The 288,358-nt window shown below is 38.5% G+C and overlaps 1 protein-coding gene and 2 long non-coding RNA genes across 5 annotated transcripts; 2 read left to right on the forward strand and 1 right to left on the reverse strand.

Moving 5' to 3' along the window:
- The first annotated feature begins 9,732 nt into the window (after positions 1-9,732).
- LOC132132458 (uncharacterized) lies at positions 9,733-214,253 on the forward strand. Its single transcript, XR_009429043.1, has 2 exons — positions 9,733-10,062; positions 213,614-214,253. It is a non-coding gene; the product is annotated as an uncharacterized LOC132132458 (long non-coding RNA).
- Positions 25,733-152,855, reverse strand: LOC132132501 (leucine-rich repeat transmembrane neuronal protein 4-like). Of its 2 annotated transcripts, XM_059544899.1 has the most exons (4): positions 152,538-152,855; positions 152,267-152,454; positions 145,855-147,419; positions 25,733-27,261 (listed from the first exon to the last, which is right to left on the reverse strand). In XM_059544899.1, the coding sequence occupies exons 2-4, from the start codon at positions 152,268-152,270 to the stop codon at positions 26,923-26,925; spliced, it is 1,908 nt and encodes a 635-aa protein (XP_059400882.1). In that variant the 5' UTR covers positions 152,271-152,454; positions 152,538-152,855; the 3' UTR covers positions 25,733-26,922. The 2 variants fall into 2 exon arrangements, with proteins under 2 accessions (XP_059400882.1, XP_059400883.1); XM_059544900.1 differs by lacking the exon at positions 152,267-152,454.
- On the forward strand, positions 63,663-68,364 carry LOC132132502 (uncharacterized). Of its 2 annotated transcripts, none has more exons than XR_009429046.1 (4): positions 63,663-63,862; positions 67,638-67,750; positions 67,924-67,982; positions 68,111-68,364. It is a non-coding gene; the product is annotated as an uncharacterized LOC132132502 (long non-coding RNA). The 2 variants fall into 2 exon arrangements; XR_009429045.1 differs by having other exon boundaries at positions 63,667-63,862; positions 67,653-67,750.
- Positions 214,254-288,358: the final 74,105 nt, after the last annotated feature.

A 288,358-nucleotide genomic window follows, 5' to 3' on the forward strand; every position in this document is an offset into this window, starting at 1 on the left:
TGCAGAAAATTATATTCTCTAGGATTTTTTGGTCTTTTTTATCACCTGCCAAGTGCAAAACCATCAATCTGTTTGCTTAGAAAACAAATAGTAAATCTTTTTTAAAGCAGCCACATAATTTGCGGCATCATTCATGTCTGTACCACTTAAGTTGAATATTTTGAAAAACACCTTACCCATATGAGCAGTAATAGTGTTTGAAATACTAAAACTTGCCTTAGCAAGCACCGCTAATAATTAAAAATAAAATCTCGAGGCGCCTCAGAGTTAAAAGAACATCTGGCATGCTAACTCATCATTATTAAATCAAATGGAATAAAAAAAAAAAAGAAAAAAGAAAAACAGACCTTCCCCTCAACAAATGTTTTAACGCTTTAACAAAATAAACAGCACCAGGTTGTTCCCGTAGTGCAGGTAAATGGCCTATTAAATAATTTTATGCACAAAAGGTTTTTTTTTTAATAATCAATTCAAAGATTCTGTTAAAACCCAACACAAATACACCCAATTTGCCTTTAATAATAAGAGTAAGAGCATATCCACCTGAATCCCGTCATTTCCTAGATAATTGTACATCAACATAATCACATGCTTTGTGCACACAGATCACTCTTATTCTGCATTCACAGCCATCTCTCTTAGGACTCCTTTGCAAAGAACTCTTTTGAGCCACATTACTAGCTCTTGAGTCAATATGGCTGATGGTTTATCTTTAGAAGCATGATTGATGCCAAAACTATACTTGGTCTTGACAGAGATCATCGGTTTGATACATTGACTGATTACCGTGTAAAGAAACAATAGCTGCTCTCAGAAAATCATTTCTTTGGGGCCCAGAAAACAGGTTGATATGTGAGTGTTAAAGCTGCAAATTTCATTACATTAGTGACGCCATGGCAACAAGGAAAGGTGATTAGAGGGTGTCTTTCTTTGATATCCTTTTGTGTGATCCATGGAAACCCATAGTTACGTTCCTGCTTTACATTCTTAGCCATTTGTACTTGTGGCGCCTTATGAAGGGTAACTGAAGTCGTATCTCAAGAATATATCTCAAAGTATTCATATTCTTCATAAAAAATGCTGCTTCAGTCCAATTTTGAGAAATGTAATGGACTTTTACAGTCTTACTAACAGCTTGATGCAGACTAAATTTAGTGAAGAAAATGTATATCTATGGGAGGGGCTGCTTCTCTTTCTGTTGAATGACTGGTGTAATGGCCATTTTACAACAATCCTGGCTTGAGGGACTATCCTGGAAACTTGAAAAAAAAACTCTTATGTAACTCAAGCAAGTGTATGGATTGTGTTCGCACCATGCATCATTTCCACCATGCACCACGCACCATGCATCGCACCATTTCAGGTAATGAGCGCAAAGAACTGTAATTTCATCGGCTGATTAAGGATGGTAATTAAGACACTGATCCTGCAATTATTCTCAGGCAGATATTGCATGCCTGGAATAATGTTGTTTATGAAATATATTTGGCTCTAGAGGCTGATCGGATGAGCTGTGTTATAAAATAGGCCATGAACACACATCTGTGACTGCCACATCACAAATAAGATCACTTCAGGACATCTTGTTTCTCAGATGTTTCTTCTTAAAAATAAATAAATGCATAAATAAATAAATTTTCACAGTACTAATTCACAAAGTAATTAACTAACATTAACTGATGGGACCTTATTCTAAAGTGTTTCCCAACTTTAATATATATATATATATATATATATATATGTGTGTGTGTGTGTGTGTGTAAAACAACTGTAAAACAAATATTTAAATAAATATATAATAAATACATAAAACTTTATGAATAATGATATACTTTATATGATACCCTAGTTAAGGATTTATATTTATAGGTTTGTAACAGAAAATATATAATATGGAAAAAGGTAATATTTCTGAATACATATTTAGAATCTAAATAATAGAATGCTAAATCATTTTTTTTTCTGATTTGCATTATTCTATAGAAAATCAGGCGCTACAACTATGCATGCAGAAAAACACTAACAGGCACAATTTCACAGTTTTTGGGTACTTGGGGTACATTTACCTTTTAATAGTGTAACACAATAAGATTATTTACTTAGTCATGCCTCACCTAGTCAAAGTAATTTACACACAGTCTGTGCAACAAGGCGGCTGCAGAAATCTAGCCACCAGAGTGATGTTTTGGATATTTTTTTGCAGGAAGGGGGGTCATCTTCTCTCTATATTATCAACAGCATGACACAAACACCTGCGTCTTCCCTCTAAATAAATATCTAGAAAGACAGCTGTGTGAGGAGATGAGAGAGACACATTCTCTCTATGAAACACTATCACTCACTGGCACAATTGTGTTTTCCACCCTGCTTCAGCCTTTTCATGCAGTGACCTCTCACGTCTGCAGCAATCTTGGACATGCACCTGCAAATGCAACAGCACATTTGCTATTATGGTCTTTATGAAGTGCTTTGATTACTATGAATGCTCATTGTTTATTGCATACTGCGTTCCTTTCTTTGAACAGACAAGCCTCGCAAAGCATGCCTTGTAATGAATGTATCCATCAGTAATTATTCTTTCAACTCATTTAGAAAACTTCGGTGATTTCAGAGATCAAATATAAGGCTCTAATCATTTAATGCAACTTTTATTTATTTATTTATTATCATCATTATTATTATTATTATTTTTGCGTTAAATGTCTGCACCATCCATGATAAAGTCATTTTATATTGTATAATAAAAGATTAGCGCTTGACCTTCTTTGCTTATTTCAGGGAATTAAGTCTCTTTGATGAAAGTGCTTAAAGATGGAATTTTATTCACAACTTAATAAATTTTGGATCTGCAAATTAAATGTTTCACAACAAACCTTTTGTCTATGGTGGTGAAGAAAAAAAAAAATTGGAACTTATCCCAGATCAAGCAACATTTACAAAAACATTCCAAAACAGCTCTATATTAATTAGAAAGGACATGTGACTTTTCACTGGAGGAAGTGTTATTATGAATTACGCTTCTTCTTTCTTTCTTTCTTTCTTTCTTTCTTTCTTTCTTTCTTTCTTTCTTTCTTTCTTTCTTTCTTTCTTTCTTTCTTTCTTTCTTTTTGTCCAGAAGTTTTAAAGTTAAAACATGGATGCGTTACTTACAAACACAAAGTTGAAAAGGAGCAAACAGTATATTAAAATTTATCTTTTTTGTTTCATGGACTGAAACAAGGTTTCGTTTTCATAACATTAGTCAAGAAGCAAAGAGAATCAAAAGCAAATCTTTTTTTTTTTTGGTTTATATTTTAAACTATTCTCATTCAAATGACAGTGAGTGCTGTGAAAATGATAAGTAAGTGTTATTGATATAGCATGTGATACAAAGTGAAAGATAAATCACGCTGTTTGGCTCAATCGTTTCCTGTGCTATATCTCAGGGAGAAAAAGTTTGGAATCTGGGATTCACACAAAGCTCTCCACTGTCACAGCATCTTCACTTTAAAAAACACTAGCAGCTTTGAAGTTAACTAGTTTACACTGAAAACAGTATGTTGCAATGAAATTTCAGCTATAACAAAAGAAGGATTTTCCCCTCTTTTATCTACTATCGAAGAGAATATCTCTTTAGGTCAGTTTCTTTTCTTTCTGCTTCTTTAAACAACCAGTGTCAAAGTGGACACAAACCTAGCAAATGCAGTTTTCACCAATGTAATATCCTTTGAACCTTGAAAAAACTGAAGCACTATTACACATGCAGTTTTAAAGGTGAGTAATTTAAGTTTGATCACCAGAAATAGCATGTGTCAGCTGGAAAAAAGACTCCAACAATTAGATTTCTGATGTGCAGATTTTCAAAGCCACATAAAATAACCACGTGTCTCAGAGGTTAAATTGACAGTGCAATTGCAGGTCCATTGATCACCAAAACTGGTGTATCAAAGGGAAATGTCTCATACATATTAGTATCTCATGCTTAACATGGACAAACTGTATTGGCAAAGAGTAAAAACAATCTTAAGCAAAGGGCAGATGGCCACATAGATGTGCTAATTGGTTGAAAAAAAAAGAAAGAAAAAAAAGCCATCTGTTCCCCTATTTGCTGTAGGCCAGGGCTCGGAACAAGTAGTTCCACTCACTATTGTAAAAGCACTGAAAGAGATTGAAAAAGAGTGAGATTGGATAACACTGGGAAAACATAACCATTCCACTCGGAATCAAATACACATATAGCATCCGTTTAGGTGTATATGGAGAAATTGGAGGTGATTGTAACCATCATGGAAGGCAGAAGTTCCGTCGCGTCTGATTGCCAAAGGTGATGGAGGATCTCAACAGTGTCTACAGTACGGACACTCTTGAGAAATTTTAGCAAGCCGACACTAACTGGGGCCTCTCGGTGCCACTACCCGTTTGAGGTAAGAACACAGGAGGATACCAGCTCTACACGAAAGCTATAGAATCTAGCGAATGTGTTGGGGGTCGCCCAGACCACAGCTCTACAGATACAGCAAGGCGCCATGAGCCAGCGCCCAGGAGGATTGAACACACCTAGTTGAGTGAGCTCGCAACCTGAATGGGCAGGGCACACCCTTTGTCGGATAAGCCAATGTGATGGCATCCATTTTTATTAAATTATAAACAACAAGACTTCAATTTGTTTGCAAGATTTTAAAGAAACAGTTCACCCAATAAATCAAAATTCTGTCATCATTTACTAACCCTTGTGTCTTTCCAAATGTTTTTATGTGGAAAACAAAAGCTAATAAATTAATGAATATCCAGTTAGGTGAATTCAGTAAAATGGTGACATTCTTATGTAAGGTATATTCAGTATTATTGAGCAGCTTTATTGCTTGCTCAGAAGCAAATTACCCTCCTCCAGCTCCTCCTTTCATCACAGTCATGACTTCAGACTCTTTTTATCTTGATTAATGTTGTTGCATAAAAATTTCATTAAGGACATTAATGATATCTGCTCCATCTGGTTCTACGTGATTCCAATGGCTTTGGTGAAATGTAGAGTTGAGTAAATTATGATATAATCTATTTTTTTGCCATAATTTTCTCACTTGTATGATTTTCTTTCTTCAGGGTAAACACAAAAGAAGATAAGTTCAATACTGTCTATTTTTTAATTGTCCAGTGAAAGTCGACGTTGACTGGACCCCAATATTCTTCAAATATCTTTTATTTTGTGTTCTACATGAGGTCATACAAATTTTGAATGACACAATGCTGAATACATGCTGATAGCATTTTAAGATTTCACCATTTTAATTAAGAAGATAATAATAATAATAATAATAATAATAATAATAGTAATAATAATACATGTGTCTGTATTTTTGTCCAGAAGATGAAACTGAAAACAGTTTGGACTGCAATGTTCTTTAATATATCTTCTTTTGTGTTCTACAGAAGGAGTAAAGACACACAGGTTTGAAACAACTTGAGAGTAAATGATGACAGAAATTCCTTTAAGAATCATCTGAGAATAATGCATTTTTTATATTTTAAGCACTGTTATTATGATGGACACGGTGAAGATGTTGAGAAGTGGTTGCGTATTCTTAAAGGAAATTGCTCTCTCAAACAGTAGCCCCTCAATGTTTTTCCAATAAATCATCTGAAGAAAAGAAATCTCTTCTCTCGGTGCTTGAGACTCCTCTTCAGACAGCCAACAACATCTATGACCAATGGTGCAAGGGACTGTAGCCTCCCTATGGCCATCCGCATGCTGCGTTAGTGATTATTATTTTTTTCCCTGAGTCATTAGACCCCTACCAGTGAAGGCCATGCCCTGCTGGGTCCAATGTGTCTTGATAAATTTGCCCTATTATGCTGATAAATTAGTCCATCTCCAGAGAGTTTGGGGGCTCTCTGCAGCTGTGACTGGGGCAATGCTTCTGTCATTACACGCTTTTAAATGTCATTATATTGTCTTTCCAGAGCACAGCAAAAAGAGGCGAGAGGCAGAACTGGGTTGATAGTATGAAAAAGGACTCACTCTTATTTGCTGTTCACATTAAATCTAAACTGAATTTTGTACACAGCGGTCCCAAAAATCTAATGTGATTACATGCTAATGAATGACGTTGCATTTTATAACAAAATACACTACAAAAAAAAAAAAACCCGATCGCTGTGTCATGTGTCTGGGCTTTCAACACGCTGATACTGCGTTCGTGGATAACTCATGTTCTCATTGCAGGGACATGACCATCTCTCTGTTTAGATCCAGGGGTTTAGCACGAGGCGCGCACTGCTACCAACCTCACTCTTCGGATGATGAAGGTTACTGTGCGCTCCTTGGGTCAGGTGATGTCCACTTTGGTGGTCCAGGAGCGCCACCTATGCCTAAACCTGGCACACATGATGGAGTTGGATCAGACTCAGCTCCTCAACTCCTCCAGTACATGCGCTCCGCATTTACGTAGACAGATCTCAGTGACCTCAGACCAGCTCTTCGTTATGGAGGCCAGTAGAGGGAAAGGCTGTCTCCAAGCAGAGGGTATCACACTGGACAGTGGATGCTATTGTCCTGGTTTATCAGGCTCAAGACCTGCCATGCTCCCTAGGGGTGAGAGCTCATTCAACTAGGAGACCCCATTCATCAGTCTCTTTCTGACGTTACATCTCTGTTCCCTCCTTCAGGGAACGAGGGTTACATACATAACCTAGACGTTCCACGTGAAGCTGGCGGCGTGTAAACGCCCATACCACGGAAAACAAAGCAGCGAGACTGTTCTTCAAGTTTTTTACATTTTATTTTACTGTTCGTTTCGTGGTGAGAGGAATAAGACATAATTCACCCCAAAATGATGCACTGTGAATTACCTCAGGATTTGAGTTTTGGATTTCCTCAGAAAAAAGAATGAAGCGCTTGATCAAGCACTGATCATAAACACTTTCTAAACAAGTCTTTTTTTTTATCAATCTACTTGTATTAGCTTTCACACAACATGTTTACATTTTACTAGTTAGACTGTTTCCAAACTATAATTCCTGACTAAATGTATCATCAAGTGAAACATTATGAAGTTTCATTCACATCATCTAAATGTTTTACTGTACTACAAGTATCAGTGACCATCACAATAATGTTAATAATGTAGTTTATCATTTAGTTTCTTTGAGAGCACATAAACAATATACACTTTGGAAATACTAGTTATGTGATGTAATTTATATATTTCAACATTACAAAAATACCAGTCAATACCAGTTTGCTAAAGCAGTAATATTGTTCAATAATTTTACTATTTAAAATAACTGCTTTCTATTTAAATTTATTTTACATTTGAATTTATTATAACAATATAAATGTTGTTATTTTATTTTATTTTTTGTAAAAAAAAATCTGAATATTAGAAGGATTTCTGAAGGACCATATGATTGGAGTAATGATGCTAAAAATTCAGCTTTGATTGTTCCTAATAAACTGTTTTACTGCTCTCGCAAGTGAATCTCAAGGTATTTTGTGGGATAATTAAATATACTCTAAATAAACTACAAGCATAAAAATATATAAATTTATTTTGTCCTCACATTCTTTCTTGTAACTCTTACCTCTCAGTCACACACCTGACTGAGAGGCTCATTGTGTAGCTCATTATGCGGACATTTGTCATCTCAGTTGTAAATCACACTAATATTCATGGTCAATCACACCTACTCGCATATGCCCTTTAGAAACAAAAGTGTCTTTGAATATTTAAAACAAACTATTGTTTTCTGTGAGTGAGTAAACAAGATGATTTTCACATCATTATGAAGCACAAATTCTAGGCTACAAGCTCCAGGTTTGACAGTCTTGTGAGAAAATGTTCTGTATGTTCTGTATGTTTTATGACCTTATTTCAGTGACTTCAAAATTTTAGTTTTTCTCTAACTATGCATACACGTTGTTTTCTCAAAAACACAATCATGTACATACATGCTATTTACATATTATTGTAGCCCAGTTTGTACCAGATACAGTGTTTTCAGACCTTTAGCCATGTATATGTTTATAAGCAACTGAAAAAAGCACAAACTTCAGGGCATGTAAAAAAAAAAAAAAACTTCTCCAGGCCCCCAAAACCCCCTAGACCTCAGAGGGCTAATGAGTGAATCACTGAATCGTTTATTCAACCGACTGGTTCAAAAAGCTGATTCATTCAATAAGTAAAAACCGTCTATTGCTCAGAGATGCAAAACAGTGCTGTGATCTTTGTTGGGAACTATTTTCGTTAGCACAATTGAGAAAAAACAAGCAATATTACGTCTAAAATGTAAGTCACTTATTGCTTTACTGAACTTGTATAAAATTATTATTCATGCATCTGCAGAAAAACGGTACTCTTTGAGTTAACTATGTCTACATTAAATTATATAAATATAAAAAGCATACAGAAGAATATTTGCCGACAACAATTTAGAATGCCTGGAATAATGAGTTTTAATAGAGTAATAAATCAATGTGCGTGCACTCTGTGTGTGAGTTGGTGATAAAGCCTACTTGATAATGCCAGATTGCACATCATTACAACAAAAATAAACATAATATTGCAGACGATGCTGTATATCGCACACTCCAGCCTCGACTTGAGTGGGAAATGAAATCATCCTCATTGTGTGTGCACTTGTTTGCACATGAGCAATGGTGTTTTTTAGGAGTCTAACTTCCAAAAGCTAGACCACTGATTCATCAACCTACTTTCCTGCAGTCTGTGTTCTTCTGACTATTTTGTAGTAAGTAACGAATATACTTAGGGTAAATGTATCGGAGTAAAAGTATGCATTTTAATTAGGAAATGTAGTGGAGTAAAAGTAAAAGTTGGAGGCAATATTCATTAGGCCCTAAAAGCCCTATTTTAAGTCTTTAGGATATGCTGGAGTCAACTCTGAAGAGTGGTTTTATTCTTCTGTTGTCAAATACAAGATCTTGCCCTAAAATGTATGCAACTCTTGGTGGAAATAAATGTTGTAATGTTGCATGACATTGTTGAAACAATGGCACAACAAAACCACAGTGTTATCAATGCAAAATATGCTCCATATTGTGTGTGTAACAATTTTTGGACAGGCAGTGTAAAGTCGACTCCAGCACATCCCAAAGACTTTCAGTGAAGTTAATCTCAGGACTCTGTGGTAGCGAGTCTTTCACAATTTGAGCCTAATGAATCTCTCTCTCTCTCTCACACACACACACACACACACACATATATATTTTTTTCTGAAATGTTCTGAACGATATTGTCAGCCTTCAGATCAAAAAAAAAAAAAAAAAAAAACATATTTAGTGGGGAAGTTGTGGCCTAATGGTTAGAGAGTTTGACTCCTAACCCTAATGCCTGGTTCACACGGGACGATTTTAAAATTGTCGGCCGATTTTCCAAACCTGAGAGACCCCACACACGGCGATAAAAAATCACGGGTCTAACAGTGTTGGTTATACAGTGTGTGGTGTGGAGCCACACGGCAAAATCAACACATCACACACAAACCGATTTGACTCCCGAGCATTCCCAGGTCAAACGGGAAATCTCGCAAAATCCCTCGAGATCTAAACGTGACTTCAGAGTAAACAATCATGGCGGACGAAGAGGATGCAGTGGCCATAGTTTGTCCTTTGTTTGTAACCGAAAAAAAACATAAGAAAAAAAAGAAAAGGCGATTGTCAAAGAAGCGGAGACAAAGTCCTCCATCTCCGACATCCACCGGACTTTCTGGTGCGCCATGCCGCCGGCTGTTTTGATTTTGTTTCCCGGTACTTCCTCGCCGCCTCGTCACCTCGCTTTCTGATTGGCTACACGCCACAGTCCACAGGCTGCGTGATCGTTTGTCCTCGGGGGACACCACACATGAGAAGAAATCGGGCCAAATAAATCCAACATGTTGGATATCCCCGATTTGAGATCGGAGCGGTCCCAACGTCCTTCCGAGCAGAGGAAAGCAGTCTTAACACACCACACACGGCAGGAATATCTGATCAGATTATTTTACGATAATCGGAGCATCCTTAAGATGTCGGAAGGTGTCAATCGGGGCTAAAATCGGCCTAATTATCCTGCCGTGTGAACCAGCCTTAAGGTTGTGGGTCCGAGTCTTGTGCCGGCAATACCACGACTGAGGTGCCCTTGAGCAAGGCGCTTAACTCCATAAATGGCTGCCCACTGCTCCGGGTGTGTGTTCACTGCTGTGTGTGTGCACTTTGGATGGGTGTTACGACCGGAGACCCAGGGAAACAAAAGAGACAAGAGATCCAATTGCAGTGTGGGTTTTAATGGGTAATCCAAATCAGCATCCAACAAGCAGAGGTCAAAACCATAAATCCATCCAAAAATAAACACACAGGGAAGGAACAGGAAAAGGAACAGGAAACTCGGAAGGCGAGGAAACTGGGTGACGGAATGAAAGGCCTCGATGAAGACAACAGAAAAAGACCGGTTAATATAGGCAGGGTAATGACTATCAAGTGAAGACACCTGAGTGCAATTAACAGGAGTGCAATTACTGTGATGAAGGGACAAGGCTTTGTGGGAATTGTAGTGCCTACGGTGAGGTGCCTATGGGGAAGTGAGACCACTAGTGGAGACTCAGGGAAACAGAGACCAGACAGCGTGACAATGGGTTAAATGCAGAGCAAAAACTCTGAGTATCGGTCACCATACTTGGCTGTATTTTACGTCACTTTCACTTTTTTCACTTTCAAAACAGGTGTGAATACAGCAGAACTGCACAATTTTACACATGATGTATGTGAAATGCAGCATTTTAGCTGTGGCTTAATGGTGATGTCCTATATATATATATATATATATTATTGCATCTGTTCGAAATCGTAATCAGTTATGTAGAATGTTGAGCTCATACTGGTAGGAATAAAGAAATGCTGCATTATTTACAACAAATTCACCAGGGATACTATGAAAAGCCTGTTTAATTTAGTTAAACATTGTTGTGCATCGCAAGGAGAGAGAAAAAAATAATCCCTAACAGCAGAACGCTTTCATGTGTGTGCAATTCCTACTCTCCACTATCAAATTTCACAAAAAGGTAATTTTGACTTTCAAACATGCTCTGTTGCTGATGCTTTGGGATTTTAAATAAAGCTCCTCCATTCTGCTTTGTTTCGCAACTGTTTTTAAGTTTAACAACCATGTATGTTTCTAACAGAAAATCTCTACCAAGGCATCAGAAAATGTTGGCCTGCATGTGGATTCCTTGACACTGTCTGTTTTCTCGGTCATGCGCTATTAGATGGCCTCTATTACACAAAACCTTTAGAACAACCTGGCAACAATGCAGCTTTAAAGGGCATGAGCGAAAACACACGCATAATAATTATGAAGCTGCTGACCTCTTGCTCATGCACCATACGCTATTGGCAAACATCTGTAGAGGAAAAAATGGGTGACTGAGTTTAATATTTCTGCAGTGTTTCAGATATTGGATTCTACAGCTTTACTTAAGAAGAACCTGATTTGAGGCCATATCCATTTATCAATACCTCTTTAAGGATTTAAGTTGTATTAAAATGCAAGATTTTAAAGCATTGGTTCCCTTCTTGGAAATGCAAACAGTAGCTAACAAAAAGTAGCTACGCTATTTATAGGAGCATGGCAGTAGCAAAACAGTGTAGTTTTTCCAGTAATGAGCTATTTTGCCCATCAAGTTGCAATGTGTTTTTTGTCATAGTTTAATGCTTTACCACCATGCAAACTGGGATAATAATGAAATGTGCTCACCTAGATCAGGTCATCTGGATGATGCAGTCACCTGGTCTTCACTCATCCATGGCTCCCGATTTGTTGTTTCATGAATCAGAATAGTGCTCACACATGTACTATACACAACAGTTCATCTGCATGTGCACATTTTAAATTTGAATTCATATAAACCCCTCCATCTTCCTTTTTTGTAGTGATAATGACTGTTATATACATGGTTACACAAATTTGCATGTGTGCTCCTTTCATAGAGTTGGGAAATCTTACTATTTTTAGTGAATCTGTTCATTTATTAGGTTCTTTTAAATTAAATGGTTAAAAAAGATTATAGATTAATTTAAATGGTTCCATAATTGTATAATCATCATCATCATCATCATTATTATTTTAATAGATCATTTCTACTTGGTGACATATTTTCTTGTGTGCCACTAACGTTGGGAAACCTGATTTGTTCAGTTCAATCTGTTCATTCAAATGGTCCATTTACATGAACTGGTTAAAAATCATTTAAACCCCTCCCCCCCTCCTTTTTTATAGTAATCACTATGTTTGCTCCTTGGTGACATATATTTGCTTCATCTATCCATTAAAATTGGGAAATCTGATTGTTTTGATTCAGTCTGTTCATTCAAGTGGTTCATTCATAAACTGGTTCAAATACATAGATTAATCTAAATCAATCCATCTGCTTATTTATTAGTTTATAGTGATCAGTATGTTTCCTACTGGCTTATATCATTTGCTTGTGTGCTCCTATTGATGAGCAGGGAACTCGTATCCAATCTCTCTCTTTTTTTTAAATTGATGTTTCCTTTAAATTAACTCTTAAAAATTAGTCAAATGTTAGTTAATATTACAGTATGTAGTATCGCTAAAAAAAGAAAAAAGAAAAAAAAAGAAAATAAATGTTCAAATGGGTAGCTCTGAAGCAGTTTCAAAGAAGCTTTCCCCACACTGCAGCATAAGTCATTGATCTCATATAGTAACATGAAATGATAACATTTTATTGTAGCACTGATTGAGCTAATTGAGCAAAAAAGAAAAAAAAAGAAGAAGAAAAAAAGAACTGCTACTACATAAGCAGCTTAAAGCTTCTCTCGGGCCCAGTTCATGTTTAAATGCCCCAGCGGGGTGCCTAACATTTCAGCCGAAGAGGTTTTCCACTGGACATTTTTTCTGGCCCCGCAAGCTGGATGTTAAATGTTTCATCCCAGCATTGCAGCACAGGGTAGATGAGAACATCAAGAATGACAGCTTTCTTTTTTGAAGGGGACAGGAAATGGAAGGAACAAGAGACTAGTGTCCTGAACTCTGATACTGTATAACTATTGCATAACTGTATAACTAAAAAAGGATTGAAAAGACTAGGTCCACCAGGTAAAATTAGGGGACATTCTGTGATGATGGAAATTACTGGCACAAAATGTAAGTTTCAAAATCTTCTAGCAATTTTTTTTTTATCACAAGGCTTTCAATTAAACTAAAATTAAAATGTACTATTTAGTATAAATTACAATTATATGGAATATAATTTATATAAAATTCACACAATAATTATAATAATTATACATTTTACATAATATAAAAAAATAAGTAATTACATTTTATGTCATTTTTATTAGAATTTTATAGCATTTTTCATAATTCCTTTTATATTTAATATTATAGTTATTATTTTGTATTTTCAGAGTCAGTTCAGTTCATATAATTTTAATAACCTTTAGAAGTTAATATTAAGTGTAGTAAATGTGTAACAGCTGAAAAAAACATCATTAAATACAGGTTCATCTCAATAAATTAGAATGCTGTGGAAAAGTTTATTTATTTCTGTAATCAACTCAAATTGTGAAACTCGTGTATTTAATAAGTTCAATGCACACAGACTGAAGTAGTTTAAGTCTTTGGTTTTTTTAATTGTGATGATTTTGGCTCACATTTAACAAAACCCCAAACACATCTCAACAAATTAGAATATGGTGACATGCCAATCAGCTAATTAACTCAAAACACCTGCAAAGGTTTCCTGAGCCTTCAAAATGGTCTCTCAGTTTGGTTCACTAGGCTACACAATCATGGGGAAGACTGCTGATCTGATAGTTGTCCAGAAGACAATCATTGACACCCTTCACAAGGAGGGTAAGCCACAAACATTCATTGCCAAAGAAGCTGACTGTTCACAGAGTGCTGTATCCAAACATGTTAACAGAAGGTTGAGTGGAAGGAAAAAGTGTGGAAGACAAAGATGCACAGTCAACTGAGAGAACCGCAGCCTTATGAGGATTGTCAAGCAAACTCGATTCAAGAATTTGAGTGATCTCACACGGAATGGACTGAGGCTGGGGTCAAGGCATCAAGAGTCACCATACACAGACATATCAAGGAATTTGGCTACAGTTGTCGTATTCCTCGTGTGAAGCCAATTCTGAACCACAGACAATTTCAGAGGTGTCTTACCTGGGCTAAGGAGAAGAAGAACTGGACTGTTTCCCAGTGCCCCCAAACTCCTCTTTTCAGATGAGAGCAAGTTTTGTATTTCATTTGGAAACCAAGGTCCTAGAGTCTGAAGGAAGGGTAGAGAGGCTCATAGCCTAAGATGCTTGAAGTCCAGTGTTAAGTTTTCACAGTCTGTGATGATTTGGGGTGCAATGTCATCTGCTGGTGTTGGTCCATTGTGCTTTTTTAAACAAAGTCACTGCACCTGTTTACAAAGAAATGTTGGAGCACTTCATGCTTCCTTCTGCTGACCAGCTTCCTGAAGATGCTGATTTCATTTTCCAGCAGGATTTGGCACCTGCCCACACTGCCAAAAGCACTAAAAGTTGGTTTAATGACCATTGTGTTGGTGTGCTTGACTGTCCAGCAAACTCACCAGACCTAAACCCCATAGGGAATCTCTGGGGTATTGTCAAAAGGAAGATGAGAAACAAGAGACCAAAAAATGCAGATGAGCTAAAGGCCACTGTCAAAAAAACCTGGGCTTCCATACCACCTCAGCAGTGCCACAAACTGATCACCAAGTATTGAGTACATGTACAGTAAATGAACATACTTTCCAGAAGGCCAAAAATGCATTTATTATTCAAAAATTATTTATTATTATTATATTTTTTTAATTGGTCTTATGAAGTATTCTAATTTATTGAGATTGAGAATTGGTGGGGTTTTGTTGAATGTGAGCCGAAATCATCACAATTAAAAGAACCAAAGACTTAAACAACTTTTGTGTGCACTGTATTTATTCAAGTTCAAGTTCACGCTTACAAATAATTAGCTGAGGTATGGTATGCGTATTTGGCGTACTGTCCGGGGAAGGGCTCCGAGCTCGGGAATGGCCCAAACCTAGAGTATCCCCCTTCCCTGTCTATTTTTAAAGTGTACTCGAAGTGAGGAGATGGGGTGGAGGAGGGATGCTGATAAACCATCAATGGATAGAGGTGAGTCAGCAATATTTATACTACGGTATTGTTATGGATCACGCGGGAAGCTGAGGAGTAACAGATAAAGATGTTTATTGGAACAGACACAAGCAGAGGAGCAGGTAGTGAGGGATGAGTGAATGGATGGATCCGTGCAGGCTGGGTGAAGACGTCTTGGAGTGAAGGTGAACCACACACACGCACTTCGCCAGGTTTTTTGGAGGGAGAGACAGAAGGATGGTGAGGTTTAAAAAAGGGAAACATGGAATGTGGGGTGAATCTGGTACTAAGGGGGTAATTGGAGTTTGTATGTGACCGGATTGATCTGCTGGATGATGGTGAATGGGCCAATGAATCTGGGACTGAGCTTGCGGCAGGGTAGGCGCAGGCGGATGTCCCGGGTGGACAGCCAGACCTTCTGACCTGGTTGGTAATTCGGGGCCTCTGATCGGCGAAGGTCGGCTGTCGTTCTCCGTCTGCGCAGTGCCCGTTGGAGTTGGTGATGTGCCGCGTCCCAGACCCTCTCGCTCTCCCGGAACCAGTAGTCGATGGCGGGGACATCCGAGGGTTCAGCTGACCAGGGGAATAGAGGTGGTTGGTAGCCGAGTACGCACTGGAAAGGAGTGAGTCCGGTGGTGGGTTGACGGAGGGAGTTTTGTGCGTACTCGGCCCACCCCAGGAATTGGTTCCAGGAGTTCTGGTGGCCGTGACAGAAGGTACGGAGGAAGCGTCCAATCTCCTGATCCTTCCTTTCCGTCTGCCCGTTTGACTGAGGATGGTACCCGGAAGAGAGGCTGATGGCCACACCTAGGAGGGAGTGGAAGGCCTTCCATACCCGGGAGATGAACTGGGGGCCTCGATCCGATACGATATCTTCTGGGATGCCGAAAATATATCCATTATGACAAGAATACAGGTATTGTTATCTGGAGGCGGGAGATCCGTAATGAAATCCACCCCTAGGTGTGACCACGGGCGATTGGGAATGGGCAGAGGATGGAGCTTGCCTGATGGAAGATGGCGAGGGCTTTTGGATATGGCGCAGCTGGTACATCCATTCACATACCTCCTGACATCCGAGGCCATGTTGGGCCACCAGAAGCGTTCCTTCAGCAACGAGAGGGTTTCATTGACCCCCGGGTGACCAGTGCCAAGTGATGTATGAGTGGAGTGAATGAGTGGAGTGCGCCGTGTCCTGGGGATATATTGGTGTCCCGGTGGGCAACCCGGCGGGGTGTTGGTAGTTGGCTCGGTAGGAGGAAGAGCCTCAGAGGACCAGGTAATAGGAGAGACAATGATACTTTCAGGAAGAATGGTTTCCGGAGTCTCAGGCTTTTCTTTGAAGGCGTAGCATCTGGATAGGGCATCGGCCTTTACGTTTTTTACCCCTGGGCGGTACGAGATGGTGAATTGGAAGTGGGTGAAGAATACGCCCAGCGGGCTTGTCTAGGGTTGAGTCTTTTGGCTACTCGAAGATACTCTAGGTTCTTATGGTCAGTGAGGACCAGAAAGGGGTGTCTGGCTCCCTCTAGCCAGTGCCTCAATTCCTCCAAAGCTAGTTTGATGGCCAAAAGCTCCCGATTGCCTATGTCGTAGTTAACCTCCGCCGGGTTGAGTTTCCGGGAGAAGAAGGCGCATGGATGGAGGTGGCTGGGATTCCCCTGCTGCTGAGACAGGACTGCTCCCACTCCGGTGGTTGAGGCAGGCATCAACTTCCACTACGAAGGGTCAATCGGGATGGACCAGGAGTGGGGAGGTCGTAAAGGCCTTCTTCAGGGTTTGAAAGGCTTCAGTGGCGGCAGGAGTCCAGGAGAGAGACTTAGGTTTATTGCGGAGGAGACTGGTGAGAGGACTGGTGATGGTACTGAAGTTGCGTATAAACCGTTTGTAGAAGTTGGCAAAGCCTAGGAATTGCTGTAACTCCTTGATGGTGGTTGGAGTGGGCCAATCCTTGACCGCGTTAACCTTCCCCTCGTCCATCCGGATGCCACTGCTACTAATGTTATAGCCAAGGAACTCCACTGAGGGCTGATGGAAGGAGCATTTTTCGGCTTTGAGGTAGAGCTGGTAGGCCCTCAGGCGTTGCAGGACCTCCGCAACGTGGCGTTGATGTTCTGCCAGGCCCCGGGAGTAGATGAGGATGTCATCGATATAGACTAAGACAAACTTGTGGAGGAACTCCCGGAGCACCTCGTGGATGAAATCCTGGAATACGGAGGGGGCGTTAACAAGTCCATACGGCATTACACAATATTCGTAGTGGCCAGTAGGGGTGATGAAGGCGGTCTTCCACCGGATCAAGATGAGGTTATAGGCCCTGCGGAGGTCCAACTTGGTGAATACAGTGGCACCACGGAGATGTTCCAAAGCAGCTGGGACGAGGGGAAGTGGATATCTGAACTTCACAGTAATGTTATTGAGAGCCCGGTAATCTATACATGGTCTCAAACCTCTGTCCTTCTTCTCCACGAAGAAGAAGCTCGAAGCAGCAGGGGAGGTCGATGGACGAATATAACCCTGGGCCTGCGCCTCCTTTATGTAATCATCTAGTATGCAGCGAGATGCAACCGCACTCGAGGTTCCAATCCCTGATGGTAGGTAGTCAGCAAAGCCTGTTCGTTCCATCCACTGGAGCTTCTCACCAATGGAAGAGTCCCAAGCTGGTCTGCTGAAAACTTCACGGAAATGGTTGATGAAGCTAGAATAAGACTGGATAACTGGGTTATTTTGAGTCCATATAGAATCTGCCCACAGTAGTGCTTTACCTTGCAGCTGGGAAATAACAAAGGCTACCTTCGATCGCTCAGTGGGGTATAAGTGCGGTTGCATCTCCACGACCAGCGAACATTGTAGGAGGAAACCGCTGTATTCCTCCGCCGAACCAGAGTAGGGCGCCGGCCTGGCCATGGGACTGGCGTGAACGGAAGGAGAGGAAGTGTTGACATGGTCGGCGGAAGTGCTCGCTGGTGTTGAGGATGCAGGTGTAGCCATGAGTGTTCTTCGGAGTGCATCAACCAGATCTTGAAAGGGGTCCGTGAGGCTCATGCTTGTGCCTGGTGGTGCTGGTCGGGTCATCTGTTACGGATCACTCGGGAAGCTGAGGAGTAACAGATAAAGATGTTTATTGGACAGACACAAGCAGAGGAGCAGGTAGTGAGGGATGAGTGAATGGATGGATCTGTGCAGGCTGGGTAAAGACGTCTTGGAGTGAAGGTGAACGACACACACGCACACGGGGGATCTGGGTCTTCGAAGAATCGCTGGAGAGAGGTAAGTAGAAGAGGAGTTAGTCCTTAGAGTAAGCATACAGGAATGACCTTGTCGCGAACGTGACCGGACAATGACTGAGTGCACGTGTGTGGCTTTTATGGTGCTGAGGTGATTGATTGTTGATTAGGCTAAGTATCTGACGCGCTCCTCCTGAATCTTGTTACTAAAAGATCATTTAATACACAAGTTTCACAATTTGAGTTGAAATACTGAAATAAATGAACTTTCCATGACATTTTAATTTATTGAGATGCACCTGTATATTTAATTAATAAGTTAATGTGTTCATTCTGAAAGCCCTAGTTTAATACAAACATGTATTAATACAAATGACATTCAAATAAAAGTAAAATAATAATAATAATAATAATAATAATACTAAAAATAATGGACCTTCCTGTATATTAGATTGTTAAATTACTTTATTTCTGATCATCATCAAAATTTTTACAAAACATTTTTTTTTCTGACAATAATATACTCAAAGAAGAGCCACATTTTTGCATTTGGAGCAGGTCTTCACAAAACTGTTTTCAATCTGTGTAAGATGAAAACAAAATAAAAAACATAAGGGTTATAACAATGCATATTTACATCCCACAGAAAAACAACCCATAGCCTGAGACCAGGCAAAGCCAGAGAAACATGATTTTCATGGAAATTAATGGGCCTACAGAGGATGAAGTGGAAGGTTAAAACACAGGGGGAGAATACAAATGACAGACGGTATTGCTTTTCATTGTGTTTTTGCCCTATGTAGTCCATTATTAGATTGAGAGAGGGGAAATGAATCAGAACCAAAAAGCCAAAATTCGCTTGAATCATTAGTTTGAGTTCTTCATAAATCATCACGACCAGATCATTGATATCTACACAATTGGCAGTGATGTCACAGCTCTTTCTACAGCTCTGGTATAGAACTGTATATCGGTTCAAAGGATGGTGTTTGAGATCTAAGCTGAGCACCGCTTTCTTTCCTTCAAAGCAGCTCTGCTTTAAAAGTGGAACAAAACATACGACTCAAAATGTTATGCTGAGGAACCTTGAACATGCTGGATGGGTTTGCAGACAGTTAACAGACGTCATTTTAACAAAAGCATTTTTTTGCTGTTGATACATCAAGGCTTTAGGTAACAGTGAAAACGGGTACATGGGAGCTGCTGCGACAAGTATGCCTACTGTATACCAGTCAAAATACGAATCAAACGTCAGTATATATCAGATGCTTTTCCTGCAGATGACACTCAAAAACACTAGAGTGATAACTGCAACTCAGAATCAGTGCGAAATACATAAATAAGCTTTAGTCGATGCAATACTGAAATGGTCACAAACAAAAACAAGCCTGTTTGAGATGGATGTACAGTCAGTTCAAGTTCTGTCAGTCATTCAGACAATGAAATATTTATTATTTCCAGAAATGTTCAATGAAAAAAAAAAATAAAGACTACAGAAAACAAGGATTCATGAAAAATAGATGATTTCAGACCTGTAGGACACAATGAACAGAAAGTACTTACATCCCGCCATCCTGTACTCATTTTCTCTGCCTAATTTTTGTAGTTTCCTGTTCATTGATTATAATATATTTAGGTCGGAGTGAGTTTTGTCATACAGAGCTGCATTATGGCCAATTTTATATTAGTAATTAATGCTTTATTTACATAGGCAGCATTTTAAGGCATTTAAAAGTGTTCCAAAAGGTATAGGAAGCATGATTAAGCTGCCTTCTAAATTCCCTACTTTTGACCAGTTAAATAAATAAAAAAATAGCAGATTCACAGGCCTACTTTGCACAGAAGTCAATCCCACCATGCATCGCGATGATACCTGAAAAATGAAAGGTTACTTCAAATGTAAAAAAGAACATGTTGAATACTTGTGTTGATTATGAATACACTATTCTATACATAATATTCTATAATAGTCCACTTGTTCATATAAATTGGCTTGTGCGCCCCAGTTGTGAAATTTTGATTCGAGTAAATCTGTTCATTCATATGGTTCATTTAAATTAAATAGTTCAAAAAAATGTAATAGATTCATTTAAACCCTTCCATCTTCTTTTTATTTAGTGATCACTGTGTTTTTCTACTATATAAATTTGCTTGTGTGCTCCTATCATACAGTCAGGAAATCTAATTAATTTATGCACATCTGTTCATTCAGATAGTTAATTCAAATGAACTTTTTTTTATTTATTTAAAAGAAATCACTATGTGTTCTACTTGGTTATGTGGATTTGTTAGGAAATCTGATTCATTTGGGCAATAGTGTTCATTCAAATGCTCATTTAAAAGAATTGTTTCAAAAAGATTCATCGATTCATTTAAACCCTTCAAAATTTACGTGCTATTAGCTAAGCAACATGCTAACACTCATGTAAAATGTGGATGTTTCGATGTAGAGCATTCCAAATCGGTCACTTATGATGATTCATAATGGTCAGGATGCTGTCTGTGTAGGTGGAAAGGCAGCTCGCTAGATTTTGGAACAGATCATTTGGCTCTTCAGCCCAGTTTTCACCTGGCTCTTCTGTCCAGCATTCACTTGTTAATCTATGACACTTAATGTTGAGATAGTTTGTGGGCTGGAGCTTTGGTTAAATATGGCAGATTTAGTAGACAGAGAAGCATGGTGAGAGAGCCAAGTCCACAATAGCAGCAGATGTTAGCCCCATGGGCCAACCCCCGCGCACTGACAACAGCGCTACCTCTCAGCCATGTGCAAGCCTGGAGATAAGCAAAAGGTTTTTTCACCTCCAATTTCTACACAGATGAGCAGATGCATGTGTTTGCATTTGTGTGTGTGTCGTATATAGCTCCTTTCACCAAGACCTTTGCCCCAACATTTATATGGCTGCACAGCAGAAAAAAAAGAAAGGCAAAAAGCTGAATTTTCTTCCATCTGACGTTCTTTCTCTTAGGCTTCTTCCTGTCCTTTTGGATATTTGCATTAGACACTCATTTGAGAGCCAGCAGAGAAATATAGAAGTCTTCTTTGTTCCTTTAAATCCTACCCTTGAGGAAAACTGTGCTCCCAAAAGACACCCGGGCCCAAATCACAAGGGGAAATAGAACAAACAAAACAAACACTTGGAAGAGAGAAACTCATTGATGTTGTGTTTTTTTCCTTCTCTAATTTAGCTTTTATGTGAATGGACTGTATTGGCCCATTCTTTGTAAAGTGCTCTCTGAATATTAGTGAATTACGCCTACTGATTTTAGAGAACATGTAGACAGATACAAATTAATTGGAAATTTGCATTTAGCTTGCTCGTTCTCTGCAGCTTGACAGCACCTGCATGGATATTTCCAGGAAAATCTCCTGGAAGGGTTTTGCTTTGTGAACATTAACACAGGTTTGATTTAACCCTCCTTTTGTCTCCAGAAACTGTGCCCACCTATGATCCTTGTACAAAACTGAAATTTGATTGCATTGAAATCCATCAATAATTAAATAGAGTTATGGATTAGGGATTGTTCATCAAGTAGATTGTGTCTCTGTGTGTGTGGTTCTAAGTTATTTATGACTGCAGATTTGAAAAAAAAAATTCTGTAAAAAGGTACATTTTATCTTTTATTTTGTGTTTCACAAATAAATCACAATTTTGATAAACATAAAAAAAATCACTGCAACACAGAATGTGCAAGGAACTTATTTATATTGTAATAAATGGCAAAAAGTTATTTACAAACACACACACACACACGCACACACACACACACACACACACACACACACACACACACACACACACACACATATTTAAACAAATAAACAAACATTCATTCATCCATTCAGGAATCTTTGATTAATAGAAAATTTCAAAGAATGGCATTAATTGAAAATAGTAATCTTTTGTAACATTATTATTGTTTTTTTCTGTCACTTTAGATTCATTTAATCAATCCAAAAAATTGAACAAGACAATAGGAGGGTGAAAAAAATGTAAACGGCAAAATGTGAATGACAAGCAAAGAGGAGATGCAGGGGCGTCCTCAGTCTTACGTAAATGACCGTAAAGCAGCAAATTGTCAGAATAATGGGAAGAGACAGTTACATAAGGCGCTATGATTTGGTAACTCTGTGGAGGAGGAGAATCATTGCTTTGAATGACGGTTAAAGAGTTTAGATTATCTAGTCAAGGTAGCTCATCCAAATAGCTGATAGGATCGGATGCTTTCATATGCATTTCTTGTTTAATTTAAAGCATAAAAATGATGAAATTATGCGGTTCTGAATAAATAAGTGCATGCTAAGTATTTAATGCAGACTGACCAAGCAGAGAGTCCAAACAAGAGCTCTATAATGTATGGAGAAAATTATATATATATATATATATATAAAAATCATTTATTTGCTTAAATTATTATATATAAATTAATTAGAATTAAATATTCTAGTTTCCCCTGAACAACAGTCTGACTTTGCCTATTTAGGACACAGAAAGTAATATGGATTTTCTGCAACACTGCCATTGAGCTAATGCCTTGCTTTAAGGAGCATTTATGAGGTTGTAAAGTTCTTGCGACTTACTCAGAATTGAAATGCGGTGGGCAGGTAACCCTATTAGCATTTACTTAACAACATCAAGCTTATACTTGATACATCATGCATGAAGCCTTGGAGCAAAGTACAAGCCACTTTCATTGAACAAGTAGATATTGTTTTGCCTGGGTGTCTCGAAAATACAAACTGAGGAAAAAGAGAGAGAGGATCACAGCGGTTAGGGCTCATAGCAGAATATAAGTATATATGACATTAAATGAGCATTCATATCAGTCCTTCTACTCCCAAACTGATGTCAGCGGTAAAGTGAGACAAGGAAAATGAAAAACTATGAAGCTAATGAGATGAGGTACTGAATGAGATGGCAAGATAGAAAAATATCAATCTTCCAAATGAGGGGTCATATCGGGTCTCTCTAGTAGCATATTCTTTGATCAGGATGCGCATTTAAACAGCTGAGGCTTCTGTCTTTTTCACAAAACTTGTGCCAAAAGAAGCAAAGCAATATGTTTCTTTATACTCTCTATTTACAAGATAAACATACAAAGATAACTGGTGTCGGAAACTGTCAGGATACATTTCAAAATGTCTTTGATCATCTTGACAGCGTCACTTCTCTTGAAGAGATTGAGACATGACAGTGTGGAATCCGTTTCTTACCTCGCCCACTCTCCAGCACATTTCATGTGACGTCATTGTGATTTATTCATCCGTATCCGATCTAAACATGCCAGCTGTTTACTGTGGCTCAAAAGATGGGTGATGATGTCACCACCAGTCATTGATCCAGAGGCCTTGAACTGGTTGAAATGAGCAATATTCACACTGATTGTTGGTGAGGTACCATGTCCACATTCATTGTGTAAAGTCCAAAAGCACAGGCACACAGGGTGAAAAAAAAAAATTATTAAAATCTGTTTACAGGCAATAATTCCATATTCTCATGTTATTCAAAAGTCCTTTGAGGGTTGAAAGAAAGAAAAAATCAAACATAACCATCGGACAGTGGCTTTTAATGCCAGACAGTTTCTTAAAGAAAAATGCTCTGTTGAACTACAGTGAGTGAAACCACAAACTGAGTGATACAGAATCAGTGTAATGTGACTACTGGATGACCACAGAAGTCTATTAGACTACTAACAGTCCAGTGTTCAACGAAAAACCACACAGGAGCATCTGGTCTGCCTTAATCTCAACTAAAAATGAACAGGCCCTCGAATGACAACGGGAGACCGGAGGCTATTGTAACACTTAAGGCCCGTTCACACCAAGCATGATAACTATAAAAATAACGATAAAGATATAGTTCTAAAAATCGTTCTCAATATTAAAGAATAGAGGAGTCCACACCACAACTATAACGATAAAGGCAAAGAGAAACGATATCGTTGGAATCACTTTCAGAACGATTTTTTTTCTGATGAACGATAAAAACATTGCCAACCAATCAGAAACAATCCTGCTGTATTGAGCTCGAGAATTTAAAGCAGCAGACACGCATAGAATACACAGACAATATCGTTCGCTGGTGTGGACGCTAATATCGTTATCTTTATAGTTATCTTTATAGTTATCGTTCTTGGTGTGAACGGGCCTTTATTCAGCATATGCTTAGTAGAGATCACTTTCTGCCTGAGGAAAAGCATGATCATTTCACTTTGTGAGAAATAACATTATTTTCTTTTTTTCTTCTGTTGTCTAAAATTATACCTTTGAATAAAACAAGCAAACAAACAAAAAACAACAAATACATTTTTTCCACTTTAGACTTTTTTTTTATCTGACAAATATAAGATGTATCATCATCTAAAACAAAAAACGATTCAGGAAAAATACAACATATTAAATCGATAATACCATTATTTTGATGTGTGCTGTTGTTGGAAATACGGTAGGTCAATAAACATTTTCTTTTTTTGTGATTATGTTTTCATCCAGACACTGTTACAATCAAATCCCTAACACTCTGACTACTTGTATTAAATTCAGTGTAATGATACTAGTTACTGTAGTCAGATACGTATGTTTCTTATATCAAAACATGGCATGTTAATTTATAGCAGTCTGAGTTATATAGGAAAATTGCAATTACAATCGTCCCTGGTCTCCCACATGTCTTGCTGTTAAAGCCAATTATAGCAATTTCATCTATGTAGCTACTTTGTGGAGTGACATCTGGAGTCAGGAAATCTCTTGGTTAATACTCCATGACCTGAGGTGACTAACCACCCCTTTCTGAACTCGTCTTAAGAAACCTTGGTTTATTCAGCTCTTCGATACAACAAACTCTTATTAGAGCTTGTAGATTTGTAATTTTTAGATTATTCCCTTAGATAATTGAAAAGCCATTTGAAAATGGGTTAAAACGATCATTTTGGTCACAAAATGTTCTACACAAGCTTGTAAACGCGAAGGCTTCTAGCCAAGCTCCATTTCACACATTGTCATCTGCCAAAAATTCAAGTATGAATTGGATTTTCAGCATTCTAAATTTTTTCCATTTAGGTCAGTATTAAGGTCAGTTATTGTGATAGCGTAGCAACAGTTTGAGGAAATATTGCTGAGCATGTTAGCACACACTTCTCAATGACGTATAACTAGTCACCTCAATAATAACACACCCAGCATAATGCTGCCTCCTGGAGGTTTATTATAACAGTGTGTGTGCTTGTAATGCGTCGCATCCTTGTGAAGAATTTGTTTCCGCCAGTGTAACTTCAACATGCTAACCAAGTGAGGGACGTTTACTCCGTCGCCTTCCCACTTGAAGCTGAAGTGTGTAATTTTTCGTTTTTTTAGTGAAACACAGAGACAACCTGTAACATGTAAACACTGTGGCGCTTTCAAAGCATTGTATATTTAATCACTCTGACAAGCCAGCATAGTAACACTGGCACAACCAATGGCGTTAGTTTTGGCTGTGGCCGTGTCTGTTTGCCTGACCAATCGCAGATAAGGGAAACCTTTTTGAAAACAGTCATATTTTTCAGTACTGGTGAACAAATGACACACTTCAGCTTTTAAACTTAAAACACACATACACACTCCCAAGCAAAAACACACACACAGTATCTAGTCGACACATAGCCTTTAAATACAAAGCTTGATGTTTTCACTCTGGATTTCAGTACTGAATTCTGCAGAATTGCAAATCAGTTGTAAACTCCAGTGGCCCGCACATTACAGTATGCATTAGACACATACTGATTAGTTTAATTACATTTTGAAACACAAGCTATTTGTACATCTAAAGAAGCTTGATCTTTGGTACATGTGCACGCTGAAAGACCTTGCCTTGTGAAACTTCATTTGGGTTTAAATGAACGCTTTTTTTAAATACTCAAGAGATTCATCTGACATGCTCATGTCTAGACAGATCTTTCTTTTTAATCAAATAATGGCAGCATTCATGAGCGCTCCATGGCAACTAAATGAAAATAACAGCGAGAGGCCTTTGAGCTCTGGAGAACATTAATTTGTTTCTTTTCATTCTCTCGTTCTCAAACTCTCCCAAGTCCAAAAAAAAAAAAAACATGTTTATTGCACATTCCTTTTCATTCTTCACTCAGCATGGGAGAATCACAATTATCTACTCCTCAGAGAAGGCGTCCTATAGTGTCAGTACAGAGCGAGGACTGAATGAAACCAAAGCCACGTTTAACATCTCATGCATGTTGCATTGGATTTAAATTTGCCATTGAGCAGAACGGGGACAACAAAACGTGTACGGGCCTTGGATTCGGAACAAAGAAAAGATGGAAAAAGACAAATGGGATCCCATTTTCCAGGATACACTGCACTCCACAATGGAAGTGTACTGTATGCCAGATCCTTGTTTCCTCCAGCGACGTCATGGGAATGTTTTTCACTTCTCTATATTCGAGAGAAACAGTTAGCGCACAGCAGTATGCACAGTTTTTGGACGCGCCGCTGCGTTAATGCTGGCAGAATGTGGATCACCACCCAGGCACAGCCTCTTTTGAAATTACCCATCATGCCTTGCTTTGCGAGTGGGACTGTTAGCGTCTAAAAGTGAGGGTGCTGGTGGAACGTTCTGTTGTTGGATAGTTAATGGAGCGTTCTGTAGTGGGGTAGAGGATGCTGGGCCCCTCCACAGGCGATCTCTGGCTGGGTGGGGAGCAGGGTCCTGTGGTGCCCGTGTTGATGGTGGGCACTGCTGGAAGGGCCACAGTCTGGATGGTGCTCCTCTCGCGGTGGGGAAGCTCCTCCAGCCCTTCCAGGCTTTGCGGTGGACCATCATAGCTCATGTTGAGCCGCAGGGGTTGATGGGCCTGGCAGTAGTCCACTATAGGCTGCTCATACCTGTAGAAGGTCAGAGTTCTCATCTGGTGTGGCACCTGTGGGGGGTAAAGTAGAGAGAGAAAGAATGAGCTGAAGATCCCTAATTGGAATAATTAAGTCATTAACAGCCATTAAAACATCATTAAAAGGACAGTTCAGTCAAAAATGAACATTTGCATGAGAGTGAAATGAACATTCACTCAGCCTCATGTCAGTGTATGACTTTCATTCTTCTGTATAGGACACAAAAGGAGAAATTCTGAAGATTGTGCTGGTCGCTCTTTTCCATGCAATTACAATTAATGACGTCTGAATTAATGATTCAATAATTAATGAATTAAAGATTCAAAAGAATGATTTGTTCACGAATTGCGAATAACAGTGAATTTCCAGTGAATAATGACTTACATTTTGGACTGTTTCATCACACAAAGCTATTGTGTCACTCTAAATATTGCACATGAGTCATATGGACAATTTTTTTGATGCTTTTTTTTTGTTTAGCTTGACAGCCCATGTCCTCATTCTTAGAAGTCAGAAAGAGCTTTATTGCCAAGTATGATTATACACATATTTCCTTTATGGAAAAAGCAATCAGGAAATACATCAAGAATTCCCCTAGAGTATTTTGTTTAAAAGGATGAATAAAAACACACAGGTTTGGACCAACATGAAACTGACATTTCTCATTTTTGGGTGAAATATCCAAATATTAGGGTAATTAAACCACCCCCTCACCACAAGAGTCATTAAATAGGCATAAAATATCTCCGATAATGATACTACCACCAAGAGACATGACATCTTTCTCAGCCCATTCGCGACTTCCTCTTTAAGCTCTGCTTCCGTCTGCATTTAGAAGCTGCCTCGTGGCACAATGTTTTAAAAGAGGCACCGCGCTGGTAGGGGTAATAGCTTTTTACACCGAGTGCAAACCCAGCATCTGTCTTGCTTCCCAGTGTGTGTGCCGTGCTCACTGGTGACTCACTCTGTGTATACACAAGAGGCAGAGCACACACACACACACACACACGCATGGAATGCTGCAGCTATTCCTATGATAAGTGACATAAGCAAATATGCCTTTCCTTTTCATGCCGTGACTCCGGGAGAGTCATTGTGTAGAAACAGGCCACATGTGGCTGCCTCATATGTACTGCACAAATATTTATCTTTTTCCATAAAACATGCAGAAATACTGATCATGTAAACATCATTACAACAAGATAAAAGTAGTTTGTTTAAAACATACTTTATAGAAGAAATAAAATATGTTTTCAGACTCTCAGAAAATAATCTATTTAATTCCAGAGAAGGAAGACTAAAGAAGGATGGATTTTTAGTTTATCAATCAATCAATCAATCAATCAATCAATCAATCAATCAATTGTAAAACTTACAAAAACTCTTCTATGAAAACAAGTCTTACTATTCAACCCAATCTTCAAGTAAATTGATCTTATTTAAACACTTTCACTCACACATTATTTCAAGAAAAGAATAAGAAAAAGTTTAAAAAGACATTTTCGTAGTTCTCATCCCTCGTACCATCACACTCACAAAAACAAACAGATAAATCATGCTGAAAGAAGTCTCCATATATTTCCACTGAACAACCAGAGTTCATTGCTTTTAAAGGCGCGAATTAGTAAACGCTTAGAGATAGTGAAGAGCAACACGAGCGCGATTACCGTCAGCGAGGACTAAGTGAACGTTAGTGACAAGAGAGCTCTGCCGGTGTGACAGACGAAGAGGTTTTACAAAGAGACTCCTGACAGGAAGCAAAATAAATAAACAACGTCAAATGCAGGGCCGACTCTCAAGCGATAATGAGATGCGTTGTGTCAGCGGCTCGGGTTTAGAGCTCTTTGTATGCCACAATTAATCCACTTCCCCATATTCCCCTGAGCAGAGCAAAAGGCTTTTTGCATGGGCACCAGCAGAATGCACAGCTACTTAAAAAATTGCTTTACTTAGAGTGTCATGGGATTTGTTAAAAGTAAATGGATAGTCATATACTGCAGGGTCACTACAAGGGATGCCAAAAATACTAAAGCCAATGCTAAAATGTGAAAAGCGATTTTATACATGGACATGCCTGTTTGTGTTGATGTGTATGTGAAAAGCACTTGCTCATCGAGATACGGCAATGCGGCAAGGCATGCAAATAATAAAATCATATATATATATATATATATATATATATATATATATATATGATCTGTGCTTTAGGTCTTAATGCATGCAGTTTAACAGACCTGCTGCTGTTTATGTTATTTTTATATAAATCAAACAACAATATTGACTTGTGCTTACTGATGTTGGCTGGATAACTGTAGTAGCCTAAATAAGTCTCTAAAATCAACCATGAACAAAATCTGGCTTAAAGAAAACTACATAATGAATCTGTACATTTGAATTACAGGCTTGTTTCCCATTTAAACTCCAACAGCATCTGATATTCATGCATTGTATCTAATAATCATGCAGCGAAGACTTTGCCAATAATTTACATTTGATTACTTTGAATCTGCTTTTACATAAAATTAAAGCACTGTTAATTTGTTCTGTTGCTTTTAATTGATTCTGTCGACTGGTTACTAAAATAATTACTCGGATTACGTGATGCAATGTTTATTTCATTGAAAAAATGCTTAAAAGTTGTTAATAAGGGAATGATTTTTGTAATTTGTTATCGGCGGTTGATGTTAATCAAAAAATAGCAAATACACGCTAATTAACTGGTCTGTCTGATACAGTATATCAGTTCGGTTGGCAACATCAATCACAAAGCAGCAGTTGTATAAAAACACAGGAAGAGGAATTGAGCTGAGCTATTAAGTGATGGCAGAAGATCTTGTGTTTAGGACACAGGTGTGTCGAGTCTGTGAGGATCCTCATGAACATCAAAAGGTGCCAGGGTAAAAAGAGAGGTGCGCTTGCCAAAATCAAAACCATAGCCTCAGGTGGCCCCAGGTGGCTTGGTAAAATAGAAAATAAATGAGAAAGTGGGGGAATCATTGTTTTCAAAATGAAAGAACCTTCACAAGGTTTATTTATATTTTGTTTTTCGTGTGTTCAATAGATTGCAACAATGAAGAAGAGTTATATAAAAAAATAAAGAGTAAAAACAATATCAATGTGAAATTTAATAACAAGGTCACATCGTGCTGAGTTATAGTGTGTGTCAGAGGTAAAGTGCGGTCAACTGAGAAGGCAAATGTTTAGTCCAGGATGTTCATGGTTCTGTGAACGCAGTGTACTATGCAAATGGACAGACATATAAATCATAAACAGGGTGAATCCCATATATCGAGGCAAACACAATGTTCAGTGAGAGTCAAACCTTTCTAAAGAGCACTCATTGATACTCCTTCACTCTCTCCTGCAAATGAACTCCATTAAGCTACATTTACTTTTGATACAGTGGATGTGCATTAGGTAAGTCCCCCCCACCCCCCCCGTCATACACACACACTTCTCTTTCACAGCTATTTTTTCCTTTGACCACTCCCAACTGATCTTCAGTGAAGTTGCATTGATTAATTATCATATATTAACTACTAACTGTTTCAGTGAATTCTGAACAGCGTGAGGGCGTAAATTTAACCTTAAAGTGTGTGTGTGTGTGTGCAGGGCCGGCTCTAGGTTATTTGGTGCCCAAGGCGAGAGAGCGCCCTCCCCCCCCCCCCCCCCCCCGGAAAAAATAACTCCACAGTTATTCCATAGTTATTCATTTTTTATTTTAAATGTTCACACAACAACTCTTTAAAAGCAACAACCTGAAGGATACAGGAAAAAAAACAATAGAGAAGCATTAAGATCTCACCTCAAGGACAAGCAGTTACAGTATTTTCATTTTAGGTTTGGCAAAGTTAGAAAAGATTGTGGGCTATTTACACAAAGAGTGGGTATACGGCATATACCTGCGTATCACGTAGACTACTCCACTGCTGTAACACAGCATGTTGTTGCTGTTAGCTCATAGCCTACTGCTAAAAGTTCCTTTGGTAAATTGATATAATAATAATAATAATGCATTTTATTTACTGTTAAGGTGTAAAAAGTGTTTGGTCATCCTCGTCTAGGCTGTGAGCTTGATGATATAGTCTACATAAGTTACCTCTGCTTTGGGCCCGTTTTTCTTCCTCCTCCTTCCTTCGTTTTCGGAAAGCCGATCTTGATGGCTTGGGTGTTCTTTTCATCATAAAAGATTATATATATATATATATGATCATTTATAGCCTACAACCGCCGGGGGGGGGGGGGGGGCTTTTACCCCATCATTTAAAGCGCTAAAACCAGCTGTCAGATGTTTTCGTGCCACTCCCGGTTGCTGAGCAACGCGCCTGAGTTTGACAGCTGCCTGTCAGAGTGACTCAGTCGTTTTTTAGGATTGTAAATCTAGTAAAAGAAATGGACAAATACAAGCAGTGTGTGGACAGTGCACAGTAAAAGTGAACTGCGTGTGCGCAGCTTTCATAATACGATACATAATTAACTTTTTTTTTTATAATTCTGCAATTTTGCGCCCCGTCCAGCAGATGTGTCCCGAAGCTGTGTCGCCTGTCAGCAAAGCCGGCCCTGTGTGTGTGTGTGTGTGAGAGAGAGAGAGAGAGAGAGAGAGAGAGAGAAGGGTGGGGGGAGGTTGGTTGACAATTTATAACTACAATACCTTTCAGCACAGTGACAGACATGGACCTTATATTTATTATTATTATTAGTCAGGGTAGACATTATCTTTAATTTCACACAAATGAAAAATGGCTAAGGGACAGACTTACAGTCCATTCATTGGGCTTTACTGTCTTAAAGGAACAGCTCAAAATGAGTGGGTGCCATGTACAAACTTGTGGGTTAATGACATGATGCTATTTTTTTTAATTAATTTATTCATAAATACAATGAGCTGAATACATCTCTTCTATGATGCACGTTTTAATTACTGCATTTAAATTAATTTGGAAAGTCAAATATGCAGTATTAGGGTGACACAACTGTCCTGACAACATAATGAAGAAAAAAGCCTAGGAAACTCTTTAAAAAAATCACAGTGTCCTGCCCCATTACCCCGATGACAACACCACGGCCAACTACAGTCAAACCCTGGGCTGTTAGTCCTTTATGAGAGACTGTGACAGCAGGGACTCATCAGTATGTGAGGGACATGGTGTCTTTGCCGCTTCTGTTTATTCAGAGCTTAACTGGGAATTCTTGTGCCCTGACTACTAGTTATGCAATAAGTTCACGTAGCATATTAAATCCATACAGTCAAGCTAACACTTTGATTTGCTGCACGCTGGTGGCCCTTAAAGCATGCCAACTACATAGCTCTGTAAGGAATCTATAGGATTCATTTTTCCCAATGTTCAGGCAAAAACCTTTCTATTCCCAGAAAAATTACTGCAGTGCATTTACAGTGCATTCATGCAGGAGGAAAATCAGTGCAACAATGTATTTGCCATGTCTAAGAGGCTAAACAAGGTAAAAGACGTTCACCATCTGTATGCGTGAGCCATCCTGCTATAGCTAAGCGTGCGCAGTATGGAATCTGCTAGATCTTTAGTTAATAAGATGACAAGTACAATAAGCAATATTGTACGTTTCCAAGCACGAGAAAAGTGCACGACTACATGAGAGAGGATGTTCAGACACATTGTGCAGTTGCGATTGTGTTGTCATTGGTACAAATTGTAATTTTCTGATATGATTTATTCTTCTGTATGTTGCACAGAAGAGTAATTGCTTTTTTTTTTTTTTTTTTTTAAAGATTTGACTAAAAGGACTAAATATATAAATAAGGGACTAAATAAAAGGGCTGTATAAGTAAATCAATAAAATAAATAAATACATTAGTGAATAAATAAAACAGAAAACTAAATAAAGGCTAAAGTAAATAAATAAACGACTTCATAACTAACCAAATAAATAAAATATTAAATAAAAGGAATAAATAATTGAATGAATGAATAAAATCATTAAATAATGAATAAATAAAATTACTAACTAAATAAACAAAGGACTACATAAATAGATATGGAATAAATATATAAATAAATAAAATACTAATAAAGGACTATAAAAACATGCATAAACATACATCGCCAATCAACACATTTTAAAGTACTATTAATTGGTATAAAGCCATATAATAGTGAGTATAATACAAGTAATCGTAAGGTAGTTTATAAGAGTTGCGTAATGAGTCTTTAGAAATTTCTACTTTTTTGATCCATGGAAAACACGAGGGAGAGAAAATAACAACATAATCTGTCATTTCTGGATGAACTATCCCTTTTAGTTTGTTTACTAAAGCAGCAAACAGACATGGTGTAGACACAGGGCAGGATGCGTAGTTACAAATTATCTTCACAATGGTTTGGCAGAAGTATTTTCTGTCACTGTCAAGAGAGTTAAAATCGTCCCTGATAGGGCTTCAAAAAGTTTGCATGTATGTGCGTGTGAGTATTGCATCAGGGTGTGTGAAAATGCAATCTGGCCGTGTAGAGGAAGAAGACACAGATATGACACTAAAGACACCAGACGCACTTTCAATGAAGTACACACAGAGTTCGCCTGAGCAGCTTGAAATTAAAACAACACTCTCCTTTAAGAGAGAAAAAGGAATTTGGAGCTGAACTAATTATATGACAATTGTTTGTTTTCCGTTTATATAACAGATGAACTCATACATTATCTGTCAGAAAACTGAAAGGCATATCTGCATTCATCCAATAAAGGTCTGTGCAATGATCTTAGGGAAAAGTTGGTGTTTGGCATTATTAAATAAATAATTCAGCCAAAAATTTAAATTTACTCACCCCAGGCCATCCAAGATACAGATGAGTTTATTTAGTCATTAGAACATTTTGAGAAATGTAGTATTATATCACATGCTCATCAATGGATCCTCTGCAGTGAATGGGTGCCATCAGAATGACAGTTCAAACAGCTGATAAAAACATCACAATAATCCACAAGTAATCCATATGACTCCAGTCCAGATTACTGTGATGTTTTTATCAGTTTGGACTCTAATTCTGACAGCACCCATTCACTGCAGAGAAGCCATTGATGAGCAAGTGATGGAATGCTACATTTCTTCAAACCTGTTCTGATGAAGAAACAAACTCATTCTAAACTTGGGTGGCTTGAGGGTGAGTACATTTTCTCAGGTCATTCATCTATTTCAGCTGACTGGAAAAACATTGCAATCTGTATTTGACTTTATTGTCCTTATTGTTCCAAACCTTTTCTACATAATACAAATTAATATATAAATTTGGTACAGACCAAAAGTTTGGAAACTATTTTTAATGTTTTTGAAAGAAGTTTCTTCTGCTCATCAAGCCTGCATTTATTTGATCAAAAATACAGAAACAACTGTAATATTGTGATATATTATTACAATTTAAAATAATTGTTTTTAAATTTATTATACTTTAAATTATCATTTATTTCTGTGATGCAAAGCTGAAATTTTAGGATCATTATCACAAGATCCTTTAGAAATTATTATAATATGATGATTCATTAACAAAGTTGGAAACAGTTCTGGGGTGCGTTCTCCGATAACGTTGTCTCTTAGCGCGCTACGAATACTCAAAAGGTACACCTTAACTACAGGTATACCTTTGCTACGTGTGTTCTCCGAACTATACCTTAGGATGTAGCTTAAGGTAAACCTTCTTAAGTTTGACCTTAGCAGTTGCTGTCCATGGTGGAGGCGCTGAATAGGTTGATATCGACGCCTCGATGATCGATTGTGCGCTCTTTCCTTCACAGCGGTATAGGTAAAGTATTGAGAAAACAATGTTCTTTATAAAGAAGCGTTTTAGAAATAGTACAAACTGCATTTATCGGGGCTTATTGAAATACGTACATGCAGAAATAAATATGAGTATGTGTTTATAATTTAGCAAGTGTACAATCCCAAACCCTCACGGCCATAAGTGTGTTAATGTTCTCCACAACGTATGCTGATTATCCACCAGCCGTATCACATTATTGGCGTAAATCGCTCATTTGTGTAATTGGATGATTTCCTCAATAAAAGCGCAAACATGAGAGACATACCGACATTCACTATGTCGGGGAAAAAAGTCCGCAAAAAGAGATCGCCCAGCCACACTGAGGTCTTACTCAGCCCATATCCATCCCCAACAACCTCCAGAAAACTCCCCACAGCATAAAAACGAAGAGCCGCCAGCAGCTGAATTTCGGGGCTGAGGGGGTAGCTCCGTCGAGTTTGTCTTGACAAATCTGGGCCAACAAGATGCAAGAGCTGCAGAATTTGCTCCCGTGGCAGGCAAATTTTTTTTACAACGGTCTCTTCTGACATGGTAGTCAGTGGACTAAAATGTTCTCTTATAAAGTAGTTGACATACACTAACTGGCTCCGCGGACGCCGCCGTCTTTGATTTAAAACGTACTCGGTTACTAACGTAACCTCGGTTCCCTGAGATGAGGGAACGAGTACTGCGTAAGCTAGCTTACGCTATGGGAAAAGGTCCCCTTTTCTCGAGAATATGAAGCCAAAAATTATCCTTAATTTTTAAATAATGTAAAATGCAGTGCTGCAGCACAGCAGACCCAAGCGAAGCGGCTCGCGCGCTTATTGGCTGTGCTGCGGCAACTGCAGCAACCTATGGTGAGGCGGCGGAGAGTAACGAACCAATGGGGGCGCTTCGCGCCCATTGGACGTCAGAGCGCGCCAAAATAGGCGTGGCTGGAACTATATAAGCCACCGCTTCACCATAGAGATCAGGTTTTAAATCGACTGAAGCGATCACCCGGTCCGAGCACATAGCACGGCAGGTTACGCAGTACTCGTTCCCTCATCTCAGGGAACCGAGGTTACGTTAGTAACCGAGTACGTTCCCTTTCGAGAGTACTCTCGTACTGCGTAAGCTAGCTTACGCTATGGGAACACAATGCAAAACGCCGTGCGTGCTCGGGAACTTCGACCTGTCACAGCCCGAGGCGAGAGCTCGGGGCTTTATAGCAGGAGAAATCCCAGTCCCAACAGCCAACCTTAGTGAGCTTTATATAGGGAACGAAAAAAGGGGGACGTGATAAGGCTTAGCACGTCTATATAGAAAGTACCCTGGCCTGCAGGGCAGGGACTTGCAGATTATAGAATCTAATAAATGTGGACGGAGAGGCCCAGCCTGCCGCCGCACAGATATCATCCAGTGGTATCCCGCAGGACCACGCCCATGACGAGGCCATACCTCGGGTGGAATGGGCTCTGATGCCGAACGGGCAGTGAAGGCCCTTAGATTTGTAAGCCAGCGAGATAGTGTCTACTATCCATCGCGATAGGCTTTGCTTCGTGGTGGCGAGACCTCGGGTGCGCACACCAAAGCATATGAAGAGCTGGTCCGACCTCCTGAATAAGGCGGAGCGCGCAATATAGGTTTTAAGAGCCCTGACGGGGCAAATGAAGCTCGCGTTGCTTTCGTCGCTTTGCGAGGAAAGGGCTGACAGCGAGATGACCTGCGCTCTGAACGGTGTTGAGAGCACCTTGGGGACATAGCCGTGTCTTGGTCTGAGAATGACTCTGGAGTCATTAGGCCCAAACTCGAGACAGTCAGCGCTTACAGATAGCGCATGTAAATCCCCCACTCGCTTGACTGAGGCCAGAGCCAGTAGAAAAGCGGTTTTGAACGAAAGAAGCTTCCTATCGACAGACTGAAGCAGTTCAAAAGGGGGGCCCTTTAAGGCCTCTAGGACCGTAGACAGGTCCCAGGAAGGGATTGAAGGGGGTCGGGGAGGGTTCATCCGACGAGCTCCCTTAAGGAAACGAATGACCAGTTCGTCTTTTCCCAGTGATAGGCCGGCCACCGGAGCATGAGAAGCTGCAATGGCTGCCACATACACTTTGAGCGTAGACGGGGATCTGCCCGCATCTAAACGCTCCTGTAGGAAGGAGAGTATCTCCGTCACGTCACATAAGTGAGGGTCTAGGTTCCGTGTCCCGCACCAGGTGGAGAACACTGACCATTTCTGCACGTATAGGCGCCTGGTTGAGGGCGCTCTGGCTTCCGTAATGGTCTTTAACACTCCCTCAGGGAGGTTCCCGGGTACCCGTTGAGGGGCCATACATGAAGGGCCCAAAGTTCGGGGTGGGGATGCCAGAGCGCGCCCTTCAGCTGCGTGAGGAGATCTTTCCGCAGCGGTATTGGCCATGGGGCTGTACTGGACAGCTGCATCAGCTCGGAGAACCAAGGTTGGGTCGTCCAGAGTGGGGCTACTAGCAGCATAGCACATCTGCTCTTCCTGACCCGATCGATGACCTGCGGTAGCATCGCGACCGGTGGGAAGGCATAAAGCGGGCGTCTGGGCCAATCGAGAGCCAGCGCGTCCCTGCTCTTTGAAAAATATATTGGGCAATGAGCGTTGTCTTCTGAGGCGAAGAGGTCGATCTCTGCCCTGCCGAAGATGCTCCACATCAACTGAACCGTCTGTGGGTGAAGAGACCACTCCCCAGGGGGAACATTCGCCCTGGAAAGCATGTCCGGGCCCCGGTTCAGGATGCCAGGTACATGCGCTGCCTTTAGCGAGCGCAGATTGTAATGTGCCCATGTCAGAAGACGCTCGGTCAGGGTGTGCAAGGTTTCTGACCTGACACCACCCTGGCGATTTATGTAGGCCACCACTGACATGCTGTCTGATCTGACCAGAACGTTGTGGCCCTTTAAAAATGGGAGGAAAGCTTTCAGGGATAGTTCGACCGCTATCATCTCCAGACAGTTTATGTGTAACAGTCGCTCCGGGCTCGACCAGAGGCCAGAGGCAGACCTGCCCTCGTACAGGGCGCCCCAACCGAGGTTGGATGCATCTGTCGAGACTACTTTCCATTTCGAGACAGCGCCCGTGCTTACGCCTAACTGATACCAGTTGGCTATTTTCCAAGGGGCCAGAGCTGTGATGCAGCCGTGGGTCACCCTGATGCGCGCGCGGCCGGAAATCCAGGCGCGCGCTGGAACACGGTCTCTCAGCCAGCGCTGTAGTGGGCGCATGCGCAGCAGGCCCAGTTTGAGAACCGCAGAGGCTGATGCCATCAGACCTAGCATTTCCTGAAATCGTTTGAGCGGGTAAAGAGACCCGGCTTTGAACGACACGGCTAAATGCTGAATAGTGAGAGCGCGCTGTGACGTCAGACGCGCTGTACATGTCACAGAGTCTATGTCTATCCCCAAAAAGGAAATCCTCTGGCTGGGAGACAGAGCGCTCTTGACAGTGTTGATCGTGAGACCCAGGCATTCTAAATGGCTGAGGATCCAGGATCTGTGTGTCGTCAGTAGTTCCTCGGAATGGGCTAAAACTAGCCAGTCGTCGAGGTAGTTCAATACTCGCACTCCCCGCATTCTCAGGGGTGCGAGAGCGGCATCCATGCACCGTGTAAACGTACGGGGCGCTACGGAGAGGCCGAATGGAAGAACCATGTACTGATAAGTCTGCCCCTCGAAGGCGAATCTCAAGAATGGCCTGTGATGGGGTGCTATTTGAATGTGAAAGTAAGCGTCTTTCAGATCCACTGAGAAAAACCACTGAGTATTTGTTTGGTAGTTAACATTTTGAACGATCCCGTCATAAGCGCTTTGTTCAAACGTCTGAGATCTAGGATGGGTCTGAGACCGCCATCCTTTTTTGGTACGAGGAAGTAGCGGCTGTAAAAGCCTGACTCGCGCTGCGCAGGGGGGACAGTTTCTATCGCCCCTTTTGCAAGAAGGTTTATCAGTTCGGCGCGAAGGACGTGTGTCATTTCGCTTTTTACTTTCGTTTCGACCACGGCGCGAAAGCGCGGCGGTCTGCGAGCGAACTGGAGCGAGTAACCTCGTTTTATTATATTCAAAACCCAATTTGATATGCCGGGGATGGCCTGCCATGCAGCGGCTCGTGCGGCTATGGGTTGAATGTGCTTCGGGCACTGGCCGCCTGTTATGAGGGGACCAGTAGCTCGAGTATGCTGTGCTTGTGACACTGTGGTGACAGCGCTTATCTGTAGGGTTGCGCACTGAGAAGTGGGCACGCGCGCTACATTTAGAGCACCTCCGGCGCGAGCGGGAAGGTGGGCATGAAAGGAGACCCGAGTGAGTCTTTGTGACACTTGGGGGAGTGTGTATACATGTAGGGGTGCGTACTGTGTAGTGGGCACACTGCCTACATAGAAAAAGCTCTTTTTGTGCTTTATTGAGGTCGCCGTGAAAACGGCGTTTGTGTGCAGGCGTGCGTGCATTGTAACAGGCTCGTTTACTGCAGTATAGACATCTCCAACCGCCTTTAGTGAGGGGATTGGAGGAAGCATGTGAGGTTTCTTGTGTGGTGGTCCGGCCGCAGCGGGACTTAACCACGGTCTTTTCAGCCCGAAGGTCAGGAGGGCTTCGGAGGCTCGGGGTTCAGCACAATCCTGGGCCGAGGTCCCCGTCTCTCTGGCGGTTTGCGGCTCGTAGAGCGAGAGCGGTGCTGGGTTTTGGTCGCTGGGCGAGACTGTAAGTCTGGTCTGAGGGGGCGGCGCATTTCTACGGCGTCCCGCAGCAGAGCTAGAGCATTTCGGCAGGAAGTGTCTCATTGCCTGTGACGTTTTCTGAGCCTCAGTGAAGCGTTCAGCGAAACCCTTAACCGACTGGCCAAAGAGGCCGGAAGGCGAGATAGGAGAGTCGAGAAAGGCGGATTTGTCGGCGTCTTTCATCTCCGTGAGCGTGAGCCAGAGGTGTCGCTCTAAAACAGCGAGGCTTGCCATGCTTCGGCCGATCGCTTGTGCTGTGGTCTTTGTCGCACGCAGGGCTAGATCAGTAGCGCTGCGGAGATCTTTAAAGTCATAGGTATCTGGGGCAGACTCGTCCAGGTTACGGAGAAGTCTGGCCTGAAAAACCTGCAGCACAGCCATGGTGTGTAGAGCCGAAGCAGCTTGACCAGCGGAGGTGTAAGCTCGGCCAGCGAGAGCTGAGGTGGTGAGGCACGGCTTGGATGGATGCACAGGCTTCGACCGCCATCCAGCGGCTGAGGGCGGGCAGAGGTGTGCAGCAATAGCCTCCTCGAGAGGGGGGAGGCTCTCGTAACCGTGGTCTCGGGCGCCGTCGACAGAGGAGAGCGCTGACGAGACAGAAGTCTTCAAGCGTGCGGAGAATGGGGCTTTCCACCACTTCGTGAGTTCATTGTGAACTTCCGGGAAGAAGGGGGCGTTTCTTTGCGGAGGGGCCGAAGGGCGCCCCTGCAGGAACCATTCATCCAGCCTGCTTTTAGCGGGCTCGTCTGGAGGAGACCAGTCGATCTGAAGGTCGCTGACAGCCCTTGTAAGCACGCGAGTAAGCTCCGCGTCGATATCGGCGCGTTGTCCGGTGCAGCTGGGTGCTGTAGAGGGGGGGGGGGTCCGCAATGGAGCCCGACCATTCCTCACTACTGGACGCGGCGAGAGAAAGGCTGTCGTGTCTGTCCTCTTCCGCCTCAGGCGCTCCGAAGGAGAAGGGGGCGCTGGTGAGCAGGGACTGGCGCTGCTCGTCCACGAAGAGGACAGGCGAAGGAGAGAGAGCGGGCGAGGCACGCGGGGAGTGTTCCGGCGTGAGCTCGCGTGTAGCAGTATGCTCAGGCATTCTCTGATCGCGGCGTTTCTTACGCGGCACTTGAGAGAGAAGAGGCGGAGCGGGTGGAGCATCGTGGCTGGTTTGAGCTAATCGAGCCCGCAGGGTCGATATAGCCATGTCGTCGCACTCAGGGCAGCCGCCCTTGAAGAGTGCGCTCTCAGCATGCTCGCGGCCCAGGCAGGAGACACAGATGATGTGGCGGTCCTCGCTGGGCAGAGGGCCTCGGCAGGAAGCGCAGGCCCGAGGCATTTGAAACAACGCCTCGAATTCTGGAGGAAAAAAGTGTGATGCAGTGGCAAACACACTAGCTTTGAAAAGGATATAGTCACGCCGGATGGCGCAGCAGGAAGCGAGTGCTGAAGGCGGCGTCGAGATGAAGCACGAGCCGGCGTCCTCAGATCTGCGTTGCAGTGCTATCCCGCTGAGAGGCTTTTCGACGGCGTGTAGAGGCTTCTCCGGAGAAGACAGCGAAGTGCAGGTGAGATCGCTGAAGGAGATGAAATCTGATCCCTATGGTGAAGCGGTGGCTTATATAGTTCCAGCCACGCCTATTTTGGCGCGCTCTGACGTCCAATGGGCGCGAAGCGCCCCCATTGGTTCGTTACTCTCCGCCGCCTCACCATAGGTTGCTGCAGTTGCCGCAGCACAGCCAATAAGCGCGCGAGCCGCTTCGCTTGGGTCTGCTGTGCTGCAGCACTGCGTTTTACATTATTTAAAAATTAAGGATAATTTTTGGCTTCATATTCTCGAGAAAAGGGGACCTTTTCCCATAGCGTAAGCTAGCTTACGCAGTACGAGAGTACTCTCGAAAGGGAACAAGTACTCGCTGTCTCGCTGCCATAGCTATAAAGTTTGTGTAAACTCATCTTTCTTTATATAGACTCCTAAGCCTTTTCTGTCAAATGGTTCGCCAGCTGATGTGCCTTAGGATAGTAATTAAAAAAGCTAACAACCATTAGTGTATGGAAACTTTATTAATGAAAACACTTCCATACACTGGGTGTAGGCTATAACAACTTAAGTATTTTATGTGTATAATTTTAAAGTAAAGTAAAAATGTAATTTTAATTCTAAATCAGATTTTACATTAAAAGTTCATATAAAATTTTCTATGTGTAATTAAACTGCGATGTAAAAAATCTTTTTGCGTAGTGGTGGCCACTAGCGGTATGAACCGTAAGCAGCGATAAGGTATAGCGCTAAGAGCGCTCCAGACCAACCTTACGAACGCATGACTTACAGAAGGTATACTTAACTAAGAAGGTTTCGGAAACCACGTATTAACGATAATGTACTTCTTAAGGTACAACTTAAGAACGACGTAGCGTTAAGGTAGTTTCGGAGAACGCACCCCTGCTACTTAATATTTTTTCATAACATGTGATACTTTTTTAGGATACTTTGATGAATTAAAAAAAAAAAGAAGCTATGTTTTTAAAATATAAATATTTTGTAATAACAATATACACTACTGGTCAGTAATTTGGGGTCAGTATTTTTTTTCTTTCTTTTTTTTTTAAATAAAATCAATAGGCAACTTTTATTCAGCAAGGATGTGTTAAATTGATAAAAAGTGATAGTAAAGAAAATATATATTATTAGAATATATATTATTAGAACTTTTTTTTATTTTGAATAAATGCAGTTCTTTTTAACCTTTTATTCATCAAATATATTAGACAGCAGAACTGTTTCCAACACTCATAATAAATCAGAATATTAGAATGATTTCTAAATGATCATGTGATAGACTGGATGTTACATGTGACACTGAAGGCTGGAGTAATGATGCTGAAAATTCAGCTTTGCATCACAGGAATAAATTATTTTTTAAAGTATATTCAAATAGAAAACTATTATTTTAAGTTGTAATAATATTTCACAATATTACTGTTTTTTTCTGTATTTTTGATCAAATAAATGCAGGCTTGATGAACAGAAGAAACTTCTTTCAAAAACATTAAAAATAGTAATGTTTCCAAACTTTTGGTCTGTACTATATATATATATATATATATATATATATATATATATATATTTGAGGAATGTTTTAGCTGTTTTTGTCTACATTATTGAAGTCAGTATTGAAATAATGACAGAATGCTATTTCTCTGGTGACTTTTTTTTAAGGATGTTTAGGTATGCTTTCCTGAAAAACAATACAAGTGTATTTATTAATAACAAAGCATCTAATAAACAAAAGCATGTAATATTTTAGGTGAACTGTCCCTTTAAAAGCAATTGAATCTGACATATCTAGGGCTGTCTCCATCATCCTTTGAAGAGGTTAGCTTAGTCTGCACACCCAAATCTGCTGTGTCCATCTGTCCGAATCTACTTTTATTTTCACTCTTTCTAGCTGATGAACATTTCCAAAAAGTAAAAAGGCATCCACCCCTGTCAACTTTTAATAAGGGATATTGAAAAGGAGTGTGTGAATGGGCCTCTTTAAGCTGGGGCTAATCAGACATGCCTCCGTGAACTGTACCAAAGCCAGGCCTATGTGAAGACCACGCTCTATCTTTGCCTTTGTTTCTTTCCCTTCTTCTTCCTCTCTACTGTCCGATTTCATTTCAGAGAGGCAGATTATCTGAAATGAGGCATTCTATCTGGAAAAGAGCACTCAGGATAAGCCTTTACTGAAGATGCTTCTGTTTGAAAAGGATCGATGCGGATTGTCTCTCCCTCCTGTGCATCTAAGTCCTGGATTCTGCTTTAAGGTGCTCTTCAGAAAGAAATACAAGGAATTTACTGCTCTTTGGTAAATAGACAAATCCCTAATTCTAATAAATGGAGCTGTAGACAACAGGTCCTGCTCTGCCGCCAAATCTTCTTAAAACACTGCAGTTTTATTTATGTGTCTATTTTACACGTCCATTGACTGTCTGATGCAAATTGCACACAAAAATGGCATGAAACCACTAATTATGATCTGACTGGCTGTTGCTATGCATCTTCATCCTAAAGGTAAAAGCTGTACAGTGATTTTCTTTTCTCCGAAGGGAATCACAAAAATAGTGACTGTTTTCCAATATACAGAAGCTCACAGAGGTCATGCCTATGAATATTTTGTTTTCTCGAGATCACAATTTATTGTATAGCTGTTTGGTGTTACTAGCAGAGCAAGAAATTCACAACTCACCTGTAAAATGCAATAAACATTGTAATAAAAAAATAAAAATTAATTGAAAACTTTACATTTTTTTATTACATTTTACTGGGAAAATGTATGTTTTAGGTGCTCTAACTTAATTTTTTTTTTTTATTACTTTTAAAAACCTTTTCAACTCCCTTAAATGCTATCACACGGTCAAAATAAAGTAATCTACAAGCAATCCACACAACCTTAGTTGAACAATTAATGTCTTGTGAAATAATAATGTTTGTAAGAAATAATTTATTGGATTATGGACACTCATGCTGACGGAACACGTTCACTGCAGAGGATCCATTGGTGAGCTAAGTTATTAAATGCCAAATTCCAAATTGGTTCCGATGAAGAAACAAACTCAGTAAAACATTAATAAAAAAAATTAGTCATAATTAATAAACTGTATTTTTATAACCATAAAAGCTGTGACACCTTGCCCTGAACTGACATATACTGTACAAAAAATAAGAACACAATTCAACCTTTTAGTTCAAACCTTCCTTTATACTATATTTCACTTTTGTTTAAATTAATATCAATCTGTTATTGTGTCTAACCAACACTTAAAGCAAAACGTTTGTCTGGTAAGATATAATTCACAAAAATTATATAACATCTATCCCTGGACTCCTTAAATCTATTTTTAATTTTATAAATGTGACAATACTCTTTTTCTCAGTAATGTAATTTTCCATCAAGTTATAACCCATCCATTAGAAAAACCTCTCTGATACCATATAAGTGATATCATTTGCACCACAGACACACATACGCACCTTCAGTGTTCTAAATCAGCACACTTTCATTTACAGATTACCAAGATTCAAAGGGTTGGGGAGGTTAACAACTGATATGTAATTATATTCTGGTGTAATATCTCTCCCACTCTCCTTGCCTGGTGTGTGATTACATTAGCGGAGAGCTGCAGTGCTCTTCTGTTCTGCTCTGCCTGCTGTGGTGTTGGGTTTGTTACCTTCAACATGTGCGTGTTCCTGTGTGTGTACTCGTTCATGGCACGTCTAGACCACTAATCTAAATTAAAACGATAACAACAACTCATTTAGCAGTAATTAAGATAGATTGTACAGTATAATATTAATGATGGGGCGTATGTTTTCATTTGCAGAAATAATTAAAACAATTTTGGAATGAGGAAAAAAAAAAAAAAAAAAAAAACACCTTAAGACCAGTCTATGGAAGCAGTGAAATGACATCAGGACAGCATATAATTGGGTCATGGGCAATTTCTATATCAAAGTAATGGGAAAACTCACAATACAGTAATGTTCAACAAAATAACAGTTTTTATTTTGAATTACTTAGCAGCAAATGTCTTGTCTGGGCACCAGGCTTATTATGGTTAATAAACTAAAATAAAACCATAAAGAGTTACTTGAAATAAAATAAACATTAAATGAAATAAACTAAAATATATATATTTATTTCAGCTCATTGCCACGGCATCATTTCTCATTTTCTTTTAGCTTAGATTAAAGCACTAAAAAACATTTTATTTTAAATATAATTTTATATATATATATATATGTTAATTCAAAATATTGATAAAATTAGTATATCAATGACAGGTCTAGGAGACAGCCAGTGATTTACACAAATTACTCAAAAACACTAAGATGCGCCAAGTCCTGCAATCGATACATTTTATGTAATATGCCATGATTTGCAAGAAAATATGTAGATGGAAATCTGGCTGACACACTTAGACATTTTCATTAAGGTTTTACAAAGCCCACATTTGAAATTACAGTTAATAGAGCTGCATTGACAGTATTGCATTTTAATTTTGATCCATAACATCAGAATAAATGTATGAAGTCCTATCTTCAAAAACACATACATGGAAGAGTAAACAAGCACTGCCATTTCCATCTTAAATGAGATTATCTCCCCTTTAGATTCTGAACTTTGCCATCTGACATTTGAGGTCATATTTGTGTGGATAAACCTCATCACTATATAAGGATACAGATGTCTGGTGGTACAGTTCATGTAAAATGTTTGGATCAGTACTGCTAATACAGACATAGCAACCCATACTCCCTCTAACACTGAGCTCCTTATCAAAGTGGACAATGCGCTGCTTTGATGTGATGTTCATGTGTGAGTATTAAGTATATAAAAGTGCATTAAGAATGTATTGAGTATGTTTTTGTTTCAAATCAATAATAACATCCAAGTTTCACTTGTGCAACCACGAGAGAATGTGTTAATCTCACTTACACCCTACTTTATTTACCCCAATGACACTCGTCCCTTGGTACTGTTTTTGAAGGTCATGTAACAACTGTAGCGAGATGTTCACAAACACGTTGGCTTAAGGATGTCTATTTTCAGTTCTGCAGATAGTCAACAGATAAAATCTTTGAGTCAGCAAAGTGCTACAAAGTAGAAAATCTTGTCAAATCTAAATGTAAAACTTGCTTCTCACCTTGGGGACCACAGAACATGTTTTTCTGTTGCATGACTGGTGCTTCACATCCCACTAACAATGTCATAGATGAAATTCAACCTCAATGGAAGATTTTGGGATGGAATTAATAAATGTAATTTATGGCAAGAAAAGCAAAATTATATATATATATATATATATATATATATATATATATACACACACACACACCTACATACTACACTCACACGCACACACTCATAAATACACATGATACTTTACAATAAGGTCCCATTGGTTAAAACAATTTTTCACCCAAAAATGCTTCTCAGATTTATTGGAATTAAGTTTTACATTACTCGCTCACAATAATCCAAAAGAAATCCACATGACTTGAAGAAGTGAAAAGCGAATAAAGTGAAAATCTTATTTGTGGATTATTGTGATGTTTTTATCAACTGTTTGGACTCCCATTCTGATGGCACCCATTCACTGCAGAGGATCCATTGGTGAGCAAGTGTTGAAATTCTACATTTCTTTCAGAAATCAGATACTTAGATTACTTAGATTAATTGACATGAGTAAAACATTTGTTCACTTTATTTCACAGCAGATTCCTTTGTAAACAAGACACAGGTCGATGCTGGACTTGCCGAGATACTAAGATTAAAAAGCAATGCTGTGCCATCTATATTGGATCTGACAGGAATGAGTAAAAAATAAAAATATTTGTACTGTGTCACTATTGCTTTGTTAGAAATTGATATGTCCACTTGATATGTCCTGATTATGTGTAAGTGTCTAACCAAAGTCACAGAAGGATCCAACTATGAAGGACATAGATGGTCAAACAGATAAATTGAGATTTATCCATCATCTGAAAGCTGAATAAATAAGCTTTCCATTGATGTATGGTTTGTTAGGAAAGGATATCATATTGTATCCAAGATACAACTATTTGAATACAAGTATTGGAATCGCCTTTAAAGTTGTCCAAATTAAGTTCTTAGCAATGCATATTACCAATCAAAAATTAAGTTTTAATATATTTACAGTAGTAAATTTACAAAACAACTTATTGGAACATGATCTTTACTTAATATCCTAATGATTTTTGGCATAAAAGAAAAATCTATAATTCTGAACCATACAATGTATTTTTGGCTATTGCTACAAATATACCCCAGCGACTCAAGACTGGTTTTGTGGTCCAGGGTCAAACATGCAAGAAAAAATAAAATCGCTAAATAATAATTATTATTATTATACATGGAAAAATGCAAGTAATTTCTTAAAATTAATTAAAAACGCTTTGCGCCCCCCTCCCCCCCAAAGTAATGCCCATAAACTGCCCTCGACTTAGACCGCATCTTGAGAGAAAATGACTCTCTTTCAGCAATTCCCGCTGCTGATCTGTCATTCCTCAGTGGTTTATTTGAAAAGCGATGCTCGAGCACAGCGGTGGTCCAGTGCCATTGAGAGATTAACAGAAGGTTGAGTAACCCCCAAAGCTGCAATTACTCTAAACAGTAACTGGTCTTTTTCGCTTTAACCTCACTGTGGCCCTTTATAAAAAGCGTAAACCATCTTATGTGCACCTGCAACACAACGGACATCAGCAGGCTCTAATAAAACTTTAAAAACCACCGTTGATAACCGGTTGCTTGACTGCTCCAAAGACGTCCAGCTGGGTTGTCCTCTAGTGACTTTCATCTAGCAAACCCCAAAATGAGTCTTTATCCTTGTGTGAGGAAAAAAAAATCTTTAGAATAACACTTTTGTTCCAAGACAGCTCTTCATCTACCTGTGAAAAATATGTCATTGCTTGAAATGGTGACAATATGGTGCTGACTTTGATGGTGTGTTTTACAATTCCATAGCAGAACACTGAATGATACTGCCAATGCTTCTTTCTCAGCCTCCAAGTTGATCTTTGGCCCTGTGTGCCAAAAGTAAACGTCTCTACAGAGATGTTCTGATTTCAGAACAGTGTGCCCTGGCTAGCCCTCCTGTCACATCAAATCTCTTCCTGAGCTTGGTGGATGTGCTTGAAAAGATGGGTAAATATCGGGCCTAGGCTTGGATTAAGCTGGCCAGATAGACCATCACATTACAGATGGTAGGTTTAGGTTGCGAGATTTACCCAAAGCTCACGTCAGAATGTGTTATGGGTAATGGCAGGGCACGATTTGAAAACTTTTTATAGGCGTATAAAACTCGGTAATAGGTGGAGGCTGACCCAACAACCAGTCTTTTTATGCAAGTAGATAAAAGGTGACATGAGTCTCAAAACATCTCAAAAATCCAATGAGGTATGACAAATTCCCTGTTAATTCTATGTTTTTCAGGAGTGTGGCAACCCTATATTTATGTGCTATATCATTATTTTCCCCTTTGTTCTAAATCCATTTCTCATTCTTTCTTACTTTCCCTGTCCATCTCTCTCCCTCCTTCCCCAATTTCTCTCTCCATTACGCCCACAAACAGCAGCTGAACAGGTCTGGCACTTGTTCAGAATCCCAATAATCACCCTTCCCAAAAATGTCACTGGATGGAAATCAGGCAACGTCACCAAACTAAAGATTGAAGCATGGCATTATGGGCGACCGAAAAGCTCTGGCTGTGCGCTGAGAGAGGGGAAGTGGTCCTCTCGCCACTCCTGCCCAGTCAGAGGCCTGGTGAAGGGTACAAATCAGCAGTTAAAAGCAAGGCGCCTCCAGCTGATTGGTGTATAATTGAGTGTCTTTTCCGGACATTTCTCAAGGCTCTGGCTCTGATCATTTTAATTTTGCAGTGTGACTTCAGGGTTCTGGGCTAATCAGAAGAATCATTGCCCTGTGAGATTTGCACACTAGAAGCAGTGTGGTTGAATGGTGTTTAATATAAGAGAGTTGGTTTATAAAGTCAAAAAAGGAAATTAAATTATGCTGCAGAGAATCAAATTCATATCTGGAGTACTAGCCTACTAATATGCACCCACAACTTTGGGTTTTCATGGGCAACTGGAAGAGGTACAGGTAAAAAAAAAAGAGGGTGATACAGTTTGCCAGTAGATATTATGATATTTAGGTCCAGTAGATATTATGATATTTAGTTTTTGATATTATGATGTTTTATCAGACAGCAATATGTGAACAGTGACAGGATTCTATTTTTGGAATACTTTCCATTCCATTTCCATTTCCATTTCCACATTGACACACAGCATTGGCTCAAATCTTGGCTGATATTTATGTGTTTTGTACACATTTTAGTACACAAGTTTGCTTCTTAATGAGAACATATTTGGAGAAATTTAGCATTACATTATCACTTGTTTCCCAATGGATCCTCTAAAGTGAATGGGTGCCGTCAGTCCAAACAGCTAATAGAAACATCACAATAAATCACAAGAAGTCCATATGGTTCCAGTCAAACAATTAAAATCATGTGAAGTGAAAAGATGGGTGTTTGTCATTTTAACTTAAATTGTCACTTCTTGACAAAATACTAGTCCATAATCCATTTGTGACGAGTGGGGCGGGGCCGAGGGACATGGGAGCGAGGCCGGTGGAGTGATTGGAGATGAGCTACACCTGTTCGACCCACCGGTCTCGAGGCCCACGGAGGAGATGGAAGGATATAAAACTGGAGCGACGACAGTGAAGGACGAGAGAGGACCAGGCCTGGGCTTTTAGTTGTGTTTTGGTTTTATTTTGTGCGCACCAGTCGTCCGTGAGGGGCTGGTGCGCTGTTTTGTGTTTATTTTGAATAATTAAATGTTATTTGATTGTCCGCCGGTTCCCGCCTCCTTCTTCCGGATGAATATGAAAGGTTTTATCATTACACCATTATAACTCTTCTTCCAGTGGAAAAGTCAATCCCTTGTTGTCCTTCCACATAAAAATCCACGGACATCCTTGTTTTGGAACATCTTAGAACTGTTTTTGACAGTTTTCGCTTGTAAACAGTTGATCTGTGCATATTTCTCTTCCGATTCAGACAGCTCTTTTTGTTTCGTTACTGGAGAAAGCAATATTACGGGTAAAGGAAGCAATAATTTAAAGTAAAAAAAAAAAAAAAAAACTTATTGCTACATGCAACTTTTTACTTCAAAAGATACTAATTGATGGACTGGAGTGGTGTAGATTACTTGTGGATTATTGTGATGTTTTTATCAGCTGTTTGGGCTCTCATTCTTACGGCACCCATTCACTGCAGAGGATCCACTGGTGATCAAGTGATGTACAAAAATGAAAGTGAAAGTGACGTGACATTCAGCCAAGTATGGTGACCCATACTCAGAATTTGTGCTCTGCATTTAACCTATCCGAAGTGCACACACACAGAGCAGTGAACACACACACACACTGTGAACACACACCCGGAGCAGTGGGCAGCCATTTATGCTGCGGCGCCCGGGGAGCAGTTGGGGGTTCGGTGCCTTGCTCAAGGGCACCTCAGTCGTGGTATTGAGGGTGGAGAGAGCACTGCACATGCACTCCCCCCACCCACAATTCCTGCCGGCCCGAGACTCGAACTCACAACCCTTCAATTGCGAGTCCGACTCTCTAACCATTGGGCCACGACTTCCCCTAACATATTTACATATATATTTATATGTAAATATATATGTATTATACATTACAATAAACCTACCATAAAAATTACATACCCTTATTTTTTTTTTTTTTTTTTGTAAGTGGGCAAACTTTAAAAAAAAATCAGCAGGGGATCAAATAAATATTTCCCCCACTACACACACACACACACACACACACACACACACACACACACACACACACACCAGTTAAATAATTGACTGCTGCACTATGAATCTGTCTGGAATATCAGAACTAGTATCATTTTCTTTATTTGACGTCAAATTTTCGGGTCAGGGTAGATTCCTCTGAAATAACTTTATGCATCTCTTTGTTTCAACATCATACTATCCATCATTCTCAGGTGGCACCTCTCCTGCCCCTTTCGATTACCTTCATCCTTCCCGTTACACTGTTTCCATAGTGATGTTTGCTTTTACTCAAAATGACTAAGTATCTCTCAAAGAGGCTGCGAGGACTGGCAGGAACCCCTCTAATTTCTCACAGCCCTTTTCTTTGTGTCACATTGATGCAAGCTCACCTTTAAAGAATAGTCTGTAGAGAACACCAGAGTGGCGAAAAATGCAAAGCGCAAATGGTGTCTGAAGAAGGGTGTATAATGTCACTGTGTCCCTTGTGTATGTTAGTCACATCAAAACAAAACGGTGAAAAACAAACCTTTTTAAAAGTAATTGAGAGATCTTTAAAAAAAAAATCATTTTTTACATTTTAAAAACCTTGAACCAGGGTTATTATCTTTAACCAAAACTATTAAAAACAAGTTTGTTCATTTAAATGATGCTGAAATAAACTATAAAAATATTACATGTACAACTAAATAAGAATTCGAGACTTTGCCTTGGCAACTAAATTGCATAAGCTTAAGTTAAAGCACTGTTGTCATGATCCGGTCATCATCCACAACAGAGACTCTCACACTACACAGTACACCCTGGACTACATTTCCCATGCTCCATTGCACCAATCACATTCACCTGTTAACTATCACACACAGCTGCCAACAATTACACAGCACAATCATCAGACATGCTTTATAAGCATTGGACTTCCTCTTACACACTCCTGAGTATTGTTTAGCACTTATCACTCTCCAAGAGAGAGCTACTTTATGAAGTCACTTCAAGTGTAGTCTTGGTTTGTTTCCTGACCTTTTGCCTCTGTTTATTGGATTAACCCTTTGTCTTCTGCTTTGGACTGTGTTCGCACCTGTGTACGCACCTCCTAGCCTGGACTATTGCTCGTACCATTGGATTTCCCCTTTTTGTCGCTGCCCTCTGGATTCTGTTTGCCGATCGAAAATCCAAGTTTGTTCTAGGATTGCTCTTTGTTTTACCGGTGTTATACCTGATTGCCATTGTTTGACCCACGCCTAATTATGACCACGTTTCTTAAAGCCTTGCATATGGATCCGCACGTCTTGCGTCTTGTAATGACTACATGTAAATAAGTGAAAATTTTAAAGTAAAAATACGACTTAAATAAAAATAAATTAGACCTAAACAGTAAAAGATATATATATATATTTTATTTATTTTTATTTAATCACATTCCATGTAAAAGAGCAGCGTGAACATGTTTCTAAATTTCACATTTTGTGTTTCACAAAAAACAAACCAAAAAAAAAAAAAACATACAGGTTTGGATCGTCAATGACACAATGTTAAGTTTTGGAAAACTATCCCCTTAAGAAATACAGGGAAACAGCTGTCTTGTAAGAAACTTGATTGAATAAGACCGAAACAGTGAGGGAGCGCACAGGGGAGGGAATACTGGTACAACTCCTAAAGCAGAAGAAAACAGGTTTTTTTTTTTTTGCCCAGGAAAACAGAGGGGGAGGCTAGCAGAGATGGAGAGCTACAATAAGACTGATCCAGAGAAAGAAGGTGGAGGGGGGCATGAATGCAGAAGAGCATTGAGCCGTAGACTGTGTAGCAGCATGTAGGCACTCGTTACTGATGTGGCAGAAAATATGTGCCGACAGGAAACGAGGATGCCAGCTGTCCCTCGATTATGACATTAGTGTGCAAGTATGGGTGACAGCAAAATCATATATGACTCACAGACTATGAATAATAGGCAAGAACCATGACCTTCTGGCCCTGCATTAGGAGCCACATACAGACTCCAAGCCTCCCTATATGCAAAGCCAAAACTGCATATAAACAATGACACTAAACCACCATGAGAGGCTTGGGGGATTGCATTGACACTCAATAATTAATAGCAATTAAAATTTGTGTCTGTGCACGCAAAAATCCCATCTGGAACAGCTGAAAGCAATGCCTCTATCAAAAAAAAAAAAGCATATTTTTCCCTGCCAGTAACCATGCAAACATCCAAACAACAGCATCGATGTGTGGGTAGCAAACATTATTATGCGGACATTCCATTAGTTTTTCAGAATAAGTGACCTTGCCTTTAGAATCTACTGGTGTAGAACTGTAGGGAAGTGAGAGAAATCTAAAACCACTACACAAGTATCATGCAGCCCATATTCACATATGAATACTGCATTGACATAAATGTATACTAGGGCTGTGCATTTTGGTCACTTTGACTCTTTGAGTACTTAACAGCAAAGTCAACTGAGTGCTCCAGAATTCAGATGGACAGCTTTAGCCATTTTATTGCAGTGTGAATGCTGCGGTTTTAAAATGCAATGTTAGGTTAAAAGTAGTTCAGCTTTTGAAAATGAGTTCCAAGACCCCTGCTTTATGTTTCTGAGCTAGACCTTGCTACCTATTTATGTGAATAAATAAACAATGAATAATTAGATCACAAAAAATAAGTAAATTATAAAACAGGATAGAAAAGGACACCCACAGCAATATTAATATATTATTTATTTATTTATTATTATTATTATTATATTTATTATTGATTGTTATTATTATTATTATTATTATTATATAAACCCTTTTACAAGTAAGTTTAAAATATTCTATAGCTGTGCCAAAAACCACTCCCTAAACCCTATATAGTGCACTATATGGCCGGATTCTCAGTGAAAGAGTTAATTCCCTACATTCATTCACTACTTTTAACTTTGTTCAAAATTGTATATTTTACTAATTTACTGAGGTGGCATTGTTGTTAACTTACAAGAGATGATAGAGATGTGATGATAATTTATTGGATGATTTAAAATAATTTTGTAAACTGTGTAAATACAATGACCTGTGGAATCCTTTTTTAAACGCATTGTAATCTGCTTCCTGCAGTGGACGCAGTTGCAGTAAGGAATTACCATTAGACGTGAAAGAATTGGATATGTCCTTGGTACCTGTCATCTTAACAGTCACACTATTTTTGAGTCCAAAACTTGCATCAAAAACACTAGCACTCGGCAAGAACTGTGGCCCAGCAAGAAACCGCTGCGATGCATTCTGCATACCAGAATGTGGATGCTGATAGTTTGGTGCCCTCGGGGACATAATCTCTAGAGAATAATGTTCAGCATATGAGACAGGGGAGAGCTATCAAGACTTAGCCACGTGGCCCATGGCACTGAAGATCATGCATATTTCATGGAAATGGCAAACACAGACAGTGAGGGCCGCTAGGTCTCTCTGTGGTGCTCTTGAATGACAGCGGTGTGCTTTGGGCCGAAAATTGGTGGGTCATGTTTGGTAAGCAATATTTGAAAGTAGCATAATAGACTTCTTAAATGGCTTTCTGAAGGTATTTTGGAAAAATCTATGAATATCTGAACTCTTACATGACAGAATAAAATATAGTAAAAAGAAATGCGTTTCTAGAATGGCAGTTGTCCATAATGCAATTTCAGATAACACACAAAATAAATAGCCTACCAAAACTGCTTCCAATGCAGTGTTAAATAGACTACTGTAATGACCACTTTATATTATGAGTTGGTCTCACTCTTTCTGTCCCATTCTCTCTCTCTCTCACACACACACACACACACACACACACACACACACACACACACTCCCCCCTCTCTACCTCTCTCTATCTCTCTCTATGATATCATTAAATGTAAAAGACTGGAGAGATTCAGAATCCCTCTAAGATCTTCTCTTCTGTTTTATCCATAAAGGGGTAATTGTCACAGCTGGTTTCAACCTCCTCTTCCATCCTTCTGAAGAGGCCTAATGGCTTCCCATCAAATAAATAAAGTAAAACATTGATGGCTCACACATGCACTGACTGCATCCTTCATGTCTAAATAAACTGCATGTGTGAGGACACTCCTACCTCAGAGACATGTCAGTACTTTTCACCTGCTGAGAAACTGCTAATTGGTAGATCACATGTCCCCAGTACATGTCCCAATCGCAAAGCGCCCACTCTCTTGTTTTTTTACGATATTATAGTGAAAAATGAAACAACCCCACTACCATGTCTCTATGATACTCTGGTGCTAAAATATACCCGTATGGCTAAGGCATGTTGCTAAATGGTTGCTAGGGTGTTCTGGTTAGTTGCTAGGTGATTACTAGGGTGTTGAGTCAAAAGAGCCCACCCTGGAGTCTTTACTGCATTCTGTTCCTAACATATAATGTTTCATTTCAGGGTAAGTCTATGATAATTTATTTATTTATTTTTTTGTCAGATTTTTCATCCGCCAGGCAAAAACTGTAGTTTGGACTGCTTAGAAAAAGCACAATAAGCTGCATGATATGAGGTTTCATATGCGGGAAAAGTTATGTGCCAAATGAAAGTTTTCAAAAAGGTTTGCCAAATACTTTTCCAGTGTTCAACCAAACAGGTAGTTGTTTGAGCCAATGTTGTTGAGTCGGGTCGCTCAAACAAGCACAGTTATGCTGAAAGCCCCACAGAGCCACAGTTTCCACCCTTCAGGGAAATCTGCCTATGAATAGCTTAATTATATTTGTCTCTCTCTGCACATTAAGCTTGGATAGGAGAAATTACATCAACATGGGTTTCTCTTATTCCTGATATCGCACTATAGAGCTGGTTGGGGTTATGTGGACTTAGGCAATAATCCACTTTTAAGATTTATGATTACACAAAAATGTGTACCCAAAGCGCACTGCCTTTAAACTGTAAAAAAAGGTCTAAGTTGAGATGGAAATGCTCTGCAGTTTCTTTAAGGCCATCTGCAGAGAGCTTTGCTTTTGCAGTGTGTTGGATTTAAAGCTTTTCAAGTGGGCTCAGAGATGATACTCCTGCCACAGCGGTTTTAATCTTAGTCATGGCATTGTCTCGATGCCCTCTGCCTTGTGCGCTTTGTAAGTGTTGGCCTCTATGATAGTGTCTAGTATAAGAGAAGTGCACTGGCTATTTACTCATCAAGGTAAGAAAATGTGTACTTTTATTCCTGGCATCTTCAAGAGCTTTGACTATAGCTTCAGTAATGGGATCCTTCCGTATGGGTGAGGCAGCAATCAGGAAAATAATGACCAAAGAAGAAGAATAGAAGATGAGGCGGAGGCAGGAAAGAAATACAAGAGATACGGAAATTCTCATTGACATTTGAATAGACTACAGCAGCATTTCAGAGGCTTAGAGCGTGCAAAAGCTGAAGAGCCATTGAATAAAAATATCATGCCAAGAAGCCAGAAAATAGAAGATGCACAGAGACATCGATAGATAGACTGAGAAGGAGGGTAAAATGAAAATCACCACTAGACCCTGTGGTGATTTTCAATTCTCCCTTGTCATCGTGAGTGGGTGTAAAGTTCAGCCTCCTCACAAATTGGATGGGGGAATTTGTTCTCCCTTGACATTCTCTGTGGAGGTGTCACACAGAGGAGCTGGCCGCATGCTCTTTGGAGAGAGATGACAGGGGCATTGTCAGGCCAGGAAACACAGGCCCCACTTCCCCCGTGCTATCTGTTGTACATCACAACACAAGGGCAGCTTTTTGAATACTGTAGCTTGCCTTGAAATAGCAGGGTGGAGAGGGAAGCAGTGTAGGCACTCAAACGGACTCAAGTTAGAGGCTGTTTTGGGATCGGCAGATAAAGAGGTTATGAATCACGGGGTGTTTGGGGGAATAAGGTGAATGTTCATCTTAATTATCTCCCTGACATCTCACAGCTGTCCATGATGTTTGCAAGATACCAGAAAATGTGGAAGATGAATCCCTGCGAGGGTTAGGAATGTCTGAAGACAGAGGGATCCTGTCTCGCTCTATACCAATCTCTTCATCAACCACATCATCATTTTTCACACTCAGCTTGCGATGGTGGCCACATGGGAGATGGTAGGAAACTACCCACCCTGCCCCATCCAACACAATTTTGCATGCTTTGCAAAATATACTCTGCTCTATCTGGGGAAATAGACATAGACACCTTCCAAATTAACTGTGACAAAAAGAGCTAGGCATGATCCCTCGATGTTTCTAGCTTATCACGAAACGTCTGGTCATTAGCAGATTTGCCAGTTAACACAAATGTGCCTGCTTCTCCCAAAGGGACACATCAAGGCCCGATTTTTTGCATACTGCTGCTTTTCAGAAGCAAAACCAACTAAAACTGACTTGATTACTGCATGCTGCTGAAACCAACGAAGTCAATGATAACTGGAAAAAGCTGTTTGTTAAAATACACATTGATCTGAATGGTAGTTGCATCACTGGGACAGAAACCCACAAAAGCACACTATTTGAATCGGCCATCACTCACGGTACCACAGAACTTTTAAACAACTCCTACAGTTCTATGCTGTGATGGTGTACTTACCATTTAGCATTTTCCATTGACCTGGTGTGTCAAATCCTGCTTCTGGGGGCCAAAGTCCTGCAGTGTTTAGCTGCAACCACCTCCAACATACATTAGTTTGTTCATGTGTGCCTAATTAGTTTTAAAGCTAAACTCTGCAGGATAACAGAGCTAGTTCAGATGTGTTAAATTAGAACTAAAGCTAAACTGCAGTGGAAAGTGGCCCTCCCGTAGCAGGACTGGACATTCCTTAGGTATACAGTACATTTTATCAATGAATTCATCCCTGGGGATCAAAAGCAATGATCTTTTGGCATTGCTAGCGGCATGCTTTACTGTTTGAGTTACATGAGGCTACCAACAGGGGCTATATTAATAAGCCAAACATTAACCACTTGCCTGAAACAGATTATGTAGCTGTCCTTGGTCCTTAAACTAATGCAGTTAAACAGTTGAACTGTACTGAATAGAGTGCAGCAGGTAACTGTCCAGGGTCCTGAAAACGGCACTACACATCTCTCTAGAATCTGGGCCAGCTGTCTGAACTCAGCTGACACAATGCAGGGCTTATATGAGAATCAGTGTCAGTAGGTTGGCACAACAAAACAGAGAACAAAGAGAACATGGGCAGCAGGCACACCATGTTGAGACGTCATGTGACCCGTTTTATAGGCAGAGTGACACTGCAGAAGCCCTAATCCTTATCTTGGATATTAGGAAAACATGACACTGTGCTCATCAAATCCTTTTAATCATTCAAATGTTCTGGTCTCCTCAAAATCACAAAAATGTGGCCAAATGGAGGAGAAATGAATCTGTCTGGAAGTTACTGTCTGGCAGCACTGCCCCGAATTGCCTTGATACCCTTATAAAATATGGCTGAAAGTTTGCATAAGGGCATCTAATGCATTTGTCTGCATTTAAGCCTTGTTTATTTTGCCTGCCTGTGAATTGCGAGCCCCACTGACTGCACATGCATCTTCCCCAACTGACGAGGTGTTTATACTTGTGTATGACATTGTACTATTATTTGAAACAACAGGGGGCAATGAAGTGTAATTGTTCTCTAAAACCATCGGGAATCAGTGGTGAGAAGAAGTAATTTGCTGGTACAAGACTTCTCTTGTGATAAATGAGTTGATGAATTAATTAATTTCTTTATGTACAAACTAATAAAAAAATAGTGTTAAACCCCATCTAAATGAATTTGTATTTAATTTTTATACAAAAAAATAAATAAAAGTAATTTACTTAAAAAGCCTTGTACAAACTATACAAAAAAAAAAAAAAAAAAAAATTTTTTTGCACTGTTTCCCCTTAAAGCCTCGAAAAGCACCTGACGGAGTTTAAACTTCACATCAACCTGCTTCCGTTTCATACAAATGCTGGAACAGACATGCTTGTTCAGACAGAGACCCGGAGGAAGCGGAGACAGGTTCAAAGTTACAAAAAACGCTGTGCACACTGCCATTTGAAAAGGAGAATTGTACATGGCCGCCCACTCCACAATGACAGCATTTTGGCCGCATGCACCTTTGCGCTTGTGTGGACATGGCAAGTTTAAACCAGGCTTCAGGCTTCGAAGATTTCTTCTTGTGGTATTATTGATAAGTTTGAGGCAAATTACATGCAACCTGCTATTTTAGACATATCAAACTATATTTGTGTCTTGCTCAGAAATCTGACAGAAGAAGTATGCATCTTCCTAAGGTGCCAAAAGTGGTACAAAAAGAAGAACTGTATGTGCACTGAAAAGTCCTAAGGGGTTTCTAGACAAAGTTCTGGATGAGATTTTAACGGAGCAAAAGAAGAGGAAGTCATGTAAAATTAAGTGCCGGCACAAGACGAACGAGTCATTGTGACCCCTTAACCTACTGTTCTGACTCCGATCTCGGTTTTCACATAAGTTCTGTTTAATTCTGTCTTTGGATGCTTCATATCTTCAGGAACAATGACTATGTTCACAAAGCGGCAGAATACCGTTTTCAGCCACATTTTAAGGTGCTAAATGTGTACATGTTCACACAGTTTGGTTAATTTGATATAATATTTTATAATATTTGCTTTTTAAAAAGCTTATACACATGAAAAAACAACTTTTTAACACATTTTAACAAGTTTAAAGGTTTAAAGCTAAACCAATTCTGATTCCTGGTTCTCACTCCAACAAACATACCAAATGTAAAAACACAACACTGAGCAATAGTGGCTACAAAGCAAAACTCATATATCATACATGTGTTTGTGTGCACAAATTTTTTACATCAATGCCCAAGGCAGAAGACACATGCTGCACCTGTACCGCTGTCATGTGGAATTGTGTGATGGTACTCAAATTAAGTAATTACTACAGGCATACTTCTTTTTCCCTGATGTCACATACATCAACCACAGAGAATTCAGCTCTCAGACAATTCTATGTACATGGGCTCATTCTCATGCAAACACAGACACATGCACACTCAGAGTCCTCATGGGACTTTCCCAGAATTTCATTTATCTGCACTGGGATGTGCAAAACCTGACTAGAAAAGACATTCTGGAATGACTAGTTGACTCAACACCTTGTATAATTAATCTGGTTTCCAACCGAGTTCCTTATGCATCATTTAAATAATATGTGTTGCATTCAAAAACAGCACGAATAAACACAATGGCATGCAAAACAATGCAAAGTGGTCTGTTTGTTTAATACAAATACTTTTTGCTTTGTAAGGTGTTAACTGATGGACTGGAGTGGATTACTTGCGGATTATTGTGATATTTTTATAAGGCTAACTGTTTTAACTCTTATTCTGACAGCACCTATTCACTGCAGAAGACCCATTGTTGAGCGACTGATGTAATGCAATGATGTAATAATGTATTATTTCTCCAAATCTGTTCTGATGAACAAACAAACTTATCTACACCTTGGATGGCCTGAGTGTGAGTACATTAAAATTTCATTTTTCTGTGAACAATTCCTTTAATGCCTACAAATAAATAAACAAATAAATCCCGGTCCCACTTTATATTAAGTGGCCTTAGCTACTAAGTACTTACATCAATATTACATCATATTGTATTACAAAATAATAATAAGTTTAAGGGCAGGTTTGGTGGGATGGCTAGGTTTAAGGGTGGGTTAAGGTGTAAGGGATGGGTCAACGGTGTAATTACAGAAATTAATTACAGATGTAATTACATGCAGGTATTTTTAAGTACAATGTATAAACATGTATGTTCATAATAAGTGCATTGTACTAAATAATTAATTTAAATCTAAGTACATAGTAGTTAAGACAACTTAATATAAAGTGGGAGCTAAATCCCTAATGGCTTTCTGGACATATACTATGGTATCCTTGAAAGTACAATGATATATTTCAAAGTACAATAGTATTGTCATCTGATACCATCAACATACCATAGTACCACCATGGCATAATGTACACACAGTAAAAGGCAAAGCTTTGCCCACTGTTAGTATGCTAATTAAAGCAACATTAGCTAAAATAAAAAGAACTGCTCTGCCTCCCTAATCAACTGCTCTGTTGAACTTTGAAGACTTACCATTGTGACTCATCCCTAGTAGATGAGCTTTTTGGCAAAAATCCACTCTAACCATACCCAGAAGGCAACTAGCCGCCTGAACTCTCTCACACAAGAATCAATCAGTGCTGCTGACTATGTCACCATGAAAACATTCTCAGAAGAAAGCCTTTTCCCCTGAATTTATTCAGAAATCAGGGAACATGTCCATACGTACGTGTACTGTGATAAACTGCCCAATTCCACTATCGCCAAGTCTAGAGCAGAAAGCCATGCCTCCAGTGTGTTGTAATTGTGATTCTTGTTTCAGAGTGTAAGCCTTCAGGCTGCTCTTTTGGTTTATTCATGAGTTGGGTTTAAGGATGTGAGTGGTAGAGAAGAATCTTTAATTTTACCATCAGCCCTGGCCTGGCAGATCTATGTGAAGAACCTTCTAATTAAAGTCAAAAGGAACATTGACCGTTTTTTCTAATGGAATAATTCAGATGAGCCATGTTTGTCCATGCCAGTCTCTCATCTTCCATTCTCATTCATTAGAATGCATTACACTTGTGTGATTTCTGGCATCCTGTATTTGCTTCAAGATCACAAACCAGTGTTGCCGTCAAAGAGAATTGCGCTCGTTCTCTCTCCCTCTCAAGTGTGCTTTCCAGGTGGTGCAAGAAAGGGATCCGATGAGGAAAGCAAGGGATTATGAGCTCTGGTTAACCCTGTAAAGCCTTTCATATGTAATGCTAGTAAAAAAAAGAGAATTATTATTATTATTTTTTTTTTTTTTTTAATGGAACAGATTAATGAAACTTTATACAAAAAATAAAAATAAACATTAATTTGTTTTTGATGATAATAATATTCAAAACATCAGGCAAGTTGCTTCAGTCTAGCAAGTGTTCATCTTGAAATATTACTAACAATATAACAGGTCTTTTTATGTGTACTTTAATAAAAAAGTCTAAACTATCAACAAGACAACAGACAGCATTTAGAAGCTTGTGTACAACATACATTTCTGAACATTTATTATTCAGAGGCCATTTGAAATTTGTCTATCAAATTTGATACAGTAGGCTTTATAGAGTTAAGCAGAGGCTGAAAGTAAGCAGAGTTAGCTTTGCGCAGCGTTGCTGGAGAGGAGCCGAGGAAGTCGCAGGTAACACAGGGATGGAGACCACACCACACACCAGGCATGAAGTCATCAATAGCTTCACAGAATACAGGTGTGAAAGAGGGATATCAGAAGAGGCAATAACACACTGTAAAAATGGCACATTATAAGACTGTTTTGCACAAAAGGGTCTTGTGAATATGGTCATATTTTGTGCAGTTAAAATTGTTTTAAACCAGTTATTTTATCTAATTTGTGTTAAAGTCACTACTAACCATCAACCAAAAACTTCAGATCACATAAGTGAAACACTGTTTGTTTGCATTACTCCGGATTTGTTTAAAAGCAGAGAGACTAAAAGTAAAAGATGATGCGGTGTTGAGTCTGACTGTACTGGATCCAACAGTAATGTCGCAACTGAGATATTAGAAAATATGTTTTTACCACCATTGCATCCAACGATTGTCCGTTCCAGATCGTTTGATATGTACTGAATATTTATACATTTTTAACCCAAACGACCCAAGATCCTGTACATCACATCAGAATTCATCAATCATTTTTATATTTGAAACTGTTAGCCAATCACAGCAGTGTGTGTTTACTTTCGCGTCTTGAATGCGCCCCTGCTTTAAAATCAGAATTCTGCAGAGAAGGTAAAAAACAAGATAATAGCCTTTTACTTCAGAATTATGTTTTTTGATCATGCTAACATTATAGGTTGACCTCAGAGAAAACTATAGCTATAATAAAAAATGCAGTTCATGGCACCTTTAAATATATTGCACAAAAAAAAAAATATCCATGACTGCAGATACATGATGAATGGCTTTAAGTACCAATTAAAAAAAAAAAAAAAAAAAAAAAAAACCCTTGTGGAAAAACCTAAATAGGAACTCAGTCACAGCGAGACCTAAATTCACAGCACTTTTTCATGAGGATGTCATGCCACGTGGTTCCTTTGCGACTTGGAGACAGATGCCTCTCTAGTCTCCACTCACTTCCCTCTTTGCCAAGCCTTAGATGTTCACCCAATGGTTTTTCTGAAGATGCACTGTCAACATAAGGATATGAGAAGGATTCATGAAGCCTAATGGAAATGTTATCAAATATCTCAAAAATCTCATGACTAGCGAAAATATTTGTGGAAGTGAGCCACGTTGAGTGAGTCATGTGTGGTTTGTTGCCGTAACGGGACTTTGGGGAGGTGTTTTATTCCAAAAGAATAGGATAAAAAAAATTTTTTTAGAGTTAATTTACTCTTGGTGTACATGGTGTACGTTTGCTCAAGTGATCAATCAGAAACTCTAGAGACGTTTTCTGAATTTCAGATTTAGCACGGCTACATCCTTATTTCCATTAACACCTAGCTAAACCTGTTAATGAGAACGGTAAGGACAGCAGGAGCCAATGTGGGATTCAATCTCCCAGGATTTAGCTTTGATCATCCCTTAACCCAGAGCATGGCCCTGGGGGTCTGATTTACACCCACTAGTGTGGCCGTTCAGGGGTGAGAATCACAGCGGGAAGGGTCGAAAGTCTAGAGGACTGTGATTGGGGATGAGAGCCAAGATTGGGAATACAAAGAAACTGAGGACTTTGCTATTAGGAAAGGTAAGTCTATTTACAGCAACACTGTCTGGGGAGGAAGAGAGAACAAGGGAGTGAATAAAAAGGCAGCTTCGGGAAACATTTCCCCTGATTGAGAAAGAAACAAGGTGAAACAAACAAACCAAGCACATGAAATGCAGTGAGAAGAGCTTCAAAGCCTGCAGGTTGATTTAGCAATTAACTTCATTACCATACAGTTGACTTAAGTACATGGCTTTAAAACACAAAGGCATCTTGTACAAAAACAATACAGAATTATGCTCAGAAATAAATGATATATGACAGTGAAACTGTTAAGAAACACTAGAGTTACAATGTTCATTATCCTAAATACTCCCACGAATCATATCTCTCCATTTATCCCTTAGAACATAGTGCTTGAGCCAGCGTTTCATTTCAGAGAGGATGAAAACACATAGGCTGTCTCTTTTCGTATTTTTATGTTTCTATGTTATGCTAAAACTGAGGTGCTTAGTCAAATCACTGAGGCTTGAAGTACAGAGAGGGCTAAATTATTTACACTGAAATGAGGGCAACGCTGACGACTTATACATTGTAAACAAAAGAGCCGGGAAACTTACTACAGGTATTTACCCTGGCAAAACTTAAGCCTGTTAATGAAGTCCACTCAAAAAACAACAAGCTAAAGTAGCAGCTAGCATAAACAAGCACTTAATAAGGAACAAAGCCAAAAAAAGTGTTTTGCTTGATAAATTTAAGGTCATGCCTTACACAAAGTACTGTAGTATAAATAACTGTTACTATGTAATCTGGTGTATGGCAGATAGAGCAAAATATTAAATACAAATCATTAAAATGTATCGGCCAACACCAAAAAGTTGTGAAAAAGTTAATGTAATATTAAAAAAAAAAAAAAACTCCTCCTGTTTATTTCTGTCATTTTTTGTGTTTACTATGTGTTTAATGTTTATTATTGTATCATGGTGTTAGCATAGCAACATGCTTATCTTAAACTGAAATCGATAGTCAATTTTGTGTTGGAGACGTGTCGTGTTCTGCTGTTGTTGAAGCTCAGGTCACGCCTTTGAGTCACTTACAAAAAAGTACTAAATTTAAAATAACTGTAACTATGTATATTCTGGTGGAAAAGTAGTGGATTCATGGAAAATAAAAACTGTACAAAATGGGAAATAAAACAAGTGAAACATTTATTACAGGCCATTTACTTCATCAGGCCATTTACTTCATTGAGCCAAAAAGCTCAAATCAAACTAAATATGTCTTATTTTAACATAAAAGTAAAAGGTATGTTTACTATGTTTTAATATTTATTAATGTATCATGGTGCTAGAACATGCTAACATTACTCTATCAAAATCAATTGAGATTCAAATATCCTGTTCATTTTGAGCTGGAGGTGTGCCATGTCAACAGTTGCTGCCTATGTAGGGCACTCCAAATCTGTCACTTTGGTTCCACACATGAGGTTTCTGACAGGAAGGATGCTGCATTAGCAGCAGACAAGGCATCTCACTAGCTTTTGAATCAGAGCCAATGTGTTTTCAAAATTTGTGGGTACATAGTTAGTTTATAGAGGAAAATATCTCCCATTGATTGACATGGCAGTGCTGCATGAACTATGTTAAATTTACAGATATAAACGGGGTTTGCTGTGTCTAATGTTTTGTGTCATAAATCAATGCTAAATGGCTAGCTTCGTTTGATCATTTGAGCTCCTGGTGCACAGTGCAGCAGGCTGTATTTGACTCCAAAGTCCATTTTCCCTGGGTTTCTCGAAAGAGATGTTACTCCCTGCGCTCAGTGGGGGGATGTTTTTATTTAACACCAGACAAAGTATTATCCAAATGTACCCATCTACATCAGATAACCTAGCAGCTTTAGTCTGTCTCAGGATTTTTCCAGTTCAGTTTCCGTGCAGGAAGTCCTCAGAGACGACAAATTATACAGTCCATAGCAACACAGGTGCAAGCTGGCTGATATACTGAACAAAGCAGCAAGGCCACCCAGCATCATCTCCGGGAGGGAGGGAGGAAGCAGATAAAAATGAAAATCCAGACATTTACTTTGTGGATCAAAAGATTAGATGGGCAATGCAACAATGTATATGAGACATATGATGACATATAGTTACATGAAAAAACGGTCTTGTAGTGTTTTTTTTTTTTTTTTTTTCAGGAGATAGTTGCTCGCCCACAAATTCAAGGGCACAAGCATACACACTAGCAAAACTGGCAAACTGATAGACATGGTTTTCTCTCCGACATGTGTCAATTTTCAAAGGTGCGAAGCAACTTGTGACTGAAACGGGATATGGCGAGGATCGCTCCATCAAAACAACATAACCTTGATGTCTGCAGTTCAATAGTTACCATCTGAGCTACACACCATTTATTCCACTATCTCGGGGTTCCTGTGGATAAACAGGTGAACGAGAAGTATGTAGATGAAAAATAATAGCATGGGAGACGTGGGAGGAAACGAGCAAAGAAAATCCAGGAAGAGAAAACTGACAAAACTTGACAAAACTGACAGATATGGGTGGCAGACAGACAGAAGATCAATGGGTTTCTGACAGGGATCTTCTGACATGACAGCTGAGTTAATAAAGCAAATGTGTTAATGATTGTGACATATGCAGTTTTAGATCTGCAGGCAGAAAAGAAATAAATGAAATCTGTGGTGCAGTAATAGAGTTACATACCAATGCACATGACTACATATTTTCAAAGACGACTAGAAATCGGGTTGCCTGTACCAGGGTTTTTTAATGTTTTGATGTTTTAATTCAAAGGACTCAGTCTAACAATTATCTTGCAAAAAACTCAAGACAATATTTTTAATTGTAATACTTTTTGTACATATATTTTTTTTTCCTACAAAAAGATATTTGCCCAATGTTGAAGAGGAGGTTCAAATGTATTTTTAAAGCAATTAACAATAAGAAATAATATAGTCTTAACAATAATTAATAATATAGTCATAAATCCAGTGAGTGAGTGATAAACACTTATGCTAAATATAATAACAACATGGTGTTTACAAAACTATATGCTATTTTTTATTTGTTAATGTTCATTTTTTTCATGTTTTTTTTTCTTTTCTTTTTTTTTATGTTTTCGTTGAACTGTTTTGCCATCTTAATAACACAAGAGGCTCAGCACAACAGCCAAAATATTGTCCACTTTTCATGTTAGCATGCAAAAAAACTTTAAAACCCCTCTTTGGGACACTTTGGTCCCATATGGTCTAGCGGTTAGGATTCCTGGTTTTCACCGAGGCAGCCCAGGTTCGACTCCCGGTATGGGAAGCATTCTTTGGAAGTCGTGGCCTAGTCGTTAGAGAGTTTGACCTCTGACCCCTAGAGTTGTGGGTTCAAATCTCGGGCCAGCAATACCACGACTAAGGTGCCCTTGAGCAAGGCACTGAACCCCCAACTGCTCCCCAGGCGCCGCAGCATAAATGGCTGCCCATTGCTCCGAGTGTGTGTTCACGGTTTGTGTGTGTGCACTTTGGATGGGTTAAATGCAGAATACGAATTTTGAGTATGGGTCACCATACTTGGCTGAATGTCATGTCACTTGTGTCTAAATGAATCATCTGCTGCTAAAAAATAAAATAAAAAAATATTAAAATTAAATAAGCCCACCTCAGCAACTACTTGACCATCTTAACCCTGTTCTACGCTAAACATGGCCAGAAAATAATTTGCCTGCCTAACATTTATGATTACAGTTGGTTGTGTTATGAGCATTCACTCACTGGCCACTTTATTAGGTTCACTTTTTTCTAATACTAGGTCTGATGTGTTTAGTGCTTTGTGACATGATGTGTTATCCAGCTGCAAGCGGCCATGACAAGACATAATGAGGCTATATATGAGGGGTGCACATGTTCTGCAACGATATCCAGGTATGCTGTGACATTTAAACAATGCTCAACTGGTGTTAAGGGCCTAATGCATGCCAAGAAAATATTTCACACATCATTACACCAACAATACACAGAGCAGGATGGATGGACGCATTGATCAATGTTTTTTATGTCAAATTCTGGCCCTACATTTTCCTGTTTTTAACTGACAGAAGTACAACCTGGAGTGGTCAATTGCTGTTGTACCTAATCATCTTAGGTTTCATTCAAGGTACATTCAGATGTTCTCTTTTGCATAGCATGTTGTAAAGCTTGCTTGCTGTCGCCTTTCTGTCAGCATGAAGCAGCCTGGCCATTCTCTTCTGACCTCTCTCATTACCGAGGCTTTTTCGCCCACAGAACTGCCACTTACTGGATGCCTTCTGTTGTTCGCAACATTCTCTGCAGTCCCTAGAGACTCCAGTGCATAAATAATCCCCAGATATCAGCAGTTTCTAAGATAAAGATTACATTTCGTCTCAGTTCTGATGTCTAGTCTGAACAATGACTGAACCACTTGATTGTGTGTATGTCCCAGTCACCCCTAGTGCCATGCAACTTGAACTCTGGCATTTTTAAATCTTAATGAACAATAAAAAGACTTAAGTCATGAATTACTCTGAATCATTTACTCAACCGATTCATTAAAAAAAAGCAAAAAAGCAAAAAAAGAAAGAAATCTGTAAGGCTGGCAATTAATGATATGTATTGTGATGAGTGCTATTCAAACAAATTGAATTGAGTTTAATTGAATTTTTCTTTACCTGCTGATGTAACAATATAACCCACAGAAAGTGTCACAAAATGTCACAAAATATATATATATATATATTTTTTTTTTTCATCTGTACCACTAATAACTGCCTCTATGCTTTTGTGCTTTTATAAGTTCCTGACACATGATTGGCTGAATAGATATTTGCATGCATGCAGTGGCATGCACAGGGGGTGTGTCCTTGTGACTGCACTTCTCCCCTGCCCCTCTGGAGGTCTGTGCAGGTCACTGCATGCACATATACATTTTATTATATATTATTTCAGAAAGTTTGGTAAATTATATATATATATATATAGAATTAAGGATAACAAGACTTGGTTAAGTCATTAGCAACTCTGAATCATTGATGTTTTTTGGTGAACTGATTCAAATTCATAGAGATGAATCAAAATGCCTGTACGATACATGACATACAGTACATAACATTCATTATAGGAACTCAATTTCAGAGTAAAAGGAGAACGATCTTACCGAGACCCCAGGAGACAGACACAGGATAATAGCCTGGCCAATATCCACTCCACTTCTGCTTGAGTTATTACAGCCATCTGAGGCTCTTAAAACCCCTCCTTCAGCTACAGCTACCAAAAAGGATTAAAGGGGTGTTAGATATCCCCAGGAACTACAGATTTAACCTTTAATTTGGGATTAGAAATTATATTGACCAATTATTTAAATTTGGCTTCCATTAAATACACAAGAAACTAGGGGGTGCAGTGACATTTGCACTGGCTTCCTCCAGTACCTACACTCTTACGAAAAATGGTTCCAAACAGTCCCAGAAAATGGTTCTTCGGCTTGTTACAATAGCAGAACCCTTTTTAGTGTATAATAGAATCCTTTTTAATGGGTTCCATAAAGAACCATGCTTTGAAAATGCTATATAGGACTTTTATGGTGTTATAAATAACCTTTTAATAATAGTTTTTTTTCCATTAATATTAGTATATTAACATATTATATCATTATTCATATTATTTTTATATATTATTTCTTAATATTGTTTTTTATTCCTCTATCTGCCTGGTATTACAATAATCTGCAGTGTCTGTTAGGGTTTTACATAAAAACAACAACAACAATGTGTCAATTAGGTATTTTTATTTTTTAATGACGTATATCTGTACCAAAAATGACAGTGCTCTAACAACAGTTATTAGCAGAATACATTAAATAACAAGTGACACTAAACATATATAAATACTTAAAGAAGTAAAACAAAATATAAACTGAAAAATAATGAAATGAAGACAAAGTTCCAGTGAAATACTGTAACTTCATAATCCTCTATGATTCCTGTAAATCCATCATTACGTGTATTTTGGTGTAATTGAGTGGCCGTTTCTTTCTACAGATGATGAAATTGTAAGATGTGACAGCATCTGAAATACACAATTGAGTTCAGAGTTACAAAGTGTCTCCTTCCAACAACAAAAAAGGACCATCAATTGAATATTTCACTTCAATATTATAACATCAATTAGATACAAGTTTAAAGGTAAATTTGTATGTAAATTTAAGAATGAAATCACTTACCTGTTGGGAGTGTGTGTGACAGTCTGTAGTTGGATCAATGAACTCTAAATTAACAATGAAACTAAATAATGAAGTTCTTTGTCAGTTACAAATTTGACAACAAACAAGGGCAGGAATAAAGAACCCAAAACTCTGAAACAAAGAACCATTTCAGCATTAAAAGGGTTCTTCAGGATGTTATGGTTCTAAATAGAACTGGTTCTACATGTACACTCTTTTTTAGAGTGTACCCACCGATGCATTAGATACAAAGAGTCAGGGCTGTTTCTTCAAGGTTATAGGTACCATAAAATAATACATGCATATCAATCCCTCTGTCCTTTATTAAGTTTTGTCAGGCACCTTGTGAACAGAAGTAGTTTTAAGAATCCACACCACAGATTTTGCATGCAACAGCATCTTCATGAAAAAAAAAATGCTTGGGATCAGATGACAGTTGTTTCCAATTCAGAAATGATGAATTGGTGAAATGGTAAATGTTAGAGAATATTTTCTAAACATGATGACCTGACACAAACCCTGTAGCAGCGAAACTGTCAGTAGTCGAAAAAATAATGCTTCTCCAGTCTAGCACTTTGTTGTTCAGGCTCAAAGCTACAGTTGCGATTTCGACTAAGAACCACCTCAGGTGTAAGAAAAGTTTGCAATATACATCTAACCCATTTTTCAGATAAAAGGACATGTGTCAAATCCAAGCACAACAGTACGGAAGATAAATCATTCTGTATCTGATGAAACCAGACTGTCACACTTGTTAAGGGACTACATCTAGCAAACAAAATTCTAATAGTGGGTGGGATATAAAGAGGGTATTTATCTTCAGATTGCACCTAGCGCTTTCTGCGGGGTGCTGCTTCGTTCAAAGAGCAAAGATAAAGAAATGGAAGCTCATCTTTGTCATTTTCAGTCTCAGTTAACTGAGTCGTTAGCGGGGGGCCACCAAATCGAAGATAGTGTGGCATTCTAGCTGCGGGTAACCCCTGCAGAGCTCAGATTTATCTTCTGACTGTCTGCCAGAGCTTTAGAGGCCAAGAAAAGGCCATCAGATGGATTTTTTTCAGGAATTCTTTTTCAGCCTCTGAAACGTGGGGTTCTGGGATCAGTCTCGGACAGCCTCAGAAGTGAGTCTGCGTTCTAGGGAGGAAGCTCTCTGGGGAGGACGCTCTAGGGGAGCGTGGGGAGATGTAGCTGGAGACGGAGTCTATCTGCTGTCAGCCTGCCAAACTCAGGACAACAAGACAGGCAGGAGAAAGGAGACATTACTGGTCCTTGGGGAGACTTTTCACAAGCTGGGCTGGTGCAGGTGGATGTGGCAGAACAAATGGCAAAGGTTGTGTTTTGAATGGTAAGTCACAACAGAGCATTCTGTGGCTCTAAAGGACAAGGGCACGCTTCGACCAGATCCTTTCCAAATAACTGTCAGTGGGTATTTTTGCAGGGAGGATGATATCTTTTGGACACAGTCCCTGCAGCTACAACTGTCAAACTCCCTTTTTTATTTTTTATCCCACCGCGCACTCTCTATGATGCACTGTCAGGTGAAGATGTCGATGTTGGGAGACTTCGTCAGATCCGTGCTCTCGCTTGAATGATCAGGACCTGTAAAATCTATTGATTCCTTGCTTGAGGTTATGTTGTATTTAAAAAGTGCTTCTGTTTTAGTAGCAGCGACAGCCTGTATTCAGAGTGAGGTGTGTGATTTTCACAACTCTAGGGTCACTAGGTGAACAGACTGTGTAAAAAGGGGACATAAAAGGTGATAAAAAATGGTTAAAACTTTTGATACTCAAAATCTGTAACAGATATATAGATAGATTTTGTTTAAAAAATGTTTACTTCAATGTGTTACTTGATGTTTCTTCATAATTAATTGTTGGTAAATGGTAAATGGACTGCATTTATATAGCGCTTTCAACAGACCACATGGCCATCCAAAGCGCTTTACAATTTGCCTCACATTCACCCATTCACACACTCATTCACACACCGACTTGTTACATTTACTCTACATTTTTGAGGTACAAACTTTCTGTACTATTTTTTGTCCATTTGTTCTACAATGAGCTTGTTCAAGTTGTTTTGATATATCTTGGGGGGCATAAAGTAAAAACTGACAGTTTGATATTTCTGAAATCATAATGAAGAAAAAAGCCCCAAAGACTGGAAGACTGAAATTGCTGAAAATAAATCACACACACACACACATATACATAAATATATATATTAAAAAAACTTATGTAAGTTATGCAGCATGACACACATAAATCATAGAAAAGACCCCTGCTGACCCTCATGACTGTGTGACGGGCAATCAGAAGGATCTTAAATATCAGATAAATGGATATTTTGAAGTTAGTTAAAAAGTTAGTGCAGTTAAATATCTTAAACTCATTTATAAATTACAAATTCTTATCTATCTATATTTTTCTTAAAATTATTATTTTGTTTCTTTGGAAAAATAAATTGAAAAATAAAACTGTATTAAGTGTAAAACTACATATGTTTTTAAGGTGGAAGAAAAATGTTACTTTTAATTACTAAAAGATATAAATACATCACATTTAACTCTGCAGCAGCAAAGTAAGTGTTTACACTTTTCAACTGTTTACTTCTAATTGTCTTTTCATATTTAGATGAAAAAATAAACCCTCAACAACATAAAACATTAAGTAACAGGCACAAAAGGAAGGTCATCCACATTGATTGCAGCCAATTAAGCAAGAACAAAGTATTTCTTGCTTGCAGACTTTGAGTTGAGTGTATCTTGGTGTACCTTACAAAATGTTCCACTTAAAGGTGAGTCAAATCCTCACTTTTGGTCTCTCTGCCCTACTTAGAGCCCGTGTTATCAGTCTTCATAACCTAAAATGAATGCCTTTGTAGCAACCTGCTAAATTCACCTTTCTCTTGAGGCTCTGTATCTTTCCTCTATTTTCCTCAACTTTAAAATAAATAATTTCCATTTGTTTCGTCCTATGTCTATCCGTTTTCCCGGGTATGTAAATGACTGTCCTAGATAAAAGTGTAAAACACCTACTGCTGTATTCACAAGGATTACACGTCTAATCTCAACACTTCATCATATCATTTTCAACGGCACAGCTCATAACAGCTCACGATGTGAGAACATGTGGAAAAAATACACCGAACCTCTGTAAGTTTCCTCAAAAGAAACAGGCTCCTGAGAAGTGTGGAGGTGTGAATTATTGTTAAGCAGTGATGAGAATTGGAAAGAATTTAAAACATTTGGGTTCCAATTTAGATTTCGGTCCCAACAGCGATTGTTTTAGTACATTGAAAAAGAAATATGTGCAAACACAAAATGCAATGCTTATTACATTTACTGCCCTCTCAGCAGTCTGATGACACATCATTTCAGATTTTCAGTGTGTTTTCATGTTTTTCAGAGGCAGTCCAATGTAAATGCAATTTATACATACAGTATTAGTTGATAAAACAATTCAGTAAAAACAGTAATATTGTTAAAATATAATTTATTCATCTGATTGCAAAGCTGAATTTTCATCAGCCATTACTATGGTCTTTAGTGTAACATTATTATTATTATAAAAAAATGATTACAGATTGCAACAAAACAACTTCGTACTACACTGGTCAAGTTGTATGGTCAAGTGCTGGTCAAGTTATGATTCACTAAAAAAATACCCTGCATCCTATGATTTTCCTATTGGGAAAAAACTGGTTGTGGTGTGTTGCTGATTTGCTACAAAAAATAAAATAAAATAAAAAAATAAGTAAATAAATAAAATTAAAATTCAGAAGAGTCATGCATGTGTAGTAAGTTTTTCTGTCTGCACGGTGTCATGAAAATACTTTAAATTCTTATTTATATATATATATTTTTAATGGAAGCTTTACTGAATAAGACATGATGCTTGTTTCCAGCCTCATTTATAAGTAGACGCGCCCTAGCTATGCTATGAAATTCATTATATAGACACTGTCTTATTAAAAGGAGAGGACTACACTTCAGGGATATGCAAAGCATGACCCACAGGACAAAATCCGCCCAACCACATGGTTATCAGTGTCAATTTACCACAATCCAGACTTTTTTTTTCTTTTTAATTCACTTGCCACTTCTGCACTTCAAGTGAATGATGCAACACAACTAATCAGAGCTCTCTTGCTATAATGAACAAACTTGTCCGCACTTCTAGGGAGTCTGACAATTGTAACATGTCTACACTGAAAACAAAAGGACAGCATCAAAACAAGATGCATGCAGTTTGCATTATTGCCATTGATATGAATATGATATATTGCCAATTTTTTGAAAACCTACTCACCCTCAGGCCATCCAAGATGTAGATGAGTTTCTTTCCTTACATGAACAGATTTGGAGAAATTTAGCATTTCATCACTTGCTCACCAATGGATCCTCTACTAAAAACATCACAATAATCCACAAAAAATCCACATGACTCCAGTCCATCAATCCACCATAATGCATAAATGCACCATTAAAGATCTGTGCATATTAATTTCCTTGTTCAGACAAAACAACTTTTTTTTTTTTTACAGGAGAAAGCAATATTATGGATTATGGACTTGTAACAATAAAAAACTTCTCAATGGATTTATATCTTCCAAACATGCAGCTTTTCACAGTCTGGACTACTCGTGACGTTGATGTGTTTTCCTGCTGTCTCCTGTGATATTCCTTGTGTTCCATGGATTAAAGTTTCGTGTACTCGTGCCTCTTGCATGCTTCCTAAGTACAGTAGCATAGTGTGACAGGCCTAAGGGTGAGGTGATAAAAATAAAATGCTATGATCATTGAAATCAAATAAAAAATCTAATAACATTACAATAGGTTTATCATACATGCTTTTTTTCCTGGATGCGTAAATTTCATGGCCAGGATTTCAAAATTGCCTAAAAAGTTTTCCTGTTTTCATACTTGCCAGAGGTAATGATCAAAAAGTAGTTTGACCAATAACATGCAGGCATTGTATATAATCGCCCATCATGGCATGTAAGAAGATGGGATCTACAGAGGGTGGTGATACAAATACTTGTATACATACTGTATTAGGTGTGTTCAACTTGGAGCGGCACTATGCAGACCAATTGAGGACAAAGTACCATGAGGGCATTCAAAAAGCATAAGGAGCTGTCTGCTCTCTATAGCTCTCGTGATGTCATACACCGATCTGTCTGCACAGCACAAACAAACCAAAACCTGGATATTTTAGTCAATATAAAAATCCTGGCCAGGACGAGTCCGAAAAAAAGGGCTTGTATGGTCAACCTACATTACAATAACCAGGTAATTTGATTCACTGGCATTTGGTGACCCTTGGGTTCCTGAGCTGTGTAATTTGAATATCCATGCTATACTATGTAAAATAGTCCAGATTCACATGGTTTCAGAATTTCTGAAATCTTTATCAGTGTTAGCAATGTACTAGCACACTTTATCTTTAACTACCCTCATTATCTTTTCTCAAAGCACAAGTTTAATAGGCTAGGAAGAAAACTTCAAATTCTTCTCCTTTTTATGTCTAATTAAACACAGTATATTCTATGCTATTTGATTCTGCTCCTTGCAACCTTATTAGCATCAAAGCTTAAACTTGTTTGCTAGAGTGACACAGGAGAACAAACTTTACACCGACTTACAAGACCTGTTAGAATCAGGCCAGGAAGGTTAACAGCTTACATATCTAAGTCCAAGACAGCCTGCTCTTGGTCCATTAGGCATTAGCATTGGTACCTTTTCGCTACATTAAGAATATAGCTGTCAGCTGTTTAAAGCGCTATACAGCTTGTACATGATGAATGTGAATGCTAACAGACAGCTTCTTCCAGATATCCCTTGTGAATAAGACGTACTGTACACTTTATCATAAAGAAAATATTAAAAGAGTATCGAATTTGCTGCAAATCACACCATAACTCATACAGAGTCAAACTTGCACTGTTGACAAAAAAAGAGAAAAAACTTTTATTATTATAATAAGAAATAATGTCAAATGTTTGTAAATAAAACCATTTAAACAGTATAAACATATGTTTATAGTGGAATCAAAATAGAAGTACAAAACAAACAAATGAAAGAGACATTATTAATGATCAAAAGTATTTATTATAAACAGCAAGCCTAAATTAATTAATTAACATGCTTGATGTAATGCTCTGGAAAATATGACAAATAATAATAATAGTAAAAATAATAATAATAATAATAATAATAATAAATAAAAAACAGGTGAAACTTGTGGAAGCAATATACTTTTAAAGAATATATACTGAATGTAAGGTCTTCAAGCATTTAATTGCATGCTAATTGCAATCAAATAAAAAAAATGTATTAAGTTTTCATTTATATTTAAAGCAATAACTTTATTTTATTTTTATTTATTTATTTTTACCCACTTAGGTAGGATTTAAGTAAATTTTTATGCAATTAAATAATTTATGTAATTATATAATTCATAATTATATTGTATTTGAAACATGTTTCAAATATATTGCTGAATGTACTGACGAGCATTTATGGTAAATTAAAATATACTTTAATGTCATTTCTATTGAAACTTCTATGTCATTTATTTACATATATTTGTAATTACACCTTTTTAACAAAGTAAAAAGAAAACTAAATATATTAAATATAAAATATATTAAATGCAAGATTGAATAACACACTACAGTTAAAATTATAATCAAGTACTTTACACATTCTCTAGTATTCTATTCAAAAATCCAAATATGTACTGATAAGGTATGACACAATATTATTAAAACAATGATTTAAAAAAGTACTTTAAAGTAAAACAATTAATATGACCTCATGATTTTTAAAAGTGTACTTAAGTGTGTTAAGAAACAGTCATAAGAAGTGTACTTTCTTTAAGTCCACTTGAGATTATTTTAGAATATGCTTTTATAGACTTCAAGTACACCACAAGTGCACCTTCCATAAAAAAGAATATAATTAAATAAATAAAATAAAATAAATTCACAGAGGATATTCGAGAGTCACATCTGCTAGCAAACACTCCCAAACATTTACTTTGTGAATGTAGCATTCCCACCCCTTGGATTGCTTTAGCGTTAACATTCTCCACATAAGTGTTTCTGAGCAGTCAGCATAATTTACAGCCATTGACCGGGCTGCACCATTTGATCAGCGGCTAATGACACTTAACACAATCGCTTCAAGACAAACCCAGTACTGTTTAGAGCAGAACAGATGTTTTGGCAAAGTGATCTCACGTTTTAATTAGCCCATTGATACTAAGTGCATTAGCAGTGAGAAACATCACAGCTTGAGATATGGCTGTCGTGCTGCACGTGCTAGCACTAATAGGAACTGGGACTGATGGTGTGGTGATGGTGGAAGACAATCAATAGGTCTGAATGGAAGACGTCGACATCGAAGAGTGTTTTTGTTGGGAGCTGCTTAAGGAGGTGTTTTATGGCTACCAACATCTGGAGCTCGGGCAGATGTGCAAGTGACAAACAGGAGGATGACTTAATAGGTCTCTCTAGGTGAAAGTCATTACTGCCCATTACATAGTCCACTGAGAATGATATCCAAGGTGTTCTGATGAGCTTAATAACTTAATTAAATGCTTTGATTGAAAATACAAGCATATATTGTCATCAAGCTGTGATTATGAGAGCGGAATGTAAGATTAGCTTATGTAATTTGCAGCCCCCTCCTCTCCTCCTCTCCCCTCCTCTTACTCACCAGCAATTATTCAAGATCATTCATTAAGCTTGTGTTTATAAAATGCCATAAATTGTAAAACAAGGATTAGCGTTTGAAAATGTTGCACAGGTACATGAGTGTGTGTGTGTGTGTGTGTATGTGTGCTCTTGTTTTTGTGACATATCAGGACACAACTCTGTATAATGACATGGGTATGACACAGGTATTACAAGGAGTTATTATGACTTATGAGGAAATAACCCTTGTCCCCATTTTTCAAAACGCTTATAAATCATACAGAATGAGTTTTTTTGAGAAAGTAAAAATGCACAAAGTTTCCTGTGAGGGTTAGGTGTAGGGTTGGTGAAGGGCGATAGAATATACAGTTTGTACTAGTGTTGTCAAAAGACCCGGTACTTCGGTACCAAGTCGGTACTAAAAAAATGAAAATGTGACGGTACCAGGTTTCTTTAAGTACCGGTAGTACAGAGGACCCGTTCAAACCCGGTTCTTGACGCACAGCGCTATGATTTCCGCGAAGCAGAAGACGCGGACGGAATCACAAAATCCAGTCATGAAAATGAAACGTACATTTTAATATGGACAGTCTAAGAATTTGTCAAAGTTAGCATGAATTAATCAAATCAAATCTCCATATGGACCAGTATTTTTAAATGTTAAGCCGCAAAAGTTGGTTGAAATCTGAATCCTGTATGTTCTGCGTGTCTCTGTGTGAATGAATGAATGGCAGAGACGTGCGGGTTTGTTTACTACATAGCAACCCTCTAAATTGCGAGTACACCACTCGCATATGCTACTAAATCTTCCTTCTGGCGACTAAATGATTTCTAATATTAGCCAATGGCTAATAAATTCTCAGATTGTACTTGCCATTGTGTGAGTTAGAGGCTAAGTATAAGTTTAGCTCAGATATATGTTCACTCGCCCGAACACTCTCTGACTGAGCGCTTTAAAGTTTCACTCTCAGTCAGGCGATCTGTGTGATTCAGTTCATCTCCATGGATGCACCGCACACCTGTGTTTAATGTACCTCTAGTGTGAAGGTGCACAGATCGCTGTCGCTTTCTCTCACACACACGCAGAGACCGAGAGAGAGAATTGACGCAATACATTTAAACTACTCTTGGTTGTATTTTCCTGTCAAAATAGTGGCATATCTATGAAAATCTTCAGCTTTTAAGAATAGCTGGGTTTTTCGATAACGTTAGTGTGTGGAGTTAATGCGCAAATGGCAATCTCATTGGCTGGCCCTCACCTATTATCGTTCGTTTTGATTTCAGCAAATCAGTTCGAGCGAATGCACAAAACCTGATTAATATTCATGAATCCAGCAGCTAATTAATCCTTAGTAATCTTTAGTGTGTTTTTATAGTTCTTCTTATTAGAATTCGTATCAATATTATCTTATCAGTATTCTTGTTGTTTTTCTCACCTCCTTTTTTTTTTTTACAGAATCACTGAATGACAAAAACAGCACCACCACCAGTCCAGTTAAAATGTTCAGTTAAATTGACTAATATGCATTTAAACATGGTTATCAAGTTTACTTCTAATTACTAAAGTTCTAATTATATATCAGTCTGGCGAGTAAACTAAAATATTTAATGGCCAATGGCGATTCAATTGCAGAGGTGTCCGTAGAGGGTTGCATAGACTGAAGCGCATGACATTTGCAGTGATTTCAGCATCTGCCATCTCAATGAGGACATAAATACATAACATCACCAGAACTGTTCTGAGTCACTTCACAAGCATTTTACCGTTTCATTTGAGTAAAACCAGTGTCAGTTTAAAGCTATTCACGGCAACCGGTCAAAATAAGTTCATTTTTATAAGAAGGCATTGTGCTAGAAATATTACTATTATTTAGTAGAATGTATGTGATACTGCTACTACTGTTGAAAAAATTAATCAAACTTTTTAAAGAAATAAATCACACAATATTTCTTCCATGTTTTAATTTTAATAGCAAATCCTTTATTTACCAAAAAATAGAATGTGTTCAAATTTCATTAATTAAAAGACAAATAAAATTTGGGTGAAACTTGTTTACTGTTTTTTGTATAATTGTATTACTTACCCGGTGCAGGTTGTACCAGTGGGCCCTCTCTGAAAGTTTTTAATTTGTGTGTTCGTTCTGTTTATTTGTTTGTGATATTTACACAGTGTTTAAGTTTTTTCAAGTTTGTAAGTGTCCAGGTACAGAAACCGAATAATTAAATGTAAAATAGCACTGTAAAAATATACAGTCAAACAAAAATGTATTCAGACACCTTCAACATTTCTCACATTATCAGTTTATATATTTACAACTATATTGCTATAGTTCAGAAAATGGTAATAAAATATTACAAGAACTCAGAGTTTCACACACGGAGCAGTGGGCAACTGGGGTTTAGTGCCTTGCTCATGGGCACTTCAGCCATGGGTACTGAGGGTGGAAGAGAGCGCTGTTCATTCACTCCCTCCCACCTACAACTCCTGCCAGCAAAGAGACTCAAACCAACTCTCTAACCATTAGGCCACAGCTGCCCCTCTTATTTTGCTATACTCACTTACATACATTAATTAATAGTGCCCTGCACGTACTACAACCCGAATTCCGGAAAAGTTGGGACGTTTTTTAAATTTGAATAAAATGAAAACTAAAAGACTTTCAAATCACATGAGCCAATATTTTATTCACAATAGAACATAGATAACATAGCAAATGTTTAAACTGAGAAAGTTTAAAATTTTATGCACAAAATGAGCTCATTTCAATTTTGATTTCTGCTACAGGTCTCAAAATAGTTGGGACGGGGCATGTTTACCATGGTGTAGCATCTCCTTTTCTTTTCAAAACAGTTTGAAGACGTCTGGGCATTGAGGCTATGAGTTGCTGGAGTTTTGCTGTTGGAATTTGGTCCCATTCTTGCCTTATCTAGATTTCCAGCTGCTGAAGAGCGCGTGGTCGTCTTAGACGTATTTTTCAGGTTAGCACCCGGACTCTTCTTACGATGAAGCCATGCTGTTGTTATAGCTGCAGTATGTGGTTTTGCATTGTCCTGCTGAAATAAACAAGGCCTTCCCTGAAATAGACGTTGTTTGAAGGGAAGCATATGTTGCTCTAAAACCTTTATATACCTTTCAGCATTCACAGAGCCTTCCAAAACATGCAAGCTGCCCATACCGTATGCACTTATGCACCCCCATACCATCAGAGATGCTGGCTTTTGAACTGAACGCTGATAACATGCTGGAAGGTCTCCCTCCTCTTTAGCCCGGAGGACACGGTGTCCGTGATTTCCAACAAGAATGTCAAATTTGGACTCGTCTGACCATAAAACACTATTCCACTTTGAAATAGTCCATTTTAAATGAGCCTTGGCCCACAGGACACGACGGCGCTTCTGGACCATGTTCACATATGGCTTCCTTTTTGCATGATAGAGCTTTAGTTGGCATCTGCTGATGGCACGGCGGATTGTGTTTACCGACAGTGGTTTCTGAAAGTATTCCTGGGCCCATTTAGTAATGTCATTGACACAATCATGCCGATGAGTGATGCAGTGTCGTCTGAGAGCCCGAAGACCACGGGCATCCAATAAAGGTCTCCGGCCTTGTCCCTTACGCACAGAGTTTTCTCTAGTTTCTCTGAATCTTTTGATGATGTTATGCACTGTAGATGATGAGATTTGCAAAGCCTTTGCAATTTGACATTGAGGAACATTGTTTTTAAAGTTTTCCACAATTTTTTTTACGCAGTCTTTCACAGATTGGAGAGCCTCTGCCCATCTTTACTTCTGAGAGACTCTGCTTCTCTAAGACAAAGCTTTTATAGCTAATCATGTTACAGACCTGATATCAATTAACTTAATTAATCACTAGATGTTCTCCCAGCTGAATCTTTTCAAAACTGCTTGCTTTTTTAGCCATTTGTTGCCCCCGTGCCAACTTTTTTGAGACCTGTAGCAGGCATTAAATTTTAAATGAGCTAATTAAGTGGATAAAAGTGTAAAATTTCTCAGTTTAAACATTTGCTACGTTATCTATGTTCTATTGTGAATAAAATATTGGCTCATGTGATTTGAAATTCCTTTAGTTTTAATTTTATTAAAATTTAAAAAACGTCCCAACTTTTCCGGAATTCGGGTTGTAGTAAAAAAAAAATCTAAATTTCTTTCATTTAAATTTTTTCATTTTTCTTTCATTGGATTAACATTACAGCAGCTAGTAGCTAAATTAGGCGTGGTCACTTTAAGAGACAATGAATGCATCCAATATAATACACATACGATTTTTTTTTCTCAACTGTTTACTTTCGTTTAAGACATAACCGACAGTTTTTTCGGACATACTATCCAAGACGGCTATTTTCACATATTTTTTTATGTATTTGTCGGTACAAGAGCAAAAACAGACAAATTCGGTGTTCAAGTGTTTTGAGACACCTCTCTCCGCGTGATCCTGAACACCAGAACACCGCGGTGCTGAAGTGGGCTCTTACACATCCTTTTCTGTTTGTTTAAACTGTGATTTGTTTTTGTTCGTTCAGGTGCCGGAGGAACTTAAAGGAGAACTTTGCAAAGGAGAGCTCAGTTCAGTGTTGCTGTCTGTGAGACGCGGCTCTCTCTCGTGCGCAACGAGCACAGCGCACGAGTAACCAGCTGCTCAGTTCAGCTTTTCTGCATCTTGTGTTTGAATGGTTTAAAGTCTTTTGAATGGTTAAATTAGCAAGTGGCAATGCTTAGTAACACGTGAAAATGATACGCTTTCGTGACGACACACAGCAGCGTTCTGTCAACTGTCCTGAGCGTCTTTTTAGACTGACCTTTGCCAGACGGTTGAGATCGTTGAGGGCCCCGCCTCGGCCGTGGGCCCCTATAATCGTCACCACCTTTCACCCCACTAGCGACGGCCCTGTGTGTGTGTGTGTGTGTGTGTGTGACACAAAGGATGATCTTTCTGAAATAAGGGCTGCCAACTCGGGAAAGACTTCAGCCTCCAGTCTTAGATACATCAGTAAATCACTAGTGCCATTAAATCAAAACGGTATGTTCCATTAACCATAAAGAATTGTCTTTTCATGTTTTCAACTTTGTAAAGTATTTTTTCATTCTTTCATTTATTTATTCACTATATATATTTTTTTATCTTTTCGCTTTGTTAAATAGCAAAACCCAGAAAGCCCTGGTCAGATACAGAGAGGAAAGTCATAGAACACTTTTTCAAGAACTACTTTAAGGAAATGAAGGCTCCTGGAAAAGTGGACTGTAAAAAAATGCATAAATGCAAACAAGATTCTAAAGGATAATGGAAGAAAATGGAAAGCAGTTAAATACTTTGTGCTCAACAGAATAATTTCAATTAAGAGACATTTGGGTCAAAAGTACTGAGCCCATAAACCCTGAAAGCTTGCGATGTGGAGTATCAATGTTGAGTCATAATTGTGCCACAACATTGATAGTCCATGTAAATGGAGCATCAGTGCATCATAGCATTGAAATGATTGACTACAGCTGTTTTCAGTTGCTGTTTGGGCCTCGGTTTTGGAATGACCTGTTATAACTTTGATGTAAGCCACTGTAATTTTGCACTATTTAAAAAATATGTATGTATGTATAATGTATTTTATTATTTTCATTTTGATTTGTTGTTTTACTTTTCTTTATACTATCTATAATAATTTTAATATAATTATCTATATTATTATTTCCTGCAAAGCAAAATGCACCTGCTACATAAAGTACTACAGATTTTTTTATTATTATTTAATGGTATTGTTATTATTGTTGCATATGTAGCCACTCATCACTGAGGGCGAAAAGTCTGCACTACCGCAGGGGTAGCTCTTTTAGGGAGATTATGAGATTTTCCAGGTGATAAACTTGATAGTTTATCAATTGGAAAACCATTCCGGCGCTTTCCGGTGCTTGCGCAGACTAAGCCAGAAGGCGCGCACACGTCACACACCGGGAAGCACGCGCGCCCTCAGATCACTTGGACGTGTTTGTGTATAAGAGGTAAAAACTATATAAATACTGTTTGTTTTCTCACACAAACTGCTCGTTTCGTGTCTTAGACCATCAATGTGTACTTACGATGGGGAATTGTTTAATTTGGACTTCACTGTGCATGCTCTTTGAGGTGGTGACCATAGATCTCCATTATATGAGTGACAGACAGAACGGTTTGACCTAAAAGTATCAAAATTGAAACTACTGTGGAAACAAAGACACCTACATCTTGGATGCCCTTGAGGTAAACTAAAACATACCAAAATATAGTTTCAAAGTGAACTATCCCTTTAAGGTACATTTCTCACCATAAACTAGCTGCTTATTAGTACTTATCAAGCCCAAATTAATGCCTTATTTTGCTTGACCATATTTTAGCTCCCTTAACTCTACCCTGTACCTAAACATAACAACTGCCTTATTAACTATTAATAAGCGGCAATTTTGAAGTTTGTTCATGGAAAACAGTAAATATTTGTTCCCTGTTCTAAAGTTTTACAATTTTTAGTAGTAGTAGCAGGCATCCTAAAAATCATACAGGGTTAATTCTGCTTAACTGTGCAGCCCTAACTGTGCTTATTTTCAGCCGATCTCACACAAAGCAACAAGATTGGCTTTCATCCACCAGTGGTGGTTCAGCCACCTGGCCTCCGCCAGCTCCAAAAGAACCTCATCAAGCTAGCTGTATCCCCAGCTGAGGCAGCGTTTAACCTTAAAGACACTTGTATCTGTTCTCCAAGTGCCACCCTCTCCTCTCACACCTTGACCCACCTGCCTCGGCTATCCGAAATGTCAGGTCATGGGCCCCTGACTACCTGCAAGCTCCCCGGTCTCAAACGACACTCACACACCGCCCCTCACAACCGCCCGATGGTCCACTGACTGTAGCGCTGGTAAAATTGACCTTTCAAAGCTGGTCTAAGACTAGATTTTTTATTTATTTTTAATAGCGTCAATGATCTGAGATCTGAGAGTTGATCAGTGCAGGAGGGCAATTCTCACCACAACCTTCTGAAGTGGTTGTTTTCGAGTTTCATCTGCCCTAAAGCAGGTAACTCTAGCTGATGCAAAGGGCTACATCCTATTAAATGACACCAGAAATGAATTTCCAGTTAGAGGTTATTGTTGCGTGTTACGGGCCCCAAGCTGCCAAGCTTTAAAGGCGTTTGACAGGGTTTAACAGTTCTTTGTGTTGATGAAAGCTGCATCAGAATTGTATTAAAGATGTTATGTCAGACTCTTCATACGGTCATAAACACCCACAGAAGATTCAGCGGTCATAAAAAAGGACATAAAACTTGGACTGAGCTCATAATCTTAAGCTTTTTGCAGTAAAGAGCATCAAACATGCTACTTTATATTCACACTCCAAACAGATAATAAGCTTCCAATTAAAAATGCACATTTGCAGTACATAATTAAAGGATGTTTGTCACGAGGATGAATGGTGCAGTAAAAAGTTAACAATGAGGCAAAGACATGGAATTGAGAGTGACAAATGCCTTAATTGTACAGCTGATGCATGCTGGGAATGACGAAGGGACTTTGAGAGGCTTTAAAAGAGACACAAAAAAACAAAACATGCATTTGCAAGTGAAAACCTTCTAGGTAATCAGAGTAAAATAACAAACAGAGACAGATTAATAAAAACACATTGAGCCAAATGAATTTACAAAAAATTATATTTTGCTTATAGACAATAAAGCTTGTCTTTAAGACCAATAAGATACTTCCCCATAGTTACCTAAATTAAGATAATCTACCCACTTGTTTTACCATAATGTGAAAACATTAATTATATATTAAACAGAGAAGTATTTATACATCATAATATTGATTATTGCACTTACATTTATGTTAACAGTCACTATTCAGAATGAGAATTAAAAAAATAGAGTAAAATATTTAAATACACCATTAAAATGAGAATAACTGTTCATAATCGTCAGCATAACAATGTAATCGTGTGAAATTAATTCTGATTAGTCTTAATTTTTTTTTTTTATAAAAAATAAATAGGACCATTAAGATCCTCCTCCATTCACACTGATGTAAAAAAACAAAAACAAAATCTCATTCACATTAATGTGATACAAAAATGTTTTATATATTATTTAAATGGAAAAAGGTATTTATACATCATGATTGTGTTTATTTCAACTTCAATTTATGCAGACAGAAAAAAATACCGTATTACAATAATGTGAATCTAATGAGAATCATGATTCAGAATGAGAAAAAACAAACAAACAAAAAAAGAGTAAAACGAGTAAAAGTTCTAGACACACCAGAGTAATGAGGACAATTGTGCTTAATTTTCAGAAAAATGACACAAAGCAAAATAAATTCTTAAAAGTCTTAAAAATCTGCTAGAATTGCATTTAGGCTTGCATGATAGACAGTGATCAAGTAATAACTCTCCTGTTTGTGTCTGTAACCCTATCAGAAAACAATTTGTTATTATAGTGTGTTCAAGTTCAAGTTCAAGTCTGCTTTAAGTCTGCAGTTTCCACATGTACAGTACATACATACAGAGAATCGAAATTGCGTTACTCTCAGACCCCGGTGCATACAGATAAAATTAACATTAAAGCCTAAAAATCTAGATCAAACATAAAATGTAGATACAACTATGCAATAAGGGAATGTGAAAAAAAGGGCATATAATAAAATTAAATCTAAAGTTAAATAAAGCAGTGCAAGGCTAATGACAGATATAGTGCAAATCAATTAAGTGAACAACAGTGCAGATAAAAGATTTTTAGTGCAAACTAAAAAATCCCTTATTAAAAATACCTTATTAAGTCTGATTAAAGTGACAAGTGACAAAGGGCTCAAGAGCAGTTATTTTATTTAACTGACTGATGAGGTAGTGGAATGATGTCAGTTCCATGCTGAATGAGGTAGTGAGCAGACCAATGCTGCACAAAGTGACTAGTGCATGCCATCATATAATTAGTGTGTGTGTGTGTGTGTGTGTGGGGGGGGGGGGGGGGGTTGGGGTTCATAGTTCAGTGGTGCCTGGGGCAGAAGAGGGGAGGGGGGGCAAGTTCGGGAGGGAGTTCAGCTTCCTGACAGCCTGATGGATGAAGCTGTCCTTCAGTCTGCTGGTCCTGGCCTGGAGACTCCGCAGTCTCCTCCCTGATGGAAGCAGACTGAAGAAGCTGTGTGATGGGTGAGTGGGATCACCTGTGATGCAGAGAGCTTTGCGGGTGAGACGGGTTCCATAAATGTCCTGGAGGGAGGGGAGAGACACCAATGATCTTTCTCAGCTGCTCTCACTATGCGTTGCAGAGTCTTTCGGCAGGACGCGTTGCAGGCGCCATACCACACAGTGATGCAGGTCGTCAGGATGCTCTCGATGGTGCCTCTGTAGAAGGTGTACATGATGGAGGCCGGGGCTCTGGCTCTCCTCAGTTTGCGGAGGAAGTAGAGACGCTGTTGTGATTTCTTGGCCAGTGTTGCTGTGTTTTCAGTCCAGGAGAGGTCCTCTGTGATGTGCACACCCAGGAACTTGGTGCTGCTCACTCTCTCCACAGTCACACCATTGATGGTCAGAGGAATGTACTGAGTGTGTGCTCTCCTGAAGTCTACAACAATCTCCTTTGTCTTCTCCACGTTCAGAGAGAGATTGTTGTCACTGTACCACTTGGCCAGGCGGCTCACCTCACTCCTGTAGTTTGTCTCATCTTTGTTGCTAATGAGACCCACCACAGTCGTGTCATCTGCAAACTTAATAAAGAGGTTGGAGTTGTGTGAAGGTGTGCAGTCATGGGTCAGCAGAGTGAAGAGGAGGGGGCTCAGCACACATCCTTGGGGGGTCCCAGTGTTCAGTGTGATGATGCTGGATGTGTTGCTGCCGACCCGTACTGCCTGAGGTCTTCCAGTCAGAAAGTCCAATAGCCAGTTGCACAGCGAAGTGTTGAGCCCCAGCTGAATCAGTTTGTAAATGAGCTGTTGAGGGATGATTGTGTTGAATGCTGAACTGAAGTCTATGAACAGCATTCTGACATATGAGTCCTTTTTGTCCAGATGTGTGAGTGCTGAGTGGAGGGTAGTGGCGATGGCATCATCGGTTGACCGGTTGGACCGATATGCAAACTGGAAGGGGTCCAGGGAGGGGGGGAGGGCAGACTTGATGTGGTGCATGACTAGCCGTTCAAAGCACTACATGAGGATGGGGGTAAGTGCAACAGGACGGTAGTCATTGAAGCAGGATGGAGATGGCTTCTTCGGAACTGGAATGATGGTTGTAGTTTTGAAGCATGTGGGAACAACAGCCTGACTCAGTAAGATGTTGAAAATGTCTGTGAAGACATCAGTGAGTTCTGCTGCACAGTCTTTCAGTACACGCCCAGGGATGTTGTCAGGACCCGGAGCTTTGCGTGCATTGATCCTGCTGAAGGATCTCCTCACGCTGTCTGAGGTCAGCGTCATCACCTGGTCGCCGGGAGGAGGTGGAGTCTTCTGTGCAGTGGTGCTGTTTTGTTGCTCAAAGCGAGTGAAGAAGGTGTTCAGCTCGTTCAGTAGAGAGATGTTGCTGTCACAGGTCCGTGGTGGGGGCTTGTAGTCCGTAATGGTCTGTATCCCCTGCCACAGGTTCCTAGTGTCTCTGCCGTCGCTGAATTGATGGGCTATCCTCCTGGAGTGCTGTCTCTTAGCCTTTCTGATGCCACGGGACAGGTTGGCCCTAGCTGTTCTCAGGCCCACCTCATCTCCAGCTCTGAAGGCAGCGTTCTGTGTCTTCAGGAGTCTGTAGACCTCCCCTGTCATCCATGGCTTCTGGTTGGCCCGGACAGTGATGGTTTTTGTGACCGTTACATCATCAATACACTTGTTGATGTATGCAGTGACAGTCTCTGAGTACTCCTGGAGGTCAGTGGTGTTATTGCATGTGGCAGCCTGCTTAAACATGTCCCAGTCAGTTGTGTTGAAGCAGTCTTGAAGAACCTCTGATGATCCTTCTGGCCACACTTTAATCTGTTTGTAAACTGGTTTGGCGACTTTAATGAGTGGTCTGTATGCAGGCATTAGCATGACAGTGATGTGGTCTGAGGCTCCGAGGTGGGGGAGGGGGATGGCTATGTAAGCTTCTCTCTGTGTGGTGTAAACAAAGTCCACAATGTTATTACCTCGTGTTGGAAAGTTAATGTGTTGGTGTATTTTTGGAAACACACTCTTTAGGTCAGCATGGTTGAAATCCCCAGCTATGATGAGAAAAGCATCGGGGTGTGCTGTCTGCTGCTCACTGATGTGCTGGTACAGTTCATTTAGTGCGTCATTCCTGTTGCTGATGATGTTGAACGGGGGAATATACACCAAAATGAGCAATATAGCAGTATAATCCCTCGGCAGATAGAACGGCCGGCACTTAATAATCATAAACTCCACCAGGGGTGAGCAGTGTTTGCTGATCACAACAGTATCGCGGCACCACGCGTCATTTATGTAAACACAAAGCCCACCGCCGCAGGTTTTTCCTTCTGCGACGAGAGCTCTGTCCGCTCGATAGCACTTCAGCTGGTTGAGCTGAATAGCGCAGTCTGGAACGGTGTTGCTGAGCCATGCATCCGTGAACACAAAAACACAACAGTCTCTTACAGTCCTCTGAGTTGAGCGTAGTAATCGAATGTAGTCCAGTTTATTGTCCAACGAGCGTACGTTAGCGAGTACGATGGTGGGGATAGATGGCTTGTGTGGGTTAGCCGTTAGCCTAGCCCGGATACCTCCGCGTTTACCCTTCTTCTGCTTCCTCTCACACCGCTTGTGGCGCCTCCACTGTGGGCGAGATGCAGTAGTGGGGGTCGGTGATGGAGAAGGTCTCCTTAGCAGACCGAGATTCCGCAGCTGTTCTGCGTGCGCGGAGTTTAACTGTAAAAATGCGGTTCTGCCGACATCGAGCAGAAACTCGCGACTGTATTTGCGCTTACAGACAGGTAGATGCGACGATGACGTACAAAAACACTGCGGCTCACAAGACAAAAAACACGAAAACACCGTTCTGTCGGGACAGGGTAAGCCGCTGCGTGTGGACGCGCCGCCATCTTGGTTCTATGCACACGTGATTTCAGTATCACTGTATTACCCAGCTAATAGACCAATCTGTGGGGCAGAATCTTGTGCAAATCACTGAGGGCCACATTTCAGAGCGAGCCACTGAAGCCCTGTTCGGTATTTCCATAATGGCTCTTGTGGGTTGTGTGTGAGGTGACAGATTAAAGGCATAGAGAGTCAGGGGTATAATATCGGGTAAAAGCAAGGCTGCCAAGTGTATTTTTGATATGGAGCCCACTGTGGCAAGTGCTATTGTGAGGCTGTAAAAGTGTGTGTGTGCTGTAGATGCAGAGCGTGTGGGCATTAGGTTGTGTGTTTGATGCGAAGGTAAAAAGCCTGATTGTGTTTTCTCTGTCCCTGAGGAAGTGACAGGGCTTTATTGTAATTCCACACTCATTTCCTGCAGCACGGCGACCGAAACTCTGTCACTCAAGCACATGAGAGAATGGCTCTGTCAATCAATCAGGCCTCCATTACGTACGTAATACTTCCTTTTCAAACCTGCACTTTTTCTCCTGTGTCACTTTAGCATAACTAAATTTGAGGTCTTTGTCATTGCCGACCATGGATCGTGATTGGTGTGGCAAATGAAAACAACAAGATATGGAGAAGAGAAGACACTGCGCTACTCAACGAACTGACCATCAGCTGCATGTGGCTTTTTTTTATGGTCTTTGTACGGTGCCCGGGAGATGACATGTTCATTTCACTTAGTTTTATCGTGACTCAACATCATAACTCGTGGGAACGTGATGATATGTCATGGCCACAAGATATTTATTTGTGGCAATATCATATTAACTTAATTTTTTCCCCTTTATTTCGATCTCTTTACTTAATGTTTTGAGTATTTTTGTAAATAATAGCCTTATTGTAAATGCTCGACATGCCAATAAAGCTTTGATTATTCTAACTGGAATTTTTGCTCAAATTCAGTTTAAATTTAACATATAATTTATTTTAGTTCGGCTAATTAATAGAAAATAATTATAAATACTATAGTGTTTCATAGAGAAATTAAACATTCATGTAGTTTCATTTGTAAATGAAAACACACTCATTTATCATCACACATGGGCATAAATACAATCATAAATTCAACACTTTATTGTAATAATTGTCAGGCATTTATTTTCAAAATATATGGTAGGCTAGCAAATACTAGCATAATTAAACAAAACCATCGTGGCCACAACAAAACTAAGTGAACCGGAAATGACACCTCCTGGGCACCGTAGCCTATGTGGCGACTGCAACAGAAATAATCACAGCAGCATCTTCTTACCAAGTTTAAGAACAGCAGGATTGGGCGGTATGATGGTATGTACCTTGCGATGGTTAACACATGGTTCTAAATAACCATTTAAATTGCAATTACAAGTCTTAAACTTACATTTGCAACTTATTTCTCATAATCATAATTATTACTTAATATCCCACATTTGTGACTTTTTCGTAATTATGACTTTTTTTCACAAAATTCTTTGCAGATGTGGTCACAAATGTGAGATGTGTGAGAAAGTGAGAGTTTTTCAGTTGTAATTCTCTATATCTCTAATCTCTAAGTATATAAGTATATTGCATTTTTATGGCCCCTGAGCTTTCAGAAGCTGGAATAAAGTAAGGAAATATAGAAAATTAGTAGCTTGCATAACCTTATCTTCCATCTGACTTACAGAAAGCAAGAGAGAGAAAAAAAGGAAAGAATAAAATGAAATTGCATGCTCCATCTATGTATTCAGATTTTGAGATGGTGACAGGACATTTGGTATGAAAGTGTCTACTAGAAAAATAAATGTATATGAAAGTGTGACAGCAGTATAAATTGAGCCTCCAACTCTTTAGTCATACAAATCTGACACATATGCACAACTTACTCTCTATAATTGGCAACTTACAGCTTACCTTTCCCTCTAAAGAGAGGTACGTGTGAAAAGAATGAATTCATTGCTCCAGAAAGTAATAGATGGGAATATGACACTAAAAGAGGTAAATGCAAGACAGACCACAATAAGATGTAACTGCGTTGTAAAAGGAAACTGTGACAGTGGGTTAAGCAGTCAAGATCTGCTGTGTGACATTCAAACGGAGTGGAACATTACATTTTATCTTTTCCATTTTGAACAAAGACAAAAGTACAAAACAACACTCAGCCATGTAGAGTGAGAGCAAGAGAGAAGCAAGGAAATTAGAAGCAATAGTCTACCTTGAATCTGTCAGCTGGTCTAATGTTGTACGCTTCACCTTGACAAAGACTACTGCATTATGCAAAATGAATTTTGTGACACTTTAAGACAACCAAAATTGTCCCAAGCTGTGACATTTAATATACCTCCTGTTGTCTTCAAAAACCTATTATTTTTTAGAGTAAATATCCTCTGTAACCCCCTGCACTCAAAATAATAATAAAGTTGGCTTTATTAAAGAAAGGCACAAACTTTAATAACTTTGAATGAATGAATGAATGAATGAATGAATGAATGAATGAATGAATGAAAATATTGAATGAGCAGTTAAATTTTTTCCCCTTTTAAAATTGTTTACAATTTTAGCAGCCCTATTAAATGTACCAATGTCTACATTTGTCTTTATGATCTCTAAAAAGAGCAATTTCATTCATTCCAAATGGAAAATAATAAATAAATACTGAAATTGCATATTTAATTTACACAAATAACAAACAAATTAAAAAAATTTGTGTTACAAATTGAGTAGAAATTAAGTTGTCTTCTCAGTATGGTATGTAATTATGATAAACTTATATTTAAAAAGAAATGTACAATCAAATAAAAGAATAATATTTTCAAAAGTAGCTGAACAGACACTAAGAGGATATAAATAAACCACATAGCTGTCATAAACAGTAAATGAGGTTTCTGTGCCATTCTTAAGTCTTGAGGGTATTTCCAAAGAAATATATTTCAGAAAAAAATATCAAATGTAATGAATGTCCTTTTAAAAAAAGTTAAAGATAATCCTCTATACCACACTAAGTAGGCTTTAGGCGAGTCATACAAAGTGAGGGTGACATTTGCAGAGGTAGGATATATATATTAATAAAATGTCAGCCCTCTCTGACAGCGTTTTAAGTAGTTCCCGACACATTTCAATGCCCCTCTACGATCCACACTGCAGTGTTGACTTACATCAAGATTTGATAGTGTTTTCAAAGCAGTAGGTCAACAAGGCTATTTTCACAATAGATGCAGTGCAGATTTAGCCCTCAGCTATTCACTATGGTTCTACAAAATGGCTACTGCTCTTTTGTAAAGAAGCTATATTGGGGTCAGGGGCAGACATGCTGTAGAAACCCAGGATCAGCTCTGAGGTTAAGTGCCTCACTTAAGGGTACTGGACTACTGGACAGGTACGGACATCAGAACTTCTGACCTTCAGCTAGTGTTCAGATTCAATGACCTCTTGTCTGCTGGTGTAAAATCACTACCTGGCACCTTCCACAAATAGCTTTTATGTGATATCGATAAATCGCTAAACATATTTCCCATAAATTAAAAAGAAAGAATGACTGAAAGAAAGAATAAAAGAAAATGTTTAGTACCAGGGTTGAACAGTTGAGCCTGAAAAAAAAATGCAATGAACAAAACAGTGTTTTAGTATAGTTTTAAAATGACACGAGGGTGAGTAGAATTCAAAATTTTAAGACCCCGTATCTCAATTCCTCATAGCCTCCATTTTATTTTATTTTTTATTTTTTATTTTTTGCATCACAGTAGATATGCTATATACTGTACACTGAACAGTGACTATTAATGGCAGGGTTCTGTCTTGCATTTTCTCTAGATCTCCCAATGTGAAAATGTGTTGAAAACACTGTCATAGATAGAAACGTGTAGACATATAGTATCATAAAGCTGTCCCCTTGAGTCTCAGAGATATATTTTTCCTTCTGTTCACATTGTACCAGTGGATACTCTCATTAATCAAAAAATGATTGGACAGTTAAAAACACTTTGTGCCATCCCCTCTCTGCAGTGCACTACATCCAAACCTGCCTCTCTTTCAGTTGCTTTCTGTGCCAGACTGAAACTGCTGGCACTAAACACACACAGGTCCATACGGGACAAGAAATCGATTGCTCTGAGTCAGCTCTGTCCACTTTAATTCATTAAAAACCCCCTGTCAATGCCCTTTGGGTAATTCCAGTAATGTGAAAGAACTTGGGAGTGCCTGTGCATGCACACACATAGGGTACACACTACAGGTCTTACTATATATATAGCTTTCCATGAAGGAATGTGGGCTATGAATAAATTAAACCATTTAAATATAATAATTAACATTATATGGCAATTCATTAATGGGAATTAATTGCATATGTCAATAATTAAAGAAAAGAAAATAATTCCAAAGCAGGTCATTATTCAAATGACAAACAATGAATAAATAATCAATTTACAACATTTATATATATATATATATATATATATATATATATATATATATATATATAAAGATCAGTGTTGCAAAATTGCCTTAAGCTGTCAATGATTTAAACATTTTCATTTCTTAACATTACATGGCAACTGATTAATAACAATAATTGTGAATAAATAATTGAAAAGAAAGTAATGAAAATTATTCCAAATTAAAAGTTAATTATTCTTACCATTATCACTTATGGTGGGAAAATTCCTTAATACTAATTGTGTAGCGTGGTGGGAAAATTCCTTATTACTAATTGTGTAGCGTATCAGACCCGAACCAGACAAATTAAAGATCAGGAGCATGGTTGAAACATGAGCAGAATTCCACAGAAATGCAACAGGATGTTGTAAATCAACTCCTAGCACCACAGTCTGAAGCAAGACAACCAACCAACTCTTTCACAGAACAGTTTTCAACATTAACACCATTAGAACAATTATTGATAATTTCAATTCGGAGAAGAGATTGTCAAATTTCGGGCAAGTAATCCAGATTGATGGTCAAAGAGATGCACATCTGACCATCACATGTAAACCCATGATAGAAGACAAGAACCAGACTGAAATTCCTTTAAGGGGACCTTTTAAACTCTTGTCTCCACAGAACGTCCTTATGTCAAGGAATGGTAGAGAAACTGTCTTTAACAGATGTAGATGCACCAAAATGAACTCAAAAAGACTTCTAAACAAATACCAGTCAATTGCTTGACTCCATATCATAAATGTAACCCACACATTTGACTATCATGTTTCTAATCACTTATTGTGAATGTCTTTTTAATAACTATTGAATAGCTTAAGGATTCATATTCATGTTTAGTATGTATGTTTTTGAATCTTCTAGCTGGTTTTTTTTCTGACCAACAGTTATTTGTCAAATGTATCATATTCTTGTTATAGGAATCATGTCCAAACTTATACCCTGCAAGAGCGGGTAAATTCGGACCACGTGATTGATAGGATAGCATATAATTCATCTATGGGGGTGGAGAAACATTGCAACACCCCGAGCAAAGACAATATATACTTGGTCAAGACAACATTTGAGGTGTGGCTGAGAGGCCAGTTTAAATACTCAGGTTACCATCAAATTTATCTTTTATCTTTTGCTTTCTAGCTTTTGCTTTTAGTCATGCCAGCTCTTAGCTGCTGCTTTTTGTCATCGTTTTTAGCGTTTCTTTGAGCGATGTTCCATCGCTTCGGCCTGCACACCTGCTGCTACTTAGCCACGATGAGAAGAAACACCACCTAGCCTCGTCAAACCATTGAGAATTTCGTGTTGTGAGTTAAGTTTTGTAACGCCCTGCCTCCAAGTCCGACCTCGAGTGCACGCCTAAAACTACAACCAGCCCACAACAGTGCATCGTCAGACAACGCCCAACCATGGGATTCCCAAGACGTCACTTCAACAACTACTGAACTTCCAGCCAATCAGCAACCTCGGGAAACCCCCTTTTCAATGACAACAAAGGAATTCCCTTTACACAGGCAACGCAAGTAACGTACCTCCAGACTCTGATCTAAACTGGTGTAGCTATCTAATATAATTTTAACCTCACTGAGGAACTCAATGCGAGGGTTAATTAAGTGATTGATGGTTGTTCATGTCTATGCAATTTCACGTATTGCTGTAAACTTGGGATTTCACATTTCCATTCTCTTAAACTCATTCTTTCCTAACGTTCTCTCTTCCTGTAACTTGTGTAAATGTGTGAGTGCGTGTGCTTATGTGTTAGATTTATCTAATTAAAGCCTTATTCATATTAAAAAGAGAAGTATCTTGTGTTTTGTGCGTAAGGTAATGTCTTAAACTGCCGATCTTGTTACTGTGCTAATTAGTAGTGTTTTCACTATACTTTGGATATTAATATCCAGTGCAGAGTTGATGTTAAACAGCTCATTCAATGAATTGCTGGCCATCTCAGCGATCAGCCGTAAAACAGTGATTCTGTTCAAATTCCCTTTAAAATCTTAAATGATTCCCTTTGAGCTAAATTGACCTGTTTCCCTTACATTGCTTTCCTTTTTATTTTAATCGGGGGACAAAATGCACCAAATCAACATTCATAACCATCATTTACAATACAACAGTTAAACAATCTGGTTATTTGGCTTCATTGTGTCAGGCTCCAGGAACACAAAGATTTTGTTCCAAATAGGATTAATGAAAAAAGATTTCAAATGGCCACATTAGGCAGTCGTGCCATTCCAACAATGCAGTCTTTATCAGATGTTGAGTAGCTTTAGTTAGGCGAGGAAAGACATCAGAACACAGTGAGGCATGAGCGCCACTCTCAAGCTTTTACGAGTCTGAGTTAAAGGAGCAGAGGACAGAACATTCAGCGACAAAAACGCACTTGCGATACGTGCACAATCACATTCCACACTTGTCAACTTAAAAGGTCACCATATTAGTGTGGGCCCAGCGTCCATGCTGGTGGCTCATTTTCAGTGCACTGTTCGTTCCAACATACTTGACGGGGAGAAATAGCATGGAAAATAATTGGATGCATATTTTGATGAATTCATGAGACGAAAAATAATCTACATCTTTAGTTTGACATTAAAAACTGCGGTTTCACACAACAGCTGAAGTGGAACCAAGTCTGAAACGAGAATTACAGGCTATAGGAACAACACAATCTGACAAGGACCAAAAAAACTATTAGTTGAAACACTTTATCATAAATATGTAAAATTCACACTAAATATTCTGGCTTAAGTTTCCAGGTTCCGAGGTTTTGTGCAATATCAGTTCATATCAGTTTTTCACACATAACTTCAAGTTTGCATTGGATTTGTAAATAATGAAAAATAAATAACTTCTGTATTTCATTTTTACATGGCTCATTTTGTGCATATGTGCTCACACTTCATCTTCAGGTCAGAGGTTAGTGAGCTGTTAAAATTATGTTCTTTCTCAGTATTTTTGCCTTGGTTTCCAGTATAAATGTCAAAAGATGTTTAAATCAAGACAAGTTTACATGACAGGCAAAATGAGATACAGTAGGAAGAAAAAACGTAAGATAAAAAGTCAGTTTTCTGTTGAACTGATAAAAAAATTATTATTAAAACAAGTACAAGTATCTTCCAATCAACTTAATTCAAAGGGGATACATGTTTTCATACTCCACTGACAGACTGTTCTTGCTTTAAGCATGAACTAACTTAATTTTTTTTTTTTTTAAGACGTCACTTTACTTTTGCATCTCAAGGTAATGTATCTTGATGTCTGGATATTTGTGTTGGAAATCAAAAATAATGAGGAACACATAATTCCTCAATAACACTGTTTATAAAGTCATGCAATAGATTTCTTACAGATCAACAGCAAAACAGCAAAATTGTTATTCACTGATAATCTTGACACTCATTTTTGCTATCTTTAGCAAGTTCATAAGACAAGCAGTGCTGTCTGATTGCGTAACAAATCATTCTGAGTTGAATCTTTTCAATCAGTTTAAAAAACGAGTAAATTAATTTACTATAATCCAGTTTGAGTTAAACTCACTGACTTAGGCTGCAGCTCACTCTGATTAGCAGTAAATAATGACTTTAACTTCAATCTATTCTTTACCCAAAGCTAATCAGATTTATGACTCGCATTGACTTCTTTTATTATGCTCTTAAATCTTTTTTGAAGCTTGAAATCTTTGGTCCTCATCCATCATAAATTAACGGAAAAAAGCATGGGAAACAGTCCTCAAATTGTCTCCTTTTGTGTTTTGCAGAAGCACACGTGATAAAATAACAACTGAATTTTTGGGTGTACTATCCCTTTAAGAAATGTTTAAGAAGCATTTATGCTAGGGAGTTCATGTGTATGTGGACAGCCTAAACAGTCAATGAACGTGCACATTAATATTACTCTGCTCTCAAAGGTTTTTTTTGTGTGTGTGGGTGTGTATGTGTGTGTGTGTGTGTGTGTGGGTGGGTGGATGGGTGAGAATGCATCTTTTAAGTGTGTCTGTTTGTGTTTGTGGTTATTTTACCAGCCTCGTGGGATGAAGCAGCAGTATTCAGATCCTCTTATTTAGATGCAAGTCCTAGCCTGGTTGAACAGCGCTGGGAGATGGAGCGAGGAGGGAGAGAAATGGGGATCGGCTGTCTTTTGTCTCCAGTCTCCTGCCCCCTGGGCTTACCAAGACCTATCGAACCCTCACCAAATGCATAAACACTAATAATAAAAAAAATCATTTTACAGCATTATCACAAAGTAATCACTACTTATACTAATGTCCTTTTTTAAAGAACTATCTTTACACCACAAAATTTGGCCTAAAATGGCATCAGGCCAGTTAATATCGTTAACATCCATGCAGTTCAATGAATCACTGACATGGAATGAAAAATGTCTTCATCAACAAATGTTGAGTTGCCCAGAGAGCTGTATCTTTATCTTAACAAATATTCCCAATGACCTTCAACTGGGTATTATTCTTTCCCAGGCAATCATTATTCACTAACAGGTCAACTAGAGCTCATTACGGACAGTAGACTTCATACTTGCATGCTCATTTATCTTAATTGGACATGTTGCTGCATGGCATATCTCATGCATTTTATAAAAGATGCTTATTCAACGATCCTTTTAGGCTGCAACCCAACTGATTCGATGAAGCCTATGAGCCACATTTCCCCACTTCCATATGCAAAAGAGCCGTGAGGTTCACCCCTGCTATTGCCCATTCCCAGAGGTCTCTTTAATTGTATACGCTCTCACGAAACCTCCTCCCTCAGTGGTAGCAAATGTCTGGATTTTAAAGAAAAATTACAGCCTTTGAGAATTTCACTCTGCCTATTTCCTCAATGTCACAGGGAAAAGCCTTTGCTAAACAGACAACAGATGGAAATTTTGCAGCCAGAAAATGATGGTAAACCAACATAGCTGTCACCAAATGTACAAAAATGCTTTTAAAGAGCATTAAATATCACACATTAAAGCAACCCATCAGTCACAACAAAATGGCTGCTTTTCAAGAGCTTCATGACAAATTTACAAGTCAGCTGGCTTGAGCCCACAAGACCAAAGATCTCCAGCAGATCAGAGACTACATCTGAATAAGTGATTTGAGCATTACTCTCACGCTTCCAATGTCTTTGTCATTGTGTCACAAGATCAGAGCCTCACCGTCTCCCCTCATCTCATCTGCAGACTTCAACTGTCCTGCACCACTCAAAGAAAAGCGCGTCTGAATTTCAGAGCTTAATGAACATGTCGGAATTCAATGAATTCTAATTTGCCTGTGCTTTCAAAAGAGCTCGGGAAAAAAGGGGAGGAAATTTATTAGAAAGAAAATTGAAAAGGGGACCTCTCCTTCTGCTTGATTTCCTGCACACGTTCCAAAAGGGGCTGCAAAGCAATTAGCGCTCAGGTTATGATAGTAAATGAGAAGTATGAATGTTCAGGATGGATAGCTTTCCAGGAATGAAAATTCTGGAGTGGGAAGGATTATGTTAAACAGTCCATACCAAAAAATTCTAGGTAGCATGGTGCTTGAGCGAACACTCTGTTAAACGTAATCCTCCCCGGAGCCCAATTTTCTTGCCACGTGTATTGATTATTTGAAAAGGATGAAAGGAAACAAGATTTACAGAGCGCATGCTTCATAGATAAATGCATCAGCTGTGAGTAACCCGTTGAGCTTCGACAATATGAGCGAGAAAAGAAATCCCTTTAAAATTGCTGCGTGAAAGTGGTAAATGAGTGGTGTTTGCAGTCACAACCTTTGCAAACCAATTTGTTTTGGCAGTCTTTAGTAAAGTAGCTAAATTGCACAGCTCAGGCTGCTTTGCATTGTTGTGTCGGAAGGCACGATTGCATAGAGATGCTCTATCTGCTAAACACTTAATTAGGAATCAGGCTGCCGTGTGCTGCCCTGAGTCCGTCCAGCCTCTAGCTCTTCCCTGCCAATCAACAGGAAATGGACTGCACCTATATGTAAATCTTCGAGGGAGTCTCTTTGGTTTCCCAACAAGAAGTCGGTGTGAGATGTGTCAGGTTCTCAGTTTTAGAGATGGTGATGCAACATGTTAACCGCAGCTCTATAAGTGAGAATGGACAGTGTTGTAACATGGAGTTAGCTGTAACAATGTCGGTTTAACCAATTAAAGCTAAGGTGGAGAGAAATCATCATGTTTGACCACCAGCCTGCTGAGATGATGGTAGAGGACTCTCTACAAAAATATAAAATGTATAGATTTCATATATAACATTCATGTATGTTTTACATGTACATATTAATATGAGACTGAAATGGGACAATTATATCTACATTTGGGACACACTATGCTAAAAACTGCACTAAGCTATTGATGTTCAAACAAAAACATGTTACAGGTCTCCTTTAAAGCCCTTAATTTATAATCCTTTAAACAATGTGGTAACACATGCCCCTAAAAGTAATTACATTCTAAGAAGTCTGTAAAAATACAGCCCAATGTACACTGTTAATATGACTGTATATATTTATTATTATTATATTTATTTATTTGTTGTTTTGCCCATATTTTTAATTATTCATGGCATTGTTTTCAAAAAATGTACTATAAATTTTCCTGTCGGGACATTATCCGTTTTTCTGCAGAAATATTATTATTATTTATGTATTATTTTATTTTAATATTTTTTGTACAGTGTAAATAAAACAATTAGCACAAACCAACAAAACAGATTGCATCTTTAATTAGGCAAATTTAAAATCATATACAGTATGCCCACATGCCCCCAAAAGAGATCTGATGTTTTCTATTTATTAATTATCACCACGCAAATCTATATTATTTATGAGCTCCCTTCTGCATATGCAAATTAGCTATACTCTCCAAAGCTTATATAATGCCCTGGTCATCATGCCATATGAACACACATGCATGCACTCACACACGCACATACACTAGAGCTCACTGCTCTAACTAACCCTTCTCCTTTCCGATGATTTATAGCACTTAAAGGAAGTGACAAGATGACACTGACCTCTGCCATCATATATCACCCCGTCTTACATGTTGATCACATGAGAGGCCCAGTGCAGACGCCCCTGTCATAACCTAAAGCCTCTTGCCTTCACTGATTGACATGGAGATTGGCACACGCTGTCTGCATTCACTAAAGTGGCACAACTGTTTTGTGAATTTATCCCTGAGTGTCACCTAACCAGAAAAACATCAAGCCATTTTACTTTGCTTTGACTTTATGTGGAGATCTGAACTTTATCAATAAGAGAGAGAGAGAGAGAGAGAGAGAGAAGAGAGAAGAGAAAGTGCAAGGAAGGGGGAAAGAATAGAGAGCTGTGTGGTTATGCTGTTGCCTGGTGACTGACTCTATCCAGCTCTCATGGCTCATTGGCCATGTACAAGTATGGCTAAATTTACCTGCAAAGAGAGAAAGGGTGCAAGCCATGCTATTTGCTTAAAAAGTTTGGCAGAAAGGCTCTTACTTGCTTTTTCTCGATCCCCCACACCCCCACTTATCACAGTATGTGAGCACTGCGAAATGGATGGAGAGAGTGGGCAGTGATGGAAAGTCATTTCTCTGAATGGGTTCTTTGATACGGTTTCCAAAAACCAGTTCAAGAACAGTTCCAGAGGTTCATGATTTGGTCCCTGACTTCCCAGTGTGATCTCTGTTTTAAAGCATTCTGATCATGTAGGCACATCTGCTCTTTATTAAATGCTTATTTTCGATGAATTAGTAAGTTTATTCAAATTTCTAGTGCTGTAATTTACCCATGATTCAACTCATTAAAACATGAAGCTACTTACAGTAGGAACTATACATAATGCTAGGATTGGCTCCAGCATCACCACTACCCTACAGATGACAGGTATGCTAGAGAATTAATTGAATTAGCAAGGCTACAAATACACATAATACTAATAGCATCAATGGTCCCTCCACACACATATATATATATAAAATTTCATTATATATAAAAATCTGTAGAGCGCACATTAAAAAAAATAAAATGTATGTAATTTTTAACATTAATATGCAATTTATATATAATTTAACCATTGATGTAACTACATGATGCCCATTTTAGGTGCTCTTGAATTTACCTTTTAAGGCTAATTATTATTATAGGTTTATAATAATACAATAATTAATATTATAGGTTTATAATAATATAATAATATAAAACATAATATAAAACTAACAGTAGCATTTAAACTGATGAATAGAATAGAATAGTATAGAATAGAAAAGAAAACAAACTTAATTATTTGAACAGAGATCTGTAGGCTAAATATTAAAAGTGAATATATGTATTCTTATACAGTTATCTAAACACGTAGAGTTGGCACACTACTAGACTTATGTGGCTGTAAATGTCTCAGAGTTTTGTTACCATTCTGTACACATCATCCGCTGTTTCCACCACTTAATTAATCCACTCTTATTAAAAACATGATAATGTTTTATTTCACATCATTGCGTTTGCGTTGGCTTGCATGTTGAGCAATTTTGTCCACGACCATTAAAGTATTCGATTTCTACACCGACTCATTTGGCGCACATCAGCAACACTAAATCTATAGCAGTTTGCTCGAGCATTTCAATTATTTAGCATTAAATAGAATTCAATCAAATTAAATATAATTCAATCAAATCCAACTCATTTTTCCATGTGTCCTGTGCATGTCATATTATTTCTTCAAATGCACAGCTTAGATGGAACATTTAATAATCTCATGGTTGAAAAAGTCATTGAATGTTTTATTTATAAAATTGATTCAGTCTACACTGTAAAAAATTACCAAAAACTTTGTTACTGTATTCTTTTAACCACAGCTGCCGTTTGTTTTTTGTTTTTTGTTTTTACCATAAATTTTACAGATTTTGTTTTTTACAGTGTACAAATAGCAAATGGCTTTGAACATTGTGAATTGTGAATAACTTCAGACGATTCATCGTAAAACATCGGACTCAACCCTGTCAAATGAATTGGACATAACTTGGAGTGGAGAGCATAGTAGAGAGCAAAAGCTATTTATTCCTGCTCTAACAAAAGCATAACATGACAGGTGAATTTTTTAAAAAGCATGCCAAGAAAAACTGGTCTTAAGTTTCCAAAACAAGTGTCACTATTAAAAATTTCACACAGCCATGTCATCCTAAAAAAAGTAAAATAAAATAAAAAAATTGCATTGTCCTCACAAATGAGCTAACATGATTTCACTCCATACATTCTAAGAACTTCACAGTTTAGAGGTGATATGCAAATTCAGAGAGGGAGAAACACAGAGTGGAAGTAATTACAGAATGCTTTTAGCAACAAATACAACATCCACACACTACAATCCACGTCCTTTAAAAGACAGTGTTTATCTCAAGCTAATTTTTTAACCGTCCGCAGCAGTGAGGTTATTTGTATTCATGCAAGCTGTGGTAGTTTAAATGTAAACTCAATTAACCCAGCTTAAAGACCATTCAATAGAGCTCAGATGTACAGAGGGGACTCTTAGGCAAACTCAGTGTGGCAAATTAACAGCAACACATACACAATGTTTGTAGTTTGCATTATATTTAGTGGTAACTTTCAACTCTTCAGTCTTATTACAATACTCCATTTTGGATAATAGGCTCCACTACAAAATGCCAAGCTTGATAATGAACTACAGACAAAATGAGTGAATCATTTATGGGAGGTAAGGAAAACATTACAGGTAAATAGATTAACTTAACTCTCCCAAGCAAATGAATAACCCCCCACCACCACCAGCACCAAAGCTCTTTAATGGGAGCTTATTTGAGAAGAAGTAAAGGGAATGCTTGGCGTATGGCTCCTGTTTTTGTGGAAGTTGAGCCATGTCCAGTAAGAGACAGTACAGTAGCTAATTATCAGTTTTGAAAGATTTATGAGCTATTATGGAGCAGCCTTACCATTCCTTAAACTGTTTGTTCATTTGTAGATTTCTTTATTTATTAAAATGGGGAAATTAAGTGATTAAAAACAAAGGTAATGAAGGCTTTTGTGGGTCTCAGCGTGAGCCAAATGGGGTGGTTAAACTCAGTGGATAAATGGTGCTGTTGGAAGAGAGCTCAATCCTCCCTCTTGATCTCTCGGTGTGTAGTGAGGGTGCTTAACGCTGGCCAGAGCTTTGGACTCTACAGAGCCATTTATTTCTCTTGGCATTCAACAAATCACCACTTTAAATCTCGACTGTCATAATGCCATTTACTCAAAATGGGACCGCAACAACATGTAATTCAATCTGACCCCCATGTTAATTCAATAAAGAGCAAGAGTTCAGATGCATACAGTAGTTGCTCTTTACTGTTACTGAGGGGATTGGTGGTGAGAACAGAGAGTTCTCCTTGCTCATTGGATGGAATGGAATGAGGGGTGGGTCTTGTGTTGCGGCCATGCAGGTGCGTCATGGACCTATTTTGATTGAGAAGGCATCAGGTGCAGACCTGTCTGACTTGGGACAACAGACAACATAAGACTTCATTTAGAAAACATTTTAATAAATTAGTAATAAGGTTAAGACATGTTAGCCTACAGGGGTATGGTTAAAGGACATGCAAAAATGACATTTTTTTAATCGATTAGTCGTGGTTTGCCTGGATATCTAGTTGGCAAAACAGAATGCCACAAAGTTTAGCTCCAATCCCAATTAAAGATGCCTGAACCAGCTAGCCAAGCTCTTAGAAACTTCCAGGCAGTTGTGTTGAGGCAAGTTGGAGCTAAACTCTGCAGGACAGTAGCCCTCCAGGACCAAGTTTGGAACCCTCTTAAGGTAACCCTATAAAGTTAGCCCGGTTTTGTGTTTACCTGACTCAGATTGGACATATTTGGACAAGTGTGCATTTACCTATGATGCATTCCTGCAAAAACAGCAATATGGAGCCATATGGAACTGAACAGAAAAGTGGGAGTATGTTTAACTTAACTTGCTAAAAAAGGGGATGAATTTAGAGATGAAAAATCTGGCAAGGCACTAGATATCAGTCTTAATGGGAACAATGCTTCTGTTGCCTTGCACTGATCCAGGCCCATCACAGTGATCCAGATGGGGGGTGCCAAAAGAGGGCAGGAGCAAGCAATGACAAAAGACTACATAAGGAGGGAAATGAGATGGATGGAGGACTGCAGTAATGGGGAAGTACAGGGGCTGGCAGAGACAGGTAGAAGAGATGAAAAGTAAATAAGAAGGAGAGGTAGGCGTAGGAAGGAAGATAGAGGAGTAGAAGGATAAATGGATGGCAAGCAGAAGAGAATGAAAAGACGTCAGGTCAGGAAAATAAATGGCTGCTGGAATGCTTACAGGTAAATTTAAAGAAGGATTAGTTGATGTGTACATGGAGAAGAGAAAGACACTCTGACACTCATCCCAATCCAGCCATTTCTGAGGTTCTGTTTCAGATATGATACTGTTTTAGAAAGAAACTGCCTATATAGCAAGGCACTCTAATTTTTGGAACAGAGATAGAGTGTGAAAGAAGTTGCCTAAGGTCTGGCATGAAGAAATGGGGAATGAAGAAAAGTGAAATGGAGAGGTATGTACTGACTCTGTTGTGCTCTCTTGGGGAAGGTCTTAAATTACACTCGGATGTGGACAGCTTGTCAATTTCGAGGCCAGGGCCCTGGATCCAGAGGAACACTGCATAACCTTCATTTGGTCAAAATATCAGTGGCCGTCTCTAAATCTCAAAACCCTTTATTTATATACACTCTTATTTATGTATTAACCTTTCCCCTCTTCTTCTTGCAATGTGATGTCAGGTCTTCACATCAGGTCTTCCTCTTGAATAAGAGATAGCAACAAACCTTACACTTTACTAACCAGTAGGATTCATAGGAGATAATTGCAGGCGCTGTCAAGGGGCTGCCCATCATATGCATCAGTACTGATGCCTGTCAATCACAGAGCTGGCAGCTGAGCCCCTAAAGCCTGTAAAGCTCCTGCTGGGCCCACGCCAGCATGACCAGTTTTTAATGTGAGGAGAAGCTGCATGAGGCTGGGCTGAGCTCTTCTACAGCTCTGTGATATGAAATCATGAAAGAAGCCAGAGTCACACTCACTTCTCCTCTGTTTCACCCATTTTCTGGGCTCCTGCTCCTGATGTTACCGCCCAACTGTACCGAATGTCCATCTCCCACTGAGATGAGTTATGTGAGATTCCCTGCTGGCACGAGCCAAGCTGCCTCATCACACACTCGATGCACCATAAAGGACACCAAAACCCCGTTCCCACATAAGCTGAGGATTGCAAAAGTATATCAGTGGCTGAAATCCTTAAGTTTTTTTTATAGAAAGGTTTTACTTTGCAAGCGACTCTATTTCTTAAAGGGGTCATATGATGCTTTTTTGAATATCATTATTTTGTGTATTTGGTGTAACAGAATATGTTGACATAATTTAATGTTCAAAAAACACATAATTTTTTAAATAGTGTACATTATTGTAGGTCCTCTATGCGCCGCCTCTCTCAAACGTGTCGTTTTCTACAAAGTTCCTCCTTCTGACAAGCACAGTCTGCTCTGATTGGCCAACTGACCAAGTGCATCATGATTGGCCGAACACTGCAAGCACTCGTCAGAAATGTAACGCCCCTTTCCATAATCATGAGCTTCATCTTTCAAAATAAATGTAAAGACGGTTAATAATGTTCTTAGTTTTACCATCAGTTCAAGCCCGAAAGGGGAACAGAGTCGCGTGACAGACACAGTGATGAAGCTCATATGTGTCTTAACTTTGATAAAGAATATTTCTTTAGATTTGAGACTTTAGCCTTTGTAACTTTACAGATCTTCTTCATGCACCAAGAGCTTGTAACACTCCAAAGTAGTGTTTTAACGGTACCAAAATTTCAGTATTCGGTACCGATACCAGTGAAAATCCACGGTTCTCTGTACCAATTTCGGTACCAAAGCAAAACACAAAAATATGCTAATTACACACTTTTTATCACTAAAAATAAAACCAATGCCATTCTTTATACTTATTTACAATTGTGTTTAAAGTTTTTCTACAAGTAATATAATTATGAAAAACAGTAAACAAGTTTCACCCAAATTTAATTTGTCTTTTAATTACTGAAATTTAAACACATTTTATTTTTTGGTAAATAAATGGGATTTGCTATTAAAATTAAAACATGGAAGAAATATTGTGTGATTTATTTAATTAAAAAATTTAGTTTTATTAATTTTTTCAACAGTCGTAGCATTATCACATACATTTTACTAAATAATAGTAATATTTCTAGCACAATGCCTTCATGTAAAAATGAACTTTTATTTTGCAACACCTCTACGCAAACGCAATATAATCGCCATTGGTTGGTACAATTTTTAGTTTACTCACCAGACTGATATACTATTTTACACACACACACACACACACACACACACACACACACACACACACACACACACACACACATGATTCCAATCAGCTCATCTTTGTAAAATGGCACAGCTTCTTAAATCTTATCTTCTTAATCAGTCAGTCAAGCATTATATTATGGTATTAAGCACTATTTAATGATAGAACTTTAGTGATTAGAACTAAAACTTGATAACCATGTATGAATGCATATTTGTCATTTTAACTGAACTTAAGACTGGTGGTGATGCTTAAGATATTTTGGTCATTGAGGGTTTCTGTAAAAAAAAATAGTAATAGATCATATTAATTATTATTAAAAGATAATGCAACTACTAATTCTACTACCATACTAACAATATACAATGCACTATGGGTTGATGAGAGGCTGGGTTCCTGAATATAAATCACGTTGTCTGCGTTCGGTCGAACGAATTTTCTGAAATTGAAACAGAGATGGTAATAAATGAGCGCCAGCCAATGAAATTGCCATTTGCGCATTAGCTCCGCCCAGTACCGGAGAAACTGAAAAGTACAGATCGCTTGATGGAGAGAGAAACTCTGAAGCGCTCAGTCAGTGTTTAGCGAGTGAAAATGTGCTAATCTTATAATGGCCTTGAACACAAACACTGGCGAGTAAAATCTAGAATGTATTAGCCAATGGCTAACAATAGACATAATTTAGTCCCCCACAGTAAAGTTTAGTCGCATATGCGAGTGATTTACTCGCAATGTAGAGGGTTGTTTTGACGGGTTGCCGTGAATACCTTTAAATTGACACTGGTTTTACTCAAATGAAACTGTAAAGTGCTCGTGAAGTGACTCAGAACAGTTCTGGTGATGTTGTTTATGTATTTATGTCCTCATTACTGCAAGTATCACACGCTTCAGTCTATGTAGTAAACAAACCATTCATTCATTCCCACAGAGACGCGCAGAACATGCAGGATTCATATTTCAACCAACTTTTGCAGCTTAATATTTACAGATACTGGTCCATATGGAGATTTGATATGATTAATTTATGCTAACTGTGACAAATTCCGTGACTGTCCATATTAAAATGTAAGTTTCATTTTCATGACTGGATTTTGACATTCCGTCCACGTTTTCTGCTTTGCGGAAATCATAGAGCTGTATGCGTCAAGAACCGGGTTGACCGGGCCCTCGGTACCACCGGTACTTACAGAAACTTGGTACCATGACATTTTCATTTTTTTAGTACCGAGTTGGTACCGAAGTACCGGGTCTTTTGACAACACTACTCCAAAGAGAAAGGAACATTTTAAATCGCATCCTATGACCCCTTTAAACTATTAATCGACCCTCCAAAAAATTGCTTCATTCCACAGAAGACAGAAAGATATACAGTATTTAGAATAACGTATTAGTCACTCTTTTCTATTCATTTGCAGTAAATGGTGACTGGAGCTATCAAGATTCAAAATGAATGCAAAAGCACCATAAAAGTAGGCCTGGGCAATAAAACGGTAACGATAATTATCGACGCTACACGTTATTTGATAAGGATAGAAAAAAATGTTTGATATACTGCACGATATAGGCTAGGGCTGCACGATGTGTCGTTTAAGCATCGATATCGCGATGTACGAATCCACGATAGTCACATCGCAGGATGTGTAGTTGATCCGTTATTCATTAACTGTACGGGCCAGCTACTCCCCTGCCCTTGACGATTCGCGGATTAATTGCACAGCTTAACCATCATAGAGTGAAAGTTTATAATTGACAGGACTGAAAACTACATGCAAGTTTAACAGGGCAGAGAAAGAGGGAGCGCGAGAGAGACAGAGAGAGAGAGCTCGCGAGAGAGACAGAGAGAGCGAGAGAGAGAGAGAGAGAGAGCGAGAGAGACAGAGAGAGAGAGAGCGCGCGAGAGAGACAGAGAGAGAGAGACCGCGCGAGAGAGACAGAGAGAGAGAGAGCGCGCGAGAGAGACAGAGAGAGAGAGAGCGCGCGCGAGAGAGACAGAGAGAGAGAGCGCGCGCGAGAGACAGGGAGAGAGAGCGCGCGCGAGAGAGACAGACAGAGAGTACATTAGAAGTACCTTTGGACTCTACAGAGCCATTTATTTCTCTTGGCATTCAACAAATCACCACTTTAAATCTCGACTGTCATAATGCCATTTACTCAAAATGGGACCGCAACAACATGTAATTCAATCTGACCCCCATGTTAATTCAATAAAGAGCAAGAGTTCAGATGCATACAGTAGTTGCTCTTTACTGTTACTGAGGGGATTGGTGGTGAGAACAGAGAGTTCTCCTTGCTCATTGGATGGAATGGAATGAGGGGTGGGTCTTGTGTTGCGGCCATGCAGGTGCGTCATGGACCTATTTTGATTGAGAAGGCATCAGGTGCAGACCTGTCTGACTTGGGACAACAGACAACATAAGACTTCATTTAGAAAACATTTTAATAAATTAGTAATAAGGTTAAGACATGTTAGCCTACAGGGGTATGGTTAAAGGACATGCAAAAATGAAATTTTTTTAATCGATTAGTCGTGGTTTGCCTGGATATCTAGTTGGCAAAACAGAATGCCACAAAGTTTAGCTCCAATCCCAATTAAAGATGCCTGAACCAGCTAGCCAAGCTCTTAGAAACTTCCAGGCAGTTGTGTTGAGGCAAGTTGGAGCTAAACTCTGCAGGACAGTAGCCCTCCAGGACCAAGTTTGGAACCCTCTTAAGGTAACCCTATAAAGTTAGCCCGGTTTTGTGTTTACCTGACTCAGATTGGACATATTTGGACAAGTGTGCATTTACCTATGATGCATTCCTGCAAAAACAGCAATATGGAGCCATATGGAACTGAACAGAAAAGTGGGAGTATGTTTAACTTAACTTGCTAAAAAAGGGGATGAATTTAGAGATGAAAAATCTGGCAAGGCACTAGATATCAGTCTTAATGGGAACAATGCTTCTGTTGCCTTGCACTGATCCAGGCCCATCACAGTGATCCAGATGGGGGGTGCCAAAAGAGGGCAGGAGCAAGCAATGACAAAAGACTACATAAGGAGGGAAATGAGATGGATGGAGGACTGCAGTAATGGGGAAGTACAGGGGCTGGCAGAGACAGGTAGAAGAGATGAAAAGTAAATAAGAAGGAGAGGTAGGCGTAGGAAGGAAGATAGAGGAGTAGAAGGATAAATGGATGGCAAGCAGAAGAGAATGAAAAGACGTCAGGTCAGGAAAATAAATGGCTGCTGGAATGCTTACAGGTAAATTTAAAGAAGGATTAGTTGATGTGTACATGGAGAAGAGAAAGACACTCTGACACTCATCCCAATCCAGCCATTTCTGAGGTTCTGTTTCAGATATGATACTGTTTTAGAAAGAAACTGCCTATATAGCAAGGCACTCTAATTTTTGGAACAGAGATAGAGTGTGAAAGAAGTTGCCTAAGGTCTGGCATGAAGAAATGGGGAATGAAGAAAAGTGAAATGGAGAGGTATGTACTGACTCTGTTGTGCTCTCTTGGGGAAGGTCTTAAATTACACTCGGATGTGGACAGCTTGTCAATTTCGAGGCCAGGGCCCTGGATCCAGAGGAACACTGCATAACCTTCATTTGGTCAAAATATCAGTGGCCGTCTCTAAATCTCAAAACCCTTTATTTATATACACTCTTATTTATGTATTAACCTTTCCCCTCTTCTTCTTGCAATGTGATGTCAGGTCTTCACATCAGGTCTTCCTCTTGAATAAGAGATAGCAACAAACCTTACACTTTACTAACCAGTAGGATTCATAGGAGATAATTGCAGGCGCTGTCAAGGGGCTGCCCATCATATGCATCAGTACTGATGCCTGTCAATCACAGAGCTGGCAGCTGAGCCCCTAAAGCCTGTAAAGCTCCTGCTGGGCCCACGCCAGCATGACCAGTTTTGAATGTGAGGAGAAGCTGCATGAGGCTGGGCTGAGCTCTTCTACAGCTCTGTGATATGAAATCATGAAAGAAGCCAGAGTCACACTCACTTCTCCTCTGTTTCACCCATTTTCTGGGCTCCTGCTCCTGATGTTACCGCCCAACTGTACCGAATGTCCATCTCCCACTGAGATGAGTTATGTGAGATTCCCTGCTGGCACGAGCCAAGCTGCCTCATCACACACTCGATGCACCATAAAGGACACCAAAACCCCGTTCCCACATAAGCTGAGGATTGCAAAAGTATATCAGTGGCTGAAATCCTTAAGTTTTTTTTTATAGAAAGGTTTTACTTTGCAAGCGACTCTATTTCTTAAAGGGGTCATATGATGCTTTTTTGAATATCATTATTTTGTGTATTTGGTGTAACAGAATATGTTGACATAATTTAATGTTCAAAAAACACATAATTTTTTAAATAGTGTACATTATTGTAGGTCCTCTATGCGCCGCCTCTCTCAAACGTGTCGTTTTCTACAAAGTTCCTCCTTCTGACAAGCACAGTCTGCTCTGATTGGCCAACTGACCAAGTGCATCATGATTGGCCGAACACTGCAAGCACTCGTCAGAAATGTAACGCCCCTTTCCATAATCATGAGCTTCATCTTTCAAAATAAATGTAAAGACGGTTAATAATGTTCTTAGTTTTACCATCAGTTCAAGCCCGAAAGGGGAACAGAGTCGCGTGACAGACACAGTGATGAAGCTCATATGTGTCTTAACTTTGATAAAGAATATTTCTTTAGATTTGAGACTTTAGCCTTTGTAACTTTACAGATCTTCTTCATGCACCAAGAGCTTGTAACACTCCAAAGTAGTGTTTTAACGGTACCAAAATTTCAGTATTCGGTACCGATACCAGTGAAAATCCACGGTTCTCTGTACCAATTTCGGTACCAAAGCAAAACACAAAAATATGCTAATTACACACTTTTTATCACTAAAAATAAAACCAATGCCATTCTTTATACTTATTTACAATTGTGTTTAAAGTTTTTCTACAAGTAATATAATTATGAAAAACAGTAAACAAGTTTCACCCAAATTTAATTTGTCTTTTAATTACTGAAATTTAAACACATTTTATTTTTTGGTAAATAAATGGGATTTGCTATTAAAATTAAAACATGGAAGAAATATTGTGTGATTTATTTAATTAAAAAATTTAGTTTTATTAATTTTTTCAACAGTCGTAGCATTATCACATACATTTTACTAAATAATAGTAATATTTCTAGCACAATGCCTTCATGTAAAAATGAACTTTTATTTTGCAACACCTCTACGCAAACGCAATATAATCGCCATTGGTTAGTACAATTTTTAGTTTACTCACCAGACTGATATACTATTTTACACACACACACACACACACACACACACACACACACACACACACACACACACACATGATTCCAATCAGCTCATCTTTGTAAAATGGCACAGCTTCTTAAATCTTATCTTCTTAATCAGTCAGTCAAGCATTATATTATGGTATTAAGCACTATTTAATGATAGAACTTTAGTGATTAGAACTAAAACTTGATAACCATGTATGAATGCATATTTGTCATTTTAACTGAACTTAAGACTGGTGGTGATGCTTAAGATATTTTGGTCATTGAGGGTTTCTGTAAAAAAAAATAGTAATAGATCATATTAATTATTATTAAAAGATAATGCAACTACTAATTCTACTACCATACTAACAATATACAATGCACTATGGATTGATGAGAGGCTGGGTTCCTGAATATAAATCACGTTGTCTGCGTTCGGTCGAACGAATTTTCTGAAATTGAAACAGAGATGGTAATAAATGAGCGCCAGCCAATGAAATTGCCATTTGCGCATTAGCTCCGCCCAGTACCGGAGAAACTGAAAAGTACAGATCGCTTGATGGAGAGAGAAACTCTGAAGCGCTCAGTCAGTGTTTAGCGAGTGAAAATGTGCTAATCTTATAATGGCCTTGAACACAAACACTGGCGAGTAAAATCTAGAATGTATTAGCCAATGGCTAACAATAGACATAATTTAGTCCCCCACAGTAAAGTTTAGTCGCATATGCGAGTGATTTACTCGCAATGTAGAGGGTTGTTTTGACGGGTTGCCGTGAATACCTTTAAATTGACACTGGTTTTACTCAAATGAAACTGTAAAGTGCTCGTGAAGTGACTCAGAACAGTTCTGGTGATGTTGTTTATGTATTTATGTCCTCATTACTGCAAGTATCACACGCTTCAGTCTATGTAGTAAACAAACCATTCATTCATTCCCACAGAGACGCGCAGAACATGCAGGATTCATATTTCAACCAACTTTTGCGGCTTAATATTTACAGATACTGGTCCATATGGAGATTTGATATGATTAATTTATGCTAACTGTGACAAATTCCGTGACTGTCCATATTAAAATGTAAGTTTCATTTTCATGACTGGATTTTGACATTCCGTCCACGTTTTCTGCTTTGCGGAAATCATAGAGCTGTATGCGTCAAGAACCGGGTTGACCGGGCCCTCGGTACCACCGGTACTTACAGAAACTTGGTACCATGACATTTTCATTTTTTTAGTACCGAGTTGGTACCGAAGTACCGGGTCTTTTGACAACACTACTCCAAAGAGAAAGGAACATTTTAAATCGCATCCTATGACCCCTTTAAACTATTAATCGACCCTCCAAAAAATTGCTTCATTCCACAGAAGACAGAAAGATATACAGTATTTAGAATAACGTATTAGTCACTCTTTTCTATTCATTTGCAGTAAATGGTGACTGGAGCTATCAAGATTCAAAATGAATGCAAAAGCACCATAAAAGTAGGCCTGGGCAATAAAACGGTAACGATAATTATCGACGCTACACGTTATTTGATAAGGATAGAAAAAAATGTTTGATATACTGCACGATATAGGCTAGGGCTGCACGATGTGTCGTTTAAGCATCGATATCGCGATGTACGAATCCACGATAGTCACATCGCAGGATGTGTAGTTGATCCGTTATTCATTAACTGTACGGGCCAGCTACTCCCCTGCCCTTGACGATTCGCGGATTAATTGCACAGCTTAACCATCATAGAGTGAAAGTTTATAATTGACAGGACTGAAAACTGCATGCAAGTTTAACAGGGCAGAGAAAGAGGGAGCGCGAGAGAGACAGAGAGAGAGAGCTCGCGAGAGAGACAGAGAGAGCGAGAGAGAGAGAGAGAGAGAGCGAGAGAGACAGAGAGAGAGAGAGCGCGCGAGAGAGACAGAGAGAGAGAGACCGCGCGAGAGAGACAGAGAGAGAGAGAGCGCGCGAGAGAGACAGAGAGAGAGAGAGCGCGCGCGAGAGAGACAGAGAGAGAGAGCGCGCGCGAGAGACAGGGAGAGAGAGCGCGCGCGAGAGAGACAGACAGAGAGTACATTAGAAGTACCATCAATGTTTATAGAAATGTATATGGATTTATTTTGCATGTAATTTTTTTTTTCTTATGAATATATATGTATTTTTGTTTTGTTTGTTTCTGTTCTGCTATGTACAATGCTTTGGCAATATGTACCTTTGTAAGTCATGCCAATAAAGCAATATGAATTGAATTGAGAGAGAGAGAGAGACCGAGAGAGAGCGAGCCGTTTTCAAACAACATGAGCGCTGTCTTGCTCTCTCTCCCTCGCGTATATTAATCAATTGACACAATGGTGTCGATGTTTAAATCATTAAAAATGAGAATGTAAGTGTGCTCACCCCATTTTTGTTTGTAAGAAAAAATATTGCAATATATATCGCAGAAAAATAAAATATCGCAATGTCATTTTTCCCAATATCGTGCAGCCCTAATATAGGCACGTGCTATTAGTGATGTAGACAGCACACACAAACACGAACACATGCTAAATTGAGTGCTGTACCCGCCTGTGATGATTATTAGTCAAATTTAAAATAAACATTTGCATTTGAATGCAAAAATAGTTCAATCGAATGTTAGGTGTGCATCAGGGAGCATCATTAGTGGTGCCCAAGAAGCAGTGATGATGATGTAAGTGACGTTGTTGCATTTTAAAGTTTTGTTTTATTAGCCCACGAGACACGCAGTTGCTGCATTAATTATTCAAAATATTCAAGAAATATAGTAGCACAATAAAACCAAAACCAAGATATTCACACAGAACGCAAATTCGGCACATGTTTTAGACGGTCAAATATGACTGTTGCATTCGTGTCACACAAGAGATGTACAGAACGCCATGCAAAGTTAAAACAGTTGAAACTTTTAGAAAACATGTCACAAATTTGTGGAGGTTTACTCCTTTTCACAGTGTCTCTTATGTTTTTAAATGCAATCTGTGTGAATGGCGCTTCGGCTCTTTGTATTTAACAATGCATAAATACATGATGCTGTTTTGTTCATAATTGTTTATGCAATTTATGAAATTAGATTTGATTTATATGAGTTAATTTAGACATAATGCATATTTTTTTATATACAGTTATTTCCTTGCATTGACAATTTAATTTGCTGCATTGTTTTGCTCATTGCGCCCTCCCGTGGCCTTGGGAAACAAGGCAAAAGTTTCCTTAAGACCTATTTAATCGGTATAAAAAGTGGTTAAATAAATTTAAAATAAATAAATATTCCTCTGTTTTAAAAAAGGTTAGAAAAAAGGTCAATAATTATTGAAACCAAATGGTAATTAGATACCAAACAAAACATTATATTTTTGATAAAGTCTATGCTCCTAGATATATTGTCTATATCCACATACTGTTATTGACTAAACTGTCAAATAATTCATTCCAAACAAGTCCAATAAAAACAAAAGAGAATGAATCTGGTCAAAAAAAGCATTATTAACTAATCTATTCAACAGATTAACTCATTCATCCTCCTGTCAAAAAAGTTAATTTACAAATAAAAATAAGACAACCTTTCTTGAACAAAATGTACTATATCCATTGGACATTTTTCAGGGAAATCACAAGAATTTGTAAAGCTTAGCTGAAGAGAGATGTTGCTGTGAATCTAAACAGGCTTAGTGAAAGGAGCTGAAAGGTAAAGTACTGTACCCGGAGAGCAAATACCCCAAGCCTCATATCTCTTCTCCATATTTCTGATCACCTTTCCTCAACAAGAGAGGCTCTGAGCCTTCTTCTCCCTCCAGTCAAACCGAATATGCTGAGGAATAATCGCTCAGTTTTAGCAGGAGAGTTGCGGCTAACCCCTCCAGGCACTGCAACTGATGGGATGAAGAACGGAGGAAATAAAAAAAAAAAATAGAAAAGAAAGAGGTTTGCTGAGGTAAACTGATCAAATGATGGCAGTACATCTCTGTGAAAATCTAGTAATAAATAAATACATAAATAAATAAATAAAAATATGTTTGGTTGTATTAGTGTTAGTTAGAAGGCTATTTATTACAAAATCATGTTTGATTGTTAGGCCCTGAAAGACGTAGCTCCTAACATCTCAGCTGGATTTTCAAGCAAAAACTTTATTTTACTCAAATTAACTTTCATGGACTCCGGACTCAAGACTGCCACATGTCATTTACCTCATTGAAAATGTAATATATTCCTCAAGTAAAGCCTGCCATATGAAATTACCAAGGTTGCCCCATCAGTTAAGTAATTTCAACAGTGCATTTGTTGGAGACGGCTTTATTTTGAAAAGGACATTAATGCAGAAGGAATTTATTTTTGAATCGAGAAGGCATGAGGATGAAGAACGGCCGAAGGAATATAGGAAAGGAGATTTATCGGGAGGCTCATTTGACAAACATCAAATTTCAGCCTGTCAAATAAAGGTAGAGTACACCTCCACAGAACTTGGTGCCCTGGGTCTTTAACTCATCCCACACCTTCGTAATGGGAGTCAGCGGTCATTACATCTGCTCGATGAGTCATTCTGCTAGACTTTATGCTTCTTAGTTGGTCTCTCTTTTCCAGTTAGCTGCTGCTATCAATATTTCAAGCACTGTTGTTAATATTTACATTTCCTTCAACACTTAAAAAAAAAAAACAGTTTAGAACCACTCCCCTTGAGGTCGATACCAAAATGGGGCTATGAAACAATGGATAATATCTCCAAACTCTTAACCTCTCCAAAGAGTTTGTCTTGTCAAATTTGACCTTGCTGCTCGCTAGCTGCTGGGGCTTTATTTCTTTGCCTTCCCACTATTCGGCAGCTCATTATTTCTCATCCCTGTTGAGAATTAGCTTCCTAGGACCAACCCTGAATATCTGGACCATCATAAAGGAGACTGCTGGGCCATTTCAGGACTCTTCCGAATCACCTACAGTGCATTAGCATACACACAAGGGAAGCACCTGCTGGTCCCACGACTGAATATGTGTCTAGACACTGCAGCCATTTGATCAAACGAGTCTATGGGTATTTAATGAAACCACAGAATCATGTCAGATTTCTGGACTTTTACAATATTTGTGGATTTACACAGTTGTGAAATCTGTATGAGGTGACTACAGGAAGTAGTGCACACAAGGATAAAACTATGGGAGTAAAGTAATCAGTGGCATAATGCACTTCTTTGCCACTTCTTTAGCACATCTCAGGATGTCATCTCAATGCCGCCAATTTTATTGCTCACCCACTGCTTGGTAATTACACCACCCATCAAGACTAAGCCAAACTCTGGAATACAAATGCACAGTCTTGTAAAAACAGCTAAACAGGGCTACAAAGTCAACATCATCTTCTGTTCTAGACTTATTGTGTCTCTCTTATGTGTCTCAATGTTTTCTTCAGCGTAAGCTTACTTAAGCGTAAGCTTTCTCAAATGATCCAGGTATCAGTGGAATTATAACCATGGAATATTCAAAAGCTGGACATTGCTAAAGAGCCCCTCCTAAATCTAGTGGGAAGCAGGAGGGAAAAAAAAAGAGTCAGAAATGGAAATGGCAGCCATCTCTTCTCTGACTGTCCATATGGTCCTGCTGGCTGGAGATGCCAAGCCCTCGTGGGTATCAGCAGCTCAAACAATTGCCATCTCTGATTTCGGACACAACTTATCCGGAAGCAGTTACAGTAGGAGGACAAGCTAAATGGGCTTTACCGCTACGCATACCGCCATGGCGGTGCCGCGGCATTAACTGAATTCAGTCGCGTGTTAAAATAATTTGCTTAACTACCGCCAGGTGGCGCAAAGGGACGAATTTAGAACTGACTGTAATAATAAACTGACGGTTTGTAAACTAAGATGAAAGGACAAGTAAAACATCAATAGCATTATATTATAACATTTTAACATCCTTAAAAACCATTATAAAATGTAAAGTAAGAGTTAATTTAAAAACGTGGGATAGTCTTAGGCTACAGTAAAAATTTAAAAGAAAGACCTTTACACAAAGTCTTACTGCATGCTATTGTCATTAAACAGTCATTACTAGGTATATATATATATATATATATAAACAAACCAGAATAAAAATATAAAATGTTCTAATCCGTGTGTGTGTTCCTATATATATATATATATATATATATATATATATATTAAAATTAATTAAATTAAAATTTAATATAAGAAATATATATATTTTCATTCTGGTTTGCTCTTAGCAAAAATAAATAAATAAAATCCTTCAAGTTCCATATGAGGAACGAAATGAGAACGGTCCAGCATTAAGATCGCACTAACAGCAATAATTCTTATTAACTGCTATTGTTCTTGATTTTTCAAACTGTCTCCAATTATGCCTTAACTGTGTGAGCAAAAATTGAGTATGGTATATTTCAGCTGTTTTATGCGCTGGTGCCTCACGTGCACATATTCATTGTAAACAGCGCAGTTCAGCATGAGCAGCGGTCTACTGTGGCATATTTTTGCTCATTATAATATTTTTCCGTCGATACTGAAACACACATGAACCACAAAGCCTATTTTACCTAATAAATAATAGTTTAGCTGCAAATACGCAACATCACGAATATGGAAACATTTGGATGTGTCCAGAATGAGAGAGGTAAACCCAACAGGTAAGCTGAGTGGATATACTGTATATCAATTTATTGTATTTACTTATTTATTTTGTGTTTATCCCATTTTTTTCATTGCATATGAAAATTTAAGAATAAAAAAATCCTCCTACCCCCTAAAAGTTCTCTTCACATTCACTTGTGCGCTCTTGCGCAATACCTTCCTCTCGCGTTGCTCAATTGTGGACGACGTAAAAGTGTTTGATATAAAGGTTGCTGTCCCATTTTTTACATGAATTGTTAATTAAAAAAAAAAATTATTTTGTTAGTTTCATGGTAACATGCAATCAAGGTCTTCTGTTATTTAGGCTATATTTAACATTCACTGTGGCATTTTCACCCGTTTAAACTTAAAATTCCATGAGATTTTAAATTCAGTTTAATAGTATTAAAAATTCAGATTTAAACTAGTATAAAAATGCATTAAATTGCTTAAATTATTTCTATAAGTTAAATTAGCCAACCTTAAAAATGTGTTGTCATGACTTTTTCATCGTATTTTTTTTTACAGGCTGACAATGAGCTGTATTCGTTTTCCTTTTTTTTTTATTATTATTATTTTTGTTTTAGTTTATTGAAAATAAATTGGCTAAAATAGAAGCAGACACGTTTAAATTAAAACAACCACAAAAACATGACTAGTCTTGAGGGAAATATAGGTTTTATTATTTTTTATAAATCGCAGATCACACAGACGAACGTCTTAATATGATCGCACATAAGAAATGTTTGGTGAGATGAAATGTGCACGATAACATTAAGCAAATCTCTTCACCATCGTCACTCTTTATTATTAAGCAGGAGTTTACGTACAGTTAATGCATGTGCGTGCGCCGCGCTCGTTGTGGTGTGTGTGTTATTAGAAATGTTTGGTGAGATAAGATGTGCACGATAACATTATTAAAGGGTTAGTTCACCCAGATAGCAAAATTATGTAATTAATAACTTACCCTCATGTTGTTTCAAGCCCCGTAAGACCTCCGTTTATCTTTGGAACCCAGTTTAAGATATTTTAGATTTAGTCCGAGAGCTCTCAGTCCCTCCATTGAAGCTGTTTTTACGGTATACTGTCCATGTCCAGAAAGGTAAGAAAAACATCATCAAAGTAGTCCATGTGACATCAGAGGGTTAGTTAGAATTTTTTGAAGCATTGAAAATACATTTTGGTCTAAAAATAGCAAAAACGACAACTTTATTCAGCATTGTCTTCTCTTCCGTGTCTGTTGTGTGAGAGAGTTCAAAACAAAGCAGTCTGGATATCCGGTTCGCGAACGAATCATTCAGTTCACCAAATCGAACTGAATCGTTTTAAACGGTTCGCATCTCTAATACGCATTTATCCACAAATGACTTAAGCTGTTAACTTTTTTAATGTGGCTGACACTCCCTCTGAGTTCAAACAAACCAATATCCCGGAGTAATTCATGTACTCAAACAGTACACTTAACTTAAAGTTGTGACCTAAAATATTATTTCAACCATACATCATGTGAAAAAATAAAATGCATACTTTTCATAACATTTCATTATTGATAAAATGCATAACATTTCTGGTGTTTGGATTTGTACTTCAATATAATGAGCTCCAAGTTTAAGATTAGCCCTAGACTAGTTTCTCTCTCTCTCTCTCTCTCTCTCTCTCTCTCTCTCTAACAGCATTAGCTCAATGAAATACATCTTCCTTCTGTTAGAATGAATGTTTTCCAGCCTTGCTAAATGTTGGGCTCATGATCAATAAGTTGTATTCGCCTCAATCTGATTCAGTAAAGTCAAATCGCAGATGGTGGAACTGCCTCATTGAGCGGAGACCCGCGCGCTGTGAGGCGGGAACAGAGGATTCCGCTTGGTCTTAAAGCCTTCCTCAAAAGCTATGTTCACAAATAACAATGATTTTTGTAAAATAATGATTAATTATTAATTTATGATTTGTTATTATCATTATGGTCTTGTGAAAATAATAATATGGGCTGTGAGAAAATAATGAATACAAACAGTAGTGCTGCTGAGTGCAGGCATGTTTCAGCCCAGTAACACACCGTTCCTCAGAGCCAAAAAACAGACCGAATTCAGTTCAGCTGGAGGGGGTTGGGTTTTTTGAGGATAGTTATGTATGGCTTGTGGGGGTCGAGATAAAGGTGTGAATCTCTTGCTCTTTCATATGGACAGTGTCTTATGAGGCTTTCACTTGCTGAACTGGTTTATATAGGACTGTTGTTTTTGTTATAGACTAAAAAATGGTCTGCCCCCACATAAGATTTTTCTAGTTCTAGTCGTTTGTTTGTTATATTCAACTAATCAGAGGTTTATATTAAATTTACATAATCAAATCTTAATATATTCCACGCTCAAGCACATGCATTAAGTTTGCAACAAAGCACATGCAGAAGTAGCCTAATAATTGTGAAAAATGGGACATTTTAATTATTTAGAAAATTATTAAAAGAAATGTTTTCTTGTCTGCTGCAAGATGAAATTCACAGTGCTGGCTCTCTCCTACGAGAGAAATGCAACATTCACAAATTGCACAATTCGTTTTCATTTAAAAAACATTTCAAGCTTTCTGTATATGTTTTAATGTAAGTGATACACCATGATATTACGTTAATTAAAAAATTATAAATTCATTATCAGGAAAAAAAATTAAGTGATGAGACGGCACCTCCCTGTCATTAATGCACATTAATAATTTTTGCACAAACACTTGAATATGAGCGTGGTTTTCACTCGCTTCAAGAGTGCTCCATCACGAGTACAATTCATGCCAACAGCCCATAATATAACTGCATATTCAGCAAGAATTAATGTTAAACATATTTAGCTATAGATTGATCAGATGGTTACAATGACTGCAAGAGTCGAGCGGGATGTTAAGAGTTTGTCTGTTTCTTTTACTGATTATTTTCGGGTTAAAGCATGATTTAAACAGATTCACATGCAATCGCTTTCGCAATAATGCATTCAAACAAATGTAATCTTACAGTGCTACTACATTATCAGCATGCTATTTGATTTTGAAATCTTGAAGAAGTAAATCGATCTGTTTAGATAAAATAACTGACAAAAATGTACTGTTATTTTCATCACAAACAAAATATTCACAGCAGAAAGCAGCAATTAAAGATTTAATGCTTACAACGTTATTAGTTTGCCATGTGATTTAGGGAAAAAAGTTTACACAAAATAGCTTAAGCCACTTTGAAACTCTCCTGTTATTTATTTTTATTTTTTTATTATTATTATTTTATATGCTACGTTATGAACATTACATTCAAAAATACTGAAATACTTTATTCATGGAGTGAAGGCGGAGCGTGTTTCTGGTATCAGTGCGCGCGGAGGGGAAGTTGTTGCTGCTCACAGACTCTGCTGCGAGTGAGAGAGATGTTTCACCTGAAGAAATGAAGACGACCGCGGGAGCACAAGCATGGCACATCCGCAAAAATCAACCTGCAGCAATGCTCGTTGTTCGACTCGCCAAGCTTTACTTTTGTAGGTCGCATGGCAGTAAATAATTCGATAATATGACCATGCAGTCAATACAGATATTTAATAAAAACATTAAAACAAGCAGGGCTGTAAAATAAAACTATAAAAAACGCACGCCAGGTCTACACAGGACACAAGTGGAGCGATCCAACAAAAGACAGCAGAACCCAGTGATGGATACACCGGACACGATCCCCATCAGTGAACTGATGCTCGTTCTGTTTATGACAAAATGTTCTGACACTGTGTTCAGATGAATTGACACTATAGTGTGATGTCATCAAGTTTAGACACACTTTTCGCTGTGGGGGATGGATGACAACTCTCGTGTCTGGTGTAGACACACAGAAAGTGTCTGCTCTATTTACAAATAAGTTCTATAAGAAGAAAAAAAAACTAAACCAGCGGCTTAATGAGATGGAAATGTAGACTAGAAAATATATTAACAGTTCTCCGTCCATGACACTGACTCACTGCTGAGCTGCCAGTTTTAATCTTAACAGCTCTTAACGCCGAGTGGATGGTTAGATGCATGATGGGCTAGTGTTAAATAAATAAATAAATAAAAATAAAGGTCTTTCCAGCATTAAGGTAATAACATTACTGTTTTTTTTTAATCATCTTGTTGCAGTTATAAATTTGACTGCTAAATTAATGATAAAGAACTTTATTAAAACTTGTTTTGTAAAATTTCCTCGTCATTTGAATATTGATTTAAAAATCGGTTTAAATCATAAATCAGATTTTTTTTTTCTAAAATAAAAAAAAAAAAACTGGGATTTTTTTTTTTAGGCCATATGCTATTGCCCAACTTTAAAAGCAAGTAAAGAAGGCTCCCTTTAAAATCACTTAAGTTGTCAATTACTAAAGCTATTTTTTACATCTTGTGTATTTTGTTGATTATAATGAGAGAACTTGAGTTTAATCGTGAGGACAGTTTATTAATCCCTCCTATTATTAGAGTTTCAAAGATTTAATCGTGCAGGTTTAATTTTATTCGTTTCTTGTTTTAGGCTAATTAGGCATAAATAAAGGGAACGAAATTATACAGTGCTTCATGTTTAAACATGCAACAATTTCTTAATCAGTTTACAGACAAATGTTTTTTCCCCAATAAGTTAAAGGACAGGTAACGAATAACAAAAATGCATATTGTTTTATTAAAGGAAAAAATATATTTATATCGAAAATTTAAATTAAAATATAGGCATAATATATGAAAATACTGACATTTTGCATATTGATCCATGTAGCCTACCCCCCTAAAATAGGCTACCACTTTTAATGCTCCGATGCAAAGTAAACCACAATTACTTTTGAATAATATAACGCATAATTAATATAATATAAATAATACTGCACACCTTTTAAATGTGTCAAATCTAAAATATGGTTTAATACCATGTAGCTTAGAGAAAATATAAGCACAGGCTCAGGCACAGGCTTGACATTTATCCTGCTTGGATATTAAATATTAAATATATAAAATATTTTAACTACAGTGTTTTTCTTTCATTTTCCCTTACTGAAGCCATCAAATCTAACACATCAGTGAGGTAAAACTGACGTCTATTAGTGAAAATGTGCTTTGATGCGCTTGTTTGATAACTTGTGGTTAAAGCGCCACTCAGCGGTCAAAGGCTGCAAATGCACTTTATACCGCCGGCGCCGTGGTACGTGCGGCGGTAAAAAGGGCCTTTTGAATGTCTACTTATTGTACCTCCAGGGCAATGAAAAACCGCAGGGTTTTTTGAAGTGAGGTGTTTGATCCAAAGTATTGTTGTCAGGGTACCAAAATTTCAGTATTCGTTACCGATACCAGTAAAAATCCACGGTTCTGGGTACCAATTTTGGTACCAAAGCAAAACACAAAAATATGCTAATAAAAAAAATAAAAAAAACTTTATATCACTAAAAATGAAACCAATGCCATTCTTTATACTTATTTACAATTGTGTTTAAAGTTTTTCTACAAGTAATACAATTATAAAAAACAGTAAACAATTTTCTCCCAAATTTGATTTGTCTTTTAATTAATGAAATTTAAACACATTTTATTTTTGTTATAGTATTTATAGTAGCAGTATCACACACATTTGACTAAATAATAGTAATATTTCTAGCACAATGCCTTTATGTAAAAACAAACTTTTATTTTGCAACCCTCTACGCACACCTTGGCAATATAATCGCCACTGGCTAGTAAAATTGACTGATATACTATTTTACATCTCTCGCTCACTCTCTGTGCATGTGTGAGAAACAGCGCTATCAGCAAAGCGACGGCGAGTCGTGCGCCTTCACAAAGAGTTTACAGTTCGGCAAATACAAATACAGATCGCTTGATGGAGAGCGAAACTCTGAAGCGCTCAGTCAGTGTTCAGCGAGTGAAAATTTGCTAATCTTACAATAGCCTTGAACACACACACTAGCAAGTAAAATTTAAGAATTTATTAGCCAATGGCTAACAATAGACATAATATAGTCGCCCAGAGTAAAATTTAGTCGCATATGCAGGTAATTTACTCGCAATGTAGAGGGTTGTTTTGACGGGTTAGCGTGAATACCTTTAAATTGACACTGGTTTTACTCAAATGAAACGGTAAAATGCTTGTGAAGTGACTCAGAACAGTTCTGGTGATGTTGTTTATGTATTTATGTCCTCATTGAGACGGCAGATGCTGAAATTACTGTAAGCATCATGTGCTTCAGTCTATGTAGTAAACAAACCCGCACGTCTCTGCCATTCATTCATTCACACAGAGACACGCAGAACATGCAGGATTCATATTTCAACCAACTTTTGCGGCTTAACATTTACAGATGCTGGTCCATACGAAGATTTGATTTGATTAATTTATGCTAACTTTGACAAATTCCGTGACTGTCCATGTTAAAATGTAAGTTTCATTTTCATGACTAGATTTTGAGATTGTTTTCTGCTTCGCGGAAATAATAGCGCTGTATGCGTCGAGAATCGGGTTGACCAGGTACTCGGCACCACCGGTACTTAAAGACACTGGTACTTAAAGAAACCTGGTACTGTGGCATTTTTTTAGTACCGACTTGGTGCCGAAGTACAGGGTCTTTTGACAACACTGGTCCAAAGACCAAACTGTTTACCAATTGCCTCTTGAAAAAAGGCTCCAAATACAGGGCTTGTCTCTATCTCTCTTTTGCTCAGTGTAGGGGAGCCATTGATAGGCGCGAGAGCAGATGGGGATTGACAGACTTCCTAGGCAGAAAGCTAATTGAAGGAGACTGGGGAGGCCTTTGGCGGCACTCAAATGCCTGCAATGATGGGGAAATCAATGAAAGTGTCCAATGTACTACCTCCAACAAAATTCAAGGAACTTTTTGCAAATTTTTACATAAGTGCAAATTATTTTGTGTTTTTCTAGTTGTGGCCCCAGAAATAAAACCTAACCCAGACAGCCTCTCTGACATTTTACTAATAGTTTCCTATATTCAGAAGTATGTAGCACAAGCAGACTATGTGATGCGGATTAGACGAAGAGCAATTTCCTCCTTACCTCTTAAAACATTGTGCAATCACTCTAATCTACTCCAGGATTTCGATCCCCTACTCTTCATTATCTTTTAACAATCTACTGTAAAATTAATGTTTAGGTATCATGAAGTAACAATGAAGAATATTTATTTTAATGCACTACTGTTCATTAATTCATGTACAAATGCACTCAACTTGAAATGTTACAAATAAAATAAGCAACATTAATTAAAGCTGTACAAGCACTGTTAATTGTTATTTAATTAAATCTAATGCATCAATTTACCTGTTTATAATTATGAACATTTTAGCCACAAAATATCATCTTTCTGCATATGTTTGACATATTTGCAATCTTAGAGTGCCATTTGCGATCTTTAAGTGAGAGAGAACATCTTTGCTCCATCATTCAAAAAAGAAAAAAGAAAAAAATGCTCCTCACTTCAGGCAAAATTATGAACTCCCTGTTTTGTGTCCGCTCACATACTCTCAACAAGAGCTCCAAAGTGCTTCTTGTTGTTGGAAAGCATTGTATGAGAAGTAGCTGCAATGTTGGGAAAAATGAAAAATAAAAACTCTAGTGACACCACAGTGCCACTGTAACCTTGAGTCATAATGATAGTCGTTGGCAATTGATGTGTTGTGTGACACACTAGCACAGCCAGCATAGCTTCCATTTTACAGATGGCGGAGACAGACGACAAAGAGGAGAACCTTCAGATCTAAAGTGGGAGAGGATGGCACAAGCTTGAATAAATGAATGAATGATGCATTTATATTGCCATGTGGCTTGAAAGTCCACCAAACAGATTCTTCAAGTTGTGTGACAGAACTATATCTGTGACTCATTTACTTCAGCTGCAGATAGATACTGTGTGCCTGATCGTAGTGTCCTAGATCAATTTTTTTTTTATACCATGGACCCAATATGTGATAAACAGTTATACATCTTTAACTTGGGTCGTGTCTTGCACTACATAAAAGGAGGCCCACATTTATTTGGTAAGAAATTCGTTTTTTTAAACATAAGCCTGAGGCACATTTCAGCCAGATGCTCAAGAGACTGTGATGAGAAAGTACTTATATTTTTATGATTTTTTTAAGTATTTTTAAAAACTCTTGGGGTTGTCTTCTACTATGACCGCTGAAGAAATTCAACATCCATAGGGTGGCACAGTGTTGATCATGACTTGTTTCTCCCCCAGCCTGTTTGATGTCAGATAGGTTGTCAAACCATTGATAGCTGCCAGGCAGATAAAATGCATCTGAATTGTAAATTAAACAAAAAACTCAATGACGCACACAAAATGAGTCACATATGTAGGACACTAAGCAAATATGATACAAAATTCATTGGCTGGAAGAAGGAGAGGTTGTCGGACAAAATTTTTACCACTGTTGTGTGTTTGCATTGCCATGACGACCAGAACTGGCAGAGCCAACACTATTGTTTTGAGATTGTTTGGCCCACATTGTTATGTGTATATTTTTCTGCCATTCTCATCTATTTATATTGCTCTTATTAATCTCTATTTTCTTGTTGACTAAAGTACATACACTCAAAAAAATGATTCTTGCCAGTAATTGAAATGAAGTAAACTATTTAAATAAAGTATATTTAAAAAAGTATAAAATAATAATTATTATTCTGAATAACGCTTTCTCAACATGAACGTAATGGATCCGAAACCAACCTGATCAAATTACATAAACCATGCCTAATTCGTTGCAGTAAAGCGTGAATGTGAATGTTGCGCATACGCATTAAAAAAAAAAAAAAAAACCTGAAGGCAGGATTTCGACCAGGGCGCGTGACGACGGTGATTCAGCGGTGAGAAGATTAATGAAGAACGGTTAAGGAGATTATAAAAGGTAAGATATTTTCTTCATGTATAATTGATGTAGACTTTAACATATAAGCTATTTTGTATTATATGATCGATCTTGATTTACCATAGCTGCCAACTGCACTTTTTAGCGAATGAACTAACGTTAGATATTTTCGGCCTTCCCTGCTAACTTTTTCTTGATCATTTTAACCTTACGGCCCATACATTGAGTAACGTTATGTAGGCTTACTAAGGCTAACGTTACATTGTTTTTTATTTTATTTTACTTTTTATTTTTTGCACTTAAGCAGATTTTTTTAACTCATCTAACGTTAGACGTAAGTTACATTCACTTTGCAAATATGTTAGAACTAGGGATGCACGATAATATCGGCACAACATCGGTATCGGCCGATAAAAGCTTAAAATGACCATCATCGGCATCGGCCGATATGAATATTTCTGCCGATGAGCCAAACCGATAGGGGGGCGTGTTTCATGTGTGTGCGCGACGACCATGAACGTAGCTTGAGCGCCAAAAACTTAAACTTACAACATGTCAGCTGTGTGGAGGCATTTCGAGATCTGTCAAACTGATAACAAAGTTGCTATTTGCAATATTTGTAAAGTAGAAGTGATGCGAGGAGGCGTAAAACAACAGTCTTTCAACACTACAAATATGATTACACATCTTAAGAGCCGTCATCCTGAGCAGCACCAAGACTTTTTAAAAAGTAAGAAGGAAAAAATGCCGGCAAAAACCCATCAGCAGCCTCTACTTCAGTCCTTTGACAAAGCTAGAAAATACAGCAGCGACCATTCAAAGGTAAAAGATCTTAACGACAAAATAATTGAATTTATTGCTCTTGATAACCAGCCGTTTAGCGTGGTGGAAGATGTTGGCTTCAGGAGGCTAATGATACACCTAGAGCCGCGGTATGCTATGCCTAGCCGGTGCTATTTTTCTGACGTGGCCTTACCTGAACTCCAGAGTGTTGTTGCCAGTCAAATTGAAAAGCTCCTTGCCGGCGCGTGTCACATTAGCTTCACCACGGACATTTGGACATCAAGCGTGAGTCCTGTAAGCATGTTGAGCCTCACTGCCCAGTGGATAGATGAAGATTTCACCCTTAAAAAAGCTGTTCTACACTCACAGGAATGCTCAGGTTCTCACACAGCAGCTGCAATTGCGTCCGCATTTGAAAGTATGTTTGGGAAATGGAAAATAGAAAGAGAACGAGTGCATGTCATGCTACGTGACAATGCCCGTAACATGGCTAAAGCTATGATGGAGTTTGGTGTGACAAGTCTACCGTGCATGGCACACTCACTGCAACTGGCGGTGAATGACGGTGTCCTGTCTCAGCGCAGCGTGGCGGATGTTGTGGCCGTGGGAAGGAGAATAATTGGACATTTCAAACACTCCCAGCTGGCATACAGTCGACTGGCGGATGTACAGAAAGAGCTCGGAATGTCGGTAAAACGACTTCAACAAGATATCGCTACCAGATGGAATTCTACATTTTATATGATGCGAAGCTTGGTCGAGCAGAAAAGGGCACTAAGTGCTTATGCCGCTCGAGCTTCCTGCAACTTTGACGGCAAATCAGTGGGGAATTATAGAAAATATGATCACAAATTCTCGCACCCTTTGAGCAACTGACCAGAGATATAAGTTCTGCACAGGCTTCTGCTGCTGATGTGATCCCCGCGGTTGTGGCACTGACACGACTGCTTGGCCGGCCGAGTGACACGGACAGAGGAGTGCAAACTACCAAAGCTGGAAGCCGTCAATCATCGCTTCAACGGTGTGCATTGTGAGGCACTTTATTCTGTTGCAACCATGCTTGATGCCCGCTACAAAGACCGGTACTTTGACGAGGAAAAAAAGAGGAGTGCTCGCGACCTGTTGCTCAAAGTTTTGGATGACATGAGCGGCAGTGCAGATGCCAGCACAGAGGATCCCCCAGAGAAGAGGACCCGAACAGGATCACTGCTGGATATGTATGACGAAATTCTGGAGGAGAATGTCATGTTTGAGGAGCAAGACAAGACCGCGTCAGCGTCACAGGTAAGCATAAAACATGCTCAAATGTAGGTTATTCTTTAAAAAAAAAATGTTCACTTTTGGACCGAAAGCATCCTAATTAATGATGCGACTTTCGCTATTATTATTCTGCAATATCATAACATAGATAATCGCCTATTTATTATCATAATTCGCTATGTGTACGGTAGTAATAATAAACGTGCAACTAATAAATCATTTAATTTCTGGAAAAAACGTTAGAGCTCTGTTAATGCCTAAAGCATAAAGTAAAAAAAAAAAAAAAATATATATATATATATATCCGTAAGTAATATTTTGGTATTCTGTTACTTCATAGGTCATCTCATACCTGGCCGAACCCACAATTCCCAGGAACCACAGTCCATTGGAGTACTGGAAGTGCAACCAGGCCCGTTTCCCTGCCCTCGCTCTTGCTGCACGCAAGTACCTGTGTGCGCCTTGCACAAGCGTTGACAGTGAACGGCTTTTTAGCGTTGCCTCTGATGTAATGGATGAAAAGAGAAATCGAATGGACGGTGAAAAGGCAGAGATGCTCATTTTTCTTAAGAAAAACCTACCTCTGGTATTAAAAAAATAGCTGAACAGAAGCCTACCGGTCAGCCGAAGTTGTCACCCTAGTTAGTTGGACTGAAAAGGTTTGCACCACTCAAGTTCAAGTAAAGGATAAGATGTCCTTGTATTTTTATTTTATTTTTTTGTGGCTCACAAGATAATATGTGGAGCTTGGTTTTAAGTTTGATTATACTTTAAAGTGGGTCCTCAGGACTGAAGTGGAGGTCTGGACTACAGCTGCTTGTTTTGTGCACTTGAAGTGTTTTCTGTAAGTTTCAGTACAATGTCATGTTAACCACTATGTTGGGGGAGCATTTGGTAGACCTGTTCCAGTAGGAAAAGATGTAAAAAAAAATATTTGAAAATTTATTTGTATTTATTTTACTCTTAAGGACTGAAGTTTCAAAGTCTTAACTTAAAAATAAAATGTTGCACTGGCATATCATTTATTCTCCAAGTGAAATAATTGACCTGTTTTTCAGGTGTGAATGTCTGTCTACATTTGTAAAATAATACATTTATGGTAGAATCAGTACAGAAGAGATACATGGATTTCTCTTCAGTAAAATTAAAAATTAAATATATCAGGTGAAAAATTTGTATATATATATCGGTATCGGTATCGGCATCTACCAAAATTATTTTGAAAATATCGGCATATCGAATATCAGCCAAAATCCAATATCGTGCATCCCTAGTTAGAACATGTATGTTAAGTTGACTGTTAACGTTAACGTTAGGATCTCGGGTAAAAACAAATATGTTATTAAATATATGCAAATTGGACCATTTTAAGGTATATGGTCGACTGTGTGCATCTTTTTAGGCAGATTAACGTTACTTGCCTATGACTTTTCTTTCTTTTTTTCTTCTTTTTTTTATAATAGATTAGCGATCTCTATGTAACCTTACATTTTGCTTTTCTATAAATATACTTTGCAACTACGCTAAAGCGTTGTACAAACATCCTCGACATAATATGAAAGTTGCAGGTAACATTTTGCAAGATGTCCTGTTAAAAAAAATAATTTCCATGAAGTGGAACATTCATTCTTTTCATGCTGAGTTCTACTTTCATTATAAAAATCAAATCATGTCGTTTTTAATATTACAGAAACTTCGTTGTGACACAATTCCACATTGAATCTGATTAAAGTCAATCACTCACTTACGGTATGTATAGTTTGTTTTTTGTAATATGTTTATGTGTTTTGTAAACTACACTCGTTTCATTTCTTTGTAAAAGTGTTGATCTTTTCTCTCTTTTTTAGACATTAAGTTATATGAGTATATGAATGATACATGTAAAAGTTTATAGGATTTCCATTTAAAACTAATTTTGTACATTGAGTTGATCATGCATTCTTTTAGTGCAGAGTTCTCATTACAAAACTCAAGTTATATGTCATCTTTACTATTTCCCAGACCTCATCATTGTGACATCATTCCACATTATCTTCAGTTTGGGGCAATCACTCAATTACAGTAAGTGTTGTTATATATATATATATATATTTTTTTTTTTTTTTTTTCATTTAATTTCTTAAGAAGCAATAAAAAATATCAAACTATAATAAGTTTTTATTATAGTGCCATTTCTGATTGTTTAATTTTGTGTCAAATTTTCAGTGTGGTGACATACACATCTAACGAGATTGTCATCCAGAGTCATAGGCTAAGTTCACACTGCAGGCTGAAACGACCCAATTCCGATTTTTTTGCCCCTATGCGACCTGTATCTGATCTTTTCATGACAGTCTGAACGACACAGATCAGATCTTTTCAAATGTGACCCAGGCCACTTAGGTATATGGTCCTGAATCCGATACGTATCCGATCTTTTGAAATGCGACCTCCGTCTGAACGGCCAGGCCACATGTATCCGACCGTACGTCATTGATACGCTACAAACTTCATAATTCTGCGTTGAAGTAGGCGGGAACGAGAAGATAAACTGATGAATTCTGTATTAGTGAAGCCACTCACATCAGTATCCCACCACTCCTGGCTGCGACTCTGCACCCACACGTTTCTCTGTACCGACGTTGCTAACACTGCTCCACAAAACACCATGGCCAAAAACCTTGCTCTCCTCCTTCTTTTTAATTTTCTTCTTAAAACAAGAAGATTGTAATTGTGCTGGCTCCGTTGGGAAAATAACTTTAATATTGCAAAAAGAGCTCCACTGGTGACTACACTGTTGTTGACATCCATGTTTAACGTTAGCTACTTCCGCAAACAACGAGTGACGTCGTTGACCATTGAGTACTCTTCTGCGCATGCGGGTCACTTCTGGGTCATTTCACGTTCACAAAGGAGATCACAAAAGGTCGCATTTAATTGGAAATTTGAACGGCCTTGCAAAAAAATTGCGGAATTGAGCATTAAGCCCTGCAGTGTGAACGTAGCCTATGTGTGTACCTCAGTGAGGACATGACACCAGTCATCAAAGAATTCCAGGTTTGTATACATATGCCCTTTTTAAGGACCTAACTTACATTGCCAGGCTGTATGTTGCAAATATTTCAGTGAAACTGAAAATGTGTTCTTTATTTATTTATTTATTATTATTAAATTATTTAATATTATTTTACTTACTTTGGCCTTAGGACCGCAACCCTGAAAAGCAGAAAAAGAAATTTCTGAGACTACTCTGGGGCTTTTTGTGATTTGCAAAGAAGGTGCTGGTGCTGAGGATGAGTCTGGTGATGTTGGAGTTGTGGGCAGCAAGCTTTTCCCAAAGGTTCAAGCACTTAAAATTAAAATGTTTCTGTGAAAAGGACATTCACTGCTTGCCTACATATTTCCAACAACTGGAAGACCATTGAAAACATTTAGACAAGAATGCCCTAAAAGAAATGTTTCTACAAACTGATGACACTAACTCCAGCATGCAAGAGACTGCAATTTCCTGCTTCCTGTAGCTCTGAAACTTTCGATACAGGAGATGTTACTTCTATTGCTATTGAGTCCAAGAAGTCAACTTTTTAGATAACTCGTTTTCCAGTAGCTTTGAGGCTGTCTCGGGTTACATTTCTTAGCCTCTATGTATTCCTTTCTAATTTTTCATGTTCTGATTAAATTCAGCTGCAGAGAGCGAAAACAGAGTTCAACAAAAGTGGAATGCTACTTATTCCACCATCAAAACAAAGGTCTGACATTTTTGAAGGCATGGCTGAGAAGATCTTTTGGTATGCAGCATACCCCTCTGCAGTGAGCAGGACACATTGTAATGGCCTAAATGCTGAAATGTGAAAACCTGTTATATGTATTTAAAAAGTGGTGAAAACTTGATTCATGTGAAGTAAAATATTTGCTTTTCTTTTTCCCTTTTGTTTTAATTTTTATTTTATTTTTATTGTATTTTATTTTATTGTATAAAGGGTCCTGGTTATTTAATTATTTTAACAAATATTTAGGAAGAAAAGGGACCATTTACATTTCTGTTTTGTGTTATTGAAATTTTACAAAATTTTTCTGTTTTGTGTTTGTGAAATTAATCTTTGATGTTAAAATGGTTTCCTGTTAATTGTGGGCACACATAGCTAAAAAGCCAAACATGAGTTATAACCACTGGATGATTTAGTTTATAAGTATTCATGAAACTGCAGAAAACAGTTGCTTTTATTTGTTAAGTACTGCATTACAGTATGTGCTGCTTTCTTGTTTTGTTTTTTTGGCCAGATTGGATGTTACTTTCGTCATGGGCCAATTACAACAATAAATGTTTGAAAATGTAACGTTTTGTCCATTTATTTAATAGAATTAAGAAAAGGTGAGGTGATTATATAAAACAAAGAAACAATAAGTTATTAAAAATGAGTAAAGTTTATGTATTATACAAGCTTAAATCACAGTTCATCAGTTTTCATAAAATGTATTTAAATATTCTCTAAATAATTTTTCCCCTAAAGTTGTGTGTTGTACCAAAGCCAAAGCTAATTAAAGAAAGAAAATTTTTACTTTCTCTCAAGTTGACAGTGCACCCTTTTTTCTACCCACAATAAAGATGAACAAACTTGAAGATAACTATGACAACAATCTTTTCATTATCTTTCTCTCAAATTTCCATCCAGTGCTTCCTTTGCGGACCCACTTTGAAAACTCAAATTGTGACCATTTACACATGCTTTGTTTCAGATGCAAAATGCAAGCATACACAAGACATAAAGCTCGCAAAATACGACTCCCTCATAAAGCACAAGTCCTTGTTGCCTCTTTTTTTCCTCCTCTCGAAAAATATCATCTCACTCTGAGAGCAAGGCAGAGTAGTGGGTGGTTTGGGTAGCATCTGACTTATCTGACACAGCCAGAGATAGCCCGAAGGGTGCTATGCTAAAGAGGCATATCCAAAAATTGGTGCTTGAATCAAGCAATGCAGTAGGAGGTGATAGCACCCTCGCTTCAAACTAAAACAAAGCGTACCTATTTAGGAAGAAAACACCTCAGCGCAGGTCTTGTTTGAGAACACGGTACGGCAAGAGTGCAAACAACAGTGATTATGTGCGAAAGAATGCAAGATGAAAATCAAACAGAGAGCATCTTGTATGGCCCCATGAGGAAACAGAGATGTAGGAGCTAGCATGCAGGGGTACCTCTATGATAGAGGAGGGGTGTGTTAGATTCACAGATGGAAAGAGTGGCGGACCCTTTCTTGAGGATGTGAGGGGCATAGGCAAAGTAAATCATAAGTGGATCATTTCATTTGGGACACAGACGCCCAAATCGCAGGCACCAGTGTTGAAAAGAGTGTTTACCACTCTGCCTCTCCTCGATGGAGGTATTAAGGAGCCCCACTTTATAAAATAGGCCATCTGTACAGTGCCAGACACTTCACTAGAAAAAGAGCCAGATCCAGTTATGATCACCACCAATCTAAAAATTCACATCTGAAGATTCTCTGTTTTTCAGAGGTGCAGCAAAAACATTCACCTAGCACATTTTGCATGAAAACACTAGAGGGGGTCATAGAGAGGCTCAATGGTATGTGTATTGTTCCTCAATTAATGACTGCTGTGGTACCCTTGAGCTAGGCACTTAACAACTATAAGCTCCAGGTGTGCTGCAATATAGATAAAATGATGCTTCGGCACTCAAGTTGCATCCAAAAGCTTGACTTTTTGCCTCATTGCCCTGGCAATGCAGGCAGTTGCGCTAGTGTATGAAGTTTCTTTACAAAACTAGATTTCTGACAGCATAATAGTTTAATGATCTACAACTGATCAGAGAGAGCTTTGATGATAACTTAGTGAATAATTATTAATTAATTGTAAAAAAAATTGGTCAGAAACATACATTTGCAAACAAACTAACCACCATTCACATTTTTCAGATGCCATATTTCTTATTAGCTCAACTGGCATGGAATGGAATGCACAAGATTGTGGGACATCAAGGGTAGTGCAGGATACAGCCTCCGAAGGCAGTATTTTTCAGCTTTCGGATGCAGCCAAAGTGTTAACATTTTGTAAGTAGTATCCTGGGTTCATTTTTAAAATTTACAGACATCACCCTAAATATAATGAAGATGTTAAAAGCTAGGCCTTCTCGAGAAAATAATGGTTTAGAGCGCAACAGCTAATGAAAATAAAATTCGAAATTGCATTTGGGGCCAAAGAATTGCAAGTGCCAGCGAAATTGTACATCAGCTTGGCACTATACTTTGAATAGTTCACAATGAGACCCGTGAGACCTTCAAGACACTGAGCCCCAGTCACAGGGAATAGTCATTACCTGCAAAACCACACTTGGTTATCTCACCCTTCTGACAGGAGGCAGGCTTTAGTCCCAGGGCCCAGGTAAGTGCATGCTCCCAACAGGCCTTGGCGGCAGACAAGACATCGCAGACATTGAAATGATGCATGAAGGATTATATGGCCGCCAAACAACACTTCCAGTGATGGGTTAGACATGTCACCCTCCTACTCTGTCCAGTGACAATGTTTTTTGACCTCATTACCACTGAGATTGCTCTATGAGCACTTCTCTCGACACAAAGCTGCCCTAGTTTTTCTCAGAATAAGCATTCCTCATGAACTTCTCTTGCAAGTATCTTTCCTAAGAAATGCACAAGATGAACCCCAAAGGCCAATTAAAATTGTAGATGTCATTGCACCTGGTACAACCTAGAGGTGAACGATTAATTGTTTTTGCTGATTAATTTGTACTGATAGAAGCTTATAAAACTATCAGATATTGGCAAAAATAAATAAAATAAAATAAAAGCTGATAGTGTTTTTTCTTCTGTTAGTAAAAAATGAAATGCAGTTAAACAATGACATTTTGTAAGGTTTTTGTGTGTCTTAACATGTCTTCATTGAAATCATATTGATATATTTGTTCTCACTCTACTGCATATTTTTACTATTTTAAATGCTTAATCAGAGTTCAAAACTGAACAGTAACATGCTTATGGAGTATATAGACATATATGCCCTGAAAGCACATACATTGCATCGAGAACTTGATATAATATGATGCGATACATAATACGATACAATATACAGAGGAAAAAAGTATAAATATGACACCAGTTACCAGGCATTTATAATAGTCGATGAATTACTGTTCACATGTGTTATACAACATTTACTTTACAGTGTTAATATTATATGTGACCCCGTGTAATTTTTTTATTTTATTTTTTTAAATTGACATTTATACATCATCTGAAAGCTAATAAATAAGCTTTCCATTGATGTATGGTTTATTAGGATCTGAAAATATTTGGCTGAGATACAACTATATGAACAAAAAAAATCTAAATACTGAGAAAATCTTTTGAAATTGTCCAAATTAATTGTTAGCAATGCATATTACTACTCAAAAATTAAGTTTTGATATATTTGCGGTAGGAAATGTACAAAATATCTTTATGGAACATGATCTTTACTTAATATCCTTATGATTTTTGGCATAAAAGAAAAATCTATAATTTTGACTATAAACTATATAATTTAAAATAAGATTATTTCCCCACTTTAATTATGAGCATTTCTAATATTCTATATAGGAGGAAGTTCCTGCAAAAACTGAATTCTCACAAATATATCCCCTTGTCAAGCTGTCCTTCAAAAACATTTCTAACCTTTGGGGTATGAATTTCTGAGACATGACTTAAAAGGTAAATTCCCACATCACCTCTCCTTCCACAATGAAGGCTCTACCATCCTTGTTTCATTTCCTCAACCTTCCTGAATCTGCCCTCTCCAAAGATAAAAAAGAACGGGTCACGATAAACGAACAAAAGAGAAATGTGGCGACTGCCCTGGTCATGACGGAGGCGAGAAGACCCTTAAAAAGAGAAGGGGAAAAAGAAAGCCAATAGAGACATTTATCATACAGTGGGCCATTGGCAGCAAAAGAAGATGGGTTCTGCTTCATATAATTATCATCATCTATTAGAAGTTATTTTTCAATTGTCCCACAGCTGGTAGGCTAAAGGTCTTAAAAGAGGCTCAAACGACTGCTCCTCAATAGAAAGAAAGTCATACCAGTTTGGAACGACATGAAGACAAGTAAAAGATGACACGATTTACATTTTTGGGTTGAACTATCCATTCAAGCACAATGAAACTCTGCCTGAAAAAAGACAGAACTGCCATTTAAGCTGACAACACCCTTTCTTTACGTACGTATGCACTGTCTAGAGCCTTGACATTTGAGGTTCTGCTAATTCTACCCTTGCGTCGCTCCACTATAATCTTAATCAGCGGTATTCTTCCGCTCAAAACTGAGCTTCTGAACAAAAAACATGCTTTAGCCCACCATGCACCATGTACTCGAGAGGTGAGAGCCTCATGTGTGCCTACTGGGCCAAATGCCTGCTCAAGCCATGACATGATCCTAATCGACATGAGCACACGGGAGGGCTCCAGCCCAGTGCCGAGGGCCAGACACGGAACACAATGACCAGCTCTCCCATTCTGGCATCTCCGAGCACCTTACAAACAATGCCCGGTCAGGAAAACAAGCCCTCGATATCAGTCCACAGCTGTGCTTTTGTCTCTCTCTCCATCCGTCAGAGACACACCACGCAGGCTTATACACCTACGCCATCGCCTCTTCTGCCCTCTGCGATGGAAAGAGCTTGTTTATCACACCGAAGCATATTGCCGATGTCCTTGCAAGGCGAAGGGAGAGAGAAAGACAGGAAGATAGAGAGACGGACACAAGAAAAGGGAACGAAAGAAATACAGAACAAATAGAGGCTGTGAAAAAGATGAATAGAGAAAGAGCAGCAAATAAAGCGAGAGAAAAGACAGTAAAAATGCTGAGATGTATGGAGTGAACGCATTGGAAAGCACATAATGGAGGGGACAGAGGCTAATTAAGGAAGGCTGGATTAATCAGGCTTTCATACTGCCTGCCTCTTATTTTCCCACTGTGTTTCCTGCCAGAGTCACACCCTCCATCCCCTCATAAAATATGACACATTGTTGTTGGATGGATTTTAAAGATCTAGTTTTTGGAGTGTACTAGATAGGTCTGTAATTTCCAGTGGGAATGTTACTTGTTTAGCTGTGTATGCAAATACAAGGTAAGGTTGGGTGGAATGATGGTATATAATGTGTGAGGTGTGAAATGTGATAAACACACTTTATCGCTTATACTACAAACTATTCACAACATAATTAAAAACCTGATGCCACATGTAAAATCATATCCTGAGCCAGCAGGTTTAGTGTATCGATCCATGAGTCAGTCAGTGATTCCATCCTTATAGCATTTAACAATTTCCAACAAACATACAAATAAAAACATTAGAGATGTACAGAAATGTAAAATTCTGTCTGATACTGGCAAGTTGATAATCATTATTTAACTGATAAATCACCAATTAAAAAAAAAAAAAAAAAAAAAATATATATATATATATATATATATATATATATAGTATTTTATAGAGAAATAAATAAAATAAATAATTCAATATGAAAGACACTTAAAAACTAAAACCATTAAAGTTCAGTAAAGTATGAAAAATGTATATTAATTTTCAGATTTGCTAATATTTTGATTTAACAGTGCTAAAGATAAATCTTCGTCCAAATGCAAAAACAGAGAAAATTGATATATCCAGTTGATTATCTAATAATGATATACAAATATATAATTAACCAATAAGGTACAAATTCACAGCATCATTCATTCAAGTATTTCATCAATATACACACAAAATCACTACTCTATAAAATGTCTCGAACCATGATCCAATCTAAAAAAAAAAGATAATAAAATCATTTAAAATTAAATAATGACAAGACAACAAAAGTTGCAGTGATTATAAATGTATTTTCTTCTCTGCGATTAAACTTAACTGTAAACTTACAGTTTACATAAAAAAACCCTCTCTCACAATCCCAAATGCACCCCACCCTAAACACCTTAAAAAAAAACACTCTCGCTTCTTAATGGCACTGTTTTCATGAGGGGCCACTTTTGCAGCGAGTGTCCTCATTGGTTCTGTTCCTCCTCCCAGCTCTATGGAGCAAATGATGAGGACCATTCAGCCCTGTTCACTATGCAGGATCCTTGGCCAAAAATTACAGGCACTGATGGGCATAAATATTTATCAGGAGCCAAAGCTTTTCCAACCTGAAGATACTGGGGCAAAAATCATAAGGGTAGGAGAAAAAGTACAGCTAGCCGTTTCATGATGATTGACGTCAAGTCTTGCTATCAGAAAGTAATTTTGCAGGGGGAGGTTGGAATGCCCTTGTAACAGGCTGCGGGCTCAAGTTTATGGTAATCCTTATAATTTATAATGTACTCTGCAGACATTAAAAAGCATGATTGGTGCTTAATAAAATGTGCTGTGACTCACAAGTCACAGTGAGGTGGATGCGTTCTTCTAGATTCTTTCTCATCACATCTCTCATTTATTTTACTATCAGAGAAGTTTCTTGCCTTTTTCTGCTAGACTCATCCAGCATTGTTCATTTGCAATAGGAAAGAGTGGGGTAAGCTGTGCCACTTTATATTTAAACTGTCCTCTAGTCAAAGAGATGCAAATAATACTCCTGATTGTATTTCAGGATGTATGCTATCAACTGAAATCAGAAGAACGCATCTATAATAGAAACAGACAGAGAAATCTGACTTATTAAAAAAGTGGTCCAATGACAACTTAAAATAAAAATAATAGCAGAGATAAAAAATAATAATACATAAATTAATAAATAAAAGTAAAATATAAAAAATGTACTGTGATGAGTGAGGTGGGCCAAAAGCCGTGGGAATGGAGCGAGCCCGGTGGAGTAATTAAAAATAAGCAACACCTACAGTACACCACTCACCGGTCTCGAGTCCCACAGAGGAGCTCCGGAAGGATAAAAGGAAGAGTAACGACAGTGAAGAACGAAAGAGGACCAGGCCTGAATTTTATTTTGTGTTTTGGTTCTGTTTGTGAGCGATCATCCGTGAGGGGATGTTGCATTTTTTCTTGTTTTTTTATGTCTTTAATGGGAAAGGCCAGTAGAAAGTGGACAGGAAACCTTTTGTTGCAGATAGCGGGAGGGATCGGCAAAGGACCTTGAGGCAGGGATCGAACTTGGGTCACAGTACTAACCACGAGGCTATCGTTGCTGACTTTTGTTTGTCATGTTTAATGCTAAACTGAAAAACATAGCATGTTTGTTCTTGACTCGGTTTACTGAAAAAAATAAAAAAAATAAAAAAAAGTTTTCCTTTTTGATCAGTGAGCACAATGAACTAAAATATAAGTGCATTTGTGTGTACTTCACCTTTCCCTCTCTAGTTTAGTACAGTTTTCTAGTTTTTAATTAATGCGCCCATTCTGAACTGCTAGCCAGAATTGTGATCAAAACGTTAATCTCCAGAAGGCACTTTTGTCTGTTTGGGGGGATTAGTCCATTTTCATTATTTTCTGGGATCAAAGGTACTGTTCAACACCAATTTGTTAACTAAAATTTTTTGAGTCTAATGATGATTAATGCCCTTGTTGTATGCCTTCCACTTTTACATGAGGCAAAGTTCTTGTTCTTTTTTTTCTTTTTTCTTTTTTTTAACAAAAGCAATTAGTGCAATTTTAAATCCACGAAACACATCACAGGCTGACAGGTTAAGCTTTTAATGCAAATGTGACAGCAACATAATGTACAATATGACAAAATGTGATGGTACTGGCCTAATTGCTCACAACTAAAAATAATTAATATTGAATGAGGTGGCTTCAAAAGCATGCTTGGTTTCAGAGCCTCCATGACTAACACATATACACACGATAACCCCAATGGGCCTGGCTTATGGTATGAAGCCCTCATTCCTGCACTTATGTGAGTATTTTATGTTTTATGAGAACATGTAATGAGGTATAAGTCACAGTGTAAAGATAACTGATGGGTTTTGTTAAATCTTCCAACAACTTAGAGCTGGACCAGAATAGTCGATTATTTGAATATTCGTTCGGTAAGTTGGCATTCGATTTTCAATTTTGAGATTCTAATATTCTTTTTTTTTTTTAACACCTGACATCCCCCGCAAAACGGTTCTCATTCACACTTGAATATGAATCGCCCATGAGTGAACGTCATGATTCAGTTCATCTGGAAGAGAAGACAAAAATGCTGAAGACCTCAGCTGTGTGGGAGCACTTTAAATTGAGTGAGGACAAGACGAGGCAGTGTGCCTGATATGCGATTTAAAACTGGCCTACCACAACAGCACATCAAGTTTTAAAAATTCTGTTCTGTAAGTAGTACGCCTAAAGTGTATATATATATATTATATACATATATTATATATTAAGAGACCTGTTTGTTTTGTATCACTCGTGCAGTGTCCGTTCTCATATAAGCCCTGCCCGCGTGAGGCGCGTCGCTTCTGCCTCATGCTGTTCCGTAGTTTATTAAAGGTTTATTAATTCTGAACATGTTGTGTGTCCATATTGCACCAAAATGCAACACTGAACTCCATTAGGTCTGCAGCAACACAACCACCACGGGTGAAGTCAATTGGATGAATGGTTCTCGACATAATAAAATGCAAACAGACAGACAGACACACAGATATTTCTGCCTTTATTAGAGAGAATAATATGTTCAGTCCCCTCCCTCCAATTCTACAGAAGCTTTGAAGCTCAAAAAATGGTATTCAGACCAGCCCTACAACAACTACCATAAAAAATATTGGAATTGCAAGACTATTGCAACCTATTATAAATGTCAAACTGTGTGTGTTTTTAGCACAGTTGTGTAATTTTTATGTAAATTTTATTAATCAAAATTACTTAATCACGACTACCATAGCATGGAAAACAACTGTACAGTTCCAGTGTGCTATAGCATGATGACTGTTCAGTAAAAGAAACTTCATCACCAATGGATTGAAGGTGCACTTCATCCGCAGTTGAGTTGAGTTCTGATGATAAAGACCCTAGGTTGATCTAAATCGATTAACGTAGGTGTATCAAGACATAAGATCTTGGTATTATATTTTACAATGAAAGATTGGCAAATCACATGTCAGGTTAACAGAGAAACACTTTCAAGGAGAGGTCAGAGGACAGTCCTTCTTGGCAGTTTCTCACACACCTTTATGCCATTTGTGATTCGCAACAAAAGAGATGTAAGGCATGAGGAGAACACTGGTTTTCAAGACAGGAGCAATCTGAACTGTGTGTTTGAATCTAGTCTTTAGGCTTGATGTGAAAAGCCCGTAAATCAGGTGCGCGTGTGGAATACCAAATCACAGGAGAGAGAATAGAACTCATCAATCATAGGTGACGTGCGCTTTCCTGCACGGGAGGGAAGCCAAACCACATTAGTGTTGATGCAGCAATGTTGTGGTATGGAAGTCACAGTGGAAAAAAGAAGGCAAACAATTCAGAACTATAGACTAATAATGGAAAACATTGTGAAAACAGGTCAAATAAGTGGAATTGATGTGAGGCCTTTTGATTATTTTGGACTTGACAGGTTCATCCTAAACTTTAGGTAATGGTTAGCAAGGTCTGAGCAAATAATTGCATATTAAAGTTGCTTCACAAAAAAAGAAGACTTTTTTACTACAGTATAATGAGACATTATAAAATACTTTGGAATAACCATTAATGGACAAATATATTTTACTGCCAGATGGTGAAGTTACATTATCTGCAAGCAAGGGCTAATGAGGTCAGGCTAACAAACCAAAACTCGACCCTTTGGTAAAGCAATAGGTGAACTCTGTGAGACAAATTGTTTACTTCTTTCAGTTGTTCTTTTTGTACTGACTAGAGCAATCATCACAATGGCAAAAGGGACACATTCTGTGCAAGAGACTTGGGGATTTACACGTAATAATGAAACAAGTTTTTTTTTCCCTGAATTGGGGAATTCACAAGAGAAACACATGCCAGTCTGCTGGACTCTGATGTGCACCTCTGCTATCTCAAAAAATGTTTTGAGGAGAGAGATTAGAGAAGGGTCAGGGGCCCATGTGCAGAGGTCATCATCGCTGTCAGGATGTCATTCTTTGTGATCCTTTGCATTCTAACCCACCTTTTTAGTCTTCTCTTCCTGTGACCTGATTTGGCATTTTGTTTACCTGTCTAGCATCATGCCAATTGGCCTGCTAACATGTCTTCCTGACTTTCTTGTTTCACTCAGGCCTGTCTTGCTTGCCACCAGCATTACACACCCAATAATCGCTCTGCCAGAAGCAGAGTGTCTGCCTCTAATGACACCTTACTGCACCACTGACAGGTTTCTTAGCCCAAAGGAGTAAAGGTAGCCACTGGCCCCTGGGAAAAGCATGAACATATGTAAATATAGCCAAGTATACAAATCACACACAAAACCAGCTCCTTAAAAAGTGGCAATTGACCCCAGCTGTCAACACACGCTTGTCAGCGGAGTCCTGAGTGACACACTGAGAACATTTTTATTTTGTAAATTAGAACTGCAGAATATGGTGAAGAATAAAAGAGGATGATCTAAAATGAGGGAAAGATGTTTCAAGAGGAAGGATGAATGTGAAGCAAATATAAGAGTCTAAAAAAATAGGTATGCAGTCAAAGACATATCCTGTGATTACTGTAACTAAAATGTTCAAACAATCATACAAATCTATTTGAGATAAAAGAACGAGCAAGAGCCTGCATGACGGAACATATTAAAAACAATCTGTGTTGAGTGGGGCGGGGCCGAGAGACGTGGGAACAGGAGCGAGGCCGGTGGAGTGATTGGAAATGAGCGACACCTGCTCGACCCACCGGTCTCGAGTCCCACGGAGGAGATGGAGGGATATAAAACCGGAGCGACGACAGTGACGGACGAGAGAGGACCAGGCCTGGGCTTTTAGTTGTGTTTGGTTTTTATTTGTGCACGTCAGTCGTCCGTGAGGGGCTGACTCTGTTTTATGTTTATTTTGAGCATTAAAGTTTCATTTTGATTGTCCGCCGGTTCCCGCCTCCTTCTTCCCATAGTTATGGAGTTTTTATTGTTACACAATCTTATTACCTTCAAGTAGATGCCTCACAGACAGAAAAAGGTATTGCAGGTAGACTTGTTAATGCAAAAATACAATGTGAAATACCACAGCCTAAATTACAACTGCTCCTAAAAGAAAGAAAATCAACTGAATTAACAGGACTTGTCAAATACGCACTAAAAATCAATATGTAATTGTAAATTAACACCACATCCAAAGTTAAAAAAACTGCATACTGTGCCAAAAACTAAAAAAAGTCCCTCCTTAAATAACCCTGCCAAAAACATGTCCCTCCCATGCATACACATTTATCCAACAAAAATCTCCCAAATATGGCATTGAAACAGCACAAGAACAGAAAGAATTTCTTAAAAACTGTAAAAAAAATCTGACTTCTCTTCACACCAAAACCAATGGACAAGTTTTGTGCAGTCTTACCTCACATTCTCTGGAGCCAGAGATGGTGTAGGTGCATGGTCCAGTACCATTGACCAGCACATCCGTACCCTCTGTGTTATTAGGTTTGTAGTCCACATAGTACTCCTGCAATGGTGTGCTAAGTGTGCGCTCTGTCTCCCGTGATTTTTTCCGACGTTTGTGAGCAGCAGCCGAGTTTTCTTGTAGCTGCTTAACACTGCTTGGATAGCGCTTCCATGAGACATAAATTACCAGGAGGATCATGGCAACTGACAGGAAGAGGGCAACACTTCCTGCAACTATCTTGTGGAAAGACACCGGTTCAAAATCTTGCTCAGGTGGTGGGACAGCAGGCTGAGAAGGTGCTGAAGAGAGGGTGCCTTCCAAGGACGTCCCCTGGCCCCTTCTGCTGTCTCCAGATTTGATGGTCGGGATGAAAGAGCTGGCAGGGGTCTGGGCAAAGGCGACAAAAGAGGTAGAGGGAACAATTACAGTTGATGGTGTAGCAGGGGCACCCCTGCAAACTCCACTGGCATCAACTGCATCCATAACCTTCTCCCCTTGAACTTCTTTGGGTAATGCACAAATCATATTAATTTCTTTGTTTCCACGGAAGGTTCTCAGCCAGGCCACCAGTGGACACACAACTTGTCCACAGTCCCACATGTTTCCTGCCAGACTAATTGCAGTCAGAGAGGTCCAAGCATCCACAGTTTCTTGAGAAACATTGACAAGCTTGTTTGAATCCAGGTTAAGCATCTGCAGATTTGGCATGGCCTGGTACACGTCTGCATCTATCTCCTGCAGGTCATTTCCTGAAAGGTCTAGCTTCTGCAATGACGTCCACGTCCATGTGAGGCCTTCACTCATGGTCCTAATGCGGTTCCACTGTAGGTAAAGAGCACGTAAGTTATAGAAGCGTGGAAAGTTGAAAAAGTTGATTTTAGAGAACTGGTTATGCTCTATATGCAGCTCAGTTAGCTTCATCAGGCCAGACATTGAATTGCGAGTGATGCTGCGCAGACGGTTGTAGCCAAGGTCAAGGAATTCAAGATTACGGCAGTCTTGAAAAAGGCGAGAGGGAAGATTCTTAAGGGAGTTGGAGCGCATGTGCAAGCTGAGTAGCTTTCGCAGTCCCTGGAACTGCCCTGGTTGTAGAGCTTGTAGCTTGTTATAGGAAAGGTCCAGGTTCCTCAAGTTTGGTACCAGGTGAAATGTGGTGTTATGAAGCAGTGTAATCTTGTTGGAGCTCAATATTAGCTCTTTGAGCCTCCGTATCCCTTGAAAAGCATGTGTATCCACATTAGCAATGTAGTTGTGGTCGAGGTACAGCCAAATGAGCTGGTTGAGGCCAACAAATTGGCCAGCCTTTAGGCTTGCTAAGCTGTTATACCGCAGGGACAGACCTTGACAGCCGCCTGAGAGGTTCTTGGGAACATCACGGAATGCGCTAGACTCACAGTATACAATTTTGCCATCGCATCGACAACTCCGAGGGCAAGGACGCTCACCAGAGCAAGGGGTGGCAGACAGCCATGCCTGCATTAGCAGTGGCACCATGAACCAGCGGTGCCTCATGGCAAAGCCTAAAATGTAAAGAGAAAGAGAAAAAAAGAAAAACAGTCAAGAAACGACTTACTTCCTGATATTACTAATACACAAATTAATAGCATGCTATCTAAATCATGTTACTTAAAAGGGAATTTATTCAATTGTATTTAACACAATGCACAACTTGTAATTAGTGTGTACATACAGTATTATACACAATACTGGGCAAAAGTAAGTCAAAAAGCAAGAAAGTTTGAAACACATACAGCAATTCCCTTCCTGACAGATTATCTCACTTTTCTGGCGCAAATCCAATCGTGATCCTTTTAGGACGCTGTGATGCATTGCGATGTTTTGAATTGTGAAATATGCAATATGATGTGCATCATTTTGTGAGGTAGTTGACAATATAATTGTTGAGCAGTTTCAAAGCAGAGATTAAGACATCTAATGAGAGAAGAAATATTGTAATTGTTCTGTGATTATAAGCCCTTGAAATATTACATTTATACAGCAGTATGATACCACACAGGAACCAATTAACAATGGTGATTGTGCAAATCAATCCAGTAATGCCATGTTGTTTAATTTTTCTCTCTGGCAATGACAAACATGCTATCAGAGCAAGCCAGTCTTTCAATAAGCTTGGACATGAGCCCACTATAGTATGAAAGGAAATGTCCTGAGAGATATGCCTCGGCCATCCTATTAGACCCTAATTATAATCTAAATGATTGTCAGTCAACCAAATCAGTTATATTTGCCTGGCTGTTCAGTGACTCTGCTACCAACTAGGGCTGGGCGATATGGACCAAAAAATATATCTCAATATATTTTGCTATATCTCGATATACGATATATCTCGATATCTTTACAGGAAAAATAACCCCCCAAAAACTACTGCAAAAACAAATATGCCAAATATTACATGTTTAGGGGCCTATGAAACGTTTTATTTTTTTCTTCACCATATGATTTATTGTTACCTAATTCTGTGTTTTAGCATGTGTAATTATTTAAATGCATAAAAACAACTTAATTAGTAAAAAAAATCTTAAAATGAAAATGTGAAATGTTTTTTTCCCTTCAGAAATTCTGTGTATTTACATTTTTCTGGTTATCAAACGAAGGCATAAAACATTCATTTAATTTATCTTTTAATTATTTAAATTTAAGCAAACTTAATTTTTTGGTAAAGGGGATTTACTATTAAAAATAAAACATGGAAGAAATGTTGTGTGATTATTCCTTAAAAAATTATGTTCGTCTCATTTCAATAGTAGTAGTAGTGGGCTATGTACATTCTGCTGAACAATAGTAATAGATAGTAATACTTTTATTTTGACGGGTTTACCTTTACAGTTCTGTGTGATACTACAGTCTGTGATATGAGCTAGTTTTACTCAAATCAAATGGTCATATGCTCATGAAGTGACTCTCAGTGCAGTTCTGGAGATGTTCCACATGTGTTTACGTCTTTATTTAGTGAGAGGAAAGACGCTGAAATCAGCGCGAGCGTTATGCGAGCTTCCGTGTGTTTAATGAATAAAGACGCGCTTCTGCGCCATTCATTAACACAGACACGCAGAACATGCAGGATTCATATTTAAATAGACTTTTCCGGGTTAATATTTGCAGATATTAGTCCATATCGCGACTTGATGTAAGTGCATGACCTACTTTTGATTAATTCATTCAAAATTTAACAAATTCCGTGACAAACTGTAAATTCCGTTTTTATGACTGGATTCCGCGATTCCGTCCGCGTTTTCTGCATCGCGGAAATCATTGGGCCCTACGTTAGACATCTACCTGTCATTCGCCCTACGCCTTAAAACCAAAGTATCTCCATATAATGGAGCCAGTTGTCCTTTTTTTTTTTAGACTTTTTTTTAGACTAGTTCTCTACACGCAAGGGGAGAGGGGACAAAAGCAAGGAGGCGGGGGGCGAGCGAGAGGGGGCGAGCACAGCACAGAGAAGGCAAACAAGCAAAGTGGCGGAATCGGAATTAAATATAAACAATATATCGATATATACGATATATCAAAATCCATATCGTGTTTAAAAAATATCTCGATATATTTTAAATATCGAGATATCGCCCACCCCTATTACCAACCCTTTGTCCATCTTTCCTTAATACACAATGGAAAGCCTGGGTGCTGTTTTTGTCAAATTAAATGGGGGAGGTGGGGGGATGAAGCGAAGCATTATATCAGCAGTGAGTTCCCGACTAAACATTGGCTCAAGAGGTTAAAGGTCTGGGTAACATACACATTCTTTATGTGAAGGTCTTGGCCAAAGTCTGGACATTTTAATGGGATTTTATCATTTGTGCTGTGTCTTTCTGGCCTTTATATTGTACCTACAGTATGATGTGTTGGAAGACACAATTAAATCCTGTTTGCATAAACTTTAACAAAGCCTCCTAGAAATTACATTCTGAAATGAAGTTCCTAAGGCAATTTATGTCTGTATGAGATGAAGAATGTGACTATGACACATTAATATTGCCATAAGAATTCAGAAAGAAGAAAGTGGTTATGAAATATCAAAACATCCATTTAGCTTGAAAGCAAAATTACTGCAGACCCATCCAAACATTTTAGAACCATATGCACGGAATAGAGCAGTTTAGATTAATCAGTGCTATGTTAAAGTAATTCTGCCAGATGTTGTCTGAGGTTGAAGAGGAGAAAATATTTATAAGGTAGTCTATTTAATGACATTTAATGGCTTATCAGGATCAAACATTTGAATGGTCATGAACTTTATTAATGCACCTCTGGTTCGTGATTATAATACACCGTGGCCTTAAAAAATGCACTTACCATTACACCTAAAAATTAAATCACTGAATCACAACACAAAATATCAAATCCTCTTTTATACAAATGATGCTAGATCTCAGAATTAACCACACTTTTCTTGTCCAAACTCATCAGCTGTTTTAAAGTTTTTTGATAAATTTGGAAAAGCTTATCTATTTTTTGCATATCATATAGAACATAGGTTTTCAACACTGCTCCTAGGGATCCACTGTCCTGCAAAGTTTATTTCCAACCTGCTTCAGCACAGAGCACACCTGGCATGTGACTTTTCAAATGATCCCAAAGACCTTGATCAGCTGCTTCAGGTGAGTTTGATTTGAAAAAAAAAAATGTTTATATTTTCTTATTTATTGCAATGACCATCTTTTTTTTTTTTTTTTTGCAGGGGGGGGGGGGGGGGGTGTGCACTGACTGTGATTAACAGCAATCACAAAAAAAAAGGACAGAGGTTGTGGTACAATAAAGTAATTACATCACTGGCTCCCATTCATACTAACCGGACAATCAGACTGTATCGGCTTAACAACATTTGTTAGTGAAATGATGCTGATATAGTTAATGATCCAAGCAAAGTCTAATAAAAATTAATTTGTAGAAAACTTGCAGTCACTTTTCTTATATGCAACTAAATTTTTTCCTCTGATGGTAAAACTGATTTTGCCTCTGCTCAGGCCTACTACATACCCTTTACAGAGATGCTCCAAAAAAAATTCCAGGTTGGTTATTTTATGTTTGCTGTCAAGATCTCCCACTACAGTGCTGCAAAGCAGCAAGCATAGCTCATAATTTTATGAGCCGTGGAAGGCCATCTTGCTGCACATCACTAACGAATAACAATCAGAGCAGGTCACATATCTGTCAAATAGCCCCTGTAAAATGATTGAAAGCATATCTATAAGTATTCTAATGTGGCCGTGAGAAGGTCTGCAGCTTAGTTAATCACAGTGCTTGGTTAAATAATGAGTCTAGAAGTTATGAGAAATATGTAAGAAATAAAACTAATATGTATCCTTTAATAACTAAACACAGATTAACATCTAAAGTCACAGACACTGTTAACACTAATGCAATGCATATTGATTGTGTCCTCTTTGTTTTCTGTCAATAATAAAATCTCTGTGGCTTCGCCTTCCTTTGATGATGAAGAAATAACTCAAACAAGCTAATTATGCAAACTGAACAACAATTCATTAAGCGTTCTAGGCATTGGATGCACACTTATATTGCAGAAAATGTGCACACATACCACAATGCATTCATGATGTGCACCTTTTCCAACAACAGGCCGACAATAAGTCTGATATTTTTTACCAACATTCACACTTTTCAACTCGATTGGTTGTCAGGATGAATGGCATCACTTGGTGGATCACGACTGAAGCTCCTTGGTAATACGACTGAAGCATGTGGTAATAAAATAGACACTCAACTTTGTAGATAACCATTCATTCTCAAATGAGAAATATGCATCTTAACAAACTAGACCTAGACCCTATAGTATAGTCCAAACCACAGATTAAAAAAACCATCTAGATGACAAAACAGCTTTGCACAAATATAATGACATGAATAACAGCAATAAAGCTTTTGTTCTAGAATAAAATATGTTCTAGATTCATAGTTTATTTATTTATTTATTTTTTACTGTAGTACAATGATCATTTAGATATAATTATGACAAAAATCTGTTCTGCATATCAGTAAAAAAATAAATAAACTCTGTATAGGTCATAAAACACTGAATAAATGTCCATCAAATAAATGAACAGACGTATACACTCGACTGTACCTCAGCAGAATCATACCACTGTGAGCTGAAGTGAATGCATGGTCAGATTTGAGCAAGAAATATGTGTGATTGTCAAATGTAAAATAAATCAATGCATACAAATTAAAGAGAGCATCGTATGAATGCATGCAGCACAGACAATCTCTTAGTTGTAGGCTACTGCATGGACAACTGACATTGAACTGTAAAATGAATAAAACTGCAGAAAATCCATCGTGTTTTAGATGTTCACTTAATCCCGATGTGAATACGCAAACTTACCCATAACCGCGTCTCAGTCAACTCCTGGCCACAGGTTTTACAGCTTTCTACCGCTCGAGACCTGAAACGGCATGGCACGCGCTCTCCTCAGATGGTTCGGTTCTTCCACGGCCGCCTGTAGTCCTCCACCGCAGAGCAGGCGCGGGAAATCTTCAGTTTCTCCTGACTGACCACTGCACTGACCATATCTTTCAATTCCCCACAAAACAAAATTCTCGTCATAAACATCCACTCGAACAGAAAGAATCCATTTTAAATCCTAAAATTATACCTTAAGTCACAAACAGAGCCGAAGACGCGCGATTCCAAATCCAAGTTATCTAGCACAAGTCAAACTTATGGAAATCCCAGTAATCCCCTTCCGTCTCATATTCCATCGAAGCATACTGCGCAAATAGGCTACTGTCTTTCCGAAACGGATGATGCTCACCGTAGATTAATCCATGGCTATTATAATATCAACGAGAATTATGATCTTTAGTAGACTTCAATGCAGTCCAAAATGACTGCACTCACAGAATACTGTTTGCAAGTGCACTCCACCATCGGGAATGTTTCTCCTCTCCTGTACAGTTCCCGACAGTACAGAGATGCAGCAGGATTGTGAGTGGTTAACCACAACCGCCTGTCGCACCATAACTTTATCAGACAGAATCCGAATGCCCTCTTCTGGCGAACTGACATCTCCAGCAGCAATCTCTTCCCATTTCATTTCACTCTCACACGATATTTCCTCAGGAAAACCAGTGGGTGACTTAGATCGACTAACATAAGAACAAACAAACGACCCAGCTGAATGTCTGTTACATCACAAATCTCCAAACAGTTTATGTACCCTACTGCTTTTATGTCCCCTTTGAAAGCTGACAAGGTTTATTTATTTATTTATTTTTAATTGTTCCGTGCTGGTGTTCGTGGAAATAATTCATAATCGTCACTACGTGAGTCCTGACGTACTCAGTGTTTCTCAACTGGTGGGTCACCTAGAAACGGAGTACAGGGGCATCTAAAAAAAAAATATATATATATTTTTTTTTTCTTTTTCTGATGGTTATGATTTACAGCTTAGGAAAATTACAAATTAAGTGTCTCAAAAAGATCAATCAAAAAAAAAAAAAAAAAAAAGATTTACAAAACAGATATGTTAAAGATCTCCAAAGCAGGTTTTATTATGCACTCAATTCTTGGTTGGGTCTCCATTTGCACAGATGACTGTTTCAATGCGGAGTGGCATGGAGGATCAGCCTGTGGCACTGATGAGGCGTTATTGCAGCCCAGGTTGCTTTGATAGCGGCCTTCCTCTGTATTGTTTGTCAGATGTTACTTCTCTTCCTCTTCACAATATCCCATAGATCTCTGTTAGGTTTAGGTCAGGTGAGTTGGGTGGCCGATCAAGCACAGTAATATCATGGTCATCAAACCAATTGAAAATGGTTTTGGCACTGTGGGCAGGTCCTAAAGTCCTGTTGCAAAATGAAATCAGCATTTCCATAAAGCTTGTCAGCAGATGGAAGCATAAAGTTCTCCACAATCTCCTGGTAGATGGCTGCATTGACTTTGGACTGGATAAAACACAATGGACCAACACCAGCAGATGTCACGACACCCCAAATCATCACTGACTTATAAAACTTCACACTGGCCTTTGGATTCTGTGCCTCTCCAGTCTTCCTCCAGACTCCAGACATTGATTTCCAAATGAAATTTACTTTCATCTGAAAACAGGACTTTGGACCACTGAGCAACAGTCCAGTTCGTTTTCTCCTTACCCCAGGTGAAATTCTTCTTTCTTCTGGTTCAGGAGTGGCTTGGTTCTAGGAATGTGACAGCTGTAGCCCTTTTCCTGAAGACGTCTGACTGTGGTGACTCTTGATGCGCTGACTCTGGCTTCAGTCCATTCCTTGTGAAGCTCTCCCAAGTTCTTGAATAGACTTTTCCTGACTATCATCCCAAGGCTGTGGTCATCCCTGTTGCTTGAGCACATTTTCCTACCACATTTTTTCCTTCCAGTCAACTTTCTATGAATACATTTTGATACAGCACGCTGTGAACAGCCAGCCCTTTTAGCAATGACCTTCTGTGGCATACTATTTAATAAGGACTGCTATTTAATATCATACCTTATAGGCTGTTTATTCAGTATTAGTCATATTCTTAACAGTCTTAACTTATTTTTTTGTGAATTCATAGATGTGTGTGTTTGTGTCTGTGTACGCATATATATATATATATATATATATATATATATATATATATATATGGGTCTTGGCTTGATGTCCATGGGAAAACGTGGGTCCCAATGCCAAACCAGTTGAGAACAACTGTATGAGATGATTTGGCTGTGTATTTTATATCCTTGTGCTGCCACAGAGGATGGTGGGAAATGGAGTTTGGTCCCAAGTAAGGTACAACCAATAAGATAATTAGCATTTAGCAGCCATGTGCTCCCTCATAAATTTTCCTCATGATTTGATTTTCATATTTGGTAAAACATTAATACATGAACATACTTAGGCTAAACAATTATGGAGCAGCTGTGTTTTTAAAAAGGCAAGTCACTGAAGAAAGACTTTGTCTATCACAAGGATACAGTGCTTATCAGCCATCCCTAGATTTCCTGACATTATGTTTTGTCTAAATAAATTATGTCATTAATTATTTCAGATATCATTTAATACAGACTTACCTAAAGGCCCCGGGTTTGAATGACTGGCTAATCAATTATGGGCTCTCACATGGATTAGAATCTGATTGGCTGTGGTAGTTCTTGTTGCAAGAAAACATTTGAGTGGCACTGCTATTTCCTGCTTCATCATTAGCGCAACCCTGCAATTTCTGTCCATCAACTGTCCCCTTGAAACTAACAAGCCTGTTAACAAAAGCATTTAACCTCTCAAGACTGTTAACTGATTGAGCAAAGTCAATTACTGAGAAGCTGACCATCTTATATATTTATATTTTATATAATATAATATGGCTGAATGAGAGAAATGTAGCTGCCAAGGATGAAAGAGGCTTGTGTTTCTAACTGCCTGTCTTTAAAGAGAACAGCTTATCCCTGTGCACTGAGTCTCAGCAATTGTACAATAGCCTGGAAATTGAGGCCAGACAGCTGCAGCCTTTAAGAACAATTCAGAAAGGGGTCATGGCAAGAGAAAGTGTATTCCTGACTACGCTGGTTTATCCACCTCAGGACTACAAATATTATATATTTGTATATATTTTTGTGGGTTTTGGTAGATGTTCTCATTACTGCAATGCTGCTTAAAGGAATAGTTCACCAAAAAAATAAAACATTGCTGAAAATGTACTCACCCTCGGGCCATCCAAAACATCACTTGCTCAACAATGATCCTCTGCAGTGAATGGGTGCCATCAGAATGAGAGTCCAAACAGCTGATTATTGAGACATTTTTACTTTAAACTGAAGAATTCTGCCCCCCACCTCCCAATTAAAATAAATAAATAAATAATAAAAAATCCATGATCCTTAATAACACTTCCTCTAAAAGTCCATTCCCTGTGGTCCTCTCACATCAAAATCCACCATCATATTTGTTTAGAACTTTGGAACTGTTTCTGCTTTCACTAAACATTGCTTGATCTGTGCATATTTCTCTTCTGATTCAGATGAGATGACTTCACTGGTAAAAGCAATATTATGGATGGAGTAGACCTGTATTTTAGCCAGAAGCAATGGTTTGATGTCAAAAATGTCTTAATGGATTTGTTTATTATATGCACAGCTTTTCCCTTCAAGGCATTAACTGATGGACTGGAGTTGCATGGATTATACATGGATTATTGTGTTTTTTTTATCAGCTGTTTGGGCTCTGACAGGGCCCATTTCTCCAAATCCAATGAAGAAACAAACTCATCTACGTTATGGGTTGCCTGATGGTGAGAACATTTACATATTTGGCAGAACTAATCCTTTAAGGAAGGTTTCTTTCTTTCTTTCTTTCTTTGTTTTTAATTTTTTTTTGAAGTTGGCTATGCAATTAATAGGGCATTCTAGATGCTTGCTATTCAGAATGGCTGCAGGTATCTATGATGTTCTGGCCCCAGTATTGCTGCTTCAGTGTAAATATGTTCTTTTGCCAGTGTTTTTTTTTCCTCACCAACCATGCAAAATTGGAATCTACTCATTTGCATAAAGTTTTATGAATGCTAAAAAAAAATTCTGATTAATTGTTGAGCAAGCTGTCATTCTGTAAGTATGTATAATTGTCAGTTGCACATTTTGAGTCGCTGCTGTGAATATTACCAGAGGCTGAGGGTTCTGCCTGGCCTCAGCACTTTTTCAGAAATTGAGTTTGACACCTAGGTCTGTATTGCGAAAACATTATTCCCTGGAACTCTTACTTACATACCTACTGGACTCCAATTTGGCTGATGGCCCGCTCCTTGGCCAGGGTTCAACAAGCAGAGACAATCCTGCTGACAGCAGTGAAACAATTAATGCCCTGTGAAGTTATGATGCTGGCAGCTGCCCTTGTGCCATGTAGTGCTTTCACTCTGGTGACAGTGTTATACTTCTTTTTGCTGCTTCATATGCTGACATTACAGTTAAATATCTGCCGGGGGTTTACATCATGATGACAAGAAACAAACTAAATCCAGGGCATCTGTGAAAATGAATTGTTATTACTGTTTTAAAGTATTGACTTAATGTCCAAGAAAACCAATATACCGTACTTAGGAATAACAAGTACAATTGTGCAATGGTGGTCTGCATTCTTTATATATATATATATATATATATATATATATATATATATATATACAGTACAGACCAAAAGTTTGGACACACCTTCTCACTCAAAGAGTTTTCTTTATTTTCATGACTATGAAAATTGTAGAGTCACACTGAAGGCATCAAGGGCTATTTGACCAAGAAGGAGAGTGACGGGGTGCTGCGCCAGATGACCTGGCCTCCACACAGAGCCGATCAGCCCTATACGCTCACTACGCAAGCTGCGTAGGGCCCCGCAAATTACTCAAGGCCCCGCCTCCTCCTCGTGTCATAGCGCGTCACGTCACCGTCAATTAATGTTTACAACATCCATGACAAAATGAAGCGAAACTATCCTCTGGTCACGAAAAGAGGAAAAAAAAACCCATGAAAGTGAACTGCGGAAACAACAATCAGGTAAACTTGTCTTCTCTCCTCTCTAAGTTTGAGGTCAGCAAAGTAAAGTTTATACTTGGGTTTATGTGCATTTCTGTTGTGTTTTTTCGGTCTTCCTAACCTAGCTGGGCAGGCAGGCAGTGCATCTCTTGCATCACTTTGTGTCTGACAAAAGTGAGAGTAAAATACAATTATTTATTACGTTTGTTTTTGATAAACGACAAAGTGCAACGGTGTTTGTTTACTGCAGCTCGGAAAAGATAACCGCGTCGCGTGTTATCATGCGTTCATATGCGCATGCACGAAATGAAATGCGCATTTTTCAAGCAGAAATATATGTGGAGACCAGACAGACTGTACAATATATGGGCGAGAATGATTTCACTCCTCATCAAAAGTGCACATTATACATACATACTTTTAAAACAAGACACTGATTATCTAGTCTCAGTCAATGTGTAGTTAAAAACTCTATACAACTGCACTGCACTAATTATGCAAGATGGAAAGCAATGTATTGATAATTTGACAGTGATTGACTTGATTTATAGGCTATATTGAATTTAAAATGTTGATTAGCTGGACATACTGGTCAATGTGTGAATGCACATCCCTCAGTTAATAATAACCATAAATCAAGAATTGCTTCACCATATATATTACAAAAATAAAAAAACCTTTAACATGCTATGGCAAGCCATTTTAGCTTTTATTCATTCACAGCTTATGCATTTTTGATATCAAGCATTACATTTTTTTACTATTTGCAATGTGAATCGATTGATTATTTTTTTTTAATTATTTTTACTAATAGTTAGTCAATAATAGCTAATACTAATAATATTAATACTAATAGCTAATAGTAATACTTAGTTACATTTTTATCTACCAATTTCTATTTTTGATATCAGGAATTACATGTTAACTTGTACAAAAGTTCATTCTTGATATCAATGATGTCATCACTCACAGGGATTATTGATATCTGCATAACTAGTTCACTAGTTAAATATTACAAGAGCCAAGCCATAGTATAAATAGTATTTTATATTTGAAAATGTATAAAAGAAAATTGGGAGCCAGTTTGAATGGGTCTGATGCAGCTTATAAAACGAGTTATCTATAATTTGCAGGTGCTATGCTTAAGTTTGTCAGTAGAGGAGATACTGGACCATCAGCCAGTACAAGCACAGACTCAGTTGATACACATCCAGCCTCAGCCAGTACTAGCACAGACCCAGAACAGCCAGCTTCAGCAAATACAGTACAGCCGTCTTCAGAAAGTACGAACACAGTGACAGACCCAGGTGAAGTACAGGCAGCCTCAGTCAGTACTAGCACAACCAGAGGTGTACAGCCAGCAGCAGATACAAGCAGCTCAGACCCAAATAGAACAGTTGCCGCTCCACCAAATGACCCAGCAGATTGGCCCCCCGTCTTAACAGACTTTATGAGGACTGAGTTTTATCTCTCCTGTTTCTGTAAGATTATGTAATTTATAATAAATGACTTTATATATTTTGAGTATTTTATTATTATATAGTTATTATTATCATCAACAACCACAACAATAGTAATATTAATTATATAAATTTATATATATATATATATATATATATAGATAGATATATATATATATAGATATAGATATAGATATAGATATATAGTTATATAGATATAGATATATGATTTTTCCAATTTAGTTTTCTTATTTATGTTTACGTTAATATTCACTTACTTAATAATATTCACTTGTTATCTTAATATTCTATAGGAAATACTCTATTCAATAAATATTGTTTGTTTGAACCTCATTCTGTTCTATATTGTTGTTCTATATTGTCGACTGTTTTGTTTAAAGGAGGGAGGATTGTATTGGGATCACTGAAGTGTCAGGTGTGACTGTGTGGCAATGGCAAATGGTTTACATAGCTCACGGCGTCACGGGTCAGTTAGAGGGCCCCTTAGCAGAATTTTGCTTAGGGCCCCAGGGAGGTCAGGATCGGCACTGCCTCCACATTCACCGGACCTGAACCCAATCGAGATGGTTTAGGGGTGAGCTGGACAGCAGACAGAAGGCAAAAGGGCCAACAAGTGCTAAGCATCTCTCGGGGAACTCCTTCAAGACTGTTGGAAGACCATTTCAGGTGACTTCCTCTTGAAGCTCATCAAGAGAATGCCAAGAGTGTGCAAAGCAGTAATCAAAGCAAAAGGTGGCTACTTTGAAGAACCTAGAATATGACATATTTTCAGTTGTTTCACACTTTTTTGTTATGTATATAATTCCATATATAATTCCACATGTGTTAATTCATAGTTTTGATGCCTTCAGTGTGAATCTACAATTTTCATAGTCATGAAAATAAAGAAAACTCTTTGAATGCGAAGGTGTGTCCAAACTTTTGGTCTGTACTATATATATATATATATATATATATATATATATATATATATATATATATATATATATATATATATATATTGTGACGAGTCAGCTGCCTCCTCCCTGATTGTCACCGGCACCCCGTCCTAAATCGCCGCCCTTCACCAGGCTCCCGACTGGAGTGGGTGTGTGAGAGGAGGGGCGCTGGACGAGTCAGGGCTGGTGGCGTGTGATGGGGCACACCTGAAGGAAATGGAGCCTCATCACCGCCGCTGTTTAAAAGCCCAACGCGCCTCTCCTCGGTAGACCGGTCTCTTCCCCGTGCATGCACACTGGTGTCCTCGTGGGTCCAGGAAGGGTGCGTTGAGGGACTCCCGCGCCACTAGAGACGTGAGCTGCTGGACCCGCGATACGCATGGGAACCGCACCCGTTTGCACGGCCAACGGGCCAGGATGCCGGGCCGTCCATCCCCTTCCAGCGCCGCGGCCAACGAGAGTGATGCGGCCGCTGGAGGAAGCCGCCACCCCTCGCGCCCCGGACCAAAGAGGGGAGCGCGTGCGGCCGCCGGACTCCGCCCCTTACCTGGACCCTTCCTCCATGAACACTGCCCGACCCACACGAACCCCGCAGCACGACGAGGACACCAGATTCCCTGTTTATTTTGGACACTCTTCCCCTTTGGCCACCTTTATCCCCTGTTTTATTTGATTATCTGTTAATAAAAGCCTCTCAGAGGCCTGACGCCACGCCCACTGTGTCTGTCTTGTGCTCCTCCCGTCACTATATATATATATATATATATATAATATGCATGTATGTACTACACACACACAGATACTATATAACACATCTTGGTGAACACTATTGGTCACAGGTCAGAACATGACTAAGCTACTCCAAAACATGCATTTCTGTTTCCTTTCATGCAATTGCTTCTGCGATTTGTTGTCTGCCTGCATCACCCAGTTACACTTAAGCTTCAGCGTACACACAGATGGATGGATATTCTCCTTAAGAATTACCTGATATACAACAGAACGTCTCTAGGTTATGTATGTAACCCTAGTTCCTCGAGGGAATGAGACGATGCGTCGAAACGCTTTGGGGAACGTGTTTAGCGTGAGCGACTCTGAATATCATATCTAATCTGTCTTATAGAAGAGCGTGACGTCACGGGCGGGGTGACGTAAGCGACCAGGAAGCAATAAAGGCACGAGCCGCGCAGCTGGCTTCAGCTTCGAGTACCAGCAAGCGCTGGCAGGGGTGCCGGGGGTATGGCCTCGAGACGCAGCGTCTCGTTCCCTCGAGGAACTAGGGTTACATACGTAACCTAGAGACGTTCCTCTTCAGGAACTCGAGCTGCGTCGAAACGCTTTGGGGAATGAGTACCAACGCTGCCAGACTACCAAACCCCTGCCTAGTGTGTATCCGAAGTGCCTGGAGTGACTGGCATGTCTAAGCCATAGAATCTTGCAAAAGTAGAAGGCGTGGACCACCCCGCAGCATTGCAGATGTCTAACACCTGCTAGAAAGGCCTTGGAGGCCCCATACCCCGAGTAGAGTGAGCCTTGGCTCCCGACAGCAGGGGATGACCAGAGGACTCATAGGTGGGGTTGATAGCCTCGACTATCCAACGACTAATGTCTGTCTAATGTCTGTTTGAAACATCTTGAATAGGTTCAAACGGGGGTTTGCACATTGCCTCTAACACCACAACCAAGTCCCACGGAGGAATACGGGACCGTACTGGAGGTCTCAGCCTCAGCGCACCGCAGAGGAAACGTGTAACTAAGGGGTGTCTTTCCAGAGACTGGCCATCGAGAAGGGCATGGTAGGCCACAATGGCCGCCACGTAAACCTTCAACGTGGAGTGGGTCAACCCTGCAGAGAGCCTGGCCTGTAGGAACTCCAGAACTGTACCAACTGGGCAGTTTGCTGGGTCTAGCTGGCGGTCTCTGCACCGTGAGGTGAAGAGTTTCCACCTCAAGGTGTACAGTTTCCTCGTTGAGGGAGCTCTGGATTGGAGGAGGGTCTCAACAACCTCGGTTGAGAGACCAGCTGCTAATAGTTGTGCCCCCTCAGGGGCCACACCCACAGCTTCCACAACTCCGGGCGAGGGTGAATTATCGTGCCCTGCGCCTTAGGTCTGTCCTGATCGGTATCTCCCATGGAGAGCCGTCGAGGAGTGAGACCAGGTCTGCCAACCATACTCGGCCCGGCCAGAACGAGGCCACTAATAACAGATGGACCCCGTCCCGGCGTACTCTCGCCAGAACTCCCGGGAGCAGAGCAATAGGGGGTAAGGCATACAGACGAAGCCTCGGCCAGGTCTGTACCATAGCATCCAGTCCCAGAGGAGCTGGATGAACTAGAAAGAACCAAAGGGGACATTGTGATGTCTCTTGAGTCGCAAAAAGGTCTACTTGAGCCCTGCCAAAAACTCTCCATTCCCCGGGCCTCGGCCCCTGCCTCGACAGTATGTCTGCTCCCACATTTAGTTTCCCAGGAATATATACTGCTCTTAATGAGAGGAGTTTGCTCTGGGACCACACAAGGATCTGGTGCGCCAGCTTGTACAAGGGGCGCAAACGCAGACCTCCCTGGTGGTTAATGTAAGAGACCACCGATGTGTTGTCGGTGTGCACCAAGACATGGTGACCCCTTAGGTCTGGGAGAAAGTGCTTCAGTGCAGGATAAACTGCTAGCATTTCTAGACAATTGATATGCCATGTCAGATGGTGACCGCTCCAAAGACCACGGGCAGGGTGGCCACTCATGACTGCACCCCAGCCAGTGAGGGATGCATCCGTCGCTAGTATTACACGGCGACAAGGAGCTCCCAGCACCGGGCCCTGATTCAAGAACCAAGGTTTCTTCCACATGTCTAAGGCACGGAGGCAGCGCCGCGTGACCTTGATAGTTCAAAGTGGATTGCCCCTCGGGGAAAATCCCTTGGTCTTGAGCCACCACTGTAGGGGTCTCATGTACAGCAGGCCAAGAGGTATCACATTGGATGCAGCTGCCATCAGACCCAACAATCTCTGAAATAGTTTGACAGTGAGTGACTGGCCTTCTTTGACTCTCTCGACTGAAATGAGGATCGACTCGATATAAGCAGGGGACAATCGTGCCTGCATCGCAGTCGAATCCCATACACCGCCTAGATAGGTGGTTCTCTGAACCGGAGAAAGTACACTCTTCTTGGCGTTCAGTCTCAAACCCAGCTCCCCCATATGTGCGAGAACGACAGCTCGATGCTGATGGAAGTATGCATCTTTGAGATCTATTGTGATAGACCAGTCCTCGGACCTGAGGAAGGCGGCTCTAATGAACCCGGAGATCGGGCAGATCTGGCGGGTGAGGTAGGAGATAGGGACGGGCCCATCTCCATACCCTCCTGCAGATCTTATCTGCGAACCCAGCGAGTGCAGGCGCCGCTCCGCCTCGGCGAAAGCAGGACAGAGACCGCGAGGAACGCTGGCGAAGACTCCCCCTCGAGAGAGTCCTCCGGGATCGAAGCACCCACACTGGCTGTACCAGTGCAGGCAGTCGGCTCCCTCAAGAGCCGAAACAGCGTGCCTCGATCCCAGGCAGACCGCGCACAGACCATGTATTCCCACTCGTGATGAACACACAATCTGAAACGCGATCTGGATTCCCCTTTCAGATGTCTCGTCTTAGCTTTGCTCTTTGACTATTGCTTACTCTTTGAGGAGCTAATAGTGACAAGCCAGCTGCGCAGCTCGTGCCTTTATAGCTTCCTGGTCACTTACGTCACCCCGCCCGTGACATCACACTCTTCTATAAGACTGATTAGATATGATATTCAGAGTCGCTCACGCTAAACGCGTTCCCCAAAGCGTTTCGCCGCAGCTCGAGTTCCTGAAGAGGAACTTATGCTTCCTGCAGTAAAAACAACTCATCCAGTTTCCAAGACAGCTAAACATCAGCATAGAATCAAGCTGCCACTATAAGTTTCACTAGATAGGCTACTGTACACTGTTCTTGCAGTAATATGCTGTATTAGCTGTACTCATCTATTCATAGAACATTTTCCAAGATATCATCCAGGGATCATCCAGGTGCAAACATGAGATGAGTTCTGATGTTCTTCTTGGCAAGCAGTGGTTCTAGTTTTGCTAATCTTCTTGTTCCCTTTATAAGTCATGAACATTGGCTTTACAGCTGATGCTAGAGATATCTGCAGTTCTTTAAAAACATATTCTGGGAATTATTAGAAACTTCCCACAGGAGGAGCCGCTATGCCCTTGGAGAAAGTTTTGGCATGTCTGCCACTTTTGTGTGTGTTCACCACCACTCCAGGCCTCCTCCATATGAAGGTTCAATTGAGTCCAAGAACCATTGAAATGACTTTCTTACCTTTTCCAAACTGATATTTAAACTCAGCACAAAAGCCTGCCTGTGTTCAGCCTCCTAAATTTAATTAACAATACAAATTTAATTAATTTATGGGGCAGTCGCTTTTTCACAGTTGCCATATGGATGTGTCTACTTTTACTGAGGCTAAATTTATATTTTGTAGAATATTCATGCAAATTCCATTATGTTGGATGTTTATATTGCTATTTATATATAATTTTACATATTGGTTTTTATGAATTTACATACTATACATAAAATATATTCATATAAATATTATTTACCATATAATATTATCTATATGTTATTTTTTTTCCTTGATATGTTTTGACAGTTTGTGAATATGGTTAAAATTAGACTATACTCAAATTGTACATTTATGTATGTGAATTGGGTTTGGATTGTACATAATTAAACCAATAAACATAATGTGATGCTTATTTTTTTCATTCATAAATTACACAGGTAAGAAACATAATATTTAATGGCATAACTTATTAGTAACTATTTGCATGTATTTGATTTTGTTTACATAATCATAATTTTAAAATCCATTCATTTAAATTGAAATCAGAATAAATCTGTTCTTTGTCAGGTCAGTTATTTATTATTAATCTTTATTCATTATGAACATGGTTAAAATATGGCAAATTTATTAGATTATTTATGTTAAACTGTGCAATCCAAATTAATGGCAAATTTATAGGCTATACAATTCAAAAACATGAATCCTACATTTAAGCCTATATATATATATATATATATATGTAAATTAAAAACAAAATATGATGAAAAGAAGCTCTGATCCTTTTATTTGTCTTCTGTTTAAAAGTCCCTGTTCAAAAATTAAAAGGTTGAGCAACCACCAGGTGGTGATTGCTTCACTTCACTAAACTGTGAAATAACGTTAAAGTTGAAGCATCAAACTCACCTAACTGCGGCAAATAAAATGACAGATGTTTTGCTGGTTTGTTGACAAGACGTGTGAAGTATGGCAGCAGTTCAGTTCTGGAGCGTGTGCATCATTGTGCTTGAGTGTGTTTTAGTGTGTGTGTGTGTGGGCTTCCCAACCTTTGCCACAAGCTGTGTCCCAATCTGGAGAGCTGTTATCTAAACTGAGAATCATAGGATGCTGGGATTGGATTTACAGGAAAAGGACATATGGATCCCTTTGTAAATTACTGTAGAGTGAAAAGCAAATCAGAGTTACAAATTAACCAACATGGTCTGAAAGACAAAAGCAAACAGCAATCCATCTTTATGTTTGTCTAACGCATTCAAGGTAGAATTACCTAGTATTATATGAAAAATGCCATTGAAAATGATAAGAAATTATTTTTAATGTGTACTATAGAGTACTTATTGTGTATTTTGTGCTTTACTTACAGCTAAAATTATTTTTTTATTTTATTCCTGCATTATTGTTCAAACTGTGGATGTGGAAGTTAAATATTAAACATATTAATTTCTACTGATGTACTGTATATAATTAGATTTTCTTAATGCTTTATAGCAGTGTGTGCAATGTTTTAATCTTGGGTGACCAGGTACAGTACATTTATATCCCCTTGCAGAACTTGAAACCGGGCAATTTATGGCCTATGTTTCTGCTGATACAGCCCTCCCTGTCAACAAGCACCACTCACCATAATGCCCAGGTATGCAAAAAAAAAAAAAACAGGCATGGAGAGACCATGTCACGGTGTCTGGTCTCTGTTTCCCTGGGTCTCCACTAGTGGTCTCACTTCCCCATAGGCACCTCACTGCAGGCACTACAATTCCCACAAAGCCTTGTCCCTTCATCACAGTAATTGCACTCCTGTTAATTGCACTCAGGTGTCTTCACTTGATAGTCATTACCCTGCCTATATTAACCGGTCTGTTTCTGTTTGTTTTCATGGAGTCCTTTCTTTCCGTCACCCATTTTCCTCGCCTTCCGAGTTTCAAGTTCTATATTCCTGTTCCTATTCCTGTTTGTTTGTTTGGATTGATTTTTGGTTTTGACCCCCTGCTTGTTGGATTCTGATTTGGATTACCCATTAAACTGACACTGTGTTTGGATCTCTTGTCTCATGTGTTTCCCTGGGTTCCTGAACATAACAGAAGGACTCCATCATGTCAAGATCCAGCGGTGTGGGACTTCTTTCCCGTTCCCCAGCCAGTATGGTGGAGCAGAGGGCGAAATTCATAAGATTAACCACCCTCAGCCAAGAGGGGAATGAGGTGGGTGCCATGGCACATGTGTTCTGGACCCTGGCGGACGGTATGGGATATAATGATGCGGCCCTAAAAGACATTTTCAACACCGGTCTGGATGACCCGGTGCCTCGAAAGGAAATGGATCAGTTGGACGCTTTTAATTTCTGGGAATTCGTGTTCTAGCTACAACATTGGCTTCCGTGGGATACCCCAGCCACTCCTGTCTCTCCCGGTGGAATGGCCGATTCTAGACCGGGGTCTACAAACAGGAGGACCGCGTTCAAGTCACCGTTGACACTCCAGAGTCAGGTCAAGACGCTGTGGATACTCCGGAGTCAAGTCAAGTCACAGGTGATCTTCAAGAGCAAAGTCAAGTCACCAGTGTTCTTCATGGGCAAAGGCAAGTCACCACTGATCTTCATGGGCAAGGGCAAGTCACCAATGATCTTCATGGGCAAAGTCAAGTCACCAGTGATCTTCATGAGCAGAGGCAAGTCACCATTGATCTTCATGAACAAATGCAAGTCACCATTGATCTTCATGAGCAGAGTCAAGTCACCAATGATCTTCATGAGCAGAGTCAAGTCACCATTGATGTTCCTCTCCACGTCTCTGCGGAACTACCAGAGCCTCTCCACGTCTCTGCTGAACTACCAGAGCCTCCCCACGTCTCTGCTGAACTAACAGAGCCTCTCCACGTCTCTGCTGAACTACCAGAGCCTCTCCACGCCTCTGCTGAACTACCAGAGCCTCTCCACGTCTCGGCTGAACTACCAGAGCCTCTCCTCGTCTCTGCGGAACTTCCAGAGCCTCGTCACGTCGCAGCCGAACTCTCTGAGCGCTCGACTGATCCTGTCGTGGCCACGGAGGCCACCCTTAACTTGTTCATGTTCTCTGTTTCAGACTTGCCTAGCCAGACTTGCTCTCCTGTGTCATCGATCCCACTGTGGTGGTCTTCTGCGCCGCCTGGGTGGGCTTCTGTCTCGACTGCACGGATGTGGTGGTCTTCTGTGCCACCCTGATGGGCTTTTGTCTCGACCGCACGGATGTGTTGGTCTTCTGGCCCGCCCTGGTGGGTTTCTGTCTCAACCGCACGGTTGTAGTGGTCTTATGCGCCGCCCTGGTGGGCTTTTGTCTCGACTGCATGGATGTGGTGGTCTTCTGCGCCGCCCTGGTGGGTTTCTGTCTCGACCGCACGGATGTGGTGGTCTTCTCCGCCGCCCTGGTGGACTTCTGTCTCGACCGCACGGCTCCCTGTCGGTTCGGCCCTGGGCCACTGAACTTTCTGTTCCTTCCGGGACTTGTGTTTTGTTGTTGTTTTGTTTTAGTTTCCCTCTATGGACCTGGCTATCCGTCCCTCCCCCTGATCCTCCGCCGGCCCACCTCCCTCCTGGTCTCCTTGTTTTTGTTTTTTGCTCTTGTTTCCCTATATTACCTGGCCCTCCGTCCCTCCCCCTGGTCTTCCAACTTCTTGTCTCTGTTTCCCCATATTACCTGGCCCTCCGTCCCTCCGCCTGGTCCTCCGCCACTCTACTTCCCTCCTAGTCTCTGTGTTCCTTGGTCTGTTCTTGTGTTCGGGTGGAGCATCTGGTAGCTGCTCCGTGGAGGAGGGGGTAATGTCACGGTGTCTGGTCTCTGTTTCCCTGGTTCTCCACTAGTGGTCTCACTTCCCCATAGGCACCTCACCGCAGGCACTACAATTCCCACAAATCCTTGTCCCTTCATCACAGTAATTGCACTCCTGTTAATTGCACTCAGGTGTCTTCACTTGATAGTCATTACCCTGCCTATATTAACTGGTCTGTTCGGTTTGTTTTCATGGAGTCCTTTCTTTCCGTCACCCTGTTTCCTCGCCTTCCGAGTTTCAAGTTCTATATTCCTGTTCCTGTTCCTATCCCTGTTTGTTTGTTTGTTTGGATTGATTTTTGGTTTTGACCCCCTGCTTGTTGGATTCTGATTTGGATTACCCATTAAACTGACACTGCGTTTGGATCTCTCGTCTCCTGTGTTTCCCTGGGTTCCCGAACGTAACAGACCATCAGAGGGAACAGCAGAAGGAAAAGAGACCTTCAAACCAATCACCCTGTCCCATCAGTGTCAAAGCAATTATGAAAGGTCATTAAATTATATTGTTTCATATTCCACTCAGATCAAACATTAGTTAATTAAATCACATTGAGGGGTGGATTTCAAGCATGACCATAGCATTATCTACGCAAGGCTATTAGTGCTTCTACTTTTACTTAGCCTTTGCCATTGTGTGTGGTTGGCTTGTAAACACTGATTTGTAGTTGAGGCATTTAATTGTAGACTTTAATACACCTATGAATAGTTAATAGTTAGATAGACAAATTTTTATACAACTTATTTAAGCTCATTTCACACTCATCACTCCCTGGTTGTTATGAAACCTGGTGAGCAAACGTATAGCAAAAGGCATGCTCCCGATGTCAAAGTTGTTCCTGCTAAAGTCTCACTGACCAACTCATAGAAAAACACAACAAGCAGAAACTCTTCATCAGGTAATAAAAATGATCACTATTTTCATCACATTTAATGTAATTGATCTAAATGTGTTAGTACTATTTGTGTGTGTGCTTGTATGTCTGTGCTTATTAAAGAATAGAACACGGTTAGCAACAGGCAACCTGCGAACATTTTATAGATTTGAAGAAGAATTCTTGTTAAGAATGCATGATCACTTACATAAATGTTTGTTTTAATTTGCTCCCTTTTATTGCACTATACTTGAGGGGACAACCATTTGTCGTGGCCTAGTGGTTAGAGAGTATGACTCCTAACCCTAGGGTTGTGGATTCGAGTCTCGAGCCAGCAATACCATGACTTAGGTGCCCTTGAGCAAGGCACCGAACCCCCAACTGCTCCTTGGGCGCCGGAGCATAAATGGCTGCCCACTGCTCTGGGTGTGTGTGTGTTCACTGCTGTGTGTGTGTGTTCACTGCTGTGTGTGTGCACTTTGGATGAGTTAAATGCAGAGCATGAATTCTGAGTATGGATCACCATACTTGGCTGAATGTCAGGTCACTTTCACTTTCACAAAATGAATTTCTCTGTTTCACCCGATGTTGGTGTCTGCAGCACTTCCAAAATTTTCTCAGTTGTTTTGATTTACTCATTTTGTGCACATTGATGGAGTGATGCTGGGAAATCTGAAAGTGTATAGTGGTCGATTTCATACACAGCCTTAAGGTGCAGTCACATTAGAGAATGACAAAAAGAGTTTGCTATCAAACTTTGTTATGGGAAAATATGGAAACTTATGTAGCACTGAGATTTTAGTTGCCAGTCAGCGTTCACAGCCATTTTATTTATTTATTTTTGTATTTATTTATTTATTTATTTTTTGGTACCACTGTAATTTACTTGTCAAAAGCATAGCAATACAGGTCTACTAGCATTACTGCAGTGTGACTGTAGTTGTTTAGAGGAAATATTGCCTGTTTTGCTCATACCTGAGGTTGGTGAGAAGGAGGTCTATGGAAGGTCACTCCTGCAGTGCTTAATTAGACAGCAAACTGCCTCACTAAACATGGCGGCCATCCTGCAGAGAACATTCACACACAAACACATGCACGACTATGAGTCTTACAACAGCTGGACAAACAACCAAATAATTTTCTCTCTTTTGGCTTGATTATTGTTCTGTCAGAGTTGGAGTTCTGTCAGGACAGGTAAAATAGTCAGTGTAATACGCTCTAGCACACATAACAGTACATATTCACAGTCTATTTTATTTAAATAATATATACTAAGTACTTAATGTAAAAGTATGTGGTAACTGAATAATTTAGAATCTTCAAAGAGTTTGATATGGGAAAATGTAATGTTTAATATTTAAATGAAGAAGCAGAAATAACGACATACTGTAATGCCTACACAGAGACTGCCGCTCAGAATACTAATGCAGCTTAAGCTTTATTTTGTAGCTAGGTTATAAATTCTCTCTCTACAAATATTCCATTCTATAGCACATTTGATTAAATATTCATAAACTGATTCCTGATTTGTTTAATAAAATAAAAAATAAAAATAAAAGTATCATATTCAGTCTATTATCATACAAATGTCAGCAATTTATGTATGAATTATCTGCTTCATCTCGTTGGAAAGTGCCTGGAATGAGGAGCAGCATTGATGTTGGTTCTCCCATATCGCCGTTCCCCACAATGCCACCTGCCCTGAAAGTAGGGTCAGTATGAAGGCCACCTTAGAACATTGAAACATTGAGCATTTCGTCAAAAATGCCCTACAATAGCTTGGCTCACCAGAATCTAATTCAGGAGTAGGTAAGCATGGTCTAGGTTTGCGGCCCGGATGTAACAGGTGTGGGAGGGACAGGAGGTGTGCTGGGCACAGTGGGTTTAGCTAGATGTTGAAGCTATTGGGTGAGCTTGGACACCTGTGCTACCAAGGCTTGCACTGCTCATCCTGTAACAGCCAGGTTTTGCTCCTGTTGATCCATTCTGGAAATGCTTTGGGAAAAGAACTTGATTAAACCTGCGGTATTTGCTGTATCCATGTTGGTCAGATAATTCTGTAATGATAATTTCAAAGATTCAGTAGCAAATACAAAGTATCTTTATTGAGAGAAGGTCAGATGTGGGCAGCATGATCGTGAAATTCCGGCGTGAGCCCTTGGCAGCACAGGAGCACTGAGGACACGATCTCTCTGGAGACGAAGAGAGGAAGACGATTCGGGAATGGAGATCTGGAAGACAGTGACGTGAAGAACCAGGAGTGCTAAATCGTGAAGATCACAGGAGACTGGTCGGGCAACATGAGTGGGAACATCCACAACGATCTGGCAAAGACAAGGCGACAACAGAGTCTAAAATAGGGTACGCTGATCCATTGCAGCTGGCGTGCTGATCAAATCAGCTGGAGTCAGCTGGAGTGCGGATCAGCAGCCGTGAACAACAACCATGCCCACCAGACACTCGACATGAAATGAGAAAAGACACAGTGAATATACCAACCGTGACAGCTTTATCACAGATTAAGTGAATTACATGCAATATTTGTCAAATACACCGAATTTTCAGAGACATTTTCATGAAGCAATAGAAACACTTTTTATGTACTGCTTAATACAGGGCCTGTTCAAGATTAAATTTCAGCATAAATCTATACTATTTAAATACCAATAAAGTGGGTCTATTTATTTTTATCAGTGATATCTGATAAGCATAACTCAATATATAACATTGTGACTACACAAAAAGAGCTTTTACTGTTAGAAAAACTGATTTGTGAGCATTAGTGGAACTAAAGGTTCCCAAAACACACTTCATTGTTGTCATGTGGTGAATTCGGCCAATCGTGAAACAGCTGTGTCATTATCAGCGCACCTGAAAACTGCACAGGCTGAGTCAGCCGAATTCTCTCTAATCGCTCTCACGGTTTGATGCCAAATGTCACAGTGATGTCGGACAAAATTTATAAATGGCATGCACTGCTTCAAGTCAGCCGCCGAACACTCCTATTGAGTACTTCATTTATTTGATTAGTTCAAATTGCAGATTCATTCTGGAATGAATTTCTTTTTATGAATGGGTCATTGAATCATTTACACAATTCATTCATTATTCATTGAATCGTTCACCTGATTCATTCAAAATGGATTCATTCAGAAATGAAACTGCAGTATGTTGCTCAGAGAAAAACAACAGTTGGGTTCATTGACAAATTGAGCAAAGAGAGACATAATAGTAAAACTGACATAATAATAAAATTGTCATATCACTCACCTATGGTTACTAGGTGCTGAGCAAAGAGCTATTTAAGGCATTTATTTCTTCATTCCTTATTAATTTGCGCAGAGCAAGAAGAGCTTTACTGGGGTTTTATTTCAAAACATTGAGCAGGAGTGCACTGAGGTACTGCTTCAGGTAGTCTGTTGGCTCCCCTGGCCTGGTAGCCATACATAATTAACGTCATTTAGCAAGACTTGGGGTTGGTTTGCATCCATAAAATGTTGTTTAACCTTTGAAGCCCAGCCAAGACCTACAATCCACAAAAGATAGGTGCACCACTGGTCCGGAGAATTGATGGCCAAACATTTATACAGAGATTTGAGGTAGTGTAAATGGTTTGATTTGATCCTTTTTGATGGCATTATAGTTGTGAGGGTTTTCTGTATTGATGTTTAGCTTCGTTTAACCATAGTCACCCCTCGAAATGGCCCAAGATTGCATCGATTTATGATTCGTTTGCAGCCTCCAGCAAGCCTAGCTGAATAATTTACATTGTGCTGAGGCCTGCGTGCCTGGAATGGCTGATAGCATTTTTGCACACGTGGATGTACTGTATTTGTGTATCTGTGTGCATGTCGGGCAGAGAGGAATAAGGCCAGCAATAGTGGATAGAAGAAAGAGGTTGAAAGGTAAGAGATGTGTGATGCTGTTGGTATGCAAGGTAATTCCAGCAATGCAAATGTCACTATCAATTTCTCGTTGCAGTTGTCTAAATCTTAACTAAATTGAAAAGAATACTTGATCTAGGAATGAAAAATATCAATATTGGTGTTCAAAACACACATGGTGTGTTTTGGTAGAACAAAAAATGATTGCAGTTTTTAAGAAATTTAAATTTCCTTAAATTACAATATGAAGTTTTTATAAAAATATGTCAAATATTAGACAAAATATTTTAACAAATAGAAGTGACCAAATCCAATAAACCTAAATTAACTATTATACATATTTTATTATACATATTTTAATTATATAATAATTATTCTAAAATGTGTGTATTGGGTATATCCCTGAAAATGAAAAAAAAAATCATTTTGAGTGGACTATCCTTTTATAAACCAAATTAATTGTATGCAATTTACCATCATACATCAGAGATGTGTGGTTATTTATAAAACAAGTCAAAGTTATTGAAATTTTACAGCACAACCTTAAAAATATATCAAACCTAATGTATTTTTCATGAAACAGTCGAGAGATATGAGGATATAAGCCAACAAATCAAAACTCGACAACTGAAAGCACTAAAGGAATGAATTCTTTACAAGAGCACTTGATTCCTCAATTCACATACACATGTATTCGATAAAGTGAGTGTTCCAACACAAGATCCTTTTTCAAAATCTAATCTAAATGTACAGTAGCAGCTCACTGCCAGTATTTTGGGAAATATAATGTCTTATATCCAGGGCTCAACACACAGTGTGTGAGATTATCCCACGTGTAAATGAAGTCACTCAGCCTTTATCCATCGGCCCATCAGACCCCCACGCCTCCCACTCGCCCTCGGTTCTTCATGACACATTCTCAGTGGAGGTACAGCCTCAGGGAAGATGCTGCAGAGACCTTTCCACCTGAATATCCTTTTCCTTTCATTGTGTTGGCCTCAATCTCCTGCAATTGTTTTCTCCAAATCTTGTGAGCAGTTCCTCAGAGACTCATTACATGCTTTTTCATATTTAAACTCTGGCTTCTTGCCAAGTTCGCCTTGATGTTCTTTTCCATGGAGATCGACATCACTCATTCCTGAACCTCTCCACTCTATGTCTTTCAATCATGAAATCTGTAGAACATCCCGGGTGCTTTGCTATCATATGTCTCAGTCATATTGATGGCTAATCTTGAGAGACTGCTTGCTTGGACTTCCAAAAAGTAATTTGTGCAAAAGAATTTGAACTTTTACTAAGTAAAGCACAAATGCATGCATGACATTTCAGGTCTGATTTAAAAGAACAAGCAAGGATTGGACAACATGTTTTCATTTAGCCATTGCTTGCAGTGAAATTCATTTCAGTATGCATATTTGCTGTGTGCGCTGGTGTTCTGAAATGAGGAGGCAAAGTCCTCTATATATATATGTAATCAAATTTAAATTCATGTCCCAGTCAAATTTTCTTGGTTAATTAAACATTGCTTACACTATTAGAAAAAGAGAGGAAAAAAAATCATATTTTATATTTTTACAATAACAAAGTAATCAATATTCTATTTATTACAGTCAAGTGTGAATCTCATCAAGTTGGAGTTTAAGAATTTTACATGTATTCCAAAATAATAATTCAAGGCAGTAACAATTTTCTTTATTTACTTTATTTACAATTTTCTTTATCTATATAAAAATATAGATTTTCTTTATTTTGTGTAATTGACAGGTTATATTATTTATTTATTTACTTTCTCTTACTTATAATTGCTTCTGGCCAATAACCAATAATTTGTATTCTATATTTTTTTTTCCTATATTTACCTAATGATATATTTTCTAATGAAAAGTTTGTGATTGACTTATATAATTTTTCTATATATACTTTTAATATTTCTATAACAGAATAAAGCAGAATACATTTTATAGTGCCCAAAGGGTATTGTAATAAATTATATGTCAATTAGCACTAATTAAAAAAAAATACATTATAGGCCTAAACTACCTATTGTCGCAACTGTGTGTTTATTGTTTTCACATTTCATCAGACAAAATGTTTCTGCTTGTTATTCAGCTTAGATACAGCAATAGCCGTATGCCTTTGTCCATATTAGGGATTTCCTGGCACCTCATAAGTTCTTACTTCTACAAGGCCATTTTGGGCTTTCTGCGCGAGAGTGCCCTCCGGAATTGAGTATGAATGACACTGCAGGAGAGTATTTAGCACTCCGTAATGTTCACATTGCCTCATTTTGGATACAAATAAAATGTTAGGTCATGCAAAGACTTCCCAGCTAACAAAAATATTGATATTATATTGATATTATATGTTTTTATGCCTTGTATTTGTCACCGCAATTGTGATTTAAAAGGCAGAATGAGACATTGCTCCATGTCTCTTGTGCAGTGTCTACACAGTTTCTCAGTAGATTTTACTCTGTTTATATGTTACAAAGTTTCCATAGAATGCAGTTCTGAACAGGGGTGCAAAATGAATCTGCTCCTGCCCTGATTGAAATCAAAATTGGTTTTAGCGAGAACGTGCTACGATTGGTCAGTGAAGAGTGGGTGTTATTAGATTTACTGTGCATTAGATTGACCAAAAACAAATTATATCTCATCTTTAAAGGGGTCATATGATGCAATTTCAAGTTTTCCATTCTCTTTGGAGCATTACAAGCTGTTCATGCATAGATACGATCCCTTAAGTTGCAAAGACTAAAGTCTCAAACACAAAGAGATATTCTTTATAATTAAAGTTAAGACTCATCCACGCCCTCCTAAAATGCCTCGTTTAAGCACGCCCCCACATGTCTAACTCACTGTGTGGGAAGATTTGCATAACACTGCTCAAATGTCCATGCAAAGAAAGGAGGAGTAACTTTGATTATCGCTGTAGTATTGTTGCTGCCGCCACCATCGCCAAGTCATTGAGAGGCTGTGTGTTTCATGTGAAAGGGAAACTACTTTGCACAACTAGAAATCAGTGGTTAAGTTGTATTTACAACACTGTCCCAGAACAGTTCAATCCAAATATTTGTGTGTGCAATGCATTTAACGGAGGACTGTTTTCTGAACCCACAATGCCAACCTTTAAGTATATTTTCAGATTTAAAGAATTTGCCACTGATGATTTAAATGTGAATTTTGAGTGGTGGAGAGTATGTCGTTTCTCCTATCACAAATGCAGACATGGTTTTATGTTTAAGCGGCGCAATACAAAACATGTAAAAAGACATTATGTAAGGGGTTTAACATTTCTGTCACACACTTGAGGTATTCGGCCAATCACAACGCACTGAATTGCTGGCCAATCAGAGCACACCTCTCTTTTCAGAACAATGAGCTTTGTAAAAATCGACAAGTTTCAGAAAGGCGGAACATAGAGGAGCAACAATAATGTACAGTATGTGAAAAATAAGGATTTTTTTTTATACCTTAAACCACATAAGCACATTGCATTACAAGAAATACTCAAAATAATGTTCTTTTTAGCAACATCACATGACCCCTTTAACCACTACAGAGACATCAGAGCCAGTGGTAAATTTCGGAAGAACTGGCAGAGAAAAGGCTGCTCTTAGCGGGGTCATGAGCACTGAACAGCCACTGATGTAAATAATGCACAAAAAAAAAATATTTATGGAATTTTAGTGGATTTGGGCATTCGCCATTATACTCGCTGTGGGAAATACTGCATAAAAATGGTGAAATAGTTGGAGTTCTGTCAACACAAGAACATTTCATGCCTCTCAGCTGGTCAAGACTCTCAGCCAATCAGAGTCAAGAACCGGAAATAACGGTATATATATATATATATTTATATATATATATATATAAATATATATAATGTGCAAAAGTCTTAGGCCACTTGTATTTTGCCAGTGCTCCACACAGAGATCTGATCTCACCATCATCCAGTCTGTCTGGAATAACATAAAGAAACAGAACAAACTGAGACAGACTCAATCCAGAAAAACTGTTGCAATGTCTCCAAGACACTTCAAGAAACTTACCTGCAAAGCTACCTGAAAAATGATGAGCAAGTGCACCTAGGACAAAAGCTTTTTTCAATTCATAGTGTGGTCACCCCAAATGTTTAATTAGTTTAGTTAAGTTAATAGAAGTTAATTAATAAAATATATTTATGGCATTATTTTTGATGGCATCATCACTTTTTTTTTTCATCCTAGCATTTTTTTTGCCTAAAACTTTGCACTGTACCGTAGCTTTACAGGTTTCTTGAAGTGTCTTGGAGACATTGCCACAGTTCTGGATTGAGTCTATCTCAGTTTGTTCTGTTTCTTCATGTTATTCCAGACAGACTGGATGATGATGAGATCAGATCTATGTGTCGAGCACTGGCTGCTGTCAGACTCCTTGTGGAAACAAAAACCTTTTTAACGGCAAAAATTATGTTTGGAAATTTAAACTGATTTCCTACTGACACACTACAGCAAAACAAAGAAATAACTTACTTAAAACTATTTTAAGGCTTTAAGACTTTTGCACAGTACTGTATAAATGATGCGTGTATAGACAATCATGATTTTATCATTTTGCATGCCCTTATTCAAAAAAGTTGTGAACATTGGCTTAGTCAGAAATAATAACATCTGAGGCAAGTTTCTCGAAGCACTACACACATATTTCCCTGCTATAATGGATCATCATCTGATGGGATTAATCTAATAAGAACTGAATATAGGAATAAGAGTCAAAATATTGCTACAGTTGTTGTTTTTTTATTAACTATATATATATATATATATATATATATATATATATATATATATATATATATATATAATATTTTTTTGTCAATACATTAATCACAGCAATGCTTTAGAAAACAGAACGAAATATTAATGCTGAAATATAAAGAAATAATTGCATTCATGTTTTAAGTGCACATATTCAAAATGCTCATATTAAAGCATACTAACTATAAAATATAAAATAAAATAATATAATATAAATAATTCTCTCTAAGGCAACATACAGTACACTTGTTACATTTGAAATTAAGATTTTCTTTTCCTGGGACAATAGACCAAAAATATTGAATATACACCACAGATTTCTGACCAATGAAAGGCTCTCTAAAATATCAATGTCCCTCCCTAATATCACCTTCAACCAACTTGCAAGTATAAGTTCATGTCTCTGAAGTGAGACCTTCGACATGTGTCCCATTCCAATTCCAATATATATTACAATTCTTATGTCATGTTTTTTTTTTCAATCTTCATAACAGCAAGTTATAATAAACAGCTAGAAACTCAATATTAAAACCTTCTATGTATCCAATACAAACAAAAACTAATCTTGCATACTGATTCGGTTTTCTCTTACAGCTGAGGGAGTATGTCCACACACTTTTTTCCATATTTCTCCATCAGGGTAAATATGTGAATACTTAGTGTCTTGCACGCTGAGGCAATCTCATTATGCTTATAAGATCGAATGCAGTGAACCGTGATGTAACCTAAATATTAAAACCTACTGGACTCATCCATTTCCCGAGAACTACTAAAAGGGTTCGGAGCAGGAGTTTGGCTCCAGGGATGGGTCATTAAATCAGTTGGGATGCCACATTTTTGGGCTCAGGTGATCCTTGCAGAAATCTCCCAGCTTTTAACACAGACAGTTTGTTTCACAATATTACTATTGTTTATATGCCGCATATCCCTCCAGCAAGAAAACCACATCTGTTCAGGGTCACATTTTTTTATTTATTTTTTTATTATTATAATTATTGTTGTGCGCACAACACTGATCTCGTTGAGTGTGTAGTCAAATGCTAGATTACAAACTGACAGATGATGCCTGGATTAAAAAAGGTCTCTTTGAACCAAATGTTAGAAAAAAAAGAAGAAAAAAACACTGAGGTTGCAAGACAAAAAGTGGGTTGAAGTATGGTAGAGGGCGATAACATTATAAAATGAAGCTGTTGTGTTTTAAGAGTTTTTTTTGTTGTTTTTGATAGTGGCGCATATGTATCATGCATTTTTGCATTAAAGATCAGTGAATGCAATTCCATTATTCATGGAGAATTAGGCAAATGTCTAGTATCTGTGTAAAATGCGTTGCGTCCCTAGAGATGCAAACAAACAAAACCAAAGGTGCGACATGCACTCACTCGCACACACATTGACGAAATGCCCGCTTTTTAAATCTCAGACAGATTCGACTCCTCTAGCATAGAACTAATAAAATGTGGTGCTGCTCTGGACAGGATTTATGAGCTCAATCAATTTCCTTCAGCCTGATCTTCATCTTGTCCCTAGGTTTCTTTCTCAAGAGCCTTATCAATTACATGTTGCCAAGGGAGGCTGTATCGCTTGTGTAGGTGTAGTCGGTCTTGTAAAGCAGCTTGGGTAATGGATTCACACCCCTGGCGACGGTGGATGGCATCTTGGGGTGGGCACTGGGATATGTGAGGTAGCCAACTAAAAATGACTTTGCCATTGAAAGTACAAAACACTGTGCTGCAATGCAAAATCCGATCATATAAATATGTTTACCAATGTCACCCTCATGTCTGGGGTCTCAATAAAAGTTTTAAAAACGTACTTAAAGGGATAGTTCATTAAAAAAACTATAACAATTCTGTCATAAGGGTGACTTTATGTCTTTCTTCCGTGGAACGCATTTTGCCCTCTCTTCTACACTTTAGCCAATCAAACTGAGTGTTGAAGTTGAATGAGAAGCATTTAAGCTATTTGCATTCCCAGCCTGTAAAAAAAAAAAAAAAAAACTACTAAAAAAAAATACATCTTACCATGCAGATTTGAGATTCTGGTTTAACACAGCATATCCGTTTCGCTCTATTGTTATAATACCCCAACATCGATTATTAGTTAGAGCATATGCATGAGCAAACTGCAAGTAAGAAATGGAAACCTCTAACAAAAAACTTCTTTTGATGTCAGTATCACACTAAAAAGCCCTTTACCTGATTGTACGTACAGTGGTTGCTCATTCATTAAAATAATCAATCTGGGTACACTCTAACGAATACAGCTGTGGCCAAGATATTTAGGTCCGCAAAAGTTATTACTCACATGAAATGCTCTGCATCCTTAAATCATGCAGACAACATTAATAAACATTTCCTTGTGCTTGCTGAGGCAGTAGATATGAAGACTGTGATTTCCCCAAAGTGTAAACAGACGGTAAACACTCTGAGCAATGTTCTGATTCTAGGACGGTCTTAAGGCCCGTTCACACCAAGAACAATAAATATAATGATAATTTATCTACTCCAGCGGATTATATCTTCTGTTTCTTCAAAACTCTCAACCTTCTGCTGCTTTAAATTCTTGAGCTCATTATAGCAGGATTGATGTGTTTTTTTTTTTTTTTTTTTTTTTAATAATTCATCAACTGGAAAAATCGTTCTGAATGTAATTCCATCTATATCGTTTCTATGTGCCTTTATCGTTACAGCTGTGATGTGGAATCTGCTATTCTTTAATATTGAGAAAGATTTTTAGAACTATATATTTATGGTTATCTTTATTGTTATCATTCTTAGTGTGAACAGGCTTTCAATATTGAAATTCAATGGAAATGTGCTGTAATTGGCAAAAGTGCTAAACAACTGGGCAATGGGGTAAGCTGTGCCACTTTTTAATTAAATTATCTAGTCAAGGTGAAATTATAAATAATACACCTGTTTAGTCTGCTAATTACTGTAATTAAAAGAAAGGGATTATAGGTCAAGAGAAATACGGCCTCTCAAAAATATGATCTAGTCCAGTGACACATGCAAATGCAAAGCCACAGGCACATCTTACTCTGAAGCATATGGTTCACTTTATCCCAGTTACTATTTTAGAAAATACATTTTTATATGGGTCTTTTCAGTATTTGCGCCCCAGTAGGTGGCAATAGGGACTGTCTGTACGAGTCAGTCATTCATTCAATCTATTTAAAACACGAGCATTCATTCAAGAATGAAACAAGTCGCAACTCATTCTTATCAGCAGAATCAGTAAAAACGTCAGGATTAAAACAAGTGAGAGCCTAGTGAGTAATTTAATATTCCTTTTAACTGATTCATTCAGCAGTGCAGATTTATTCAGGAACTAAACAAGTGGCTGGCTTTGTGTGTGATTCATTCAACCAATTCGTTCAACAACGTTGATTCATTTCAGGAACATACAAGTGACTGAAATCATAATATCACATTACCACAATTTAGTACTATTTATGCCATTTTAAATATACAGTATGACAGAAGCAGATAAGATAGCTATTATCAAATTCTTAATATAGGCAAGTTTTTATGGGTGATTTATTAAATCTTTGATTCATGGGTGTTGTAAGCTAAATGACAGTTACCACACACCTGGCAACATTTTTCAAAAATTAACACAGCAACAAAAGTTGTTTTGAAAAAAAAAACTAAGGATGTACTGTAGCTAGCCAGCTAGCCTAGCAAAAACCTCAGATAACTGTTAGCTTTAGAATATAACAACATAGTGTACATGTAACTATAATTCAGTGCTGCAAGAAAGACTACATGATGCCTAAGCAAAACAGGCAAACAAATTATAAAAATTCAGTTAAATGTCAGCTTGTTTAGTGACAGTATGTGAGCACACAGCCAGACCCACCTGAGCGGCAGATATGCTATGATGCTTTCTTTACCTTGCTGTGTGGCAAGAGTGCAGCAGGCCAGTAGTGAAACATGGAATTGAGTTTCATTAAAGGGTAACTAAACCCCTGGTCAGAGCCTGACTCCACCCACTGACAATATTTGAAAAATGCTGAAAAGTGGGCAGATCACAGCGGAGATAGAGGGGATAAACCGAGGGCGGGGCTGAGCGAGAGCGGCGTGAACATGAGACCCGCAGTGACGGATTGATTGACAACTGCTGTCAGAGACGCTAAAATGGAGAGTGACTGTAATGACGCAAGTAGCTTTGCAACAGAGCGATCATTTGAAGTAGAGGACTTTTCTCACCTACCTTCACCTGAAGTGGGGGATGTCGAGGTGTCTGTTCATATCAATTCGAGCAACTGGCTCAAACTGCAGTCATAACTCCCTCACCGTGTCGCTTTTCAGCGCGAGCTGTGTGGAGAAGCCCATCTCCACCTCCATTGCGTTGGAGAAGCAATCCCGTGTAAAATGCAGTTTTCACACTGCAGCTCTAGACGGGAACTCGCGGTCTTCCAGGCCAAGTGCATGCAACCTCTGGCGCCTAATTTTAAAGTCTGCTGGAAAACTATGCAGTCCAGCAGTGCTGTCACAACCAGCAACACACCTAAGTACCATCCTGACCACTGTACTAAATACAGATAAATCTACGCTAACTTGAAGATCTAAATAACTATATAATTGATATGCTAAATAGATGCTATAATAGTCTATCCTGATCGTTTCAATACTCGCAATTCCAACTCCTGACTCACTACAGTGATTTTGATGGAACAAGATGGTTTTATACTGGCAAGGGCGTGGTAGCTCGTACCAGGGGGCGTGGTGAGCTGGAAACTGCTTACGTCACTTGCCACCGCAACATCCAATAGGAAAAATCAACTGCAGTAGCCACCATTCAACCTGAAGAGGGCAGCACTCAGACGTTTTTAAACCATATATTATAGAATTAAAACACTTTATACTCAAATGTCAAAAAAGTTACCTGAAACAATGAACAGCACTAATAAAGCCCCATTCTTATACATCATTAACTAAAAAAAGTTGGTTTAGGGTTTAGTTACTCTTTAATATGGACTCTGAGCCAAGTGGAATGGATTTGAGGAAACAGCAGTATGAAGTCAAGGCTGTAGCTAAAACACGGAATGTAGATTCATTTAAAAGGGCATTCCTCAAGTGGAATGGATTTGACTAGCAATGCTCTGAAAAGTGACATATGCTCTGAATTAGAGACAGTAAAAGTGGATCAATATCATTGGTCTACAATAGCACATGCATCAATTCAACCGTTTTTTTTTTTTTTTTTAAATGACTCCCTTTATGAGCGAATCATTTGAATCATTGTTCAGTCAGCAGGTTTGTTGAGAAATCAAAACACTCAATCATTTAAGAATGAGACACAACAATTGCAACAATTCTACTGTGGCTTTGCTTAGAACTCTTTTCACTGGAGAAGCCAGTGATATACTAAAAGAGTGATGCAGCTGACACATCTTACCCCACTCCTCTATGCAATTTGAACATGTTTTGGCAGATGGCGCAGTTTATAGAGCTCTTTAAGTTGAGGAAGTTTATTACATCTGCCTAGCTTCATATTCCAAGCATTTCTCTCTCTTTGTCGCCGTAGAAACAGTTGAGAATGAGACAGAGTGGATGTGAAGTGTGGGTCCCTGAGCCAAATCTGTGCCCACTGTCTGCATCGGGGATGACAAGAGGACATGAGGCTTTCGTTATGTGAGCCTGTCGCTAATGCATAAAGGCATCGGTAGTAGCAGTTCATACTGTTTTATGACAATGTGAGAGGGGATTTTAGGTAACTGGCACTGCAGTTATAATAACCTTACTTAAAAAAATAGTTTAATCCAGAATGGAAAATCTTCCAAACCTGTATTTATTTCTTCATCTATAGGAAACTCTAAACAAGATATCTTGATGGACATTTTAACTGTTCACTGTCCAAAACAACACATGACCCCACAGACCTTTATTGTAGACATAAAAAAAGACTTCAAGTTATCTTCTTTGTGTTATATAGGAGAAAAAAAAACAATGAGTGAGTAAATAGCTAAATTAAAATTTTTAGGTAAACTATCCTTTTTGTACAATGATCACTTTGAGCAAGAAATAATCACTGGATTAATTCGATCTATTTTGTAAATACATGTTATTCATCTTATTGTGAATAATTAATGTGTATGTTTCTTTCTCTCTCTCTCTCTTTGATTTTATTTTAATTAAATGTAAAATTTTCTTCTTCTTCCATCCACAATTCACAGCAAGGTTTTTCTTTCCACAAAGATTGGTTGCTACTTCATTTCATTGCAACTTTATTTCAATGCATTTAGTTGCATATACTGTATATTAGATTTCCACAGGAAAAAGTTTTTTTTTTTTTTTTTGAGTTATGTCTGAAATCATTAGAGTTTTTTTTTTTTCAATGCAGCCAGTCACATAATGACACTACTGTCTAATTGTGGTTGGACAGTTTCCATGTTGGTCAGACAGACCTCTTCTTTTCTAAGTGGGCGATTCTTGGCTAGACAAAGCAGCAAACTGTACCAGACTTTGTAGCAACAGTCAAAAGTCAGTATTTTTTAGAGGGACTTTATCTGGCTCATTTTGAAATGTAAATATGAAGCAAATACTGATGCAAGAATTCAGCTGGTCAAGCAAACCTTCCTCACTGTCTCCAAACACAGATGTGAATAGAACATACAAAATGAATAATAGAAATGCAAACAGGAGGCCCCACATGGAGGTGTGATGCTGTGCGGGCCGCTGACTCAGCCAAACTCTCTGAGAAGCAGATGAGTAACAGCAGCAGATACTGCCATTAACATCCATATCTGCCCGGTGACAGAAGACTTACTGTGCACAGGGGGCCTCCTGCATGGGTGGGAAACGACCTGTCTGCACCGAGCTGACACTCATTCCATCTTCAAGACCAACACAGACTTGTTTTCCTAATAATGTGCTATTGCAATTGAGTAAATTGAGTCCAAATAAGGGTGGAGTCTTTAACAAAAGTAGTGCACTTATCACAGCAGGCGAGATTCATTGTATATCATGTGATTTACAGAAATGCTGCATTTTTAGTGTACTATGTATGATTTCTTCCTGATATATTACTAATATTGAAAATATATAGCTTTCACTACTGCTATAAGTCTTAGCTTAGCTTATTCTGGCTCAGAACCACCAACTTAGACAGGAAGAGACCATCTACAGTAACTGACATAAAAGTGATCAACCAGATAACTCATTTTGACTGACAATTATTATTATTATTATTATTATTATTTAATTAATCTGCCAGTAAATGTAACAATGCAGTGTCAGCAATTTGCAGTTAATTTCAGAATATTTTTGTTGTACTGTACGTGTGTTTTATCCTATTATGTTCATTTTAAGCAAATAACATACAAGTTTTTTGTCATATACATCGATAAAAGATCCAGAGAATGTAAGTCAACATTTTCGTGGAGGTCTTATCATCACATATCATGCTTAACCTTTCTTAAAAAGGTAATTCTTCTAAGCTTTCTGAACAAGTCAGCTGAGGAAGCAACCTTCGCTTCTTCACTTTGTCTGAATGGGGTAGAGACTTGTGCACTGGAGAATTGTTTTTCTGCACTCATGTTTGGGCCAGGTGTTATTTTATTTATCACACCAACAGAAATAACCTTCCAGGGTGCTTGTGTCTGCTGGGTGGGGGGAATGATTCAGGTTTATCTGTCTGAAAAGTTATACAAAGAACAAGTAAGGAAACCTCTTTAGGTTTCTCCCAAATATAGAAAAAAACCCAGCTGAACAGGTGATTATTTTACAAACACACAGTGACGAAAATGAAAGCATGATTTCATTGATGTAAATGTGAAACAAATAGTTTCATTGTTACCTGTTTTTGACAAAAGTAATATTAGTGAACTGATTATTATCATTTGACTCTTTTTGCAAGCCACTGTCATTTTTCAAGGGAGAAATTCTGTTCAATAATAAATTCCAGTGAATTAATTCTGATATAATCCAGTGTATACTTAACTGCAGTGTGTATGTGTCATTCTATATGACATGTATAGTTTTGTCACAGCTCCCTCGTCCCCACATTAATTATTTGCCATCAGAATGCATACGTTTTATCACAGAGGACCCATTTAAATGTTCTTTTACAGACCTCAGCCTAGAAACAATAACCATCCAAGTCTACTGTGCTCATATCTCTACATTTTAATCAAATTTGCCGCAGTTCCACAGCAGTCACACAAAAGAATTCTCTCTTTCAGAATTCACCTTTGAACATTGTGCAGACAAGCTAACTATGGGGTTTGGTCAAAAGAAGATGCCTAGTGCTTCGGTTTGTACACCTGAGAAAAAAATGTTGTGCTGTTGGGTTTGCTGGTGATTAATGGACTGTGTTGTTACACTGTGAGAGTCAGATAAAGAAGGAAGCAATGCCCTTTGTGTTTGAGTCTGTGTACCAGCCTTTATCTCCTTTAGATTTAATGATCAGTCACCAGACTTCCAAATAGATGCAGTTAAAGCTATCAGTATTGAGTTCAACTGCCTTGTTTCCCCCACTTCCTACTTGTTTAAAACAATATGTCTATTTGGCATGTAAATATATGCAATTGATCAACGTGATAGCCTACTAGGGTGTTAAAAAAAACGATAGCATTAACATGATTTGTTGAATGTGTTCTTTGACACCTTTACCAAATTGGTTTAAGAGACATAAAACCATTTGCACTTGTTGTTTAATATAATCTCAAAAAGTATAATTTATTGTATTTTTCAAAAAAAAAAAAAAATGAAAGGAACACCCAAAGAATGAAATTTAATTTAATTACTCCAGACTTACATTGGGTTGCATTTTATTTCCTATGCATTTTGATACGGTTTAAGAAACATTATTTCCGAAGTAAAATTTTCATCCTAAAGTATTGATTTAGTAATGTTTCCAGGGTGTGAAAGTGTCATAATACAGATAAAACCTTCTTGCATGGACACCATTTTTGTCCCTTTTAAAAATGTTATTTTTCATTTTAATTTAGTAGTGAAATGTGTACTTGAATGATTACATATTATGCTAATATTATGCCAATTAAGCAATTTATTCACACACACAAAGAAAGTGAATTTATATACAAGATCGTTTAAATCTAAATTTTCTTCATGTTTAGGTTTCATTAAACATAAGCCTCAAACTGACCAAAGTGATCCAGTTTACATTTCAATGCATGTGTTGCATGGGTTAAATCACATAAATATGTATAATTTTACTGATGTTCTTGTAGAGAATCAGAAATCATCTTAGTACAAAAATTCGTTCAGCACTTCTTGTTCAGGTGTCCTATTTTCTCAGGTAGCAGCTGTTGGAAATGCAGTAGGGTGCGTGCAGAATGAAGTCCCATGCGCTCCTGTTGGATTCGAGAGCAGGTTTGTCTACGCTCGAAATTCAGGCAAATCTAACATGCGTGTTCAAGCAATCTTTCACTCACAGCTTCTACAAGACTTGTCAGTTTTGTAAAACTCAGCAGGGCTTTTCTGTAGCATTGTGTCGGCTCACGTGTTGTCTGTGGGCAGGTACAATAGCGGCTGTCAGGGGGAGTGCAGATTTGTGGCTGGAGGCATTTTCCCCCTTTGTGTTTGCCAGTAGGTAATTGTCAATTTTTTTTGCAGCTCCCATTTGCAAAATCTGTATTTATTCAGAGTGCTGTAAAGCTGTACATAGTGTAGCTCTGCCTTTTTATTATCCAAATGCTGTAAAAGCCAATGGCAATGCAGCCATGTTAAGAAAACCTAGATCATTAAAGTGTGTGCAGCTACGATATATATATATATATAACGTCCAGTTATGACATTCAAAAGTAAAATTGCATTAATGATCTCAGCATACCTTATTTGAAAAATAAAAAGTGCATTTAAACAGATCGATTAGCAATTTTGATCATTCTAAACAACATACAGTACTTGATAAATAATTATTTCATACCCTGATAAGCTGTAAATGTATTTTCGATGCTTCAAAAAATTCTAACTGACCCTCTGATGTCACATGGACTACTTTGATGATGTTTTTCTTACCTTTCTGGACATGGACAGTATACCGTACACACAGTTTCAATGGAGGGACTAAGAGCTCTTGGCCTAAATCTAAAATATCTTAAACTGTGTTCCGAAGATGAACAGAAGTCTCACAGGTTTGGAACGACATGAGGGTGAGTTATTAATGACATAATTTTCATTTTTCAATGAACTAACCTAATTAATTACTAATTATTTATCTTTCTTTGCCTTAGTATAGCATACTAACTAGTTATTAAATGCTCTTTTTATTAGCTAGCACAAGATATCACAACACATACTATGTTTTCACTCAGGCATAGAAACTTGTGCAACACCTGCATATGTGATTTTGCATAAAGGTCCCTAGCATACAATGCTGGTGTCCTCAAGACCACCTCTGGGTCTGTACTCTTTTATCTACTGTAAGCACTTTCACTCAGATTTACATTTCCACCCACTCAACAAATGATGATGGATCCAACACAGCATGATATAAGGTCACTTTCAAAAACCTTCATACTCCCTCAGTGGCAGAACAAACTATTAACCTTCACCTGAACAGCAGAATCCTTTGCCATCTTCACACATGGCTGGAGACACATGTCATCTGGGAGCATTTTGTTAAATAACCAGTTACTGATTTGCACTTTTTGTGCTTACTACTCTTACTTGTGTTGTAATATGTTGAATGTACACTGTGACAAATATGGCGATTTTTTGTAGAGTCAGGTTCCAGTCTTCCAGAAGTAAACATTTATTTTTATCTATTTGCCCATTTAGAGAAGTGATTTTAAATTTTTATTATTATTATTATTTTATTTTTTTTGACAACCTATAAACCTTTAAAGACTGACCTATGAGCTATATGTTGTTGTGCAACAGTATATATTTTTTTTTTATCCATCAGCCCACTCTATATAAACTTTTTTAAATAATTGTTTTAACAGCTGCTGGTCAAAAACTACAGCACTTTAGTGCCCACCCTAGACTCATGTAGACTCACGTAAAATAGTCTACACTCTCTACTGAAATATTTTTATGCAAAATAAATTTAAAATATATATTGTTTCGATTTATGCAATATATTTCTTTAAAATAATAGTTTTATATAAGCCATAATTTTTGCAAATTCTTCATTAGATTGTAGTTCTTTTCCTCACTCAAACTGGTATGTACACAGTCTTGTACCTTTGCCTTTTTTTTTTCTTCGAATCAAAGTTTGTAATTTGATTCACATTGCAGCTGATTGGTTTGCTTTTTGGTTTATACTTCCTAAATAAAGTAATACCCAGATGATCTCCTACATTTAAGATGAATAGAGCACTTAACAGCATGAAATATTGTAACCTCACAATGCATTGTGCTCAACTTGACCTTTCATACCATTGTGTTCAATTGGGAGCGCCAGATATCCTCCAAACCAGAAGGGGGCAGAAATGCATCTTATGTCACTATAAAACATAAAAAAGAATGTCACTAATTTGGAATAAACATTTACAATAATGGCTATTTCAATGCGGATAATTTGAGAGCACTCACTGGATAGAATTGTACATACTGCAAAATATATATAAGTTAATATTCTATTTGTAATGCCAAGCCAGCAGAGGGAGCCATCACCCGAGTACTGACTGAGTGCTCCCTCTGCTGCTTCTACATTCACTTCCTGTTTGGGACTACTTAAGCTGGAACCATGTGCTTTCTCATCGCGAAGTATTGCCAGTTTACCCTGCCTTACCAAGCGTTTACCTGTTATTCTGATTGTCTGCATGTATATGATTCTGCCTCGTTCTCTGACCATTGATTCCACGGATTTCCCTTTCTGGATTGTTTGCTTGTGTGGACTGATCTCAAGGTTTGACTTCTCTGCCTGGCTTCTCACTAACGTCTCTTGGATCATCCCTTGGATTGTTGTAAGATCGGACTGCTTGACTGTTATCAACCCTCTGCCTGTTTCCACATGTTTGTTGTTGGATATTTGTAATAAACTTCTGCATATGGATTCTAATGCTGCATCAGCGCCCTCATTACACTATTCCAAAAATAAACTTTGGCTGCGTCCGAAAGTACATACTTCCATACTATATATTAAGTGAAAAACTGTATTTGAAACGAGGAGTCAAAATACACAGTATTCATAAAACAGTAGGTAAATAGTGCCTGGATGATCTGCCATTTTGATGAATATTAGAAGTGCCAAACCTTTACTATCCCATGATGCCACAGGAGAGGATTCGTGAATGGCAATGAAGCGATGCAACTGATGCCGGTAGGTCACATGACAGTGAAAATGTGGTGGATGTATTACTGTACATCCGGATTAGATTCATACTCACACATTCCTAGTATTGTCACAGAATGAACTCTGTTGCGCGTTTCATTTAGAGGGCGTTTACACTGGGCTCGTTTGCTGCGGTCTGAGCCTGAGCGCAATTGTTCCCGTGCCTCCCACAGCGTTGGCCTGCTTTCACACTCAATAGTTATATCGAACCCAGGTGCGTTTGCAATCACCTTACGTCATCGCAAACACACACGGAAAATGCATGGAGAACACAATGCGACTGAGCATACACTCTAAAAACTGCTGGGTTAACCACTTCAGCTGTTATTTTGATTTTTTGAGAATTAGGCATATGCAATATTGGACCCACCAGTGGGTCCCCAGAGTTGATGTGGTTAAAAAATAACCCAACCTTAACCACGCTGCTGGGTCACTATTGGACAGAACACGCGCTGGGTTGGTTTTACCCAAGTGCTGGGTTTTACCGTTTAACCCATATTACTGGGTCATTCATTTGACCCAACCAGTGGGTAAAATTAACCCTCTTGCTGGGTTAAGTCAAACAAATAGTTTAGTCAAATAAATAGTTATTATTTAATAATAAATAGATTATTTCCTGTCTCACTGCCTTTATACATTAGTTACAAATATATTTTATATTACGAATGTAAAATAATTATTGTCTCTGTAATACAATAAACCAGAGAGGCCATGTATATGTGATTTCAATCTCATTTAATTTAAAACATATTATTTCTTTAAAAACAATACATTTCTTTAATACTTTGTATGTATACAATATTCAATACATTCTTTACCCCCCCCCCCCCCCCATCCCAACCCCCTCCCACACACCCTCTGACATTCACCCTTCCCCACAGTCTTTATAACAAATGTAAATCTGTCCAAATATTCAGGCATTAAAAGTCATTAAACAACTACTTTGAACTCTCATACGATTACAATTTAATTTATTAAGATGTGTTGATTTAAGAACAGCAACAAAATACATTTTAAAATCATCTACATATCATGTGGGCCTGAAACCACTGTTGTCCTCAAAAACTTTACAGAGGAGGACTCTTTTCCTTCAATTTGATACACAGCATGCTGGAGAAACTCCCAGGTGGGGAGACACTGCTTGGTGTACTGAACATCAAAAACAAAAAAAGCTTTAAAGCAAAGATCAACCGCCTCCAACAAAGACTCAGTCTCAATGGCGTGGCCTGGAATAATGGCAAAGGTCTGTGATGTCCCCCTTGTCTCATCACTGAGGCACAGAATGTGCAGCAATGCTCCAGTCATCTCATGGTTTAAATATTCAACCATGTTGGTCCCAACCTGTTGATTACACACAATAACTTGCTGCAATATAACTGACATGCTAGTTAAGCTTTTTTGGTGGAAAAAATGTATTGCAAACATTACCAAATATGACAAAATGTGTATTTACATATTTATAGTAATGGTAATAAAATAATAATTTGGACTAATATTATCAACATTTAGGCATTAAAAAAGTCAAAATATTACTGTAATGTTGATAGTGTCTTTAACATTAAAACTCACAAACCCGCTTGTTAATCTCCTTACTGGCAGCACTGATGATCATTTAGATAAGCTTAGATAATTTTCAGCTTAGATAATTTACATTTATGCATTTGGCAGATGCTTTTATCCAAAGCGACTTACATTGCATTTCAAGATACACATTTACATTCTTATCAGTTTTTGCTTTCCTGGGAATCAAAGCTGAAGAAGAGGTTGTTATCTAGTGAAACCTTGTTATCAGGTCATTTTCAAAAAATTTGAAATTATAATTTATAGACTTTTTACCTTCAATAGTTCGGATTGAGCTGATCAACAAACGGACAGGGAACTACGTCATCACGTTGAAAGGTCATGCCGGCACCGGCAGAAGTACCGCCCCACTGTTTACAATGCGACCATACGTAGGAGGATAGTTCAAATAGTATTATTTGCAATTATATATATAGTAATAGTATTCAGTGAATATGAATATGAATAGTAAATGAATAACATTCTGATGAATATGAATAGTAGGCGTGACCTTTTTAACGTGATGACGTAATTCCCTGTCCATTTGTTGATCAGCTCAGTCCGAACTATTGAAGGTAAAAAGTCTATAAATTATAAAAAAAAATTTAAAATGACCTATCGTTTCACTAGATAACAACCTCTTCTTCAGCTGTGATCGTGTACAGCCCGTTTAAACACTTCAAAGACTTTTGAAACTGCATTGATTTGGACTTAAAAAAGAATGGTCACCAATGAAGTCCATTGTTAGAAGAAAAATCCAGAAATGTTTTCATCAAAAAACATAATTTCTCTCGCACTGAGGAAAGAAAGACATGGATATCTTGGATGGCATTGGGGTGAGTAAATTATTAGGACATTTTCATTTCGGGGAGAACTAATCCTTTAAGGTGACTGGGACACTGGGAAAGGACACTGATCTTTCATGTACTTGCTCAATAAAAATGGATTCATGATGTACTCACTCATTATATACTATTTGTAAATTTTGAACACACAAAAAAAAAGGTTATGGACTGCAGCTTTCAAAATTATAAATATTGTAAATTATCAATATTGTAACCCTTAATTACTTTCATAGTTATCAAGCATATCAAACAGTGCAAACGTCCACCCTTATTGAAGTAGAAACACTAAAGCAAAACTTACAGGTTGCATGTCAATAAATGACTTCTGGGCCTCCTCTGTGGTGGGTCTGAAGACCTTTCCTCCTCTCCTGTAGATGGATGGGGGAAGCAGAGTTGGCAGGACCTTCAAAGCTGTCTCCTCTTTAGCAGCTAAACAATTTGACCAAAATACACAAAGTTGCATTAACATTTATATAGTATGCTGTATATAACAATTCATATTTCTAAAGTAGCATTTCTGACTTTTCTTAACACTGATTATCTCTTCATCACAGAACCTGTTAGTGGGTGGGATATATTAGGCAGCAAGTGAACATTCTGTCCTCAAAGTTGATGTGTTACAAGCAGGAAAAATGGGCAAGTGTAAGTATTTGAGCGAGTCTGACAAGGGCCAAATCGTGATGGCTATACGACTGGGTCAGAGCATCTCCAAAACTGCAGCACTTGAGGGGTGTTCCTGGTCAGCAGTGATCAGTATCTATCAAAAGTGGTCCAAGGAATGTATGTGTAACATAACATATGTTTGTGTATATTATGGGTGCTAAATATAACATACACACACATATATTAGATGAAAATGGTCTCAGAACGACAATATTATCGTTTATCGCAATAATTTCTTGGACAATTTATTGTCCAGAAAAATTTGTTATCGTGACAGGCCTAACTGCAGCACACTAGCATGTCTATAAATCGTAAACAATAAAACAAAGCTGTCACTATCATTGTATCCCTGATTGAAGGGGATTTGAAAAACATATTTCAAAACATTTTCAGGGTGACCACTCCACGGGTTTATTTTGTGATATCAACCAGCTGGATATATATTATTAAATTACTCTAAATTGTAACAACTAGGGCTGCACAATATTGAAGAAAAATATGATATGCAATAACTTACAGCTAAATAGTGTGGTATGATTTAAATTATATTAGCCTAAACACTTTAAATTATATTACCAACATACATGTTTCACATTAATTCTGGGAAGAGAATGCAGCACAGCCATGTTTTACTGTTGCAGTACATAAAAGCAAACCTGACAAAGCTAGCGTTACCTGTAAAGTATTTAAATCATGCAGTTATCGCAAACCATCGCGATATGCATATTGCGATATGCTCATTTGCAATGCTCCAATAATTTTGATATATTTTGCAGCCCTAGACTCAACATTGTCCAATAAAAACCAACTTACCTTTAAAGGTGTCTATAAGATTTTCAAGCTGCCATTCAGACAATTTTCCTCTCACAAACGTGTCCATGAGTGGCTGCAGTCACTAAAATGAAATTTGAAAGTAAGTTAAATTTGAATTTCACATAGCCTAACTGCTGACTTTAGGCAGTTTCTATTCATTATTTTGACATTAGCTTTCAAATTCTGTAAGTAACTTGCATGACACTGTTTTCAACTGAAAATGGAAAACTTTTTATGCGTTTTGGCTGTTCATTTACACGACAACATTGTGTTTTGGTACTGGAATTGTGAGTTTAAACTTAAAGGGATACTCCACCGTGTTTTCATATTAAACTATGTTTTTCCCTTACCTAAGACGAGTTGATACATACCTCTCTCGTCTCAGTGCGTGCACTCAATCGCTTTGGCACGCGGTGACACTTTGAAAGCACTTAGCTTAGCCCATTCATTCAATATGGGCCAAGCAGAGAAGCTACCAAACACCTCCACGTTTTCCCTATTTAAATACAGTTACTCGCGTAGTGTAACTCGACCTAGGACGGTAACACAAAACAAAACATTGCGCTTTTCTAAGCGTGTAAAATGGATAACTATATTGTATGGCGGAATACCATGGCAAGTGCTTGTAAGCACTTCGTCTTGGAGCAGTAATATCTTCACTAGAGGGAGCGGGAGCCGGTGAGAGGATTTTTCACGAGTGAAGATATTACTGCGCCAAGACGAAGTGCTTACATCTCTTACTTTTAGAGATGCATGTCTATTCGTCACAGCCTCCCGTGTGATGGCAAAGATGGCGCTGTTGTGAATATAGCAAAAAACATTATTTGGCCTCAGAAATTCTTCGCGCACACTCGGCCGATGACCACTGTCTTAATAACGTTACTAAATTATAGTCTTAGCACCTAAAATCTTAACAACTTGTAATTTGTTTTCAGGGCGAGAAAACGCTTAACATGAAATCGATTTATTTCTCCTTTCCTCTGACGCTGTTTGTAAAGATTGCACGTCATTCATATAAAAACCTTTTTTTTTTTTTTTTGGCAAAAACGATTCTGGTTCAGAGTCCGACAGAGACTTTATAGAAGACACACGCAGACTGTGCTGGAACTTACCTCAGTTGCTTTTTCTGACGAGTATTTCTAAAATACAGCAGACTTTCTACACACAACTCACTCGCTATTTCCCGCCGATTTACGTGCGAGCCCTGTGAGGGACTAACTTACTGCGCTTGTAGGCCTATGGATTTCATACAAAACGCTTTCCTCACTTTTAAATACGCAACGTCCACAATGAATACGATAATAATTACGTGATTTATTTACAATTTAAACAGCATATTTCAAAAAGGCTGCATATATAGGCTAGCTGGTTTACAACTAAGGATTTAAGGATGCTGCATTTTGTCAAAAAATCTAACCGGCTAGCAGTGTCTATTTAATGTTTCACAGAATAAATACGTTACCCCTCACACTTCCATATCAAAGACTGTATGTTGAACAGTGAAATTAGCTTGCTGCGACCACAACTTATTAAAAATATAGGTAAACATTCATATTAACTTACCATAAAACATTGCCCCCTCCGAGTGCGTGCCTCCTCCAGTCAGAAGTGAAGAATCCAGAAAGTTCCGCAAAGAATGAAAAATTAATAAACCAGTTGCTGGGTCAAAATAACCCAACAAACTGTTTATTTGTGAATGACCCCGTTACAAATCATTTTACCCAGCATGAGCAACCCAATAATGTGTTTACAGTACCCCAAACAACCCAACTTTTTGACCCAGCACAATCAACCCAACAATTTGTTTACAGAAACAACCCAGCATTTTTTTGAGTGTAGTTGTAATTGTTTTGTTATTTTGGTGCTATTATGCACAGTATAATAATTATTTTTAATTATTTTATTTTAATTTATTTAATTTTGACTTTTGTGTGGAATCAACCTCGGCTCTCTCGTGTGTTGAGGAAACAATGATATCGACAGTGTTAGACATGCGTGGGATACTTTACTTCCTGTGCGCACCCGAGTCCGTGTTGCTTGCACATTCACGCTAACCACGCCACAGTTCGGGAGCAACCAAACTCAGACCACCTTCTCCAGGTAGTCTCGGGTTCGGTACCCCAGTGCGCACCAGGGTCCGATGACAGCGTTCACATTAGCAATTTTTTATGCGAACCGTGCCCTGTTCCGGACTAAACTGCTAGTCTGAAAGCCTTAGTTTCTGTCTGTTCTGGTTCTGTTCCTGTTGTCATTAGTGCATTAGTTCATTAGTCAATTATCAGTTTACCCTCAGCACCTGTATGTCCCTCATTTACTGCCTTATTTAAGATCTCTCCTTGATTGTTTCAGATGCTGGTAATTATTGTTGTGAATGCTTATGGCTCCCTGTTTGTGTGTTGGCTCGTCATCTTTGGATTCTTCTCTTCAGCCCTCATAGTCGTGAGCCTTTTGAGCATGCACAGCACAGAGCCCCATGACAGCTATATAGAACAAATGTTTTTAAGCAATAAGTGCCTACCCAGAGAGTATGATTGTTCCCCCAACCCCCTCAGATGTGTCAGTCTTCATAAACTGATGCTTTGGGCACTCATCATTTGACATCAAATTTGACCGCATGCTTAAAATAAATGAGGTTGCCATTTATTTGCTTTGAAAATTAAGTAACAAATTGCTATTCCCATGCAGATAAAAATGAACCTACTTGGTAGATTAGATTTCTGAGCATGGATTTCTCAGGAAATGCGGTCATAATGGCAGAAATATGCGCTTGACTGCACACTATTTGTCTGCATTACCTGGAGGGTCTCGGCAGCTCGGGCAATCTGACTCTCTAGTGCTTTGTAATGAGAGAGTTTAATTATTGCTCACTCTGTGTGAAGTCTCAACAGCACTCGTAAGACCCTCACCTTCTGTCCCCTCCACACTTTCTGATCTAAAAACAAGCTTAGCATCTCCATGGAAACAGCTCTTGATGTTGTCTGATTTAAATGCCCGGTATTATGCTGTTTCACTGGTTGTTTTTGTCCAAAAGTTTGAAGTAAAATTAAAGTGAAGTTTGGCTTTGAGAGTTGCTTTGTTTGATTTTACAAAGGTGGATGGGAATTTGTTAACAAATATTCCTTGCTCCATTTTATAGACTGGCAAAAAGAAAAGAAGACCCATTAGAACATTTTCATTTATCAGATTTTACAAGAGGCATAATGGAGTACTCAGTAATGTTTCGGATCAGTTTTAACTAGTTTTGGTTCCAAGTCCACCTTGCTGAGTCTTAGTGGAAGACATTAATTCATATCCTTTTTATATTGTTACTTACTTTTTTAATCTTTCATTGTTACACATAACGTGGATTGATCTGTACTCAAAAAAATTTATGAGTCCAAAATATCAAACCATGTTAAAATTAAACCATAACATTTTTTTTTCACTTTGATTTGAGTCTGATCAGTTTTTGAGTGAAAAAAAAAATAATTTATTTGGACTTCTTGTTTTAACCATCACTGTTTCAGTCAGTGTCTTCTAAAGTAAATTTGGTTATAAATAATTCCATACATATCGCTTATCTATCTATATCTATCTCTGCTCTCCATTCAGTTGCATTTTTAGGAGTAACAATTGTATTTATTTGACCTTCTTGTTTCATCCAAATTCAATGTTTACTAAAGTATATGTGGTTATGTAGGACATTAAACAACATTAAATGCATAATTTCATTTCCATAATTAAAATATTTTATTTACACTTATTCAGTGATGTATTTGAAATACGTTTTAAACTATGCTATTCTATTCATGTATACTGTAAAGAATGCTTAAATTCAGTGAAAGACCAGTTGTTTTATAATCGTTCAGATCAGTGAAGTTGATTTTATAGATGTGTTGTAAAGAGCTAATGTGTGTGTAACGGTCCCTACAAAGGTCTAGGAGTTTAAAGGGACGCATAACATAATAGATGGACACGGCGAGAGGATCCCAAAATAATCCTTTATTTTAACACAAAATACTCACAAAAGTAGCCAAAATTATGAGATAGGGAGCCCAGCAACATAATAACGAAAATAACTAAACTAAAAGAAACAGGCTGGGGCTCCCTACTCCAAAATAACAACAAGATAGGAGCAGGAGACGACGTGGTAATGGAGAAGTCTGTGGCTGGCAGAGAGAGAATGAAAGGGTCCGCCTCCTTCCATTTTATAGTCTCGTTTCCCCAGCTCGACCAATCAGAATCTGAAGACAAAAAAGAATTAAGAAATGAGCACTACTAATTATTTGAGGACTCTGGGCCGGGGCGTGAGACGCGCGTAACAATGTGATTCAATGGAAGGATGTAACAATAATAAAGAAGCACTACAACAAGGCCAAATAACACCATGTTAAAGAGACACTGCACATCAGCTAATTGGGTAATTGGCCAGACTGCCCACTCTGTAAGTGTGACAGAAGAATCTCTCCCTTCATTTATCATGATTTGGTGATTGGTAAGTTGGTAAGTCTCTTCTGAAAAACCCTGTGGTGCATTTAAGGTTGGTAAAATTATTTAATGTTTTTGAAAGAAGTCTCTTAGTTTCACCAAGGCTGCATTTATTAAATAAATAAATAAAATAAACAGTAATGTTGTGAAAAGAATATATATATATATATATATATATATATATATATATATATATATATATATATATATATATATATATATATATATACAGTACAGACCAAAAGTTTGGACACACCTTCTCATTCAAGGAGTTTTCTTTATTTGCATGACTATGAAAATTGTAGATTCACACTGAAGGCATCAAAACTATGAATTAACACATGTGGAATTATATATGGAATTATATACATAACAAAAAAGTGTGAAACAACTGAAAATATGTCATATTCTAGGTTCTTCAAAGTAGCCACCTTTTGCTTTGATTACTGCTTTGCACACTCTTGGCATTCTCTTGATGAGCTTCAAGAGGTAGTCACCTGAAATGGTCTTCCAACAATCTTGAAGGAGTTCCCCGAGAGATGCTTAGCACTTGTTGGCCCTTTTGCCTTCTGTCTGCGGTCCAGCTCACCCCTAAACCATCTCGATTGGGTTCAGGTCCGGTGACTGTGGAGGTCAGGTCATCTGGCGCAGCACCCCATCACTCTCCTTCTTGGTCAAATAGCCCTTGATGCCTTCAGTGTGACTCTACAATTTTCATAGTCATGAAAATAAAGAAAACTCTTTGAATGGGAAGGTGTGTCCAAACTTTTGGTCTGTACTGTATATATATATATATATATATATATATATATATATATATATATATCATGGGCGGACTGGCCATCGGGAGCACCGGGTCATTTCCCGGTGGCCTGACGGTCATTCTGGCCTGCCGGGTGCCGCTGTGCAGTCGATCAGGCTGACGTGCAATAGGCTGGTATGCTACTGCGAATTAATTGACGGTCTTATGAATCTACGAATCAGGCGATCGCGGAGTGAAAATGACACCGCCACATGACCAAACATAATTGGCTATATCTAGAGCCAGGCTTTATCTTAGAAAATCGCGCAAAAAATGGAGCTTAAACGCAAAGGAGGAGCAGAGACGGAAAGGAGAAAAGCCCTGGCCACAGACGCAGCAAGTTGCTGCAAAAACCCAGCCATGTTCGCCAGTAAGGGAGCAGGTCGGTCAGAATTACATTTATATTTACTATGGTTCACTGAAAAAACCGAACCGTTAAGTTCACCACACACGGTTCAGCACGTGCTGGGACCGCTGTTCAACTTAAATCTGACAAAGCATCTGTAATATGGTTTACTATAAATAACACGTAAAACAAACAGGGTTCAGATAATATATGTTTCTGTTGATGCATGCGCATTCTGGATTCCCAGACATTACAACAACAGCGATGAAAGAAAACCTCTACAAATCATTGACTCATGTTCAATACTAATACGAACTGGATCAGTGCATTCTCTTAAAGTGACAGTCTTTATATTAATCGAACAGCAACAACAAAGAAATCACTCACTGCTCTTGATTAAAAAGCTTTTTTTTTACTTTAAAAAAGAATAATCTCTAATTTATAGTTCAAAATGCAATGCTGTTTTACATTTGATTACTCTAATTTCTGTACCTAAAAACTAATGCAAGACCTACCTAAAAAAAACCCTGAAAGTCAGTTTATGTTATTTGTATCTTTACTCTATTGTATTTATTTGTGCTGTTGCTTGTAGTTAGAATATTCTTAATAATATATATATATATATATATATATATATTTGAAAGTATAGTTTTTCCATAAACATAGCACATACAATGGTACCGAAACCGTGACTCTAAAACCGTGAAACAAACCGAACTGTGAAAAAGTTGAACTGTTCCACCCTAATATTTATATAATCATTTGGCAGATGGACACTTTCATTCAAAGCGACTTACAATAGATAAAATCTATAAAAAAAAAAAAAAAAAAATATATATATATATATATATATATTAGGGGTGTAACGGTTCACAAAATTCACGGTTCGGTTCGATACAATACACTGGTGTCACGGTTCGGTACGGTTCGGTACGTTTTAGATACAGCAAAAAGAAAAAATTGGCAGATAAATTTCCTTGATTTTTAAAAAAAAATGTTTTATTTATTAAAACTAACAAAGTATGTTTTTTTTTTTACATTGAACAATGATGGAGCTATTCTTTACCCATCTTCTATGGTGTTTTCTTAGCAGCATACTGTATAAAACAAAAACAGCTCCTTATAAAAAAAAATGAAAATGTTATTTTAGTTATGAACAAATAAAAATATGTCACTTTTTATATGGAACTCTATAACTCTTTATATTGAGTGTGTTTTTACTCAATTGGTTCTCTATAGGGCTTATGTTTTTTGGAACAAAGCAGGAATTACAGTCTGTCTGAAATGGGCACGTGAAGGAATATTGTAACGGGGCTCAATTACAATAAGCATGTTCTTAAAACCTAGGCGCTCGCTCAGTCAGTATGCGCTGAAGGCTCGTTGCAAAATGGCTAATGCGTTTAACAGACCAGAAATAGAAGATCCTTCAATAACCAACAGGTCTGGTGTTTGGGTGCACTTTGGAATCCCTGTAAGCTATAATGGTGATGATAGAATGAATGGTAAGTAGTAAGGTCTCATATCCGCGGCTATAACGTAAATGTAGCCTACCAATCGCCGTGGTGATGTCTTTTGCCCTGTTTGAATCCATTGGAAATGTCTGTCTAAATGCTGCGGGGATAGTTTGTTGCGTGTATGTTTCTCCTTTTTTCCGTCTTTTCCCAGATAATGACACACTAAGGTGATGTCGGCGTAAATGAGTTGACATGTTTCAAGTATTCCCGCTGGTGTTTTTTTTTTTTTTTTTTTTTTTTTCCCGCTGGTGTACCCTAGATGTGACATATCGTTGTTTTTTTATCCACCACTCTCTTGCCATCACCATTATAGCTTACAGGGAATCCAAAGTGCACCTAAACACCAGACCTGTTGGTTATTGGAGGATCTTCTATTTCTGGTCTGTTAAACGCATTGGCCATTTTGCAACGAGCCTTCAGCGTGTATTACTGAGTGAGCGAGCGCCTGACTGAGTAGCCTAACATAAACATATAAGTTGGTGTTTTTTTCTTCTTCGGGGGTGTCAGGGGCGTTGCCTGTTACGTCGTTTGGGTTATTGGGCTACCTTGTTGAACGCATATCATTATATTTCACAATTTTTTTTATTTTCCAAATATAATTAATTAGTCCAACGAACCGTTCGGTCCATAATGCGTACCGCGTACCGAACCGAAAGCCTCGTACCGAACGGTTCAATACGAATACGCATATCGTTACACCCCTAATATATATATATATATATATATACAAATGTATATAATGATAGATGTTTTAATAGAGCATCTTAATGACAAACTAGCACACTGTTTTACATATGGGGATACAGTATTTTTTTAGTTCCAAAACTGACCAGAAATTGATTTTCCATTTCTAGCCTACAATATGTAGCGTAGTGTACAATGCTTATTTATTTTGAAGGTGATGAAGGAAGTAACAGTACCACTAGTGCTGGAAGTGCTCCTGCTGTTGAACAAGAGAGGGTGGACAGTTCAGCTTTTGAGTGCAGGAACCGTCAAGTAAAGTTTAAGCTATAAGCAAAACTAAACATGCTGGCTACACTCTTAGAAAAATATGTGCTTTTATGATTTATAAGGTCATCAGTAGTAGGACTGTGATTATTGGGACATACAATTGATGGCTGCATAATTAATATAGATTATTAAAAAAGTGCAATTTCATATTGCAGAGAGACTCGATGTGCAGAGTGAGAGAGAGGGGGATTAAGGGAAAGATGATAGAGACAGTGAATGCCTACTTCTTGATACTTCATTTGATTATTTTGCCCATCCACAGTCTAAGGATTTTGATTTATTTTTTAAGTATAACCCAATTCAAACAACTGAAAGAGCCAAAGAGTTTAGCGGTCTGGTGGACACATGAATTTGGGTGGTGGTGACTGCAGCAACAGAGGTGGCCTGGGGTGGAGTCAGATTCCCGGCCTGATTTACTGTCCCAGTCCGCCACTGTATATATATATATATTTGGTAGAAAATTGTGTCGTCTGAATGCCACCTTAATATATGTATACAGTGTACATAAAGCTTTCAGCATTTCAACTGATATTTTTATTTTATTTTTTGAGTAGCCCCGCCCACTGTGAAATCTGATTGGTCACATGTCTTGCTCCTCATAACTTTGTTAAACATCAAATATCTTCTCACTGTGATACTGACACAAATTACTTGCTAGAAACCCGGTTAGGACAGCGCTAATATAAACCCTGCTGGCTTTGTCAAGCAATGCTAATAACACTGCATCCAAGATTTCATTTGAAAGGCTCTTAAAAATGCAGACAACAAAGGCTTCCGTTTTTTTTTCAAAGCAAGAATTTCAGCTCCACCAATCTGAGAAAGATGCACTGCCTGCCCATTCAGGTTCAACAAATTTTTTGATGTGTTAAAGACACAATAAAGCTGTCAGCTACTCCATTTATTTATTTTTTTATTTTATATAACTATTTTCATGTTTCTAACTTGGTCTCCAGAGATACACTAGCTTAGAAGTTGAAAAATCTCCCATAATTAGATTTGCATATATTGCCTTTCATTGACATGCAGTGTTTCATTACCACACGGATCTACACCCACATATTCTCATTTACGGCTACATGATACAATCGAGAACAACTTGTATGATATCTGATTAATAGAGAACAATTTCGACCTGGATAAAATGAGATGCTACTTGGCTGAGAAGCTGGAAAGGAGCAGCTGCCTTGAAAGAGAGTGCAAAGCACCATATTAATGATCAAAAACTAAATGAGCAAGCTTGCAATGCTTTTAGAGAGTAGATTTAATCCACCTGGAGGTGGATTAAACCTCACTAATGAGCAAGCCCCTCAGAATGGCAGGCAGGACCACACAGTATTTGAGAGTGAACACTGTCTGTGTGATCAGGTAAGTCAATCCGCATGCTCATTATTGTCCATAAAAATAATAAAAACAAATGTTAAGTCTGTTCATCACACAAAGCTATCATATATATATATATATATATATATATATATATATATATATATATATATATATTAGAATGGATCTGCTATGTTGCTGCTGGTTATTGCTGTAGTTGTAGATTATTGCTAGTACAGGAATTTGCTACTGCCAATACATAAGTATGTGAGTATTTAAAAAAATACTTGACTGTTCTTCAACTATTTAATGATCTTCCCAGTCCTTATTATCCGATAGATTAATTGTCAAGCATAATACTTCTCCTCTTTGCTGACAAGATTAATGAGATGTTTTGAATAACTGTTTCAATTCTTGGTCTAAATGCTGTATAGCTTCAATTAGTTAATTACTATTATTTTTTTTTTAAGTCTGAATGGAAAAAAAATAAAAATACAGTGCCTATGGTGCAAATAAATGTGACACGAACAGCATTTGTTGCGCTATACTTAGAAAAAATTAGCTTGGCACAAGTGAACTATAGACATTCTGCTGAACTATATGGATAGGTTATTCACTTAAAGGAACTTATAGTTCACCATTTCAAATACTGGTGTGTACATACTTGTGTTAGCGATGTGAAAAATATGGGACTGAAGTTTTTTATTTTATAAAGGAAGGCCTATTAAAATTAAGATTAAATAAGATCCTTATGAAACAGGACAATGCAGTGTTCTTAGAACTTCCTCTGTGTGTCTGTGATAGGAAGAAACAAAAAAGGAACAAAGTGAATTTGCAACAAATCAAAGATGCAGACTGAAGCGCAGATGGAAGGTAAATTGCTCTGTTAATATTTTATAGTGTTGTGCAGGAATACTTCTGTATTGTGATTGTGAGTGTTGGAGAAGACGGCAGGATAAAAGGGGAAATAGCTTTTTGTTTTTCTTCTATTTCAAAAGCTTAAGTTTCAGTTGTGAGCAAAAATCCGGCCATAGCTGTTATAAGTGCTTCAGCACATCGAGATGGCAGGAGTTTGATTCCTCTCTAATTTTATTTATTTATTTATTTATTTATTTATTTATTTATTTATTTATTTATTAAAGAAAACAGCCCGATCTTATGTGATTTGTGTTTTGCATGAATTTGCACAATGTGATTTGTTCAGAAATATACATTTATATTAAAAGCACAAGCATGGAGGTAGAATTCTGCATTCCCAAGGGATGTGGCAACAAGTTTTGAATTACAGAGTGCAGGAGACATTGATGTGTGTGTGGAGAGCAGGCAAAAAATATAACTCATGGGACTTGTGCAAAATTTAAATATCTAAAAACGGAATAAAAGTAAATAAAAATGTATTTTATGTTTTAAAGTACAGAATGTTATTTGTCTATTGCTCAACAAAAATAAATGCTTTACAGGTGCAGGGTTGGATTTTCACATTAAAACGGGACTGAAAAATCTGCATTGCTCTCTACCTGTGGGATTTTGCAGACAGGAGTGGGACAAAACGTAAAAATTGCAGGTAGGAATGGGAAGAAGAAACTGATTTGTAACAATAGCTCGCAAAGCCTTTAAATACAGATCTACTGTGAGTTCTGAGGTTAACTGATTGTATATGCTTTTACTGAAGCTGTCTGTTGCATTAATTATACTTAAAATGTATTTTTCTCTTGTTGCAAATGAAATCGCATGCTCTCTGAGTAGGTCTTTTTTTTTAAGATATTAAAGTACTTGTAGGGTTTAGCTAAATATGTCGTTAAATGCTGTGGTTATGATATGTTTGGTGTATAATTTATGTTGTATTATAGCTGTATTGGGTTTATACTTTTGTTTTGAGTAGTTTGCTATTGTCACCCTAATTAAAATTCACATTAGATATGCTGTATGTACCTGCCTGTGTAACAACCCTGTTTTTCTGTTGTTCTATAATTTCAAATGAGAAAGAATACCTCCCATTGACATACATGAAATATTATGTTAACAACATTTTCCCTTTCACATTCCATCTTATTTCAAATAGAGACAAACAGATCAAATAATTTCCTTGCTGTCTGGCGTTATGTGACCACCATGTAGATCTGAATGGATTAATGCAGTGGAGAACACAGACGGTTTGCCGCAGCACTTGATTTGTCATGCCAGATCAAAGGTGACACTTGGTTGGGTCTGCGTCATCTTGTACTCCTGTCCCTCTCCACTTTCATCTGCTCTATGAGGCCTAGATGAGGCTCCTCTCCAGCTGGAGCAATCTTGTCATTTTCCACAGCAATCATACTCAAGGTTGAAGTTGCAGCTTTTTTATTGATCTGGGCCGAGCGTGATGAGTTTCATTTCGGAGGGCTCGGTGTATCAGTCAAAGACAGACAGAAACACACACTCGCATGACAGTGCACACAAACACACCATATACTTCCTTATTGCGTTTATGAGTTGAGATGCACTTATTTTTTTATGCCTCTTTCATACAGTGATACATATAACTTAAAAATAGTTTGGCCTAAAATTTATATTTTCTCAGAAGTTGCATATTTTCATTTTGTTTTAACCCTCCATGGCTTTCTTTCTACTGTGGGGAGAAAAATAGATATTTTTAATAACTCTCAAAACATTTGTAAGTACACTAAAGTTTTTTTTATTATTATTATTATTATTATTATTATTATTATTATTTTATTATTATTATTATTTTGGTATTATCTACTTTATAAAATATATAAATACAGTACAGACTAAAAGTTTGGACACACCTTCTCATTCAAAGAGTTTTCTTTATTTTTATGACTATGAAAATTGTAGTGACACACTGAAGGCATCAAAACTATGAATTAACATATGTGGAATTATATACATAACAAAAAAGTGTGAAACAACTGAAAATATGTCATATTCTAGCCACCTTTTGCTTTGATTACTGCTTTGCACACTCTTGGCCAGAGGTGGGTAGTAACGAGTTACATTTACTTCGTTACATTTACTTGAGTAATTTTTTGTGGTAACTAATACTTCTCGGAGTATATTTAAAGATGGGTAATTTATACTCTTACTTGAGTAAATTTTTGGGGAAAAATCTGTACTTTTACTTCGTTACTGTGGGCGACGCTCCTCTCGTTACTTTATCTTAATGCAGTATGTTATTAATGCTTCAGTTTATTCCAAACGCGCCGTCTACTTTTCTCTGGGCAATGAGCGATGCTCATTCGCGAATGATTCATTCTTTTGAGTCAATTCTGTTCAAAGGCTTGATCAAACCAATTGTCAAACGAGTGAATGGGTTCATGAATCAGTTTGAATGACTCGTTCAGTTCCCTGCCGCACGCGCTGAGCATCTGAAGCGGTTCACTCAGAGTTGTAACGTTTAACATCAGCAGCGTTGAAAACGTGGCTATGGAACTGCACTGAATTGAAAGCAAATCTGCAAAGGCTATTATTTGCTTGCGATGGAGGTCCTTATTAGATGAACACTGCGTGTGCTGTCTACTGTTTAACAGGTAATAACTTGGGCTACATTCGATTACAGTACACGATAGCACTGTGACATTAGTTTGTTGTACGTGTGTGGCTTATAACAGAGGGGAGTCAAGTTGAATGCAGCTTCCAAAAGACAAAAAATAGCCGATTAAGATTTTATTAATTTTAATAAAATCACACCGGCGCGAGTAGGCTATGTTCAGCGAGTCATATCATCAGCTGCTAAATTCAGATCTGTGATTGCTTGCTGGCGCTGAGCCAGAGATAGATGTGTTTTTACAGCACTGTGCATTATAACAAATCACACATGATTCTTTTGAGCTTATTAAAGCATTGGCCAATCAGAGGCGTTCAGATGAGTCATCGCTAAAATCCCGGTGCTTCCTTCACTCGCTCGCTCGCTGACTGAATACCTCTTTCTGGCGAATTCTCTCGTCAGAAACAACAATGTGCAGATGTGTGTACGAATCTATAATTAAGATATTGATTTCACAGTGTTAACAGTTTCAGTGATTTTAATGGGAGTTTCTGAGAGTGATTGAAATCTAGACTGTCAGTGAAAATGATCTTTAATAATGTAAATGTTATTTGCTCTCTTTCTGAACAATGAAAGATTAGTAGCAATATTTATATCACATAAACTTTCAATGTTAAATTCACATTTAATATAAAGTCAGTCGTATTAAAAATATGTTATGGCATGACACCTATATCTGTTACTTAAGTAAACAGACAGGGTTTTATAATAAATTACATAAATTGGAGTAAAGGCTGATGAAATATATACATTTATACACGCACACATACATTACATACATTTTATCTATATATCTAAATAAAAATAGGCTCAGTATATATGACCAAAAGTAACTAGTAACTAACTACTTGAGAAGATTTTGTATCCGATACTCTTTTACTCTTACTCAAGTAACTATTCAAGACTAGTACTTTTAGTTTTACTTGAGTAAATATTTCTAGAAGTACTTTTACTTTTACTTGAGTACAGTTTTTGGGTACTCTACCCACCTCTGCTCTTGGCATTCTCTTGATGAGCTTCAAGAGGTAGTCACCTGAAATGGTCTTCCAACAGTCTTGAAGGAGTTCCCCGAGAGATGCTTAGCACTTGTTGGCCCTTTTGCCTTCAGTGTGCGGTCCAGCTCACCCCTAAACCATCTCGATTGGGTTCAGGTCCGGTGACTGTGGAGGCCAGGTCATCTGGTGCAGCACCCCATCACTCTCCTTCTTGGTCAAATAGCCCTTGATGCCTTCAGTGTGACTCTACAATTTTCATAATCATGAAAATAAAGAAAACTCTTTGAATGCGAAGGTGTGTCCAAACTTTTGGTCTGTACTGTGTGTGTATATATATATATATATATATATATATATATATATATATATATATATTGTGACGAGTGGGGCGGGGCTGAGGGATGTGGGAACGAGTGAGGCCGGTGGAGTGATTGGGAAATGAGCGACACCTGCGACCCACCCCTGGTCTCGAGTCCCACAGAGGAGATGGAAGGATATAAAACTGGAGCAACGACAGTGAAGGACGAGAGAGGACCAGGCCTGGGCTTTATTTTATGTTTTGGTTTTTATTTGTGCGCATCAGTCGTCCACGAGGAGCTGATTCGCTGTTTTGTCTTTATTTTGATGATTAAAGTTTCATTTTGATTGTCCGCCGGTTCCCGCCTCCTTCTTCCCGATGATTATGGAGTTTATATTATTTCAGTGGTGCCGAAACCCGGGAGAAGGAGGCGGGAACCGGCGGACAATCAAACAAAGACTTTAATAACAAAATAAACACAAAACAGCACATCAGCCCCTCATGGACGACTGGTGCGCTCAAATAAAAACCAAAACATAAAATAAAGCCCAGGCCTGGTCCTCTCTCGTCCTTCTCGATCTCCTCTGTGGGACTCGAGACCAATGGTGGGTCGCTCATTTCCCAATCACTCCACCGGCCTCGCTCGTTCCCACATCCCTCGGCCCCGCCCCACTCGTCAAACATATACATATATATATAATTTACCAAGGGTCCATTAAATTGATCAAAAGTGACCATAAAGAAGTTTATAATGTTACAAAATTCATATTACAAATAAATGCACTTTCTGTTCCTCAAATCATATGGTTTCCACATATTATTAATTCGCAGAACTGTTTTCAGTACTGATAATAAGAAATGTTTCTTGATCATCAAATCAGCATATTACAATGATTTCTAAAGAATCATGTGACACTTAAGACTGGAGTAATGATGAAAACTCAGCTTTGCATCACAGGAATACATGTCTAAACTATATTAACATAGAAAACTGTTTATATATATATTCACTGTATTTTTGTTTAAAAAAATAGCATTGGAAAGCATAAGATACTAATATAATAATAAAACCTTACAATTTATAAAGGCAGAGTATATATATATATATGTGTGTGTGTGTGTGTGTGTGTGTGTGTGTGTGTGTGTGTGTGTGTGTGTGTGTGTGTGTTGTGTGTGTGTGTGTGTGTGTCCAATCTGAATGAATGCTTGCTTTCCAAAAGGTGTCTTGACAAACAAAGAAATAATAATAATGGGAACCACTTGTTTAAAGCATCATAAAAATGGTAAAAACAACATGCATGCATACATACAAACATACATAAATACATACATGAAATACAATTGTACATACTGTAGTACAGTATATCTATCTATTTATAGTAATCGCACATATAGACAACTATTATTCTAGGCTGTGGCTTACCCTTGGTTTGAACATTCACCTAGCAATTAATCCTTGCTCAAAGCTTTCTGCTTCTTTAAACTGAGTCTTTGTTGCAATAAATCAGACTCACTCAGTCTCTAATGAGGGTTCCTGACATCAAAGTTACCCCCTCAACCCCATTAACCTGTCTGGGGAAGAAGGACACTGATAACGGTGGTCCCTTAATCTCTTTCTCCCTTCCTTTCTGTGGCATCTGTGTATTAGCGGACACACTTTGATATTCATGATATTCCTTTTTTTTTGTGTATCAGATTGCCCAGCAGCCACACTTGCATGTAGCCGATAGTTGTCTCTGCTTATTAAAATAGAAAGTTAGTATATATAAATAAAATAGTACATGAGCACACACACACACACACACACAGGTTCAGACATCTTGCTTTGACAGCGGTTTAACACTAAACTGACATTTTCCACTGAGGATTAAAATGCGATTAGTCTTATCTAATTCATACCAAACTTGTATCTCTGACATTGACGGTGATACAGATTTTATTTTACATTTTTCTCATGTGTCACACAGTGCTGGAGATGAGTTATCTAATAGCACATTTGGACAGTTGGGTGCTTTCATATTAATCACATGCATCTCTTTCATCACGTCATCTCCATACTGAAGTCATGCTGCTGTCAGATGTTAGCACAGAGAAAACGGATTATCAGATCTGTCCAGTGATGTCTGACTGGTGCTTTCTGTTTATTCAGGTTAAGAACTAGTTAAACTTACATGGTTACTGAAAAATAACTAAATTGTTCACAAGTTGATTGTTCAACAGTTCAACTTAAAATGAAAATTCAGTCAATATTTACTCACTCCCACTCACTTCAAAGATTTACAGTGATAAATAATAATTATTAAGGAATGTGTAATTTTTAAACAAAATATCCCCTTAATTTTAACCCTGTAAAGCCTGATATATCATATATATATATATGACGCAGTATGCTCCATTGGGTAACGAAGGAAAACCTGTCACCAAAAATTTTCAAAAATGGCTATTACATTCTGTATGGATTTCATATTTCTTGTGAAATTTATATACAACCCGAATTCCGGAAAAGTTGGGACGTTTTTTAAATTTTAATAAAATGAAAACTAAAGGAATTTCAAATCACATGAGCCAATATTTTATTCACAATAGAACATAGATAACGTAGCAAATGTTTAAACTGAGAAATTTTACACTTTTATCCACTTAATTAGCTCATTTAAAATGTAATGCCTGCTACAGGTCTCAAAAAAGTTGGCACGGGGGCAACAAAGGGCTAAAAAAGCAAGCAGTTTTGAAAAGATTCAGCTGGGAGAACATCTAGTGATTACTTAAGTTAATTGATATCAGGTCTGTAACATGATTAGAGAAGCAGAGTCTCTCAGAAGTAAAGATGGGCAGAGGCTCTCCAATCTGTGAAAGACAATGTTCCTCAACGTCAAATTGCAAAGGCTTTGCAAATCTCATCATCTACAGTGCATAACATCATCAAAAGATTCAGAGAAACTGGAGAAATCTCTGTGCATAAGGGACAAGGCCGGAGACCTTTATTGGATGCCCATGGTCTTCGGGCTCTCAGACGACACTGCATCACTCATCGGCATGATTGTGTCAATGACATTACTAAATGGGCCCAGGAATACTTTCAGAAACCACTGTCGGTAAACACAATCTGCCGTGCCATCAGCAGATGCCAACTAAAGCTCTATCATGCAAAAAGGAAGCCATATGTGAACATGGTCCAGAAGCGCCGTCGTGTCCTGTGGGCCAAGGCTCATTTAAAATGGACTATTTCAAAGTGGAATAGTGTTTTATGGTCAGACGAGTCCAAATTTGACATTCTTGTTGGAAATCACGGACGCCGTGTCCTCCGGGCTAAAGAGAAGGGAGACCTTCCAGCATGTTATCAGCGTTCAGTTCAAAAGCCAGCATCTCTGATGGTATGGGGGTGCATAAGTGCATACGGTATGGGCAGCTTGCATGTTTTGGAAGGCTCTGTGAATGCTGAAAGGTATATAAAGGTTTTAGAGCAACATATGCTTCCCTCCAAACAACGTCTATTTCAGGGAAGGCCTTGTTTATTTCAGCAGGACAATGCAAAACCACATACTGCAGCTATAACAACAGCATGGCTTCGTCGTAGAAGAGTCCGGGTGCTAACCTGGCCTGCCTGCAGTCCAGATCTTTCACCTATAGAGAACATTTGGCGCATCATTAAACGAAAAATACGTCAAAGACGACCACGAACTATTCAGCAGCTGGAAATCTATATAAGGCAAGAATGGGACCAAATTCCAACAGCAAAACTCCAGCAACTCATAGCCTCAATGCCCAGACGTCTTCAAACTGTTTTGAAAAGAAAAGGAGATGCTACACCATGGTGAACATGCCCCGTCCCAACTATTTTGAGACCTGTAGCAGAAATCAAAATTGAAATGAGCTCATTTTGTGCATAAAATTGTAAACTTTCTCAGTTTAAACATTTGCTATGTTATCTATGTTCTATTGTGAATAAAATATTGGCTCATGTGATTTATAAGTCTTTTAGTTTTCATTTTATTAAAATTTAAAAAACGTCCCAACTTTTCCGGAATTCGGGTTGTACTTCAAAACATTACTTAACATTTAATCTGTACTTATTTTTTCAAAGAAGAAAAAATAACCCTTTGGACTTTATAAATATATGAATACAGTATTCCAAATCATCTCATGAGAATTAATTTCTGTACTCATTATTTTGTGTCTTTCACTGAACCGCAGGAGGCAGGAGATCCTAACTGTGACAGAAACAGCTAAATGATTTGAAGCTAAAGTAAATGATTTGTCTTGATTGCCTCATGGCCACTCACAGTAGGGCTACTCCATGTTATATGGCCATTTTAGCTTTTAAAAAAATGAACAAATGAGACACAGTAAAGTGTGTAATTTTTCCTCAACATTGTTTGTAGCTAAGGCAACTCTAAGCAAGTTATTCATAGTCTGTTTTCCCTGAAACAGAGGGAACCAATGAAATAAAAGACAGACAATCCTGCTTGAAAATTGTCATTATTCCATAATCATAATGCAGAATTTTGTTTAGTAATACTAGTAACACTTTTTAAGTAACACTCCAGCTTTTAAGTAAACTGTCATCCCCAGTTCCACTTGGAAGATGAGTTGTGGGTACATTGTAATGGTAGCTGGCAGTGAGATGTGTGTTAGCTAGACACAAATATTGATTGCACAGAGCAAAAAGAGCCCTTGGTCTCTGTGGTTGAAGATGAAGAGAGAGACTGAAAAGTGAGATCTATCTCAGGTGGCCAGAGAAGTTTAGACTCTCTCTTTTCTACTGCAGTTTATTTTATTATTTTTCTTTAGAGTTCTGTTACTATGGAGTCAGGTAGTGCTTTCCTTAAATGCAGTACACTTAATTTTTTTTCCTTTGTAAACATTATAGGCACATATCTCTTCTTGTTCTTTGCTGTGAGAAGAATTAGATTTATTGGATGATAAACCTCTTGAGTCTTTACTGGATCCAACAAGTAAAATCATGCATGCAATAATAATAATAATTTTGGCATATTCTGCTGAATTCAAATTAATTGCATTGTTGTAAAACACGTCTAGATATTAAATGATGACAGTGCTTGAGATGCTCCGCCGCGGTCTGCGGATTGAAGAGCGCGCTGAAAGACGGGAGGAGACTGGTCTGATGCTGGTTTCATATGAAACTTAAAGAGCCAGTAAGATGAAAATTCTAAACTTCCTATCACTGTTTATAAGTCCTGTACAACAGGTTTAAATCCATGCAAGGTTAAAAAACATTGTCATTTTGTCAAAATATCATTTTAAAATTACCTCAATTCTCAGAGATCCCCAAACGGTTCGCGCGAAGCTGTTCAAAAGATTCAGTTTCCTTAAACCCCACCTTCCGGTAGCATACTGTGTTCTGATTGGTCAACTGACATAGTCAGTTTTGATTGGTTGTTCCGCATGTACGTGTTGTAAAACGAAACACCCATAGCTCACCTTCGGATGTTTTTAGATAGGGTATTATTACAGTACATAAATACCATGGCATCTATTTTGCCTTATCAATATGAGCCAGGACGTTTGACTAAGGACCCATACTCATGTAAGCACGTACATAACCAAACTGAGCACACAACTTCACGGTAAACAATGCGTTAGCATTAACATATAGTGCTAGTGCGACATACTGATAAGACGCTCGGGAGAAAACAAACACATAACTTCATAATCATACTTACAGGTTGTGATTCGGAGATGCTTGTTGGTCCAAATAAAGTTTGTAATGAACCCTCTTTTATGGCCAAACGCTTTGAAAATCCCGCCTTGAACTCACCGAGATTAGAAAAGCAGTCATCAGTGAAATGTTGTGAACACAACAAAAGGGATTTGTTGTACTGCTCTGGTATTGTGGTAAAAATGAATTTTAGCCATTGTTTCTTCTGATCTTCATTCTTTGGCAGTGAAAATAAAACAAACTTGCCTTTACAATTAAAAACACACTCCTCTCCTCGACATGATGCTATCACACCAACTACTAACCAAAGCGTCTGTGTGGGGGGTGGGGCAGGTCAGAGTTTTGTTTCTCCCCAGACGGTAGGCGGAGATTATTATGCAAAGTGTTCTCGTTACGTACAAAGAGATGGGCAAAAGATTTGAAATCTATAACGACTCGTTTCAGCGATTCAGAGTCGACTCCTTACTTTAGAAGCCAATAACTTTATAAATCGTGTACTTTTTGGTTTAATTACTTTGCACATTGTTTACACTGATGGACAGCTACATCATACACTGTAATACAGGTAATTTTTGATTTCCCATCTGTGTGGCTCTTTAAGGGGACTGACTCTGAGGCGATCACAAATTTGTGTACAGTTTATGGAGCTAAATGATACAGCCCCGCTAAAAAAGCCTAGCGACGCCCGTGCTTCTTGTGTATATTTTGGAGAACCAGGACAAACATTTCAATCGATCACTCAGGCATTTAAAAGGCACCGAAATCTGCTTCCTCTTATTCGGTTCGGTGCATACCGATTCCATACCCAACCCTACTTTTAAGAAATATATTTTATGATAAACAAACCCAAAACTGGCTATGTCCTTGCTCGAGTGTGATGTGATTTGGTTCATGTGCAGGTGCGATGGATCGCGTACAAACCAATAGGGTGTCGGAATGGTATATGTTTATACTTCTCATCCAACCACAATCAAATTCACTCCATCCGGATGGCCCGGTTTATCTGGATAGTTTTTTTTTTTTTTGAAAAATGATGAGAAAGTACAGATACTTGCGTGAAAATGTAAGGAGTAGAAGTAAAAAGTCGGCTGAAAAATAATTGCTCAAGTAAAGTATAGATACCCCAAATTTCTACTTAAGTAATGTAACAAAGTATTTGTACTTCGTTACTTGACACATCTGCTAATGCTTTTATTAAAATAATTCTGGAGATTAATTGGGTCAATTAAAATGACAGTATAACTGAAAGCCAAAACAATTGGTCCCAGACTATCTAGCCCCTAATCAGTAACAGAATAAGCTAACTCTATTTGCAACTGTCAACCCATGATTTTATTACATTTTATTCTTACATTTTAAATTGATCAGGGTTGAGAAAATTGCAAACTGAATAGAAAATTACTAGAAAATAAAACACATATAGGCCTGCTATCTCACAAAGCACCAATGGCATATGATACTATCAGTGCAAGCATGTGAAATTCTTAATATCCAGAAATCTTGTTTCTGCTCTTTCTTTTCGCTCACCTGAAATTGCAGAGGCACCAGTTTTTATTTATTTATTTTTAGGTTCTTTGTAATGTGTAAAACAAGGATTAAATGACTCATGAAAACTCACAATACAGTCACTGTTCTAATTGTTAAAGTAATCGGACTGTCGATTAGCAGCAACTTTTTGCCTGTCAACTTTGAGTAACAGAGGCACTAAAATAATGCAATGCAATTTTTAGGCTCGCCAGATTCCACTTTATCACCTGGGACGTTTCCCAAATGGGAGCCACCTGGTGTGTGTTCATCAGTGGTGCTTTCTGTATACTGTATGAATGAAACATTCAGCCACATCTTATTCTTTCTTGAAGCATAACAAGTGCTATCTAATGCCTTAATATGTAGCTCTACCTCTTTATATACATCTCTCACCAACTAGTTTGTCTTTTTCTTTAGGTTAGAACATGAGCTGCTCCCTTAGAAAGGCAAAATATGTATAGGAAGGTGTTTCTCCACATTTGTTTTAAAGATTTTGATGCTTTTGAAGGTTATGGAAAAAAATAAATTTCAGTTGCGTCCCAGTTATTGTCTCATCTAATTACCAATAATATGTATGATCATTTTCAGTCTGGTTTTTGTGCTTTTTACTGAGACTGTTTTCCTAGGGTTGCCAATGTGTTCTGCTTTCTCAGGCTCCTTTAATATCCTGATTTCACTGGTTCTCATCTCTGCCTTCAGTACTGTTTGTCACAGTACACAAATGTTTTTTAGATATTGGTGCCATTGATGCAGTTTTCATTGTACCTCACTCACTAACAAAAAAATCTATTCAAAATTACTAATCCGCCACAGCTCTCCTGATTTAAGGTGTCCCTCCCTTATATCTAGCCATAATATTAGATAAAAATACATTTAAACTTTAGTTCAATTCTTTATAACATCATGCACGGTCAATGTCTTCCAATAAACTTGGGCTCCTTTAATATCCTGATTTTACTGGTTCTCATCTCACCTTTCAAAACTGTTTGTCACAATACACTCCATTCAGATTTCTGTCACTATGTGACGGAGCCCTGACACTCATGTATGTTTTTGTCTTTGTATGAACATGCAGTTTGAGTTCGATCGGCCGTGTGATCTCTCGTCTGTGTGTTGTCTTTGTTGTGATGCATGTGTTGAGTGTTCATTTGCTTTTGTCGTGTTTTCAACAGTTGTTGTGTTTGGTGTTGCACATGGGTCAACACAACGGTATAACTAGCTGTGTGCTGTTGTATTGTTTTGTGTTAACATGTGGATCATGTGTTCTCGTTGGTCGCGTGTTCTTGTTATGTTTTGAGTGAGCACATTGATTTGTTTTATTTGTATTTGCCATTTGCTCCAATGTGTACTGTCTAACCCCTCCCATATTGTTACCTGATAATTGCTGCAGTTGCTATTTTCTGTCCTGTGCTAGTTTGTCATCATATGTGACCTGTGCTACCAAAATGAGTTGGAATGTGCATGGGCTAATTTTGAGCTACAGGCAAAATGTTTTTGAAAAATGTTGATTTTAGTCGATTTTGAGGTTTTCACAAAAATATATTCTTTAAGCCCTCATTTAGCGATCCCAATGCTCCAAATAATAATTTTAAATATCTGATTACCTTTATTTGTATGTTTTCTGAGAGGAGTAACTTTTCTCCACTTACTTCTCAAGCTGACTGTCATCTGAAGTGCGTGCATAAAGGCGCTTCCGACTGCGCATGATCCCAATAAATATACACCTATACACAAAATTACAGTATTTAAGTATTCAAGCAAACATTATCTTATGTTTTTAGTGAACATTCGGGGGACTGTTTGGGAAAAAAACATCTGATATGTAACATTAAATTAGATCGGTGAATTACAGAAGGTCTTAATGTAGGCCGCCTCATTAATGTTAGCATCTTTTATCCATCAAATAAAATAATCACTGGCTGCTCTTGATTTTACTGCTTTTGTAGTTTTAATAATACATTTATTTGTAATAAACACACTAAAGGGATTTTTGCTTTTGATTATTTTGTTTTTCTTGAATGATTTTTGTTTAGATGTAAAATGAAAAAGGTAATGTGTTTTTTTTACTTGTATTCCTTCCAGTTGAAATGATAGTAGTGAAAACAATACACATTTTACACCAAACACAACAGTGATAATATCAATCTAACACTGTCACGATTATTAGATGGAGTGCCCATGAACCTCATTAGAGGGCACTCCACTCAGGACCATTCCACCCATCAACCACCAGATGTCACTTGGACACTAGCACCTCTCATACTGTTGCACCACACCCGAACTACATTACCCATGAGTCACTGCATCACAATCACCCTGCCACACCTGCACCTCATTCATCAGCCAATTTCCTTGCCACACCTGCACCTCATTTACACACACACATAAAAGCAGCACACTCACTCTCACTCAATGCAAAGTCTTGTTTAGCCAGTCTGACATTTCCGAGCATTTTCCCTGTGTTTATTATTCCTGTGTTTTGACCTTTGGACTGTTTATTCCGACTCTGATTCTCCGCTGCCTGTCTCGATCCCTGCTTGTTTCTGATTACGATTCTGGTTATCCCTGACACACCTGACGCCATTCCTGATCTCTGCCTGTATGACCATTCTGTTTAATAAATGCTGCATATGGATCCGAACGCCTCCGACTCCTTGTTACAGAAGACTTCGCCATACCAGGATCCAGCAGCCCGGTATCCCCTTGTCACTGAGGTATCGGTTCCTGTTTCAATGTCAGCATATCCCCAATCCAGCCTAACCACAGATCCAGTTGACCTGCTGTTAGATCTTAAGCAAGGAGATCGATCTATTGAGGACTATGTTCAACAGTTCTGTGAATTGGTTTATCGAGTTCCTCTAGACGATGAAGTCTGGTTTAAGGATTTATTCCGTTTTGGACTCAATGAACCAGTAAAATCATGGTTGCCTAGAGGGGAGTTTAATTGCAGCTTAAGGGACACAATGGACTATGCACTCTTGTTATGTGGTTCTCCTTTCACGATGGGAGAGGCAGAGGACTTTAAAGTTAAACCTTATGAGTCAGGTCTGGTCTCTGTTGATTTCCCAGAGTCTAATCAGGTCACTGTTGACCATCCAGAGTCAGGTCAAGTCTTCGCTGACCTTCCAGAGTCAGGGTTAGTTCCTGTTGGCCTTCCAGAGTCGAGTCAGGTTCCAGTGAACTCTCCAGAGTCGAGTCAGGTTCCAGTGAACTCTCCAGAGTCGAGTCAGGTTCCAGTGAACTCTCCAGAGTCGAGTCAGGTTCCAGTGAACTCTCCAGAGTCGAGTCAGGTTCCAGTGAACTCTCCAGAGTCGATTCAGGTTCCAGTGAACTCTCCAGAGTCGAGTCAGGTTCCAGTGAACTCTCCAGAGTCGAGTCAGGTTCCAGTGAACTCTCCAGAGTCGAGTCAGGTCCCAGTGAACTCTCCAGAGTCGAGTCAGGTCCCAGTGAACTCTCCAGAGTCGAGTCAGGTCCCAGTGAACTCTCCAGAGTCGAGTCAGGTCCCAGTGAACTCTCCAGAGTCGAGTCAGGTCCCAGTGAACTCTCCAGAGTCGAGTCAGGTCCCAGTGAACTCTCCAGAGTCGAGTCAGGTCCCAGTGAACTCTCCAGAGTCGAGTCAGGTCCCAGTGAACTCTCCAGAGTCGAGTCAGGTCCCAGTGAACTCTCCAGAGTCGAGTCAGGTCCCAGTGAACTCTCCAGAGTCGAGTCAGGTCCCAGTGAACTCTCCAGAGTCGAGTCAGGTCCCAGTGAACTCTCCAGAGTCGAGTCAGGTCCCAGTGAACTCTCCAGAGTCGAGTCAGGTCCCAGTGAACTCTCCAGAGTCGAGTCAGGTCCCAGTGAACTCTCCAGAGTCGAGTCAGGTCCCAGTGAACTCTCCAGAGCCGAGTCAAGTCACCGTTGATCTTCATGAGCCAAGTCAAGTCACCGTTGATCCTCATGAGCAAAGTCAAGTCACCGTTGATCCTCATGAGCAAAGTCAAGTCACCGTTGATCTTCATGAGCAAAGTCAAGTCACCGTTGATCTTCATGAGCAAAGTCAAGTCACCGTTGATCCTCAGGAACCGAGTCAAGTCACCGGTGATCTTCAAGGACCGAGTCAAGTCACCGTTGATCTTCATGAGCAAAGTCAGGTCACCGTTGATCTTCATGAGCAAAGTCAGGTCACGGTTGATCCTCATGAGCAAAGTCAGGTCACGGTTGATCCTCATGAGCAAAGTCAGGTCACGGTTGATCCTCATGAGCAAAGTCAAGTCACCGTTGATCTTCATGAGCAAAGTCAAGTCACCGGTGATCTTCATGAGCAAAGTCAAGTCACCGTTGATCTTCATGAGCAAAGTCAAGTCACCGGTGATCTTCATGAGCAAAGTCAAGTCACCGTTGATCTTCATGAGCAAAGTCAAGTCACCGTTGATCTTCATGAGCAAAGTCAAGTCACCGTTGATCTTCATGAGCAAAGTCAAGTCACCGTTGATCTTCATGAGCAAAGTCAAGTCACCGGTGATCTTCAAGGACCGAGTCAAGTCACCGGTGATCTTCAAGGACCGAGTCAAGTCACCGGTGATCTTCAAGGACCGAGTCAAGTCACCGTTGATCTTCATGAGCAAAGTCAAGTCACCGTTGATCTTCATGAGCAAAGTCAAGTCACCGTTGATCTTCATGAGCAAAGTCAAGTCACCGTTGATCTTCATGAGCAAAGTCAAGTCACCGGTGATCTTCATGAGCAAAGTCAAGTCACCGGTGATCTTCATGAGCAAAGTCAAGTCACCGGTGATCTTCATGAGCAAAGTCAAGTCACCGGTGATCTTCATGAGCAAAGTCAAGTCACCGTTGATCTTCATGAGCAAAGTCAAGTCACCGTTGATCTTCATGAGCAAAGTCAAGTCACCGTTGATCTTCATGAGCAAAGTCAAGTCACCGTTGATCTTCATGAGCAAAGTCAAGTCACCGTTGATCTTCATGAGCAAAGTCAAGTCACCGTTGATCCTCAGGAACCGAGTCAAGTCACCGTTGATCTTCAAGGACCGAGTCAAGTCACCGTTGATCTTCATGAGCAAAGTCAAGTCACCGTTGATCTTCATGAGCAAAGTCAAGTCACCGTTGATCTTCATGAGCAAAGTCAAGTCACCGTTGATCTTCATGAGCAAAGTCAAGTCACCGTTGATCTTCATGAGCAAAGTCAAGTCACCGGTGATCTTCATGAGCAAAGTCAAGTCACCGGTGATCCTCAAGGACCGAGTCAAGTCACCGGTGATCTTCATGAGCAAAGTCAAGTCACCGTTGATCTTCATGAGCAAAGTCAAGTCACCGTTGATCTTCATGAGCAAAGTCAAGTCACCGTTGATCTTCATGAGCAAAGTCAAGTCACCGTTGATCTTCATGAGCAAAGTCAAGTCACCGTTGATCTTCATGAGCAAAGTCAAGTCACCGTTGATCCTCAGGAACCGAGTCAAGTCACCGGTGATCTTCAAGGACCGAGTCAAGTCACCGTTGATCTTCATGAGCAAAGTCAAGTCACCGTTGATCTTCATGAGCAAAGTCAAGTCACCGTTGATCCTCAGGAACCGAGTCAAGTCACCGTTGATCTTCAAGGACCGAGTCAAGTCACCGTTGATCTTCATGAGCAAAGTCAAGTCACCGTTGATCTTCATGAGCAAAGTCAAGTCACCGTTGATCTTCATGAGCAAAGTCAAGTCACCGTTGATCTTCATGAGCAAAGTCAAGTCACCGTTGATCTTCATGAGCAAAGTCAAGTCACCGGTGATCTTCATGAGCAAAGTCAAGTCACCGGTGATCTTCATGAGCAAAGTCAAGTCACCGGTGATCTTCATGAGCAAAGTCAAGTCACCGGTGATCCTCAAGGACCGAGTCAAGTCACCGGTGATCTTCATGAGCAAAGTCAAGTCACCGTTGATCTTCATGAGCAAAGTCAAGTCACCGTTGATCTTCATGAGCAAAGTCAAGTCACCGTTGATCTTCATGAGCAAAGTCAAGTCACCGTTGATCCTCAGGAACCGAGTCAAGTCACCGGTGATCTTCAAGGACCGAGTCAAGTCACCGTTGATCTTCATGAGCAAAGTCAAGTCACCGTTGATCTTCATGAGCAAAGTCAAGTCACCGTTGATCTTCATGAGCAAAGTCAAGTCACCGTTGATCTTCATGAGCAAAGTCAAGTCACCGTTGATCTTCATGAGCAAAATCAAGTCACCGGTGATCTTCATGAGCAAAGTCAAGTCACCGGTGATCCTCAAGGACCGAGTCAAGTCACCGGTGATCTTCATGAGCAAAGTCAAGTCACCGTTGATCTTCATGAGCAAAGTCAAGTCACCGTTGATCTTCATGAGCAAAGTCAAGTCACCGTTGATCTTCATGAGCAAAGTCAAGTCACCGTTGATCTTCATGAGCAAAGTCAAGTCACCGTTGATCTTCATGAGCAAAGTCAAGTCACCGTTGATCCTCAGGAACCGAGTCAAGTCACCGGTGATCTTCAAGGACCGAGTCAAGTCACCGTTGATCTTCATGAGCAAAGTCAAGTCACCGTTGATCTTCATGAGCAAAGTCAAGTCACCGTTGATCTTCATGAGCAAAGTCAAGTCACCGTTGATCTTCATGAGCAAAGTCAAGTCACCGTTGATCCTCAGGAACCAAGTCAAATCACAGTTGATCCTCAGGAACCAAGTCAAGTCACCAACGATCTTCATGAGCAAAGTCTAGTCACCAACGATCTTCATGAGCAAAGTCAAGTCACCATTAACCTCCATGAACTAAGTCAAGTCACAGTTGATCCTCAGGAACCAAGTCAAGTCACCAACGATCTTCATGAGCAAAGTCAAGTCACAGTTGATCCTCAGGAACCAAGTCAAGTCACCAACGATCTTCATGAGCAAAGTCAAGTCACCATTGACCTCCATGAACTAACTCAAATCACAGTTGATCCTCAGGAACCAAGTCAAGTCACCAACGATCTTCATGGGCACAGTCAAGTCACAGCTGATCTTCATGAACCAAATCGATTTCAATCAAATCACCACAGATCTACCAGAGCCTCGTCACATCTCAGCCGAACTCCCAGAGCCTCGTCACATCTCAGAGCTCTCGTCCTATCCTGTCACGGCCAGGGAGGCCGAATGAAGCTCTCATTCATTCCGGTCTGGGCTACGGAGACCATCCACCAACTCTCTGTCTGTCCTGTCATGGCCACGGAGGTCCTCCATGAACTAACCGCCTGCCCTGTAATGGCCAAGGAGGCCAGCTACCATCTCATCACGGCCAAGGAGGCCGCTATTAACCTGTCAATGTTCTCTGTTTCAGTCCCACCTGAGCAGACTTGCGGTCCGGTGCCATCGACTCCACTGTGGTGGTCCTCTGCTTCGCCCTGGTGGGCTTCTGTCCCGTCTGCTCGGCTGTGGTGGTCCTCTGCTCCGCCCTGGTGGGCTTCTGTCCCGTCTGCTCGGCTGTGGTGGTCCTCTGCTCCGTCCTGGTGGGCTTCTGTCCCGTCTGCTCGGCTGTGGTGGTCCTCTGCTCCGCCCTGGTGGGCTTCTGTCCCGTCTGCTCGACTGTGGTGGTCCTCTGCACCGCCCTGGTGGGCTTCTGTCCCGTCTGCTCGGCTGTGGTGGTCCTCTGCACCGCCCTGGTGGGCTTCTGTCCCGTCTTCTCAGCTGTGGTGGTCCTCTGCTCCGCCCTGGTGGGCTTCTGTCCCATCTTCTCAGCTGTGGTGGTCCTCTACTCCTCCCTGGTGGGCTCCAGCTCCACCTGCTCCACTCTGGTGGGCTGCCACGCCACCTGCTCTGCCTTGGTGGACCCTTGTTCCAGAGTTAGGCCCATGGCGGGCTCCCGTTCCCGAGTTAAGCCCATGGTGGGCCCCTGTTTCCTATGCCAGGCCCAGGAGGGGCTCCTGTTTTCCTGAGTTTTCCACCTGCTCTGCCCCAGTCCACTGCACTTCCTCATGGACCTGGCCCTCCATCCCTCCCCCTGTTCCGCCTCCGCTCCACCGCCCTCCTAGATTGTTTTGAGCGTCTGGAAGCCGCTCCTTTGGGGGTGGGCTATGTCACGATTATTAGATGGAGTGCCCATGAACTTCATTAGAGGGCACTCCACTCAGGACCATTCCACCCATCAACCACCAGATGTCACTTGGACACTAGCACCTCTCATACTGTTGCACCACACCCGAACTACATTACCCATGAGTAACTGCATCACAATCACCCTGCCACACCTGCACCTCATTCATCAGCCAATTTCCTTGCCACACCTGCACCTCATTTACACACACACATAAAAGCAGCACACTCACTCTCACTCAATGCGAAGTCTTGTTTAGCCAGTCTGACATTTCCGAGCGTTTTCCCTGTGTTTATTATTCCTGTGTTTTGACCTTTTGGACTGTTTATTCCGACTCTGATTCTCCGCTGCCTGTCTCGATCCCTGCTTGTTTCTGATTACGATTCTGGTTATCCCTGACACACCTGACGCCATTCCTGATCTCTGCCTGTATGACCATTCTGTTTAATAAATGCTGCATATGGATCCGAACGCCTCCAACTCCTTGTTACAAACACCACTTTCTTCATCTGATATAAAAAATTGACCCATCTTGATCAAACTATGAATCAAGTATTTGTGTGTTTTATCTCTGCGCTAGCGCTCAGACATTCCAAATTCTTAGATAAAATATACGTTATAATTTTTTTTCACTAGTATAACATAATATTTTCCCCCACCTTTATCCACAATCTGGATAAAAGATTATCTAGTTTAATCTAGTTTAGTCCATTGTAAAAATTATGATTTAAAGATTTTGATGCTTTTGAAGGTTATGGAAAAAAATAAATTTCAGTTGCGTCCCAGTTATTGTCTCATCTAATTACCAATAATATGTATGATCATTTTCAGTCTGGTTTTTGTGCTTTTTACTGAGACTGTTTTCCTAGGGTTGCCAATGTGTTCTGCTTTCTCAGGCTCCTTTAATATCCTGATTTCACTGGTTCTCATCTCTGCCTTCAGTACTGTTTGTCACAGTACACAAATGTTTTTTAGATATTGGTGCCATTGATGCAGTTTTCATTGTACCTCACTCACTAACAAAAAAATCAATTCAAAATTACTAATCCGCCACAGCTCTCCTGATTTAAGGTGTCCCTCCCTTATATCTAGCCATAATATTAGATAAAAATACATTTAAACTTTAGTTCAAGCCTTTATAACATCATGCACGGTCAATGTCTTCCAATAAACTTGGGCTTCTTTAATATCCTGATTTTACTGGTTCTCATCTCACCTTTCAAAACTGTTTGTCACAATACACTCCATTCAGATTTCTGTCACTATGTGACGGAGCCCTGACACTCATGTATGTTTTTGTCTTTGTATGAGCATGCAGTTTGAGTTCGATCGGCCGTGTGATCTCTCGTCTGTGTGTTGTCTTTGTTGTGATGGCATGTGTTGAGTGTTCATTTGCTTTTGTCGTGTTTTCAACAGTTGTTGTGTTTGGTGTTGCACATGGCTCAACACAACGGTGTAACTAGCTGTGTGCTGTTGTATTGTTTTGTGTTAACATGTGGATCATGTGTTCTCGTTGGTCGCGTGTTCTTGTTATGTTTTGAGTGAGCACATTGATTTGTTTTATTTGTATTTGCCATTTGCTCCAATGTGTACTGTCTAACCCCTCCCATATTGTTACCATATTGATATTTTCCCCCACTTTTATCCACAATCTGGATAAAAGATTATCTAGTTAAATCTAGTTTAGTCCATTGTAAAAATTATGATCAAATCGACTTGATTCCTCCTTGTATCCTTGACATGAATATTAACTATGAAGTCAAGCACTAAAGCTGTGAATTGTGTATGCTAGCATGCGTGTAATGCTGCCATTTCAGACAAGCTTGTCTCTGGACACCCTGCCAGTACCTTTCTGGCAGGTCCAGATAGGGGAACTAATTAACTCCCTGGACAAGAAAGTGCACAGTGATGTCGTGGGGTCAGGATGATGTTTCATTCTATTCCTCTGGTGTCAGAACAGAATAAGCAAACAAATAATGTATTGAAGGCATGGGTTTTGCAACCCACAAGTGTACCCAAAGCCACAGACATAATTTGTTACAAAAAGGACAGGTCGCAAGGGAGCATATCTCCGGTTTAGTGGACTGACTTGTTAACAGAGTAACTAATAATACAGCTTAATGCAACACCTTGTGTAATGATGACAGACTGATGGGATAGAGAGTTTAGAGAACAGCCCTCACAGATTGGGGATGTCTATTATGACCCCCCGCTTTCAGTATTGCAGCTTCATCAACTCTTGCTGTGCACCACTGGAGACGCAGCAACCAAGACTTTCAGCACAACTTCTTAATTACAAGGCAGATGTTAATGATACAATTAATTAGTTTCTGCTCCAGTAACTGTGTAACAAAAGAACTGGGCTTTCTCCACCGAGATTATGTGCTTTTTTATTAAGGGCATTCAATTAAATTGACAGACGCTCACTGCTCTTGAAGAGTGTTGACAATAACTAAGAGTGCTTTTTTTGCAAGATTTATTTCCCATTTTAAGGAGCAATAATTATACTTCTTCCATTATTCTTTTCTTAAAGGAATATATCTAATTGACCCTCCCCCTTATATCTTTCCAAACCTATATTTGTGCAGTTTAATAGTGCGCATATTCTTATTTATAAATTTTTTGGTTACGATTGTTTTTGGCATCATTGGTTTCAAACCTGGCATGACATGTCTGGATGTTCCTTATCAGCATATAGCAAACATAGACAATATTTGAACTATGGCAGATAATATTATACTTATCAATAATGTTCTCATATCCAACTACTTAATTAAAAAATTTGACAATGGTGAAAAATTCCAGTCTTTGTGCATAAACTCACCAAAATGGCAAACAAAGGTAATCTGTCTGTATTCCTTTTAAAGGGGTCATATAAATTTTTTTGTTGTTGTTGTCATCATTCAATTGTATTGTATGGAAAAAACAGTGTGAACTGCGGGGATGGGGAATGAATAAGCTTTGGAATGAGGGTGAATAAATTTTGAAATCTCTCTACTTGTAATATAGCCCAAAAGTTGAATGCACATCTGTGATGTACTAAAGGATCAAACCAAATAAATAAATGGACGATAATAATATCTGTAGGTTGTTATACTGCATGCATTAAAGTATCCATGGCACAAACAATTATTTCCCCTCTTTTTTATCCAAACTATTAATTTTTCCACAAGCTACTCTAAACAATAGAAGGGGGGATTTTTAATAGCATAATAATTTTAAGTGAGATATGACAACTGAAAAAAGAAAAATAACTGTACCCCTGTTTTATTAGCGGTAAAAATTATTATTTATATTTTTTTTTTCTGGGACATAACTTTGCCACATATTATTCTATTATTCTGTCCTTTCCATTATTTCTGTAGAAAATTTATTTTGGCATTGACAAAATGTTCCTCTGTTGTCTCTGAGTCAACGTTCTGAGTTGAAACGTTGAAGATGCATTATATACAGTATATGCATTATATATATATATATATATAGTGGTGGGCCGTTATCGGCGTTAACGTGCTGCGTTAATGGGAGACTCTCATCGGGCGATAAAAAAATATCACCCTTAATCTATTTTAAAAATTGGGTTGGGAGCTGGGTCTATACTAGGCGAGCTATGATGACTTTCACCTTGATATTTTAGCGTGGATGTATACCTAGCCGAATCTGTAGGGTGCGAGAACGAGTCTTTAAACCTGTGTGTATGCCTACTGTAAAATTACCACATCAGACATGACATGGATGCAGCTGAAGCCGCCGGGTTTGCTTCAGGGAATTTGTTTTTTTAAAGAAGCTTCCCAATGGAAACTTCGACAAGACGCATGCCTGTTTCACACATTCCCCATCTGCAGTGCGTATGCAGTTCGTGTGCGTTACGTATGTGGTGCAGAAGCAGCACAGACTCATACTCATTGTGCTTTCACACAGGAAGTGTTTGCAGTCCGCTACTCGGTACCAGTGGTGTCAAAAGTATTGACATTCATTACTTGAGTAGAAGTATAGATACTAGGGTTTAAAAAGACTTTTGTAGAAGTTGAAGTATCAACTCAAGCTTTTTACTCAAGTAAAAGTGTAAAAGTACTGGTTTAAAAAACTACTTAAAGTATAAAAGTAAAAGTAATGTAAGGGAAAAAAATGCCATTAAGAACAAAAGCTTAGGCCGGGCCACAGGGGCCTATTGTGCACTACCCCACCTCCTCAAAAAAACATTATTCTAAAAGCCATAGGCCATAATGACTATAATGTTATATTAAAATGTTCATGTTGAAAAATTTGGGATGCACTAGGCTACCTGTTTCAGCCGCATATATGCCCATTGAAAATGAATGTACTTTAGTACAATGCAAATACATTAAAGAACTAAAGATATGATGACTAGTTGCCTAGGGTGACCATATGAGCCATTTTCCCAGGACGCGTCCTTGCCAGAATTTCTATATTGCCTAAAACATCCAAAGTAGTTTGACCAATAACATGCAGGTATGTTACATAATCAACCAAGCGTGGCGTGTGATAAGGTGAGATCTACAGAGAACGATCAGAGTAACGCAAATACACGTACATGTTAGGTGTTTGTTCGTTCATTCAACTTGAAGCATCGCTGCGCACCAATTATTGTATGACACCAAAGTACCAAGAGAGTGGTTTTAATGCATAAGGAGCCGTCTGCTCTGCTCTCTATAGCTCTTATGAATGCCATACAATGATCGATCTGCAAAGCACAAACAGCCAAAATCTGGATATTTTAGGCAATATAAAAATCCTGGTAAGGACGTGTCCTGGGAAAATGGCTCATATGGTCACCCTATAGTTGCCTATAAGTATTGTTATGGTGCAAAAAGTCAAACTTCAGAGGCATGTCATCAATAACCTTTAATGGAATGTAAATGTACATCCAAGTTTAGCTGCAGGAATCTGCAAGGGCAATGGACAAGAACATTGGTGGAGGCTAAAAAACAATTAGCCTTGTATGGTTGTCTATATACAATAAAGATTATAGTGCTGTCAAAATTAATGATTAATCCAAGTGATTAATCAAAAACTAAAAATGAAAAATAACTCATAATCCTGATACCTTCTTGATTGATAGCTTCCTGTATTTGCTATGTCCAGTGTGTGTGTGTGTGTGTGGGGGGGGAGGGGGTAACGAGTTACAGAGTTGGTATAGCCTACTTATCACAGCATTGTCAATCGCGTCTTCAATCGCAAACGATAATTTATTAAAACGTCTCGCTACCGAACTGCCTACAGTTCGGTAGTCGGGGCCTAATGGTTAGGGAAGTCGTGGCCTAATGGTTAGAGAGTCGGACTCCCAATTGAAAGGTTGTGAGTTCGAGTCCCGGGCCGGCAGGAATTGTGGGTGGGGGGAGTGCATGTACAGTTCTCTCTCCACCTTCAATAACATGACTTAGGTGCCCTTGAGCAAGGCATCGAACCCCCAACTGCTCCCCGGGCGCCGCAGCATAAATGGCTGCCCACTGCTCCGGGTGTGTGCTCACAGTGTGTGTGTGTGTGTTCACTGCTCTGTGTGTGTGCACTTTGGATGGGTTAAACGCAGAGCACAAATTCCGAGTATGGGTCACCATACTTGGCTGAATGTCACTTCACTTCACTTCACTTCACTTCAGTAGCTTAATTTGTGGAGGACGAAGAGAAAGCACCCATTTGGTAAATGAGCCAGTGAGAAATAATCCAGTGCCATTTCGATACTTTTAAAATGGTACCGGCGCCTAAACGGTGCCTGAACCGATACTTTAAAAAAAAGAACCACAAAAAAACTATGGATAACATTAAAGAACATTACAAATATTTAAAATAAATACATAGCTTTCACCTTGGATGCTCTAATTTCCCAAGTTGTGCTCAATCTAAGGCCTAAGGCTAATAAATGTATTTCATAATCTGGGTCATTACTTAATACAAAAACCACACATAATGTTTTGACTGTATCTCTGTCACTCACTCTGATATTTAGTTAAGAAGAGTGCTGTCTGTCACTGTCTTTAATCCATTCTGTGAATGACTGTATGCTCATTCTTTATAAAGTAGCAACAGTCGTTTGTAAAGTAGGGTAGGCCTACTGTGCAAAAGTCTAAGGCACATTAGTATTTTCACCCCAAAAAAGGGTTTTAAGCCAGTTATTTATATCTTTTGCTGTAGTGTGTCAGTAGGAAATATCCGTTTGCCATTAATTTTATTAATAATCTAGTGAGATTTTGAATGCACAAGCAGTCTGACAACGGCGAAATGAATGTTTGGAAATGTAAACTGATATTTTATACTGAAACAGCAAAGTATATAAATAACTGGCCGAACACCATTCTTTAGTGAAAATACTAACGTGCCCAAGACTTTTGCACAGTAGCTGGTGTATGTATGAAGTACGTACGATTAAATTAAGTATATTTAAATAAGTGTTAAGTGTTCGTTCATATGTGTTAAGGGCTAGATTTTCGCTGGAGGAAACAGCTGTATAGTGATGAGCGGTGAACGCAGCGAAAACTTTACAGAAGATGAGAAACCGACTGCTCCCTCGTGACCTTTTGTAAACTGCATTTATGACAAAGAACTGCACAGATACGGATATTCTAACAATCTTTCGATAAACACATACCTTGTGTCCTCTGTGTTTGTTTCCGCTCGCGCAACTCCGCCGCGGTCTGCGGATTGAAGAGCGCGCTGAAAGACGGAGAAGAGACCGGTCTGACGCCGGTTTCATATGAAACTTAAGGGGAATGACTCTGAGGCGATCACAAATTTGTGTACGGTTTATGGAGCTAAATGCTACAGCCCCGCTAAAAAAGCCTAGCGATGCCCGTGCTTCTTGTGTACATTTTGGAGAACCAGGACAAATATTTCAATCGATCGCTCAGGAATTTAAAAGGCACCGAAATCTGCTTCCTCTTATTCAGTTCGGTGCATACCGGTTCCATACCCAACCTTACTTTTAAGAAATATATTTTTTGATAAACAAACCCAAAACTGGCTATGTCCTGGCTGGAGTGTGATGTGATTTTTGTCTTGTGCAGGTGCGATGGATCGCGTACAAACCAATAGAGTGTCGGAATGGTATCTGTTTATACTTCTCATCCAACCACAATCAAATTCACTCCATCCGGATGGCGCGATTTGTCTGGATAGTTTTTTTTTTTTTTTTTGAATGATGACAAGCCGGAATGAAAACAAGCCGAAATGAAATATCAGTAACGAAGCTATTTTTAAAATGTAAGGAGTAGAAAGTACAGATACTTGCGTGAAAATGTAAGGAGTAGAAGTAAAAAGTCGGCTAAAAAATAATTACTCCAGTAAAGTATAGATACCCCAAATTTCTACTTAAGTAATGTAACGAAGTATTTGTACTTCGTTACTTGACACCTCTGCTCGGTACGTTAACGATCGCTGCACTGCTGCAATGCTCCTGGAATGCACTGACAGACCACAACCACGTGAACGCTGGAATCCGTTAACATGGGTGCGTAAAAAAATATGCAACGCATACGCACTGCAGACGGATTATGTGTGAAACAGTCTTAAGTTTGTTTACACCTTGTGCAATGTGGAATTCGTTTCCAGCTTTTTCAAGCAGTCTGTGATGCATTTTGGAAACAGCAGATGAGCCCCTGGTCTAATGCACCACCTGTCTTGAGATACCCGTTCTCAAAGACTTAACGTTACCTTTAGTCATTGTTTTATTTGGGTAGCACCACTGATCTATATATATGACTGGACCGCTCATCGCGTTCTAAACTGCCAACAGACAGTGAAGCCACCTGAAGTGTTTGATCCGCCAATTTACTAATCCCTACCAGCAGAGAGCACCATTGAGTTACATTCAAAACGCTGTCCTAAAATAACTCGATTGGAAGCAAATCAGTCAAACAGGACGTTTTTATGTTATGTGTAATAAATTAATGTTTACTTCAGATGTTATCTGCAGTGCTTATGGTCTTTTGGGGCAGGATAAGCGATATATTTAAATCGTTTAGATGGGTGTGTCTGCTGCGCACTGATGAGACAGGTAACGATCCAACACAAAATATACCTTATTTCTGTCATGTCCCCGGGCTGATCTGTCTGTTTTTCTATAGTGTGTGTGGTTGTTTACACTTACCATGTGCTTCTGTGTCACCATGGTGCCCGTCTCCGCCCTCTTGTTTCATTATTATCTTGTTATTGGTCCCCATCACCTGCTCTGCATCATGATAATCAATCCTTCTCTATTTAGTCTCCTCATGTGTGCTGTCTGTTGTCAGATCGTCGTGTTCTCGTCCATGTCTCAGTTTTGTCCACATCTACTGTTTAGCCTGCACAGAGATCGTGCCAGTTTTGTTTTCATTCTCTAGTTTGTTTGTTTTTTTCCCTCTTCCTCCTACATTCAGGCAGCGCTACTCTCCAGCCTTCCGTGCTAGCGATCACCGATCGCCGTCACTCCTCTTCTTCGCCGCGCCGCAGCGCGCCACCAGTTCCCCGCCTCAACTGCGCCCCCCGCCTCCCTGTCAGCTTATCTGGGCATTGCATCAGTGAATTTCCAAGTGGAATTCGTCCAGGAGGCTCCTTGGATCTGCTCCAGACTGCCCTGTTCCTGGATAGTTTTTGTTTGTTAACTTTTATTTTTAATTTTTTGTCCTTTGAAATTTAAAGCCAATCTAATAAGCTGACCTTTTTGAGCACCTGCAACTGAGTCCCAGTCTCGCCTTGACAGAACGATCTGACCACAATGGACTCAGCAGGTGCAGATCCCCTCAGATCAGCTGTCACCCAGCAGGGCATTCTCTTGGGTCAGCATGCCTCCCAGTTAACATCCACGTCCCGGGAGGTTGAGTTCCTTAATGCCAAGTTGTCGGAGGTGACTGCCCAGCTCCAGGAACTTTGCAGACAGACATCTGCCAGATCGGAGGACCCCACTAGCCTTTCCTCTACCCGTCATGACCCTGAGCCTCATGCCAACAACCCACCTCCCTATGATGGGAACCCTAACTCTTGCAGAGCCTTCCTGTCTCAGTGCTCCCTAGTCTTCGCCCTCCAGCCCCGCCGGTATGCCAAGGAAGAGACTAAGGTGGCTTATGTTTTGACCCTCCTCACAGGCAGGGCCCGTGACTGGGGAACTTCAGTATGGGAGGCCCAGGCTCCCTTTTGTGCTTCTTTTGAGTCCTTTCGACAGGAGATAGTCAAATTATTCGATTGTTCTGCTCGGGGTGATGAGGCGGCAGCCCAGCTGGCACGGCTACGGCAAGGAGGCCGTTCAGTGACTGAGTTTGCCATTGAATTCAAGACCTTAGCAGCGGCCTGTGACTGGAATGAGGGGTCTTGCAGAGCTGTGTTCCGTGCTGGTCTTGACGAGGAGATCCAAGACAAGATTGCCACCCAAGAGCTTCCACGCAGCTTTGATGATCTGGTCGACTTGGCTCTCCGTGTTGAGAGCCGCCTTCGCCTTCGTCACCAACAATTGTCTGCTCGTACTTCTTGGAGGGTGGGAGAAATGACCAGCGAATCCACCCCGGTCCTGCCTCTGCCATCTCCTGCTGACCCTGAACCTATGCAGGTGGGACGTCTGCGTCTCACTCCCCAGCAGAAGCAAGAGAGACTCACCCGGGGCTTATGTCTCTACTGTGGGAGGGCCGGACACTTCGTCGGAAAATGCCCGCTAAAAGCCAGGGCCCATCAGTAACCAGGGGGATTCTGGTGGGCACATCTCCTCTTAATTTCGCCCACTCTTCCCGCACACTACTTCCCGTGGGTGTCCAGTTCGGAGGTTCTACTCACTCCTGTTCGGCCCTGGTGGATTCTGGGGCTGGTGGCAGTTTCATGGACACGGCACTGGCCAAGCAGTGGGGAATTCCTGCCATTCCCCTCTCTACTATCTCTGTTCGGTCTCTTGATGATTCCCCTATCACCACCATCACTCACCTCACCCCTCCTGTAAGTCTTATCATTTCTGGCAATCACCATGAGATAACCGAGCTGTACCTTCTTGACTCCCCGAGTGCTCCCGTGGTTCTGGGACACCCGTGGTTGGTGCAGCACGGCCCTCATGTGGCCATGGGCCAGAAACTCAGTTTTGTCTTGGAAGCAGTCTTGTCTTGAGTCTTGTTTGGGTTCTGCCTCTTTTCCTGGTGCTGTGTTTCCTGTTGTGCAGGTGGATGATGCTGATCTGTCCGGGGTGCCGGAGGAGTACTGCGATCTGCGGCAGGTCTTCAGCAAGTCCCGGGCTGTGTCCCTGCCTCCTCACCGGCCTTATGATTGTGCCATCAACCGCCTCCCAGGCACTTCTCCGCCCAGGGGTCGGTTATATTCCCTGTCTGGTCCAGAAAGAGAGGCTATGGACAAATATATTCGTGAGTCCCTTGATGCCGGTCTCATCCGTCCCTCCTCGTCTCCTGCTGGCGCGGGATTTTTCTTTGTTAATAAGAAGGATGGCTCCTTGCGCCCTTGTATTGATTACAGAGGTTTGAATGACATTACCATTAAGAATAGGTACCCCCTGCCCTTAATGTCGTCTGCCTTTGAACTCTTGCAGGGAGCCAAGGTCTTCAGTAAGTTGGACCTCCGTAATGCTTATCACCTGGTTCGGAATCGAGAGGGGGATGAGTGGAAGACAGCATTCATCACTCCTTCGGGACATTATGAGTACCGGGTGCTACCCTTTGGTCTGACAAATGCCCCAGCTGTCTTCCAGGCCCTGGTTAATGACGTGTTGCGAGACATGGTTAACAAGTTTGTCTTTGTGTACCTTGATGACATTCTTATTTTTTCTCCTTCACTTCAGGTACACACCCAACATGTGCGCCAGGTGCTACAACGGAGTTTTCCACTCCAAGTCAGTTCCCTTCCTGGGCTATATCATTTCAGCGGAGTGAATCAAAGCAGATCCCGCTAAGGTAAGGGCCGTAGCCGAGTGGCCACCTCCAGACTCACGCAAGGCACTGCAGCGGTTTCTGGGATTTGCCAACTTCTACAGGCGCTTCATCAGAAACTTTAGTCAGGTTGCTGCACCCTTGACAGCTCTTACCTCCACTAAGGTACTGTTTAGGTGGAATTTGAAGGCTCAGGAGGCCTTTAATGACCTGAAGTCCCGATTCATTTCTGCTCCTGTTCTTTCGTTTCCAGACCCTGAACGTCAGTTTATTGTGGAGGTGGATGCTTCTGAGATTGGAGTAGGTGCGGTCCTTTCTCAGAGATCCCCCAGAGATGGGAAGGTACATCCCTGTGCCTACTACTCTCACAGCCTGAGCCCAGCAGAACGGAATTATGACGTAGGGAACCGGGAGCTGTTGGCGGTTAGACTGGCCTTGGGTGAGTGGCGTCACTGGTTGGAGGGGTCAGCGCAGCCCTTCTTGGTTTGGACGGACCATAAGAATTTGGAATACGTCCGTTCGGCCAAGAGGGTGAGTTCACGCCAGGCTCGATGGGCACTCTTCTTTGGCCGGTTCAACTTCTCTCTCTCGTATCGCCCAGGCTCCAAGAATGTAAAACCTGATGCCCTCTCCCGTCTTTACAGTGATATTAAGAGAACCGGTTCATCAACTGAAACCATTGTCCCTAAAGAAATTGTGGTGGGGTCCCTCTCCTGGGACGTGGAGAGGAGAGTGCTGGAAGCCATACGAGAGAGAGAGGTACCAAGGGGGTGCCCGGAGGGTAGGCTCTTTGTGCCAGCTGTGCTATGCCCTGCAGTCCTCCGGTGGGGGTATTCATCCAAGTTAGTCTGTGATCCTGGGGTTCGGAGATCTCTGGCTGCCATCCGCCAGCGATTTTGGTGGCCATCCATGGCCCAGGACGTCAGGCAGTTTGTGTTTGCCTGCCCAATCTGCGCCCAGAACAAGAGTTCGAATCAGCCTCCTGTTGGTCTGCTACACCCATTACCCATCCCCTCCCACCCCTGGTCACACATAGCCCTTGACTTTGTCACTGGTCTTCCACCATCGAGGGGTAACACCGTAGTATTGACGGTGGTTGATCGCTTTTCTAAAGCAGCCCATTTCATCCCCCTTCCCAAACTGCCTTCAGCTAAGGAGACAGCTCAAGTGGTGGCTGACCACATCTTCCGGATTCATGGCCTTCCGGTGGACGTAGTTTCTGATAGGGGGCCACAGTTTGTCTCCCGGTTCTGGAAGGAGTTCTGTCGACAGATCGGGGCCTCTACGAGTCTGTCGTCAGGTTTTCACCCTCAGACCAATGGGCATTCCGAGCGGGCAAACCAGGTTCTGGAACAAGCTCTCCGCTGCCTGACGTCCCATAATCCGAGTTCCTGGAGCCAACAGTTATCCTGGATTGAATATGCCCATAACTCCTTGCCAGCGGAGGCCACAGGTATGTCTCCATTCCAGTGCTCCATTGGTTTTCAACCTCCTATGTTCCCCTCACAGGAGCCCGATGCTGCTGTTCCGTCTGCCTTAGCCTTCGTCCGCAGGTGTCGCCGCACCTGGAGGAGGGCTGAGGAAACCTTGGCTCGGGTTTCCAGACGAACCAAAGCAGCGGCTGACCGTCACTGTATTCCTGCTCCCAGTTACGTATGTGGTCAGAGAGTATGGCTGTCAACCAAGGACCTTCCTTTCCGGGTGGCTTCTCGCAAGTTAGCCCCCAGGTTCATGGGGCCATATCAGATCACCAGGGTATTGAGTCCGGTGGCGGTAAAGCTCAAGTTACCTCCCATACTTGTTTGGGTACACCCAGTCTTTCATGTTTCTCGGGTCAAGCCTGTGTTTCATTCTCGCCTTAACCCATCTGCTACTAACCCCCCCCCCTCCCCGTCTAGTGGATGGTTCCCCAGCCTTCACTGTCAGGAGGTTGCTGGATGTCAGACGTCGAGGTCGGGGATTTCAGTATCTGGTGGACTGGGAGGGATATGGTCCGGATGAGAGGAGTTGGGTCCCGGCTCGGGATATTCTGGATCGGTCGCTGATCGAGGACTTCAACCGGCAGCGTGGTGGTTCCTTCCCTGGAGCGCCAGGGGGCGCTCCTGGGGAGGGGGGTAATGTCATGTCCCCGGGCTGATCTGTCTGTTTTTCTATAGTGTGTGTGGTTGTTTACACTTACCATGTGCTTCTGTGTCACCGTGGTGCCCGTCTCCGCCCTCTTGTTTCATTATTATCTTGTTATTGGTCACCATCACCTGCTCTGCATCATGATAATCAATCCTTCTCTATTTAGTCTCCTCATCTGTGCTGTCTGTTGTCAGATCGTCGTGTTCTCGTCCATGTCTCAGTTTTGTCCACATCTCCTGTTTAGCCTGCACAGAGATCGTGCCCATTTTGTTTTCATTCTCTAGTTTGTTTGTTTTTCCCTCTTCCTCCTGCTTTCAGGCAGTGCTACTCTCCAGCCTTCCGTGCTAGCGATCACCGATCGCCGTCACTCCTCTTCTTCGCCGCGCCGCAGCGCGCCACCAGTTCCCCGCCTCAACAGCGCCCCCCGCCTCCCTGTCAGCTTATCTGGGCATTGCATCAGTGGGAGGGAGTCAAAAATGGGACAGGCCAAGGGTGTCAAACTCAGTTCCTGGAGGGCCACAGTCCTGCACAGTTTAGATTTAACCCTAATTAAACACACCTGATCCAGCTAATCTAATCATTAAGGTTTATTTGAAAACTACATGATGTGTGTGCTGGAGCAGGGTTAGAACTAAACTCTGTAGGGTTACGACCCTCCAGGAACTGAGTTTGACACCCCTGGGATAGGTCTATTAATCTCAAACTAGTTGTTTTTAATTAAAGGAATCAGTTATTTAGAATAATAAAACATTTGGGCTGTTACCAGGCAAATCAGTATCAACAAACTCATCTTTTAATGCAGAGGAAATGCAGAAGATTCATTGGAAGTGGCATTTAGATGTATTACACTGTTTAGTGCAGGACAAGAATGCATTTAAACCTGCAGTTACAAATGCATGAATAATGTTTTGATATACAAGACATAAAATGTTGAATACTCATTTGAAATGATGAGAAATTAATTATTTAAAAAAATCAAAAGATACTTTAAATGTGAAATTAAAATGGCCAGAATGTGTCAGCAAGTCACTGTTAATAAGTGAGTCATTGCGATTGAACCGAATCATTTAAACGGTTGATTCATTCAGGAACGAAACACTGTCACGTTGCTCAGAGACGCAAAACTGTGCTTTGGTGGCTGTGTTTGGAATTATTTTCTGTTGTAGAAATAGAGCTAAAAAAGGCAATATGGTGTCTAAAACGCAAGTCTCTTAAGGTGAGACAGTGCAGGCAAAAACACTGTTTTTTTCAAGCACCTGTCAATTTTGAGATTTTGTGCTTTTTGGTTTTTCATAAAGTGCTTTTTCAAACTAGTGCAAGGAAAACATCCAAAAGACACTGTTAAGTGTTTCTTTTATAACACTTAATCTGTCTGTGTCAATAGATTTCAATTACAATACATATTTTTAAAGGTGTTTTCTCAAAATGAGTTTTTTCTTCAACACTGAGCCATAAATCTCCACTTCAGTAGCACTTACACACACCAAACTTGACATTTTTATTCCTGTCTATATTCTGAAGGTTTTTACAGAGGGATTTGTTCATATATATTTTCCTTGATTATATACAACATTTTATTCCCCCCAAAATTGTGAAAATATATTGTTTTCTGGCTGTTCAAAGTATTTTCTGAATTATGGAGTGACAAAAAAAGATAACCAGAATTCCCTCTGTAAAAACATTTGACTCTAATATGTCAAAAAAATTAAACAAAAAATTTGAAACTGACTTCATCTAGTGTTCAGATTTTTGTACTAGACATTTATGCAAATTAGCACATATTTCATTAAATAATGCCTCATTTGCATATTTAAACATAACATTTTTGAAAACTTGTAATACAAAAAATGTTAGCAATAATCAATGTAATCAATCAACTGGGTAAGTAAGGTGTTAACTATTAGTTATTTTTTTTTGCCCTATTCACCTGCAGTGTCTCGCCTTAATTAACTTGTTTACTGAACTGTTATATGCATGTATGTATATATTCATGATGATTTTTGGAGGAAAAGACGGCCTTCTTTGTGTGATTTTGATTTAATATATGAAATTATATAAATATGTGAATCTTCTGCCCCTATATCTTCAATTTTGTGATCATTCTAAATGCATTTTAGGAGACTGAATCACACAGTGAAAGAACGAACGCACTATAAATGCGCGCGCACATCATTAAAACAAAAAACATGATATTATCGCAGATGATATATATAGCACACTCCTCACCACTGTCTTTTTGGCTAATTTGTGCAAAACCTCTTGCTAAAATGTCAAAGCTTCATTTTAACCACCAATGCAACGATGCAATTATTTAGCTTACCTCTACATTCTTGCGAAGGGTTGATGTCTTGTCGAGATTTTATAAGCTGCTAGTTTGGTCTTCCTAGGCAAGTACAGCTTACACTGCATAATATAGCATACATATGGCCAGGGGTTCACTTCATTCCCTTCGAGTTCAACTTCAGAATATGAGGGGGTTTCGTTTTCAGCGGTGTCTGCACCACTAACGCCTGTTTTGACCGTCTGCATCTTTCTTGTGATTTTAGCGCCAGTTTGCCCTCCTGCCCATTATTTACTGACGTAGTTTCCAGGGAGAATTTTTTTTTTTTTTTTTTTTTTACTCAGTAATTATTGTATTTTAAAATGTAGCGAAGTACAATACTTTAAACAAAATATACTTAAGTTAAAGTAAAATTACAGATTTAAAAAATTACTTTAAAAAGTATTAGTACACAAAAAAGCTACTCAATTACAGTAACGCGAGTAAATGTAATTCGTTACTTTCCACCTCTGTGTGTGTATTAGGGGTGTAACGATTCACTCGTTTTCTCGATGCATCGATTACAAACCCTGACAATTCATATGCATCGATCTTGAAACATGAGTTTTAAATCGTGAATCGCCAATCTCAGACAGCAATCGATTTAAAACGCCAAGAATCGAATGAATCGCGATTTCTATAGTGTTTCAGTGCTTTCACAATATATACTCATTAAATTACTACAAGCACCTTGAACCGTGTTCGTGCCTCGCTTCTCTCCTTCAAGCTTTCCACTATTACCGGCCGAGACTATCACAGGATTGTGCTCACGCTCTGTTTAAGTGACGTGACATTCAGCCAAGTATGGTGACCCATACTCAGAATTCGTGCTCTGCAACCCATCCAAAGTGCACACACACAGAGCAGTGAACACACACACACACTGTGAACACACACCCGGGGCAGTGGGCAGCCATTTATGCTGCGGCACCCGGGGAGCAGTTGGGGGTTCGATGCCTTGCTCAAGGGCACCTAAGTCATGGTATTGAAGGTGGAGAGAGCACTGTACATGCACTCTCCCCACCTAGAATTCCTGCCGGCCTGAGACTCAAACTCACAACCTTTCGATTGCGAGTCCGACTCACTAACCATTAGGCCACGACTTCCCCCGAAAAAGTAAATGGACTGCATTTATATAGCGCTTTCAACAGACCCCATGGCCATCCAAAGCGCTTTACAACTTGCCTCACATTCACCCATTCACTCACACACTGACTGCGGTGTCAGCCATTCAAGGCAGCTGGGGTTAGGTGTCTTGCTCAAGGACACCTCGACACTTGGTCAGCCGGGGATTGAACCACCAACCTTCCGGTTTGTAGACAACCTACATGAACCACTGAGCCACTGCCACCCAATAATGATGTGTGATCTCTCCTTAGGTCTCGTGGTCAGTAATACTAAAGTAGGTAGTCTTACCGATGGTGTTACCTGAGCAGTCGAAAGCTGCGTATTTATTGCATGGAGCAGAAATGTACGTGTCTAAATCATACGTTCCATTGTTCCATTGAATGATAGCTTAATGTTTTTACAATGCTGATGAACCGAATGTACGAAGGAAACTGTTAAAATAACCACAGCATTAACAACGACCTTGAAATAAGAGCGCAATGTTTATCTGATAATCAGATGCATTAAAGTAGCGTTTGTTGCTTTAGCAAACAGACATCGGGCGTGTTTTCTCTCAGAATCATCATTCACTGATGGAGAGGAAAAGTTAAATAGCTTCTATAGCATTTTATTCTATGAAAATGAGATGAATTTTTCACACTGACAGAGAAGTGATTTCGCAGTTACAACTGCAGCTAAACTGAATAAAAGCAGAATTAACTGATGAAAGTTTCTGTCACTTCTGAAAGTATGGCCCTGGTGTGACAAAATGTTAGCCTATACATAATACTCCTAAAGCTCTTTTTTAAAATCTTGGCTTACATACATTTTTACATATGCCATGTCATGCCATAGCATCATTAAACTAACATCTAACAATGGACAAAAGGCTGCTGTAGTTGCCCCCGAGTAAGCATTAAAAGAATTTAGGGGAAGCATTTAAATAATCCTGTTAATGAACTTAAAGAATGCAGAATCGAATCGTTATAATCAAATCTAATCAAATTTAATGGTGAATCAAATTGAAATTGAATCGTTCTAAATTTGCAAAAAACTTTCTTAAATCGAATCGAAAACCTATGAATCGTGAATCGAATCGCTGCTTACCCAAAGATTCACAGCCCTAGTGTGTATGTATATCAAGTAACATTTCATATTCATGTTTGTCCTCTTTTTATTATCAGGAGTTCTATTAAGAAATGTCCAGTGTTATATTTGCTCTGTAGTTCTGTAGGTAAAGCCTTGGATACATTAAACTGATTGTGTGGCTTTTACACTTTCTGTGCCTGCAGGAAAGAGTCCACACTGTCAGGGTCTCTGTTTTCATTAGCATGCTTTGGCTGTGGAGTGAGCTGTTGTTTCTGACTCAACAGATTTGTTTTCATGGATATCATGTCACCCTTGACATCTCATCTCAGGCACAGAATTACTCAGCAGCCCTCACCCCCGAGTTCCCCAGGAGTTGCAAGAAGCATTAGCCTTGCACTTCACTTATTCACTGTTCAATTCCTACCTGTCTCTTGCCCAACTATTGACCCTAAACAAGATCAGAACCCCATCCTGCATTGCTGGTAATGCTAGGGTCAAAACTCACTCTGTAGATGAAAATAAAACAGAGCTTACCCTGATAAATAAAATAGCTTAAGCTGGGCCAAGATGGTCAAGGTGGTCTGTTTTGATGGCTTTAGAGGGATTTTAGGTACTTCTGGCTGGGCAGGCTTGCACAAAATATGGATTTGTGTCGAGTTGATGCAATAGTTTTGAAATTTACTTTTAATTTATTTCATTAGTTAAATAGATGTTTATTTAATCCATTTGCATTGGCATTATATGAATAATTTTTATCTACATAAAAATTAAAAACACCATTTCTTTGTTTATCTGCTACCCAAGGTAATACTAAATTGAGTTTACGCTGTAAAAAATGGCCTGAAATTTAATGGTAGCATATTGTAAAATGCTATTGCTAAAACTTGTTAATTGGTTAACTGTAAGTTTCTACAGTTTCTACATTCCACTCTGCACTGTAAATGTTCAATGTCACTCAAAGGTTGAATAAATTACGTCAGTCAATCTAAATCGACAATCATTTATCGCCACTGATTTGCTGGTGAAATGGGAGTCTTTGTATGGAAAACAGCAGGATGTCAGACTTTGTGAATGCTGTGGGCTTCATGAAGTTTTTAAAGTAGGCAACAAGAATACAGTACAGCTTTAGAAAACTAGCAGTAATTGCTGGTGTAATTTTAAACTCTTTCTAAAGAAAAAAGGGCTTACCATGTTCTTATTGTTGTTCAACAAGGTTTTTACTGAGAATCGCATACTGTGTTTTCCAATTCCAGACTATTGGAATGTACAGCATATGTGCTGAGAGCAGCCCTTGGGTTATCTTTAAGGGTCCAGTACAGCACAGAAGAGATTCATGATCCAGAACCTCCCGCTGATGTGGGAGGTCATCTGCTGTGTAGTCTAGAGCCTAACGAATACACTACAGGCTGCGGCTGCCCACAGGATAGTGGCCTACATGGCCTTGAGGTTTTGTAATACAAACTGTGCAGAGCTTGAACTCCACTACAGATGTACTGATGAGAACCAAAGCAAGAGAAGACAACTAGAAAGTGGAGTGTGACAAATATGTTTCTGAATTTTTCCAAACTCAAAAACAAGGATGTAGCCTGAAGGTCACAACAGATACTTTGAAATATGAAAATGCCAAGCATTGCTAAAACTGTTACAGCAACCTGAAAGGTGTAATTAGTTTGGTCTTGTAGAGCTGTGTGTTGCTGCGCTATGAAGTGTAACTGACTTTGTACTGAAACGCAATTCTGGAAAACACTTGCTTGATAGTATTAAAGACACATAAGATGCATGTATGTAGGTCATGCAACAAATAAAGGGATTGTATGATATCTTTTATCATTTAATATTTTTCAGCTAGGTCTTCTGGGGATGTGTTAATCAACCCATTATCTGTACGTGGATCTGTTGTCATGTCAAAGCTACCTTTATTTATGTATTTGGATAAAACTGGGGCATGTGCATGGATGTGCATGAAGAATGCACTTAACAAGGTGTTTTTTGTTTCTTTTATTTTTTTTTCTCTGAAGAATCATGTAATACATAAGACTGGCTGCCGGAAATTCAGCTTTGATATCAAAAATAAATTATATTTTTAAAATGATCACGTAAGAAAATAACTGTTTATATAAAAATATCTCAATCTTTCTCTGACCATTTTATAGAATTATGCATCCTTGTTTTTAACTTTACCTTTGAGACGTATCTATATACTACCTCTGGTCAATCTTTTTACATTTACAAAATTTGCAATTTATTATTTTGCTGTTAGGTCGAATTTAGTTTATTTTCAATAACAGTTCGCGAAGCCTACATCACTTTGTCTGCTCAAACTGAAACTATCTGCTCAAACTGAAATGACCCAGGACCTTGTTAAAAACGTCATCCTCTCAACCCTAAAGTTAGGACACTTCAGGGCCGTAGGTGCCACTACAGTAACAAACAGCAAGGGATCAACACAAGGTATGCTGAACTTATCGTTAGTTATATACTGAATGGAATAACAATATTGTTAACAAACGTAAGGTGCAGGAGTTAAAACAACCAAATTTTGTACAATTATTTACAAAATAGTTAAAAACTTTCATTTGTTTGCATCCTGTCTCATTTGCCTGCTTTGTCATAACTGCATTTTTCATGACTTGTGGAGGTGTAGTCTGTGCTCTAGTTTTGCATGTAAGATGTCATCCATCACAGAGTCCGATAGTGAATAGCTGGAGGTTACAGTCTATAAAGGGTAAGACTGTAGCAGCTGGTTGAAAGAGAGGTCATTGCCAGGCAGAGCAGGTGCTATTGCTGCACTGAGGGGGTTTGTTTTGCCCTTTAAAAGAGCAGCTTCCTATGAAACTGACCTTTGACATGATTCTACATAAGCTGGAGCTCAGCTTTGTTTTTCATGACTAATCTGAGATTTCTGTCATCATAACAAATACTTATCTGCTTTATGACAAAATTATGGGATTTCAGTTGTATTAAATTTCTTGTAATCTTTGTATTCATGTTTGTTTCACATGGCTTGGAACATTTATACCACTTTTAACAATAGTTTAAGTTTTTATGCTTTTAGAAATGTCAAATGGTGTAACCATCAATTAAAAAGTAATACCTTGTTTGTAGGAAACATGTAGGACTTACTTTGAAATAATTTTTCACTTAGAAATTGCTAAGAGATTTTAATTAAATTGACAAAAAAAAAAACAGTAACACATTGAATTAAATAAATAAAAACTTGTAGTATAAACAGTATTTCCTTGCAAAATGTACTCCAGTAATCTTTGTTTTGTTTTTGTTTTTTAGAACTTAAAAATTGTTATTGTGAATTTTTATGTTTGTAAGTTGTTTTTGTAGTAATTTGTTTAAAAACAGTGAGTAGTGAAAATGTGATAATTATTAAAAAAGTTTTTATATATATATTTTTTTTCAAGTTAAAGGGACAATAAGTAACTTTTTAGGTATTTTATTATCTAAAATCAATATTTTTATTCATAAATATGCCCTCAATGGTGTACAAATACCTATGCCAATGTTTAAACTAATCCTCGTAAATGAAGAATTTATTATCTTTATATACATGGGACAGGTAGGTCGACGGAGGCTTCCATGTAGTTCCGCCATCTTGCAAAACTATAATAGCAGATAGGGACAAAAAGTACTAAGCCAACGCGTTTCCACAACGCGTTTTCGGTCAGAGCCAGAAACGCAGGTGCAGAGCAGTGAGAGGCGCTTGAAACTGCACCGGCAAGTTTAAAAGGCTGGATTGCATTCTTATTATGGACCATACATATGCCGCGCCACAGGAGAAGAAAACATCGTCACCAAAATGAAGTGCTATTAGAAGACATCCTGTCAAAGCTTTTTGGTACATATCGCCTACCGTAGATGCAAAGCCATTTTAAAAAGCGAGGCGCTGGAGAGCAAAATTAGTTTGAATGCAAAATACAATTTCACCACTAGATGGGAGTAATTTCTACTTACAGTCCCTTTAAAATATTTTTAACAATTATCATTAATTGTTCATGCATAAATTCATATATTTTTATGATATTTTAAGAGACTTATTACTGACCTTAACACACTGTCATGTGGATTTATGACTTTAATTTAGCAGTCAAATATTAATAAGCAGTTAATCTTTTTTTTCCATCTAAGAAATAATAATCATATGTTTTTTTACTTTACCCCCCCCCCCACCCTAAAAAAAACACTAAATTAATTTTATAACAGAAATTACAAACGTGCTCATCAAAGAAGAGATATATTCAAATCACTTTATGTAAAGTTTTTAATGTAAACAAAAGTTTTTTTTACACAATTTCCATGACATTTTTAGCTTGTATTCAATAGAGTAATGTAGGCATTCTGATAAATATATCATTTCATGCCCTACATAAGAAAACAGATTATGAGTGAAATGGCGGTGAATAGATGAAGGCTGTTGCTTTAACACTGATGTCTTTCTTTGTGTTCATCTGAAAACCATTTATGTATTTGTTTGCGTTCATCTTGAGGAAAGGATATTTATTCTTGTGGTGAATTGCACACCCAGAAATAGATCCAGCACAGCCTGAAATCGCTTAACAGCACCACAGTTTGGGATAAGCTGACAGCATACAGCCGGCCATTCTGAATAATTTATGTCATTCAGTTCATTGTGCACCGAATGTGTAACAAAATGTTGAGGTTTATATAGGCTATAAAACAGAGAAATCCTATAAGAAAATGATCAGAGCGAAGGATGGCAAAGATTCTTTGGGGTCATCTCAGGAAATTCTCCCAAATTGCCTCCAAGTCCAGGCGAAAATGAGAGTCATGACTCAAAAAGTCGGCACGCTTTCGTAGCGGCCAGCTTTCATCACGTGCACCGCAGCGGTGCTGACCTTTGTGAAAACAGCACACACTTGCGTGGCCTTGAATTAATTCAAACCATGGCCTCAGCTCCTCTGTTGCTTATTTGGGTGGTGCATTTGTACAGAGATTGTCCTGTGTGAGTGTTTTTTTTAGTTGAACCAGTAACCTCTCTCAGGCACAGGGGAGCTTTATTCCCTTTCCGTTTAATTGCCCTTAGCAGGCTGCTGACTTCTCAAAAAATCTGAACTCCCATGTACTACACAAGAAGTTATGTATTAGTCATGAGATGGGACTCTCAGAAGGGGCTTGGTGTGAGTGTCATCATTAAGCAAGCTCATGTCTCAAATCCGCAAAAGTGCCACTTCCAAAAGCGCTTACATTTATGGTGACAACCTCATGGCTATATGCATGGGAAAATCATTGCTAGGGCTGGGTGCTATTATTTTATTTTAAAATAATGAAAAATATTGAATAACATATCACATTATCATACAAATATGATAATTTTTTTAAAAAATATGTTTAAACATTTTTATTTACATTTTTTTTTTAAGTGTAGTAATCGAGAAAAGACATTGCAGTCTGTGCTTTTGGCATACATTTATAAAGATATAAATAAAGTGGATGTTTCATATACCTTCGTCATTATGTGTACTTCAGTTTTATGACCCTAATATAGTGTCAGTAAAAGTTAAACCTTCCCTTTCACAGGCAATTCACCCCATAGAGCTGTCAAAATTAGTCAGATCTGGAAATGAATGTCCTGTCTGATTATTCTGATTCTGATTAAATTTGATTATTAAGACCGCAAGAAAATGGGGTTTCTGCACTCTAGCCAGGGAAGCTAAACAAATTACCTTTGAGTTTTTAATTTTAAATTTACAATGAGTTTGAATCAGTTGGTGTTGGATTGCAAATAATCTAACAGCAGACAGAAGAAGCCTTCCCGAGTTTACATATCAGTAATGATCAACATCAACTTGGATAATTCCATCATCAATATCATAGGCAAGTAGATGCAACCTAATTTTCCCCCCAAAAAAACTACAACAAGATAAACCGTGCTGGGTATTAATTTTGGAATTTTAAAATTACATTTTTAGGATTTTAATTCAGTAACAGAATACAACTTGTACATCTACCCAGCACTAAACAAATGAGTCCCTCTAAACTGTATAAAGTATGGTGTCAGTGGTTTCCAGGCAAAGGAGTTTGAAGGAATACATAGAAGCCAGATATACAACAAACAGAGTCTTTTAAAAAAGTCCCCTGGTGAGAAATAAAGAAAACAACCACTTTCAACAATGGAGACAGGACAAAGAAACTAAGGAAACACAAGGCTTTATACTAAACCAAATGATCGACTAATGAGAAGATTAAAGAAGCACAGGTAGAAACTAATAAATGGTGATTAACTACCGTATTTTTCGGACTATAAGTCGCACCTGAGCATAAGTCGCATCAGTCCAAAAATACGTTATGATGAGGAAAAAACATAATATAAGTCGCACTGGACTATAAGGCGCATTTATTTAGAACCAAGAGAAAACATTACAGTCTACAGCCACGAGAGGGCGCTCTATGCTGCTTAGTGGTCGACTACAGGAGCACTGAGCAGTATAGAGCGCCCTCTCGTGGCTGTAGACGGTAATGTTTTCTCTTGGTTCATGTCTCTTAGTTCATTTCTCTTGGTTCATGTCAAATTAATTTTAATAAATAAGTCGCACCTGACTATAAGTCGCAGGACCAGCCAAACTATGAAAAAAAGTGTGACTTATTGTCCGGAAAATACGGTAAATGAGAACAGGAACTGATCCGAATAAAGGCAGACAGGAACTAAACAGAAAGACACACATGATATACAGGTGCTGGTCATATAATTAGAATATCATCAAAAAGTTGATTTATTTCACTAATTACATTCAAAAAGTGAAACTTGTATATTATATTAATTCATTACACAGAGACTGATATATTTCAAAAAGTCATTTCTTTTATTTTTTTATGATTATAATTGACAACTAAGGAAAATCTCAAATTCATGATCTCAGCAAATTTGTATATTGTGAAAAGGTTCAATACTGAAGACGCCTGGTGCTACACTCTAATCAGCTAATTAACAAAAAAAAAAACACCTGCAAAAGGCCTTTAAATGGTCTCTCAGTCTAGTTCTGTAGGTTACACAATCATGGGGAGGACTGCTGACTTGACAGTTGTCCAAAAGATGACCATTGACACTTTGCACAAGGAGGGCAAGACACAAAAGGTCATTGCAAAAGAGGCTGGCTGATCACAGAGCTCTGTGTCTAAGCACATTAATAGAGAGGCGAAGGGAAGGAAAAGATGTGGTAGAAAAAGGTGTACAAGCAATAGGGATAACCACACCCTGAAGAGGATTGTGAAACAAATTCAAAAATGTGGGGGAGATTCACAAAGAGTGGACTGCAGCTGGAGTCAGTGCTTCAAGAATCACTACACACAGACGTGTGCAAGACATGGGTTTCAGATGTCGCATTCCTTGTGTCAAGCCACTCTTGAAAAACAGACAGCGTCAGAAGTATCTAAAGACAAAAAGGACTGGACTGCTGCTGAGTGGTCCAAAGTTATGTTCTCTGATGAAAGTAAATTTTGAATTTCCTTTGGAAATCAGGGTCCAAGAGTCTGGAGGAAGAGAGGAGAGGCACACAATCCATGTTGCTTGAGGTCCAGTGTAAAGTTTCCACAGTCAGTGATGGTCTGGGGTGCCATGTCATCTGCTTGTGTTGGTTCACTGTGTTTTCTGAGGTCCAAGGTCCTGTATACCAGGAAGTTTTAGAGCACTTCATGCTTCCTGCTGCTGACCAACTTTATGGAGTTGCAGATTTCATTTTCCAACAGGACTTGGCACCTGCACACAGTGCCAAAGCTACCAGTACCGGGTTTAAGGACCATGGTATCCCTGTTCTTAATTGGCCAGCAAACTCGCCTGACCTTAACCCCATAGAAAATCTATGGGGTATTGTGAAGAGGAAGATGCGATATGCCAGACCCAGCAATGCAGAATAGCTGAAGGCCACTATCAGAGCAACCTGGGCTCTCATAACACCTGAGCAGTGCCACAGACTGATCGACTCCATGCCACGCCGCATTGCTGCAGTAATTCAGGCAAAAGGAGCTCCAACTAAGTATTGAGTGCTGTACATGCTTATACATACAAGTTTCACATTTTGAATGGAATTAGTGAAATAAATCAACTTTTTGATGATATTCTAATTATATGACCAGCACCTGTAATGCTAGTTCACTTTATTTAAATAAGTACAGTTTTAATAATTTTAAAAGTTATAAAATTGCTTGTTTTATTCTTGTTATTATTTTTCTTCATTACTATTTTACTTTCTTTTATGTAAAGCACTTTGAATTACCATTGTGTACGAAATGTGCTATATAAATAAACTTGCCTTGCCTTGCCTTGCCTTGCCTTGCCTTTATTTGCTTCTGAACCAATTGCGATACATCAGTTTTGAATATGCGTAAGTCCACATCCGTGGTGGTGTGACTGCTACCACTATACCATATATATATATATTTTTTTTTTTTTTCGTTAATTAACTAGACATTTTTGTTTCAAAGAAATCTCAGTAAAATAGGAGCTTGTCAACTCTTCTTTAAGTTGTTTTGATTACAAAATCAGGAATAATGCTGTAATTGACTTTTTGAATTGAACACAGAAAATGTTATCAGATTATGTAACACAATGTAACAAATGTAACACAATTAATAATTTTGGACCATTTTGAAAAGGGTATATCAAGTGTAACTTGTCATTGGCTATAGCTGTCCTTCTGTCATAAAGAAAAGTAATTACATGAATCCAGATTACATTACAGCTGCTGATTATAAAAATTTCACAAAGTAGCATGTTTTAAATGAAAGATTTGGAGAATTAATGGCCCTCATTCAGTGTCCTCCTTTCCCAGACAGGTTAATGAGATTGTGAGAGGACTGTTAGCATCAGAGTTCCTTATTAAAAACACACTGTACCCTTATTCATCTCACCAGAGAGTAAGAATGAGAAAGCAAGGACACATACTATGAGAATTAATCGCTCAGTCAAAATTGATTTTGACTAAGGGCAAGCCATAGAGACAATGGTGGAAAACAACTGCCAAAACTCCAGGTTGCCGACAGCCATCAAGTGTTTCCTCTTCACAGCTTCAGGTGTTGTCAAGCAACTTCTGGGTTTGTATGTGTATCACCCTGCTTGAAAAAAGACATTTATGATGCATTCCAGACATCCCAGAGCTTGGAATTGTACCAAATCTTTGAAAAGAACCAATGGAATGGTGCTGGAGAGTGGACATCTGTCTTACAAAGTCAATGAGATCAATCACCCCTGACTTCTGAGAAGTATCATTGATGGCATTTCCTAGATGGCGGAAACTGTCTTCTGTTGGTTATTTTCTAGTGCAGGTGGGTGAATTTTGAGTATTAAACTGCTTGGTGGTTAAACTAGTTAAGATGCTTGGCATGGAAACCAGGGGCCAGACTGCTATTGTTTTCTTATTGTCTAATTTTAAAAAATTAAGAATAAAAAATTACATATTTTTTAATTATTGTTATTATTATAAACTTCTTAGAATTTATCTTAATTTATCCTGTTAATTTTCATTTTTTAACTAGGTTTTCTCTGTCTCTTGTATCTCAAATACAATATATGCAGGGATTTCACTATTGCGTCATGTTTTGTGACTCACCATTTTATGGGTTTGAAACCTTAGGATTGCCATCCAAGATCTTCAATCTTCAACGCTACCACCACCCCACTCTTACATGAGCTGTTTAGATCAATCTCAAAGTTCAGAGGTCTCTACGATTTGACATGCATCACATGTCTCTTGTATGTCTGAAGACACCATAATCAGTAGCTGGCAGATACAAACCATGTGCAAAGGGTGTGGGTGTGTATTATTGAAACACTGATCCTTCAGACACATGGCATGGTGTGGCTTCTTTCTGGATCAATAAATAATCCATTCCTCTGGCCTTGTGCGAGACGAGAGAATTAAATTAAAAGACTGTGAAAAGGGTCTCACCACTAGCAAGCAGTTTGAGGGCTACACCGTGTTGAGATGAAAGGAGGATGTAGACCCAAAGACCCAAGAGCGGTTTCTTTTGATCTGACTGCCTGCTGAAAACTAACAAACCAATGCATTCACAAATATGCAAACAACTAAATTAATTTACTTGCTACCAAGACCATGACATTTATATTTCTGCCAAGGTTATAAGTTAGATTTTTTTCTCTGTTATTTATTTATTTATTGAAATATTTTTTTTTATAAAATATGTTTTATTACAAAACTGAAATGGTTTAATAGTTTAATTTCAGCTTTTTAACCTTCATATTGGGTTCAGAGAGGTCCAGAGAGGATTATCATTAATTAGAAATTAAGGAATTATTTCAGGTATGTGAACTTATTGTTTTGAGAAAAACAAATAATAGTTATATAATAGTAATAGAATTGAGCCAAAGCATTTGAGAAAATTTGTAACTAAACCATACTTTGCTCACAGTGGGTATAATAACTTTTTTCACCCACGTTTTTACACCTGTGGTGTTCTTAGTCAAAAATGTCTTAACTACAAAAATTGCTTATGATTTCTTGTTATACTGTATTATTAACAAATAGTAGAATCAGTCTTATCACCTTGTTTTCCTTGTGTTACCACAAGTTTTGTATTTTCTATTTATTTTTGGAATTGATTAAATGTAAACCTTATGGGTCTGTGCTTATGCAACTCAGTTTTTGATAATATAGGATATTAGGATATTTACAATACAAGCAATTGTAAAAAGGTCAGTAATTTTTTACTTGAATACTAAATTAGGTAAAGGATTTTCAACACAGCACAATGGTTAAGCAGTAGCAGTACATATAAAATTATAATATGCTACTATTTCAACAATGTTTTTTTTTTTTTTGTTTGTTTTACAAAATTCATAATATTTCCTTTCCTGTAGCTCAAACTATGCTGTTATGCTAGCAACACCAAGGTCATACTGTAGGTTTGATTCCTAAGAAAATGCATGCATTAATGAATTGTAAGTCACTTTCAAATGCAGAACTGTACATGTAAATATTTAATTAAATGACTTTCTTCAACATAAGTTACTGAAAATTCCGGAATCACACTAATGAACAAAGTGCACGTGTTCTGAACACAAAGCTGACAATTGTTCAGGGCTGCAATGCGTGATGCTTGTGGCTGACACAGTATTTCCTTGAGAAACGATAAACGAGGTAACAACAGCAATTCTACAACATATCAGCGTCACCTTGGCCACAGTGGTGGGATCTTTATTGTCCTCTTTATGGAGATGTGTTATCTTCCTCTGAGGCAGTAAACAGAGGCTACAGAGGGAAGTCAATAATTGCAAAGCTCATAAAATAACTATGTTCACTGTAAGTCATCATACCCGCTATATTCATAACATTACTATATGATGAAAAGCTCCGTCAAACCGGACTTTAACCATTGGGGTTATTTACACAAGACCGTATGGGTCATCTTTTTCTTGGCTATGTTGTTTAGAGGACCATATACTCACACCCCGAGGATGTTATTAAGATTGGGTCTGATTGTGCTGATCTTTTTGTAGCTTGACAGATGGTCCGTTGCACGATGTTCCGGTGTTGATAAATGTCAAGTCAGATTGTCTAGACCTCACAGCCTGCGATCCAGCAGGTATTAATGGTCATTCCAGAGGCAGCTGTTAACGGGACATGACAGGAAGTTTATCTCTGAGGCATAGTGCTTGTCGGATTTGGCCGTGGTGTCACTGATTAGCTGCTGATGGAGTTATTCATGCATAAGAGGTTGAAGTGCATGTCTGGACATGTTAAGAAATGTTTATTATTTAGTGTATGAGGTAACCTAGTTGGCCATTCTAGCATGTTATTAGATTAATAAAATTAGTTGCTAATAGTTTGCATTCCCATTCAAAGCAACAGGGTTTTTATCGTTAACTAAAACTAGAACTAAAATGATTATGTAGCACTTTATTTTGATAATCCACTATGGACATTCTACTAAAGAATAAACATAATATGGGGGTGTAACGACATGATTGTGAATAAAGGATGACAAAATGTTAATTTTAATCCAAATTAAGAAATGCAGTCGCTAATAATAAGAACTTGATAAATACTAGAATTAAATCCTGATAAATGTCTACTTGTCTTCATGAAAAAAAAATCACGCCACGGTTCTAAAGACCCTAAATGACTGTGGGTAAACTTCAAATTAATGACAGAGTCATACCAAGGTATTTGGTGGATGGTACGAGGATGTAATTAATGGATTCCCTTATCTTCTTTCCTTTCCCTTGACAGAGTAATCATTCCTCCGTTATTAATTGCAAGGTGAGGGACATATTGTCTCCGCCTTTCTGCATTTTTTTCACTTTTATTAGAGAAACAGGCTATTGTGAGCTCCATCACAATGTCGTGGGGTGGCCTTCTGCTGAGCCTTGCAATTAACCTTGCGTTTTGAAGTAGACTGATTGGTACAGTATTTTTCACGAGAGCGGATACAGCTATAGTTACAACTCACTGAAATGTGTTGCTTGTCTTAAAGTAATTGTCATTTTGAAATAGCATTAGTTTTTGTTGTATTTTATCTTGTGGCTTTCTATTTCAGTTCACTTTTAGTTAGTTTTGATGGTGTATAAATAAGTTTTAGTAGTAGTAATATATCTTTCATTACTAGTTTCTGTCAGGGAACAGGCACACCCGGTCCCAGCCAATCATCAACGCTCACACTCCCCCGAGTACTAATCACCTGCACCTGATCTCCATCACCATGGCACTATAAAACACTCACCCATGCACCAGTTCACCATCAAGCCTCCAACAGGAATCAACCTCCTGATCTTCTCTCCAGCTCACCTCGTCTTCGAAGAATCACCAGCAGTAACGTATACTTACCTTTTGAAAAGCTAACATGTGTGTCTTTGTTCTCCTGTCTCCAGATCGCTCATGGCATTATCCGTGATCTGAATTCTCCTACGAACCTCTATCTCCTGAGTGCCCATGTGATTCTCTGAGCATTGATCTTCCACTGCAAGAAGATGAGACAAGTATTGATATTCATTTATTGTGTGGCTTTGACATCTCGACACTTAACGAACTCACCTGGCTTTCACAGAAACTAACTCCACAGAACCCGCACCAGAAATTACCCTCAACTTACCTCTCACGAACTCTTATCTCAATAAAGACTTTGTGTTAAATTCAACCACCTCTGTCTCCCGAGTACTATCCTGACAGAAGGCTTGACCAACACCGACATGAATTCGACACAACCCGAGGACGGCACTTCCGCAAACACCGCTCCCACACTGGTGTACCTCGCGAACACAATCTCTGGACCAGCGCCCTTCTCCGTGCAGGAAGAGGACTGCAATGGATTTCTGTTACAATGCTCTCTTGCATTGGAACAACACTCATATCAGTACCCCACGGACAGATCCAAGATATCATTCATTATTCAGCAGTTATCCGGGGCTGCGCTGAGATGGGTGGAAGCACTATGGTTCCAGGAAACAGCGGTTACTTCATCGTTTAAAAGTTTCATTATCCATTTCAAAGAAGTGTTTGGCCATCCGGTGGGTGATTCCTTAGTCAGTGAACAATTGTTGCATTTACATCAAGGAAAGAAATCAGTGTCTGAATATTCTTTTGAATTCCGAACCCTGGCCGCAGCGAGCAGATGGAACGAGAAAGCCTTACTGACGGTGTACCGAGAAGGGCTGAATCCCGCACTACAGCTACAGCTGGCCATCTACGACGATAATATCGGGTTAGAGAAATTCATGCTGCAAGCCCAGCGAGTTCACTTAAGATCCAAATCATGTTATCGAGAAACACATGGCCCGGCTCCTGTTAACAATCAGCCCGTTCCTGAAAAAAAATTGTGAATCACAGCCAGAACGGATGCAGGTGGAAACCAAGAGACTGACACCTGCAGAACGAAACCGCCGACGAGAAAACAGATTATGCTTTTACTGTGGAAATGAAAACCACTTCATACGCACTTGCCCATCTCGTCCCCCGCATCTAATGGTGAGTTCAGTCCTTCCAAAACCCTCTGTGTCCTCCCCATTAACCATCTGTGTATCTCTGAGAACTTGAGATCTCGTCACTCGAAACTCGCCAAAGCACACGACTTCCAAAGAACCAGAACCCAGAAACAGTACTCCATCTACGCAGTGACGGGCGAGATGATCAACCAAGGGTATGTGACTTCCCAAATCGCACCCGTCACTCTCAGTGTGCAGAATACCCATCACGATTCTTTCACCCCATTTATTCTCGCGAACAGCCAGGCTGATATAATCCTAGGACGCCCGTGGTTGAGAGATTTTGAGCTGGGGCTGCAATTGCGTAAAATTAAACCATGTACATTCTCATAGTGACAAACCTGATTCCATGGTGATTAACTCCACATCTATTGAGAGCCCAAAGGAAAATTGATCTACCAGTGTCCCTTCATGCTATGCCTCCGATGCTCATTCCTCTGTGGGAACCGGTCACCCAGGAATCAATGAAACACTTTCCACTCTTCAAAGGAAGTACTGGTGGCCGAGGATCCAGGAGAATGTCAAGGAGTTCATCCAAGGATGTGCCCTATGTGCGATGACCAAGGTACCTTGACAACTACCTACTGGAAAGCTCCTCCCCTTACCGATTTCTTGTCGCCCATGGTCCCACATTGGGGTTGACTTTGTCACTGATCTCCCAGCGTCTGATGGCAATACCTGTATACTTGTGGCCATAGATAGATTCTTCAAGGCATGTAGACTGATTCCCCTGAAAGCCCTACCCACAGCCTTTGAAACTCCAGAACTTCTGTTTAATCGTGTATTTCGTAATTTTGGCATTCCAGAAGACATTGTTTCCGACAGGGGGCCTCAGTTCATTTCAAGGGTTTGGAAGTCCTTCCTTGCTCTGCTCAACATCACAGTCAGTCTTACTTCCAGTTACCACCCTCAGGCAAACGGAGTGTAAGATCCAGGACATCAGCCGCTTCCTCAAGACCTTTTGTCACCGAAACCAAAATCTCTGAAACAGGTACTTAGTCTGGGACGCATATGCCCAAAATTCCCTCTGACAAACATCTACTAATTTAACTCCGTTTCAATTCAATCTTGGTTATCCACCTCCCCTGTTTCCATGGTCTGGAGAGCCGTCTAACGTTCTTCCAGTGAACACCTGGTTCCATGACAGTGAACGGGTCTGGAACCAAGCTCACCGCCACCTTCAAGTTGTAAACCACCAGCAACGCTTCGCAGATACACATCGTAAGCAAACCCCTACCTACCAGCCAGGCCAACTGGTATGGTTATCCACACGGGACATCCGGTTGCGACAACCCTGTAGGAAGTTAAGCCCGAAGTACATAGGACCATTCCCAATTGAACGAGAAATTAACCCCGTCACCTACCGACTCCAGCTTCCCGCTCAATACCGGATACACCCTACCTTTCACATCTCCTTATTGAAACCCCATCACTTACCTGTTTCGGTTCCCTCTGCAGACCCAGTCCCTGACGACGAACCCCCGTTGCCGCCCATCAACGCTTAAGGAGATCCTGGACTCCCGGCATTGTGGAGGGCGGTTAGAGTACTTGATAGACTGGGAAGATTATGGACCAGAAGAGAGGTGTTGGGTGAATCGCCAAGATATTCTTGATCCAAGTCTGCTCACAGAGTTTCACGCCCAGCATCCATGGAAACCCGCTCCACGACTCCGAGGTAGACCCCCACGACCCCGGAGAGTAAGGCCCGCTGGCGCGGACCCTGGAGGGGGGGTAGTGTCAGGGACCAGACCGACTCGGTCCCAGCCAATCATCAACCCTCACACTCCCCCGAGTACTAATCACCTGCACCTGATCTCCATCACCATGGCACTATAAAACACTCACCCATGCACCAGTTCACCGTCAAGCCTCCAACAGGAATCAACCTCACGATCCTGTCTCCAGCTCACCTCATCTTCGAAGAATCACCAGCAGTAACGTATACTTACCTTTTGAGAAGCTAACTTGTGTGTCTTTGTTCTCCTGTCTCCAGAACGCTCATGGCATTATCCGTGATCTGAATTCTCCTAGGAACCTCTATCTCCTGAGTGCCCATGTGATTCTCTGAGCATTGATCTTCCACTGCAAGAAGAAGAGACAAGTATTGATATTCATTTATTGGGTGGCTTTGACATCTCGACACTTAATGAACTCATCTGGCTTTCACAGAAACGAACTCCACAGAACCCGCACCAGAAATTACCCTCAACTTACTGTAATAATAAAAACTCCATAATCATCGGGAAGGAGGCGGGAACCGGCGGACAATCAAACAAAGACTTTAATAACAAAATAAACACAAAACAGCGCATAAGCCCCTCACGGACGACTGATGCACACAAATAAAAACAAAAACATAAAATAAAGCCCAGGCCTGGTCCTCTCTCGTCCTTCACTGTCGTCGCTCCAGTTTTATATCCTTCCATCTCCTCTGTGGGACACGAGACCGGTGGTGGGTCGCAGGTGTCGCTCATTTCCTAATCACTCCACCGGCCTCGCTCATTCCCACATCCCTCGGCCCCGCCCCACTCGTCACACTTACATCTCACTAACCCTTATCTCAATAAAGACTTTGTGTTGAAATCAACCACCTCTGTCTCCCGAGTACTATCCTGACAGTTTCAGTTTTCATCGCATCTAATTTCTTCCTTATTTGAAATAGTCCTGTATCTATTAAACCACAAAGTTTAAACACTTAGTCATATGTAGTCATTTATGATTCCTTCAGAACTTGTTTTATTGCTGCTCTGGAGAACAACTGGATTTGACAAATTTTGCATGATTCATAGCACAGAATTTTGTTTGAAGTTGTTTGGATCAACTACACTGGACAATCTATTTTTTATTTTTTGTCTTTATGGAGACATCTGGGCAATTACTGTATTTGTTGTAACAGCTTTGCTGTATGCTGGTTTGTTATTATTGTATTACCAATTTCATAATTTGCCATGCCTAAATGTAAAAAGAAAAGAGAAAAAAAGAACTGTGGTCGGCCTGTCTTGTTCAGAGTAATCTTGGGTCCATTTTGACAGAAAATACCAGGAGTCTAGTCCATTTTGACAGAAAATACCAGGAGTCTAATTACTAAATCAGACCATACAATTAATTTCTCTGTAATTCCATTTAGGTAGTTTAGCCCTCCTGCTACGTTGGGGTCCGTTTGACTAGAATTTGATTTTCAAACTGTTTTAATAACTAGTAAAACTATTAATTTATTCTTGACATTTGGTGAATATTTTTAATATTTATTTAGGGTTATGAATGTGCATGCAAACTTTTACACATAAATATTTGGCTGTACCAATTTTGTGTTGGGGTCAAATTTAGTTTAGTCCTTTGGAGTGGGATGATTTTCTTTGTAACAGTTTTAGTTAACAATATTATTAAAACAAAATAGTCTTCTAGGATTAGACGGGATGGACTGTGGATACTTTACCTCTTGTTGTGTTAGTGGCTGAAGAGCAAGTGATGCCGTGGTGTGCATAAATTAAAAAGAGATGCATTTGGTTCCCTCCATGTTCTGTACCACGAACTAAGCTGACCTTTTCCTCTTTAATTAAAACGGACAGATACCTAGGATCGCTTTCATTAAATACTCTACAAACCCTTCACTTAAGGGCTATCAGTGGCTCACTCATATGTGTGAAACTGTCCTCTCCAATCAGATTTACACCAGCCTCATGGGCTTTTAACAGCACCCTGAAACAATGTGAAAAAATACACGTGTTCGTGAAAGTCTCAGATGATTTATTCAGTGTGAGCTTATTTATTTGAACAGACCACCAGATGTAGTATCATTCATTGTGACAATATCCACCATGTGTGTTAAATAAGCTGGCTGTGTGGCGACATGCGAGACTATCACTGTCAAGATCTTGAACTCCTGAAGTGCTTAATGAACATTTGAAAGGCTTGAATAGTAATTAGTCATTTGCAAACTTTTTCAGGCGGTGAGATTTTTAATTATACATGTTCATAATTGTGGAATTAAGTCACCATCTTTTTTTAATGATAACTGGCGGAGGATTGTCATTGCTTGCTGCATGTTTTGATCAAAATGCCGGGACGACAGCTGACTTTGCAATCTTAATAAATTTCTCAGGCGTTCTTACACACTGGGCTACATTCATGAAAAATGAGCAGAATGGATTTCTGCAAAAATCAGTTGTAAAACAATTTTCAATATATATATATATATTTATATTTAAACACTTCAGCTTAGTGTAACAATTTTTTTTTTCAATATAATTGTACGTATTTTATTAAAGAGGTGCATGTCCCTGCGTAAACTTTTACATTTAGTTTTAACTAATGTGAGTCTTCAGTGTGCTACGAAAAAGTCAGAAAGAAAGAAAGAAAGAAAGAAAGAAAGAAAGAAAGACTATTAAAAAACTTTGTCTTTATAATCTGTAATCAAAATCAGAACATTTGCTTCCGCTCTGAAATGGCATTCCTTCTCTGATGACATCAGTTTGACCGCTTGGCCAGAGTATCCTTAACTATTCCCCTCCAACCATAAGTTTGAGACAGATGGTAAGGAGGAGCACTAAAATAAAAATTAGCCCTCTATTCAATATTCTGCTTCACTTAGTAAGTAAAGTCACCAGCGACTTTTGGTTACCATCTTTTATGTTCCACAGAAGAAATTCAGTCATACAGGTGGGAGAACTATCCCTTTAATAATCACTTAAAACCTATTAATCTCGTGGCATTATTTATGTAACTTTTATCACAGTGTAAATGCATTCATGCCACCTCTGAGCTGCAATAAAAAGTCTGCAAATAGGCTATATTTAATTACTAGTTCAGATTATTATTTTTCTATTGATGCTTGTTTATGTCTATTCATAGGCAGAAATCAAAGGGGACTGGTTTTTAATATGATTAAACATGATTAATAATCAGTCTGTGTATTGTAAATAGCAATGTTTTATACTTTAAATAATTTTATAGTTAAACAGCAAAAACTGGCAAAATTGTGTTTTAGGTTTATAAACATTTGAATTTTCCCCTTTCTTTCCTCACAGTGTTTTGGTCCAAATGCCTGCTTTCCTCTTTTACATCACCTACACACATATAAGTCCAGTGAAAGAGAACAAAGCCAGTAGTTGTGGGCTTTCAAGGCTATTTTATTCACTTAAACATTGCACAAAGTGATTATTTTCTCTTTAATGCAGATGATGCCAATGTAATTTTCGATGAGTCCGCTATGTTAGCAATAATAGTTTTTTTTAAACTGTGCTTTGCATCAATGCTCGTGTCGATGATGTGAGTTTGAGTCTAATTTGCATCATCTGCCATACCTCTATGCACTGCTTGAATAAAAAAAAAAGATAAAAATAAAAGGCAAAAGGCATTTTGTTTTAAATAAATAAATAAACCCAACTTATTTATATTTTTTATGAATCTTGAACAGCTTTGTTTTTTGTCCGTCGCAGCACAAACTGCCTCCTGGATTATTCATAGCTTTTTCTTTTTGATGGAGCTACAGTTACATTCCCTGCTGTTACATTTGAGTGAAACAGAAATGCAGCAATATCATGCCTCCATGTGGACCAGCTTGAGAAAAAAAAAAAAAAAAGGGGGTGGAAACAGCAACAACAACAACTAGAATGCAGGGCAGGCGGCCAAATCCGCCTCCAGCCCTTCAGTGCTGCATTAATGGGCGGTAAGTGAGCTGGTCAACGCGAGGGTTGATTACTCTGATTACTCACCGATGTTTTCCTCTAATTGTCATTCCTCACAGAGTGCTTTGTCCTCTGGGTCTGCACACGCTGGGCAAAGATAAACACTTCTCACCCACTGCCCTTCAGCGTCACAAATAGCCGTTCAGGAATGCGGTTCATTCTGATCCGGGCCGGCGAGTCCTGTACATCACTTGTTATCTCAGACTTGTGCTTATCTATTTATATGTATACTGCTTGTATTTCATATCTCTGTGCTGTTCTCGGCCGTCTTTTAGTGTATGACTCTCAAAGAGCTCTTTATATCTGGGTGGCACCTTGTCCTAAATAGAGCAGTAATTGATTGGAAGTCTTCAGCCTGCAGGAGTCCCGCTGTGTCCTCAATGAGGCCGCAGACATTCATCAGTTGGCCTTAAAATAAGAAATGGTCAAACGGTGATGGATGATGGACGGAGAGGTTTTGTATCACGCAGGGTAGGTGAGGGGAGAAATGAAGGAAGTGGGGAGGAGGGAAGTTTAATGAACGGCGGTCTATTTCAGGCCAATTACTCAATTAGCTGAAGTGACAAAGAGCCCTTTCCCTTCTCACCCGGGGTTTAAGCTTCGCCTCACTGTTTGCCTTTATAGTGAGAGAGGGCTTGATACCATTTGTGAAGACAGATGAAGGTGCTGTAGCCCATGTCGTTTGTATTACTTACTTAAACTTTGCTGAGAATGCTCTTTTGATAAAACAACATAGTTTTGCATATATTTTCAGTGTTGAACATGGCCAATACATTAGCTTACTATGGATTACGGTGTCCACCTCAGAATAAAAAATACAGGTAATATGGTTTCCATAAATTCCACTACAATATAGAAATGGGCTATACTATGAATGGTAAAAAGTCTAATCTAATTTAATTTGTAAAAATATATTCAATATACATGTTCACTATATTTAATATATTTAAATGTTTGACCATATGGCTAAGTAGAAATGTGCTTTACTTTTTTTTATTTTAATGGAAATTGCATGTGAAATATGTGCATAATGTGCATGTGAAATATGAAGGAACAAAATTATATCTTTTTATAATTGCGTGCGCAAAGCAATTTTTTTATTTTACAATTTATTATAAAATATTTTATGTATTAATATATAATTCAAATGTTGCCATGTGTAGTGGAAGTTAGATTTTTAAATGTTTTTAACATTTATTTGTTTTTGTTTTTTATTTGTTTGTTTTTTATTTGTTTTTGTTTTTTTACAAATAAAAAATATACAATTAAAAGTCAACATTGTGAAATATCGTTGGAATTTATAATAACTTTTCTTTATCTGAATATATTTTAAATTGCAATTTATTCCTGTGGATGCAAAGCTGAATTATCAGCATCATTACTCCAGTCTTCAGTGTCATATGATCCTTCAGAAATCATTTGAATATGATAATTTACTCAATCAACAACAACAAAAAAACCTGTTTTGTAGACTACTTAATGCATCAATTTTTGAATAAAAGTATTAAGAATTCTTTAAGAGCTATACATACTGTTGCCAGATAATTATTCTTTTTTTAAGTATTTAAGTTAGAAAGTATTTAATTCATTAGATTAACCTAATATAGGCATTGTGACATGATTATTTATATAAAAACTTTTTTTATTAATTGAATGTTCAGGAAAAATAATAATATTTGTAATACTGCGACATACAATTTCTATCAAAATGGTGTTAAGCGCATTTAGGTTGTTTTTTTATTTATTTATTTATTTTTCTAATGTCATCATGTTTTGCCTTCTTTTCTGTTTGTGAGACTGAACTATTAGAGATGTTCTTTATGGATGTAAAGGGAATGATTCCACTTGCTGTTGCCGTGGTGACAGTAGTCTGTTGGATAGCAATGGATGGGATTGAGAGACAGCAAGAGTGCATTAGGAGATGTGCACTTATTCACTTATGCTGTGCTCCTTACACCCAGAAAAAACTGGCATCCTTTCCAAATGTATAATTCTCCAAACCCACTTAAAGACATAAATGTATATAAACCATTAAAAGGTGTTTCTAAGGCCAGCAGCGGTGGCAACTAGTATATATGTCTAATAAAGTACCCTATAAAGTTACATTTATTAACCCTAGGACAGTACTGTTTTGTTGCAAGTAGAAATATATATTTAAATATATGTTCTTGTCTGTGGAGATAATTGAAAATTCAGAGGCTTAGAGCAGCTTTCAGGGAATTTGCCAGTCAGTTGCCATCTGAAATAACCTAACCATTTTATCATTTAGTAGGACAGAAGTGCTGACAGTTGGACTGTGGTGAGCACATGTATTAATCCCTCGACCGTCTTTAAATCTCGTGCTGGGACTGACATCAAACCCTTAAAAACCCAAAGATTGGATTGGATAGGACTGAATTGCAAAACATATAGTTTATTATGTATAATGATATTGTGAGATATATATATATATATATATATATATATATATATATATATATGTGTGTGTGTATTTATACGTATACGATATATATACGTACACATCTCTTTTCAAAAACTCTCATTTGTTAACTTTAGTTAATGTGCTGAACTAGCATTGGGAAATACTTTTTTTTCTCTTGTTTTTTTTTCAGTGCTAAAAATAAAAATACAGATATTCATAGTTTATGTTAGTTGCATTAACTAATGTTGACATATCAAGTCAAGTCACCTTTATTTATATAGCGCTTTAAACAAAATACATTGCGTCAAAGCAACTGAACAACATTCATTAGGAAAACAGTGTGGCAATAATGCAAAGAAAAAAAACAATTACTTATACAACAATTAATTTAAAAAATATTAGTAAATGTTGAAAATTACTAAGATGATTCACTGCAAGATTTGTTAAGTCATGATAAATAAAATAGTGAACTAATGTTATCAAATGAGACCTTATTGTAATATTATCTATAAGTTTTTATAAAAGTCTTATTTGAATTTATTTGGACAAAATATAATTACTTGTTATATATGATATAAATAATTGTTGATATATATTTGACAAATATATGAGTACATTTTACAAAAAAAAAAACACTATTTCAGTCATTATACTCCAGATTAAATTGCATTTTACCTCCAGTTTCTTCGTAATAAATTGTGAATAAATTGTTTCTTTGTAATAAATTTACAAGCAATATCTGAGTGTAAACTGTTTCTACACCATTTTCTTCAGTGTTTTATGTAACATAATAATATATGCAAATTGCCTGATTGCACATACTGTTTTTGATTTTATTTAAAGACAACTGTAATTACTGTGTACTCTAAATAACATGCATCCATAAATAGTAGACGGTTGTATACCATATTGTATATGGCCATCATCTGAAAATAATATTTGTGGGGTCTTTTTGTTTGCTTTATATATATATATATATATATATATATATATATATATATATATATATATATATATATATATATATATATATATATATATATATATATATATATATATATATTTAGTATTACTAAGATACTATTACATTATTATATTAATATTAATACTAACATATCTTATATATATATATATATATATATACATATATTATTTAATACTTTAAACTTGAAAATTCTTGAAATGCTCGTTACTTATTAAATTTCATAGCCGTACACCACATTGCCTCCTGAATCTGTTATTTTGAGAGCTTTTATTGTTCAAGCCTTTGCTGCGAAGGAAATTGAGAGACTGGACCTCTTGGAACTTTAATTGAATATCCCTGAGCTGAAGGTTTAAATCAATTCATCTCCTCAAGGTTAATCTTACATTTTGAGATCAACCCTGTCATCCTTGTGGGCTTTTGAGTCAAGTGAATATTAAGGATTATTTCTTAACCCTTTCTCATCCTAATGAGATTTTTCACAGTCTATAGTCTGAAACACCTACAACTGATAATTCAAAAACTCAAGAAATTGTGTTGTAACTGAAGTATATAACGACTCACAACATTAGCATCTGAAAACAATGTACTGAAACTGGCATGTTTGTTTGTTTACGCCGAGCAAATTGTCCTGCGGTAAAACAATCTACTTTCATTTATTTCCCGCCTGCTTCTATGCATTATGCTCCCAGTGTTTGCCACTCCCTGAATCATCCACTGTTGCTTAAAAAAGCTATCGTATGTAAGTCTATAAGTACACCTCTTCAGCATCTTCTGATACGACAGCATTGAAGCTCGTAATTCATGTTTTGCTGTACGATTCCAGTGACCTTGGAATGTGTTATACCATGCCATCTCGTGTGAATGGTTTGCCTCGTCCCGGAGGTTTGGATTTTAATTACACTACCAGCCCATGAAATAGCAGTGACGCTTATTAGGCGAAGGAGAAAAATAAACAAGCCTTAATTGGCCGACATCAGAGCAGGTTCCTTTCCCCTCTCCCGTCATTTGAAGACAGACAGGGGAGTGCTAAACAAACACATCGAGAACGACAGATAGTGCAGACCTTTTACCCTCAAACTGCCATTGTTATATGTGTTCAATCTTTATGGTGATTAACTCAAAAGGTCAACAAATAGTTTCAACTGCTTAAAGAAACATTGCTCCAGATCCTTGCTGTCTAGAGACAGAAAGCTTCTAAGAGTAGTTGGGATCAAGAAGATGTTCTAAATGCTTGTTTCTGATAAGGCGAGGAAAGCCGTGTCTGTGGGGCAAATATGGATGAAAAAGTAATCGACTTTAAAAATATCTTTAAAATGAAAAAGTTGATAATTCTGACTTTAAAATGATCATCAGTGTTTAAAACAGTTGTGTTCATTTCAGTGGAAACCGTGATACAATTTTACAGGATTCTTTAAAGAATAAAAAGTAAAAAAAAAAAACTGCATTTATTTGGAACATAAGCCTTAAAAAAAGTAGTGTACAAAAATATTTAATATGGTATTAGTATGGCAATAGTCTTTTGTAAAGAAGTAATTTTGTTTCTACACTATCAACATGCAGTAATTTAGATGTGTAGTGATGTAATGAAAGTGAAAGGGACATAAAGCCAAGAATGGTGACCAATACTCAGAATTTTTGCTCTGGATTTAACCCATCCAAAGTGCATACACACACAGCAGTGAACACACACACACACACACTGTGAACACACACACCTAGAGCAGTGGGCAGGCATTTATGCTGCAGTGCCCAGGGAGCAGTTTGGGGTTCAGTGTCTTGCTCAAGGGCACCTCAGTCGTTGTATTGCTGGCCTGAGACTCAAACCCACAACCTTAGGGTTAGGAGTCAAACTCTCTAACCATTAGGCCATGACTTCCCAGGTTACAGGTTATAGAATAAATACTTGTAATTAAAGAGTAAAATGACTGCACACTTAATTTGTTGAACATATTAGGGGGTTATTTTATAATATTTTAAACTTATTATTATTATTATTATTACCATCTTCCAGGTTTATTGCATTTTTATTGCATAATTGTGATTAAGGACTGTTGTGGTGTCTGTTTAGTTTATTTCAAATAATAATCAGTGGTGCTTGCTGAGAAGAGCATCGCTGTTGGTGTTGCTCATATTTTTATTATGTTTTACTTTACTTACTTAAGCATTTTTTAGGTTTACCCCTAATAATAAATTATGATTAATAAAATTGGAAATATAAAGTCATTATTTAAAGCACTGTGGACATGATTGATGATTCAAATCCTGCAACACCAACAACCACAAACCAAATAAGCACCTAGAGCCAGTCCAGGATCATTTCCCGAACACCCACAGAACACCTACTCTCCACAGTTTTTGCTCAGAGTTGCACTTGGATGAACCATTATCTGACTTGGATACTGATCAACATCATAGCGTGTTAAATTCTGCCTGGCTCAAGGTTGCAAATGTGACTGCCCCCTTAAGCCTCATAAACACAAACCAAAATCTGAACTTCGGCAAGATAGAAAAGCAGAACTCAAATGGAAGAAGGACAGGCTACATATCTCTCTTCAAATGTTTAAAACTCTCTTACATAATACCAAACTGCTGTTACTGTAAGTCCGCGGAAGCTGCATATTTTTCTAATCTAATTTAAACTAATAACTCTAAACCTAAGGTTTTGTTTTCAATTATTCAGTTTGTTGCAAATCCTTCTGTTAACTCCTTGCCTGATGCCTCTGATGCTCTCTGTGAAAGCTTCTTGAGATATTTTAGTGACAAAATTACTAATTTAAGACCTAGTGTCTGCCCCACTTTAACTGTCTCTCCAACCCTGTCATCTGCCTCTGCCTTTTGGGATGCTTTCAAACCTATCAAATTTCTAGGCATTGAAGGAGGTGATTTACAAGCTCAAATCCTCATTTTGTTCTAACAATATTATTCACCCGAGATTCTTACAATTAATCATTGATTCAATTGACTCGTATAAATAAGTGTCTCTAAACCGGCTCTGTCTCTGCCAGTCTTCTTGAGCAGTCCACCAAAACTGGTCTACCATCCAAAGTAAGAACACCCAAGGAACTGTCGGATATCAGCCTTGAACAAGACTAGCAACCACCAGAACTGGTCTAGCATCCATCAGTAAATGCTAGGGACCTCCAAAACTCGAACACTCTGACGGTGACTTCAGCATAAGTATATACAAGAAAAGGTGCTTGTATCTAATTATGGAATTTTGTTGAATTGTTGGATTTTATCTGCCCACCACTAACCAGTCACAGCCAAGCAGAACATCTGGAGGTGGTGTTCACAAGAAAAAGTGCATCAGGAATGAACTCAAATGAAGGTTTAATCCCAGTTTTATGTGAACTGACAGCGCACAGTGGAGAAGTGCCGCCCTATCTCTGCCTCGCAGCCATCGCCCTCGCTCAACAGAGGCGACTCAGCAGCACAGGAGAAATCTTATTAGTGTGCACCAGTGATATTATTCACTATCTGCCATAGACAACACAGAATAAACAGTAATGTTACAAAATTTGCTTGTTTGTTCTCGTGCCGCCTCTAGAGATACAGCATAAACTTTTATTAAACAGTTCTGTCTGCTGTCTCTTATTACAATTATATTTTATTTTTATTCTTAAGAAAATAAGAACTACAAAATTGATTAACTGCTTATAAACAGTTATTGTTTATTAAACCAAATCATAGTAATTTGTTGTGACCAGATATAAAATTGATTTACTGTTTTGTTTTGTTTTTTGTTTTTTTTTACACCAAATTTAAGTAAATTGTTGCCAAAAATAAATAAATAAAATGTAAATGTTCCACCAAATCAAAGTAACCTGCTGCGTTCAAAAAATAAACAAACACAAATATTTTAACAAAGTTGGTTTATTGTTAATAAATATTTATTGTTTGCCCCCCCCCCCAAAAAAAATAGCTTGTAAAGAATAAACAAATCAAAATAAAAATCAAACAAATGATTTTTTGTTATTATTATGATTTGTTTTTTTTAACTAACTGATGTATTACTTTATAATAATTATTGTTTATTCCACCAAATTTTGATTCAACCAAATAATAAATTAAGAATCAAACAGAACTTTTTTATCAAAACTGATTATTTATTTATTTATTCACCAAATATACCAAATAAATAAATATTTTAAACTGATTTACTGCTTATAAATAATTATTGTTTATTCCCTATTTTATTTATTTCCTAACTTGTTACAACCCCAATTTCTATGACAATGAGTAAAATTTTATATATATAATTTCAGATAATTTAAGAATTGTAAAATGTCATTTGGTGATATTTGTAGAAATAAAACATATATTTAAAAACATTTTTGAAAATAACTATTTAGATGTGTGTAATCACATAAATTCAAGTTGTAATGAATATCAGCATGATCTCATGATAATTTGTGTGTATTTCTACAAAATGTAAATTTACATTTGCACAGTCACGTACAATACTGACGTATTTACAGCATCTAAACATGCAATAGTTATATTATAGACGACAACTAAAACGTAAATTATGTATGGACAACTTTGCAGACTTAAAAATGAATCCTTACAAATATCGCAATTTCAGAATTAACATTTTGTCCTGCAGAGTTTAACTCCAACTGTCCTCAACACCTGCCTAGAGGTTTCTATGCCTAGTAAGACAATTTACAGATACCAGAGGAATGAATGAGAAGTAGTGTAAGCTGAATCCCACGTCGCAAATAGTCCATGGCTTCTCTTATAAAACGATTTCGTTTTTTCTTCAGTGTAAAGTCTAAAAATAGTAGTTCAATCCAAGACTATTGTTTAGTGTAAAATATGTTGAAGATTAGCCTATAGGATGTCGGTTCATTGAATAAGTCACGTTTTTCTTTATACTGTACATATATTTTAAGATTATTATTATTATTATTATTTATTTTTACTAGTTTACAATAGTAACTCCAGAGTCATCATCTTGAAACCTTTCTTGAATAAAAGGCTCAAAATCATATGAAACTGACGTGAATTCAAAGCACACATTTCTAAAAACCTGCCATATGTTAAATTTAATTTTTTTCTTGTCTTTCTCACGTACACTGTTATACGCTATTGACCTTTTACAATACCAACATCCATTCATGTCATTAATTATTTTGTAGTCTTTTTTTCACTACCTAATGGGGCCTATTCTGATTTTGCTTCAGTCTGCATGTTTATGTGCCGTTTTGATTTTTTTTTCTTCACTAATGCACCGCTGCATTATCTATATTCTGCAGTATAATAAGCCTCCCCTCCCCAGCACTGACACAAAGCCATATTTCACCCGGAGCCATTCCCCTTGGAGGGATGGGAAGGATAGATCATATAGTCTGTGCTGTAGATTTGTGGAAATGGGAAGACATCGTGGATGCCACATCCTGATACCCCCTCAATGGCTCAAGCCGGTTTGATGCATAGAGAGGGTCAACACACCTGACATACAGTAAATCAAACTCTCCTGTGCACACTCTACTCCTTAGTCCAGGCATTTTTTACGCTGGGTGAAGGAAAGCAGGTGTAGGTCCTCTTGCCATACTTGTTTGGACAGAGATGAAGAGCACATCTGAGGAGAGAGATTTTCCAGGTACCGTGTCACTAAATACATAATGGCTGCCAAAAAGCCCTGCAGGAGCAGAAGTTAACACTCTGCCAATCCCTCCCCGTCTCGTTTTTTGGTCTGTCTGTTTCAATTTTGTGGATTTTGTTCTTCTGATTAACTTTTTTGCTTCTATAACCCCAACGTGATCTCATGAGAATACGTGTGTATTTTTACGTTAAATGTGGTTCTACCACACGTACATTTACTTACGTTTTCATGCACATAAAAACGTACAACTTAGACGTATTTATAGCAGTAAAACGTACAAATACGTACGTGTTAGCAGCTAAAAAACGTAAATAATCTAACGTAAAGTGTGAATTTATATGAATTCCCATTCCCATTAATTCCCATTAATATTAAAATCGTGGCTTTAATGATTTAAATCTGTTGTATTTAATTGTCATATCAATAAATGTTTTTATTGAATTTATTGAAAGCAGTTTACTCATCTACTTAATAGGAAATAACATTTCTGTTCATGCTGCAAACCATAGATACACAAAAGCACAGCATAAAATTAAAAATCACATCCATTTTATTTGTTTGCTGTACTCCATATCTTTAGAATCCAGATGTTTGCAAGGAACATATCATATCAATCGATCTTCTTTCTCAGCAACAGCGTCCGTCACAGTCAAAGCCCGCGCTCGTTATGATTCGAATTTGAAAATAGCGCCAGTGCACCACAGGAACGTTACGACATGGTTTACGGCACTAATATCGAACTCTCATTGGTTCTCACATAATTCGTCACAGATTGCGACATGTCGTGTTTCAGTTGATCATTTGAAATCAGTACTGCTACTGCGCCAGTGCGCCTTCACGGAGAGAAGACAGATTCATAATTTCACGGATTAATAAATTAAATTCTGCTCTTTACCCTATAAAAACTATTACCTCCAGAGAGGACTGCGACTGGAACTCATTATCATTTGAACTACTTTTGGTACCACTTTTGATATTTTTTCGCAAAAAATAAATGATTAACATTATGTTTGTTTGTCTGTTATTTGTTTATTTATAACTTTAACGTTATGTAGTTTTAAGAAATGGTTATGGGTAGGTTTAGGGGTAGGTGAAAGATTAACGTTAGTGGCTCAAAATAACATTTTAATGTTATATTTTTACTAAAATTGTGTTTTATTATGTTTTATTCTTTTAACATTCTGTATAAAATGGGTAGGTTTAGGTTCGGGTGAGGTATAGGGATCTTACATTTATCAAAAAAAAATTATAAAAAGGAAAAATATACATAAATATTTTAAAAAGTAATCTGATACACATTGAAAAGCAGCTTCATGAGCAAATTTCTATGGATAACTGACTGGTCAGAGAACACGTTCTATCTGTACGTATTTGAGGTTGTTTTTACGTAAATTTCGATACGTATCGCACCTGTAATTACGTACAGATAATACGTAAATGACACTGTAAATACGTAAAGGCACATATGTATTGGACAGTTTTAATTTACGTCTAAATATGTACGTTTTGATTGTGAGATCAGGCTGATAACCCCCACTTATCCTGGACATTTTTTGTTTTCAAGCTTATTCTACCATAACTGTCTACTATACATGACAATGCACAACACAAATCAGTATTTCTGTAGTAAAAATGTCTGTCATTCTTAAGAATCCAGATTTTATAGGAGTAGATGAACTGTAAAATATTATGTAATTTGGCTCCTCGTTTACACTCATTTTGAGGTCAAAAGTTTGGGGTTAATTCGATTTTTATTATTACTTTATTTATTATTTATATATTATGGATAGATTTTATTTTAGATATTTTACATGGTTTCCATATATTTCATGATCCAGCACCTTGAAAACGTACCTGTTCTACTTAAAGAGGCACTATCATTCCAGAACAAGCTGTACTGCTATCCATATATGCATCTGATTTGCTATTATGCGCTAAAAATCATGTTTGGCTTATGGCTGTTTCTGAATACCCTGAAGATGAATTAAGACTCGACACCCAGAGTGTCAGCAGAGGGGTGGGAGAAGAGTGCAGTGATAGCAGCAGAATGCAGAGGCAGAGAAACCAGAAGAATGCCATGAGAACGGGTACAGCGGGATTCACAGCGTCTCGGCAGAACAGCGGAGCATGACAGTTAAAGGATGTGTCATTAATAATCCAAATGAAAACAAATCAAGAAATACTTAAGATGGCAGAGTAAGGGAATTGTACGATTATTTTGGGAAAGGCGGGTGGCGACTCTAGCAGATGATTAATCATTATGCCAGGCGTCAAATGAAACTGTTTGCTTGTGGTAGGATGTGAGAAACTCATTCACGTGAATCATCAGGTTGACTTTGGATGAGCCAGCAAGCATTGAATGTTATGGATAAAAAAATAAAAAAAACCTTGGCTTTAATTGACTATCCTTCAGGTCAGACTCGCTTTCCTAGACTTGGTGGTGATACATTGATTCCACACTGATAGGTCTTGGCACCCAATCTGGAACCTTTCTGCAAGTTTTCAACTAATAAATGGTGGTTTGGAGCTGGAGAAATGACTAAAACCTGCTGGTGTCAAACCAGGAACCAATGGCTTCCATTATAATCAACAAATCTGTCTGCACTTCAAGGGCCTGATGCACATTCAGCAACAGGCATTTCAGTTCCTGTTTTAATTTAGCTGCAAAGCTACTCCGGCTGCTTTATGGTTTTGACAGAAATAAATAAAGAAAATTGTTTTGTAGATATATGTGTGAATTGATTTCAGTTTATTTTAGACATCTAAATGAAATAGTTTAAAACATCTAAAATAAATTATTTTATTTTATTTCTGTCTTTATGCCATTAAAATTATTTTATTACGAGCTGACTTTGACAATGTTCAGTCAGACATTGTAATGTACAAATACAATTAATTTACACATTTAAATATAATCAATACATTTATTTTAGGGCTGTCAATAGATACTAGATTTTTTTTTCAATCTTATTAATCACACCCTTTTCCTGTGATTAACCATGATTAATCACGCACATCATGAATTTAAGCATTTATCTGGTTTCAAATGTTTATTTTGTCATCATTTGCTATATCCAGCAAAGTAAACCAAAAGATTGAAGAGTGGTTCTCAAAAATTCTTTTTTTTAAAGATAAAATTTAGGATTTCAAGATTTAGATGTTTTTCCAAAAAAGAACACTTAGAAACTCCAAAATGACACCAAGGGACCAAATGATACAAGGATCCCATATAAGAAAATATGACAGAAAAAAATGTGTACAGTGCAACAGCAAAGAGTTTTCTTTTTTTTTTACATTTTAGAGAAGTCAAGTTTCAATACTGAACAGGACCAACATGGAGATGCCGAAAAAAACAAAAAAACAATTGCCTGCTGACAGCATATATCTACTACAATACACGGATCCATTCCATATAACTAAACATAGCAACATAAGCATGACAAATAAAAACATTATCGTGAATGTGTGTGGAAAACAATGTGAATTTACAGAAAAGTCTGTGCTGTGCATAAATTCAATCTGCGATCAATGCGTTAAGAGCACTCATGCATTATTATAACGGACTCACGCATGCTTACCGTACGACTCCTGTACGCCACTGCAATCGCCTTTACCTTGATTGCAGTCTTCATCCATCAAAACTTTACTAGCAAGACTAGTTTGCGTCTCATCTGGCCATACAGCGGTGGAATGTTGACAATACGTTCAGTCTGTACTTCACACAGCGTGATGTGTGAGGCCTCACGCTCTTCAGAGACTTGTATTTTAAAGTGAAATATACTGGAATGAATAATTCACTGAAAATGCAAAGCGAGTCTCTGTTCTCTCTGCAATCTCTGATGTAATCAGCCTGGTTTACTTTATTATATTAGTTTTGGACGGATTGTTTGAATGTATTTGCTTACTGAATCATTGGACTGAAAACTTTCATGGAGTTTAGCGGCCTAAAATTATCTGATCATAAGCAGAGAAGCAAAATTGGGTTAAAAGTTTAGAATAGAAATTGTGCTTCAGTAATTGTGCGTTAATTGCTTTAAATTAATTTAATTGTCAAATAAATCACATGCGTTAAAGTGTTAACATTGACAGCCCTAATTTATTTAAATACATTTAAATATGTATAAATGTGTGTATATATATATATATATATATATATATATATATATATATATATATAGCATACAGAAACAATGGTGTCTTAGGGCCCTATTTTAACAATCTAAACGCAAAGTGTAAAGCGCACGGCGCAGGTGCACTCAGGACGTGTCCAAATCCACTTTTGCTATTTTAACCAAGTATAGGTCTCTGCAAGGAAAGTAATGGGAGTTACCAGATCAGGGTGTTTTTAGAACATGATCCTGATTGGCTGACATCAAAGTGATGTTAGGTTTAGGGGTGGGGTTGGATAAGGGGGATCATTTTGATTGCATGATTTAGAAACACCCAGCACTTTGAAAACACCCACAAAGTGATAAACGCCCACTTTTGCTCTGCAGAGACCTAAGTCTCATTTTAGGATGAGCACAAATGCATTTGCTAAAAAAAAAGACGGGAAAATGCGAACGGTGCCGGAATGAAACTAGCAAACACACTTGCGCTGCACCTTGCGTCGCACTGCGCCGGGTGTATTATAGGGCCCTGTGTGTGTGTGTGTGTGTGTGGTATTCTTTATTTCAGATTATTTAATAATTATGTTAGATTAAGAATTAATATTTTAGACAACATTTTAGTCCTGAAATATTATTTGTATAAACTATTCTAGGAAAAAACTTTTTATTACAAGTCGACTTTGACAGTGTTCAGTCAGACATTTTTATGTACAAATACATTTAACTGATAACAGCCTGCCGCTCTCTAGTTACCCTCTGTGTGTCCAGCGGTTTTGGGGCGACATCAGTAATGCTAATTGAAGGGATTGAGCAAGCGAGAGAATATCATTGGCCTTTCAGGCATCTGGAGGAGCTTCCATCTCAAGTGTGCTATCGCCACGATTATCTTCACTTCCTTATTAACGCTGCTTGAAGAGCTGTGATCTAATGACTAATGACTGCAGTAGCACTGCCGCATTTCGATTCTCAGTTTAGCAGAGACAGCTCGCTGGTGGCCCGGCCGCTAATGCGTCTGTGGGCGTAATGAAAAGTTTGTGTGTCAACAATCAACTATTACGAAGAAGATTCTCCAGCCATGAGGTTTGGAAATGGCTTTTGGGAAAAGAGAGCTTCCCCTTGCACAGAATTAATCTGCCTAATGTATTTAGCTTGAACACAGATAGCAAACCAGCTCTCTTTCTTGTGGCTTTAACTGAGTTCAGTTGAGGACAATGTAAAAAAGAGATGGGAAAAAATGAAGTGCTAATATGAAAGTAGAGTACTTCTATTTTCTAAACACCCAATTCATTAACAAGTGCCTCACTTTCTGGCTTACTGTGACATCTAAAGTAATTTCAATAACGGAAGCGGACTGTGTTGAGTGTAGTGTGTTATTTGCTCAGAATTCTTTTTTAGTGAAATGATATAGTGGATTTTATCTAAAGCGAGTGTTAATCAATTAAGCGGCTGAAGTACAATACTTCTATTCATATATCAGCTTTAAAAATCAAGGCCATCTGAAACTGCACACTGATAATTGTCAGGAATATTGCCATATATATTAGTCTAGCTGTTATTCTGAAAAACTAGATATATTATTCCATAATATAGTGTATTATGTTGTTATGTTAAATTATGTTGTTGTTGTTATATTATATTATGATATTATTAGTATTATATAACATATTCATACTATATTATAGTATTATTTATTTCATTCATAATAATTATATTCTCTTATAAATAAATATGTTGTATATAATATTAGTCTAGCAGTGTTATTCTTGTGAAGCAAATTACCGATGAAAATGTTTGCTGATAAAAGATTTCATGATTTCATAGAGTTTGAAAAAATTTTCATCATGTTGTCAACTAAAGGGACTAAAATTAAAAGTAATTTCTGTCAGCGTGAATTAGGCTAAAATTATGAGCTTGACATGATGAAATATTTGACTAAAGGACTTTTTTATCAAGAAAGAAATAATTTGACAACATATTGCTTGACCCTTTTTCTCTCTCTTTTGTTTAATCGGTTTTCAACTGGAAAAATAAGACAAAATTATGGAAAGTAAATTATTTTCTAGACCTCCTTGACTTCACTTTCCTGTGGATAGAATTATCCACTTGATCTTCAAAGATCATTTATTTCAGTATTTATAAATAGTCCAGTCTCTACCAATGTAGACATCTGTAGAGCAGTTTTCTTCTTCTGTTTTCTTAAGCTTCGGTCTTGATTTGAGCGAACAGAAAGAGCAGCAGGCAGCTGACAGGTAAAGTCTGTCACTGGAGACTCCCTAAGAAGCACATTATTCCCACTGGTTGTGAAGGTGACTTCCATTTTTGAGAAAATGATTTTTGAATGTGCTGTAGATTGTCACAGCACCTCACGTCTGAGAGCATGGTACGACACAAATACGTCAGATTTGTTTTGAAAGAGCGAGAAGGATATACTGACCTGACAATTCAATCTAACAAGCTTGGATATATCCTAAAATTCTAGTTTGTATGTGTTTGTATCCATGAAGCACTATCACAGAAGGACACCTGCTACCCGGGGAAGAGTCCCGTCCTTTAAGAGGTTCAACAGCGTGTTAATGGCGTGTGTTGTTCATTGGTGGTGCTATAGCCTCAAGAAAAGCATTTGGTGGTTATTAAGGCAAGCATCATTTATGCTGCTCAAACCACTAACTTGTCCAGCATCAGTTGTGCTACACACATGGATGACACCTCAAATGTGTAGATTGTGAAAAAATTACTTAACAATTTTTCCTGGCAGACAATAAATTGGGCAAAAATTATTTAGGCTTATATTAAAGAAATAAATTGTTTCAGAGAAACCAGACCATCATAGTATGGCAAGTCTGATCAAGTGGGGTTAATAATAATATTATAAGTCTAAAGAATTTTTGCCCATTTTATTGTCTGCCAGGCAAAATTACAAGTCATCTAGAAAGACTGAACTAGACTAGAAGACTAGAAAGACAATTTCTTCACAATACACACATTTGAGCTGTCATTTATGCGTAGCACAATCGGTGCTGAACGAGTAAGTGATTTGAGCAGCAGAAATAGCAGTCTGATCTCATGGCAATTTGTACATATTTTAAATCATACGAATTTGTATGACCTCATTCGTACAAATTTATAAGATTTGTGCTAATTTGTACGTATTTTACGAGTTGCACAATTCTAATGAATTTGTATGAATGACCTACACCTAACCCGCCCCTAAACTTACCCGTCAATGGGGTCTAGACAAATTCTACAAAGTCGTACATATTGGTCATGAGATGGCGTTGGAAATAGTGACGCTTGCCTTAGTAGCCACCAAATGCTTTTCTTGAGGCTATAGCACCACCAATGAACAACACACGCCATTAACACGCTGTTGAACCTCTTAAAGGACGGGACTCTTCCCCGGGTAGCAGGTGTCCTTCTGTGATAGTGCTTCATGGATACAAACACATATAAACTAGAATTTGTTTTGCTTAAAGACCCTAATAAATCTAGTCCACTAACATAGTTTTAACACATCAGTATTTTCAAAGCAAACATTGTTTGGTTAGAACTGATCGATCATAACTTTGACCAAAGCTGATAAAAAGTGAACATCTCTGTTCTCCTAACAATGCATGGAATGTGATTATATGGAGATAAGCTGAATAATGAGCGACTCTGGGGTCAAAACTAATCTAAATTGGAATCGCTTCATCCCTTGGGCTCTATGACAAAACAGCAAGGTGAGATGAGTTGGACTGACTCACAATAGCCTTTGATTGGATTTTTTTGAGTCAGGGTGGGGCAGAGGAGAAATTAGCACAAACCTTGTGGTCGATCTGCTGACACGCTCATTTAAATAGTTCTCAAACCTCACCTTTTTCACAACATGTCTCTGTCTTTCTCTCGGATTTGTTATTTCTCCGAAAAATCACATCAAATGATTAAGGACAAATTTTGACTATTGCATCTTAAAAATTAAATAAAAAAATAGAGAGATGGGAAAGTTACTTTAACTAAGAATGATTGTTAAAAATACCATTTTCCAAGAAACAAAACACCTTTGTTCTCCATTTCCCCATTCTCATTTTCTGTTTAATATATGAGATATGGAGAAATTTGCAGTGAATGGGTGCCATCAGAATGAGAGTCCAAACATCTGATAAAAACATCACAATAATCCACAAGTAATCCACACCACTCCATCAGTCCATCAATTAATGTCTTGTAAAACAAAAAAGGCTCCATGTGTATAGGAAACAAATCCAACATAAAGATATTTTAACTTTAAACTGTTGCTCCTAGATAAAAATGCGAGTGCTTAATCCATAATAATGCTTCTTCCAGTTAAAAAGTCCATCCCCAGTTTTTGCTTGTAAACAGTGTTCGATCTGTGCATATTTCTCTCCTGATTCAGACGAGGTGACCTTTTCAATGGAGTAAGCAATATTATGGATTATGGACTTTTGCTAAAACAACAGTTTGATGTTAAAAACTCCTTAACGATGGATTTGTTTCTTATAAACGCACAGCTTTTCACTACACATGACACTGATTGATGTACTGGAGTGGTGTGGATTATTTGTTGACTATTGTTTTGTTTTTATCAGCAGTTTGGTATAGACTCTCATTCTGACGGCACCCATTCACTGCAGAGGATCCATTGGTGAACAAGTTCATGCTAAATTTCTCCAAATCAGTTCTGATAAAGAAAACAAACTCATCTACACCTTGGATGGCCTGAGGGTCAGTAAATTGTCATCAAATTTTCTTTTCTGAGTGAACTATTCCTTTAAGGAGGATGCCTTTCGCCAGTGGTAATCATTTCTTGTCATAGGTGTTGTTGTCATTATTTTATTTGTAGGTTTTGAGAGATGCTGTGTTTAAGCCCAACAGTGCGACACATGTTGTTGTTGGTGGATCCTGCTGGGAGCTGGTGGGGATTGCCAACCTGTAGGTTACATACCCACCAGCTTTGTAATATGCTATAGGGAAACCAGAGGGTGCTTGTGATCTTTCAGTCGGCCAACATGACGTTTGGTCCCTGTGGAGAACCGCAGAACCCTATGGGATGTCATATTTTGTTTATGGCAACTCCAGAGGCACGTCAATTGATATCAGAAGTGCTTTATTAATTATTTCAGATACTTTGAACATCTCAAGCTTCAGTTATCGAATGAAACTCAACGCACAGCTGCTAAACAAGGTCTTCATTTAGCAGAAATTCTTTTATGAAAAGGCCATTTTCCACCAGGGTCTCGTGTCTAAATGCAGCTTTATCAGAACAAACAGATGATTCCAACCAGCGCCATGAGGATGATTTTACTCATCCGCATTGTGTTTATTGTTTTGTTTATTATTTTGTTTACTGCCTAAAGCAGTAGGTATTTGTCTTTGTACTTTCATGAATAATGCAGCTCGCCTCCTGGGACTGTTGATCTTTAACATCCTCGACTTTCATCCATATGCTTATATATTCATTTATCTATGCTACCATTCCATTACCAGGGGGAATGAGGTATCTGAGGACACCAACAATGTATCAGCAGGGAAGTTTTGTGCCATTTTACCTGACAGTTGGATTTCTGTTGCCTGCAGATGGTTTGAAATTTCTAATTTAAATTCAGACATGCTCTGAAATCAGAATTATTCAGTTCAAGGTAGATTCACTCAAGGTCATGCGGCTATTATATACAGTAAGTATAAACAAGCAAAACACTGCAATTGAAATCTTGAAATTTTCTGGGTAAGGAAGCTGGATGCACAAAAACAAATAAATCTAGGTCTATATGCACAAAAAAGACACATCTAAGATCATTATCAAATAGCAATTTTGTTTTTTATTTATATGTAAAATAAAAATAAAACAACACAAAAAAAAAACTCTCTCATGCACTAATTTAAATATATAAATAACTTAATCACCTCATCAAATTATTATTATTTTTTTGGGGGGTTCTGCATGAGCAAAAAATTCTTTCTCTTACTTGAAATATCAAAGTCTGTTAAAAAATTACAATTGTCAATCATTGCTGAAGGGTCTGGAATAGTCTCACCTTAGCAATCTGTCTTCTCTGTTCATATCTCATGGCCTTGACAAGCACTGACTCTGGGTCAGTACAGAATCACAGTCCCTGTATTGTACCAGTACATACAGCCTTTTGAAACTGAGTAGCTTATAAAATAATACAAGAGCAAATACCCCCGACACAGTCTTTAAACACAGCAACTGTTAAAATATTTTATAAGGTTATTCCCAAAGCCTAAATGTTTAAATATGTTTGGAACTGTATTGCACTGGGGAGGACTGTCTGCAGTACGATTTCCCAGGAGTATTTGGTTTATGCCAAACTCAAGAACTCTGTGAAGCTGTTGAATCGTGGAGCTGTTAGAAATGACTTATTACCCAGCAAGAGTCCATTGAGCACTGTCTTTCATAGGCTATTGTATCCAAATGTGTATTTCATTCCAAACAACTTTTGCCATTGACCTTGCTCCTACACATTGTAGGAAAAGGTTAACTAATGGCTTCTTGTTAAACGTTTCCCAATTTTGCGTCTCTAGGATAATTAATGAAGTAATTAAACAGCGCAGGACGAAACTGTAGAATCAGCAGAAAACAACAACAACAACAACAAAAATGCCTTTGTGTGTCCTCTCAAGCTTGTCCTCTGGATTTTCATGCTGTTTTCACACTATTGTTTTCTTTCTCAATTCCATTAGGAGGATATTTAACAGGAAGCTCAATGAAAAAAAAAAGAAATTTCTGTTATCTTTTACTCAACTTCAAATCGTTTCAAATACTTGAGTTTCTTTATTCTGTGGAACACAACAGCAGATGTTTGGAAGAAATATTTACATGGTTCTGTTCCACAAACAAAGGCAATTACTAGTAACAAAATTTGTAACACTTTATTTTAACGAAAAATTCTCACTATGTAGTTGCTTATTAGCATGCATATTACTAGCATTTTGGCTTTTTAATAGTACTTACAAAGCCCATATTAATGCCTTATTCTGCATGACCATATTTTAGATCCCTTAATCCTGCCCTATACCTAAACATAATTATTAATAAGCTGCAAATCTTTTTGTTACTGAGGAAAAAGTCATAGTTCATAGTGAATGTGTTCCCTATTCTAAAATGTTACCATCAACTCTTATTCATATTTAAACTGGGTTTCCATGGAATTTAAAAGTATTCAAATTGGTTTCATATGGTTTTGGCGAACTTTTAAAACACTTTTGAAAACAGGCGCTTTGTAAAAATAATACCTGTTCACACAGATCCATGAAAACAGATGACTTTAAAGCACTGTATTCTGCATGCCAGGCCAGTAGTTGGCGGTGTCACTTTTAATATGTGTGTACATGTCATCACAGTTTTCAGAAGTTAATGTTTTTGTAGTTTACACAAAGATGGTGGCATCAGCTTAAAAAAATGTTTGTTTTTTTCAGGCCCCCCAAATGCTGTTTTGTGTACCGGTAAATGAACAGCCAAAACGCATAAAAAGTTTTCCATTTATCTGTTCCTCTCACAAATCAATCGTTTTGTCTCAAAGGACTTGGAATATTAATATATATATATTTTTAAATAAATTATCAAGGCAGTTGTATCTGCCTATTATATATTGTGTCTTATTGACAAATGGTAGGTTTAGTGGCAGGGGTTGGGTTACCTGCTTATAAATGTGTAAATAGTGTAATATAAATAAAACTGTTGTGACTGTTTACATTGAAAAATCACATACCAACATATATGCAATAATGGCAATTGTGGCGAGTGGGGCGGGGCCGAGGGACGTGGGAACAAGGAGTGAGGCCGGCAATGATTGGGCAAATCAGGGACAACTGCGACCCACCGCCGGTCTCGAGTCCCACGGAGGAGATGGAAGGATATAAAACTGGAGCGACGACAGTGAAGGACGAGAGAGGACCAGGCCTGGACTTTTAGTTCTGATTTGGTTTTAATTTGAGCGCACCAGTCGTCCGTGAGGGGCTGGTGCGCTGTTTTGTGTTTATTTTGTATTATTAAAATTTCATTTGATTGTCCGCCGGTTCCCGCCTCCTTCTTCCCGACGATTACAAAGGTTGTAATCATTACAGCAATATTATTGCTTAATATATAATTTAATCATGACGATAAGCCTTTTGCATCGGCATAATGATGCTAAGGGTTTCTTATTTAAAGCAATGGAGGATCCTGCTCATCGAAAAATGGCTCAAAAGGGGTTTCCTGTGCCTTTAAAAAAGCGGTGTCCTGACCAAGCGTCAATATTTGATGAGCTGGAGTGAGACCATGTTGGTAGGGTACCTCAATAAAGGGATAGTTCACCCCAAAATGTAAATGACACCATGATTTACTCACCCACAAGCCATCCTATATGTATATAACTTTCTTCTTTCAGACAAATACAATCGGACTTATATTAAAAAATGTTTTATAATGGGGGTCAAGATTTTGAAATCCAGAAAAATGCATCCATCCATCATAAAAAATACTTTTACCTATTGTGTTTTTTGTATTGTTTTGTTTTTCAGTGCATGTGGAAATCCTTAAAACATCTTAATTTGTGTTCCACAGATGAAAGCAAGTCATACAGGTTTGGATTGATGTGAGGCTGAGTAAACGGTGACAGAATGATCATTTTGGGGATTAACTTTCTCTTTAGAGTCTAATTCACCAATCATTAAAAATGGTCCACCTGTTTCTCACGGTGTCCCCCTTCCACTGCAGGTTTCTCAGCGCACCACAGGAGAAGCTCAGTGTACTGCTATACAGACAATTTGCTGACCTCATGTGTAAGTGCTGAAGAATAGGCCTCTGCTGAAGACCTTGCCCACGGTGCTTTCCTGGATTTATGCTTGACTTGGTGGGATAAGTCTGTCTCCTGGGTGCCAGCTGGGTCGAAATAAAGGCTGTGATGAAGTAGGGTAAAGGACAAACTCTTGATTTTAATAAGGTGTTGTCACAGCAGAGAAGTTGGGTCTGTATCAGCGGAGCCCAGGGATCTGGAGTCATTCCAGCTACTTTAAATACAGCTGTTCTGCCAGAGCCAGATACACTAGCTGTGTATCAAGGTTGCAAAATTTCCCAGCATATTCATAATAGTGAGCACACAAACTCTAGTGTCTCTGGCTCACCTCATCCGAACTCTCTTCCGCCCTCATCCTCACCCCTATAACAGCGCTGCTGATAACAGCCATTCAGAATGGTGTCTGAAAACACATGTTGCAAGGAAGGTAAGTCATTCATATTGGGTATGTTCCAGTAACCCTAAATTGCTCTGCAAAGTGCACTTTAGGTATTCTGCCATCCTAAAAATCCTAATTCTGTAATAGGGAGTATGAAGGCTCAGACCAAACGGCTGAAATATGTATATATGTGTGTGTGTGTGTGTGTGTGTGTGTGTGTGTGTGTGTGTATGAGAATTTGCATAAACATATAGTTTCCTAGATATATGTATATAGGTATATAAGTATATATGAATGCACATTAATTGTATATATAATGTATTAGATACGTAGACAAACTTTTGTGTACTCAGTGCAACTTATAAAATCCAAGTGAAACATATAAAACTAACATGTAAAAAAGTGTCAGTATTTTGTTGAGCACCTTTTGCTTTAATTACAGCCATTAGTCTGTTGGGAAATGTCTCTGTCTCTACTAACTTTGCACATCTACACATCCAGACTTTGCAATATTTGCCCACTCTTTTTTGCAGAACTGCTCAAGTTCAGTTATATTCGATGGTGGCTGTCTGTGGAGTGCTGGCTATTGTTTCATGTCTGTGTGTCTCCCCCCATCCCACGTACCCCATGTTTGTTTTCATGCCCTTATTTGATTTTCCTGTTCCTCTCCTTAGTTCCAGGTGTTCCCCATTTAGTTAATTTGGTTTCAGGTGTGTCCCATAAGTGTCTGTGTATTTAAAGTGTTCTCAGTTCCTAGCTCTCTGTGTGCTGATAAATGTCTTCCTGTGAGTTATACAGCTTTAAATAAAAATGTTATGGTGAAGAAATCTCCAGCATCTCCATGTTCCCTGTGTAGTGTGACAGCTGTTGTGGTCTTCACTTAAGATTATGTAATAAATTTGATTAATACATTTATAACATTGCTCCAGGTGTGTGTTCACAGTGTGTGTGTGTGTTCACTGCTCTGTGTGTTTGCACTTTGGATGGGTTAAATGCAGAGCACGAATTCTGAGTATGGGTCACCATGAATGTCACGTCACTTTCACTTTCACTTTTTTTTTAACACAACACAAGATGAAATTATTAAAGTTGTACGTCGTTTGAAAGCATTGTAAGACTGTAAGAGGTATCCAGTACTCGTCCCCACAACTAATTTGGTCTCTTAGCCTAGTGTGTTCTCACCCTCCCACTTAACAAGTGGCACCCTAACCAGCTACAGGAGCAGGCTAGCTTTAATTAAACAGTGTTAATTATGACAGAGAGGAGGGACACACTCATTATACCGATAACAGCTGCTTATGCTAACACTAGCCAACCACCCCCGGAAAGCACATACAAGATATCAGAAAAGTGTGTATAAACTCACACACACATTCTCCCTTGTACAACCACACAGTCTTCTACCGCTTATGAACTTTCCTTCACATTCAGAGCTTAGAGGGTGTGATGTGTTTTGTGTGTGTGCTCTATAAAATATCCCGTTAAAACCACAGCCATTTATTCGCTGTAGGGGGGCAAGCTGCTGATTTTCCTTTCAATTAGTCGCATAGCCTGCAGCCATTGACTTATAGTTAATGTAAATGTATTTTATATTTAGAGCTATTAAGAAGCTGAAAGTAACAATATGGATAAGTATTAATAAACACAAGGAAATCCAAAGGATATAATCAATGCAAAATGCCCCAATACAAGCTGCCTATTATTATATCTTATTTATGTTTTGAATACTTTATTCTGATAGTTCATTTGTGCCATTCTGTGGTCAAATATTTTGCATAATGAGCACTGAATTGGCTGTTGTCCCCAGCAACCAATTTCCTCCATAGCTGTGCTCTCTTTCTTCTCAACTCTAATCAATATTTCATACTCATGTATTTATTTATTTTGTAAGTAGCTGTTTAATAAGCAGGATAATGTAAAGTCAGCCAAACATTTAAATAACTGACGATAATGATGATGACTAGTAACAGTCGTAGCAGCAGTAGTGGTATTGTTCTTGTTATTATTACTAGTATTAGACAGTTTGTCATAATACAATTTAATATAATATCTTTTTTTAAATAATGTATTATTATTACTAGTAGTATGTGTGTTATAATAACATAATTTGATAAATGTGTTATTATTTATTTTATTTATGCCATTGTTTAATAAATATATTATTATTAATTTGATTAATATAATTTATTATAATAATATTATTTTAAAATTAATTAGTAGTAGCAGTAGTAGTAATTCAACAGTTTATTATTGTCACGCTGTCTGGTCTCTGTTTCCCTGAGTCTCCACTAGTGGTCTCACTTCCCCATAGGCACCTCACCGTAGGCACTACAATTCCCACAAAGCCTTGTCCCTTCATCACAGTAATTGCACTCCTGTTAATTGCACTCAGGTGTCTTCACTTGATAGTCATTACCCTGCCTATATTAACCGGTCTTTTTCTGTTTGTCTTGATGGAGTCCTTCCATTCCACCACCCAGTTTCCTCGTCTTCCGAGTTTCCTGTTCAAGTTCCTATTCCTGTTCCTGTTCCTATCCCTATTGTTTGTTTGGATTGATTTCTGGTTTTGACCCCTGCTTGTTGGATTCTGATTTGGATTACCTAATAAATACCACACTGCGTTTAGATCTCTCGTCTCCTGTGTTTCCCTGGGTTCCGATCGTAACAGAAGGACTCCATCATGTCGAGATCCAGCGGTGTGGGACTTCATACCCGCTCCCCAGCCAGAATGGTGGAGCAAAGGGCAAGATAAATAAAATTAACCACCCTCCGCCAAGAGGGGAATGAGGTGGGTGCTATGGCACATTTGTTCTGGACCCTGGCGGATGGTATGGGATGTAAAGATGCGGCCCTAAAAGACATTTTTAACACCGGTCTGGATGACCCGGTGCCTCGAAGGGAAATGGACCAGTTGGACGCTTTTAATTTCTGGGAGTTTGTGTTCTACCTACAACATCGGTCTCCATGGAATACCCCAGCCACACCTGTCTCTCCCGGTGGGGTGGCCGATTCTAGACCGAGGTGATAAAGAGCCCTGATCTGTTCTGACTAAAGTGCTTTCAGAAAGTGTTTAGAATGACATTACTTTTGAGAAACTCCAGCAAAGTGACACCATTTACTATGCTGTAATATTGTAGTTGGAATTAAATCACTAAGGCAAGAGCTACAATAAAAGTAAAGGACAGAAATAAAGTTCCCAGAAAGATGAATGTTCTTCCTGAATGTATTCTACTGGATTCTGAAGTAAATGTGAGTAATGCTTAACTCTGTAAAGCCGCCCTCATGCAGGGCTGTTTTGGGCAGATGCCAGGATGTTGCTATGCAGTGCATAAGGTGTTCTGGGTGCTTGTGATTTCATTGGTTGGCAGTTGCTAGATTGTTGCTATATGGTTGTTAGGGTGCTCTGAGAATTTGTCATTGCATTGGTTCAGTTCAGTTTAGTTGCTTTAGTAGCACTTAAGTTATAAGGGGCCACATCAAATCTATATGGTGTTCTGGAGACCAAAATACTAAATAAAAGTGTTCATATAAAAATATTACAAAAAACAAAAAGCATAATGACTTGAAAAATTAAATGCTAATAAAAGTAAATTTATAGATATATTAGGATCAATTAATCATTGATTCAATCAATCAATAACCCAAACAAAATGCTAAAATAATATAATGAAATGCTAGTGTAAGTACATTAATTGTACTTACATGAATGAACTGTACATTAATAAAAAGAGCCTATAAAAAATAATGATAATTAAAATTAAATGATTAATTAAATTAAACTGCATTTATTGAAACATTAGAGGGTAAAAATAAAGGAAAAGCCTATAGTAAAAAAATTATATTATAAAAATGTATATAATATAAAATAAGATATAGATATAATATAACATAATATATTTAAAGTAAAACAACAAAAGTAAGAAAATCTAAAATAATGTAATGAAATATTAGTGAAAGTACACCAGTTGAAATATTAGGAAATAAATAAATTAATAAATAAATTGTAATAATAAATAAAGTTTATAAAAACAAACATAATAACTGAAATAATATAAATACACTGCAACTTTAAGTAATAACTAAACTAACTAACTAAATAAATAAATACTCAAACAATTAAAATAATTTAATTAATAATAGTGAAAGTGAATTAATTATATTCTAACAAAGGAAAAAATAAAGGTGTGATCTTAATACTAATGATTCTTAATAATAATTAATATTTTGAACATTAAAAATGATAGTTAATATAATAAATAATTTCTACACTCAACTTTATATGAAACACACAAGGCCAAACTGACTGTTGATTAACTCTAATTAAAGACATGAGCCATATTTATATGCCTTGCAAATCGATAATTAAAATTTCACAGCATGCTGCAGCCAGTGGAGTCTAGTTGCCATGGTGAAATATGGTTATCACAATGAAAATATGATTTCATGGAGATTTGTAATGTTGTAGAGCATTACATTAGATTAGAGGAACCACAGAGTATTTTGTGTTGCTCTTAATGTACTGATTCACACTTCCATTATAATAATGTCTCACACTGTCTGCTGGCCATCCATTCATCAATCACTTCCATGGTCCTTCTCAGACACGAGACGGATTTGATGTGTTCCTGACTGATTGATCCATTCTCATTTTGTTTGGTCTCTTTGAATATCCTTGTTTCAAAATAATGATAGCTGGACATAAGCATTTATGATATTTAAAGGGTTAGTTCACCCAAAAATGAAAATTAGTCAGCAGTTGTTGCATTGCTTCAGTCCAAAAGACGTGAAATACAAAACATCCTTCCATAAAAAAAAAAAAAAAGTGTCTCCAACAGATCCGGGGGGTGAGCAAAGACCTCCTGTAGAGAATCTATGCATTTTTGTAAGAATAATATCCATATTAAAAACTTAATCACTTTAATCTAGCTTGCGCCAACAGTTGTTCTTGGAAGCAGCTCTGGGAGCATGATGTATGAGGTCAGCGCATGCGCCGGTGAGTATCCTGAAAACCAACGTTTGTTGACAGGTAGGGCTGAGATAAAAAATTTTTGTCATTTTATTTAATTTGACCTAATTTAGAGCCTACAATAATTGCTGATTTGCTGCTCAAGAAACATTTATTATTATTATTATTATTATTATTATTATTATTATTATTATTATCAATATTTAAAACAGAATTCGGGATTCTTTGATAATTATAAAGATCCAGAGATTAGAATTTATCTGAAATAAAAAGCTTTTGTTACATTATACTCAATACGATTCAAAAGCTTGGAGTCAATATCATTTTTTATTTTTATATTGGGGTGGGTGGGGGGAGGGTTATTGTAGAAAGTAATACTTCTATTTAGCAAGGATGCTTTAAATTGACAAATACATTTATAATGTTACAAAAGATGTTCTATTAATGTTAATGTTCTATTTCAGATAAATGTTCTATTCATCAAAGAAACCTGAAAAAATTATATTCAGCTGTTTTCAACAACAACAACAATAATAATAATAATAATAATAAATGTTTTTGGAGCAGCAACTCAGTATATTAGAATGATTTCTGAAAGATTATGTCACTGGAGTAATGATAAAAATTCAGCTTTGAAATCACAGGAATAAATTACATTTAAAAATATATTCAAATAAAACAAGTTATTTTAAATAGTAAAAAGTCTTTCAAAATGTCACTGT

The sequence above is a fragment of the Carassius carassius genome, chromosome 49 (assembly GCF_963082965.1).
Source record: "Carassius carassius chromosome 49, fCarCar2.1, whole genome shotgun sequence".
Classification (NCBI taxonomy): domain Eukaryota; kingdom Metazoa; phylum Chordata; class Actinopteri; order Cypriniformes; family Cyprinidae; genus Carassius; species Carassius carassius.

Bases quoted from the DNA above. Each gene is read 5' to 3' on its own strand.
- LOC132132501 (XM_059544899.1), bottom strand. The intron at 27,262-145,854 runs GTAAGACTGCAC...TACCCCCCACAG, and splicing joins CTGGCTCCAGAGAATGTGAG to GTGCCACACCAGATGAGAAC.